Source organism: Prinia subflava, chromosome Z (assembly GCF_021018805.1).
Source record: "Prinia subflava isolate CZ2003 ecotype Zambia chromosome Z, Cam_Psub_1.2, whole genome shotgun sequence".
Classification (NCBI taxonomy): domain Eukaryota; kingdom Metazoa; phylum Chordata; class Aves; order Passeriformes; family Cisticolidae; genus Prinia; species Prinia subflava.
Window position 1 is genome coordinate 35,721,607 of NC_086283.1, and position 288,358 is coordinate 36,009,964.

Below are 288,358 nucleotides of genomic sequence, written 5' to 3' on the forward strand. Positions count from 1 at the left end.
GGTTGTTTACACTCCTCACAGAGTACAAGCTTCCATGTACTTCCAAGATTAGTTGCTGAGAGAATATGTCTGTAAAAACAATAAATTTCTGGTCTTTTTTTTTAAGTAGGAAAATGCTGACCAGATCACTGGTCAAAATAACTGTCATTTAAAGGTATGAGAGTAGTTCAGTATATTTAGTAAAGTAAGTTCTAAATACTGAGTGTTGTAGTCTTTCTACATCTATTGCTTTTGTGAAAAGTCATTACTTTAACGGGTAACTTATCTGAAAAGCTGGTTATTTTACATTTTAAGTGTAAGGTGGAAATAAAAAGAGTCAAACACAAGGCAGATAAATATATTGAAATATTTTTTAGTCTTTTTTACTCTCCCCAGTATAGTTGGTGAACAAAATAATTTTTTATTCTTTGATTCCTGCTCATTGAGTAAATTCATTATTTACATGAAAACAAATATTTTTAAATGGTTTTCATTTTAGTAAATTTCTTCTTTGATTTAAAATGTCAACTCAGACATTCAGACACACAAGCTTCCTCCAGGCCTCGATCCATTTGAGCATTGCTACCTAATGCTTTTGCTTTCAGATAGTTGGAAGCTGGTTATTTGGATTCACTTAGAGGGATCAAAATCAGTTGACTTATTTATAATTTTCTGTCCTAATTTTTTTTTCCTGTGACTATTTTTGGCTTTTTTTCTGGTCCTAAAATGTCACTTAAATTGGCAGGACTCCTCAAAAATACCCTCCAGTGGTTCAGGGGTTATTTGGGCTATTTTCTCAAATACTTTGTTTCCCAAAGCCCTGATGTTTTGGAAGCATCTATTTTATCTCAGTACTTTTTATTTTCCTCATACTCTGTTCAGCAAATTTTTTAACTGTCAAATGCCTGGTTGCAAATTGTACTGGGGAAGTTGAATGTAGAGGGCCAAATACTCCATTGTGAGAAGTGTCCTTTTAAATGAGACCCGAAAGTATAATGCACAAAGTTGGTTTTGTTTTGTTTTTTGTGGGTTTTTTTTTTTTGGTTGTTGTTGTTGTTTTGTTTTGTTTTTTGTTTTGTTTTTTTTTTTTTTTTTAAATTTTTCCCTAGTTTAAAAAAGACGAGAACGGCAGACTAGCTGAGGCGTTTTTTCCCCCGTACCTGGCGGGTCCTGCCGGGCCGGTCTCTGCATTCTGGACCCACCGCTGCCGAAGGACAGAGCCGGTGACGAGGCCCGTATTTCCCGCAGCGCTTTCTGTACGTGCATGAGCCAATCCCACTGAACCTTCCCATCGCAAAGTTACCGCGGGTCGGGGATCATGCGTGCTGGCCAGGGAGCCGCCTCACGCTCCCACCTTCACCCGGGGGTCTGGGTGTTTCCCGGCCCCAGGGAGCCTGCAGCATCTCGGCTCTCCCACTCCGCCACCCGCGGCCTCCGGGCCGTGCGCCCTCCCAGCATCCCGTACGGAGAGGCTGTCTCCACTGCAGGAAACAGGTGGGGAGGTGGGCAGGGCAAGCCCCCTCTGGCCAAGTCCTCATGTGCATCGCCGCACCTATCTATAGGCGAGACGCCGCTCCCCCTGCACACCTCGCCTGTAACTTTTTTTGCCAGGCTCCGCGCAGCCCGCCGCCACCGAGGGACCACCCAGGGTGGTGGGCTTGGGGTGGCAAACTTTCTGCCCAGATGGGCCAAGGTGGCAGCTTGGTCCTTCCTTTATCTTCAGCATCGCGGCTGCGGCACCATCCTCCCTCGGGCGCGCCACACTGAGCGGGGGGCGGTGCGGCGGAGCCCTGCGCTCGCTCCGGCAGCGGCGCCGCTCCGCTTCGGCCCGCCCCGCACCGGAGAGAGGGCGACAGCCTCCGGCGGGCTCTGCTGCTGCCGCCGCCGCCGCCGCCGCAGGAGGAGAAGGATGGAACCGGGCAAGGAGCCCCGAGTGAGCGCGGGGGAGAAGCCCAGCGAAGCAGAGCCGGCTGTTTCCTTCCAGGCCCGGCTGTGGAAGAACCTGCAGCTGGGGGGCAAGGGCCGGAGCGGCGGCGGGCGGGCAGCAGCCGAGCGCCGCACTGCGGAGCCCCTTGCCCCGCCGCCGCCGGCCGGCGCCAAGGGGGACCTCCAGCCCGGCGGCAAGTGGAGCGGCTTCAAGCGGCGGCGGCAAGTGCTAGACCGCGTCTTCTCGTCCTCCCAGCCCAATCTATGCTGCTCAGCCGCCGAGCCGCTGGAGCCGGCCGGCGAGTCCGGCTCCGCCCTGCGCCGCCTGCGGGAGCACCTGCTCCCCCAAGGCAAGGGGCCGCCGCCCGGCCGCCGCCCGGAGCCCGCCGCCGGCGGTGAGGGGCCGGAGGGCGGCAGGGAGGGGCGTCGGCCCGGGGCGCACCTGTCCCACCAGAAGAGCTCCTCGCTGCCCGGGACCGCCTGCCTGGAGCAGCTGCTACAGGGCTCGCCCGCCGCCGGCAGGATCCAGGAGCAGCGGACGGAGGACGGCGACAGCAGCGCGGTGCGTGCCGGCCCGAGTAGCCCCTCTGCGTACAGAGCGGGTGGGGAGGTCGGCGAGAGGGGTGGTAATCCCTGAGGAGGGGAGAGGAGGTGGGAAGGGAGCTGAGGTAAGGAGAGGTAGGTGGGAGGGCGACCGCTGGAGAAGGGAGCTCAGGTGAGGCGAAGGACGGTCTCGGCTGAGCCTCAGCCCTCCTCCCGCTTGGCTCGCTGTTCTGGAGTGCCCTTCGTCTAAAGGGGGAGCGGCTCGGGTCCAGCCCGCATCCCGCGTCGGAGTCCGGCAGTCCCCCAGTACGCCGTGACAGGCGTTGTGGCGGGCCCGAGCCGTGGGAGCATCCTGCCAGCCGTGCTCCTGCTCCGCTGCAGGAGCGACCTCCCTCAGACCTTCGTTGCATAAACCATGCAGAGGAAAGGTGTTTCGGAGGCTGGAGTTAGGCTTCCCTCGCTCGCACGCCTTTCCCCAGTGCCGCCTCGCACTGTCAGGGCCATCTCTGCTGGTGTTTGCTCTCAACGCACGCAGCACTGCTTTTCCTCGGGTAACCTGGGCTTATTTTCCTTGTTTGGTTATCCAGATTTGAATTACTATGTGTTTTGATTTCTGCAAGACACAAACGACGACCACTAGTACACATTTACTACATGGTAGGTAATTATTTGTTAGTTAAACACTGGGTGCTGCCTCATGCAGCTGTCAGTTCAGTATACGAGACCATCGTTCCTGTTTGTTGGGGGAAAGCAGCAAACAAAGCCATAACTCTTCCAACTGCCAATTTTTAAATTATGTGGTGAAGCTACTGTTGATAGGGGCTGTTGAATCTTGGAATAAATTTACTGCTAGAAAAGTGCAAAACGTGAGTATTTTTGGATCTTGTGTAATTCTAAGCAGCCATCCACCTTCTTCAGGAGTAACTGAGTAATGCATATTATTATAAATTGTGTTATGTCATAAACAGGGAGAAATGAGTAGCTGAAGTAAAAGGAATGTTCTATGTGTTGTCAAAAATAGGCTGTATAAATGCATTTGGCTGCTGCCAGAGAAGTACCTATGCTGATGAAGAATGATCGTAATTCTGCAGCAATTTGCAGGTGTACCTGGAGGTCAGTTGTACTTTAATGTCCCTCTGCAGAATTCAAAGGAGTTCGTCTTCACAAACATGGGACCTAAACTTAACTTTTTGCCATGGAGCTGCTTTGGTTATAATCAGTGGCCTGACTGGAAACTACTGCGGTTGGCTCTTCTATAATGCTTGTAAAGGGTTTAGGTCATTGCTTATCGAGGTGGGAAGTGGAATTATTGTGACAGGTGTCTATTAGGCAGGCATTTCCCTGCCTAGTGAATCCCTTCCTCCCCCTCCCTCCCTGGCTCACAACAATGTATTGCACATTTTAAGTATTTAAGTACTATTGTTTGGGATGACAGGACATTATTCTGCTTTAAAGGCTGCAGCACCTACCAATATGAAAATCTGTGACTTTCTTCAGTGTTGTTCTGCTCTTGTGTTTGGTAAAGAATTGTAAATGTTTATTTACAAAACATGTCAAGTGCTTTTTAGTTGGGAGGGCATTACTCTAGTTTAGAACAAAATACAGTCATAGCATTTGGAAAGAATACTCCTAAATCAAAACAAATTATGCTTTCTAACACATATTTTTAATTAGCAGGATTATGACCAATTCTTTCAAGTGTTTTGTAGTGATAATTTGGGCTGTGCCTGGATACCAGATATGCTGGTTTTGATAATAAAAAAAGCTTGTTTGTGTATTGGTGAAATTTGCAGAGCTGCTGATTGTGTTGGTTGCAGAGGAATGTTCTGAAACAGAATAGCTTTCCTGCTATTTCATAATAAGCACATTCACTGCTTTTCACAACTCTAAAGTATAATCTCACTTGGGTTATTAAATCTAGTTTAATTTACCAGGTTCATTGAGCTATAGGATATTTGTGGAAATAAGATTCTGACTATAAAGCATTGTAGATTGTCTTCAAGCATGCCTGGTAGTGTTCAGTGATCTGTTAACAGAGTAAGTACCTTCCTCTGTGAGCAGCTGGAGTTTCCAATTTAGTGTACCTCAGGAGTCAAGTCTTGCATGCATACAGGCTGCACCCCAGGGCAGTAAAGTCCCTGCCAAACCTCATGTGTTAGTCATGGCCTTTACACCTCTCTGAGGATTTGGGATTACACATCTGGTAGTGTGAGTTTGGAATAACTTGCATTTTTCAAATCCAAGTGTTACTTACAGCACGTGCTGGTTTTAACAACTGCAGGGAACCAAACTCCAAACAAGCTATTCCCTTTCCCCCTGTGATTTCTGACAGTGGAGAGTCAATAAGAAGAGATTATGAGTTAAAATAACAATTTACTAAAATCACAATAACAACATCAATATCAGTATATTAAAACAAAAGTATATAAAAAGAGGGTCTCCCACCCACAAAAGGGCACTGGGAACAAAAGAAAAAATGCTTCCCAAAGACAGTGCCTGGTATGGACTCCAGACAAAGGCAGTAAGGCCATGGTAGCTCAGGTGGCTTATGTTCTCATCCCCTCAGTCTAAGTAGGGCAAGCAAACCCCTCAGAATCTTGTGCCATGCCTCTGCCTCGGACCCCTCCAACAGTTTGGTTCTGCACAGCCTCCTCTCGCCCTGCCACCAGTCACTCGGCTCTGCTGGGGCCTGGGCTCCGAATGGCTCAGCCGGGCTTGGCTCTGTGCCGCCCCTTCTCTCTCTCTCCTTTTTTTCTAATTTTCCCTGGAGCAGTTGTCCTGGACTCGGCGTTGCTGTCCTTCAGCACCACATCTTAAAGCCACAGCTCAGAGAAATAGGAAAGGGACTGACTGTGGAGAAGAGGGGCTGGGTCCACCTGGCTGATCCCCATACCTTCCCCCTGGAGAGAGCCAGGGAAGATGGTGCACTTCCCCTCCTTGGTGTTTCCTGCTGGGACCACACTGATCACAGTGATGATGTGGGTGGCATGGAATAAACAGCGTTAAAAGCTCCATTCCATTTTTTCTGTAACCAGGACACAGCAGCACAAATTTTCAGTGGTGTCTGGATTTTCATTGTCTTTCATTGCAGCCTTACATGCCCAAAGATTAAAAAAAAAAAAAAATTAGAATCATTAAAATTAGATTAAATTACCTAAAAATAAATCAACATAAAATTGCAAATTCTTTTAAAATATAAGTAAATTTTTTTGAAATAGAGAGCAAGCAGATGCTACTGCCACTTTTGGATCAAGACTGTTGAACTTTTTAGCAAATCTGCACACAAAAAGATCTACATATTTTAAGGGAGACAAGGGAGAGAAATAAAATCCCACAATAAGCCAAATTTTTTGTGCTTTTAAGCTGAAACAGTACAGTTGTCATCAGTGAAAAGGAGTATAAGTTAGTGAGTAGGAAGACTTACAATGTAAGATTTTATATTGAAATTTAATTTTTTGGCATAATCAAGCCATTTGAATTTAATTTGAACTCATTAAAATGTGATATAGCACTACTGCATTGGGCATGGACAGTCTAGCAGAGATCTAGTTTTTTCAGTATTGAATAAAGCTTCTGTTGCATTGAATAGGATTAGTATCTTGGTTTGAGTAGCGCTGCACAAATTGAAGCGCAGTCTTATGCAAACAATACCTTTTGTATTTGAGCACTAAATACTAACATAGTTCTTTGCTGAAGATAATGTTAATATATATTTCTTGGAGCTGTCTGTAAATATTTTTGGAAAGGGCATCTGAAATATTTATTGGAAGGAAATTCAGGTTTCTCTTTAACACTAGATGAAGTGCAAATGTGTGTTTTTAGGACAAAGAAATGAACACATATGCAATTATACATAATTCTTCTTCCAGTTTCCAAAGACTATGAGACAAGTTTCCTTGGCCAAACTTTTCATTACTTTCCATATGGCAGCCAATCACTGTCATGTCGCTGAGAACCATGTGTGTGCTGCATCCTTGAAGCACTGAGATGAGGGTGATGGATGCCTTCTGGGGTGTCCCCTGGACGGGAGATGACAACAACACTCTAGGAGCAATCTTCACAATGCTTCCGGTGTCTGAGTGTGCTGCCATGGCCCAAGGCAGTGAGGCAAGGGTTATTCTACTTGTCCCTTTTACTTTTTCTTTCTGTGCCAGCTAGAGCATGAATTTATCTGACAGTGCCTGTGCCAGCATGGTCTTTCTCTTTATGTGAGACATAGCTTTGCATAAAAAGTCTTACATCACTTGTATTTTGTAACAGTAATTTAGTAAAAACCAGGGGGGTTGAAAATATTCCTGTTTCTTAAGATTTGCAGTAATAAAGACCTTACAAGAGTTTCACTGTCTTAATCAAAGAATAGGATTTGGGCATATGTCATATTGAATCAACAATGAATGTGAAGAGGGTTCTTGATTAAGGGATGTCCAGGATGCAGTCTGACTACTACTGTGAGGAGTCTTGTGGGCACTTCTCTCCAATGTGTTTTCTTGCAAGATAACAACAAATCTGATAACAACAGATTTTGTAATTTTGGGACTTCTGAAAATGTGTCCAGACTGATCCATTCAAAAGAGTGGGCAGGTTCTTAACCCCTTCCCTCAGTGTTTCCAGTTCTGTGAGTGGCTGTGTGAATAATTTGGAGGTATGGGAGAGCATTGGGATTATTGCAGAGGGCAGATGGGGGCTGCTGTTCAACCTTTAATTTAGCCATAAGAAAGCAGGTTTCATTAATTTTGTGACACATGGAGCTATTTGTTTCATTAATAAGCAGTGATAGGGAAGCAGTGGTCTAGAATATATAATACAGACTGATGAGAGATGAGATTAAGTGAAAAACTGGAGATGCATCCAGATACAGGGTCATTCTCATTCTTACTCATAAAGGATAACTATTAGTAAAGTTGATCTAAAAGGGTGAGCTGTGTGTCACAAGAAGAGGATCTGCAGAAAGAAGGGGAGTTTAGTGAGCTAGTATGAGGAGATGTTGCACTTTCAGGGCAAAGAGCATTGGAAGGAGAAAGGAAATCGTAATGACTAGAAGGGTGTACAGGCTGAGCTGGGAGGAAGCCTGAAGAGGAGAGAGGGGAGTTTGAATTTAGTGACGAGTGGGATGCAGAGCCAATGAAGACCAGACTGGCATACCATGCATGTTTCTCTGCCTATATCAGAATGAATCTATAATTGGTTTAGAGTCAGTGAAGTTACACAAGGGAAAAATTTGATTTGTTTGTTATAATTGGCATATGTCACAGGCAATTGATCCAGCCAAAGAAGCAGAAGGAACAAGAAAAGTCTGAAATGTCAATGAAAAGCTGCACAGATAATGTCACCCAAGAGGATCTTAATTGATGCTTTAATTTCACTGAGAAAGATGGAGGTGGTGAGAAAATTTTAAAACTGCTGACTGTCAGGGATTAATTACCTTTTCCTGACACAATGCCAGTGGAAAACAGAAAGAGCTGGAGAGAGATAATTTGCACAGGTATTTGTAGTATGATTTGAGAGCAACATAATTCTGAAAATTAAGAGGGCAGTATTTTAGAAAATGGGAGAACGCTTGCTTTTAGGGATGTGGCCACTGACACAGGAATGAGTAGATGAGAAAATCTTTAGGCTGGGTGAGAAGTCCATGGTTAAATTACACAGAAATAGCAACCAGGAGTAAAAAGCTGCTGCTAAAGTTTGTTTCGTATAAGACAGCTGTTGCAGTTGATCAAAGCTATTTGTTTCTCCAAGATTTTAATTAGATACCTAATTTTGTTAGGGTATATTCTGCATTGCCCAATTTTTCATGTATTAATCTCTAATAAAAGGCTAATCTTTTAGCAGTTTGAGATGTATAATCTGTGTCTTGTGCTCTGTCAGCATCTGATCAGACTGTCAGTTTATGGTATTTTAATAGTGTATATATATATTACTAGAAAAAAAATCAAGATATGGCACAATAGAGTTGTATTTAATTATATCTTGAATAACCTCTGCTTAATTAACTAAAGCGCTGCAGAGTTTTCAAAGTGAACTACGTGATTTTTCAGGATTAGCTAGTTTGCATTTATCCTCATGTGAAATATTTAGATATTTTAAAGTGAACTAATAGCAGCTGTTGACTTACTGTTTATCTGTGATTTAATTCAAACTTTACCTCCTCTTATCATCAATCTTTGCATTCACTGCTCTTATATAATGATGTTTATGGTAAAATAATTATATTGAGAATAATAGATTTTTGGAAGATAGAAATTGCCACAGATCTTGCACTGAAAGATCAAATAAATGTTTATTTTGTAACAAGTGACTCTGCTGTGAAGTGGTCAAGTTTCAAGGGTTTTGTTTGGATTTCAAGTGACTGTGTCAAAACTCTTACTTCAGTGTACTTCATAACCTTCAGTGTGTTTCATAACCTACTAACCTGTGCTGAACTTTCTAAATTTAGAAATAGAAATACATAAAATTTGTTATAGCATTAGACTTTCTTTTTTCCCAAGAAATGCTGAAAAATGTTCCTTCCATCTTTCTGAGGTGATGAATGCAGAAAATTAGTCATACCAGTAAGACTTATCATCAGTTACTATATTGCTGCAGAGAGAATGGCTTTCTAGTGTTAAAAAAAAAAAAGACTAAAACAGTTTCAAAACTGCCACTATGTCATTTAACACCCAGCTTTGTAGGAAGTTCTAGCTTAACTAGTTTATCTTGTGTTATGTGCTAATAAATTTAATAGACCCATGTGTCTTTCTTTTCTTTTTTTTTTTTTTCTTTTTTTTTTTTTTTTCTTTTTTTTTTTTCTTTTTTTTTAAACTTCTTGGATAAATTTCTGGCCATTGGCAAGATGATTGAGAACTCACCATTGATCTGAAGACAGTGTTTGTCTTTTACTCTCTAATCTTACTATCTATCCTAGATCTTTGATATTACAAGTGTTATCTTCTAGGGAATTTTAAGAGGGTAGCTATAATGGAAATCCTGAAGCTTTTACATTTAAAAAAGAAATATTTTCTCTTCCTTGTAAAAGAAGGCAGATTTTCTATCTGTGGTAGACTTAAATTCTCAAAATGACAAATTAGATCACCTTTGGTCCACTATGGAGATTTTTTTAATGTGAAGTTTGTGTTCTGCTCAGTGTGCATTCCATTCAGTGTATTTCTGTAAGGATGAACTGATTACAAACCATAGCAAGTGCAGCAGAATGGTCTGTCTGTATTTGTATGTATTGAAGTCTTATGGAGTAGGTGATTGTGCTTGCTTGAAGGAAAAGTAGCATGAGAAACTAACTCCATGCAAATACCTTGTGAGAGATTTCAAATTGGAGTTTCAGTTTAATAGGAAAAATACAATAAATGCAGAAAGTACAGAGACACTGGCTTAAACTGACAAGAGTACAGCCTGGCCCTTATTGGTCAGGGGTAGTGATTGCAGTCCAATTAAGCAGGCTGCAGGGCTGCTGCAATTATGGTTGTGGTCTTGTTGACAGCTGTCGTCCTGTGGAAATTTGGGTTCCCCTTCTGGATGAGCATTGCTGATGGTTGTTCTCCCAGTCTCAAAACCCCAAATTGTATATGGTCAGATTCATGCGGGAATGTTCAGTACCTTCCACAGGGCAAGGAATTCCACAATAAAATATAACCCAATGAGTCGTGGGACATTTTGGGGAATCCTTGATGACCTAGGTTGGTCACTGGGGCTGTTGAGCCATTATGGCCTGTTGGCAGAGATGACCCCCCTTAGGCTGGGTGACAAAGACAAAGAAATGCTGTCCTGCCACTCATAGCTTAACACCCAGTTTGCAGCCTGGCAGTCGAGTGTGCACTGAGCAGTTATTGCAAATGATGCACCATTAACAGTTCATCAGTAATAATGTAGGTGGGTGTAGACCTAGTTTGGCTATACCCATATGGGCACTCTTTCTCCTGTAACCACGACAGTGATTCATACCTTGTCAGCAAGCCAGAGGTTTCATATTTCAAAGGCTTAGGAGTAATGATATACCATCACTGTCAAAACATTCAGTTTTGAAAGGTTCAGACTCAGTGTGAGATGTGAGATCTGGGGACAAAAGTATTGTAGTACTGGGATTTTTGTCAGTTAAGGCGCCTCGTGCTTCATGTGAGTGACTCCTTTGGTGAGGAGGAAGACGATGCCTTAAGTCAGATAATTAATAAGGATGGTGAGCAGACTTGTTCCTTTGTGCTCTGCTTGGATGTTGCTGATTTGCTTTTGTGTGTAGTCATTTGAGCAAGCAAAATCATATAATCACAGAGTAGATTGTGTTGGAAGGACCTGAAGGATCATTTTAGTGGCTTATAAACTGATGGATATAAGTACTGTTATGTGGATAATTTGACACAAAGGGATTTTTTTATAATTAGGATAATATATCTTGTAATGTATTGACTTAGTGGGATTAGAATGTATCAAGTTGTCCTAGTTTTGGCCAAAGAGAGAGTTGATTTTCTGACAGTTCCCATGAGGGGTTGCAGCTTGGAGCCTTGCAGGCACCCCGGGGGTTATTGTGTTGTACCATTCATATTGTTGGGGGCGGGGAGAGTGGGCAGGAGCAAGGGATTTACATTTCTTCGAAGAAGGGGGATGTGACTTTGTGTGGAAGAATGCATCACATGGAGCATAGCTGCCATTTTGTTCCTTTTTTTCTGGGAAGCAAGCACTGAATGAAGAGGTGGGGCAGCTCCAGCTCTAACTATGGTGTGGTCACATGGGGTTGAGCTCAGTGAGTATTTTGCATGTAAATCACCCTTTCCATATAGTGTTGCTATTAGTATTGTTGCTGTTAATGTTTGTTTTCTTAGCACATTGCTGCTGGCCAGTAAATGGTTATCTCAATCTACTTCTGCCTTTTGTCCCTCTGTTACTGGCTGCATAAGGCTTAATTTCCAGCTGAGTTTAAACCAATGTTTAAACGATGGATTGAGGTAACAACAGAGCCGGCTGGAAACAATTTTAATCTAAGCAATTTTTTTGTGTTAGGTACAGAGCCCCCTGGTTACAATGTTGCTTGGTCTGTGCATGTGGATGTATATAACTCATATATTCCTGTGTGTACTCCTCACGGTGTTTTTTTTTTCAGAATGGGTAGAAGGATAAGAATGACTTTGTTGCTGTACTGTGTGATATACTGTATGACATGACAACATCAAGGGCAATGAGGGTCATTTGGGATGTATGTTCAGTGCTGATCTTCTGCCTGGGCCTGGGGTGGTACCTCTGGGAATGTATTAATCATTTTACCCAGTTTGGGGTGGAACAGGGGAGGATAATGCCCAGTGGCCAGTTAAGATAGAACTAGATATAAAATCATGCTCTACAGTGCAGCTAGGGAGAGTGGTCCTTCCTGGATCTCTGACAAAAATTACCCACAGAGGCTCAAGGGTGACCTTTGAGTTTCTGGAGTCGGGGTTACAAAGGATCTGACCTTCTATCCCTAACTAAAAATGAGATCCTGGCAGTTTATTGAAGGGGTTTGAGCTGCTTTGGAAGTGGTGGGCACCAAAGCACAGCTCCTCCTGTCACCCTGACTGCTGGTGCTGGGCTGGATGTTCAAAGGGGAATTCCCTTACACACATCATGCCACTGATACTACATGGAGTAAGTGGATTGCTCTGGCCATCCAGTGAGCTCGAATAGGAAATGGCCATTGCTCTGGGATCTTGGAAATTATTATGAAATGGCCCAAAGGTGAAAATTTTGGATTATTATTGAGAGAGAAGGACATGTGCTGAGGATGCCCCATCACATGATCAACTACCAGAAAGTGAAAAGAATATATGCTCTATTTCATGATGGTTCCTGCTCTGTTTTAGGAGTATATTGGAAATTGAAAGCTATATTATGGAGCCCTACATGGCAAATCACAGAAGCTACGGAGGGACAAGCTATGCATCAAGTCAGGTGCAGATCTGAAAGCCATCCGTCTGGCTTTAGATATCACTGAATGAGAGAAATTATCAGTGTTCTACCTCTACACTGACTTGTGGATGACAGTAAATGCATTGAAGGTGGCTAGGCCAATGGAAAAAGACCAACAAGTAGGACAGAGGTAAACCCATCCGCACTGGTGAATTATGGTGAGGCATCATTGGCAGGTAGAGAAGCGGGCTGTAAAAGACTGAGTAGATGCACACTCACCAAGGAGTTGGGCTGCTGAAGAGCACTTTAAGAATGGACAGGTGGATTGGGCTGCCAAGATTAAACTGTCTCAGGTGGACTTGGGCTGGCAGCATAAGGGTGAATTATTGCTTGCATGAAGGGCCTCAGGGTAGCAGGGAGGAGTGGCAAAATAGAGGTGGATTTGTGATAAAGGGGTGGAATTAACAATGACAGTGTATCCCAAGTTATCCATATCCATTCCCTGCAATCAAGCAAGCCAAGCAGGTAAATCTGCTGTAGTATGGGGGGACAGTGGTTGAAATATAAATACGAGGAGGCCTGGCAGATTAATTACACTGTACACCATACATACCTGCCAAGGCAATTGTTACATGCTTGCAGTGGTTTGAAGTACCACTGGATGGCTGTGGTACCCTGTGCCTTCCACTGCCTGGAACATCATCTTGGGGGTTGAAGACCAAGTCCTGTGGTGACATAGCACCCCAGAAAAAACTGAGTTGGACAATGAAACTAATCTTAAAAATGTTTCACAGGGACACCTTGGCCAGAGAGTGTGGTATGGAGTGGGTATCATATTCCCTCTCATGCAGCACCCTATCAGAAAGTTGAATGACACAATGCACTGTCAAAAACCACACTGAAAGCAGTGGGTGGTTGGACCTACACTTAGCAAAGACAGTCTGATTAGTTAACACCCAAGGCTTTATCACTTGAGCTGTCCCTCCCCAGTCAAAACCTCCACATATTGTAGAAGGGGATAAAGTCCCTGTGGTACATATAAAAAAAATGTGGTTTTATGTGGAAACAGTTTTTTGTAGGGCAAACAGTTTTGATTAGTTCTGCTTCCCATCTGTGGGATTTTTTTCTGCTCAAGGACCTGGGTGCACTTGATGGATAATCCAGAGTGTCATGGGAAGACAGTGTGTACCCCAAGGAGATTTGATTCTTGATTGAGAACAGTCTGTAATGTTGAATTGTGTGTGCAATATTGGTTGCTAAGGGACCCTTCCACTATATGTCATAACTACTATGGACAGTATGTGTGGAGGAGATGCTGGGGTAGCTCTTGGAAGATGTTTTTACAGTTGATATCTTGCTGCCTACTTCTGACCTTAATTTAGACAATAAAAATGTGATTGCTTTCTACTGTACAAACTGAAATCTCTATAATATTTTCATGTTATCATTTAGCAAGACAAAGCCAGTAAGAATAAAGAACTTTGATTTTTTAAATGAATACTTACACTTGATTCTGGTAAAATCTACCAATCTCTACTAAGTTTTGACACAGAAATTTCTGGACTAGGGTCAAGTTGTGTTCAAATTGAGTCACCTTTTTATGATGTACTAATACAACACAAAGAGTTCTTTTTGTCTTTGGAAGTTTTAAGTAGACAAGATTTTGTGAGGAAAAGCAATAAACTACAGAGGAAATCCTGACAATAAGTGAGACCAAGATTTCTGACTAAAGAAAGAGCAAAGAAGGAAGACAAAAGCAGTATTGGAAGAAACTCTGTAATGTTGAGAGAGGGTCTATGTGTACAGCTTTAGCAGAGCTCCTGCTGTTTGTCTGGAAGGATTTGAAGGAGATAGTTGAAAAAAACCAAAAAATTCCAAAAGCAAAACCAGGTGAAATAAGTTTATGACCTACACTATGCCTGAGCAAGAAGCAGAAATCCACCGGATTTATTTATTTTACCAATGAATAAGACAGCCAATCTGTCACTGCAGGATTTTTTTGCAGTGTAGGATACATACATGAAAACAGGAGATTGACTTCCCATCTACCACAGTCTATTCAAAATCTAGGTTCAAGAAATAAATGAAGGAATTAACAGAAAAATGTGAGAATGTTTGCTTTTAAATGATGACAAAAGAGAAAAAGTCTATTTTAATACCAAATAGAATAATTTATAATTTAATTCTGGAATACTGATAAAATTGAAATCAAAAATTCTGCAATACCTTTTGGTAGTATCCATCATTAAATCCTGGAAGAAATTTATGTAAGAAATAGAAGAAGTTAGAAGAGATGAGAGATACGTTGCACATTTTTGTACAGATAAATGCAGTCAGAGGATTCCAAACATGACAATGCTTTTGTTGTTAAAAAGTTTAGAACTGTGATATGCACATCATGTTTTCATATTAGTAAGTAATTAATACTTACCCTTTATTGGAAATGTGAACTTGAAAGACTTTTCATGTATTTTCTTTTTTGGTTTTTTTTTAAGATCAACATATAGAAAAACAAAAGAAAGAAAAACCCTCAAGCTTTAAAAGGGATTTTTTATTATTACATTAATATTTTAAATAGAAACCTTCAGAAGAACCAAACAGCAAAACCAAGGATTCAAATGATCCCTTAGTAGTCAAACTTTCATGAGACATTTAGGACCCTGAAGACTGGGACATTTTTATGAGTAATATAAACAGATATTTGTCATACTGGAAGTTCCTCTTACATTTCTGACTGCTTTTATCTGCCAGAATTCCTGTTTCTATATGCTTAGATCTTTTGAGTTTATTTGAAGGTCACAGTTGATGCTAATCAGCCAGACCAAACTAGGAAGTCAGATTGCTGTGCAGAATCTGAATGACAGAGGTTGTGCCTGCTTTGCTTTCAAGACAGACATCACTCAGACAGTGCTGGGAGTATATTTGTAAATTTCAATTCCAGAGGCTTAAACTAATCTTAGGGTTTTTTACCTACAAGATAAGTGAAAGTATTTACCTTGGCTTTAGACTCGAATGAGAAAAGAAGTGGGTGTGAAGGAAGAAGCTCTGTTATGAACATGTACAAATACATGTGAGCTTTCAGGGGTATTCTTGGTGCTTTAAGGAAATGTAGGAAGAAAAAGCCTTGCAAAAAAGTGTAAGTTATTTTAGTGGGTTAGTTGAAGTAAATGCATGATCTGCTTCTGATGAGAGCCTGTGTGAACTTTTCTGTCAGAATACTCATCATCATCATCACAAGCAACTTAATAATTTAATAACTGGTTTTCTCTTTGGTGTTTAGGGGTTTTTTATTTATTTAAAAAATATTTTTCCCCTTTCACTTTCCTGTGATAAACCTATTTGGTTTGTAGATTGCAGTAGCATTAAGGCTCCTCTATTAACAGGTAATGGGTTTCTGTGGGAGGGATGCTAATCCAACATGCTGGGAAATCTGCTGGGAAACTCTCTGAAATCTTTCCACCAAGTCTTGTCTTTCTGCTTCAGTTTCTATGGTAATACTATACTTTTCTCATCAGTGTCGTGGTGGTAAAGGCAATTTAATTGTTGAATATCAATTTCTCCATCAAGTATTGTAGCTTCAGTAAGAGTTTTGGCATGGGTTTACCAGCACAAGCACAGCTGCAGGTTCTCTTGACAGTTTATCCAGCTGGGCCTAAATGTAGCTTCATAGCTGAGCTTCATGGGTTGAAGTAAATCTCAGCCATCTGCAGCTACAAAGGTGCATGATACCTAAAACAGATGCCATTTTGGCCAAAATTAGGAGGCATGATTCTGCTCTTGGAAAACTATATAGCTTATGGTTTAAATGGTAATAAATGTGCTTTGCAGTGTCGCATCATCCAAAATAAAGTGCAGTACAAATTTGCTTTATTAGGTGGAACAGAGTCTCAAAAATAACAATCTTTCCTTAAAGGAGCCAAGTCTTCCACTGCAGGAGTTTCAATGTATGGCTTTGACCTTAGCCTAATATTATGTACATATTTAAACAGATGCATATTTTTAATAATAATAACTAATAATTTTCCTCATGCGGTATGAGTGAGTACTCTTATACTATTTGAACTTGAAAGCTAAGTAACCTAATTACCTATTTACTAACTAAACTGACAACTGACCAAGTTCAGATTTATTTCAGTGAGAGATTTTTGGATCTTCCATGTGAAGTGTTTTTTTGTTTTTGTTTTTGTTTTTGTTTTTTTTTTTTGGAAATAATTAAACAAATGTGCATGTACATTCTTACCACAGAGTCATCTAGATTGGAAAAGGTCTTTGAAGTCATCAAGTCCAACCTATGATCCAACACCACCTTGTCAACTAGATTTCCACACTAAGAGCCATGTCCATTTTATCCTTAAACACCTCCAGGGATGGTGACTCCACCACCTCCCTGGGCAGCCCATATCAATGCCCTATCGCTCCTTCTGTGAAGAACTTCCTAATGATAAACCTAAACATTCCAACTCTGTCCTCTTGTCCTATGGGACATGTTTACATGCAGGAGTATGCATAAGGTATTTGTCATTTATGTACGTCACTGCTACAACAAAAGAAACTTGAGGTGTCACTGCTCTTCAGTAACATGGCATTAGGAAGTCTGTGTCTCTTCTCAGTGGCAGTTCCATGGTTTTATCAGTTGTTTTCTGTGCTGCTTTCAAACTGAATCTGAATATCTTTTGTGTGATCACAGGGAAATATTTTATCACAGCCCTGAGGACTGAGAATGCATGCTTCCTGTAATGAACATGTACAAATACATGCAAGATTCCAGAGGTATTCTTTGTGCTTTAAGGAAATGTAGGAAGAAAAAGCCTTGCAAAAAAGTGTAAGTTATTTTAGTGGGTTAGTTGAAGTAAATGCATGAAATATGTAAATGCTCCAGGGGAGCAGTGACACATACCACCAGGTGTCTCTGTGCCACTAAGGTGTTGCTAATATTGATGCCGTTGTGTAGTTTAGGTTTCATGTGTGTACTGTGTTAGTTTAGCCCTGGTCCTATAAGGGAATTAGCTTAAAGAACCAGGACATTCTGGCAAATCCTTATTCTGTTTGGGATGAAATGTTCTGTTCAGCAGTAACATTTGGACGTATATCTGGTGCAGTGCAGGAGATGCAAGCAGCATACTGTCCTGAAATGTGAATTAATATATTAAAAATATACACCTGGGTTGATTTAGTGGTAAAATAGTGCCTCATCATGCAAATGGAGAAACTGATTAACTTCTTGCCTTTCTGGATGAGCGACAAGTGACACAACTTTAAGATTGCCTAGATTCAGAGGCTCTGTGGACAGTGGCACTCCAAATGCTGTGGGTAATTGGACATGAAAGTAAAATATTGCTTTTTCTATGTGTCCATGAGCAGATGGTCCTGTGGATGAAGGCAGAGGACTATTGCATCTGCCTTCTTAAATTAAACAAGGAGCAGGGTAAAGAGCTTGGCTTTCTACCTCTCAGAAATTGGATCAAATTAAGAGAAACTATGTTAAGTAGGCAGATTTTAAACACGGTCTTCATATATAGCTAGAAAAAAATGAAAAATCTTTCAGCAGTTATAAAATAGTAGGATACTCAGCAGTAGAGGCTTTTATTTGACCAGTTAGCAAGTATCTCACTTCTGTAGGCAAAATCCAATGATTATAATGATAGCAAGTTTTTCAGCCATAATATGTTTGAGGGAGATGGAGATCTGTTGGAGCAGTGATACATGTGAATAAACTCTTTATTTTTTCAGTTGTATTTAATTGTATCATTATGCAATTGTTCTGAAAGAAACACCAATGTGTTATGTAAGTTATGCTCATTTATACTAATTATCTCATTCACTAAAATTATTGGAAGTCTATAAATAATTATTTAAGTGTGGCTGTAAGTAGCTCTTTTACACTGCCTGTCACTTGAGATTAATATCAATAAAATTAAGTACTAGTTACTTGTCAAAGAAGGAAAAGTTGTGGATTTCTAGAAAACATTTCCAGCATGCTTTTCAGGTAACCCTACAGCACAACCCAGCAGACTGTTGCCTGGTGATGGAAGAGGAACACAATACTAATAGTAGTCACTAAACCACCCTGTTAATCCTGCCAAAGTGTATGCTGGTGGCAGTAGAATTGTATTGTTATTTCCATCCTTTCTAGCAAATAAATTATTCTATTATTTTGGTTTTGATTTTTCAATTATTTTTGTGGTGATTTCAGTGGTTATTTATAAGTGAATGACAGTGCTTTTACTGGCAATGTGTACAGTTTCAGTAATGTCACCCTGTACCTTAATGAGCATCAGTAGCAAATATTGTAAATATCTGTGTCTTCCGGTGCCAACAGTGATGTTTCAGATAACTGAAGTTGTTCCTTAAGTGCCCACTAAAATCCTAAATGACTGCAAAGCTGTGTGTTCCTTCCAGCGAGTGCTGGCTGGACAGATGCCGTACTTGGTTACTCCTATGATGAGAAACTGTTTGATGCCCTGTGAAAATTGAAAGCAGAATTACAGTCACAGGGTCTCAAGGACTGCTGCTGTAATTGCTGACTTCTTCTGCTGTGTTCCTTATTTATGTTTAAAAATCAAAATGGCTATAACAATATCTGAAAGACATGTAAGAATAAAATTAGAATATCTGAAATAGAAAACAGTCAGCAAAGAGATTCTTCAAGTCTTAGGTCTGGTTAGAGTATGAAATAAATGAATGAAATGTTCATGAAAATTAGGAAAAATATCTCATGAGACATTGAAAAGTACCTGAAGGAAGACTATATTAAAATAACTTAATCTTGAAAATATGGTTGCAGATTTTTAAATTTATTTTATGCTTATTCAATTTTTTTTAATGGATTCTAACAAAACAAGCAGATTGCTTTGTTCCATTGAATGTTTTGCCGGTAGGCATTATTAAGCAACTGTTTGAAACACCAGCTGGCACTTTAGATGTGTAAAGATCTGTGCTTCACCTTACATTTGTATAGGAAATTTGTCGTAACTTGAATTACTACATAGTGAATGTGAGCTAATCTAAACACTTGCTGCCTGTTTCATTTCTGCAGATTTCCTCTGAAGGTTTTGGTCATTTTTTTAGTCTTTGTATTCTTTTCTGGGTTGGAATATATTCAGTGTTTAATTGCAGTATTAGTGGTCTCATGTGAATGGTCCCGTACCTAGATACCTGTTTTCTGAGCATGATTTGTACTGGTAGCATCCAGTCCCGGATTCGTGTTGTTAGATGAAAGGACTTTCAGTCTCACAATTTCTTTCATTTTCTTTCAAGCCTGGTTATTTTCTTTTGGCCATGGAGTGCCGTGCTGCCCTATTCCCTAATAACAAATTTCCAACATGCCATCTTCCAATTAAACTGCAATTATCAGGTCTTTTATCCTTGTTTTTTTAAGATGGTACAGCTGGAGCCAAAGCAAAGTGGGGTTAATCCCAGAAAGTTTTGAATTTTGATGACTGCAGATTTTTGCAGGATGTTCTGGAGGTGTGTTTATTTTGGTTTGACCTCATATTTTCCCATGGAATACTGACTTTGGTCAGTATTTCAGTCTTAATATAGTGTTTCTAGCTTCATTTTTTCCACCTTTTTCTTCAGGTTGTTTTTATGAGAGGAGACATTTTACTATTCTTAGTATTTTTAAAATAATTTTGGTAGGTTAATATAGGAAATCCAAATCTGTGCATGTGATAACAACTCATTCTCATTTCCTAAAAAACAGACACTACTTCCTGTTTGGCCAGTTGTAGGTTACTGATCCGGTTTTGCTCACCTTTTTCTCAGTAGACGGAGATTTAACCTGTTACTGTCATGGTGAGGCCTTGATAAGTCTTTGTTACAGTCCCTGATGAATTATGAAAACCACCAAACCTGTGACATGGAAATAGTCTGTGAAGAATTGCATTAGATTTGACTGAATGTACTCCACATTTTATGTTGGAGTTCCTAATTGGATAGTGATGGACTGTGAAATTTTCTGCTGTAACTGTAAAATATTTTTACATTACTCTCACATTAGAGAATGCAACTAATACAAGGTTTGTAAGATAATGTGGTTTATTCCAATGGTATTTTTGTCCAGGAGCAAGTGACTGCCAAAACAGTTAAACACATCAGTTGCTAAAGAAAAATTTATGAGAAATAGTGCTGACAAAGGCAAAATATTGACTCGCAGTTTTCCTGATGTATATTATTCAAATAAGAATGAAAGAAACTTAGTGGCTTCATAAAATAAATCTGATACATTTAAGTACAGCATGTGGCTGCAGACTGAACAGAAGTCCATAGCTGATGCTCTTGTTGGCATATATCTGGTAATATTATTGAAGCATATCAGAAAAGGAATCGTACATGCTAGGGACATCTATTGAAAATTCCTCTGAAATGTGTAATTTTAAAATGGAAGGTGTAGTCCTCTCCCTGCACATGAAGGTGTCATATCTTGCAATGCTCTCTGCTGTGCTTGAGTGTGCAGCTGGCACACTGAGGCTGTCCTGAGCCAGCCTGGTGAACCTATGTGAGCAGGAGGCCCGCAGGGTCAGGAGCGAGGAGATGGGAGACAGAGCAGAGAAGATGCACAAGAGAGCTCTGTTACCCTGCTCTGGATGTTAGTGTGTTTGTGTTGAGGGCAGGAATGGGAGATTAGGGGCATAAGCCTAGCCTTTTCCTTTTGTGCTAGTGGCAGCATTACAAGGAGCTGATATAATACTGCACAATCACAGCTACTTTTTTTTCCTTGCTAATTATCATTCAAGCTCATGTTAAGATAGTCATGCACAAAAATTAGTAATTTTTAGCATCACTGAACAGAATACTTCTACTACAGTTCTTCAGGGCATTCCATCCAATGCTTTCCAATACTTCATGATCTAGAGATACATAGATTTGCTGTTCATAAAATGGGGAGTTGACACATTGAAGAAAGGCACAGATAGCAACTTGAAAAATTTTATAAACTAAACTCATTTAAATGAAGGGCAGTTTTAAAGTACTGTCAAAAGTGATTGTGTACCAAGTAATGAGAAATGCAAGTCTCATCTCTGTAAAAGTAGAATAGTACTTTGGAAAGGAGAAACTATAAAAGGGATCTAGAAGTCATAGTTAACAAGCAATTTTGCAAGAGAATCTGATACAACATTGCAGCAAAATAATCTATGGTGACCTCCAAATCTATAAAACTGAATATCCTGACTGTGAGGAGAGTTGATTTCACCAGTGAGTAAGAAGTGTCTGAGAAGGACATGAGAAAATTGCATACACTGTTTGCATTTTTAGGAAGATGTTAAAAAATAAAGTTGTGGCTTGTCATACAGTTTGCAGGTAAAGAAAATGCTGATAAGAGAAAATCTGAGATCAGTATGTTCAATTTATCAAAACAGGTGGAGGATGATTATTATCCAGGAGAGCACATATGGCATCTCAGTAGGTTTATCCCCTCAAGTTTGCTAGTGGTGAGAGCTGGGCGAAGAGAGACAGTATGTTGCTTGTTCTGCAACATTATATAAATATTTAGGCGCTTCTATCAAGTACCTTTGGTTCTTGGTATGGAGAAAGGCAGACTTACTTTTATTAGGTTGATTAGCTTTGATAGCAAAGTATCAAGGGGTACAGCAAACTTGCTGTCTCTTTGCACTCAAGAGGATCTGTTTTGGCCAATGTCATGGACAGTGGCAGGTCAATATATTTTAGTATGCTGGAGAGAAGCCAAAGTGTGTGATCTCTTAGTCTTATGGAGTCTCTAGATCTGAAATTGCTGGATCAGTGGAAACTTGCACAGGCTCAGTTTTACTAGGGGCTGGTGCGTGATACAGGCAGTATGATATACCTGCTCTATACTGCACTCTCTGGCCCAGGTTTATCAGGTTATTTTTGAAATGAGTCCTGTAGTCCAAGTCAGCTCTTTCAGGGGTGCCATGTCCCTACAGGACTTGCTTTTCAAGGTCCAAGATGGTGTTCCAGGCAGTGGTGTGAGGCACAGGGTACATCTCCAGCCACCCCGTGGTTCTTTACGCAAATGTCAGCACATAGCTATTACCTTGGTGTCTTTGTGGGAGTGTGATGTAATTAATCTGCCAGGCCTCCTCCCCTTTGTATTTTGACCATCATCCACCATACCACGGAGGCTTTACCCATTAGCTTAGTTGCAGTGAATGTTTCACAGTTATGGATCATCTGGGAAATAATGTCCATGTTTAAATCCTCTCGGTTGTGAGCCCATCTCTATGTTGCATCTCTTACTGGATTATCTGAGGTGTCAAGGGCCCATTGAGCCAGGAAGAACTCATCCTTGTCCTGCCAGTATGGCAGGAACCATTACTAAAGACAGCATATTGTTTTTCATTTTCTGGTAGCTGGTTAAGTGGTGGGCAGGCCCTCCTCAGCATGTGTCATCTTTTCCTTCTCCTTGTCTGGTAGTCAGATAGTCTGAAATTTTCTCCTTTGGGCTAGTTCATGATGAATTCCAGAATCCTTGGGCAATTGGGTTTTCCTGTCTGAGCTTGCTGTCTGATCAGTGCAGTCTACTTACTGTGTGCAGCCTCAGTGGCATGATGTGTATGAGGGACTGTCCCTTTGAACACCCAGCCCGGCACTGGCAGTCGAGGTGCCAGCAGGAGTTGTCCTTTGAGATCCATCTCTTCAGAGGTGGCTTGAACCCCTTCAATAAGCTGCAAGGTTCTAACATTTTTTGTTGGAGTGCAGCAGGCCTTAGATCCTTTCTGTCCATGACTCCAGATGGTAATCTATTGTCCTCTTCCCAGTCCCCTTATCAGTGCCCACACCCCAGGACAGCAATCCCAGCTTTCTGGCTTCACTAGCATTTAGTTTCTTACTGTGGGCCATGCTATGCCAGCACTGGAGCAGCTGGATCAGCAGGGGCTCACCTGACTGAAGTCTCACATATCTCACAGCTGACTTGGGGCTAGGAATTAGGTGATTATCTTTGGCCCTGCCTCCTGTTGTAAGGGCTCTACTTCTTCAACCCTCACTAAGTGAACTGATTTTGTCTGGGATTTCTTCTTCTGTATAGGGGCAACTGCTGCTGGCATGGGTTGCTCCTGTGGTTCACCTGCAGTTTGGGTGGCCAGTGCATCTTTCTCTGCGTCTCTCCTCTTCCCAGTAAGGGGGGCTGTCTAGTATCAAGCAGTGTCCAATAAACAGTAGCCCAGGTCCAGGCACATTGTAGAACTTTCCTCCTCTCTAGAACTGCCACACCATTTTTCTTCCAAATATTCTGCCACTTTAACAGGGTCCTGTAGTTATTCAGGGGTGAGCTTCCAAACCATTGGAGAGGAGTGGTGCGCTTTAAAGCATGGCCAATTTTTTCTCCCACATTCCATGCCACTCGTAACTCTTGGGCCAGATCTCTGGATAATCTTCTTAGAAACGTCTTTTTTGACACTGAAAATGATGTGAACAGCTCTAAGGAGACCTGGTAGACTTAGGAACAAGAACATATTTTCTTTCACATACAAAGGAACTTCAGAATTCTCAAAAGCTCTTGTAACAGCCTGAAAGAGGAAGTTGGAGTGAAAGGCTGGGGAAAATAATCCTACTCTGTCTCCCCTTACTGACTTGTAAGATTGTTAATGGACTCCCAAAGACAGCAGCTGAAGTAAGGACAGGAGAGCAGCATTGAGCACACATCCCAAATGACCCTCATTGCCCTCGATGTTATCATGTCATAAACTGATATCCTGCAGTACATCAACAAAACTGTCCTGATCTCTCTCCCATTCTGAAAAATACCATACTGCACATATGAGAATATATACAGGCTGGTGTACCACAACCAAGCAACAATGTCACCAGGGGCTCCATACCTAATACAACAAATGCCTAAATCAAATTAATTTCCACTCTGCTCTGGGCAGATCTGCTGTTATGGCAGCCCTTTGTGCCCCACACGGCACACCACATAAGTCTGCCGTGATTTAGGAATGCCACTCCTGATTTTAGTGTTCCCACTGAGACTCTCCAAACCATGTCCTACTCACTCAGTCCTCCTCCCCCTACCCACATTAAGTCTGCCTCCAGATAGGCTTTAGGAATGAACTAGAGCGAGAGAAATCAATGAGCCTTTTTAGAGCAGAGCCCTGCTGCTGTGTGAGCTGCAGGATGGAAATGACTCTCCAGCTGTTCCTGTGCATGGTAGGCTCCATCACTGTCCCTGGCCCTGGCGTGTCTCAATCTGGCAGCAACCACCTGAGCTGCAGAGTGTTTCTGCATACTTTTTGGTTTACTGCGTCCTTACCTTAAAATAATCTGTGTGTTTGAGCAGGGCTGATGCATGTGTCAGTGGAATCATTGCTGTTTGCATCCAGCACTGGAGACAGTTTGGGTAGCACTGCTGGTCTCTAGGCAGTACTTCGTAGTTGAAAGGAGGGAAACGTATTTTAGTTTAAATATCAGTTTTAGTGAATTGACTGTTTCATAATGAACTTCCAGAACAGCTAAGTGGTAGAGGCTGTGTTTTAATCAAGGTAATGTTGCTTTTAGCATAATGTGAAGCACATGTAAGATTTTTAGTTTTACATCACGGCTTTTCCCAGAATATTAGCACTTGTATTGTTAAGAGACCTTAGTGATCACCTAGGAATTAAGATACCTTACAGTTTAGGTAGAGTCTATAAATATATTAAAAGTTTTTATTTTCAAACCTTGTTTTCTTTCATGAAGTGTAAGTGTCCATTGTGCAAAGGGAAATCAAGATCGATTCAATGTTACTCTTCCTGTATTTTTGTATATTAACTTAGGGGAAATATTTGGAGACTATTTGAAGGTGATTGAACTAGAAATTCTCTGAAGGCATACAAAATCTTATCTTAATTTTGTGTCAACTGGCATTTAGCAGCAGCACTTGAAAGACGTATTTTACTTTTATTAAACTGTAGCTAACCTCTTAAAGGGGTTGTATCCAGTATAATGCATCACTGATATCCAGTTGTTCCCAAACTACCAATGTCCCTTCGTTCTTGCTGGCAGAAGTAGTGATTGCAGGCTGTGTACACTTAGCCACAGATGTACTGTGTAAATGAGGAGCAAACATTTTCTGGTGGATGAGGCAATTTTGCCTGAGGCTGGTTAAAGAGCTCTTACAAGAAAGCTAACAGGTTGAGACTGGAAATACAGAATCACTTCCAAGGGTGAGTTCATGTTAAGGGAGGTCAAGCACTGGGTTAACAGACGAATTTTAGGTTCAGCCAAGAGTCTCCTCTGTGTATTGAAAATTGCAGTACACTTTCCTGCACTGAATGGTTCTTACCCTGTAATTTGCCTAAGGATTTAATAATTACTGAATAAAAGTCTTATTTTAGATCTAGTTCATACTGAGCACTAATAAGGAGATGGAGTTGGCAAAGATTAATGAAAATTTGTTCTGAACATGAAAGTGTATCAGCCTGTGTTTCTCAAGAGGGTAGGGGTTTTTGATGTCTTTGGTAATTTAAAGTATCTTTTAACAAGTAATTTAACTTTCTACTCTCTGAAATTGCGTAAACTCTGTGCTACCAAATTTTATTATTCATCTCACCTTCAACTGAAATGAAATTGTTATTCATAAAGTTCAGCTGGCATAAAAAAAGAAAGAAAAAAGGCAAGTGACCAGACTCCTAAATGAATAAATAATATCACCCTACTCAATAGTTTTGTGGATGTACCTGGGTTTTTTCTTAATTATCAGTTACTATAGATGTTCTTGGTAGCAGTCTGTGTATGGTATCAAGAGATTGTTGCAAAACTGAGGAATTTTCTAAGCAGAAATCGGACCTACCTTAAACACAAACACATGAACAGAGGTGAAAAACCCATCCTTTCCTACCTAACATGAAACTTGATTCCTAAGTACAGAGAAGAGCCCTGGGCCATTCAAGAAAGGAAATTTTACTTTGTGAAAAAGCCTGGCAGAAGTTTATTTGCTTTGATTTTTCAATTGCTGTTTTGAACTATTTTGGTTTAGAAGCATTGAGATTTTTGTGCTTGAATCCTTTTTCTCCAAAACAAAATTTGCTTCCTCAGGTCATCAGCAACTGCCTTGGTATGTACAGCAGCTGAGGAAACTGGGCACTGAGCACCAAATCTCTGCTTCAGCAGCTTGTCTGTCTATCTGATTTATGCTGCCTGAAAGTTGGAGCAGAGTCCTTTTCAGACAGGTTTATGTTCTACTCATTCAATTCTTTCCATGAAAAATTATGTTCTACAATTTTATTTTTGTCCCCCAGACTTTGGCAATCCTCAGTACTGTGACTAAGAGCTACAAGCAAGTTTTAAATTACTTTATGTTGTTTTGTATCCATCTGTGTTGTTGGTTAATTTCTTTATCTCTGCTTTGTTTTGCTGGGATTTTTTTAAGGTTTTAATTTTGGTTGCACAGCTGCATGATGAGTTGCTTGGTTTTTTTTCATACTCTTCTGCCAGACTTGGCTCAAGCTTATGAGAGGAATATGTAGGGAGCATTATGTATTGTTTTTTACTAGGAAGATGTTAGGACAACAAAGCTTTTTAGTGTTCCTACCCACTTTCGCAAGAAGCTCAGGAAGAGAAAATCTTTTGGAAGTGTTCCTCTAGAAAGTGATTATAGTCCTTGGTTAATCATCATTTTTGTGAAAGAAAGGTAGAAGAAAAATATCGACTTTGTAGTGGTTTGCTTTGAGGTCATAGTGTGCTAGCAGTAAATCATTACCTCTTGGGAAAGGAAGAGCCATCCTAAACCTCCCTGTAAAACAAAAAAAAAATGTCAAGCTTCTTCTGTCCCTGTTCATATTTAAGCAGATTTTGTAACATCTGTGTGGTGAGAAAAGACTGAATATGAGTTTGGATTTTTTTTCTAGTTGCCCAGTGATACCTGTTTTGTGACTTTTAATCCATTTGGTGAACCCTCTTCCTCTCCAGCCCATACACAGAGACATTAGTGCACAGAAAAACATTCACCCCCAGAGAGGCATTCACAGCCTTTTCATCTTGATCAGTCTTTGTCACATAGTCAAACCTTTAAAAAAATGCTTCAAGATTCAGACCTATTTAGTCAGGAAGGAAAAGTTTGACTAACATTTAGAAAATGGGAAATGAGAGCTCTGTATAGCAATAACTATTGAGCAACAGGTTTTGAAGGCAGCCCAACTTTATCAGTTTCTGTGCTGTAAAACCTTCTGTTTCTTTTCTCCCTGTAGGAGTGGGGTGATTCTTTTAAAAGTCATTAGGCTGCTTGCATAACTATAGTTTGCTTATCACAGTTTTTACATATGCTCAAAACTCCAAGATATGGAAGGTGTTCAGTGTAACGACATTATCTGAGCACCCTGTACAGATTTTCTTCAGGAAATAACATTGTCTGTTATATACTATTTAATCTTGTCTGTTTATTTATTAATTACTTTCTGGAAAAGTATTCTCTTCAGACATTCATCTGTTGGTTGACAGTCACTTTTCTATATTGTAAGCCTTTGGGAGTCTTGCTGTGAGGAGAGGGACATGACTCCTGATTCTTTCTGGAGAAATAGATCAAATAAGCATGATTTATACAAGGAATATCCTCATTTGTACAAAGGAAAATAAATAGTACTGTGCTTGTAAGATGATTTTTGATAGCACAGGTTTTATAGTGTTTTCTAAGAGCTGTCAAATGTTGGTGTTTAATAATGAGACTCTGCAGTATCACTAGTGTTTTTGTTTCAGCATTGTTGTCTGAGTTATTTTATGCTGTAATTGGAATTTAATTCACTTAGCATCAAGTAATATTTGTAAAGATAAAAATGGTAAAAATGAAACATCTATGGGCACATATTAGAAGTATCAATTTTAATAAATCAGTCAGTTTTTATTTTCTGGCAACATTTTTCTATGCTTCTAATGAAATGCTTAGGTATATTTATCAGAAGTATTTTGATGGTTGGTAACTATGCATGAAGATGCCAGTATGGTAAAATAGAACATGTTATGCAACTGTGCAGCTAATTTTTATAGAGTTTAAAAGACTAAAACATAGTAATAATTTCAGTCAAGCATTTAAAAATGAGTTGTAGTGTCTTTAGGTACAAGGTCTTGTGTCTGTATTTTTGCTTGTGGTATCATGCCATACTTCCTAAAGACACATTAAATAGTTTGAAATGAGCTGATGGTACTACGATTGATGTTTTCTTATAAATCCTTTTCTTTATCTGATATAAAAATGGCATTATGGAAGCAATTGGGAAAAGGAACTCAGGAAGAGAGTGATGGACAAGGTTGAAGTAGTTAAATGCTGACGTGGAGAATACATCACTTTCTTATCTTGTTGCAGAGTTCCTAGAAGGTGATTGGAGTGCTTGAACTATGATTTTCATTGGTGACACAGGGTTCATTGTTCCAGAAAAATTCTGTCCATAAAACATGAATATTTTGAGTCTTCCCAGGATTTCTCTGACAATAAAATAACATGGTGAAAAAAAGTTACCATTTGCATATGGAATAATACTCATCAGGAAGTAAATTTGAACAGGCATTTTATTTTGGCCATTACTTGCTGTGAGAGATTTATATAATATCGAAGTCTTCATAGGTATCTGATAATTTTGACAGGAATATCTGGAAGGAAAAGCAGTACACTTTTTACTTGCTTATTTTTGAGCTTAATGTCTTCAGCTAACTATTCCTGATGGACTTTTTTTAAAGTTAGTTACAAAGAGTAATGTAATTTTTTTCTACTCTTGTCTGTAGGAAATCATCAAGTTTTATTTCAGCTATGCTGCCTTTTATCTGGTAAAGCACAGTTAGTAGAAAATGCTTTGCAATACGAGTGTTGCAAGTACATTAAGAGGTGTAGAAAACTCCTAAAGGCATCTGTAGAAATCTGTTTGATTTAGGTAATTTTTTTCCAGTATCATTATCTTGATATATAACAGTTGGCTACAGTATGATCCCAAAAGATTTGGGCTATGCTGTCTACTTTATTAAATGGATGCATATTCTCCAAAGTTGGCTGGCTACTGAATGCTGTCCAGCTCAACCCTTGATTTCTGCTTTCTCTGGGAAAATATCTGGATTATTGTAACTGATGATGTCTTTCTTACATTATCCTTCCGTTCTGTAACATTAAACTTCTAGGTTCTTTAGAAGAATATGTTGGGGTTTTTTTCCAGTATTTCTGAGTTCTGCATTCCCCTGCATAATTTAGATTATGAATACTAAATTATAGTTGAAATTAATAATTTAACCATTATGTGAATTATAGATATCACAGTCATAAGTGATAATCTCACAGCTTCTTGTAGCATAAATATATTTGGTTGTCACACCCATCTTCTAGTCAAACCCATAGCATTTCTGACAGTGCATTATATGCTTTTCTTCCTTAATAAATGGGACTGTTTTTATTTTCAAAAATGTTTCAGTTGTCTCCAAAACTGTTACAAAAGATGACTATACTGCTGTTTCCCAGGTTGTTAATTTTTTTCCCTTGTGTGTTAAAGTTCAGTGCTGCATCTTCTAGTGCTAGAAAGAGTACTTCTTTAGGTAAAAATAGTTTTTCTAAGAGAGGTGGAGGCGTGGCACTACCTGTAATACAAGTGTTAGAATGTATGGAGCTCACAGTTTGCAGTGGAACAGTTGAGAAAGTCTGGAACCAAGGGGCAAACAAATAATGATGATGTCATCATGAGAGTCTACTATAGACCTCCTGGCCAGAATGATCATACTGATGAACTATTCTTTAAGAAACTAAGGGACACTTCCAAGTCAACTACCCTTGTCCTTATAGGAGATTTCTACTTGCAGAAGTTAACTGACTATCATATAGCTGGTACAACCCAGGCCAGAGGATTCCTAAAAAACTTCTAATACAACTTTATGGAACAGATCCTTAGGGAACTGACTTAGCAAGTTTCCCTCTTTGATCTCCTGCTTGACAACAGACTGAATGTCATGACTGAAATGGAGATTGGCAGCTGTCTTGGTCACAGGGACCACAAAGTGGTCGAGCTTAAAATCTCTGATAGGAGGAAAAGTGCCAGCAAAACCTCAGCTCTGGATGTGAGGAGAGTAGACTTCAGGCTGCTCAGGGAATTAATAAAATCCCCTGGAAAAATGTGTTTGCGGGTCCTGGGATCCATCAGTGCTGGTCACTTTTTAAATAGCAGCTCCAAAGGGCACAGGAGCAATGATTCCCAGATATTGACAGTCAAGCAGGAAGTGCAGAAAGCCAGCTTGGCTGAACAGGATTCTTGTCTTGGAAATAAGGCAAGAAAGGGAGGTATATGCCCAGTGGAAGCAAGGTCAGGTGCCATGGGAAGAATACAGAGATGTTGCTTGCCACTCGAGGGAGAAAATCTCTGTGGTCAAAGTTCATCTGGAGCTGAAGATGTCCAGAACTGTGGGGGACAATAAAAAGAGTATATTGCCAATAAGCAGTGTATAAAATAGCATTGACCTGTTACAGGATGAGGGTGGTCACCTCACAGACATGGACATTGGCAAGGTAGAGGTGTTTAATGCAGTCTCTGTCTCCACCTTCAACACAAATGATGGAACAACAGGGTCTTTGCCATGACCTGGAGGATCATGTCTATGATAATGATCAATTCTTGGTTGACCCTAGAAATGTGTGGGATCTACAAATCTATGGGGCCTGCTGGGATTAATCCAGGAGTCCTTAAAGAATTAGCTGATGGCACTGCAAAACCTCTCTTAATGATTTTTGACTAATCTTGGAAATCTGGAGAGGTCCCAGCTGACTGGAAGCTGGTGAGTGTTGTCCTGATTTCCAAGAAAGACAAGGACCCCAGAAACTATAGGCCTGTCAGTCTCACGTCAGTGAGACGGGTAAAATTATGCAGAAGATTATTCTGGGAGATGCTGAAATATACCAGAAAGACAATGCAGTCATCAGTCAGAGCCAGCACTCCTTAGTGAGTGGAAATTCATGATTATCAAACCTGATTTCTTTTTATGACGAAGTAACCCACCTTATAAGTTCCCTTGATCAAGGGAAGCCAGTGGATGCACTCTTTTTGGATTCCAGAAAATCTTTCAATAGTGTCTCTCCCAGTATCCTTATGGATAAAATGCACAGCACACAGCCGGATAAATACAGGAGGCGGGTGAGCAACTGGCTCAGGTACAAAGGGTGATGGTGAATGGGGTGACATCAGACTGGTGACCTGTCATCAGTGGGGTTCCACAGGGCTCCATTCCTGGCCCTGTGCTCTTCAACATCTTCATAAACAACCTGAATGCAGGATTGGAAAGGATACTAAGCAAGTTCACAAATGATATAAACCTGGGAGGACCTGTTGACTCTGTCAAAGGCACGGAGGCCCTGCAGAGAGACCTCAACAAATTACAGTGCTGAGCAGTCATCAACCATGTGAAGTTCAAAGAGGGAAAGTGCCAGATTCTGCTCTGGAGTGGAACAACCCTGGATGTATGGACACACTGGGGAATGAGATGCTGGCGAGCAGTGCCATGGAAAGGGACCTGGGGGTCCTGGTCAGTGGCAAGTTGAACACGAGGCAGCAGTGCCCTGACAGCCAGGAGGGCCAAGCCTGTCCTGGGGGGCATCAGGGACAGCATCACCAGCTGGGCAAGGGAGGGGATTGTCCTGCTCTGCCCTGAGCTGGGGCAGCCTCACCTCCAGTGCTGGGGGCAGGTTTGGGTGCCACAATATAGAAAAGATATAAAGCTATTAGAGGATGTCAAAAGGAAGGCAACAAAGACGGCGAATGGCCTTGAGGGGAAGCTGTATGAGGAGCAGCTGAGGTCATTTGGTCTGCTCAGCCTGGAGAGAGACAATTTCCTTCTGTGGGGAAGAGGACATGCAGGCACTGATCTTTTCTCTCTGGTGACCAGTGACAGGATTTGAGGGAATGGCCTGAATTTATGCCAGGAAAGGTTTAAGTTGGATATAAGGAAAAGGTTCTTCACCCAGAGGGTGTTTGGGCACTGGAACAGGCTCCCCAGGGAAGTGGCCAGGGCACCAAGATTGACGGAAGGAAGCAGTCAGGAAGCATTTGGACAATGCTTTAGAGTGTATGGTGTGACTTGAGTATGGTTCTGCACAACCAGTTCTTGGACTCGATAATCCTTATAGGTCTCTTTCAACTAAGCTTATTCTGTGATTCTCTGATTATGTAATGATTGCAGTATCAAGCCAGGGTGTCCTTCTATGTTAAACAGGAAAGTGACAAGATGTATAAAAAATGCTCACTACAAAAAAAGGAGGGAGATTGAATCCATTGCTGTTTTCCATATCTAAGATAAAGGAATATTCAAGTAAGTTAATGTGGAAAAGACCTAAATTGGTCTGGTTGCTAACTGAATCTATTAGACTAGGAACAGGAAAGCTGTATATGACAGCAACTTGTCTTATGTTTAGTGACTGATATATTCAGCTTAAACAGCTACAGATGAGTTGCTTGTACATGGAAGTGTATGGAGTCTTTGAAACTTGAATATAAAACTATCATGTTTGAGATCTAGCATATTTTAAAAAAAATCATGAAGTAATTCAGTATCAAAACAAGCAACTTATTACTGAGTATCCAAACAAAAGGCTTTGTATTTTGCTAGAAGTTTTAAAGGGTGCAGGAGGAATAGAGATTCATATATGTTGGTAAAAATACTCATCACATATGAAAACCATAAAGTGAGATGTCATATGAGATGCCCGTATCTATTATTATGTTCCAGTTTCTCCTAATAATCATTCACATAATTGTCATCATTCACAATGGAATGATCTAGTAATGTCATTGTTCAGTTATGAAATAAACTTAGCAGAATAGTAGAATATTCTTGTTAGAGAAGAATAAAGAAGAAATAAGTAGAACAAGTGAGATGCATGAGTCAGATGTACTCATCATGAGATGTGAAAGTGGAGAGAACGTTGTCATGTGGGCTATATTGATGGCTACTCGGCAAGTCGTGTGTGACATTAATCCCTTGTCTAGAAGAGAACATCCGTGGAATGGAAGATACTCTGCTTTTAAAAAAAATTAATGTTGAATGGTGAGAACACAGTGATTTGAGAATGTATTGATCCAGAGTTTGCCCATGAGCAGGTCATCTCTTTTGCTAAAACACTTTGCTGCTTGAAGGTAGGGATGCTTCTGCTTCTTGCTGGTTGCAGGTCTTCTATCATTTTCCAGATAATGCTAAGAGACAGAAAAATATTCATAAACATAATTAGGCAAAAGTTGTTTTTCTACTGTGATTTTATTAGGATTAGGTATTGTATAATTTAGGGAATATTATCTTTCTTTGCCAAATTCTGGCAGAAATCCTGCAGAGCAGCACTGCAAAGACGAGGTGCTTCACTGCTTCACAGATTTACCTAATATGCCTATGGAGACTAGGCTCTTGTCTCACCTCTTTTATGCCCTCAAAAGGCTTAAAAAATTGCACACCCCTTTGCTTGTTTTTTCCCAAGAAACTATTCCGTAGAAGCTGTCTAAAATGTTATATTCAAACATTTTTTTAAATACCTTTGTTCACCAAGGCTGGTTTTTAGAAAATATTCTAGAATAGATTTCCTGTCAGGGTACTCTTCTGCTATTTTAAAAATAAATCTTATTAAAAAATAAATCTTATTCATATTTAAATTCCTTAAATTCCTATTTATTTTTTTCTCCAAATTTTTCTCCAAACTTAATTTTACTACAAATTGCTAAAAATAATCATCATGGTTTGTCCATGATTTTTTTTGAAATAGAATGGATTGCAAGTACACTCCCAAGATGGGTAGTTTTGATTATGAGGGTTGAAGGCTGGTCCTGAGGCATGTATCCTGCTGCATGTATCCTGGTGCTTCAACACTTCAGGTGCTGCACCACTGTGTCTGTCATTTTCCTCACTACTGCCAGTTTGGAAACAAGTAAGAGCAAACTGAATGAATATTTTTTTACTGGAGGATATTGCATGGTTGCAATGAGTGCATGGTTGAGCTGAGGACTCCTGATGCAGTACATTATACTGCTCCTCATATCATCTTCCACAATGTTCTAAAACACTCAGTCACTCTTTCAGAGAATATATTTCACTGCATCACACAGAGCATCTGACTGATAGGTGCTCTCTGAATCACAGTGTTACACTATTTACTAGATCACTTTCCTTCACATGTTGTGAGAAATAAATGAGAAAAGCTTAAGACCACAATACGATACACTGCATAGGTAAAGGTAATGCAGGATCTCCCAGTATGATCTCTCTAAACAGATAGTTGAACATGATGGCCCAAAAATCAGTTCAAGCCAAAATGAAATTTTTAAATTTTGCTAAGAAGTGCAGCAGATGAAGCCTGTCTCCTTTGCCTCATCTCCATTGCCATTTGGGAAGGGTTGGAATTTCCTGTCTAGCTGAAGCTGCAAGTTATTTTGTTCTTTGTACGTATGTGGAGGTTTTAAGCGAAGAAGAAGTTGAGTTCTGGGCTGCCAGTTACATTTTCAAATGCATCCATCTGACTTTGCTCTGTTGCTTCCATTTTCTCTGTTCCTCTTTGCTATAATGTAACAACTTTGGTTTTGGCCAATTAGCAAAGCATAATTCTTGTCCTTTGTTGTCCCTTGGTGAGTCCTCCTGAAGCAAGCATTTTATTTCCAAGAACTTTGTGTAGGTGTGTGGAAATTTCTGTTTGATTCCAGGCATTTCAGAATTGTGACCATCACCATTTAAATGTTTCTCTTTAAATAGAAGATACGTAATTCTTCAGACAGAAGAAATATTTTAGTTCTCATTTTGGTGTTTAATGCACAAGATACCAGTGTTGAAACAAAAAGATGGGTTGGCTGAGTTCCAAGCCAGATAGTGAAAGAATTGAGTGTTCTTTTATTGCTGTCCTGTCATTATTTTTTTTTATCCTCACTGACTTGAACTTGTCTGTCTGTATGATTCCATTTTTGTTCTAACTTGTTCTGTTATGCTGAGTACAGACTGTGCCAAATTGTCAGTTTTATAAGTGAATTCCTAATGGATACGAAACTGTACCTATTTTGCCATGGGAACTTGATGGATTAGCAATATAATTTGCAAGGTAAGCTGATTTCTGTAGAAATGATACAGGTTTCCATACAGAATAAATGAGCTATGAAGACTTCATGTTTTCAGTACTAGTGTAATTCAATTTATATTTCTATAATAGTCACCAGTGAATATAAGAGATTTTTCAGGCAGTCTTCCTTAAATAATGTTCTCTGCCTTTTATAGTCTAGTAAAGCCAGATTTTTTCATCATATAAATCCCACATTTAAAAAACCTTTTTAAAAAAAATATAGCATGCCATTATAAACTTTTTATGTTATAGTGATGATTAAAGTAGTTGTTGAAGTTGTCTGGAAGAGTATGGGCAATGAAGTCAGAGAAGAAATAAATATTAGAGAAAACTACTTACTGTTGTTTTTCATTAGGACTTCAAATAAAGGCTAAAATCTAATGGCCTATTTTTTCAGTTTCTTTTTCAGCTACCTGTGTCTTTCCAAAGTCAAAAAGCTCTGTGTTCTGTAGTGTTCTTTTAATCAAAAGTCATGGAGTCACACTAGGGTGAAACAATTAATTTAAGAACACTGTACTCAAAAAGTTTCTTTTTTCCATTAAATGGAGCTGTAATCTCTGCACAGTTTAACTGAGCTGCAAAGTTAGTCCATGTAAAAATGCAATGGTAACATCACATTCTGAATTTAGTGGTGGTGTTATTTTAATTTTTGAATCATGAATATTCTAGTTGCTTGATCATGCTTTTGACAGATTCAATCTCCCACAATGGTTTTTAATCTCACTGATTGATTTATGTTAATTTATTGTGCCTGATACAAATTTTAGGATCACTGTTACTGGTAATACCATGATTAAATGCTAGAGAACATATGGTGCCAGTATCAACAGCAATTCATTAAGTTCAGTGATCTGATTTTTTATTATTTAATTTTTTAAATTTGATCTTCTGCAATACCTTGACTCAAGGGATATTGAATGTAATTCTCACATGAGGAATTTATATTTATAGGGGCAGCTAATCAAGTAAGGAATGTGAAAAGCTGAGTCTTGATGCTTCAGTGAGTAATTACCTCCTCTTCATACTTACATTATTTTAAATTTAGCTTGTAAAATGTGTAATTTGTGGATTTAAGCAGAAGTCTAATCCAACCAGGATAAAGAGATGGATGAATTATTGTATAAGCAGCTGGAGGATGTTTTAAGATTGCCAGCCCTTGTTCTTGTAGGAGATTTAACCTGCCAGATATCTGCTGGGAACTCAACACAGTGGAAAAGAGGCAGTCTAGCAGATTCTTGGAGTCTATGGAGAGCTTCTTGTCACAGCTGATGAGTGAGCCTGCCAGGGTGAGGCTCTGCTAGACCTGCTGTTTGCAAACAGAGAGGAGCTGGTGGGAGACGTGGTGGTCAGAGGCCGTCTGGGGCACAGTGACCATGAAATAACAGAGTTCTTAATATTTGGTGAAACAAAGAGGGGCATCAACAAAAGTTCCACTCTGGACTCCTGAAGTGCAGACTTTGGTCTTTTCAAAAGAATGATTCAGAGACTACCTTGGAAAATAGCCCTGATAGACAAAGGGGTCCAGGAAGAATGGACATACTCCAAGAAAGAAATCTTGAAGGCATAGGAACAGATTATCCTTATGTGCTGAAAGATGAGCGGACAGAGAAGATGACTGGTCTAATAATATTTTGAAAGAATTAAGGGAGAAAAGAAGGGTGTATCACCTTTGGAAAGAGGGGCAGGCAAGTCGGAGAATATTTAAGGATGTCACTAGGTCAAGCAGGAAGAAAAATAGAGAGATAAAAGCCTTGTTAGAACCTAATTTTGCCACTTCTGTGAAGGATAATAAAAATATTTTTATAAACATATGAATGTCAAAAGGAGGGGCAAGGACAACCACCATTCTTTATTGGGCATGCTGTGGAATATAGGGATAGTGACTCCACCACCTTCCTAGGCAGCTCATGCCAAGAGGGTACCCCAGACTGTCAAGACTATGCCCTGCTATTACTTTTTAATGTGGGTACAAATGATACTGCAAGCCAAAAAATAGGTAGGATCAAGGAAGACTATAAAGCCCTGGTGAGGCAGGTGAAAAATATTGGTCCCCAAGTCATGTTCTCATCTATCCTACAGGTTAGAGAAATAGGGACAGCCAGAAATAGATAAATAATGCAGATCATCATTTCGTTCTGTGGCTGGTGCCTTCTAGAAGGTTTTGGCATATATGACAGTGGCTTGTGCTTTAATGATTGGGGCCTGTTAGGAAGGTGTAGGATCCATCTGTCTAAAAAGGGCAAGGGAATCTCTGGCATAAGGTTGGCCAGTTTGGTGAGATGGGCTTTAAACTGAAGGTCTTGGGAGGTGGGATCTAAAGTGGTGCTGCTCATGCCCTTGCTTCCTCCTGGGGAGTAGATCATACAAACCAGGGCAGCGACAAATGTTCCTTGACTGCCTCTCAAGATGAGGATCATAGGGCCAAACATATCAAGGGTGTTTACGGTTGTGGTGAATCCTCTTATATACCTTTTGGAGAACCTGGCTGCATGGTTACCTCTCTGAAGTGCCTATATGCAAATGCACACAGCTTGGGCAATGAACAAGAACCAGAAATCTGTGTGTGGAAAGCCAGGATCTCACTGCAGTTAATGAGGCATGGTTGGATAGCTCACGTGACTGAAGTGTTGTCATAGATAGCTATGTACTTTTAGGAAGGACTGGTCACACAGATGAAGTGGTGGATTTGCTCTTTAAGTGAGAGAGCAACTAGAACACATTGATCTCTACCCAGGGACAAATGAATGGTTTGAGAGATCATAGTAAGAGTTAAGGGACAGGATAATACGGGTGATACCGTAGATCATTGAAGTAACTTTTACATGCAAGTGATGGGGGAGCCAAAGAGGAGAGGTGTGTTGCTGGACCTTGTACTAACAAACCAGAAGGAACTGGCTGACAATGTAAAGATTAGCCTTGTCTATAAGTGATCATGAGATAGTGGAACTCAGGATTCTGCACAGAGGAGGCAAAGGGACTGGGACCCTTCAGATAGGCCAAATTTGGCCTCTTCAAAGACCTACTCAGAGGAATCCCATGGGATAGAGCTCTAGGAGAGAAGGGAGTCCAAAAGAGCTGATTAATATTTATACACCACTTCCTCCATGTTCAAGACCAGTGTATCCTCTTTATCAAATAATTAGTCAAAGGTGGCAGGATACCTTCCTGGATTAGGAAGCTCCTAGTAAATTGCAAGTGCAAGAAATAAATTTATGGGATGTAGAAAAGAGAACAGACCATATGAGAGGACTATAGGAACATTGTCAGACTATGCAGGAATGTGAGGAAGGCCAAGACCCAGCTGGAAATGAGTTGGCATTGGTAGAGGGGTTGTACTACAGGGTCTCCAGATGTCTCTTCCAACCCTAACAATTTGTCATCCTGTGAAAACGTCTCATAAACCACATTCATCTGGAAGCAGACATTTTCACAGCATAGAGATGATCTTAAAGATAATTTCCACTCTAAGTAATGATTTTGTGAATGTAACTGGGAAAGACAGGAACTTGGAACACTTTGCACATGATTGCTCCAAAACACTTGAATAAAATATTCAGGTATTTTTTAATTGGAGAGTATTTCTCAGAGTTTGTGTAGGTATCTGTAGCTTACAAGATTAGTACAGTTTTAGAACATTTAAAAACAAGTTCAACAGGTTTGGAGGCATCCCCTGTCAGCATTATTCATGGCACTTCCAGTACCTGGCAGCAAATCAAAATGCTATAAATTCTGTTTTTCTTCCAAGGCAGAAACATGGCAGATTGAAACCAGCATGTCAGCTACTTACCGAGTTACTGTTACTACCATTTTGTAATTTACAACCTACTTTTTCTTTAGACAGAGACCACCAGCTCCAAAGTAGTGACTGAGGTTTTTGGTTCAACAAGGGAAAATACTCTCCTTTCCTCTCTTCCAAATTAAACAGGAGGTGCACAAGGAATGGGGAGGGGAAAAGGTGGGAATACTGACTCCAACTGACACAAAGAATATTGCAGACCATATGATTTCATGCTCAGTATATAAAGCTGGATGAAGAAGAAGAAAGTGGAGGACATTCAAAATGATGGTGTTTGTTTTCCAAAGTCACTGTTAGGCATGATGGAGTCCTGCTTTCCTGGACATGGAGAACAACAACCAGTCCTTGGGAAGTGGTGAATGGATTCCTTGTTTTGCTTTGCCTGTGCATTGTTACTGCTTTACCTGTTAAAAGGCAGAACTAACATTCTTGCAGGACTTCTAGTATGGCCTCTTACTGGCGTGGTCTTCTATGGGCCTTTTTGGACTTGACATGTAGTCAGTTTTCCATGAAGAAAACCCAACTAATAGGAATTATGGGATATACTGGGTCATATAAGTATATGTTTTGACACTATTTCTTAAAGTGTGAATATACTTAAGCTGTAATATTAGACCACTGTAGATGTCTTGCCCAATAGCTTGAAGCCTGGCCTTTGCTGGAGCATCTCGGATCAGGACATTGACTCTGAAGTTGGTCCTGAGATGAGTGGAGGAAGTATAGTGTGGATACAGTGAGTGGGTAAAGCAAAGCAGCAATTGTGAGATATGGTGATCTTTCCTTATGATTTTTCATAGAGACTTTAAATAACTTCATTAAATGCAGTGTGGGTAGAAAGAGAATCATAGTAATGATTTAATAGCTACCTCATGAGAAGATTTTCTCCCGTTAACAAGTTTGGAGTATTCTCAGCATTGGGTCCATATGAGTTAGTATTTGCTATCCAGTATGAGAAACCCACATAGTTTTTTTTCTCAGAGATTTTAATTATCACATCTTACATAGGTGTACAGGAAAATTATGGAGAAAAATAATGGAGTTTATTGAAAACCATTGTGGAAACAATTTATGGAAAATGGAGACCTTTTTGTTTGCTTGTTTCCTGGAACATCTTTAATGTAGTACACTGCTTGGTTATTTACTACCCTGTATACTTCTCTGAAAAAATGGACTGATTTAAAAACAAGTCCTGTTTAAGTTATCTTTTTTCTGTATTTGAAATGGCTTGCAGACTTTGATACAGAAGGAAAAAAAATATTTAAAGCAATTACTAAAATAAGTACCATCCCCTTATAATTGCTTTCTTCTTTTTATCTGCTAGCTGGATTCAAGAATAACCTTCAAAATAATGCACTTTTTTCACTTTCATTCAGTAAACTTTTCTAAAACTCAAGAAAGTGTTTCTGTCAATAGGAGCAATGCAGAAGAATATGAAAGAATGAAGCAGGTACAGAAAAAATGTTGACTGTTACTCATCTTCAATCTTAGTTGCAGCTAGAAATTTAGCTAGAAGACATTTGACCAAGATCTGAGATAATTAATGATGTTCTGATCTATACGCAGTGAAGATGAGAATCCAGAAGGTTATAGAGGCTTAGGAGGTGATATTATAGACCTGAGAGTTTATAGATGTGAATGATTTAACATGAGCAACTACTGAGATACCACTGATTTAATGTTGACAGGGAAAAATACAAAGTACAGAAATACATTCTGTATGGGAAGTTCTATAAGGATGATTCTTTTTCTGTTAGGCAAGATATAACGGGAGAAATTACCCAATCTAGTGCAATGATAGTTTTGTTGATCTGTTGGGCACCAGGGTCAATAACTGTATGGTACTACTTAATGAGTATAATATCAGGTAAGTATGTGTATATGTATATGTATATATGCACTGAAAAAATTCTATGCATAAGTTAGATTTACACTTCAGTTTTTCTCAGATTTTTAAGACCACCGTAATAAATTTTTGGTGTACACGTTTATTTACATGTTTATTTACATGTTTTATTTATACATAATATATGTATATATTATGTATATATATATATTTATATTATATATATACATATATATATGTATATATATAATATAAATATTATATATATACACACACATATATATACATATATATACACATATATATACATATATATACATATACATATAATATTTATACATAAATAATGTGTACACATTTATTTACACGTTTATTTACATGTTCTGGTTCTAGTAAAGTGATCTCCAAAATCTAGATGTGAGCTTACCTACTTTTGACATTAACCTTTTCATTCTTAACTTTAATATGAAGAAAAGACCCCCGAATAGCAGCTTAAAAAGTTTAGCAGCCATTGTGCATACTTTTTTTTAAAAATCATTGTATTTGAGTATTGTTCGACTGACAAACAATGTTGCAGATTTAAGTTACATGTCAATAACATTTCAGTGAGTCACTTCACTTTTTACAGATACAATTTTAATTTAGACATGAGGGTTTTGATGCCTATGAGAACGCAGTCCTCCTCTGATGGATCTTATTTCTTTATTTTTCATTTCAGATTATTGTTTTCAGAGAATTTATTCTCCATTTCCTAATACATAGGGGGGAAAATGACTTTTAAAAGAGGAAATAGAAATGAGCATTAAGAATGTGCAAGGAAAAAATGCTTACAATATTTTCCAAACTCGGTAACACATTTTATCATTAGTATGAAAAGTATCATAAAAGTTTAGATAGTTGTAATATATGACATATATTTTTGCTAGACACCTGAGATTCTTTTTGGATAGTACTCTAAAACATAAGCCATCTCAGTGACAGCTTTGGTAATGACTTTAATTTCATAAGAGGAGGTCACTGCCATGTAATAAATTAAGATTTTACTAATGCATAATAGCAGTGAGAGATGTTCTAGTTGCTGAGATGACTGCTGTTTCTTAGCACTACACAGAAAGAAATCCTCATGGAGTATATCTAGGCTATGGTCTCTCATTTCATAAAAGATTTAGTCAAGTAGACTCTTTTAAGGATCTGGTTATGTAACTTTCTGCAGAGCTGGGCATTTGTTTAAAGGAGATGCAAAATATCTGTAGTGGACTAGGAATCCCCATAACCTCAATATTCTAGGAAGTCAGTTGACATTTATTCATCTGTTAGCTGCTTTCATCCATACAAAATAAAATCATGGAATAATGCAATGTGCTTTATTTGTCTACTGTGTGTACTTTCCATCTGTAAGTGTTAAGCTTCTGTTACTGTAAATCTAAAGGGACAGTGATTGTCCAAATGGTCGTTTCCCTTCTTAGAAATGTTGGACCTCCTTTTAAATCCAAATGAAATTACTACACAGGGCATATTGTGACACATACTAGTATCAAGGCCCAAAGCTAGCATGGTTTAGCATGTACATAAAAATAGGAAGCAGGAAAAATATACCAGCTTTTCTGAAAATGTGTTATGCTACATGTAACTGTGTGAATGCACAGTGGTATGCATTTGTTTGAAATAAGAAATCTTAACAAAGTATTACTGATAAAATGAAAGTGCCAGAATATAGCAGTTAAGTAATCCTTACAAAGATTTAGTTTTTATGGTTTTTTTAGGCTTTAGTTTTTCCCTGCATGATACTATTTCAATATTTATATTTGAAGATGAAGTTGAAATTCAGTCTTTGGCTGATAGATCTCATAGACTCCAGCCTACTTTTTTAAAGTGATCTTCATGTTGTGAGCTACAAGATCAAACTGAAATGTTTCCCTTTAACAGCTCCTGTTGATCATTAGTATTCCAGATGAAAGAAAACAAAAGCAGTTCATTGAGTATCATTTGGGAACCCAATAGGTTACTGCAAAAAAAGCACTAATTTCTTTATGTCCAGAAAATGTTCAGAGTAAGAAACCAAAACCAAACCTAAAAACTAGTACAACTTTCATAACCATTTTACATTTATACCATAATTTTGAACATTCTGTCAAGTATGCATAGGCATTTTGCAAATACTAAAAAACACAGGAACATTTTTGCCAGGCTGAGTGATAACGGATACTCTGAATTACCTTTTTTTCTTCTTTGCTTCAGTTTTATGCTATAAAATGTAAGCCTTGTGAGTGACAGCTTGAAAGGCTTGGAGCAGAGCAACAGTTAGTGAAAGGATGTTGAAAACATAATGGAAACAAATGTAGACCAAATGCCAAACTGTCCATTTTACCCTAATCAAGGGCTGGAATTAGTCGTTAAGGTTGCTTATTGTTGTTGTCATCTGAACATCAAAACGTTTTCTTCTCTTTCTCCCTTCACCACAACTTTGGTATAAACTCGGTTTTCCCATATGAGAAAATACCAACGTTATCTGGAATATAGCCAAAATGTCTCCTCCTTGATTTTTCTTTTTAGTCTCACTTATGCCTGTATCAAGATGTCTAGGATTGTGTATTCTTTGAGTATTCTAAGTTGCGTATTCTCTAACACTTAGAGAACTGTTGCTTCTGTTTTACAAGTTGCTGCTTATATTGACTGCAAGGTGGGTGTATTGGTTTTGACTGCCAGGACTGTTAGTGTGTGCTTTCCCTTGTGTATTTCAACAGTTATTGGTCATACTAAGACAGGTGATTTTTGCATGACTGGCCAGTATAAGCTTTAGGTAAAGCAAGAATTTAAGTTTGACTTGAACTTACCTCATGTGTTTTCTTCAGATACTGGGAATGACTCTTCAAAGAAATTACTTTTTGTGTGACTAGAAAGAGGAAGGGGAAAATAATTTCAATTTTTAAGTAATGGAAAAAAATTCTAGGAAATCAAGTGCCTCTTTTATGCCTTTAGGAATGGAGAAATGGTAGTAACCCTATGGGTTTGGTCAAATTAATATTAGTGGAGTATTAGTAACTGACTGTTACTGTGAGTTAGTATAGCTTATATGAAATATTGGTAGTTCCAGGGTATGTTTAGTATAAGATCTATTTACCAAAAAAATCCAAATAAAATCATAATTTAATGCCGAGGTCATTGTACGGGTATAAAGTCTCTATAAGGTCTTACAGCATTTTAGTATCAAAGCAGAGTGGTTTATTTACAAAGCATGCATCTGAATTTGAGAGTTCTAAGAGCGGTCTTACAATACAATCAGTTATAAACATAAACAAGCAGAGTCCAAATAAAACAATAACCAAAGCATAGAAATCTTAACACACAGAGTTCTAATGAAACAGCAAACAAAGCATAGAATTCCTAACAAGCAAAACTCTAGTAAGACTATAAGCAAAGCATAAATCTGACATCACAGCCTCTAGGTAAATCAGCCTCCCATCTCCTGACCCCAAGCAGGATTTTCCAACCGTGGGGTCACAATAACAGAAAGGGAACACAAGATCACAGATCCCAGACAGGGGTCCTGGCCGCAGGGATCACAGTGGCAATGGGGGGTCCCGAACTTGGCAGAGTTCCCAAACACGGGGCCGCAGGGACAAGGAGGGGTCCCGGGGTCCCAAACCCACACTGTTCCCAGGCAGAGACTGGAAGGAGGTCCCGGGGTCTCGAACCCTCGCAGAGTCCCCGGCAGCCCTGAACAGAGTCCCGGGGCAAACGCCGCAGGGGGAAAGGGAAGGGACGGGATCGCAGGGGCCAGGGAGGATCCCTGGGGTCCCGCACCCTCGCAGGGGAAGGGACGGGACCCCAGGGCCCAGATCCCAGGCAACAATAGATGGTACCTTTAGAATCCCATTTGGCTCCCTAGCAGGGCTCCTTCCTCAGGCTGCAGGAGGTGGAGGTTGGATTGATTGATCGGATTGATCAATCAATCCCTCCAATCCACTGACCGACTGACACAGAGGCTTTTTATGCCAAATTGCAAAATGCATATTCATATTTTTTATCTACACACTAACCAATCTAGGTACAATTCTAAAGTTCGTAAAACTACGAAAATCAGCGTCAAAACCTACGCACATAGAATATCCATTAACACAAAATTCTATCTTACTAGCATAAGGTTCTACCTTGTTGTACATAAAACTCATACTAAAAATTATAAACAGTATTCTACTCTATTTTTGTTATGTCTATACTTTATCACTAGGCCTAAAGTTCTGTCCTTGTACACTGACAACTAGGACTTAGGGCATGTAAAACTTAAAGCTAAGGGTTAGATTTCTACTTTATGTATCTAAAGCTTTTATATATTCTAATTTTTCTAAAGGTTTTAATTCTATCTCTGTACTTCTCACTCTCTGCGGAGGATCCATGGAAACATGGACTCCAACAATTTAAGAAACACATTCCAATTTTTATTGAATTCTTTTTACAATAAAACATGTACACAGCATGCATTAGTGGATTTGGCCAAAGAAGTCACAATTCTTTAAAGTGTTTCTGGCACCTGATGGTTTCTGGGTCTGTGTTCTTTAAGGAAAAGCCCTGCTATTCTTTCACATTTCTTAGCAGTGTCAGGTTTCATGTGGGGGCAAGTGATTTCTATGAAAAAGCTAAATGCAATTAGGACATGACTGATTCAGTCACATTCTTGAATTCACATTCTTGATCCTACTGCATCATTCTACGAAGATCTATTGCATGAAGACAGGCACATTTACGTATTGAAAAATACTGTAAGAGAGCTTTTAGGAAGGGCATGAAGTGATAGAACAAGGGGTTTAAATTGAAAAAAGGTACATTTATATTAGATGCTAGGAACAAATTTTTGACTCTGAAGGTGATAAGGCACAGGAACAGGCTGCTCAGAAAAGATGTGGTTGCTCCATCCCTCTGAGTAACTGGGTCTAGTGAGAGTATCTCTGTCTTTCTATATAGAACTACTGTATCTATTGATCTGTCTGTCTATCTATCTATATCTTCCCTATGATATCATCCTTCCTCTTACCTTCTTGTGCCAGTGTAAATCAAATCAATCTCATTTTGTACAGAGCAGGCTTAAGGTTGAGGGGAAAAATAGTGCAAGTGAGAAATCACGATGCTGTTACTGATGGACTGGTATGCCTTTCAGAAGGTAGTCCTGACTTCCAATCTACTCTCCCAGAAAAGAAATTCAAAGTAAGCTGGAGGAGATGGCTAGAAACAGAGAGAAGGGGCCAGGCCATGGGCAACTGCTTTCCTTCCCCCACACAGCTTCTGCAAAAGGAGCTGTTGCTGGTGGTCCTCTTGACTGGTCCTTGAGGCAGGATCTGTGGGGTAGAGCTCTGGAACTGGAGTCCATTGTGCAGACCCTGTGGCTGAGCCAAGGTGTCTCTCTTTGTGGATGGTGGTGTTATGAAAGGCAGTTCCTGTGATCGCAGCCACATGCTGAATTTTTCAAATGATTCTGTGGAAGCCAAAGGCTCAGTGAGCACTGACACCGTCAGGTGTGTTGGGTAGGGGCACAGCTGTGTTTGGGTTGCAGAGGCAGGACATAGTCTTCATGGCAAGTGAGAAGGTCTGTGCTTTTATCTTGATAAGAGCAGTAGTAGTAGGAACTGAGAGCAGGTACCCTCCAGGGCAGATGGCAGATCTGGAGGATTTGGAGGGCCCCTCATGAGGCTGCAATGCACTTCAGTGTGCAATGTCTAAATTTGGCCTTTGTGCCAAAGGAAATTCCTATGTGTTGTAGGTAACTTAAGTCTTATTTTGTCTTGTAATTACTGCAAATTGTAGCAAGAATTCTGTTGTGTTTCATTTATCTCTTAAGCAAAATCTTCTATTTGCAAGTGCAAATTTAAGCTTGGTGTGACCACAAAACAAACTACCTGTGCTGGCCATTTGATATTTTCTAATCTTTTTTTTTCTAAATTTATTGACAAATTAGAGCATGAGGAGAAATGAAGGCTGGGGAGGAAAGTTTTCTTTCTAAATAAAACCTATGATCTCATAAAGAAAAATGCAAATACATGCAGTTACATGTTTAAAAGACTTTTTAAAAATTATTACTAGTGAGATAAGCTTTGGACCCATTTAAGCAAAAAGCTCTCTTCTTCCTGAAACTTAAGTGTTTGTACAAATTATATGCCTTCATACATAAAAGAACAAGTTAAAATGTGCTCCTAAAATGCAGCATTAAAATTACCCTTTTCCAAGGTGCTTTGTATCACTAGAGGAGATGAAAAGAATTTGCAATCTCTCTTCTCTTCCTGGAAAGTCTGTGGTGTTCCAGTGAATGAAAGCATGCTGTACTTTGCAATTACTGTGCTTTGAAAAACCCTGAAGGAACTACTTAAAATAGTTGATAGTTGCTGTCTCCACCAGTCTGCCTTCAATATTTGTATTTATAAAGATGTTCTAAATCCAGCACAGATTTGTGAGCCTGTGGAAAGCTTCTTCATAAATGTATTTTTATGTGAATAGAAAAAGGAGCTCCTCTGCAGGTTTCCAAACTGGGAAATTGCTATTTCAGAAAATCAAAGCTTTGCTTAGTCTGTTGAATTATTGAAACCTCTTGGGTCTTTCTCCAGAGCTCAGAATAAATTCTGCAGTCTGACCATTTTAAAGAAATTATTGTGGAAATGAATACCTCCCCCTAGAACCAACCCCCCTCACCCCCAAAATAAGCTCAACAAAAACCCCTTCAAACAATAAACACACAAAACCCCCTACACCCAAACAAAAACCAAACAAATAAACAGAAAACCAAACAAAAAACCACAACAGACAATCATAGAGAAATTCTTGAATATAAATAATATGCAGGCTACTAAAATGAGAAAATATCCATTCCCTTCTTCAGTATATAAGACTTCAGTATATCTTCCTCAAGAGAAGCTATCATCTTGCACCTCTGCAGGCAGAAGAGCTGAATGTCAGACAGGTGTCCTTAGATTTAAAAACCCACGCTGCATCTGAAGTGGGCACCTCTTGTACTTCCTTGGAAAGAGACGAATTATCACATCCAAAGGGTCTCACCTGTCTCTTCCTTGCCTCTGTGCAACACCATGCTATCTGTAATGGCCTTCCGTGGTCAAAATTGCACTCAAAAGTACACATAATGTTGCACTTTCATACACAGATTAGGATCTGGTATCAGATTGATTTAGAGAAATTACCTTTATGAATTTTTTATTACTTATAATGATTTTTCGTCCATTTTTGTTTAGTGGCTGTGTCCCTGATTTCATCCTCTTTATTTGGTTATTATGAAAGGTGAGTCATGAAGGTTAACTGAAATGTTGTCATGGTGGTCCTGTCTTTAATGTATTGAAGAAGACAGCTTTAGAATAAGGGTAAAAGTATAACCCTTTTTATTAAGTCATGGGATGTGAAGCTGCACCTTAGGCAAGTGAGATATTTCTGCTGTCTCAGATATTTTTTTAAAAAACCCTGTGTTTCCAGAACTGGTTAAAGTTTATAAAAAAATTGCTGAAAATTTGAAAATCTGAAAAATTGCTTCTGGTGAACATGAAGTAATCTACAAGATGGTGTACACAATTCTATAAACCTATTCAAACTCCTCTACTTTTACTTGTTTTAATATTAATTCCAGCTATTTTAATTTAGTACAAACTTCTCTTTTCTCAGTATGGCATCTTTTGTAGAAGTGTGACCTGTTTTGCCACTTTCTGGGCCTTCTTCCTCTTTTAATTTAGGGTTCTGTTATAGCCAAATATCTTTTAATAACATTTTTAGTTGGCATATGAAATGTAGCCTCAGCCATAATATCTGTTAACAGTATTTTTAAATAGTGGAAAAGAGACTTGCACAAACATAGAAACTGCATATTATGCCTAGGTGGTTAAAATAAGAGGTGTGAACCAGTTTCAGTTCTCAGGAGTCTGCTTACATCAAATCCGTGTCTCCAGTATGTACGTTGCATCAGCACTGCAAATGCAAACAAAGATAGTTCTGCTATTCACAGAGCTTTTTGTTAAAGTCCACTTGCACTTAGTAAGACGATAGGCATTGAGAAAACTTCCCGCTCTGACCACTCACAAGACTCTGGCAGTCACACTCCCAGTGCTGGAGATTTCAACTGCTGGGACCAAGGCCCCTTTCACAGCACGCTGCTCTGGTGCTCTGACTGGAGGGGACCCTGCTTGGCTGCCCCCATACACTGCACTCACAGGCAGTCACACCAGGTTTCCCTCTTGGTTTGACCCCAGGTTTCCCATAAGGGGTGTTCATATCTCCAGTTCTGTAAAGTCATTTATTGACAGTAACACAGAATCGGCTCGATTTTTGCCTCTTGGAGGACTGTGAACAAAGGAATCTCTGGGCTTTTACACACTCACAGTCCACATGCCTGTGAGTTTTCAGCTCCTGCACTGTCTCTGTGTCCATTCACCTGGCCACCAGTGTTTGAGCCCTTTGTTATGCAGAGGGTTGGCAGTTCATGGCTTCTTGCCTCTCTGGACTCCCATCGAGAGCTCAACCTGCATCTCAGTCTGTAGCTTGAAACTGCAGCTTGCAAAAAGCTACAATTTCAAAAACTACACCAGATGTATTCCTTAACAGTAGCTCCATTAGTACCTAAGTATGTAACTATGAGTGGATAGTTTCTCATTTACCTACTTATTTCAAAATCCTTAACTGTTTTTCAAATCAGGTAAAATGTAAAGCCTTGTACAACATTCTCTTCTGTGATATCTTTAATGGGTCCTTATTTAACAAAGGCTTTGACTATTAGAAAGAAGTCATCAAGGGTACAAGTGTGTATGTATGTTTTACACAGGTTTGCATTCTCTGATTTTCTGCACCGACCTGAGCCCCATCTTCTTGCATCAGATACTGGGAGTTGCAGTAGGGTTACAAGATATTTATTGATGCATTTCAATGTTGTGAGTTTTGAAAAGGAGAATCAATGATGTTCAAGATTGTGTTTATAGAACTAGAATTTTGAGTAAGATAGTTTCTCATTTGGGGGAATATAATAAAATCAAAAAATTCTATATAGTGCTTCAATTAGGGTTTATTCTTTACCAGGAGTACCATTTCCATAAACATTTCAACAGGTCTTTATTATGTTACCTCTAGGTATTTCACTTAGCTGAGCTAAAAGGTATACGTTGTAGGTGACAGTAACAGAGATTTCAAATAAAGTATGTGCTTCTTTTTGTGGTAAGAGTAAGTACTTAATCTGAGTTGTGTTGTTGTATGTTAGCTGTGGTTTCCACTTTTGCTACTAAACGGCAGACTGACTTTTTCAGGTCTTGGGGAAAAATCCTGTGACTTGTGCTGCCAGAGGAAAACCTATTGGTCTGACTGCAAAAAATTACCACCTGCAAAAAATTAGCTCTTCAATTACAGGAAAAAAGCTGTAATTTCCATACAATGGCCAAAGTAAATCTAAAGAACTGTGGTAGCATGTCTGTCATGCTGCTACCAAAATAGACTTCTTCTGTCAAGAATTTTTATGACATCAGAAATATTAGAGTAGGGAGAAGAAATACACAGAGGAGATCTGCCCAAAGGAAATGACAAGAAAAATAGTAAGTATGTTGTAAGTATTCCAAGCTAGAGGGCAAGAAGAAAAAAAAAAACCAAGGAAAAGGGATGTGAATTCTGCCAGAAATATTGCCAGATCTTTCAGATAACGACATTGGCATTATCTGAAAGATAATGTGTAAAGATATGAAAAAAACTCTATTAACCAAGTTTGCATAATGACTGTGTCCCAGGAGTGTCTTCATGGGGAATGCAAAAAAAAAATGAAAGTATTGTCCTGAATTAGCTCCTCCTATTTATGTGTCACATTAGAGTTTTAGACATCATCAAAGAGCAATGTAAAAAAAAAGAAAATAATTTTTAGGCCTGAGGAGGTTTTATATGTGTGTTAGCACGAGTTGTTAATCTGTGCCAAGTTCTGAGTTCCTGGTTTTCGAACCATGGCTGGCTAGAGGTTTTTGCATGGTATTGCATTGGCTGTAAGCATAATGAGCAGATTGCCTGGTTTATACAGCAAGGTAGTAGTGCAACCAAAATCACTGAAAGACCTCTTTGGTTGTCTCACAGACATGAATGGAACTGATTTTGTAATGAAGATCTAGAAGGAGTTTAAATATATGTAATCCAGGAGGGCTGGAGGATAATTCCTTGTGTTGAAAATAAATACTGTGTCATCTTTTACTATGCATAAGCAATGAAACTAAATTCCTAATTGAGGGTAAGTAAATGTAATCTTTAAAAGATAATAAATAAGTAGCACTCCATTAACTCTTGTCACTGCCCTCTTTAGACTGAAGTTTTAAATGTATCAAGTTGCATTTTGTATTTGCATAATTCAGCAGTGTGTTAAAGGAACAGGTACTCTTTTTCTGATGAAAAAAAAGTTTCAACATTCTTTCATTTTGAGATACCTGGGACATGATAACTCTTTTTAGAGTGCATCTGCTTGCAATGTGAATTTTGGTGTAGGATACATATTTTTGAGTTTGAGCAAAAATTAATTTTGTCTTCAGTAAGAATGTGCCATTGTGTTACCCCCTGGTCTCATTTGAAAACTGCTTAATACATTAAGTTACTGTGAAGCTGTGAAAAGATTATGTCTGGTGGAAACAACCAGAACGACATTTCTGTCTGAGTGAAAGCAGAAATTTGCTGTGGAGACAACTTTTTCTATAAATTCTTTTTATCTGCTACCTTTCTACAAGAAGTGGAGGCCTGCAATTGCTGTTAGCTTGACTTTCTCATAGTGTGGCAAATGTCAGATGTGATTCCAGGATGACTCTTCAGAGTTTAGTACATCTATACTGATCACAGGAGAATAGTATAGAATTAAAAGTAGGACAGGGTGATTTCAGTTTATTAAGTTTTGAAATTGTTTCACCGGTATTGAATTGTTATAAATGCTATCTTTTGCTAAATTAAAGAACAAGAAAAAAATAATTTAGATGTAAGTTGATGTTTCAAGCTGACAAAACTTACTAATTTATGAAATATTACATACCAATTCTCCTCAAAAGTTTAAAGCACTGTGTCTTAAAATTATTAATGGAATCTTAAACGCAATACAGTCTAAACCGAATAACAAACAGGCCAGTATCAAAACCAGTCACCTTTATTGAACAGCCAAGGTCAGTTTTTGCATTGAAACTGTTTGTATTAGAATGAAGTATGCTGTCATTCGGTAAGAACCAGAGACATTCATCAAGGTAGAGGGAAATTTGCTTTACTAAGTTAATTCACCTCAGTTATTCACAAGGTATGTCATAGTTTTGGTGCCCTTATTTCTAGTTAACTGTTGTTACTAATGGTTTTTCTTGCCAGTCTGTCTCTTGGCAATGAAATGAAGGAAGGAAGGACAACTTGTCTGGTGACATTTTCTACCTGCAGCTGTGCAGCCTGAAAAATTGCTCTGCTCACACAGAACAGCCCTGATGCTGCTAAATTTGCCTGTGATGAGAAGAAGAGTTCACCAGCAGTGACAGTCTCTGCATTCTATCAAATTAAAGAAAAAAGTTATCCCCTTAAATAGAGTTCTTGAGTTGAAAGAAATACCGTACATATCTTTTTAATATTTAATGTAGTATACTTGTATCTTACTCAAATGTTGCAGTGTTAAAATGGCTTTCTTTCCATCAGCTAAAAATTATTTTCCCCTTATCATACCAATGCTAACAAGACCTTTCTCATTAATTCTATATTAATTTAGAATGTTATATCAGGAAGTGGCATTATGAAACTCTTGTAGGTGGTGTTTTTAATTTTAATGTTGCAGCAGATTCTGGGACACTGGATGCTACAAGAAAAATAGCAACACTGGTGTATAAGTGGAACAACTGAAATAAATTGTTCCAATCTTTCAGGTGAATATGCAATACTTTGCTCAAATGAATAGGTTGAAGGGTATTTAACCAGAGTTTGTTATTTCTTGATATAAGTAATGAATTTTTCAGATGCTTGTTTCCAAAGTGAAGTAATCTACTGAAAATGTGCACATGGATTCTGCAGGGAGTGTTTTTATTTTGTGAACTTCAGCAGAAAGTGCACATTTTAAGCACACTTCCTCAGTGTCACACATTCATTATGTGCTGTTTAATTTTTCATAGCGAAGTGCTGCGAGACATGGTTTACCTTCCAAATAACTGATCCCTTATCCATAGTAGGAGGGTTTCAAAATAACCAAATTTACAAAACTTTTTTAGTGTAACAATACATCATCATTTTTATTTAGAAACGAAGGAGACAGGCACATTATGAAAATCAAAGGAAACCAAAAGGCTCACTATTGTGGGTATTGTCAACATTGTGTGTATGCTGTAGTGTGGAGTTCCTGGTATAATACATCTTTATTCAATCATCCATCAGAGCACTCTGGATGGTGTTTTTCAGTCCATACTCATTTCCTTTGTCTCTTTCTAGCATGGAGGAGAAGTAATGAGTGGCTTTGGGACAAGTTCTCAGCATGAGGGCCCAGGAGAGTGATGGCTGGAACTGACTGGATGACGGAGAGTTAAGGAGGCATCAGTCAAAAGGGAGATACATTTGTTCTCCAAACAAACACCTTTGCTTTTACTCTATGGAAAATACATGAGGGTCTTTGAAAATGCCTTTCAATGAGAACAGCAATGTATGTGATACTTAAAATATTAGTTAATTGTTTTCCAGAGCTGCAGTCAGGGAGATAGAAAATGTTACTATTCCTTTTGTGGACCCTCTCACAACAATTTGAGTGCTCTATCTTTCATCTGCAAAGCAAGGGAGAATGACCCCTCTGCTTCCAATGGTCAAAAATGAGGCATAGAGGAATTAAATGAGATGGGTATGGGCAATATCTGGTATGTGAAGCCACAAAGCCACATGCAGATCCTTCCAAAACTATAGTTTCTTCCTGAGGAGAGTGATTCTGATATATATTCTTTTTTCTTTAGGAGTGATTTAAAAAAATTATTATGACTGTTTTATCACCTTTTTTTAGCCTTGAAGTGAACCCCGGCTGGATATTTAATTCCACCATTTTGAAATTATAAACACAGATAAAATTACAAAAAATCTGTAAGACTGACCAAGACTAGTGTGCACGTTCGCTGCTATGTGCTGAGATAATTCGTTCTGCCAAATCCTCCTTATTTCCAGAAAGATGCTGTTGAGAGAAGACTTGGTGTTTCATTACAGTCATTAGTGATGCTTATTAAATCAGTTATGTAAATGTTTAAAATATGAATTACTGAAAAAAGTGTCTTACCCATTTGGCTCCAGTCTACTGTGTGTTTTCTGTCCATAAAGCTGAAATTACTGCAAAATGTAAGAGATACATAGAGATATTAAGGAAAAACATTTCACTTTCCATATTCAAGCTTCAAGTTAAATTGAAGCAAGATTTATGTTACTTTCATTCTGAATAGCTGCAGTTTGCAGCAGTAGTCAAATGAAATTTGTGCAGAGCTGTTGCTATCAGCTGGAGGTGAGCAGTATTGCTGAGCAGTTGCCAGCTCAGAAGGCTAACTCAGATTTGCAGATATCTTTGTGAGACACAAAGTGTTAGGGAAGTTCATCTTAGAGGCAGTTTAATGTTATTTTACTGGCAGTGATATTATTGCTGCATTTACTTTAAAATTAATTCAAAATAGTTCAAATGCCATGTTCTGATATACTTTCTGAAATGTAAAATATAACTTTATCATACAATTTAAATAAAACTAATTCTGGATAGCCTAGGTTATGTAAAATGTGTTTATATGTATGTATATAAATAATTATGATTAAAAATATGGAAAATTAAAGTAGGAATATTTTATATTGTTTTCTGTTGTAAAAACATGTATGATTTAAGTTTAAATACAATGACTGGAGATTTTTCTTTCAAGTGAATGATGTATATGGCATTTATGTTGACTTCAAGGTATTTATCTCATTTTCAAATGGAGACAGCTAATTGTTCACAGATCACCTCTGATTCAGATGTGACATCTCCCTCTGGTTCCTAATTGAATTGTCTTTCATTTGCCATGTTTCATATCACTAGCTATGTAATTCTGCACTCTTCAGGCAAGTGAGAGAAATTTTTTGTATGATAATGAAAGGTTTTCTGGGGGTGACAGTAATGCTAGCTGCCAAAAATCAGAATAGTGCTGCATCTGTCTGGGACTCAGCGTTTGGGAAAAACAGGAAAACGGAAATGCAAGTGTGATTTTAATGCCTAACAATTCAATAGTTTTAGGAATTTAGGGTCTGATTTTGATGGGAAAAAATTATGTAATTTTTGTATTTTCAGTGTTATTTTCATCCCCTTAGAGACTGTTTCTATTTCCTCTTTTACTTTGTGCATGCATCATGTGCTTGTGAGTGCAAGTGCGTGTGTGTTTGCAAAAATGTGCTTAGACAAGCCATGTAAGTTCCAGTAATCTTCCTAAAACCAAAATTGCATAGAACCGCTTGGTCTTTTTCCTTGTTTTGGAAATGGAATAAATCTGCAATAATTCTTCTGAAAGTCAGATCTAATTTGTTTCATGATGACTTGAATTTATTATGCCTTTTGTATTTTTGAAAAAGATCATATTTGGGATTTTTGAGAGTCTGGGTAACTTGATTTCTACAAGTAAATGTAGAAAGCAGCTTTATGTTTGTCGAGTCATAAACAGTATGGCTTGATATGCCCTGGAAAGTAATGGGTTTCCGCACAGAGAAGGGCTGAAATGTGCAGGGAATGAGCACTGCATCATAAATGCATCATAAATGCAAAGCATATATATAAGCTCATTTTGAAAAATTCAGGGTTTATGTGTATCTTGGTATCTTGGACCAGGTAAGGGCTAGAAAGGATGTTAGTGCTGAATGCCAAGTGCAGCACTGCCATGTCAGGGCAGCCAGAAGTGGAAGGCAGAACAATGTATCAAGGAAAGGAAGCTAAGGTCAGCATATAGTTTCTTTTACTATGACATTTCAAAGCAATGGAAAATCGCAGGATGGATGAGATTTGCAGAGACCTCTGGAGGCAGGTTTCAGGTGTCTTCAGGGACACTCCCCAGGCAAAGTTTGGCCAGGGCAAAGTGGTCCATTCTTGGTACCAAAATTGGCCAGATAGAAACACAGTTTTGAGAATTAGAAATCCGGCATTCATCCTCTTAGTGACCAGCAGCTTATTGCTCACTAAGAGGATCCTTCCTGTAATCAAGTGCCCCAAACATCAGGTAAATAGAGCTTTTATCATACACACTGATTTCATATTCATCAGCTATCCCTGGTTATTTGATGTATATTTATTTATTTTACGTATTACAACCCTTGTCAAAGTCCTTATATGGTCCTTCCCAGGTTTTCTTTGGTGGTCTTCAATATCCAGTGTCCTTTTAAAGTGGCTTTTCTTCAACCCCAGCTTTTGAGTTAGCATAGTATTATTGTTTTGCATAACTTCTGCTTTGTCAGCCTTGCAGAGCTGAGGTGGCATCCTTGCATTTTGCACAACTCCTGTTTGCCTAAGTTACATCCTCTATCTATTGCTCCAAGACTGTACTGTTCTGTTTGACTGTCCTTATGAGGGTAAAATGCTGTTCTGTTCTACTCTTCTTGTCAAGTCTCCCTTTTTCTTGAGACTAGGGAACTGGTCTGTATTTCATTTTATAGTGTAAGACATTACAACAGCTGAATTCTGATGGAAGCTAAAACACAAAGCAATTATTTTGGTGACAATTACAAACATGTTTTAACCAAGTCCAGCTGGGTAACCACGCACTAAGTTTGACCCAGATTTCTTCAGATCCCCAGGAGGTGTAATTTTGAGCTGTGCATTGTCAAATTTGTGTTTCCAGATTTCCTGTACATCTTTAGACACTCTACCACTTTAATCAATGTACACAGAGCAGCTGGTGTTAATGCAGTGCATACTTCTCCTTGTGATGCTAAGAGAAGGCCTAGTGCTATTTGTTTTTGTAAAGCAACTTGTGACAGGCTCTTAACTTCTTTCTGCAGTGCAGTAATGACATCTATTGTATGATTTTCTATATATATTTTATGATAGCATAAAAGTCCACTATTGTCTTTTCTAATTCACTTCTAGCCAGGGTAAAAACCACTGTACAAAGCTATAAAATGTAGTTGGTCGCCAGTGACAGCATTTAAGGTTAATTTTGTTCACTCCAAATAGCTTCTAATCCATAGTCCTGACAGCACCTGGTCTTTATCAATTATTGTTATGTTAAGGACTAAGGCTTCAAAAGCACAAATGCCTTTCCAGCCTAGGGGCAACATTTTACGGACTTTATTCCCACATATTCCATACCACCCTGTTCCATTCTGTACCAGCCAAGGACGGTTTACTTAGCCCAGTGTTAAGTGTTTGAATGCATTGTGTATGATTTCCAACAGAAGTTCCGAATTCATCAGTACAATCTAATGTCCTGTTCCTTTGGGGGAGTTTATATCTTTGCATATGTGTACAATCATAAGAGATGTTGGTGGGTACTTGCACATTGACTGGTTTGTCTATGTCTTGGTAAAAGGAAGTCTTCACCCAGTAAGTAGTATTAATTTCTTCTGGAACTGGAATTGCCATAAATGGTTGATGGTTTCATCAAAAAAGCCTACACAACCCCATAGAAACAGGTTGAGGCAATATACTCCTAAGAATGAGAAGAAGGGTAAAAGTTCAAAAATTACTTCCTTCGATCCTTGAAAAACTTATGGTCTGAATCTCTGTGCTGGCAATTCGTTGTTTGTAGGTAACTCATTGTGTTTGTAAGAAACAACTGATAGCCCCAGAAGGATCTGGCATAGTTGCAGTAGTTGTTTTTCACAATAGAGAACATAAAGCAGTTTTTAATTTGTGATAAAACAAGGGAGGATTATGACATGGGAGAAAAGTGGGGACAGCAATGTGTAGCAGAACTGGTAAGGAAGCTGCAGTTTCTCTCTTGAAGAATGGGTTTGTAATCTTTGAGAAACTGAGAACTTGGTTTTATTTTCTTTTTTGCTGTACTATCTTTAGGCTTTGCAAGTGGTGCTGCAGAAGTAAAATTTTATATTAGGTTTAAATGAATAAATGTCAGCAAATTCTTTTGCTCTTAAATCAGGATATGGAAGGAGATGGAAAGAGGACAAACTTGATGGGAACTCTTCTGTTTGCCTTTTTTTTTTGCTGCCAGACATTCTTTGCCTCACTTTCACTGCTGTGGAACCAGTGAGCATGCCAGTGTGCATTCTGGCCAGCTTTTATGTGTGGCAGCAAAGGTTAATATGCTAGGGCTTGAAGATATGACTCTGAAATAAGAAGAATAAACCAGATATTGAAATGCCTTTATTTTATGTCTTCCTTCATGCTTTAGCTTTAGTGTTACTTTTAAAAGAAGAAAGGGCTTAGTAGGAAAAAAGAGAGAAAGCTTGTTTCCGGTTGAAATGGTATAGCACTTGGTACATGTTCTGAGATATTTCTATCATGCAAACTTTTTTTCTTGCGGAGAACTCATAATCACATAATAAAATAATAATAACATTACTCTTAAAATATTTAGCACCTAGCATGCACATATGTAAATATGGTCTTCAGAGTGTGTAACAGATGAAGTTCTCATAGGTACTGTGAATGTATAATTGATTTAATTTTTCCTGTCTTAAAATTAAATATGGTATTTCAAGCATGTGCTGTAATTGGATTCTACTTACAGAGAGGCATGTAAAAAACTATTTTGCAAAAGCTTCTATATACTAAGAAATATAATTACTCTACTTTGTCTTTTGGACAGAAATGTATTTATTGTTCATGCACTCCAGAGGTTCTGGAGAGTTCCTTGTATTCTGACTTCCTTTATTGTATTTTTTTAGGACACATTTTATACAAATAACTAATCTAAGAATATTTGCCCTGCCATACAGAACTACAGATGCTTTTAAAGTTTTTATGATTATTTCCCCACCACAGCTTCCCCCAAAACTTTGTGGAAAAACCCACTTAGCTTGCAAAGTATGGCAGCAGAGCACAAAATCATATTTCATCTATGTTTATTCAATGCATACATTATAACTATTGATTCAACACAGAATTTGAGGACGCTGGTAATTACTAGTCCAAATAACACTGTAAGATCTAGCTTCATGGTTTTCTTATTTATTTTGCTTTAGTGGGCCAGGACTAGATATGAATGTAATTAAAACTGTAGTTCTTAAAATCATCAAGTAGTTTGGATTGGAAGGGACCTTAAAGACTATCAATTTCCAACCCTTTTATATCCAAGAATTATTTTTTCAACCAGTTTGCTTTTCTGGTTGATCTGGGGGGTTTTGGTCTCTCTCTTTTTTTTTTTTTTTTTTTTTTTTTTTTTTTTTTTTTTTTAAGGATCCAAGATTGTCATACTGATAGAATTGTAATTGTCATACTGATAGAATGGGGCAGATTTCCTGATTTTGGGTAGTAGCTCTGAGGTGGGGGAGTGGGTGTGGCCTTTTCTTAGTTTAGTAGGATGATATTATATACATATACTTTACATGAAACTTGTAGTAACATTGGCTGTTGCATTTTTTTTTCCTCCCCAGAGAACAAATTCATTTGGAAGTAGTAATGCAGATTTTCCCCCTGGGGACCCCGGAATATACCAGTTGGACGTTACTCTGAGAAGAGGGCAGAATCTAGCTGCACGGGACCGTGGAGGTAAGCGAGCTGGTAAACACTGCCCTAATGATTGGGAAGTTGTATGTTGTTTGGGTAAATTTATTTGTGGATATTAAAATGCCCTGGGGAATATAACTAGTGACTGGCCACTAGCTGGATGTGACACCATGCAGGCACATGCTCTGGGCCCAGCCATCCAGCAAGTTCTTAACCCAGTGAAGAGTGCCTAAGCCTAAGCCATGGGGTGCCAGCTTCTCCAGGAGAATGCTGTGGGAGACAGTGTCAGAGGTCTGCTGAGGTCCAGGTACACAGCATCCACAGCCTTCCCTGCATCCACCAGGCAGGTCACTTGGTCATGAAGCGAGATCAAATTGGTCAAACTGGACCTGCCTTTCTTCAGCCACTGTTGGCTGGGCCTGATCGCTTGATTGTCCTTGAGTGCTGTGTGATCACACTCAAGAGAATCTGATTCATAGCCTTCCAAGGCACCAAGGTTAGGCTGACAGGCCTGCAGTTCCCTGGATCCACTTTCCAGCCCTTCCTATTAGCATCTTGGCTAATCCCCAGTCATGTGGGTCCTGATGATAAGTAAATGATGGAGAGCATCTTGGTGAGCTCTTCCCCCAACTCCCTCAGTACTCTTGGGTAAATCCCATCTGGCCCCGTAGACTTATGACTGCCCAAATGGCTTCACAAGTCACTAATTCCTCTTGCATTACAAAACGTTTATTCTTCTCCCCACCTTAGTCTACAAGCTCAAGGGCTGTTTTTCCTGAGACTAACTGGTCTTACTGTTACAGATGATGGAAAAAAAGACATTAAGTACCTCAGCCTTCTTCTCATTCTTGGTGTCAGTGTTGCCCTCTGCATTCAAAAAAAGATGGAGGTTTTACTTGGCCTTCCTTTTGTTGTTACTCTTTTTATAAAAATACTTTTCATTTTCTTTCACAAGAATGGTCAGATTGAGTTGTAGCTGAGCTTTTTCTTTCTAATTTTCTCTTTACGTGACCTAATCACATACTTTTACTCTTTTGTAGTTGCCTGCTCTTTCTTCCAAAACCCCAATTTTTTTTCCCTGAGTTCCAGCAAAATTTTCCTGTTGACAAAGCTTCCCTGACTGCTCATCTCTCAGCACATAGGGATATTTTACTTTTGCATCTATGAGATTGTTCTTCTTAAATTATATCCAGCCTTCCTGGACCCCTTTATTTCCCAGCAGACTCTCTCAACCAGTCCAGAACAGGCCAAAGTCCATCCTCCAGAAGATCAAGGCAGAGGTTTTGTTGACCCCATTCCTTACTTCACCAAGAATTAAAAATGATATCACAATGCCCAAGATGGGCATTCTGACCACCACATCTCTCACCAATCTCTTCTCTATTCACAAATAGCAGGTCTAGTGGAATCTTGACCTTAGACTCCCTTGCCAGCTGTGACAGGAAATTCCACACACTCCCAAGAATCATCTAGACTGCCTCCTCTCTGCTGTGTTGACTTTCCAGCAAACATCTAGCCAGTTAAAATCTGCCACAAGAGCAAGAACTGCAATTGTGAAATGTCAGCCAACCGCCTATAGAATGCTTCATCCACCTCTTCATTGTGGTTGAGTGGTCTATAACGGACTCTCATCAGGATATCTGCCTTATCATTTCCTCTGAGTCTTACTCAGGAGCATTCAAACTTATCATCACTATTCCTTGAGCTGTATACAGCTGAAACCCTCCTTAATGTACAGAGCCACCCTATCAGCTCCTCTTCCTTGCCTGACCCTTCTGAGGCGCTTCTTAACATCTGCTGCAGCACTCTAGTCAAGCAAGTCATTCTGTTATGTTTCTGTAATGGTGACTTGTGTCACAGCTTTTCTGCTGCAGAATGACCTCCAGTTCCTCCTGTTTGTTACCCCTACTGGGGTCATCTTCTTTAGTTGTGTTATCAATTTCAACCCTGATGCTCACCTGCTGCCCCTAGGCTCATCTTGAGTAAGTCTGGCCTTATCCCCTTCTCCCTTCAAACCTAGTTTACAGCCCTCACAATTCACAAGCTAGAATAATTTTTCCTCTTTTAGGTGTTCCAAAGCTGTCAGCAAAAGACTGGTTTTTCCCTCTCTTGTCTTTCAACTCAATGCCACTCCCACCTTAACCATGCAGAAGTTCCTGGTACAATCAAGGGATACTTCATTGCCAAACTGCCTACATGAAGGTCAAGGCCTAACAGAATTCCTGAGGTTGTAGAGTGGTCCCAAGGAGCAGAGGGGTAGGCACATCATAACATAGTGTCCACATTAAAAATATTCTTCACATTACACAGAATTAATTTAAATACTTGATCTTTGACTTCAAAATCATCACCACTACTTGAATAACCAAGGAGCAAGTTAGCTGTGCTAGACAAAACATTTATATGCCACTGAAATTCTGTCCCAGGAATTACAGGTGCTGTAACACAAGAGACCACAGTATTCCACTGCTATAGTTTTTTGCAACAGGGGGACATTAATTTCAGGTAAAGAGTACTGACATCTTGTGGCTGGATGAAATAATGCAAGGAATGCTGCTCACAACCCTTCTACTTCATTGTTTAATGCATGTTCAAATTTTAAGAAAAGCCATTTCTTTTGGATGTATTTCCCAGAGGACACAAATGAAACTTCTAGAATCTACTGGTCTCTTGGAAAGCCCTAAACGTTAAAGGGAAAAAAAAAAAAAAAGTCTTGTCTTATAATTTTGGTGCTGTTAATGAAGATGCAGTTATTACTCAAGATAGGGTTACTGTTTATTTTAAGATAGTCTTTGATCATTTAGTCTCATATGCACTCCTCCAAGTCTCTGTGCCCATCCAAGACTCCTCCTCTCACAAGATTTTCAGTCCTTGTGATACTTCCACATACATGCCCCAGGCATATGACATTCATATGTCGTGTTTGACATTTTTCATATACCCATCAGGTTTGTCTTTCTGATCACACTTAATTGTTGCTCAGTTGTTTAAGAGGCTTTGTCCAATGCTCTCTGGTAAGTAGGTGATTGTTGCAAGAAGCAAGTTGAAGACTTTGTAGACAGACTTTAGAGTTAATTTTCTCATCGTGAATGCTGTAGGAAGTGAGTCTATACGGAAAGAAGAGCCTGGGCACAGTAAAGTCATTGAAGACTTTCGCAAGCAGTGCCGGTGGAGTACATGCCTTTTCAAAGGCACGAGATAATTAGGTTAATATTTTACAGGAGTAATTTTAACTTTATAATCTAATTTTTGTTGTTGCATTAAGATAAAGTACTAGCCCTGATAAGGATATAATTCTGTTAACTAAAACCAAAACTGCCGGTATTTCATGTGTGACTTTGAGAATGGATTGCAAACAACAGAAAGAGATGCAAGCACAGATTCGATATTAACAGAATCAATTAACTGAGTATTGACACCCTGGAAAGTAATAGATTGTGATAATAAAGAATTCTTTTAATCTGATGCTGTTTTGAATTTGACTAGCTATTGAAATTACATTTAGTTCTATTTAAAGTAATTTAGTCTCCACTTCCTTAGTGTATTACAAAGATAGAATTAACAGTATATATGTGTGTCTTTACCAGGAACAAGTGATCCGTATGTCAAGTTCAAACTTGGAGGAAAAGAAGTATTTAGAAGTAAAACAGTACACAAGAACCTCAATCCTGTGTGGGAAGAAAAAGCTTGCATTCTTATAGATAACCTAAGAGAACCATTGTATATAAAGGTAAGACAGCTTACATATGTCTGATAAGTTACAACAGAAGATTTATTGGAAGAATCCCAGCTTTGTGATTTCCTGTATACTGAAAAATATACTGTGCAATAGAAGACTAAAGACTATTTAGAGTCAAAATTATTTAAGTTTTGTCTGTAGAATGATGATGTCAACATTTTTAGAAGTTACAAATACAGGCATTTTTGTTTACTTCAGGGGTAATTGGTTTATAGTTCTTTAATGTGATCTTAGCAGAAGAACAGAGAAAGTAAACTGTATTTCATGATCCATTTTATTTATGAAAATATTGCATAATGATGGTATGAAGCATAATCTGTCCCACTAAAAGCAATTCATTTCTGAGGTCAGTTTTTGAGACTTTATTGGGATGTGTGCCTGATTCTCTTAAGTTTTCTAATTTTTCTGTTTCTATGGAACGCAGTGAGTTTGCTTGTATATTTCATACCATTTTCTGCTCTTACAATTTTTACATTGTATCTCTCCCTAGTAAATCACAGGTGAGGATGATTTTTTCATATTAGAGGCACCAATTATTCTGAAATTACAGGTTGCTTGAGTTTAGATCAAAAAGTAGCCAGCAATGACTAATACACAACAGTACCACTAGTATTTCTTAGATGTTGATATTAGAATGGAAACTAGAAAAACTGTGATGATTGTTTTATACCCACAGAAGAGAAAGGTGCTTTCCTGACTCTGGTAGTTCATGGTGATCCACATGCAAAAGTGATTCTTAGTTCTGTAAAACAAAGTAGACAAAAATTATGCTACCAAAAATGTATTTAGAAAAACTGTAGTCCTAGGATTCAAAACAAAACATGTATCCATTGAAAATACTTGAGGAAGTGTGAAAAGTTGACTTACCGTTATAATTCTCTGAAGCTGATCTGAAATTACATGTTTTAGATCAGTATCTGTATTGATCTAAAATTCATGACAGAATTTCTAACTGAAATGTCAAATTGTAGATTTTTTTTTAGTAGAGCAGTGCCACTTAAACATCCTTTAAGTATTAATCAGTATTATGTTTCATGCTGCTTGGATAAAGTACATCGTTACTAGAAGAGCTTAAAAGCTACTTAGAATCCTCATGGCATTCTCTTGCCTGTATTATGTTTAGTGACGCATAAGGAATGAACAGGTGAAAGAGAGAGGAAGAAGCAAAGACTTGCAATGTAGCCAACCTGTTTTAGCTGACTTATGTCAAGTACTGTCGGGGTGCTCACTCAGAGCTTACTGGCTCTGTCACCGGCCAGCCCAGATACCGCGACAGACGTCGGCAAGGGTCAGACCACGAGCAGCGCAGGCAGGGCTGACTCCTGTGGGTTCTTGTCCTATCAGGGGCTCGTGTGAGCGATGGTAATTCCACAGGCAGTGGAACGAAAGGAGGAAACAATTCCAGACGAACAGAGGGTTTATTAGAAACACCTCCTCAGCCCGGGACTGTTCGGGGGGAGGAGAGTACAGTGGGTTTTTGTCAGGGGTGAGTCGGGGGGGCAAAGGGAGTGGTCAGTCACTGCTGGCCAGCCAGGGCAAGTTGCTAGGGGACCCGGGGGTGGGAGAGCATAACTTGAGCTAACCAGGAGAGGGTAGGAGGGATTTCACCAAGGCGGGAAAGAATAACAGACAGCTAACCGTGTGCCGCATAACAGGTGCAGATGCAGACAGGAGTCATGTGAGTTAAACAAAGGAAGCATCAGGGGGAAGGGTACAGAGAACCAAATGAGTACAAAAATATACAAAGCATAACCGATTAAATTAATACACTGCCACAAAGTACCAGCCCTGAAGTAGGATGTGTATTTTTTTCCCCCTAGGAAAAGTATGTCAAGTGGTATGTCTATCATGGTAGTATTTTAATTACACTGTATGAAGTGTTTTAGGTTTTACAGCTCCTTCGGATATTTCAGGATGTGATTGAATTTTGCTAATTCAGCTAAAAATACTCACTTGGTATTTTAACCATGATCATTTGTAGTGGGAGAGAGAGGGAGAAAACAATTCTTACTTTGCACTGTGAACTCAGATTTCATAATTTGTTTTCTTTTCTCACTGGAATGACTAACAGATATAGAAAATGCAAGGGTGAACACTCAGGTATGCATATGAGAGACTTGCTCACATACTTGTATCTAACCCATTGAGTTGTGCAGCTGTGCTGTAGCCTTTGGGCCACAGGGTTTCCATTACTACTGTCTTAAGCCTGTCCATATTAAGGTATCTGAAAAAGATGAACTGTTATGCCTCCTGGAAGAGTTTCTGTAGTACAATAGTAGAAGTACTTATATTAGAGTTGGAGACTTCAAACCTAGTCCTGTCATATTCTCAGTTTTTTCCTTTATCCTTACAAAGTATTCACAAGTCTCATTCTTACTCTGAAGACATGTCCTAGTCCTCAGAAAACTTCACATTTATCCAAAAGAAGTTAATTTACCGTAGAAGTTGATTTTGATAATTGATCTTTTCCCCTTTTTTATTTTTTTTTTATCTGTGTTGCAACTTTTCTTTGTTGCTGTCCAACTTTTTGTTTATTTCCCTGCAATAGCTGCCCCCAGATTATTTGCTATTCTTTCTTCAGACCTAGGAAGTCATAACCCATCTCAAATAATACTATCTGATGTATTGGCCAGATTCCTGTCTGACTGTCAGTAAATTTATCAAGGTATTTTCTCTTTTAGGTAGCAAATTAGGAGGCAGACTCCTCATAGTAGAGTATTCATTGTCATTGTTTCCTTACACATAACCATTCAGTTTTAGTCTTAGATTTTAATGTTTCTAACCCTTGAAAGTTGCATAGCCTTCAAAAGGTACAATTATATTATTTCAAATACTGATGCAAGTGTTATAATAAAAGTAAAAGCACTTTTCATAATCATATCCTGCCCTCCTGCTTCCACTTTGCAGGATTCATTAAGGAATTAAGGAAATAAGTATAGAAAATCAGTGATTCTGCTTAACTTTATGTATTGTTTTGGTCTTCCTTCTTTCGATGCCAATGTTTATAAAAATATTTCTTTCATTTTTAGAAAATTGCTGTTGTTCATATGCATAGTCTAGTAGTAGAATACAGCTGTATGATGCAGTCTGACCTATAAACAAGCAGTTTCAAACTTGATTTTCTGGCCAGCAGGTTGCAGGTTACTTTCAGGTAGTCCTGATTCAACAAGTGAGAGAAATGAAGCTACAACTCTGGAAAAAGAGTTTCAAGAATGATTCATAGTCAGAAAAACTCTAAAGAAAGAAAAATTTCTAGTACTAAAGATGCTCTTGTGCATCACAGGTATTTGATTATGACTTTGGACTTCAAGATGACTTCATTGGTTCAGCATTTTTGGATCTCACATCATTGGAATTAAACAGGTAAGGCACAAACAAGCCTATGGAATATTTGTATATATTTATCTGCTAATGCCATGTTTGTGCAGTTGTAAGTAAAACATTATCCTAGAAAATAGTTATATAAACCTACACAACATAAAACTAACCAAAGAAAACCACTGATGTTTAAGAAATTATAGTATGATGAATGATAATTTATTAGCTGATTATGCCCATCTTCACAGTGTTTATGGAGAGGTTCATTGTATAACCACTTTAATCTTGTTTTCATATTAGTTTCATTCACAGCATTACCCCCTAATGTTTGAATTTTTTCAATTAATTTTTTCATTAATGTTACATTTTTGATATAATTACTTCAGTACATGTAATACAGTACTTAATACAGAATAAAAGTGTTTAGTATTTTTATGAGCACTTAGCAAAAATACTTAAAAGTAGAAATAGGGCAAATTTATGCCACTGTTTTCTAAGAAGGTTCACATTAATTCAGATGCCTTCAATTCTTATGATTGAGAAATTTGATTATCTGAGAGTCTGCAGTCCAAGTAAGTGCACAGATTTTGTCTCCTAGGCAAACAGATGTTACCTTGAGTCTGAAGGATCCTCATTACCCTGACCATGATCTGGGAAGTATACTCCTGTCGGTTCTGTTGGCTCCAGGAGACCAGCGAGAAGCGGTAATTTCAAGTATTTTACTAAATGTCGTCACTCCTGTGATTGGTGTCTGGTTGGACGATATTGGGCACAAGAGTAAATCTCAAATTATGAGATTAATTTGACTTTTCTGATTCTTCAGATAACTCTGAACGATGTTTCTGGTATAGTGCACCATATTTCACCAGAGTTGAATCCTCCCTTTCGTAGTTAGTAACAGCTGGATGAGGAAAAGTCAGTTGTAGGTGAATGGTGTTGATTAATATGAAGGAACATCAGTAAATCATTTGTCAAAGAATTTTGGACCTAGTCTGCTATTTCTAGATATGAATATTTGAATCCTATTTCATGTGGAAAATAAAGTTGAAAAATGTAGTGTTCCTGGGTTTTGGCAGCTAATGTTACAGGATTATTTGATGCTTTTCAAATTTTTGAATTTACATTTAAATTACAAAATTGTATGATTTTCTAAGTTTATTGTAATTCCTTCATCAGTCTTACTTTTCTGAGCTGCACATTTGTAAGTGAAAATGGTTTCCAGATTTCTAGATACTCTTAGTTGTGACAAACTCTTTCTATTACATTTTACAAGCTTTTGTGACTTTTGACTTGAGCAGTAGAACTATGGCAGAAATAGAAGAGATGATTCTGACTGTGAGAGGTTGTAAAATAATGTGGATTCCTTTGGCCCCAGATGGGTTGTAGGGAAGCGTTTGGACCTTGCAGCTAAATTTTGCCTTTAACAAACTATTTTCAAATTAAAGGAAGAAGTGCCACTAAGCAATGGAACCTGTGAAAGTGAGGCAGTGTTTTGTTGGATTTTTTATCCTAGAAATCTGTCAAGCAATCTTTCTTTCTTTGGAGCTTTCTTTTCAACACCACGAGCCAACACTATGCAGGCCACAAATCTCAGTTTACTCACAAACTTTGCCCAGGCATTTGAACACAGAGACACACATGCTCAACCCTCCCCTGCTGCTTCAACACAGCCAGATTTCCAGAATCTTCCAGGAACTCATCCAGGAGGTATTGTGGCATTTACCAGAAGATCCAGGGTTATAAGCCCCCAATTTTTGCCAGCCTCCACCTCTGATGGACCAGGACTTTACATAACAACCATGGGCCACAATCACCCACGCATCACAGAAACCATGGGTGGGGGTATCTTTCTCTCCTGCTATCTCTTTTTGTTTCTTTTTCTCTTTTGAATTTTCCCCTCTTAAGCTGATCATACACTCCAAGGCTACACATCCCTTTTCCATCTGTTACCCTTTCTTTTTTCCAGTTATGTTTTTAAAGCACTTATTCTAATATTTTTTTCTTTTTTTTTTGGTTATATTGCTTATTTAGCAATATTTTGGTTTAATCCACCCCTAAGGATCCATTAACAATGAACCTGTTTGACCTGTCTCAGGGACAGGTTGCAGCAGAGTCTAAGAAAAAGCATTATTCTCAGGAAAATGTCCATGGATATGGTCAGCTAAATGTTTTTTGTAAGATCATATATGTTTCTGTGTGCTGCAGTGTGAGATATCCTGTTGCATATGCACCTGCAGGGTACTGACAGATTCTACTAGTGTTCTTTTTACAATTTTCTCTACTATTAAATAGCCTAGTAAGTTGGTTACTGGAACTAGGTGTCTGGTATTTAGTAATGCAAAGATGTAGAATTCTGAAAATTATTTTATCCTCTGTTAATTTTCCTCATGATGTTCTGTTTGCACTTCATAAAAATAATGGAATGTGGTGGTAATGTCCATCTAGCTTATATAAGCAGTGTATTTTTCTCTTTTTTCCTAGCAATATGTTTGTCTATACAACTCAGAATTCTGTCTTGCAAATTTACACCACAAGTGTCATTGTTACCTAAATTAAGAAATTAATTCAGTTTTGGATTTTTTAAATTTTTTTTTGCATTTGTGTAAGACCAGCATTTCTCAGTCAAGTGGTACTTGCCCTGTTTTTCCAAGTTGCTTTGGCACTATCCAGCCATAATCCTAGATCATGCAGCCCAGAAACACTATATTTTTATGTGGTATATCATTATGTGGACAGCACATTTGTTTCCTTCCTTCATTATACAGAGAAGGTAGCTACTATTATTGTCTACTATTATACTGACTGCTCTAGAAAATTAAAGGTGAGAAAGTAAAATGAAGACACTACAGTGTACCATGCTTTTCATATCAGTGTTCATAAATTAACAAGTGAATGTTGGAAGTATTAGGAGACAGTAGAGCTGCTTGTTAGCAATTTTTTTAATATTCAACTGACTGGTTGTAATAGGGTGAAGAGTTGTGTTTGTGTTATTAGACATTTCATTATTAACTTTTTAAAATTTAGCCCAAGTCACCAAATTTTCTTCCCATTTAAACTGTTATCTGGAACTTCAGTCTGAAAATGCTCAAGATTCCGGTTAAGAATCAGATGCCTAATCTGAAACTTAATATTTATTATTGGAAACAGTCTTCGTAAGATATGGATCACAGAGCAGTTCCACTGGAGCTGCAATAAAGTCAGAGAATTTGTGTCACAATGCAGGGAAGATAACCTACAAAATTAATGTGTAATTGCTATATGTTTAATGTGTTAGGAGTTTAATAGTTCAAGACACAATTAGGGTTTTTTCAGTTACTACATGTACTTATTTATTTATTAACTTTTATTTACTCTCTAAAGAGCAGATATATTATAAAATTTATCACTCCAGTCGAACTGTCATGTTTGGCTATTTTTTAAAAGTTTTGTAAACATAAGGATCTTTTTATTGAAATGAAAATAATTGAGGTCAGGTAATTTTCAAATGTCATGTTAGCAGATCAAGACTAATTCTTGTCCACTCTTCAAAATGTGTGGCATATGAAGCAGCAATAAAAGCAACTCCTACATTCCCAGTCTGTGTAGCGCACTGTTTGGATGACTGATGCTCCCCGTCTACTTGGATACCTCTATAACAGATAATAACCCAAGTGTAGTTGAAATACATAGATAAAAACCTGAGCACTTTTAAGTATGTGCTAAAGATTGATGCATGGAAGACACAGATCCACTGTCTCTTCACATCTTGTGTAGTTTTTTCCTGTCACTGCAAATTTTCTTGAGTCTTGTTGGTTTGGTATATTGTGTATCCCTATATTGTGTACATTTCAAAAATAACTTTTTCTCCTGAACAGGTTTTATTTTGCTCAGGTGATAACTCTTACATTGCTTGCAATTAAGAGTTGCAAGTAATTATATCATTAGGTAATATTTTACCTCTTTACGTGACTTGCATGTTGTTACACATAAATGGTGTTAAATGGTTAAATTGTAAAACTGAAGATTACGGAAATTACTTGGAAGTACTTAAATTGCAGGTACTATAATTCTGTATGTTTAAAATGAGAGTGCTGATTAAGACCATGGGGGAAATAAAAACATAGAACAGCATCAAAAGAAGAAGTGTTTGTTTTCCTATATATCCACAGAAACCACATCGTATATTGATCCTATGTTTTGGCCAGGTCTGTAGCCATATTTCAAAGTGAGGCCTTTTAAACAAGTCTTGCTGTTTGTAAAGTGTTGTTTGGCAACTTTTTGATGTAGATTATACTTTCCAAAGAGATCCTTGCACTGCCTGAACTGCAGCAAAGGCTGTTTTGGAGGTCGTGCATTGATGTGCAAGTAAAGGAAAAGTCTTCTGAGGATCTGTTGTTGGAGGACAGGTCTCACAAAACATTTTATTGGTGTTTCAAAATAATGTAACTGTATGTTGCAGGTAATTGCATCCTGTCACACTGCCTAAGAAATATTGACACTGCTGGAGAATAAGATACTCCAAGTGCAAGTTTGAAGTGAAATGGGACAAATTCAGGGGCCTAGTTGTATATTGTCACCTGTCTGTGACAGAGGCATTATTGCAGATGATTTTAAAAATAAGCAGCCAGTTTGACACAGAAATAGATTTTGTTTTGGAAGAAGACTTGAGGTGTGAAAATAAATGATAGAGATACTTGGTCCACACAGGAGCATTGTTTTCCTTATCTTTTTGAAAAAAATTCTGATGAAATTTAGATTTTATGTGTACTGACTGATGAGATGATCTTGAGCATTCTCAATGGGAATTGGAAAGCCCCATTTCCTCAGATCAAAACATTATATTTTGGGATTCAGATATCAATTAAGAATATTAACATAAATATACATTCATATAACTGTATGTAAAACTATATTACACTGACTAGTAAAGAGGAGTATTCATTTTTGAGTCCTGGTGGACTGTTAAAAACAGTGCTTAAGTAATTTACAATTCTGTTTCTTCAGTAGAGGATATTTGGCCTAATTTCAATCATAAATGGATTCAGTAAACCAGTTTAATAAATAAGGGCACATTATTTGATTTTTGTGGTACATTTTATTTGAATAAAATGCAGAAATAGCCTGCAGTTATTGAACACTATTGAATACTTTTCAAGAGTATGGGCAGATAAACAAATCAAAATTTCTAGAAAATCTTGTTTGTATCTTTGCCATTTGCTCCCTCATGCTTGTCCTAAAGGCATGAAAATGTGAAAAGTTAAAGTAATAATTTTGTAATGTCTCATTCAAGCTATATACATAAATAGAAGTATAGTATATCTAAAGTTATTAGAAGTCCTATTCTTTTCATTTTTGACATGCAAAGGCAATTGATTTGTTGTGATTTATGAACAATAATAAATTGTGAATCAAAATTGATTAATGAATTATTTTTATATTACTATAAAAATTAGGTTTTAGTATTCAAGAAAAGTTTAATCTATTTCCAGCCTAATGCAGTAAGCTGCAGTAGCACTAGTTCCAACAATTAATTTGATTTTGCTTTGTTCTATTTAGAAGTACTTGTCCTTTACATTATTGCAGCATTTCAATTTTACTGCTTTGAGAGGATGGATAGCTTAGGTAACTAGTGTAAACTAAAAAGATGTAAAATAAATAAATATGAAAGAAGTATGTGTATATAAAAATGCGAAAACCTATGAGCCCTAAAGATTTGTGAATTTTAACTCTATTCATAAAAAATAATGTGGTTATGATGTACTTTCTGTATTTTTTGTTAATTTCTCGTTTTGATGACCAGTTTAAAAGAAGTCAAAAGTAGCAATTACTAGTTTTTTCTCTTAGACCTGCTCCAACAAAGCTTGTCTTGTTACTTGAATTTGGACAGTGTTTATTATTTCCTTTTCGGACACATGTGGTGCTGTGTGTGCTAGTGTGCTGTTTGTGATTTCATGCATGCATACCAGCTCCCTGCAGATTCTGTTTGATGCTGTAATCATGGGTGCAGCAATGCATGTGAGTTTTTCTGGTCCTTTACCTATCAGCATTCAGTACACAGATTCCACCACTGGAAAACCTGCAGTAGGCAAGTTCTTCAGGGCTGCATGTCACCCATGTGTTCACTACCACAGCTGATCCCTACCTGGGTCCTAACAGGCAGTTTTCAGCTACACGAAATGACAAAGTTGGTAGCTTGATAGGAGGCATTGCCTTGGGAGCAACAGAGATTGATGACAACTTTTCATCACTGCCAGAAACCTAACAAACAAAAAAATGGGAAAAAAAGGAAACATACGAGTTGTACTTGGATACTATTATTTATTGAGATTAAAGTTCAAGGCATTGGGTTTTTTTCGTAAAATAATTTATCTCAGTTGATTCTGAGGGGTTTTTTGCTTCATATGAAACTATTAACATTAATGTCCTGTCAGTTTGCTTGCTGTGTTAAATCATATCATGCATTATTATTATTTATTTGTTTATTTATTTATTTTCCAGAGGGACATTAATAACACAGAGAAAAACTCCAGCGATAGACTCAGGGCATGGAATATTTTCAGATGAAAAAATTCCATGTAGATCATCCATCCTGATCTGCCTTATGCTATATATTAATTTTATTGGCTTTTAAGGATGGTTGTTATGGCTTCGGCTTATCCTGCTTTAGCTGATAATGATGCCAGTGCACTCAACAAGGGTGGTTGAGAGTAGTTGTAGCTACTACTCAAACTGAGCTCTTCAGAGCTGAAAGAGTAATGGAGTGATTTGGTTTGGAAGGAACATTAAAGATCATCTAGTTCCCCTCAACCTCTTCCACTAGATAAGTCTGCTCAGGGCCCCATCCGACCTGGCCTGGAACACTTGTAGGGATGGGGCAGCCACAGCTTCCCTAGGTGACAAATTCCAATGTCCCACCACCCTCATGGTGAAGAATTTCTTCCTAGTATCTAATCTAAACCTGTATAGTTAATTGAGCTGTCAGGACTTATTCTGTTGCTTGCTCACAGCCTGGTCTGAAGAGCAGTGAGGCTGAGTTTGTGCTCTGATGTATAGCTGTGTAGGATTCAGAAATGACAAGGAAGGGAGGAGCTGTACTTTATTGGATGAGACTCAGGAACTCAGGTTTTCTTCAGCTGCTGTGGGCCTCAAGCTGTTTAATTCTTTCATGCTTCTCCTAGAAAAATGGGTTAAATGATATTCTCCAGTATAGTAAAATATTTAATATCTTTTCCAAAGCCACAGTGCTACAATTATTATTAATTTACTGCAGAGCTCTTAGGATTTAAGTGTCCATAGCAATTCAAAAAGTTTCCTCAGTGGCTAGTTATTTTTCTTCTTACAAAAAACTATGTGTATTTGAAAAAAATCTGGATATTTCAGAAATAAAACCCCCACATATTTTCTCTCATTTTATTTTTTTTCACCAATATATAATTTAATTTCTTAGCAAGGAAAATATTTTAATTTCAGAATTTATTTCCATTATCTAAAAAGGCAAGTGTTTGTGAAATAGTTAATAAAGAAAATAAAATTATGTTTGTTTTCCACAGCAAAAGTTTCAATAGAAATGTATGGCCTTTGATTTATTCCTGCTTAGTGTCAATAACAGACTGCTGAATCTGATTAAGTTATATAAACTAATTTATTTGCATTTCCACAGAAATGCTTTAAGCAACAGTTGTGTTCACAGATAAAACCTACTTGCCCAGATATCTCCTTTATTTAATAATTGTGAATCTGTCTTGGATACTTTGACTCCTGGCAGTGCCAAGACTGTTTATGTAATGAGACAGGAAAATTTGGCTTTTTGAAAAAGTGAAGATAAAACATTTTTTTTCTATTTCATGTATGTAATTATCAAACCAAAGAACTATTTTTACTACTGTGAAATGAACAAGCAGTGATATCCTTAACGATTTTGTAGTATATTCATGTCATCAAAGGAGTCTCATTCAGGTTGTCTCTTTTGTGGCTACACCTGTGAGCAAAACAGTAGTATTCCAAAAAATTGGAGTACTTTATTATTAAGAAAGAATAAATAAATAAATATTTAAATATCAGTCAGAATTGAAATTACTATCCATAATGGCACATTTATTTATTTTCATTTTTTAATCTAGTTCTTTCTGTCTTTTTTCTTTCCTACAACTTTATGTCCTGCATTGTCTCTGGAAACGAGACACTCATACTGCCCAGAAAATATGCCTGGGTGTGCACAGGGCTGCTACTTGTCCAGATTTACCTCAGTCTTGTGTGTATCTGTTGCTGAAGTGTACATGTTGCTTCCATTGTAGTGGTGGTTAAATGTGAATTGCCCTGTTTGAGACTGTTGGCCTCCTTTTCTGTATTGTAGAGAAAAGGTAATAAAAATGCTCTATTTTATTTTCAGACAATGCTAATGAGGAAGAGTTGGAAAAGATCAAGTAAGGTAACTTTGTAACTTTTAGCATGTGGTCTTCTAGCTTTTGACGTTGTTATTTTGTTCGTTTGTTGTTTTTTACAACAACTATGATTTGTTGCCAAGCATGCCATATAGCACTGGAAACTTCTGGCACAGGATTTATTGCCCTTCCAAATGTATTTTAATGACAGTGGGGTTTGTTTCATTAAATAAACATCATGGTACAGTTCAGCTTTTAATGTAATCACACCACCTTCTTTCAGCTTTGTCACAGCACTTCAACCTATCTTGAAGTCATCTAGTAACTTCTTGTAAGCGACCAGCATTTCCTGATTTCTTTTCAAAAACCTTTCATTTCTCAGCTGTAAACCATTTCCTTTGTTCATGTAAACAAAGAATTAATGCCAAAGAGTATCTTTTGTTTTCCTGTTACTTACTTCTCTTACTGATTCAAGTTTTTGTGTGCAAAGTTTTCACAGTGAAGCTTCTTGAAGACAAATTTCCCTTGTCACTGATTGTGCACAGGTGATAGTCATAGCCAGGCTTTACCAGAGCACAGTAGAATCCACTTTATAGAGCTCTTTAGAGCTCTTCAAGCTTTTTGCCTCTTAGAAGTTATGGAAGTGATGAAAAAGGAGTAGTGTATGCTGTTTTTCACAAAAGACTGTAGTGACTGTAGTGGAATACAACCAATATGCAACCTTTTTTCTTCTCTCTGTATTGTTAAAAAGAGTTTATTTACTGCCTAAAGCAATTTAATTGAAATTTTTCAAACTTGAGCTAGAGAGGTCAACCAAAGTTACCATGTAAAGGTGTTAACATGAGAAAAAAATAGTTGTTTGGGGTGATTCACTTCTTTTGTTATTTACTCTCCTAGCATATTGATGCACAACTTAAAATAGGAATTTATTAATAAACAGTGTTGTATATGGTGCTCATTTGAGAAATATTTGCACTTTTTTGGACCTATTTGTATTTTTAACCTTAGAACACACAAAAAAAGTGTTCCTAATTCTTGGGTTATGGATGGGTTTTTCACACAGGTTTTTCTGCTTCTAGGGATCAGGACAATACTCAGTCTGTTTCTTTTGTGAAATTCATGAAGCTAATATACTTTGTGACGTGATGATGTGTAGGTTTTTTGATTCTTATATGGTTCATGTAACTTCCTGAAATACCTAAGGTCTTCAAACTGAAGAGATAAGGAAGAGTTGTGAAAATGTTGAGGAGTAGAACTGGTTTGCATCATGAAAGTGATGTGTTAACTCCTAATGTACTGACTATATTGGGTAACAGTTCGTTCCCGTTGCAAACTGATAAAACTGTGAGCTTCAATAATACTGAATGAACAGCGCAGTGTGAGAGCTGGGAATTCTTTAAAGATCTTCAAGTGAGTTATTTATCCCTGTTCTGCTTTGCTACATTCATTGGATGACATTTCATTCAGTAGCTGACATTTCTGCAACCTGGCATATCAGAGTATTTGGCAAAAAGTGAATGTATGGTTTAAACATTGCACTTTTTCTATGGTTATCTTAGCTGAAGTAATGTTTTGACCTAGAGGTGTAATGCATGTAGAATGTCGTACATGCATTGCTGTGTTTATGATTTATGTACAGAAGTATGTCAGGTAAAACACAGGAGATAATTTGCCTTGTGGGTCTATTCCAACATGCCAAATCTTTGATATGCTCTCAGCAAAACAAATTTTAAAATCTTCTGTTTACAAAGAATTTGTTCAAAAGACTTGCTGTTCTCTGGGGTGCAGGGTAATCAATGTTAAATAAGACTCTTACTTCATTTGCAGATAAAAAAAGTTGTCTAAAAGTAGGTGCATAACCCTATTAAGTAATAGAGAAAGCACCATTTTTGAGATAATTTTTCTTCAGGAAGTGTTTGTCTTATATTTCTGAAAGCTGATAAAAAAACCCAGAATATTAGAATTTTTTTAAGATACCATTATAAAATTTCCTAAGTCTAATTTTGTATCCCTCTAGAGACTTTAAGTACCCCTGTAATAAATTAATTCGTTTTGACACGTTATGGCACTGTTCTTCACTTTTAAAAGTTTGTCCTTGAAACCTACCTTTCTGTAACACAGATAGCTTGAAATTAAGGTGTAGCAATGCAGATCACTACGGCATTGCTTGTGTTCATGAACTGCATGTCTACCTCGTGTTTTCCCATGTGACTATAACTATTTAAACAAAGCTATTTCAGTGAAGGCAATACCTTTTATGTCAGAAGCATCATTTTCACTGAAATTTGTTTTATTCTGAATAAGTGTCTACTTTTTCCATTTTCACGTCTGTGGAAGAATTGCTATTAAATTGAGTTTGAACATGATCAGACCCCATGTTAAATTTATTTTATTAATGACTCATTAAGGAAACACCAGAAAAACTTTTAAAATGCTTTAATTTAGGGACAAATTGATTAAACAAGTGGTTTAGCAGTTTTAGCCAACATCTTAACAGAAAAATACATGTAAGATTTATCTGCTATGCCCTCTCAAGTAACATTGCAACAAAATCTGGAGGAAAAGATAATATGTCACCTTTTCTTCTCTTACATCCTCTCTTCTGTTTCATATCATCAATGGTAGTTTATAACTGAGGCCACTAGAAAGTACTAAAATAAAATTATATTCTTTAATTTATACTATTTTATATGTGATGATTGTTTCAAAGCCACATTGATCAACTGGAACGAAATGTCCATTTTTCCCAGAAACTGAGATAAATCAGTACGTTTTGCAACAGGTTATGTATAAACTAAGATTAAAAATACATTGTTGTCCCAAAGTCATAGAATCACAGTGTGATTTGGGTTGGAAGGGGCCTCAAAGACCATCTAGTTCAACCCCCTTGGAGGGACACATCCCATTAAACCAGGTTGCTCAGAGCCCCATCCTTGAACACTTCCAGAGATGGGGCATCCACACCTTTTCTGCACAACCTTTTCCAGTGCCTCACCACCCTCACAGTCAAAAATTTCATCTTAATACTCAGTCTCAAGCTGCCTTCTGTCAGTTTGAAGCCATTCCTCCTTGTCCTGTCCCTCCATCCATTTGTCAAATGTGTCTCTTCAGCTCCCTTGCAGCCCCTTTGGGTACTGAAAAGGGCTCCAAGGTCTCTCCAGGTGCTTCTCCATGCTGAACAACCTCAGCTCTCACAGTCTGTCTTCAGAGGGCACCCACTCCAACCCTCTGAGCACCTTTATGCCTCCTCTGGACCCAGTCCAATAGGTCCATGTCCTTATATTGAGAATCTCAGAGCCTGGATGCAGTACTTCAGTTGGGCCACAACAGAGGAGAACAGTACAGGGTGGGAATCACCTCCTTGGACCTGCTGACCACACTTCCTTTGGTGCAGCCCAGGGGGTCAGCCCTGTCCTTTGCTGCAGCAACATATGAGAATATCATGTTGAGCTGCTTATCCACAACACCTCCCAAGACACTCTCCTGAGGGCTGCTCTCAGTCCATTCTCAGCCCAGCCTCTGAATTTGTGCTTGCCTTACCCCTGACCAGAGTGTAGAACATTACATTTTGTCTTGTGGACCTCCATGAGATTTGCACGGGCCTCCTCAGTCACAACTGAGAAGCTACTTCTGATTAGTTGCAACTGGGGATAAAAGAGTGTATTTACTCCCTAAAGCAAGTGAATTAAAGTGTTTTTTCTTTTCATTTAGGTAACTATATTTCCTTTAATGCAGCTTTAGAAACTTTTGCACATACTTTAAAACTGAAAAATAGAACTTATGAACATTTTAAATGAGACTGAATTGTTAAATGAGTGGCTTTCATCTCCAAACTGCTGACTGGTTTTAAAATTTCTTTTAGAAGGTTTTCCAAAAGTATGTGTGTTCCAGTTGCACAAACTAAAGTGCCAAAACCTATGGCCTTAAAAACTGATGGTTTTATGCCCAACTCAAAATACTTAGTTTATGTGGCTCCTGATTTGCATTTTCTTGATATCAAAAGCATTTTTTCTGTTTTAAAATTGAAACAAAATACTTTTCCACTGGATTGAGATGCCTATTGAGAAGATAATAAAATTGGAAATAGTAAATCATGGTATAAGTATTGCAAGGACAAGCATAAGGATAGAGTTCCTTCTTAATTGAAGGAATTTACGGTTCATTCAATCTTTCAACTAGAATCTCTGAGCCAAAACTCTCAGGAATTTCAGAATACATGGTAGAATTACTGCATTTTGAGTTCTTTGAAGAATCTTTTAAGACTGAGAAAAACACTTGTGTTTTGTATGCCATGACGTTCTTGATGTCAGTTTAGCAGCTGTAAATAGTGCTTGAAAGAAAGCTACTAAATAATGGAATAGAAGTAAAAAACCGGTCAGAATAGATAGGCCTGTTAGGAAGACATCTAATTATAAAAATTATGCAAATATTTGGTGAGGCTTATATTTGCATTTATCGCATGTGAGTGATAATAAGGGATCCAGCCAAGAACAAAAACAGCAGAGTAGCATTTTGTCCTGGAGGTTTCATGCCTACATTTCCAAAAGCATGGGGATTTTCCATCAAGTATTGGTTGCCACTGTCTTGTTGTGTATCAGGTCCATGTCAGTTTTAGGACTGTGGTGACGCTGGTTATCCCAGACAATAACAGGATCATTAGAAGCCCTGTTGACTTTTGCATATTTCAGCCACAAATTCTAAGGGGAATTACCAGGACAAAGAGCGGAAGCGGTTAGGACTATGCTGGCATAGCCTCTCTGCAAAGTGCTCCTGCACACTGCTGTCCAGCATAAATGTTTTCACCCTTGGCACAGAAAATTCAAGTCACAGTGAGTGCCACAGTCTGCATCATACTACACCTGAGCTGCATCCGGCAAGTACACTTAAGTAGAATGCCAAATTATTCAATTTAGAAAATCACAAAAATATGTGAGACGTTGGGAAAGTATGAGCTCTTACAAATAATAACAATGCTCTGCAGTAGCACTGTCAGATTGTTAGCGCAAACTCCATAAACCAGGTTTAAAGTGGCAGTTCAAACACTCAGGCTGTAGGGCAGTGTAAATTTCTCAACTGTAGGAATTTTTATTAGCTTCACCTAGAATTAAAATAGCCTAAAATCTAAAATTTAGTTGATAAAATTTAAGGAAAACATTCTTTCATATTGCAATAATTAACAGTAGCAGTCCATTTAGAAAACTTTCTTAGTTACAATGAACAAAAAATAAGAAGGAATCATCATGATCCCATTGAAGGCATTTCTGTAGCTCAGTGTCTGAAATGCTGATGAATTCTACAAAATCATATTTTGTGTCATTTCTAATATAGGAAAAGCATTGCAAATGTATGTGACTGCCCCTTGATTTATTAATTGTTTTGTACATAGAACTAGCAGTTCTAGCTACTGAAATTCTCAATCTTTATTTTACATTGTTTATCCAAGCTCTGCGAGCATCCTAGAAACTGGGGAAGAGGAATTCTGTTTATATGAATTTACAGCAGTAATTTGCAACATTGACTTTGATTCATTTTACTGTATTTTTACATTGTGTTCTGATAAATGATGGAGGGAAGTATTTTTCTTTTCTTTATTTTTTTAACCTAACTTTTTGATTGATTTTTTCCAAGCTGACCTGGTTTAGGGCAAATTTGGGAGGAAACTCCCAAAGGAGTCCTTCTAGAAAGAAAATTCCTGCAGAACCTCCCCCAACTGGTTCGGAAAAAGATTTCCCTGGAGAAAAAAAGGAAAAAAACCCTGTTTATTTAACAAGCAAAGTATTCACAAGCCTTAAAAAAAGAATAATAATAAACAACAGAGCCTCTTGCTGCTGTGAAGAGGTGTCAAATTCAGGAAGTCCTTGTCATGGGGTGTGGCTCAGCTCGCTCAGTCTCTCATCAGTCCCTCTGGCACTCAATGACATCCCAGGGCCCGGGGGGACACAGCTGTGAGCTCCCAGGGTTTTCTGGGTCTTCAGTTCAGAGCAGGCTGATCAGTCCCAAGAAAAAGAAAAGCCACATTTCAGGGAACTTCTCTGCCTCAGCTAGCTAAAACTAACTAAAAGCAAAGGAGAGCTCTCTCCCGCTGTCCATGCAGTCAGGACAGTCCATGAGAGGGAATGCAGAGGAGTGAGTGCAGGTCCTGAAAACAAACTGCATGCCTTTTTTTCTCCCCTCTTTGCTCTCAGAACCAGTCTTAAAGGTGCAGAACTTAATATCCAGCATAAATAGAACAGATGATTGGGGATACAAGCATCATAAAGTCATCCCAGGACATAAGCTTTGAAACCAAAGTTATTTTTTGGATAGAATGCCTCTGCAAGACATATAAATGCATTATTGATTTGCTTTTTAAAACAATTAATACGTTTGTGGTAGACTGTTCTGTCTATTGTGTTCCAGGCCTCAGAGGAGCAATGTGGCCTATGGATATGTGTAATAAGGAGGAGATGTAATAAAAGCAGAGTCTGTTTGCACAAGCACATGCCAGTGAGAGAGGCAGTACTTTGCAGGGCATGAGGGCTCATCAGTGAAGAAATGAGATTAGGCTGGGAGAGGACAATGTGTGGGGTTTCTCCAAATGAATATGGACTAAAGTTTCAGAGGATGCTTAGTTACCCAATGATAAACAAAATACGAGGGCATTTTCAAAAATACCAACAAAATGTATCTCTTCTTTACACAAAAATGACAATAGCTCATCAACAATGTGGTATTGATTAACCTGGGATTAGTATCCAGATTCTGACTAAGCCTAGTTGGTTTCCCATCCTTTAAAGTTATACAGAAATACGTGAATGCATGCAGAATTTTAAGTCATGTTTATTAGATCATCTTTCAGCTCTGACATTTGGCTAGCTGTATTAATCACATCTAGCAGAGGGTGCAGTTCTGCCAGGTGATTCCTGCCTGTTGATGCCCCCAGCCCACCCACTACATCACATTTACACAGAATAGGTGAAACGCAAATAAAAGCTGTATTTTTCACGTAAGAAAATGCTGGGTTTGCATGCTGTTTATTATGCATTAAAAGCGTGTGGATATGAAAATTATCTGTAATTTCTGAGTATAAGTGTGGTTTTGACTGGAAGAAAGGTGTTGGATTCCCTTCAGTCTTGCTTAGAAACAAGAAAAGTAGCAGCTGGAAATTACTCATACTGGAGAAGGCCACATAGCCTATGCCTTTCATGTCCAGGACATCTCAATAGCTTTAGCTCCAGTGAGCTCTACTCTGACTCTTTCAGTACCTCTCCCTTTTGCTGTTCTGTGTATCTGTGTGTTACCAATAAAGACAGAAACAAGCACTGCTGTGGTCCACATTCCCTACTTAAGGAAGAAACAGCCACAACCAATCAATACCTCTTTTTAGCACCTGGCTGCTTTTTTTCCAGCATGGCGAGACATAGTCTCTGGAGCTTCACCGTCAGTCAAAATGCCGCTGGGCTCTGCATAAACCTTTGATTGTTATTGACTGAGAGATGTGGCTCTGGCCTGGGAGGGCTTCCTCCAGCAGCACATGAATCCTTGTCCTCCAATCTTCTGCTTGACTCATGTTAACTCCTGTCTGACCTGTCTGTCGTTTTAGACCCAGCTCTTGGTCATCTAGATCTTGCCTTGCTACCTTGTATGGAAATGACCCCCACTGACAAAACTCCTGACTGGTCAGAAAAAGTCACCCTGCTTGGTGATGGGACAGATGCTCTAGTGCAGCAAATTACTGTAAGAGCTGCTGAAAATATGGAATTTAAATCAACTGTCCTCTCTAAATTTCTCACTGTCACACTTATAAGAGATATAAAAAGCTATGTAGCGTGCTTAAGATTTATTTCAAAAGAATTGTAAATGCAAACTCACAGTAGAATCCTAGAAATTGTATGGATTCCCATTCAGCTCTTTAAATACCCACAAGAACTGTATATTCTTTGCCGAATAAGTCTCAACCACTCTTTATTTCCAGCTATAAAATAGCTTCCTAAACATGTATCTATCATCATCTGATGTTCAGGACAGAGTCAGTGTTGATTATTTATTATCCAGTCTTTTTTTTTTTTTTAATCTAAGCCATCTAAGAAACTGGAACAAGAAAAAAAATTACCACTTCTTCACAAATCAAGTCTTTGGCAATGTTGACAGTATGCCCTTAATGGGAGGTGTATTTGTGTTGAGAAAAAGCTCGAAGTTTATATAATGCTGCCAAGTTGGAAATGAAATCTCTTCTGGCAACTGATTTCCCCAATTCTGCCCCAGTTTTTGTAGAGTGTCTGCTTTCCGTCTGCTTTTCTCCCACTGCTGCTTCCTGTCGCAGGTTAAGTTCAAGATTATTCCACACACAGCTCCTTGTTTGCCTTTGTAGAAACAGCAAGTTTGGGAGAAGTTTCTCAGCAGTCAAATCCTTCAGTTCTGGAAGAGAAACTTTTAATAAATATAGTGAAATATTTTGGGAATAACCATACTACTTGAAATGAATAACCATTAGAAAACACAAATGCGTGCCAAAGAAACACCTGAAATACAGCAAAAAGTATGTTAATCAGATTGGTCCAGGCCCAGCTCTCATGTCTCTTCTCCCTGGAGGCTGGGTGAGTGTGATTATAATCCAGTCTAATCTCTATCACTGTCTCTGGGTAATAAAGTAAAACTCTGTCCTGGGCAACTGCATAGCTGTAGCCATTCAGCTGAGTTTACCATCTAAACGACTCAAACCAAACCTGCACTGAAACCCTCTTACAGGGATAGTGGAGGTCTGTGAGGGTTGAAGTCAGGCCTGCAAGTCCTGCATGTGTGGAGGGTTGCTGAGCCCACAAAGCTTTTGTTGCTCAAACTGCATTGCATGATAAAGTTATAGTTACAGCAGAGTATACTGAGTATGTAGAGTTGCTTTTTTGATTCCTAGAGAAAATAATTTGCAAGTTTAAATTTTGTTTAGCTATCTGGTTCTGATTATAGATAAATTAGCCTTGAATGAATAAAGTTTCAGAATAGAAGGGAGGGCCTTCTCAGATTGCACCAACATTGCTTCTCAGATGCACCCAAGACACATTTGCCTTCCTCAGTAGTGTAAAAGTGATTCCCCAGTTCTGGTACCTTGTACCCATTGTAGCTCAGCGCAAACTGGAAGTGAACTCAGGTTATTCAAATTTATAACCTCCTGCTCTCAAACTCCCAGTGGATTTCATTGACAAAAGCTGTAGTTGCCTGTTTTGTGTGTGTGAATCTTATTTTAACCCCCAAAATCAGTGAGTGAGGGTTCACAAGTCCACAGTCTGTACACAGTTCTGAACAGAGGTTCTGTTGTTTTCAAACTCTTGGACTTATGTGCTGGTACTTAATTCATGTTTCTGAGAATACCACATCACTTCAGAGGCAGAGATAGAGGAGTTTAATGGATTATTTTTCCTTGATCCATGTGGGTTTATGTTATTCTGGGGAAAGTTTATATTCTCACTGGGGTTTTATGTTTATAAACATAGAGTTTGTTCAAGTTCATTCAATCATATGCTACTAATAGAAGAAATTTCTAACATTTATTCTATCAGCAGAGGAAGAAGTGAAACGGAAAAAACACCCTTAAAAAAATGAACATTTCCTTGTGCAGCATTTGTTCTGCTTGCTTCTAAAAAGCAGCATATGACATTACCTGTGTAATTGTCACTATTCTATTACTCTCCAAGTAATTCTTTGCAATATAGCTTACATGTGTACTGTAAAATAGCTTGAAAATGGCTTAAGGTGGTTGTTTTAGATTCATAGTTACATGAAACAGAACATTAAAAAACGGGGGATTTTGGAATTGTGTTAACTAAATCTATGCTTTTGTTTCCCTAAAGTTTCAGACCCAAAGCTTACGTCTGTCAGACCTGCACAGAAAATCTCAGTTATGGAGAGGGATAGTTAGTGTTACCTTAATAGAAGGTCGTGAACTTAAGGCAATGGATGCAAATGGGCTCAGTGATCCTTACGTGAAGTTTCGTTTGGGGCATCAGAAGTACAAGAGCAAGGTAATTTTAGCTGTGACCGAATTTTTTTTTTTAATGCTTTTTTCCTGTTTGCTGGTTTTTTTTAGCTTGTATGACTTTAGATAGTAATGGAGATTTATTGTTGCAGGGACACACACCTAATGTTCCATACAGACTGTGTTGGCTTTTATTTACTGTTAGGGGTCATTCATGGCAGGGAAGAGATACAGAGTGATTCTGACAAGGTGTTCCTGGCTTGATGCTGGTGCCTATTGGACCTTTTGCTTTGTCTTATCCTCAAACCATGCCATGCTCACTTTCCTCTTCATGCCCTTACTTACAAGTTTCACTAAGATTTTCTTCATATATGAGCTTCACAGGTAGAGAGGATTGATCTGGGAGATGATTATTGGGAAGACTTGCTTTGCTTTCTTGCTATTTTTTTCCCTCTTGGTACCCTACCATTTTGAAAATAGCAGTTTAGGGAAGATTCTGGGACTTTTCTGTCTCGATGGCCATGACAGTCACTGTGGTTTTCATGGCCAGATGGAGGGTAAATTGAGGAAAAGGGCAGGAACATTTACTTGTCATATTTGTAGACCTCTGAACTTGCATTAGGGCCTCTTAATCTGAAATGAGAAGAAATCAAATTTCATGCTTTTGTGAATGAAAAATTTTTATAACCCTTTCTGAATTTTCTTTTTATTTTTCAACCCAGTAGAACTGGTGATTGTAGGGAGTAGTGTTTGCTAAGTTGGGAAGATATTAGGTGTCTTCTGTTCTTGCCTGGGACAATGAATACCTCTTTTGCATTACAGTAGAAAATTCTGCAAGCTTTCTGTTCCTCAGAGTGTGATAAGAAATATATGCACTGAAATCTATTGAAGTAAGACGTAACTGGACTGAAAATGATTAAAAAAGCTGCTTTCGTCATAATTTCAAAGGAAAGGAAGTAAAACACAGTTTTGGAAGTGAACTAATTTTATTCCATAGGAAGTAAACCATAGCATCATGTTTCTCCCACTACTATTGCAGCTAGGAAAAAAAGGACATGATACAATTGTTTGTTTAAGTACTTACAGTCACCATCTATGTGTTATTGCAGGTGCTTTGTTTACCTTTGGGCTCAGAAACATAACTTTACAGCTAACTGTACTTCACAGAGGACATAATTTTTCTACAGAGAAATGGCTTCATTCTCAGGATGAATCATTTCTTCAGGAGGCTTTTGAAGGAGACAGGTTGTAGGATTTTGGAGGTTGCTGTTAGAGAGGCTTGAGAGAACTGGCTAGTAGTCTTTCCTAATTACCGTTTTTTAATTCTCACTGCTTGAGGTATTGATACTGCAGACAGAAAAAGCTTCCTGAACAGACTCAAATTTACAAATCTCAATCAAATCAAATTTACAAATTTACAAACAGATCAAATTTACAATTTAGGAAAGTGTATGCCTACGCAACATAATACAGCTTTCTTTTTTTTCCTTCTTTTAGATTGTTCCAAAAACTTTGAATCCTCAGTGGAGGGAGCAGTTTGACTTTCATATCTATGAAGAACGAGGTGGAATCATTGATATCACCGTGTGGGACAAAGATGTTGGCAAAAAGGATGATTTCATTGGCAGGTTTGTGCAATTCTAGCCTTCTTGGTCCATGGGGAGGAGAGAAGTCCGTGAGAGAAGATGATTAAAATGAGCCTTGCCTTTGAAACTGTTTCTTATGACCATTTGTTCTCAGTTTCTTGTTTGGGTTTTTTTTTTAAGTTCGGGGAGGATTTTCTGCAATGTTCCAGTACAGTTTGCTGTTTGGTGCAATTCTTTGTTGATGATGTAATATAATTTTTATTGACCAGTAGATGGCAGCTTTTACCAATTCATTGACTGAGGTTTTCAAAACAAAAATCCCCTATTTAGAGAAATCACCAAGGTGCAGGAGGTTCTATACAGCAATATCCAGCTTGGAGGAGAAACAGCTCTTGATGTGTATGATCAAATTTATGTGCCAATCTTTTTGGTAAATGAAAATAGAGTTGATGGACTACACTTATATTTTGAGACAAAGAAGCGTTCACCTAATTCGTGTTCAGGAAAAGTGAATCTCTCTGGGAGTTCAAGAAATAGCTTATGTTTGTACGTCTATGCTCCATTTTACAGAATAGGAGATGACATTAACTGTTAGCTAATAGGAGAAAAAAATCTTGTGCTTATAGCTACTACATAGTAGGTGCTGTTTGGAAAGATCAGATATTTCTTTACTTCATATTTTTGTTGATATCCGTGTACCCATAATAATATTGTTAATAATGAATAATTATTAATCCTATATATTTTGATTGTTTTTATTGGAGGTTCTTTCACTATCACTTTGACATGTTATTGTATGATAACTATCAATATTTTTCTGAAGTAATGTACTAATTTAGTCCTATGTCAACATGGTATATACCTAGGGAAAATATTCCAGTTTTCTTTTTCATTTTAACCTTCTGGTGAGAAAATCTGGTGAGATTCAAAGTTTTCATGAGTGATTTTTCATTTTACTGTCTTCCAAGCACCACTTGCTGGAATTGTATTGCTCTTGATTTTTTTGACCCCTCTGTCTGTGTACATATAATCCCTCTTCCATTTGTCCTTGCAGACACTCTCTCCTTTCACCTTCTGTTGGTCCCTTATCTCTGGTAATGCAACCTGCAAAAAAATTCTTCTCCAAGGAGATTTCCATGAAAAACTGTCATTTGTCGACCTCAATCTGAATACAAAAATAGGTCTTAATATTCCCCCTCCCTGATATTCTTTTCCAGTCACTGCAGATAAAAATCATGAACATCTGACAGCTCCACTTAATGCTGACCTCTCTTCCCCAGTTTCTCCTTTCAAGGCTGTCCCTAAAAGCTGGAAATATTTTGGTGCACACACTACAGACTTGGTCTGTGCATGTGTTGTGATAAGTGTGTATTAGTTTTTAAAAGCACAACTGAATCGTGCTCCATGACTAAGGCTCTAGGGCTTTCAAGATACACATAATAAGTTGAATATTTTGATTCAGGTTCCAGAAGAAGTGATAATAAGGCTGTGGGTGGGAAACAAAATGCTTCCTGGTAGCATTCTGTCATTGCTCGAGAATGGAGGGTAATCCATTTCATCTTGCTGTGATCTTCCTGCTTGCTTCAATAATGTGCAAGCAGCAGCTGTAATGTTATATAAGAATATTTCTATTCAATGCAAATGAAAACAACTGATTCTCGAAGATGGCCTGCCTGGCCAAAATCTACACAAATCTTCTAGGGAGAAGGCACACTAGATTGAAGAACTGACCAAATTGCGAAAAGATTTACGTGGAAGGTAGAAGGGAAAAATTCCAGGATCTTCCTGGAAAATAGCACAGAAAACCTGTGTTTTTTCTGTGCTAAGCTCAGTTACTTGCAAATTCTATTTCAAACCAGAATGCTGTAAATTCTCCCTGAATGATACCATGTCTCAGCTCCAGTTTTGTGAAATAAAAGTGGGAAGTCAAGAACATGGGCTTCTGTGGGCCTTGTGCATATTATTGTCCTTATTAGGATGGAGCATGGTAAGGGCAGGTGAAAGCTAGGAATGTGACATGGTAGCAATGATGTATGCTTGGATTGCAGGGCATCAGGCTTATTCGAGAAGGTTGAGGACATGGAAGTGAGATTCTGGTTTTGGGGTGGCAAAGATGGAAGTGGGAGGGGTGACTTATAAGCTCCCCTGTAAGAGGGAGGAAGATCTTCCTTGTGAGTGGGAGGAAGGTGTTAAGAGGGTGAGGGACAGCATGGCACCCTAGTTCAGAAAAGTGAAAGGAGATATCTGTCACAGAAGTAGCATACAGCTCTGTCTTCATCTTGATGCCCAGGCATGTTCAGTATGGCAGTCTCTGAAATGAAATGCTGACTGGTTGATTTCCATTCTTAACTTGAAGCATTTTGTGTTTATAAAATACATTTGATTTTCAATTATGTGCATTTTCCATGTTCCAGTTTAAAGGTTGTAGCACCTTGTGAACTTCCATCCCAGAATATTCTAAAATACTCCAAACCCTAGAACCAAATCAGTGTTTATTTCAGTAATTCAAAAGATGGGGAAAAGACCTCATGCAAAAGGTTTGAGGAAAATGCATTTCCAATCATGCACTGATTTGTATGAGAAAACACGATTCTTGACTAGAACCGAGCAGCATTTTACAGGAGATAAATTCTGCCATCCTTCTGAATACAGTTTTTTTTTGAAAAACAATCAACATTCCAGGGCCAAAAAATGAGGTCTGGGAGTTATTTCTATGGAAAGCACCAGGAGCTAAAGCCACAATGGGCCTCCTTCTTGCATTTAAAGAAATGTGTAGACCTGCATAAGTGGCGTTAGTTATTGCTTCATCTGATAAGTAAAAATATGTCTGTGTGTATATTTTTTCAGCGTGAATATATTTAATATTCACATGTTTTTGCTATGAGCAAATAATTTATGTTCTATATTGAGTCAATATGCTCCTGTGATTGAAAACGTATTGCAGTAAGTTTACGTAGGTAATACTGAGATCAAAATGAAGGTGATTTTAATCGTCATGTAATTATTTAGCTTTCTTATCATTTATGTTTTTGAAGGCAATTCTGACTGCCACCTTTACCATAATCAGTTAATAAATCCTCATGACTGTTACACCTTTATGCATAGCACTAATCCGAACAAATGGTCTGCTGACAGCTGCAATAAATTGCCAAGAATGAGTGCTGTCAGAGAACAAGTTGTTTCTGTGAACATAGAGAATAAGTAAATCCCATGTCATGCAATTTTATTCAGCTGAAGTTATTTGCAATCCAGTGCAGTGGGATTTATAACATTATTAATTGGTATGAAAAATGCACATTTATCTTTAAAAGGACATTAACTTTTGCTTTTGTTTTGTGCCAGGAAAATACTGGTGACTTCATCTGTATCTATTTCCATAAGTATTTATAGGTGCTATTGTGTTTTTTCCCATTTGATACAAATTAAGACAAAAAACCTTGTATGTACCAAATTCATTAAGGCTGTGTATTAATTTTATCTATAGGAAAGTGAAATTTCCCATAATATCTCTGAATATTGACACAAATATTCAGATTGATTTTGTGAGTATACATATAATGGATATTATGAAATACAAAAGTTAAAATACTGAAAGTTACTTATTTAAGTTTATAATACCTTGTGGAATTGCATTTTATGGAAATGGTTTGCTCATGTTCACCCCTGGAAAATGTATGATTTATCCCAAGTCTGTACCCTCCCTGCAGTATCCTGTATCTGTAACTCTATTGGCTGGAGAATGTTACCGCGCCCCTTTGAACCTCAGTGTTAAGGGTGCAAACGGACAAGGCTCGCCCTCTTTTGCCCTGGCGGTCTCTGGAGACTGTTCTCTCTCCTTCCCCCACTCCCCTTCCCTCTCTCTCCTTCCCTTCCCCCTCTCCCTCAGTGACCATGTTGCCTTCCCGGGGTAAGACTCTGAATAAACCCTCATCTCATCAGCACCGCACCGGCGTCTGGAGTCTCTTTGCCTGCCAGCACGGGAACTCCACGACCCCAGGACCTGGGAGGCTCCCGGGGAACCTTCCTCAGGGACCCCCCTTAAATTTAAATCACAACAATACCTAATCTGCTATGCCCCTTCTATTAAGGTGGTGTTGGTTTTATTTTGTTTGTTTGTCTGGTTTTGTTTTGTTTTTGTTTTTTGTTTTGTTTTGGTTTTTTTGGTAACACAATCATAGAGTGGTTTTCCGGTGTACATAATGATGAATAGTAAGCAACTATGATTTCTCATTAATCTGAAAACATGGGAATATGCTATTAAATTTCTAAATTAAAGCAAGATTTTATTTTAAAAATACAAAATTATAAAGAATTTATCATTTGGGTTTTTTCCCCCTCCATTGATATTTTTGTAATTTTGCTATGGGGGACTGAGCATTATCATGGTAAACTCAGTTGTATATGAGTATTCCAGCATGCATGAAAAGTTGGGTGAAGGGCATTAAATATGCTACTGCAAGTGTTTCTTCCCAGATCTTTTTCTAAAGGAGTTGTGGAGACTGTGATTTATATTAAAATATTGGCAATTTTCTGTTGCCCTAGAAAAAGGTTTTGAATAGTATTTGTGAAATCCATGTTAATGTTAAAATTAGTTTAATGTTAATTAAAATTAATGTTTAAAATGTTAAAATGCAAAGTCTTGAGGTTTTCTCAATTTTGCAAAACACTGTAAAACAAGATGGCTTCCTCTGGAAATGTAACCAGTACTTTATTATGCTTTAACCAGTACTTTATTTTTTGCAGTGCAGTTTGAAAACTTCTGCATGTGGAACTTTGAAAGGTGTATTATAATAAAAAACGTAAACATAATGGTCAATATGCTGTTGTAGTTGTGACTTGAACTGTGTGCACATATGAGTTACAGCAGTTCTGTGCAAACACAGAAGAGCACACAACCAGTAGTCTGTGTGTAAAATCATTTGTTGATTATACGTGACAACTAAAGTTAAATGAATTGCAGATACATTTCTTGATGTAAAATAAAGATTATGCCTGAAGCAATAAAATGTAAAAATGCTACTGTCAGGTCTGCCTTTGAAAAATCTTGTGATGTGCTGAGCCATCTCTGTTTCTGATTGTTGTCAGAAGGAGACAGATGTAATACTGCATCTCAAAATTTGGCCTTTAGGTATTCCATACCTTATTTATCCCTATCTCAGCACATCTTTACTCTACTAATGCAGAGGCACTTCAGTTCTGCTAGCAAGCCAAAAGAGTTTCAGTTTTTGCTCACAAATCTTCAGTAACTTTCTCTTACCAGATTCTTTATTATTTACAACTCTTGCTGGCAGTTGTTATTGTCGTGTTCTGACATGAAATTGATAGCATTTTCCAGTGTATGCTGAGAGATACAGAATGCTGCATGCAAGTTGGGCTGTTTACGAATCCTTCTACTGAACCCTATGTCTTCTCACATATGGGAGTCTCATTCTTGAAGAGTGGCAAAATAAAAGGATGGGAGGAGGAAATGTGGAATGGCCAGTTTAGACACGAGGTGCATGACAGTGTGTAGAAAATGGTGAAGAGTGCAAATAGGGTTTTGTGACAGTTTACGAAAGGCACAGATTGGAGCTATGTGAAAGCTCTTGCAAAATTTCTTGGGCCAGCTAGTGAGGAGAGAACTATATAGGGAGACATTATGTTTATCAAAGCAATAGACTGATTTAGCAGATGAAAGTGTTAATTTTGCTGCAGAGAAGTTGCACCAGTGACAGCATTAACAGTCTGTAGTATGTGGTTGTGTCATGGGGACAACCTAGGAAATATCACATCAGAAACCAATTGTAAGTAATTTCTGCCTGTGCAATATCAAAAGTAAATCTGTAATTTTATAGTGAAGAGCTATGCTTAGGAAAAAGTTAATCTGTCATTTCAAAATACATCAGCAGGTTATTGTAGCATGGACTGTATTTTCTTTAGCAAGCAATAAACTGTTGTTCTGTATTCAGGCATTGCTCGGTGACTGATGAAATTGTTTTTAATAAAGCTCTCATATGTTACCGTGGCTGACTTACCCCAAACTGCAGGGTTCTTTCCTGCCTTCCATGTGTTGCTACATGGCAACTGACAGCACTCTTTGCTCTTCAGGTCCTGCTGAGTTCTCCTCTGCCAGCTGCCCAGGGATCCTCTCCAGCTTCCCCAGCTAAGCACCACTCTTGTCCTAAGTCAATGTCCTACTTAGCTGAGATACTGTCTCCTATCCCTTTGGGAGCTTCCGTGGTTTTCAGTCTAACACCTCCAACAACCACTTACCACAAGCGTCATGTGGAGTCCATAATTTAATTTCTTTCTCATTATCTTTACAGTTAAAAGTGTCACGCTCCGATTCTTCCAAGAAATTCACGTTATTACAGTCAACACCCAGTGTTTCTGAGATGTGTCATTTTCTGCTAGTGCTTTGCAAAATTTCCCCTCTCCTTTTGTTTCTTGGTTTTACTGGAACATTTTACTCTGCTCATAAAGGATGTGGAGTCTCACAAATTGTAGCAGTTCATGCCTTGCTTCTGATGTGTGTCCAGCTCAGTTCTAATTGTGGAATCACACAGTTTCCTCTCCTTGGCATCCTTTGGAGCAGCATACACCTAGATCACAGTGGAGTTAAAAATCGGTGTTCCTGAACAAGTCATGATGGTAATTAAGTTGTCTGGTTTGTAGCCAAGTGGTGCTTTTCTGTCCCTATCACTTAGGATTGTGCCAGTTCCTCTTTTATGCTTTATTTTGTCATGTGAGAAAACGATCTCACTATCTGCTGTCTCTCACTTGCCTGGCCACCTGGCTTTTAAGAGGCCTTCTATGTCATGTCGCTACCTTTGTAATTCATTCATTAGCAAGAATATTTCACCAGGGTGCCAACACAGTCTTACATTCCAGGTTCTGTTAGAACTAAAGAGGGGAGGTGATTTTTACCTGTTAGACATGCTGATAATAAAATACTACATATAGTTCTGCCTTCCACACTTTAAAAAGGATGCAGGAGAATTTCACTGGATCAGAAAAGTTACAAAAAGTCATTTGAGGGCTGTAGGAGATATGTTCCTAGGAAATGTATAGGGAGCTGAAGGTGTTTAACATATCAAAAGGAAGATCAAGAAGAGATATGATTATCGTGTGTGAGTTCCTTCACTAGAAGAAAACATGAAACACTAAAGGGTTTTTCAACTGGTAAGGAAAGGCATAAAAAGAACCAAGGGCCAGATATATTCAAATTAAAAATAAATCTGAAATATATTTCTAAAATTTTGTGTGATTAACACACTGAACACAGTTTCAGACAAGTGGTAGATACCCCTCGAACCTTCAAATCTTCCTCCATGGGAGCTGTTCCCTGTTTTTGAGCAATTCATCTGTGATAACTTTGGCACATGAGCTTGATGCACTTTTGTGGTTTTTCTCCCTTCTGATCTCTCAAGTACTGAAAATTCAGCTACACATGGTGCCTGGTAGTGTTCACATGCAGAACTGGTAGGTGGGATACGTGCCCCTACATCTCTTTCTGAAAGGCCAGCCAGACAGGGAAATTGTTCCAGTGCTCCTGCCCATCACTTGAAGTGCTGAAAAAAGTGTGCACCGAAGGGGCCATACAGAATGGAAGATACAGAAAAACTCAAACTGCCCTAAAAACTAGTTACCTGCAATGTGATTTATAGTCATGTTTGGAAATTTGTCCGTGGAGTTAATGGCAACTCTTTGTAAATAATTCTTCAGGCTGATCTCATTACAGGTGGAAAAAGTCTTTGCCTTTACCAGCAGCATGTAAATAATAATTCCTTAAGAAACAGGATTGTACAAAGTTAGTATTTTCTCATGTTTTCAGTGTGAGAGCTGCTGGTCATATCCAGCTTATGGCCTTCTCAAAATGGCTGTAATTTTTCATGCTCCTCTATTTGAGAAAATAGAGTAAAATTTCTCATTCATTCTGCACCACTTTCTCATAATGTACAAGTTCACCTTCATCCTCAAAGCATCTTTTTCCTCCATGGAGACAGAGTAGGAAACAAATGTCTTTTTAGAGACTGTCTTAACTAATATAAAAGTCAGCATTGCTAAAACTTTAAAGCTTGGAATACTTTAATATTATTTCAGTAAACTATAAAGGGACATTGTCAGCTTGAGCGTTCCAAAGATATTTATATTTGGAAAATAGATATTTTCCAAACAGATGCCTTTTTTTGGAAGTATTTTGTTAGCTTCAGTCCTTCCAAGGGAATGTAGTACAAAAAGGGGTTGTGTGGTTTTCCTATTGGAATCTGTCAAGATTATTCTAGGATAGAGTTAGCGATTAGGTAACACCTTAATAAAACCAGACTTCCTTGACTTTTTTGATCCAATACAAAGATCTGGTGAGGATGAAGGAGAATGAACAAAAAATTGTTTGGGTTTTTTTAACTTTTTTTTTCAGGATAATTTCACGTGAGATCAAACCAAGTTGATTTTTTATCATGAAAAAATCAACTACTAATAGGAAAAACCTGCAATTTTTCTTACAGGGTCCATAGATGGGAAAGTCTTACCATTTTGCTGAAGTGCATGTGCTGTAAATGCACTCCCCTTGTGCTCCTTGAGCCTTGACACTTTCAAGTTAGGCACATGTAAGCTGCATTTCCTACCAGACCAGGCCAGAGCACCTGGCATGGGGTGAGATATATGCTTTCTCAAATTGGTGTGCATAAAGATGCTCTTAACCTGGACTTCTGTAAAGTGCAAAGGTGACAGTCCTTAATGTAATAACCCTATATTTTTATCAAATTTTCTGAGGGTCCTTGAGAGAATAATTTTACTTTAAAATGATTAAGGCTTTTACTGGAAAAAAATTTTCCAGATCACTTCCTATCTTTGTATGATTTTGGGATATAACAAGCTGATGATGGCCTGTTCATGAAGATTTATCAAGCAGGTGATAGATACATATTTCTATCAGGTAATCTGTTCTAGATGTGGTGCTATTAGGAATATTTACTGCTGTAGGAAAGGTGCACAGGTAAAATCAAATTGTCAGTTTCTTTTCCTAGCCTAAATTAAAAAAAAATGGACTACTCATATTGTTAAAGTGTTGTAGCTTCAAGAACTGAAGAAATTGGATCTAGTAGCCCTGATGTAGACCTTGTAATTATACATTTATTGATTTTTCTGATGTATCTATGTGTGGTAGCTTTTGTTTTCTGTTTTTGAGTGAGGAGTGGATTGTTTCTGCGTTACTAGTGTCATAATGGCTTTCAGTGATGATTTTTTCACTGATTTTAGGAGAGTTTAGTCTTTCTTTAAATGTTTATTGGTTGAAGACTCAATATTGTTGCTGAGTCCTATTTTTGAGGGGTATCTGTTTTGAAATAAATTATTGAAAAGTATTTAATACCAGGGGTATTTTAACTTACTACAGCCTTGAATGCTTGATTACAATATTTGTTTTCTTAAGGAGGGCTTTAAATTCCTCACTGCATCCTAAATAAAAATTTGACTGTTTATGTACATGTACAAAGCTTGTATTGACTATCGACCTGCACTGATAGCAACAGCTTTATTTTTCCTTTCTATTGCCAATTTAATTTCTCACTCTCTATCATCCAAAGAGTTCAAAGTAGAAAAAAACATTGAGCTTAGAGTTCTACATGAATTAGAAATTTTTTCATTGTAAGATAATTGAACCTTGTTACTGTATGAGCTTTGCACTGGTTGAGTGAACTGCACAACAGGCAGTAAATGTCTTTACAGAAATAAAAGACAGTTTTCCTGTAGTAAATCTGATCTGCCTGTGATAGCACAATGCTTATTTTACAAGGATGCATTTATTCTCATAATTGGCTATTTCCTATCCTTAAATGGGTGTATTTTCATGTCTGCCACCTTCTTCTCAGTTTATTGGCCCTGCAGTGATGACATTGCCTACAAAATCAATTGACATTTTATGAAAAGAGTTTGCTAGATGTTTAGTTTAGTGAATTAGTGGCATATAGTACATGTGCTTGTCACATTAAATAATTGCTGTTGAAAGTAGGGTATACAGTGGCTAACCCATACACAGACTATATAAATTTATTTTATTTCAGTATTATTGGTGTTTCCATTTAGAGCTTTTTATTTATTTAAAAAGTTGGCAAAACTCAGTTTGGGATGCTATAAGTATTCCACATAGTGCTATTTCACAGAAATTCCTGTCCAATGCAAGCTGGCATTACATTTGACACAGACATTGAATTTCTATACATGCTCAGAGTTGCAATCTAGGAAAGCTGAAACTTGTGCATTGGAGAAATTAAAGTATTAAAACATCTAAGCTGTGGACAGACTAATCAACACTTAGACATTATTGTTTTATTTGAAATGTTACAGTCAGCTCTTGAGTAGCAGAGATTCTCTTTTACCTTCTTTGCTTTGACTTGTATTTCTAAAGATATTGCAAAGCGGTTTCTGCTGCCTGGCACATATGGAATCAATTCATTAGTTCAGTGTGTGTGGTACAGGCAGAGTTATTTGGAAGAGGATCAAGCAGGTCAGATTTGCTTCAGCCACTCTGCACACACTGCACAGTTATATGTAGTCCCTGCTCATTACAGCCTGAGACATTATATAGGGGGTTGTGGCATCAGATTTTACCGAGCGCCAGCATGAGGATTCTACCCACACATAGCTTACTGCATGAGAGCTGAGCCTTTCAGGAGGTGCATAAGTTGAGTTTCTCTATGCTCAGTCATCTTTAGGCCATCACAATTAAGCCCATGTAGAATTTTATAAAAAAGGATTTTTACTGTTGTTAAGGTGAAAACTGTTCACATGAAAACTTACATTTTGTATCTATACAAGAGGTGTAATTGAAAGTAAAATTTGCATCTCAGCTGAATTTTTAAAATTTTCTTTGACTGCATTTGAGTAAGTAATATTAGCTAATCTTGTTTCTAGTGTCTTTGAGTTCACTTCCAAACTGTTTGTGTAGCTCTAAAAAAAGGAACAAGTGACACGGGTTAAAGCTGAAGAGAAATTAAGACTCTTTTTCAGAAGCTGGGTGGAAGTTTCTGCTTACTTGGGTTTTTTGTCCATTTGAATGCAAGCGAGGCAACATGCTCTTGTTTGGTGTGAGAAAAACCACATGCTGACGGAGAATGTGTGTTTCTAGGTGCCAGGTTGACCTGTCGACCCTGAGTAAAGAACAAACCCACAAGCTGGAGATGCCTCTAGAGGAGGGAGAGGGATACCTGGTGTTGCTGGTCACTCTCACAGCCTCAGCTGCAGTCACTATCTCTGACCTCTCCATCAACTCCCTGGAGTACCAGAAGGAGCGAGAGCAGATACTGAAGAGATATGTATGAAGTTCTCTTTCATCCTTTGTTAGCAAAATATTGGCCTATATAAAAAATAACTATAACGAGGGAGAAATCTAAATATATCTCTTCTATTCTAATCACACCTAGCCAATGAAAATCATTTAAACTAGTTATTAATATACAAATAGTTACAGCTGGAACAGGTAATATCAAGAAGGCTACAAATGCTCTTCATACAATAAGGTTATTTTTTACATGGTAATTGAACTGTTTGATAAAGTGTCACATAATAAAGGTAATTTTACTGCTTTGCAGATAATTTTTACCAAGCAGAAAGTGACTAAGGGATCATTCAGCAACTTGACAGTTTCTAGTGATTGTTTATGCCAAGCAGTTTGAGTTCCTAATGGTTTTCTTCTCTATTTGTATCATTTGTTAAAGGACAAGAAAATTTATTTTTTGTCTTCATATTAGAGGCTGAAGACACATCAAAATAATTGTTTCAAACGTTTCCATTTCAAAATATACTGAAGCAGATTATTTTAATTTCCCAGCATCCTCACATTACACAGAATCTTTGTAGTTTTATCAAAGCAACAGAGAGGGGAGCTCTTACTCCAGCATTTGCTAATACCTAAATCACTAAAAGTAACTGTCTCACTACACATGAATAAAGAAAGAAAAAAATGCTATTTCCACTTGCAATTACAAAGCTTTTATTGTACAATGCTGCCAGGTGTTTAGAAGGGCTTCTCTAGACACTCAGCCATTAAACCAAGCTCTGACTATCAAAGAGGCTGCTTAATTTATTTTTAAGATTTAAAAATATTCCTATTCCATGACAGACATCCTTTCAATAACTGAATTTAATAAAGATGTACCTTATCAGGCTGTGCAGATAACATGAAATCCTAGTACTAATGCTGTACAATATTCTTCAAACAGATTAGCAGGATGTGTGCTTCAGCAAATTTATTCTGTCTATCTCCACTGTATCAGCTGTCTGCTAATGCTTGTACAACTCATACACCAATATTGTTATCATAAACACAATTTAATAGAGGTGACTTAGCGAGGCTAAATATAATATTCCAAAATGAACTGAAGGCTAAGGTATTGTCCACCATCTCTGAAAAATAATTACAATTAAGAGAGTTACTGTACATTTTGGAATCAACCAAGACAGTCCGTGGTTGTCAAAATAGATGCCTATAAGTAGAAAAAATTTTTTGATGGATATGTTTTTGAGGTGCCATAGTTCCTGCTACCAACAGCAACAATAACATATTTCTGTGGCTTATTCTGTGTGATGATATGGCAGACAAGTGATACTGATGGTTTTGATTATTTCAGTAGCAGTATAGAAACATTTTTAGACTGTACGGTTAATAATTTTGCCCAAATCCTCAATTTTTTGTCCCCAGTGTAAAGCATAATTACATGGCAGAAGATTGATCTGGTTTATCCCTGTTTCTTGCAAATACAAGGATATGTGTCTGTTCATGTATTTACACTGGTGTATGCATTTCAAAAAAAATTAAATTTTAGGAAGATGTTCATATTGCAGAAGCATGCATTTCTCATTATATGTTTCTGAAAACTATGGCATTTGTGGATGAATTTTACTGGTTTTATTAAAATTACCAGCAGAAGAAAGAAATTACCAGGATTAACTTAATTCAAGTGGTTTATTTTCACCAATGTTCAGTTTGACTTTGGTATTCATATCTGCACTTCAGAACTAATACAAAGACAACATGTTCAATTAGCAAGATGTAAAAGTTCCCTGTTGAGTATTTGTTGTATTTTTGGGTTTATTTCCTCTTAAAAACATCTAGCCTCCATTTGAGAAATGTATTTTGCACTCTTTCTACAGCCAAAAACAGTTAATGAGCTGACCTTGCCATCAGATCAAATAGCCTTAGAAAATGACTCTATTACTGTCACTTAACCATTTGTAGCTGGACATCAGAGCCTTACAAATTAAACAGGCATTACTGTTTGAACCATTATTTTACCACAATTGTCTGAAAAGATTAATTCCTTTTGGGGTGAGGAGGGGGACACATTAATGGGTACAGACCAAGAGAGATTGTATGACCTTTTCAGAACTGGTGTGCTGAACTCATGGTCCCCCTTGTCACAGTTTAAAAACCAGAGGAGCTAGTTTAGAGAAGTTGTTAGCATTCCATTTTTATTATGACATTTCACAGTCATCCGATTTAATGTCCCTTGACCAGATTGTCCACTGTGAGACGATGGGCTTGAAATGTTATTTAGAGCATTGATAAAAGGTGAGCAGTTCTAAGATGACAGCGAGTCATAAGGCTGGTGGTGTGACATTAATTTTCTCCATAACAGAGATGGAATAAGACGTCATGGTGACAAGCTGTCAATCAGTACTAGCCCCTCAGTGTATCTCAATGCCATGGGATGGGGTATTGCTTCTCCCATAATAGAGCTGAACTGAGATGCTCTTCCTGACAGCTGCTGCAGCCATACAGAAAATATATTATACAGCCTTTCATTAAAAAAATACAGAAAACTCATCTCCAGAGCATTTCAATCTTTTCCCATCTATTGAGGGCTGAAAAGATTCCTAGCAAATCACAGATTCCTCTGCCATGGAGATTCTAGGCTTCAGAAACTGTGGATTTTTGATACCTTCAACAATAATCATAAATAAGAAGCCAGAATATCATCTGATAAATCATTACTTAAAGTTATATATTTAAAGTAATATGTTAAAGTAATTTGCTTCTCCAAGAGCCTCTGTTGTGGCATTGTATTCATGTTCATTAGTCATCCCAGTCGGTATGGGCAGTAATTGAATTTAAGCCAGCTACTTTCTGGAAATAGAAGTTCAAAAATTCTGTGGGATTCTAACAAAGGTGGCAAAGTGAAATATAGCACTGGCACCCTTTTGAAGAGTGAGCTAACTACGATGAAATTTAGAAAAAGGGGACTGTATGGCATCATAGGAATCGGGTGCCGTCACTTGTCTTGCTTTGTATTTGGTTTTTGCTTTATTTCTACAGCTTGGTGTTTGTTTTGGTTGCTGGGAAACTTGGGTAGAATGTGTAAACGTTTTTGTAAGCCTTGTCATTTTCATCATGCGTATTACAGCAGAATTATCTCTGTTTTGGTACCAGTTCTGATAAGAAGCTTCCAAACCCTGATTGATCATCATTGTAATAAATGAGGAGTGCCAAGACACTTTTGAATCATACCAGTGCTATCTGTAATACCATCTCTGCTACCCTCAGCTTGTAAGCACATAAACAAGGGGCTGAGTGTGTGCTGAATAAAGTTGACCATCAGTATTTTGAAGTCCTATTTATGATGATTATCTTGTAATTCTTAAAAATTTGTTCACTGTTACCCTGTTATAACATGATGCATGTATGTAACATGGGCTACTACACTTAATTGGATTTTTAAGTTCAGTGTAGCAAGGTCAGGTCTTCTCTGTAAACAGTAAATGGTCAGCTGGAGTTTGTGAAATTATCAGTATCAGTGTGATTTAACTGTTAGAATTGTCTTATTAATAGAAAGACAAGACTGTGTATTATATGTCTAACCTCTTAATGGATAAACTTTCTGTGCAAAAGTATACTGTTTTTGCAAGCTGACATTTAATATTTCATTTAAACAACATCTGTGATTTTTAGATTCAGTGATGCAATTTATTCTCATTTTCCATAACAGTAAATTTTGCTTTTGTAATAAATTAAGGAATTTTTTTTTTCCTGATGCTTGCTTTTTGTAGAAATCTGCACATTTTCATAGGCAGTAGAAAAAGTTTCACCACATTAAAATTTTAGCGAATACCCCAGGCATTAAATACATTAGCCCAGATTTTAAAATATTTCAAAATAAAGGTATGGGCTAGTATTTATGAACAAAATTTGCAAAACCAACCAAAAATGCAACTACATATATAGATTTGCAAATCTAATTTTAATTTACTCTCCTAAAGTTCCTCCCCATGATTATCTAAGAACTGAACAATAAAGCTAGGCTAGTTATTGATTCCAGAGTCAAAGTAGCATTCAATGTTTTATCATTTAAAACTCTGCAATTTTTAAATAATACTAAAAGCTATAGTTTGAGAATTATAGCATGTCACACCTAATTAGTGAGATACTCCAGTTTGTTAGTTTTAGTTAGGTTTAGTTGCTTGAAAAAGGAGCAGCAGTGGAACATGATTTTTAATAAGCTTTCTAAATCTGTGTTGGATCAATAAATGCAAGTGTTAGTGTAGTGAACTCTTTTTTCTTCCTCTTCTTTATACATGTAGATATTGAAGAAATTTATGCTAAAAATTATAATGATTTATGGTATGAATTTGAAACATATTTAATTCTTTTTTTATCATTTCTGCATATGATTATTATGGAAGTTATTAAGTAGTTGTTATTTTCTTTTGATTGCTTTTGCTGATATTTTTCACAAGCTTATATAGGTGTATATGGTATATGCAAGCTTGCATGTCAACTACAAAAATCTATATTGGCCCCAGGTCACTGCTCAAGATAATATTGGAACCATCAGAGGGAAAATGTGAACACAGATCTTGCAAAATAAACCAGGGAGAGGAATTGTTTTATTTTCTGTGTTAATTCATTAATATACTGCTATAATTTCAAATTTTGAAGTACAGTTATTTCCATAGGATTAGGGGATTAATTCACTAGAATTTGTGTTACATTTAATCAATCATATTCTAGCTTTTCCTTTTTAATTTTCATTGATAAGTTAAAGTTGCAAAATATAGGAAGAAACAACTTTTTTGCAAACAACTGCACATTCTTCAGCAAATAATATTTAAAAGTCTGAGTATGTAGACAGAATTACAGTAACCTACATCTTGGCTAGGGAGGAGAGTATTAATATTGGTTTTGATTTGTCTCTTTTGCAGTCTAGAATGTTTTTTCTTTTTATTATTTTTTAGAGTCCAATGATGATGTTCCACAATATCAGCGACGTGGGATTTCTTCAGGTGAAGGTCATCAGAGCAGAAGCATTGATGGCAGCTGATGTCACAGGCAAGGATTCATTTAGTTTCTGTGACACTGAATACCGTAGTAAGATTTGGTGCTTTTAGAACTGGGAAAAAAATGCTTAAAACAACTGTTCATCTACAGGTTATGTTCTGTTTGTGCACTTTCAACTTCTGCTCATCAACTAAAAAATCTAAACACAAATGAAAATTTTGTAAGGAAGGCAGAAAGTCATTCTAATGCTAGCAGAGCCCGGTGTAGGTTATTTCTGATAAAGGTGAAATACACATTTTTCTCCATCAGACATCCTATAAAAATTACATAGAAGAAACTTCTTTTATTTTAGTAGGCAAAACAATACAAAATTATCAACATTAAATTCCAAGGGACAAGACAAATAAAAGGTTCCTGACTTAGATACTACTTTGAAGTTGTTGCCAAAAGTACCACTTGATATCTGTCAGATATTTAGCAAGGCTGCTGTTGGTTTCAGACATTTCAACTGAATGCAGCTTGCTGTAGCTATTGCTTATCTTTTTAAGATAAGGGAAATAAGATTTTTTTTTTAAATTTTCTATATCATGTTTTCAGTTGAATGGTTAATTTGACATGTTGCTTTGCAAAACAAACAAAAAGTATTTCAGCCATACTGACTATATTTCTCCAGAAAGGTCCAAGTTATCTCCTCTAAGTACAATCACCTTAATACCACATGAGTTGAATGGAGCAAAATAAGCTGCATCTGTGTCAGAAAACAGCCGTCTCTGCTTTAAAATAATAATGAATTTTTTTTAAATTGGGAAAAGAGTAAAAGGAAAGTAGAATAAATGTTCTGTTAAAGGAGCAGATATAGAGCAACTTATTCGATTTTTAGTAGTTTTGTGATAATTAACATGACTATTAGTATTTCAGACAAAGTACTACTGCAATCATTTTATTGCTGAAATTGATCATCCAGTTTGTGGCACACAAAATAACAGATTCTATTTTTGGTGAGCTTGTAGAAATGCTTCTAAAGATCCCTCCATCTGGTTTGACCTTATAATCCAATGTTGTCAGAACAGAGAGAGAGATTAAGTTATTCAGGGGCAAATGGGATAATTCAGTCCCTGACCTCGTTCAGTCTTTGACTTTTTCAAATCAACATGTTATTTGTGCTGGTTGAACAATTGTTTTTGGAAAAATATTTGATTCAATTAAAGATGTATAGAGCTACCAAAATTTTTCAGACAGGGTGACAGACAGGAAGATGGAGAATACTTAGTATCTTCCCTTGTTTGTAAGACAAAGCATTTATATGGCAGATGGATATTTGTAAGATGGCTGCACATTCCAGACATGACAGAAATTTTCTTTATTCTGGACAAAACTAACCGGGTATTTTGAAAAGAGACTGAAGTGGTTTTATTATCTGCTGTTGTAGTTTATAGCTATTTTTAGTAACTTGCAGTTATTTACAGGTCATTCATTTAAAATAAAACTTTGAATAGTAATAGTAAGAAATAAAGTAGGTGTTTGGTGATTGTCAGTAAATTATGCTTGCAAAAATTCTGTGAATACTTCACCCACCTTTATTCAACTAAGTAATTAGTGTGGAGAGTGCTGTCATCAGTGTTCCTTACACCACTAAGGATTGCTTCTGAAAGTAAAAGTTAAGGACCAGTTTGCTCATCTTACTGTATTGTCTTTTCAGAGTTATTCTTTTGCCCCTGAATCTGAAAAGTAGCTGAACAACTGTATAATATCTGTGAGTTTTGCTGTGTTTCATGTCTGTTAAACATATCCTATTTCACTTCCAGGAATCTTTTCATGTGATGTAATAAATCAAAATTTATTAGTTTGAGCTGAGTAGATTTTTTAAATCCTTAATATTCCATCATTAAACATAAGCACAGAGGGGAAAAGATTTCTGTAATCTTTTAAGTAGTCATCAATCCTACTACCATTGCAAAGGATTTTTTCCCCCTTTCAAAACGTGAAATTTTTCCTTTGTACCATACATTGAGCAGCATTGTAATACTGTACTAACTCTGTGTGAATAAAGGGCGGTTGAGACTCCTGTTGAATCAGTGCGTAAAAAGCACAAATTACTTTTCAATGAAACCCTCAATTCTACTCCTTTCCTCAGAAAGCTTATATCCTCCCTCAGCAGAATGCTACTACTGCAGGTCACTTTAGTTAAGCCCCTAATAAACTGTTGATAGCCAAGGGCAGTTATTTTTCTCCACTTTCAAAAGCCTAATGTTGGACAGTGTGCTTCGAATCCTTGAGGTTAGTACAGACTTTTTTTAAAAAGAGAGTGATTAAGGGTGGTGGTTTGGGTCTCAGCTTACAACTCACCTCATGTATACATGCAATGAATAATGTGCCAGGATGGGCTAAAATTTCAGTTAAGTTGTAGGCAGGGGAGCAAGCAGACATTACCAGTTTTGAAATGCTGTACTGCTGGAAAAGGCCATAACTTTATTAAAAATACCCCAGAAAAGTACAGTCAGACCTTTCATGCAACCCACTTGCCAGGAGATCTAGGAGAAGTACCACTGAGGGGTTGAGAGTCTCCCCAACGGTGCTTGAAAGCTTAACTTGGTTTTTGGGAGAGCTGAAAAATAGGGTATATTTCAGGACCAGGGCCTTTGGGGAAATTATTACCCTTCTTATGTTGTTTACCCCAGAAAAATAGTGTAGTTCCATGATCAATACACAATTTTAGGGATTCCACCAATGCAAAATTATGTTCTGTTGGAAATTGTGGTCAGGGCAAATACACCTTTCTGGAAATTATGTATTATATAGTATAAATTCTTTGAAAATCTAATCTAATGAATGGGAAGATGTTCAGAATGAAGTTTTTTTTTTTCCTTCTCTCTCTGAGAAGAAACTTTGAATTGAATCTTCCATTATGTTTTAGCTATTCAGTGTGTGGCTTTTTTCTCCCTAAATCCTGAGTTAGAAAGAGTTATATTCCTGTTTCCCTAAATCTTTGCTAGCTCATGGTATCTCTGGCAGACTTTCTAAAAGATTTGGCTGCTTGTAGAGCCCTGGCAGGATAGGTGCTGTGCCTACAGTGATGTCCTTTGATATCAAAAGATTTTCTGGTGGTTCAGTAAAACCTAAGGTATAATGGACTCATCACGACAGTTGGCTTCTGACGTAATGCATACAGGTTTCACCTAACCCATATAAATTACAGGTAGTAAAATAATAAGCCCTTCACTGTGACATAGTTTAGGTTTAGGCAATAGGCAGATATATCTGTTCCTTCTGCAGCATAGTCAGCTTATAGGTGGATGGTTGTGCAAGGCTGTTGGCTTTGCAAGACAGTGTCTACACCTCTTTTACTGGGGCGGATGCATTGCTCCTTTTCCTTATGTCATGAAATAAAATTCAAAATCTCTGCCTTATCACTGATAAAAAGTGAGCAGAGCGGGAAAAGATGTGGTTTGATCGATTTCAGCAAAAGTGCTATGCTTTTAAGGAATAATAGTTAGCAACTCAAATTCATTAGCAGAGCAAAACTCAAGCTCCATAAGGTGGCCTGACTAGAAAATAGATTGTTTTGTAGTCTTTGGGCTTTAATTAAGATGTGTTCAATTCTAGCCCCCTGGCTCCCTTCTCCCCCTCCCCCCACCTTTCTTGCTGTGTCACAGACCAGTGATCAGACGCTTTCAGATGGTCCAGCCCATGACTTTGACCTTCTGCGAGGTCTTGTGTTCCCTGGGGAACCGTTCAGCTCATGAGGTCTGATTTCACACTTCCAGGATGCCTTGGCTCTCATAACAATGACAGGGAGACAAAGCCCTTTAGAGTGGGCCGCATGGGGACTTGTTTAAATTGGAAACTAGAGAGGAGTCAAGGAACAAGGTTACAGGCTACAGAATAGTGCTTTTAATAAAGAGCTCACAGCTCTGGTTCAGCTCAAAGAGGGCTATCTCTGTACAATTAATTGAGACATTTATCTGGAGCATCTTAGGCCTCCACTTTCTCACAGAATTATGTGATAAATATCAGCTAAGAGGCAAATGAAATGTGCATGAAATGAATTTTTAACACTTTGATTACTGTGTCTTCAGTCTTCATTAGGAGTAAATTTATTTGTATTTCTGTCCTCATTATTAATCAATTGTCTGTGTTTTTTCTGAGTACTGTGATTTCAGAACCTTATATATCAGAGAGATTTTACTAAAGAGCTCAGTGGTATTTAGGTTTGTTTTCAAAAGCTTTTCAGGCTTTTCATCCTCTAATGAAGAGAAACTAAGCATAGAAAATGAGTCAGATTTTCGTTTTCTTCCTTTTTTTTTTTTTCTTTTCCTGAGTTTTATATCTGGAATTCAGCCTCTCTTCTTAGAAAATTCCATGTTAAAATTTTGATTACAGTACTTGAAAGTAGGATGAAGACACCAAGATGGCTAATTGGGTTGAATGTAAATGTCTTTTCTAAAATCTGTCCTGCTAAACTGTTCTAACATCACATGTGCAAAAATGTTCTTTGAAATGGTTCTTCAAATGCTAGGAAATGTCAGAGTGATGAACACAAGAATTAAATTCACAAAGGTATGGAAGCCCATGCGTGTAAAATTGAAGGAATAAATTCAGAGGCCCTTTGGAAATACAGTTCCAAAAGTAATTTGCGCAGTCAATTAGTGCAAACAGATTTCAATATGCACTTGAACTATCTCCACAAAGTACAAAAATCTAGCAGATGGGCAGAATTCAGTGGTAGATAAAGTATTTAATCAGGTCCTATCAGATCACCTGAAGATTTTGGTGTACATGTCATGTACAGCAGAGGTACTGGGTTTTAAGTACCAGTTCCAGCACAGTAATGGAAAAAAACAGGATTTAAAAGATATTTTTGTTAACCATAACATTTATAATTAAACATACAATGAAAGGATAACTTGTGCTTATTTTTTTAAGTATTTTGTGGAGATAAGTTTAACTTGATTATGGCATTATTCTGACTTGCCTTGTAAGATACCTCAAGCATTCATCGTGTCAGTCTGTTGCAACATATTTGCATCAGCACAGATAGAGTAGAATTGTAATTCCCATTTTAAAGATGGAAAACTAAGAAAGGTTAACTGACTCAGCTAAGGCCAACAGAGCAAGTCCTTGTCAAAGGTGGCATTTTGCTTGGGTTCTGTACTTAATCCATTAGATAAGGCAGCTTCTCATGCTATTGAGCCATTCCTCCTCCTGGCCAAAGGTCAGACTGACTGTTCTGCTGCAAGCAGCTGGCTGGCAGGGAGCTTGGAACAACATTAGTGACATTAGTGTCTGCATGAGTGGCACTGCCCCCCAGAGTCATGAACCGGCTGTCTTGTCTTCTAAAAAAATAAAGGCCTTTTTTTGCTGTGGGACTTAGGTCCGTAATGGATAGGCATAGCCAGAGGTAGGAGAGAATCATAATAGCCTATGAAATATTCAAACAATATTTTGGCTTTGTTTGATATAACCATGTTAAAGTTGGTTGAACTTTGTGAAGTTATGGTTTGAGAACTTGACTTTTAAATCTAAAAATGGAATTGAAATTCCTTATTAAGTTTTTAAACTGTCCAAAGCATTTTGAGTTTAGTTTGGTAATGTAATGTCAATAATGCAAAAAGTCATAATATTCATAATAATATTTAGTTTAGAATAAAGCTTGTGATTTTATGAAAATTTAGTCATGATCCAGCTAATCCTGAAATTGAATTTTTATCAGTTTTTGTCACTTTATGGACATGGCATAATTATGAAATTATTTCTTTCCCTGGAGTTATACTGAAGCAATGCACGTTTTCCATAGCCATGGTAGAAGTATCTCTGAAGGACTAGTGGGTATCTAACCCAATGCTATCTGCTGTCACTCGTGAGTTAATACTTCAGAAGTGCAATAAGTTTTTCAGAAGACAGGTAGATCTGCCATGTGCTCTCTTGCTTGCATATACTCTGAAGAGCAATTATATCAATAGTAATTCCTAGGAAGAGCCCATGGCAGCCTTAATTGGGAGAGTAAGAGCATTTTTACAGTGACTGATGGTCTTCATGATTTTTTCATTTTCATTCCTACAGGCTGAAATTTTAGTGACTGACAATAGAGAAGCATGGTGTTTATTACTGTAGACAATTATTTTCTTCCTTTCTAAAACAGAAAATTTTCCTACTGCATAAAATATAGACGTTTCATATTTTTTGTTTACTAAAGTCTCCTGTTGTACAATATTAACTGGATAATAACCAGATGGCATGCAGTTTCCTGGAGACAAATCCATGTATTTAATAGGGTTTTATGATAAAAAAAAATCACTGTTGAATTTGTACAAAACATGGCAAGCAAGTTGTTCAAATTTAAGATTTGACAGCTTTTCATCAAAGAAAAGTCTGCTTTGTATACAAGTGTAACTAGGAAGAGAGTGTGAAAGTGCAGTTATATTCAATTGAAGTCTCTGTTTGAAAGAACTGCTATGTTCCAAAATTAGTTTTGGCTGGAAAACAGTTTGATAAGAATCAAAAATTTCTATTGGATGATTTTTACCTTGGGGACCATTGAAGTCAGTCCTATATAGATTGCTGAGAAATGTAAATCACATTATATTGCAGCTTGGCAGCTCTAACACTCAGGTAAAGTTCTTAATTGGGCAAATAAAAGATCCTTGCATCTGGACTGGTACATGTCTTTACCATCTCTTGTGAAAAGGTAGTACTTTTGTAGTTGAATTAGAGATGACAGCCAATGTTTTGTTGTTCTAGCTGCCCCCTAGGTTGGACAGTTCAGCTGGCCTGCAGCCTGGAGGATGGGCTGCAGTGGTGTGTGAGACCAGCCTGCCAGCCCGTGACCATGGTGATACAAGGGTTCACAAGTCACCAACATGTTTGGTTCTTGCTTGTGAGTACCAACACAGAGAGCCAGATGAAAGTCCTGTGGTGTTTGAACTGATGGAATGGGGCTTTCCCAAATTTTCCACTAAAAAACACACAGGCTGTGTGGTGCTGTGGCTACTGGAGAAGAAAATCCAGAAGCTGAAATTGTGTAGAGATTGACACTTTGTTGTTTTTATTTTCTAAATATTTTGAGAAGCAGTTAAAGGTTGCTTCTATCAATCACTATTTAGGTCTCTTTTCCATCATGAAAAAGTTAATTTTGTATTTTCGTACAGGAGACAAATGTAGCTCTTTAGGATTTTTTTCAGTGGTGGCATAAATTACTAAGTAGAACTCCTAGAGTTCATTCTCAGACAGTGTAACAAGTAAAGCGGGAAAACGGATGAGGGAGATCTGTCAAAAGAGAAGTGGCTTTTCCTTCCAATTATGCATGTTATGTAAATTAGCAGTTTAGTTCTATAATTTCAGGAACCCTTAGAACTGTACAAGTAGAGACCAAAAAGCATGAGACATTACCGCAAAAGAATGGATAAATTATTAACTTTGTATCAAGGTTTTCTGCAGGTTTGATTTCAGTAAGTTGGAAGGTGTAATTTGTTTGTTCACTGCCTGCTTTTATCATGAATTCTGCAATCAGTGGTAAGGTGTGATAGCAGTTAGCCCCAATGTGGTCATAGGGTACTCAAAATTTTCAGTGTTCATGTTGGTGCTGCTGGGAGCATGCTTTTAATATGTGCCTTAGGCAGGTGGCAGTCATCCTTGTGCAGCACTGACTACATGCTTAGGAATGTATTGAGAAGTTTGTTGTGGATGTTTGCATGATCAATGTGTCTCTCAAGTCACTGGAACAATAGCTGGAGGCCTACAAAAAGCACAGAGCAGGGATTCCTAGTTGGAAGATCCTCAGTAGACACAGAGGGTTTGGTAGAATTTATTGATGTATGAAAAGTTACTTACGGTTTTATACAACAGTTGTGGTTTAGTTTATAGTGAAAAATGTCGTTGTGACTATAAAATATGGAATAACTGAGCATAGGCAGATTAATCAGAGGTTTTTAAGTATACTTCTAGAAAGGCTAGAGGGAGACCACATTCTTCTGAACATGTGTGGTTCTTTTCTTAAAAAATGAAGAAAACCATTTCTGTATCTCTTGTTTGAAATAGCTGATCACATTAACTGGCAGAAGTTTTCTGAGGCTGCCGCTGCCTTTATTAGAGTGTGCTTAAGGTACTGGTTTTGAATAATATAGTGTTGTTGGATCTTTTGGGTCCTCCTAGAGACCAAGGAGACCTAAGGACATTTTTTACTATTTTAGTGATCTCTTAAGGCTTTCATTGGGAACAATCACATTATTTTGAACACTCTTGAAATGCAGCAGGTTGCCAAGGCTGTCAGTGAGAATTAAGATTGCAGTTACTCTTTCTAATAATGAAAACTTGAAAGATGACAGATAGATACAAGTTTCACCAAGTCTTCATGCATTGCTCTGTCTTTGTCGTTCTGGATCACCTTCACTTATTTGGGTTAGTATCTTAATAATGTTTGCACATACCTTATGCTGAGCATGTCAGCAATGAGTGGTGACTTTCAGAGGCCCAGCTTGGTTATGAGTGTTTCAGCATATGGAAGAAGTGCCCATAGGCAACGGTGAAGGTGCATATGGGAACTTTTTAACCAAATAAACTGGATAAAGTTTAGCAGAGGTGTTCAAAGGTGGGAAACTTCTCTTTGTCAGCCATGGCATTTGAACCTTCCCTTGAACCATGTCATGATACTGCCTCTATTCAAATTTGTTCTTGTAGTATTTTCAAACGATAGGAGGGAGGAGGTGTGAAATGTTGACTGTAAGTGAGGGATTATTTAATTTCTGAAAACCACTTGTCTTTGGTTTGATTGAGGATCCCTGTAATTAATATTACATACTCTTGATTGACATCCATGTAAATCTGTAAGAATAGTCATTGAAAAAGTGCATGCCAAGAGGTATAGAAAATAAATAAACATAGTAAATACCCTCTCTTTGTTTATAGAAGATGCCCTGTATATGCTGCAATGCAATTTACTGTGTCTGTATATGTTCAATTATCTCAACCCACATTGTACCACTATATGCAAATCTGATTGATAATACTTTAAAAAATGAGATATAGTAGTCCACCTGCTGTACCAGTGCTGCCTTGTTATTTTAACTATCTTCTGGGTGTTTCTTTTTCAAACACTGAATGCTAAAGAACTCAAATAATATAAATGGTTTAGATTTCCTATCACCTTTTAGCCTTGTGAAGTAGAACCTTGAGATGTGTAGTAGATCCATTTCTGCTGACTAATGAATTGTATCATTTTTCAAGATAATGGGAAATATTCTGGAGTATTTGATTTTCTAGAGAAGGTAAACATCAATTAACTGTATTTCACAATGTCTTTAAAATAATTATTCTTTATTATTAAAGTTAATAATATGCACATCAACCCTTGGTGTAGTCAAAATCAATACTGTAGTTTGGGAGATGTGGTCTCTGGACAACTTTGTCTTAAGTATTGATTTCATTGCAATTTCTATAAGGTATGAAAAAAATTATGTGCTTCCCTAATATCATTAATGTAGGCCCACTAACATAGCTACTTTAGCTGCTCAGTTTATAGTTTATAATAATGCATGAAAATAATAATACAGAGTTATTAAAGAAATTGAGAAACACAGTTGCTTAGTATGCTAGATTTAATTGTGGAAGGCCAACAACAACATTCAATGTATTTTGAACAGTTTACTGCCCAAACAAAGTCTGGAGAGAAGAGCAAGCCATGAGGTACTACACAACTCAATTGTTCATTTACATCAGACAAAGTTCCCCTGGGTCCAGGAAGCTGCAATTTGTTGTTCAGCTTTCTACTTACATGAAAATAATGTATACACTTGTAGTCTGCCAAAGGCAAAGGTTATTCCCTTCAGCTGCTGTAGAAGATAAAAATATAAAAGCAGGATAACATGCCTCTGTTTTGAACAGCATTTGTAGCAGTTGTCACTACTGACATAATTTGAAATATGCGTTAAATAGTTTAGTCCACAATGTGATTTCTTCACTTTATTGCCTCTATTATGGAAAGAGGTCTTACCACCATGCCACTCATGTTTTCATTGGTGTTCTTTCCATCATAGCCATTCCTTAGGCCTACCTCACAACCCCTCCTCAACCTTCTAGAAAATTTCAGGATTGCCCTGAAATGCTGAAGATACCAATCCTGCCACCTTTTTCTTTCTCTCACTTTGGAGCACTCCTTTTTCAGCCAGCCAAGCTGTTCTTAAGCATCAGATCCAGGTGTCTACTTTTCTTATCCTTTTGTCCTAGTTTGGCCAAAGATGTGCAAGGGCAGAGCCTGGAGCCATGTGGGTCTGTCTAGGCTGTTGTTCTATACACTCAAATCATCACTGGTGTGTGGAAGTCAGGGAGCCTCAAGTCCAAGATGAATAGGTCATGGCTTCTGGTGGAGGAAAACAGGGGCAGTGCAGAGGTTCAGCAGCCATTTTCTCCCTTTCTGGGAGAGTGTGTGGCAAGTGGAGTGCTGGTCCTGACTGGAGAATTTGTCTAACATTGTGGGTTTTTTCACTGTCTTGGTCTTGGGGAGAAAAAGTGCAGGTGTGGAAAGTTTGTGTGCCATTATCTTTCATCGTCTCAGGCTTGTGGGAAAAAACATGGTGGAGGGAGTGGTGGGTTGGCACCATCTGTGGAGGCAGAGTGTAGGACTCAGTGACCATTTTGCATGTTATCACCCTCTCTTGTACTCTGCTACTGTTGGCTTTCTTATCTCATTGCTGTTTCCAGTAAATTGTCACTTCAGCCCATAATTTCTGCCTTTAGTTTCTCTCATCTGAAAGAGGGGTTGAGGAAGAGGGGAGCAGGATAACATTGTGGTGGGCTTAAACCACAACATCTTTCCAAAATCAAACCTTAAAAGGTTTAGTGTCAGTTTCATGTTCTACCCCTAAACTTGCAGTTGTGATAGTTTTTTCTTGCACTTTGCTTAGTATCTAAGCACTGCTTGCCTGCAGTCTTTTGCTGTAAGCTGCCTGTTTTATATATACACATGCACACACACACTTGCTTTGCCCATTACTTTTCTTTAAAGGAAAAAAAAATAAGACCTCCATATCCATTTCCATTATCCTGCTTGCACACAATTATCTACATTATGCATTTTCAAAGCAGCAGCTTCATACTTTTTCCTTTGGTGGCTTTCATGCTAAGGGACCTCTTTGTAAATATATCCAAAACTACTTTTTTGAGCTTTAATGTATAATAAAATATCAAGCAAGTTTGCCTTTCTGTTGTGCTGAGACTACAGTCTGTCATTCCAGCCCATACCATCTCATTCTTTAATTGTACTTCCCCACTTCGTCTTGTATTAGGTTTTTATATGAGGCTGTCTTTAAGATTCTTTGATTTTGGGGAAAGGATTTGTGCAGTGTGAAATATAATACAGCATAATAGTCTTTGGATAATTTTCATAGGTACAATGTTGTAACAAATAATACAGAATAATACATTTCCTTCATATCAAAATACTCCCATTATGTTGTCTTTAAAGTGAATGGAGAATTGGTACCATTGAAGTAAAATTCTCTTGGCTTTCTCGCAAGGGTGCTTGGCAACTTTTAGGAACATGCTGTGTTTCATCAGAAGTCTGTATGGCGAATTTTTGCCCCCTCTTTCACCTTTTTTTTAAGGCAAAAAAATTGTTCTTTTAGCAAAGAATGTTAATAGATTATGGAGATGAGTAGTGTGCTATGAATATCTTGAATATAGTTCAGACCATTACAGTGAAACACAGAAAATGAGAAACAACACCCCCAAACTTGTTTTTATTTAAAGCTTGCTCACCATGTGTTTTCTTAGTTCATAAAATTTGTTCAAAATTTTATCTTACAGGTAAAAGTGACCCATTTTGTGTAGTTGAATTGAACAATGACAGATTGCTGACACATACTGTCTACAAGAACCTCAATCCAGAATGGAACAAAATCTTCACATTGTAGGTGTTTGGATTTAGGTGGGGGGAATGGATGGGCAGTGGGTTTTGGATAGCTTTTTGGAGGTGAGGGTGTTGGAAAGGGAACAAAAATACTCACTGGTAGTTATAAAAAAGAATAGTGATGACATCCTGATATTGCTTAACTAATCCAAATACATTTTGAGGATTGAAAACATGAAAAAAATTAGAGAAATTGTATCATTTTAAATTTTTAAAATGCCAGGTCTCTTTCTTGGAAACCAGGTATGATTACCAGACTCGTCCTAGGTTCAGCAAGAGTTTCAAGGGTCAAATCTAGTGTGATGGATTTGCCCCTGAAGTTTTGAGTGGGGAAAAAAAATATATTGTGAATATGACCTTCATTAAAATGTGGTTGTTAAGTGTAAAAAATATGAAATAACTACACAAAGTTACAAATTCTACATGCATTTATATTTCTCTGAATTATGATGAAATACTTCCCACTTCTTGTTTCCATTTACCAGCTGCACTTCTCACAATACCATCTGGTATCATACTAGTACAATCCAGCTGTTGGGTAAAATGCAGTCTCAAACAATTTATTGGGAAGTGATGTGATTGGTTTTTTTATCCCTGTGTTATTTTGAAGACAGTTAAAGGCTTTGACAAAAAAGAAAAAAAGGTTTCCACAGACAAAATGTCCTTCTTGTTTGCCTTGCTCAATTGCCTTTTTTTCCTCCCTTCTCTCTATCTGACTGTAATGTGACACCAATGAGTAGAAAAAATTGATCATTGCAGGTCTCTGCTGCTGAAATCAGTAACAATCCTCTACAAAAACAGTAGAAACTTTAGTTTTGTGTACACTTACTTCACTTTTTTGTACATGAAAATGCTATATTTTGCCCTTAATCTCACAACTTGGTATGATTTTAATTTTTGTTTTCCCCTCTGGATTTGTCATTCATATATTTAGCACCCACAGGTTTTCTTGACCTGCATTGAGCTCTCAGAAATTAATTCAGAATAGAAGAAAAAAAAATCTCACATTAGTTGTACTTCTCAACAGCTTCTTGGAGTAGTTCTCATTTCTGTATCTGTAAAACCATGCTAAATTGTTCATTGATATTTTTTAATTATTTACCAATAGAGCCAATAACTAATCATCCTCTATGTCTTGACAGTATTCTCTGTACAAGAAATTGCCTGGATTTGTAGAGGACAAAAGACTAATCAGAATCGAATAGAAAACCTTTAAATGCTTTCAAGGCCTTCCTTCTATGTATCTTTGCATTTATCCTCAGATTTCTTGATTAATTAATCCCTCATCTGGAGAGGTATATTTTACTGAACTGCTTTGCTTGTATTTTCTGGAACAGCCATTCAATCAAACATGAGTTCTCTCAAATAATTTTTTTATTTGAGTAAGTAAGGAATATGAATTTTTCACCCAAAAGCTTACAACGTACAGTGACATTTCCTGTGTATGGCAATGGAGTGTTTAATAGCTTGCAGTCTTTTTTCCTCAGTTGTACCTGAGAGATGCATCGTTCCATATTTTTGTTATTCGCTGTAATTTGTTGTATGTTTGTAATTAAACAAGGATTTCAGAAACAAAGAACTTGTTCTTAGTGCAAGGATAGCTCTTGTAGCTTGTAATTATTTCCATTTACAAACCTACAGGTTTCACTGTACTTGCAGTAAGAATTGCCACAAGGGTAGCGGTGTTTAAGACTAGCTTTTAAAAGCTCTCTATCCTTGTGCTGGTGGCTGTAAATCCCCCAGTGCTGCTCCGTACAGGTCATGCAGTGCAAACCCCAGGTAGGAGATTTAAGGCACCATCCTTTGGAAAACTTCTTCTGGAAAAACCTTGCAGAGAGAGAGAAAGAGTGATAATTGCAGCCCTTAGAAAGTATTTGGGTTATAAAAAGCCTTGCAGAGAGAGAGAGTAATCACTGTAGCCCTTAGGAAGCATTTTGGTTATATGCAGAAATGTCTCATTTCCTTGAGCTCAGTTCTCCTCCATGGGTTGGAAAAATAGACGGATATCTGTGCTAACCTTTTACAGTTTTGTCCTTGGTACTCAGTGGAGGAGTGACTTCTTTCTTCTGTGTGTACTTCTCCCTTTGTAGCAATATAAAGGACATCCACTCGGTGCTTGAAGTGACAGTTTACGACGAAGACCGCGATCGAAGTGCTGACTTTCTAGGCAAAGTTGCTATACCATTGCTGTCTGTAAGCTCCATTCACCTGACATACTGCTCTGAATTTTTCCCGCTAAAGGGGGGAAAGAGAGGAAAAAGAAAAAGGGAAAAAATTTGCAGCTCTGAGTCTGTCATTTCTCAACCAAGGTCTGTAATAACACTAAAATTTTAACATACTCTATTCACGGCCACGTTGAATCCCATGATAGTTAATTTTTCCTGACAGACTCGGTCCTGGTAATGAACAGGTACTTGTCAGACTTGCCACAGTTGTTTTGGGTTCTCTGTCAGTTTCAGCAGCTGGGGGTCAGGGGTCACCGGAGGGGTGTATTCAGCGGAGACCGCAAGACAGACGGCTGTCATGTCCTTTTCCTACAGATTCAAAATGGTGAACAGAAAGCCTACGTCTTGAAAAACAAGCAGCTGACAGGGCCAACAAAGGGGGTCATCTATCTTGAAATAGATGTGATTTTTAATGCTGTAAGTCTTAACTTTGGGTTTTTTTGTACTGCTAAAGAGTTCAGTTTCATGAAAGCTTTTGTTCCTGATTTGTAGAGAATTTCTGTCATTCCTCATTTTCTCTAAGCCTTGATTTATACTACAGAATACTCTTCTGCCACTGCTTGGCACACCCACTCTTTTTGTTGCTGCTGCTGCTGCTGCTATTGACGCTAATGTACAGAGCAGCAACTCTTGTCTCTCTGTGTGCTTATGAGTGCTGAGCTTGGCAGCCGTGGCTTTGAAACTTGGTAAATTTTGTGAATTGAAGCCTGTGTTACTAGTGAGATAATTATTAGAGAAAGTAAACTTGAAATACTGACACGCATTTTAATGCATAGGTGAAAGCCAGCATACGAACCTTAATGCCCAAAGAACCGAAGTACATTGAAGAGGAAGACAAACTGTCTAAACAGGTAAAGAGTAAGGAAACACTAATCCCTTCTAAAATCCTTACTATCAAGTGTGCACATTCAAATATCTGGTATCATACTGCTGAGAGTAAAGAATAACATTTTCATTACATGTTTACAAAAGAATATGATAGGTTGAGAAGTCAGAAACAAAATACATGGGTTTAATGTGTCTCCTCTATAAATTGCTGCCTAATTTCCATGAAATACATGAATAAGAACACAGTTGAAACCATCAGGTTTCACACATATCAGATTATTGCACAGGTGCATGTAAAATAAGTCTTGCATAAATTTTTGCTGTTAACTTTGACCCAAAAGTTCTCCATTTGTTGCAGGGTAAAGAGCCAGCATTCTTTTGGCCAAATTTCAAAGAAGTTACTTGAGTAAGGTTTGAATCAAAGGTGAAAGCAGACTAAAACTCTTTGGAATCCCAGGAATAAGAAATGTCTCAACTTTCTTTTTTCTCTGGATATTTTTTGCTACACATAATTTTAATGCTTTAGTAAAAAATTATTTAAACACACATATTTTTCTGCACTCAAACTACTTTGGACTCAGCTTTTCATGTTCCACAAATGTATCTTACATGGAGAGAATTGGTTGGACTATGGGAACAAGACTTTTGTTGTTTTCAGTGAAAAGTCAAAGGTCTCAGAACTGTTTTCTTTGTTCTTGAAAGCTTGTAGACTTGAGCATGGTTTAAATTACCTGCTGGATGAATATCAGTTTATTATATAGTTAATATAAAAAACATTTCTAGAGGCAAAATATTTCTTTATTTGTAATTTTGAGTAATGCAGTTACTAAAGCTGCATTTTGTACTATTATTCCAGCGAAGAAGCAACAAAGCCTTTTACTCAAGATTCATTCTTCTTCCCACTTTCATAAATGAAAATGGCATTGTGGCTTTTGCAGATGGCAGGAGGAGTGACCATTTTCTATGTGACTCAGTACACAACTCATTCACTGATTTGTTCACTTTTTGTAGTGAAGTCTGTTGCCATTTTAGAGTATTTAAGTACATTTTCTCAATCAAAACCTAGAGGTGTTGTGTCTTACATATATGTAATTTGAAAGTACGCGGATTACTTTGGTAAATACTTTAAACAATGCTTTCAAAATACATCACAGCAGAAAAATTTGTTAAAAACGTTAAATGGTGCAAATATCTTAATGATATTAGAGGAGTAGTGTTGCATGGTTTCAGGTTAGTGTCCTGCAGCATCTTTTTTTTTTTAAAGGCCAGCATTTTTTAGAAGGGCTTAATGAAACTGAAATCTAATTAACAAAATGATGTGAAATTTTGCAATTATCTTTTCAATGCTGAACAATTTTTGTACCATCTAGCATTAAATTCAATAAATACCAATTGACACAATTAGCAAATTCTCTCTCTTCCAATTCTTAGATTTTAAACTAACTTGCTCAGTTTGTGAGCTAGAGAGCTTAAAATTTTCTCAAACTTCACCCAAATTGAGGATGACAGTTTTGTTAGCATGAGCCTCTTCTGGAACTTTTTAGGGTTTTGAAATATTTTCAATCTTTCATCTTTTTAACAGCTACTGTTGAGGAACTTCATCCGGATGAAGCATTGTATTATGGCTCTTGTTACTGCTGCCTGCTATATTAGCAGTTGTTTTGACTGGGATTCTCCACCAAGAAGTCTTGCTGCTTTTTTGGTATGCTCTTTTTTATACTATTTTTAATCATTCCAGTGTGTGTGTGTTCTCGACTGAGAGACAATACTGTGTAGATTGGTGCTTTCTTTTTAATTTATTTAAAAGTTTGCATTGTGATGATACCATAAGTTACGTTTATTCAGTTTTAAGAAAAGTAATTAAGTTTAAAATGTCACACAAACAAGATAGAGTGGTTTTTTAAAATTTATAATTGTATATTTATAGTAAGAAAGTAATTGATTACATAAGTTTCAAGTGGGTAATCCAAAGGAAAACAGAGTCAGTGAACTGTGGATAATACATTTTAAGCTTCTCACAAATTACTTCCATTAAATTTTGTTTGGACCCCTTGCATATTGAATAATGACTCTTAAAGTATTTGTAATTACTATTTATTCAAAGGTAGTGTTCCTAGATGAAAAAAAAAATCCACCAAAATAAAACAAACCCAACTTTAAAACCGTAAATGCAAACAAACTAGTACCTTTTAGGCAGCAAGCTCTGGTCATAGTTTTTAGTGAATGGTTTTGAGTGAATTTGTTTTTAGCTATTTAAACAAAATTGCCTTTTCTTCATGAACATGATCTTCATTAGTATTAACCTTTATTTTTCTGTTAAATTTTAAAAGTTCCAAGAACAGTTGTAGATTGCATTGTGTTACCCAGATAAATACCTCTTTATTTGTAAATCATGAGACCTACAAACAGGACCATTATTTTTTTATTAGAGAGTGGAAAAGTATTCATGGACATGCTTTCTGGAATTTCTAAGTTTTCTAAATTGGCTGAAATACTGAAATTAGTAGCCTCTCCTCCATGATTATGAACAGGGAAGAGTTTTGGTGTAACCTTGAATAATTATAGACATCATCTGGTGACACAACATTTTACCTGGGTTCTTGAAGGTCAGGTGCCTCAACTTTGGAGAAATCAAACCAGGCATTGGAGCTGGCGTTACAGTAAAATGGGGTAGTTGGGTGTGTCACTAAGTTATGCTGTTGTGCAGAAAGTTTCTTCTAGCAGGGCTCCATTTGTGCTGTGTAGCTTGTTAAACCCCCTTGTGCCTGTCAAGGATGGCAGCATGCTGTCAGTCCTTGGTTGCTACATTCGTTGGGACTGCAGGAAATACGTGTGCTATTCAAAGAGCCAGGGGTTGTACTTGTACTTGTCTGTGGGAATGGCACTATGTGAAAGATTAAATATGCTTGCTACTGTTTGCTGTAGAAAGGTGATCTATAATTTCAGTTGAAAGTTACCAGCACTTCATAGGAAAATGCAGGTTTCAACATAAAACTCCAATGTCCATATTGCTGCCACTGCTTCAGTTAGAAAATATTCATCACTCTAAGTCAGATTTTAATACGGATATGGAACACTCAGATGTTGCCAGTGTAAGAAAGGAAAATGCAAAGACATGCTATTCTTTGGGGCGCTTTTTTTTTTTCCCCGTGGCACACTGCTGTTTCCATGGAAGTGGTAATCTTTTCTGGTCATAGAAAAAAAAATCAGTGTCATAATAAATAGTAGAGTAATACGTAAAACAGTAGAAACAATCTCATGATTACATTTTTATAAATATATTCATATTTTTCATACTTATCTATATAGAGAGACATACATATAAAAAATCTGATTTTCTTGGTTTTCTTACAGCATTTGTTTTGCTACGTAGGTGTTGCAGTAGATTTTTATCAGTGTTGTGATTGTACAGATGCATTCCTGTTCTGCATCCAAAATGCAGACAGGACAAAAAGCAGAGGATGACCTGATGTTATTTTCTCCAAGGATCAAATCATCCCTCTTTCAGGCAAAAGAAGTTTTTGCTGGCCAAGTCAAATATATGTGAATTTTTATCATGATTATAAGCTTTGGGTTTAGATGTTTTCTGGACTTTCATAGGCTGTTGAAATCTCAAGAGTGATCCACTTGCTTGTGTTATGGTGATTTATACTTGCACTAAGGTTGCAACTGAATTTAATTTAATAACTATATAAAATAAATGTATGTATATGTTTCATTTTGTCTTCACTATTTTACAAATTATATCTCCTCTTGAAGTTGCTTCTAGATGCTAGAAAATGTCACAGTGAAATGTCAGTTCCAGAAAGGAGAGGAAAAGCAGGCTGTTCTGGAGATTTTTCAGCTCTTTAGGCAGTCTAAAACATATGAGAATTAAAGTTTTAAACTAACAATTTCTTCTATCCTGTTTGATTTGAAAATATACGGAGATAGGTACATCCTAATACAGAGTCATTACAGTCATTTCACCTAAGTTGCATATGTAAGGGTTGATTTTTTTTTATCTCTTAATGCCCCACATCCTTGGCATTACAATTATGGATACTTTTTTACCATGTGGCTTTTCTTTCTGGTGGGGACCACAAGTGAAGAAATTCTGGCAGAATAGCTGAGTTTTCAAAAATGTAATTTACTAATATAGATCAGGAAAGGAGAACTACTCTTGGAAATCTACAGAAAATCTTGATTAATATGTTATATAATAAGTTACAATTACCTGCTTTATATGCCTTTTGCACTCTTCACTGCAGTTCTTTTTAAAGTCATTCTCCTTGGAGAGTCACACTGTTAGTCACCAAGGCTAAAGGTGTTCACTGAAAGGGCGTGCTGATTATTTTTAGTCCTGAGCCTAGCTGTCTCAAACTTTTAAATTATTTGGGGCATTTTAGGCATGATAATGTTGTATTGAAGTTTAGGGTGATTCTTTCTAAAATCTGTCTGAATACATCAGCTCATAACCTGTGTTGCCTGTGCTCTTCATAGAGATACAGAAACATCAAATGAAGTTTTGAATGTTCTAGATTATGCATTTCCTCAACTAAACAATATTTTGCCTGTTTCTATTAAACTTCATAAGCTCATCACCTTCACTGGGGATTTTGTCTGAATAACTGAAAGTTTTCACTCCTTATTTCTTTTTTCTATGCTTTGGTAATTCACAGCAGAAGAAAAATTCCTACCTGTACATACATATGTATATATAATTTTCATGCTCATATAACTGTGATGTATTAATAGCTGTTATTTTTCAGATACTTAAAGATATTAATAAATAGCTCATGAACCACAGGTTGATCTGGCTAGCATATGACTTTGTCTTAGAGCAATTAGAACATTCTATATTCTCTCCTGCTTTTTTGTATGAATTTCCTGTTAAATAAAGGAAGTGCATAGCAACAATATTTGAGTTCCAGAACAGCTTTATTATACCACATGTCTAGAGGTTGATCAAGAATGTGTTATGCTTATTAAGACCTAAATACAGTGGGAAAGCCCAGAATATGTAGAGAGCATTTCCCATTAAATCACATCTTTTTCTCTGTTTAAAACGGACCTTTGCAGTATTTAGCAGTTATTTATTATAATTATTATTAGGTAATTAATATGGTACATTTCAGGAGGAAGAACTTCAGTAGAGTGTGCAAAAGTGGATGTTTTTGCTTCAGATTAATCCACTGTGGGCACTGAAATGTGTGCTAAGTTTGGCCTAATTTCCATCAGCTTCTTGATCAGACATTTGTGTTCTTATAGATGTCAGTGAGTGCAACATGAAGGGAAAAAGGTGTGTATTCTTTTTTTCCAATACTAGCATTTCTTACTGTAATGAGCAGAAAAATAATTGGACAATGGGGCTATCAGTAAAAGGACACACTTCAGTGTGAGTCAGTGAATTATTTTATGGGACAAACTTTAATCTTGAAATGTGATTGTAGATAATTTGTGCTACCATCTGTCCATTTGGAATTATTTTTACCATTTCAGTCATTATACAGTAAATACTGCTGTGTTTAACATTAACATTTGATACACATTTAATTTCTGTACTGCTCTGTGGTCCTTAGGGAGCTTTGCTCTAGTGCTACATGAGAGAGACAAAGTATTGATCAGTTAACATTTCAGCTATGTATGTTGCAAAATTAATGAAAATGCCAGACAAAAATGTCAGAGTGCACAAAAAGGTAAAATTTAAATTTGGTAGTTTAATGAACAGTTTAAGATGCGCATTATCAAAAATATTTCTTTGCCTTTAAGGTACTTTTCATAACTGAGTAACCAAAGAAAACCATATATTTTACTTAGAGGAACACTAAACATGAAATAGGAGGGACTATATACCAAAGTGTTTGGTATCCCAAAATGGGCTCGGAAAGGTATTTAATTGCCTACTTGAACATTTAACTGTTACTCATAAAACAAACTTATTTCGTTTCTCACTTGGAAGCAGAGTGCCCTCACCTGATGAACACACACATTAGTCTCAAATTAAAGCTTCTCATGAACACATTCTCCTATCCCTGTTATTTCTCCTTTCATTCATTCTACATGTGTACACGCATACACAGAGGAAACACTTTTCTTTCTTTCTCAGCCTCTCATGTATTGATAAAATGACTCTCTCTGCATCCAAGTCATTTGTCAGGCCTAACTCACCTTCACTTTGTCTTCTAACATTACAGAATTCATGTGTGAAAATGACATAATAGTGTCCCTAGCTTTTGATTAAGTGTTAGTTCTCTTGCACATATGTCATTTAGTTCTGTAGGTGTCACCTTAATTAATTGAAAAGGAAACAGGATTTAAAAGAACTGGTTCCTAGAAGGAAATAAAACAGCAAAGCAATTTTGTCAATTTACTGAGCTTTTCTCTAATAAAAAGTGGAAGAAATCACTACTGTGTATTTTGGAAACAATGTTCACTCAAAGATGAAAGACAAAGATTATATTTCCAGAGCGATTTGATATGATACCACCAGGGGTTGGAATGCATTTGTTGTAATTATTACATATTTTCTGTATTTTTCCAACACTGTAATTGTAAGAGAATCAGAATTTTCACATATATTAAAAAACTTGATGTTCCCATTGTGGATACCATTATTAAGGATTCAACATTCAAACAAAATTAACCTTTTCTTAAACGTGGGTGAAATGTATCATCAAATTATCTTTGCCAACTTTTGTCTAGAATTTGAAATTTGAATAAGTGCTGGTAATGTAGTTGCAAAAGCTTTTTTTATCTCCCAAAAAAAGCCTTTCCAAAAATTGTTGTGGTTGTCAAAATTGCCTGTTCTCAAAAAAGAGATTTGCAGAGGTAAAATGATATGGCAATGGCAAGGCCAGGAACAAGAATAATTTCTGATGCATGTTATAGACATGTGTAAGAGTCTTTCAGTTTTTTGTCATCTGTATCCTCAGGTTAGAAAAAGACATGGACCAGACTGTTTGGTGGGGATTTTTTTTCCAAAGTAAATCAGACAAAAAGGAAAAGTGGTCTAAGTTCTGTTTCTTCTCTCTTTCCTAATTTTCTATACATAAGCACAACTAATTCAAAATTCAAAATTACAAGGTAGAATTTGAGCTTTTTACAACACTCAGGTATACTTTGTGCCAGGTTTTAGAAGGTGGAATAGGAAAGAAAAAAATAGCAGAACCTGGTGTACAGGACTAAAGAGATCCATTATGTATTAATACTGAACATACCAGTACCAGCTATCATTAAAAAGACACTGATGTGGAAAAGCTGGTGTCATCAGTCCACATCTTTTGTTTTGTAAATTGAGTGTTTGCAAATATGATACAAAGACAGAGTGGGGAATATTTATATATGCAAAAGACTCTTTCACTATTTTGTTTATAAAAAGTCACTTCATTTGACTTTCTTCACAGAATGAATGCATACTTGCTAAAACTTGCTAAACAATAATTTAACAGTAAGATTTATTGCCCAAGCACAGACCTGTGCCATTCTCAGTAATGTAGAGCATCCTGTGTATTGTTCAGCTGCTGTCCGAGAAGGATATGTGTCTTTCTTAGGTTCTCTGTCATTTCTGCCATCACTGTCCAGGTGACTCGGGTGCCCACCCGAGGGTTCCTAAAATGGCACTAGCTCTACCTTTAAGCACTTTAATTGCTCCCTTAGGTGTTTATTTTACCTGCATATATATTTTAGTACCTAACTAGGTGCTGTTCTGAGTTTCTTCATAATCTTAAGGCATTAAATCTCAAAAATACCTATGGTGTGCAGGGAGTACTTTCCTTATTTTGTGATTTATCAAACAGGAATAGACAGCAGCACAAAGCACTGGTATCCCTAGACTTAGAATTTTCCTTCAGTACTATACCACTTTTCCCATGTATTTTCCTTAGAAAACTGTCACTATTCTGGAAGTATTTAACTAGCAAATCTTTTGAAATGCTATTATAGCTTGATGCACCAAAAAGTCTGATGGATGAAAATGTGGTTGATGAAAAATTTAATAAATTGACAAAAACTATTATTTACTCTCCTCTGTTTAGGATTACCTAAAAAGTTATAAAAGGAAGCTTAGATTTCCTGCTAAAGCAGTGATTTGACTAGGAATCTGGGCAGCCAATTTGCATGAGTTGCAGTCTTACTCTGCAGTAAGTTTCTGATCAGCCGAGGTATGTACAAGGCAGTCCCCCACTGCCTGGTGTTACTGTAAGAGTTGCATCATTGGGCCCCCAGAGAGGGCTTGCATCACATCACCAATTCTTACTTGCTCTCTCCTCTTCAGTGTATAAAACTGTACTGAATGAAAAACTTTGCACTTGATGGAATTCTGACATCACTGGCACTGAATTTGGATAATTACAAAGTAGCTTGGGTGTTCTGAGGTGGTTGTGTACCCTATCATCTTCAGGTTCCCTGAGGTGCTATTTCAGTAATCACAGGAGATCTTCACCACTTAAACTTCCATGACTTAGATACTGCACATGACTGAGTTATAAGATGTCCTTCCTTTTCCTCATCTTTTAATGATGAGTATTATGGGAACATTGCAGAGTCACATTACAAAGAGTGCTTTACTTCCTTTTTATTTTAGTAGGAATAGGTGTTATAAGGTTTGTTTTGAAGTGAAAGAATTGTAGGACACACTGATTTCACTGGGCCATTCAGTTGTTAAAATAATGTAATGTAATGGTTTTGCCAAAAGTTGCAGTGTAGTAACAAAAGAAGCAAATATGTTGTGTTTTGGTAAGAGAAGCCAAGTAACATAAATCAAACAGAGAGGTGGTCATTTCAAATCTTTTGAAAATTCAGTGTGCAAAAGGCTTAGAAAGGACAGAAATTAAATTCAGAACTTAAACTTCTTACTGCTCTTTAAGGAATCTTAAGTGTATTTATCCCTGTAGAGTAGTTGTTTCTTTAGTAAGTATGTAGCTGGTAGGTGATGACGTAAGTTTCTAGGTGGAAGAGTTAAAAAAAAACCAGTTCTTTTCAATGTGCTGGATTTTACTGGAGTGAAAACTCTTCAGACAATTTTGTAACATTTCAAATATGCATAAGAAATGTATTTCTATTGCTTATATGGTTTAACTCGCAATTTTATAATTTCAGTTTTGGTAGCTGAATGGGAAATCCAGGCTGTTAACATAAAAAAGCCTTAGAGCATATTTTGTGTCTACCAGCTGAGTGCCACATATGCTATATGACTAACAGTAATTGCTTTTATTGATGATGTAAGTAAAGCCTCTAAAGAAAAACAACATTAAGTAATCATTGCAAAACTTATATGTGACGTTTTGTCTATTTTTCCTAAAAAGAGACAAAAAAAGCGCTATGTGTCTGCCACACATAGCTTTATCCTACATTTTTGGTAAAAGAGAGATGGTGCATACTTCCCACCATAAATGTATGGTTTGGACCTGGAAAGGGTTTGAATGTTTGTTTCATTCTTGGAAATCCCTGGTGGATGGTGATGCTATTTGTGATGATGATGATACCCCACAAATGAGGTGGACTTCCAGTGCAAAAAGCTTTGTTTCCAGTGGAAATTCACTGAGATTTATGTAGGAAAGTCCTGTGAAAGCACTGGCCCTTTACAATTGGTTTTTTGTCAGAAGTAGGGAAATTTCCTTGTGACAGAGTGTGAAAAAGCTACAGCACTAGAAGTTGTCCCTTGCTAGGGACAACAAGTCTGTGTACTGAGCAGATGGTCCTAATGTCAAGGGGACAAATCTCTGAAGTGTGCTCTCACAGAAAAACACTTCAGAAGCTTACAAAGGGTGGATATTTTTACTTTTCTTCTAAATTATGTATGAGTTATACAACAGTTTATTAGCATAAATTTTATTCTATAGTTTCAGTCAAGGTTAATAAAGTTTCCACTCAGGTTGTTTTCCATCCCTGAAAAATTAGAGTTAAATTTTTTCCAAAAAATTATGCTTTCCTGAACTACTTATGTGCCTTCCCCCCATCCCTGCCAAGGCAGCACCTAAAGATCTTGGTGACAAGGATGAATCATGCAGATTGCTATCCAGACAGAATATTTTCTTAAATTTCTCAATTAAAGGCCAAATTTGTGGTAGCAGTTTTGTGAAGAAAATGCTCTCTTAGCTTTAGCCACATCACTGGTAAAGCCTGCATGTTCGCAATGGCCTACCTCGCACAGTAACTTCTTGTACTGGTCATGGCAATATAAAGGGGAGAAAAACTGCCTCAAAGATCATTTTGGTTAAACGTCAAAGCAAGAAAAACTGTAGTCTAGATAGTTTTTTAATACACAGAACACTTAACAGTGTAGACAGAATGTTAAATTTTTACCAAGTGTCACACTTAAGTGATTTAACTTCTGCAGGAAAGAAGAATTTCAGTTGACCTTGAAGTAAAAAGCCTGTAAATGTCGTAACCACTTGCTTGATGAAAGCAGCATTTTTATTTTTAGCTTATTTACTTTATGAAAGAAGAAAAACAACAAAAAAGGGGTGTGTACATGGAATCTGTTTAATACTTTGCATTAGGCAACACGACATAATTTAAACAGTATTGTTTATTTTGGGTTCAGTGGTAGATTGTATTTATTCCAGAGTAAGTATTAAGACTTACCAGTAGAAATAACTAACACTGTGACTCCAATTGTTACTGAAGAGAAAAAAAAATTAATAGCTGTAAGCCAAATGGCTGCAGCTGATACTGAATAGAATTAAAACTGTATGGCAGATCTGTGAGTCTGTACATTTCCATGAATAATGTCTGAACTATTAGTGCAACTGTGAAGTTACAAGAAACCAATTGCTTTCCAGGGATACAAGTACTCTATGGACAACCCACTGATTTTCAAAAATAAAAAAATTGACATAATTTAGTCTTATTTACTTGGGATTGACCACTACTCTCACAGCTGTTATTAGCACTGCAGAGTTATCTGTTAAAACTGGTATTATGTAATTGGAGCTTTTGGTATTTCCTTATATTTCTCCTCAGTTATTAAGCACATGGTATCTGTTTAGCTGTTCTCCCCCTGTTTCTTTCTGGTGCTCATTTACAAGGCAGAGAAAAAAAAATCTGTTCCTTATCTTAGACCAGAAGGCACAGGCATGCATTTGAATCTTTATTTTTCAGTGACAAATTCTTCATTTTCCAGGAAAAGTGTGTTTTTAAAATTAAAACCAGCTAATTCCTTTGCAAATGAGTAATCAATACTGTAAGGGATGCCAATAATGTTTATTAAAGCATGCTTTCCTTAAAAAAGAAAGACTGAGTAATTTTTGCTTGGTATACAGTATTCTTTTTGCTCTTTTCTCTTGAAGAAATAATACTGGCAGATAATGTATTCCTTTAACTTGAGCTAAATTTAAAAGTAGTTTTTTTGTATTTGCCACCATATTAATTATTACTTGTTTAAAGCACCGTTAGCAGAGGGATTCTGAGTTAATAAACACATCACAGCATTAGTATATAAAACACAATATACTTTTCCCAAGACAATGATTACCAGCATAAGACCACATTAACAGCACTTAATGCTTATTCCTTAAATATGCTTGATTTTCATCTCTTGGAAATAGTATAATAATATTGCAGCAAGTAAACACGAAAATGTATTGGAGTGATTTATTTTACAGTGGAGGTAACTAACACCTTGTTTGAGCTTTGTTTCTGTATTATATCACTCTCTTCATAGCACTGCAGCTTCACATCAGCCAGAATAGGGACTTTAATACTCAATATGAAGCTTCTTCAACACAACTCCAGTGAAACACATTAAAAAAAAGTTATTTCTTCATCACAGTCTATTAGCTGGAACATTTGGAAAATAACTTTAGTGTGCTGGTAGGTCTTTATAATGTAGTATTTTCACATTCAAGAATCTCTTTGGATGAGATTTATGGAGTTTTAACCTTTTGAGACATTTCTGCTTTGCTCCAAGGGTGCTTCAGGTTTTTATGAGCTACTTTGATTTCATCAGTATGAGCAAGATACGTCTCTATAAATTACTGATTCATTTCTTTGCATCAGGGTTCAGAGCTCCGTCAGCACCATCCAATGGATAGTGGGCCAGTCTGGAGTTACCTACCACAGTCTGGGCTTCCCACCCAGGTCAGGCACCCTTCTGCCTCTCCGCTGGAGCACCTGCACACCTGCAAACTGAGCCATGCCCCATTCAGCCCTGCAAGAAAAAGCTCTATTGTTGCATTTTCTGAGGGAAAATTATTCCAGTTCTACCTCTGAATTAAAAGCAAGGCTGTTATTACTCAAGGGATGTTAGGCCTCACTGCTTTTTTGAGAAAACAAATTTGCTGTAACTTATCTGTAATTTAGTACCACTTGGGTGCAAATAGAGGCTACATTGTATAGAATACAAGGCAGAATGTAAGGGTTTGTTAATGCCATAAAATGATTGGGTAACGATTGTGTATCCAAAACCACCAACCACCGACCCCCCCCACTCCACACAATAGACAACAACAACAAAAAAACCAAAACAAAGAAAAAAGCCCAAACTGAACCACAAAACAACAACAAAAAAAACCCCACAAAACAAACAAACAAAACGCAGACACAAAACCCCCCTACCAAACCATAAAACAGCACAAAAAACCCTCCCCAAAAAACAAACAAAACACATACACAAAAAACCCCCCAGAAACCAACAACCAAACCTCAAGAAAATACATTCATTCTAGCTTCACTATTAACATCATTTGAACCTGCTTCAAACATAGTGTTAAAGAAGTAAAGCTTCCTGTCTACGTGGAGAATACAGCAAAATGGCACATTTCCCAGAAGTTAAGGTTCATTTTCCTTTCCCAACACCGTACGCAGAGAATAGTCATGGTAAAAGCTGCTCAGCTCTTTTTCTGCAAGATTTTGGGTTGGTTTAGTTTTGCTTTCTTACAGCAAATGTAGCGGAGATATGCTGTTCTCAAGGGCCACTTTCCTGAAGAATACAATATCAAAATACTTAAATACACTTTCGCTTTTGTTGGTTGATTCTTGAATGTCAGGATTTCATAGGAAGAATTAATACTGCAAAAAATCTCAGTCCTATATGCATAGCCATTGCAAATGATGCTATTGGGGCCAATCCAAATCAGTCAAGTATTCTATTTTGTCAAAGTTCATTTTTACAACCGTGACTTTGTTCACTGCCTTACATCCCGGTTAGGCAGCAAATGTGCTAACTCTCTCTTTTTCTTTTTTTTCTTTTTCTTTTTCTTTTTTTTTTAATTAATACGAAAAAACCTCAGTTCGGTTGTAGTAGTTTGATCTTGCTGATTAGCAAAGTTAAACTTAAGAACTTAATGTGGTTTCTAATCATCTGGCAGCTGTCATTAGTGAGTGACAATGCAGCTAATCCCCCCCTTCCTCCCCACCCCAACACACAAGCCTGCTCTTCCTTTCTCCCCAAAGCAGCAGCAGCCACCTCCAGGCACACTCTCGGCTGAAGCTGGGAGCAGGGAGTATGTGTCTGACCTGGGATCTGAACCTGGGAAACTCTGGTTAGTATGCTTCATTGTCTCCGGATCACTGCGCTCACCCTTCTGTGCTCCCTTACTTCCAATGTCTAATATGTCTGATTTGAATTAAATTATTTTAATTAAATCATTCCACTGTTTCTCACAGTGCAAGACAGTTAAGAGCTGTAACTGGCAGTGTTATAAATCAGGATTCTCCCCTTGGCTGGGCCAAAGTTAGTAAGCTAAAGATGAGTGTGGATTCTGGCATAGGCAGAGCAAAAAGTGTATGTGAAAAGAGAGTCAGCACTTAAACTGGAATGGAGAGATACAGCAGTTACTTTTATAAGCATCAGAAGCATTTCTGCTGGTATTTTTCTCTCAACATTGTGCCACATGCAATGGGTTCACTGTTGGCAGGGAAGACAAAAGGCTAAGAAGGGGGTTTGTGGTTTCTGGATGAAAATTAAGTTCACCTTGGTTTATCTCTGATTTGAGCAGTCCTGTCATTTTGCCAGTCAGAGAGTGTAACGAATGCTCGGCTGCATCACCAGATAGAGTTTTTCACAGATAACTCCTCAACAGCTGATGACACTGCACTGTGGTACTCTGAAGCTTGTATTTATTTTATTTTCTGCAGACATCCATTCTTTCTCACATTCTTTCAATTAAAAATCAAAAAATTCTTCTCCCCCAGGATGCAGTGAAGAAAGTAAACTCAAAACCCTGAAGAATTTCTAACACAGGAGGAATGTTTTAAAACAGGGGATGCCTCTGTTCTAAAATGTGATTACTGACTAATTAAATTCTGTTGCCTACCTGGCAATTACAAATGCAGCATTTCTCTGAAACCACTTTAAGATCTGGCTGGTAGAGCCAGCCAGCAATACCTCTGAAGTACAGGACTATCTGCTTGCTCTGTGATGTATCTCATTTCTGCTGACTTTTCATTTATAGAACTGGTAGTCAAATATAAAATAAATATTGGTTTTAAAATGATAGATTATTTCTGGGTCACTTTCAGTGTCGACCTGTATGATAGGCTGCATTTTTTTAAGTTAATGCAGTTTAGAAATCATTTTAAGTTTCCCAACACGAAAGAAAGAAGTGATACTGGATTTGCAAACAAAAGCTTTGTTGGTTTATGACAAGTAATCCATCTTTTTGCATTAGTGTAGCATTCTACCCCAGATAATTTTTCGTAATTGGTAATTTGTGAGTCATATATGTTATCTATTCTTTTATGGGTTTCTAAATAGTGAATGATGTCGAAGGTCATCGAGCATTCATAAAGGGAATTTTTTTATTTTACTTTTCCAGTTTTGATCAGTGTTCTGAAGAACTCTGTGAACATTTCAGGGAAAAGTACAAAGGAAAAAATAATAGCCCTTTTCCTAGAAGGAACTTCTTGCAAATTCTGTTGCAGCAATTCAAAGAATAAATTCATTTTAGGACATGCAGGAAATACTACAGCAGAGTAAAATGCTTAGTTAAGTCGGTTGTGATTTATCTAATCATGGTTAGGTTTTAAAAGTTGGAAATGCTTGTATTGCATATACATGCAGCAAAATTAAGAATATTTGCATGTGACTAGATCATTTTGATTCTTCCCTATCAGAAATATTTTTGCAGTAATACACAAACTATTGTTTTCCTTTCATCATGAAATTAGGAGTGTTTATAGAAATCTCCTATCCCCACTTTTTGGAAGAATTTAATATTGGCTATGGGTTATGAAAATCTAACAAGCGATTATCTTTTAAATATCTTTGCATCTAAAATAATAAATGGCACCAAAACGGCATTACATTTTGATGCATTAGTTTGTCACAGGCAAGTTATTAATAGAAGGATTTGGGCATATCATTTAAAATTTAGTTATCATAATGAGAAATCTAGTAGGAATATTTCTTTATACTGCTATTTCTCCAGCTACCGTTGAACATTACCACTTAGTACTCACGGAATTTCTGATTAAAAATTGGGAGAACAGAATAATATATAAATAAATTCAATTAGCAGCAAAGACAACTTGAACTAATTTACGGACAACTATATAAGAGGCATTAACTATTTTAAAATGAGTTAAATATTAATTTCACAGCAAAGTTGTTATGAACATGCTGCCACGGCTTGCGTGGTTCTCTCGTCAAACGTCATTTAAAAGTACTCTGAAGGGTTTAATTATAATGAGATATTTCTATTAAAAATTATTCAGGATTATCTTAATAAATAAAACAGAACTAAGCTTATTTAATTATGATGCAATTATATGTAAAATAATGTCTAAGTAGAATTACAGTAGTGTAAACTTTTTTAAACTCAGTTTCTAAAAATAAGAATGGGAATAGCAGATAGATTTTGATCAGACCATTCTCAACATTTCATCTGAAAATCATGAATAATTGGATATTTTGCATAATAATTTGAATCTAAAATCAGTAACAGTATGAATAGGATCTTGTCCTTAAGAGAGATTTTAGTAGCTTAAGACTAAAGCAAAAGATACATGTTTGCTGAACACTCTTTATGTTGTTCTGTGGAGTACATGAGTACCATTGGTTCTTCTTCAAGGTTATTTTTTATTTATTTTTAAGCTTATGTTGTGGTTTATTTCTTTAGAATAGTGTTGTGTTTTTAGACAAGCTGGAATTAGCTACTAATGTATCCTAATTATTTCAGAAAAGTGCTTTAATCTATATTATCTGTTAATCTGAGAGAGTAAACTAATGCACTTTTTCAGCTCATCAGATAATTGACTCTGAATGTCACAATTATTTGATACAAATAAAAATTTATGTAGACACTTACTCCCTAAAAGGAATTCAGAATTTGGACAAATGGACAGAAAAGAAAATCTAATTTTAAAATTCATGGTTTCATAACATGCTAAGGATTCTAAAATTTATGTAACTGTACTTGTGACAGGGTGCTGTCTTTTAGTCACTATAGATATGAAACATACAGCCTTTAAATACAGAACTGCTGAATTATATATTTGAAAGGAAAAATATTCTCAATAGAGTAATCTCTATTAAATAATACAAAATGCATTCAGTAATATTTATCTTGTTATTTTCTATTTTTATACTAGTTTTGAAAGCTTTCCCCCCTCAAAAATGGAAAAGAAAAAAGGATGTCAGATTTTTTTTGAAAGGTAGAATGTATTAGTTTTCAATTCCCCTGCTTGCCTTAGTCTTAGCTGAAGGTAAATGCAGGAGAGCACTGCTGCTACTGCTGTTATCATTATGTATTGGATGTATACTGCAGTGGTGTGTACAGGGTGGCAGGCACACCTTTGTTCCTAAAAGTTAACAAACAGAGCCTGTTCTTTGAAATTCATTTAATTAAGTTCATTCAAATCAGTAGAAATATCCCCAATAGTAAAGCTACACATATTCATAAATATTTGCCGTATCTGATCTGATTGGGTACAAATGTGTGAAAGATGCAGAGGAACAGAAAGCGTGGCCTCAGATTAAAGCACTTTCCCAAACATTTTTCATTATCTAAAAAATACTGGACGTGTTGTTGTTAGGCAAGTGATTCGCAGTACAGTTGCACTGTATTGAATGAAACGTTATTTATACAAGAGGTATGGGATAGATACATATTTAATAGCTTACAAATACTTTCTGTCTGGCACTTAACCCTATTTGTAAGACAAACATTAATTTTGATCTTCAGATGTGATCTTTTGATAGTCTTGGCCAAGTTTATTTTCAATAAAAATATGCCTGAAATAAGTGTATCAGAAGAGCATGCAACTTATTTAATGTTTGTTCATTAAAAATGAAAGTTAGCTTCTTTTTTTATGATACTCTAACTGATTTAAATAATGAAACCCAGAAAAATACAGACGCCATTATAATATTTCAAATTAAGCTGGGTTAACTGAAAATCTTTGATATTATGGATTTTTAAAAGATGGGTAAAACGTGTTCTTTAGCCTGAAATTAAGAGATATTTAGTTTAGTGGTAATGCTAATTCTGTTCTATTTTCTCATAAAATGTGATCCTTGTTACTGAGCTTCCCTGCATGTCATTCTCTGCTCAAGCCTGTAGGTAGCACCTTTGCATCACACAAAAATCATTGCCTTTCCTGAGAGACAATTCCTGTTTAGGTGGGAAAATCTTTACTTGCTAGTAAATACTAGCACTAGCTAGTGCTATTTGCATAATTTCCAGACTTTGATGACAATATGTGATCTTAAAACAGCAGATCACTCTCAGGAGGTACCTCAGAGGTACAATGTTCTCTCTTAATTATTTGTTTTAATTTACTGTCCATCAGATATTAATAAATGAGCATAATTCTGCATTTCTATTTCACATTTTCTTCTCTGTTCTGCAAATTGCATGACACTAGTGATCTCTTTTATCTGCTGAGTAAAGTAAACTCTATGAATTTAACCAAACTCTGTTCATCCCTCTCCCTTTGGGCTTGATCCATCCCTTATAACATTCAGCAACTAACCTTAGAGGTGCTGGCTACTGACTTGATGGTCAGGGAGTTTCACCAAAACCACTGCAATGCAGGATCAGGCTACTCCACAGTAATGCCAGCCTTGCTCGTTACCGATGCTGCTGTTACTTGCTTCTTCAATATGCAGTGTCCAAAAAACGTAACATAGCCATTATTTTTATACAAAAAAGTCTTTGGAGTTTAACACATTTCTCTTTTTTTTCCCTCAAGTATATGCTTCATAACATCACTGCTTTCATTTCTAGAATGCAGTGATAGTGTATGATCTCTTAAAATAACAGCTTGTTTTCCTTCGGAGTTGCTCTTATGTCAAATAACGCAGAATGTCTCTAGGTTTATTATTTTTCTCCTAAGAGGTCATAACAAAGAAGGTCTGATTATCTATCATGCTTACCCATGATCACAAGTGTACTGAATAAAAATGCTGGCATTTATTTGATTCTACTAAGATTGTGCTTAATTTTAGTGAGAGTCGATAACTAGAGTTTAAAAAGAAAAAAATCATACAAAGCTTACATTAAAGTACAGGTTAATGATTTTATCTGTGTGTTGGACTGGGATATTTGATAAGGGAACATTGAATGTCTGAGAGAGCATCCCATGAGCAAGATGATTTTTAATTGTATTGTCTGAATGCTTGGTTGTGTATTAGAAGAAGCAAAGTGTGATGCAGGTGGGAGGGAACTAACCTTTGACACACTGTAGCAGCAGAAAAACATCAGGACTATCAGCATGGGAGTTCCCAGCCTTTCCCTTTCTCACTAGAATAGAAGGCATTTTTGTCGTGGATGAGAGAAGCAAGGATTGAATTCCTACATTCACTGAGCCACTCTTTGTCTGGATTCGGTTTGGTTTTGTAAAATGCAGACCTTTTCATTTTTCAAATTGTTACAGGAATCCAAGGAAGCATTAAAAAAAAAAAAAACCCAAAAAAACCCAAAACAAACAAACAAACAAACAAAACACCCAAAAAACAAAAACTGAGAGGAAAGTATGTTTTATCGGTTGTTTTGCTTGAGCAAATGCTGCATGGTTAACAAGGAAAGCTGACTTGTTTCTGAAGGTCCTGCTTCAATTTGTCGTGTCAGTGGCCAAGCTAGAAAGGCACTTGCTGTTCATAGCAAATGCTCATATTTAAACTCATAATGCAAGGGAGTAATTTCCCAGCTTGGGGCATCCAAGGAAGGCAGGACCACATCAAACCTGACTGTTGTCAAAACAGAGCATATACTGTATAAACAGGAGAAGGAAAACATTAATATTAGGAAAGAAGGCTACACATTTGAAAAAATCTTGGTTTAGTAATAGGGATTTTTTTTTCACTTTCCTATTGCATCCTCACAGCAAGACACATCTCTACGTCAGGTGTTTTATATGGAGATCATACACAGCCATATATCTGTGTAGCAAGGAAAAATTTAAGGTGTACACAGGCATGGCTGATAGAAGTTTTTTTCCTGTATCTTATTTTCTCTTTTTCTGTTCTCACTGTGTGGAAGAATAAGGCCACACTTATTTTCTACCTAAGCATGACAGAAAACTGTTTAACTGCTTGTTTGGAGGATGAGCTGCAAGTTTTCTTTTTTAACTTTTTCATAGTTAGATAACAGTAGTTAAAATGTGTTGGATTCTGTGACAGAAAGATTACAAAGAAATACACACATATTCCTCTGCAGTATATTCCCCAAAACTTTGAAGAAAATCTCCAGGGTATAAACAATTACCTTATGATAAACTTATGCTAAAACTGCAATAGTGCAATTTTGATGTTTTCTATTCTATCTTCATGCTTTTTTTAAGTGAACTGATTAGTGTTTAAGAATTATTCAAAAGATAAATACTATGTAGAAGTCATTGAGTATGTGGCATGGCAGTGCAAAACTTGCATTTCACAGATATCAATATCTTAGGAATGGTATCTTAAGAAAAACAGGCATTTAAAATGTTTGAAGTAATTTAAACTTTACCTGGTAATCTATTTTAAAATGTTCTGTTCCATGATGACATTCTACCAATTAGAGCCAACTCTTTTTCAGTAAAGGGCAGACCCAGTACATGTGAATGTATTTACCTGAAATATTCCTTCTTTTGGGGAAGAATATCTTCTATTATCAGGAAAGTCCACTGAGCAAAGAACATGCAATTTGTCACTGTCAAGACACAACATCAAATTTTCAAAGGAAAAAATGGGAATACAATCATGAGTTTTCATTGTATTTCTTCTTTTAATGTATTTCTTTAATTTCTTTTAATACTTCTTTTAATGTATTTTTCTTTTGAGTTCTGACTTGGATAAACATTATTGACGTACTCTTTTAGGGGATTACTAGTATTACTTTGCACTATAGTGTGAAAAACCCACAGCTGAATTCTGTTATAATACGGATATTTTTACATCAGGATTTTGCCTGTGTTTGATTCTCCACTTCTTGCACCCTTTTTTATCAATTTTAGATATTTTGTTGCTGAGGCTATTTTGCTGGGGCAGACTGACAGTAGAGGAGAAATAATTACATGCTTTAGCAATGACACTTCCATTCATTTAGGTAGGTTCTAACATGATCTTTAAGTCACTGCTTTCTGGATTCCTGTTATTTGTAAGGCATGGCTGGGTTTCCACCATCACATGAATTTCTGTCATTTATGTTTATTGTCCCCACGATGAAAGGGGTTTCCATTTCCTGCTGTTGGGATGCTATTGGCTGAAGTAGTGTCATGAGATAAAGATTCAAGAGAAGACAACTGAAGAGGTTTACAGCTAGTCCTTTGTCACCTGAAATCATTAATTTTGGTGTGACGGCTTTAGAGTGGGATGTAAACACCGCTCTGCTTTTTGCTTTCTGTTGTGTTTATATATATATATGGGAAGAGAGAGAGAAGGAGAGAGACACACAGACAGATAGATAGACAGACAGATAAATAAATAGCTATTCATATATACATATAAATAGCTAGATCCTATCTGGTTAATTTTGCCTTCATAAACAAAAGGTTTCTTTAACCCATCTGTATTGAGAAGTCTATTAACCAAGAGCCCCTACTGTAAAATATGCACCTATTTGAAAAACAGCACACCGATTGGCTTGGAAACGACACAGATCTTACAGGTTACTACAAGTTCTAATGTGAAAGGCTTTTCTTATACCATTGTGTATTGACTTAAAAGATAAATGTCTACCCAGGAAGGTGGGAGCCTTCCTGGAAAGGAGAACCTTTCCTCCAAATTACTATAACTTTGAAAATCACAGGGCTTCCAAGCAAAAATGTAAGAAAATAAATAACAGTTCCTTATTAGAAAAAAAAACCATTGAACAGAACAACAGAACAAACAAGAACACAGTAACAGATGCTTCCCGTTTGCTGAGCACTCTTTTTCCGTGCTGGTGTAGTTATGACCACGGCTGGCAGGACGTGTCAGTGGCTCAGGCAGGGCAGAGATGCTGCAGAGATGCTGCAGTCACTCACTTGTGCCTGGCACAGGGTGCTCCAGGGCAAGCATGGAACCTCCTCAGGCGCGATGGTGGCCTCTGACAAGAGGGAGGAGAAGCAGTGATGCCTCTGAAACTCACATAGGCAGCGACTGGTCTTGGCACTACCAAGTAGCAGCAGGGAGAAGCAGAGAAGGTAGGCAAATTTGATCAGAGTGCTGAATTGCAGGGTGGTGAAGTCCTGGAGCTGAATACACAAAACTCCTGTAGTGACCAATGCACCAAGCACCAGGAAGGAAGGGAGCCCTAACCCCCAGCCAAGTCTTGGGTCATGAGACCCAACACCTCTCACGTCGTTAGGCTACAGTTCCCCCCAAAAAACACCCAGAGGGAGAGCATACCCACCAGCCAAAATTGCCAGACCCCAAATTGACTCTACTGGAATGTCAGAGGGTTACCTTTGGTGCGTTTGTGACAGCATAATGTAAGCAACCTGCCAGACCTTTCCACTACACTGAATCCACCACTCACTGTGCCACAGAGGCTTTACCCTCTTGGCCTGCTTAATGGGGTGATGGCTGCTGGCTGTGGCTGCCCTTCTGGTTTGTCTGGAGCCGGAATGGCCATGACATCTGCTAGTTGCACTGCTGCTTTACCAACCCACCTTTCCCTCTGATTGCAGGTGGTGCTGTTGGGGAGTGTCCCCAGACCCTGCAGCAGATTTCTGGGCAGCATCCCTTCTCTCTGGGGCAGATTTTGGGATAGCTGCCCAAGGCAACTTCACTCTCTAAATGCTAAATGGACCATGTTGAATAAACTTAGCAAAAACATCGGCAAGAATATGGTATCTTTAGCACCTAGGGGAATCTAAAGCCTTCAAAAGTTGCTGTGGTAGGCTTGAAAAAGTGTGTGAAAGACTGAGAGAAAACACCCCTCTGCACTGCTTGTCCAAAATAAGTACCATTATTAGTGAACACCCAAGGACAGGATCTTAGGCTGTGGTAGACAACCACATGAACACAGTGCAAAAGAGGTTTACAAACATTGAATTACTTACCCAACTCACTCATTCTACAAACTTAGTAACAGTCACAATGGCATTCCTTTTAGGGCACATGTTCAGATAGTGATCTGCAAATGGAAAAAAACATGAACGTGATCATCTGCCAACTGAACTGGGGTAAGCTGGACCATGGTAATGCCAAATGAGGTTTCTGCAACCAATACACAAATGATTACCCAAGAACTATCTTGGGTATCCTCTTTTCACCCTTTCCTGTCAAGCCACACATTAGGTGCCAATTAACGTCTTGGTTTAAAAGACAAATGTCTACCAAGGAGCCTTCCTGGAATGGAAAGAAGACCCTTTCCTCTGAAATATTGTAAGATGGGAAATTATGGGGCTTTCAAGCAAAAATGTGAAAAACAAGAATAACAGTTTTTTACTAGAACATATGTGCGTGTAACCGAACGGAACAGACAGCAGAACAAAAGCAGAGGTTTCCAACCTGTTAACAATGTTTTTACCCTTTGGTGTGGCGATGCCCATGGCCGCCGGCAGGGGGCGGTGGCGAGGCGTGGCTGGCAGGCGGTGCTCCACTGCCAGCCCCGAGCCTCCGCGGGGTGATGGCGGCCCAGAGCATCCCAGAGGGAGGAGGGAAAATGGCCCCTTCTGCAAACTCGCAACCTCAGCACCACCGCCAGCAGGACGATGGAGCTGGGGAAGGCAGCAGACGCAATCGTAGTGCCGAGTTACACTGCAGCAATATCCCTGGTCAAGTACACGCGCTCTGCAGCACACCCAACCGATCTCACCGGTCCCCCAGCAGAAGGGAGGGAGGGAGGCAGGAAGGAAGGAAGGGCGGAAGGGCAGAAGGAAGGAAAGAAGGAAGGCAGGAAGGCAGGAAGGAAGGAAGGGCGGAAGGGCGGAAGGGCGGAAGGAAGGAAGGGCGGAAGGAAGGAAGGGCGGAAGGAAGGGCGGAAGGAAGGGCGGAAGGAAGGGCGGAAGGAAGGAAGGAAGGAAGGAAGGAAGGAAGGGCGGAAGGAAGGAAGGAAGGAAGGGCGGAAGGGCGGAAGGGCGGAAGGAAGGAAGGAAGGAAGGAAGGAAGGGCGGAAGGGCGGAAGGAAGGAAGGAAGGAAGGAAGGGCGGAAGGAAGGGCGGAAGGGCGGAAGGAAGGAAGGAAGGAAGGAAGGAAGGAAGGAAGGAAGGAAGGGCGGAAGGAAGGAAGGAAGGAAGGAAGGGCGGAAGGGCGGAAGGGCGGAAGGAAGGAAGGAAGGGCGGAAGGGCGGAAGGAAGGAAGGAAGGAAGGAAGGAAGGAAGGAAGGAAGGAAGGAAGGAAGGAAGGAAGGAAGGAAGGAAGGAAGGAAGGAAGGAAGGAAGGAAGGAAGGAAGGAAGGAAGGAAGGAAGGAAGGAAGGAAGGAAGGAAGGAAGGAAGGAAGGAAGGAAGGAAGGAAGGAAGGAAGGAAGGAAGGAAGGAAGGAAGGAAGGGAGGAAGGAAGGGAGGAAGGAAGGAAGGAAGGGCGGAAGGGTGGAAGGAAGGAAGGAAGGGCGGAAGGAAGGAAGGAAGGGCGGAAGGAAGGAAGGGCGGAAGGAAGGAAGGAAGGGCGGAAGGAAGGAAGGGCGGAAGGAAGGAAGGGCGGAAGGAAGGAAGGGCGGAAGGAAGGAAGGAAGGGCGGAAGGAAGGAAGGAAGGGCGGAAGGAAGGAAGGAAGGGCGGAAGGAAGGGCGGAAGGGCGGAAGGGCGGAAGGGCGGAAGGGCGGAAGGGCGGAAGGGCGGAAGGGCGGAAGGAAGGAAGGAAGGAAGGAAGGAAGGAAGGAAGGAAGGAAGGAAGGAAGGAAGGAAGGAAGGAAGGAAGGAAGGAAGGAAGGAAGGAAGGAAGGAAGGAAGGAAGGAAGGAAGGAAGGAAGGAAGGAAGGAAGGAAGGAAGGAAGGAAGGAAGGAAGGAAGGAAGGAAGGAAGGAAGGAAGGGCCACCCCCAGTGAAGTCTTGGACAGAGCAGGTAACTTCTCAGGTGGTGTGCACAACCTCCTGAACTCTGAGGAGAAAGAGGGATGCCCCCTCCTCCCATTGCCTCCACATACAAGGTTGCTCGTTGCGAGTCTCAAACATTCAGTAACAATCTTGGGGCCTGGGTGATCTGGGATACCTTATTATCCCCAAGACACGTGTATGTTGAATGACACACTTTTTACTTAAGAGGGGTTGTCAGTAAATAGATTTTTTTTCAGTAGATTTAACATTTTTTTAAAAATTCTTATTCAGTAAGAAGTCTTGTGTCCCTCTGGCTTTACCAAAAGTTCATAGGTACACTCACATTTGCTGGGGTCACAAGCCTGAAGTCAATGTCAGGTTCATTGTCTGTGCTGTTGGTAAGACTCAGTGTCAGATCCTGAGTGTAATGTTGCTGAACCAAACTCAGGTGCCTGGAGACTGGCTGTCACTGGCTCAAACTGTAGCCTGCCTCTTTAGCCATTCTTTTTTGAGCAGGACAAAGTGCGGAAGTCAACACCAGCTGAGCACATTCTGAAAGTTCTACAGATACGACCTCAGTTTTCTTTGGAATCTTCTGTGACCCCCTTTCAATATTCTTGGTTTGCAGTCTCGCTTAGATATGTTGTGGGTGTGTGAGCAATCTTCAGCTGTTTGGGGTTTTTTTCCCAGTCATATCTATTTTATTACTCTTCAGTAGCATCTGTGAACGGTCCATGAAATAACTAAACTCACATTAGCAGGCCAGAAATGTGTGAAATCTCTGGAGTAATTTCAGTTACTATTTAAGAGTAGTAAAAGACAGGTAGCTGTAAACATTTGGAGATATACTTTTGATATGATGAGTTATTGTCCAGTGATTGAGTGTCTCTGTATGTTAGGAAAGTATAAGTTATGAAATGGCATCATGCTTTCTCTCATAACAAAAAAGATAGAAAAAGAGGACTGATTTTTGGGAAAAAGAGAACAGCGGGAAAGGAAAAAAGACTTTGTTGCCTTATGCTAGATGGTTTCAGGTCAAGTTGTTTTCACACTTAGATAACATAATTTTTTAAATAAGAATCACATGTAGTAATGCCTATCTGCTTCCTAGCAGAATTTTAAATCACAGTAATTTCTGCCTCAGCAGGCAGCATTGTTGGTAAAAGACACACTCTATTTACACAAGTTTACCTATTAGGTAAAAAAAGCAAACTTGAATGTAACTTGAAGCAGAGGCTATTAGTATAGACTTTGTCAAAAGCTTCAAAATCAAGAAAAGAACTGTACCTTTTGTTCATTTATCATAAAAGAAGCATTAACATCTTTATGCTGCCTTGTTATTCACTAGAAAGCTAAGCCATCAAGTGAATCTGAGCCTGTTTATATCACAACTACTTTAATTTTATCTTTTTTTTCTTCTTCTCAGTCTGAACATTTAAAAAGCCCTCACCTTTCCAAATCTAAGCAATGCAAGATCTAAATCAATCCTAAGTGGCTACAATTTCTCACAGTGTAGTGTATGGCTGTGTGTTAATTAGCTGAACTAGATTATCCCCTGATGTGTGACATAGTGTTTGTGGCAACTTTCAGTATGCATAGTTGTGTTTATTTTCACATACTGAGGCAAATTCTCAGTATGGCTTCAAATTACCTCCTTGTGGGTGTTTTTTCCTGAGCTAATCCTGACAGACTTCCCTGCCAGATATGCCCATCTTCAAGAGCAGGAGAATACCACATGTGCAGGAACCTCTGTGCTCGGGGCTGTATGCAAATTTAATGCCCAGCTCCTGTCTGTTTCTCTTACATGGATGACAGACATTTTAACAATAACTTTTGCATTTCCCCATGGAAATCCCATTGTTTTACTGTATGTATATGAGCACATACCCGCATTTAATCTCTATATGTGTTTGAATATGATACTGGCAACACCTATACTAGTAAATAAATATATGTTAGCCCTTTCTGTGTATTTGCATATAGTTAAAATGAATGAGAACTCTTATATCAAGTATGCAGTTGTCAAACCGTTCTTTATCAGATGTAGCAAGAGATGTGGTGAGATCCCAGAGAGACTTATCAGATACTAAAAAACATATAGGATGGAAAATGCGATAAACAAGAAATTGCCACTGAAAATAATTCTACAGCATTTGGGGTTTCATGTGAAAAGCAAGTGCATAGGAAATAAGATTTTGGTTTCTGATGTTTGAAGCAAATACAGTCAATGATATTCCAGCAATTGCATATAGAGCTTTCTCCAGATATGTCACAATTTTCATGACTGAAATGAATTCTCTCTGTTGCCACAAGTTTTGAAAGAGCTGGGAGTAGCTGAAGAGCTATTAGCTGTTTTCTGCTTTTTGAAGGCAGTAACCATAGTGTGGGTACTTGGACACCAACACCTGTATGTAAGCACTGAAATAAACATTGCCTTGGCAGGCGGGGGTGCAGCAGAGCATAACAGCATTCCATCCCTTCTTCCTCCATGTGTGTTTTTGTGTGTGTGGACATACCTCTTTGTGAAAGGAATTACCCAAGAAGGATATTGCATCCTTGTCCCAAATGGGACATGGGAGATGTACCTTTTTCCCAGCCTGCAAAAGCAGCTTCCAGTTATGCTGGTTTATATGTTTTAAGTCAGGTTGTACAAAAGTCACTCTTCAGAAGAACTTTGAAACAGTAATTCCAGAAATGTGGATAGAGGTTTTAAAGATATTTTAACACAGGAAATTCATACAGTGAATATTTATTTTACTATTTTTTTTACAAGGCTTCTTTTACCTTGGATATCATGGTCTATCAGTATGCTAAAGTTGTATTTTAATAAATTTTTTCTTCTCTACTAGTCATCATTCACAGTGCATTTTGGGGGCTTAAAAAGGCATCATTACAGGCAAACTATTTTTTATTTTAATGGACTACTTGAAAACTCATTTTGCTCCTTTTTTTTCTGCTTGATATGGAGATCACAATTTCATTATTAGTGGTTAGTTGTGTGCAGAAGAAAAACAACAGAAAACTCCCACCAACTTAAGTATTCAAAGACTGACATCACAGTTCAAATTCCATAATACTAAAAGTAATATAGTCAAGTATAGTAGTACACTGCAGAAGTAATTCAAACAATTGTCTTTTTCTTATTCTTAGAACCAAAATTGCTGTTTTTATGGAGAACTATAACTAAACCTACGTGTAGATGCTATAAATATGTGTCTGTGTGTGTCTGTGTAGATGCTATTTTTTTTAATATATGTATGTATATATTTTTTAGTTTACCCTGTGACACAAATTGCTCTGGAATTAAAGCTAATTAAAGAGAGTATCCTGTAATTGAAGTGTATTTAATATAAGATGTTATACCTCTGCAAGTTTAATGTTGTTTCACAAATAATGAACACTATGGGACAGTATTGAACATTATGTGGTAAAGTGACAGGAATGAAGGAAGTGATATAATTATCTTGCGAAGTTTTGACACTGCCATTATTTTTATAACTTCATTGGTTGATCAGTTCTAGAACATAAGGAGTGCATACAGCTTTCCAAAACATCTGTTGCTTCAGCACGTTTCTATATTTACTGGTGTTACTTCTCTTTTTTGTTTCATGAGATGCCTTTCTTTGTTTCAGATTGTATTTCTTCTGTTACTTACATGTGACGGACTCATTAATGTTAATGTGAAAATGTCTCAACATTGGATTTTATTCTGACCTGTTGTTCAAAAATCTGGTTTTTAAATGGAAAAGTACTAGAAAATCTGCACATGCCTTGGCAGCAGCAGCCCATGCACGTGTGCACAGCAAGCATCCGTGACTGGTGTGGCAAGGGAGGAGGGGCGGAGAGGAGCTCTGTCCCTAGGCGGACTTCTCCAGGCAGCCTCCTGGGGTGGAGAAAGCCTCTAAAACCTGTGCCACTGGGAGGACTTTTCTGGGCCACTCCCCCTGAGGGTGAAGAGAGCTCCTTCCTGCTTCTGGGGAGAGCTTCTCCAGATGACCCAATAATTTCCTTGGACAGTTGGACCGTGGGAGGGGCTGTGCAGTATACAAGAAATCATGGAGGGCATCACACTGCCCTGGGCCTTGCCTTCTCTCGCTCGCTCTTTGTTGGGCCTCCTTGCCCAGCTTTTGCTGTCACAATGCTGCCCTTGCCTCTTGTCTGTGGCCCTTGCCTCTCGCCACTGCTCGTCCATCTCTAGCCCTTGTAATTGTCCGTGCCTGCTGCTCTGTTGCGCCGCTGTTTGGTCTGCCACCATGGTGCCTCTGCCCGTGGTGCTCCCCACCGCTGCCCTGATGCCTTTCCTGCTGCTGCCCCCTCATCGCCCACTCTCCTGCCCAAACAGCATGTCACTTACTGAGCATCTTGCCTTTTGTGGAGCTGGCTCCTTCATTTCCTTCTGCCTTTTCCATCTCTGCTAATAAGGCCAATTTCCTTCTACAAATCAACAAACTGGCAGGTATAATATCAATTGTATAAGACTCTCTTATATCTAATTGTATGAGACTCCCTTATGTCTAATTTCACCCTAGGAATCTTAGGAATTCCCCTTGGTGCTTACTCTGGAACAGGACATTATCTTCTATAGTGCTCTATGATAACTTGCTACAGCACTAGTTTTCATACTGTAATTTGTCGTCACTTTCCATATTGAGTGTTTCCCAGATATAAATCTACATTAGACAGCATGTGTTTGCCGATAAAGATGTGTGGTAGTGTGGAGAAAATGCAGTAACTTAAAATGGCCTAGTATTAAAAGCAGTGCTTTCAGATGCTCCGAGGCTGTCCATTTCTTTTGTGATTTGATGTTGAGGAGACGCTCGTGACACACTGTCTCATGAAGTTTTCATACGAGTTTCCAAATTTAACCACCAGTTAGTTAACGGTAGAGGCATCATCAAAACAAAACTGCCATGACTTCTTTATGTGATTTTATGCATTCTAAAATTATGTAGGAAAAAAAGGATACCCTAATAAAGCCCTGTCTGTAAAATGTTGTTTAACTTTCAGTGAGAAAATGTTATGTATTATTTTTACCTAGGCAAAACAAGTGCAAAGTAGTAGACAGATTTGATACTTTGTCTCATTTCTGACCGTGCAAAGATGTAAATAATCAATTGAGGCACTGAGGAATGAAACCTCATCCCATTGCTGAATAATATTTATGGTGCAAATGACCCATGTAAAACATGCATAAATGGAATTTTCAAATGCGTGGAGCACAGATTGCTGTACTATGTTATCGAACAGTTGTGTTTGAGTGTGTATATAAATTATTTGTGCAAATAATGTATATTTGTCTCTTTATTTGGAGCTCTTTCATTTGTCTTTCAGTTAGTATGTGTTATTCTATGATGTGTTTGTTTCAGGTATGGTGATTTCCACATCACCAGTATTTAGGGAAAAAAAAAGGAACTATGGACTAAGACACCAATATATCTTTACTGGTAAAATTACCCTAAGTGTACCCTAAAACACTAAAGAAGAAGATTCATTCTTTTCAGATGTGAAAAGAGACTGTAACAAGTGAATCCTGATAGTTTTTTGCTTTTGGTTAAACCATATAGCCCTTTAATGAGGACAACAGCTTTTGTGATTATCTCAAATCTCCATAGAGACTTCTTCCAGTAACTAAATTCCTGTTCCAGTAACCCAAATTTCTGTTTTCTGCCTGATATTTGTAATTGGTTATTTCAGAAATGCTGTCTGCAGTAAAGATCTGTCTACAATTTTGTCAGTTGCTTTTGACTTTTGTCAGTCATAGGATTCTGAGGTTGAAACTTCATTCATGTGCATTCAGTGTAGTCATGCAGTTAATTTGTTTCTAAAATGCAAAAATTATGTCCTTATCCTAAAATAATTGCAACGTATTTCTGTATGTTTAAATTCACCACGACTTCCCAAAAAAAGGGTCAATCAAATGCAGGTGTTTTGCCTATTGTTTTCTGCTTGTCTACATATGGAAATGCCTCTAGCTTGCACCAGAAGAGGTTTACATTATATATTAGAAAAATCTCTTCAAGAAAAGGGTTCTCAAATACTGGAACAGGTTTCCCAGGGCAGTGATGGAGTCACCATCCCTGAAAATATTTAAAAGACATGTAGATATGGCACCTAGGTATATGGTTTAGTGGTGGACTTGGCCGTGCTGGTTTAACAGTGGGATGTGATGATCTTAAAGGCGACCTAAATGACTTGTAGATTTTATATTGCCCAGCTCTTGAAAGCTGCCCTGCCTGTGTGTTGTGAAAGACATGTTGAATATATTTGGTGGTTCTACCCTGGATGGATACAAGGTGCCCACCACAGCCTCTCCATCACTGCCCACCATAGCTGGACAGAAGAGCGAAAATACAACAAAAGGCTCAAGGGTCCGGATCATTGAGCAATTACCATCACATGCAAAAGAGATTCAACTAGGGTCTAAAATTATTGAATTTATTGACAATCAAATCAGAGTAAGTTAATGAGAAGTAAAAGCAAATCTTAAAACACCTTCCCCCTGCCCCTTCACTTTTCCATGGGCTCAACTCCACTCCCAGATTGCTCCTCCAGTGCTTCACTGGGATGAGAATGGGGATTGCGGTCATTTCATAATATGTTGTTTCTGCCACTCCTTCCTCCTTAGGCAGAAGATTCCTCACACTCTTCTCCTGCTCCAGCATGGGGCCACTTCTGCAGCAGACAGTCCTCCACAAATTTCTCCAGTGGGAGTGTACTGGATATAGCCTGATTTTGGTAGTGGGCCAGCTACAGAGGTGGCTTCCATAAAAAGCTGCTGGAAGTGACAGACTCATGGAGAGAGGAACTCAGGTTGGAGCAGGTTTCCTGGTAGGACTTGTGACCTTGTGGAGGATCCATGGTAGCTGTGCCTGAAGGATTGCACCCTGTGGAAGAGTGACCCACATTGCAGCAGCTTGTGAAGACCTGGTGCCTGTGGGAAGGACACACATTGGAGTTTGTGGAGGACTGTCTCCTGTGGGAAGGACCCCCATGCTGGAGCAGGGGGAAGACTCTTCTTCTGGAGCAGTGGCAGAACCAGCGATGAACTACGTGCAACCTCCATTGCCCATCTTCCTGCACTGCTAAAGGGGAGGAGGTGGAGCCTGGAGAGGAGAGAAGGATCAGGAAAGGTGTTTTTAAGATTTATTCCACTTCTCATTATCCTACTCTGATTTTGTTAGCAATAAATTATATTAATATCCCCATGGTGAGTCTGTTTTGCCTGTGATGATATTTGGTGAGTAATCTCTCCCAGACCTTGTTCCAACCCATGAACCCTTTTGTTGTATTTTCTCTCCCCTGTCCAGTTGCAGAGGGAGTGGTAGAGCAGCTGCAGTGGGTGCCTGGCATCCAGCCAGGGTCAACATACTATAGCGTATTCGACTGCAGTTCTTTATAATTTGCTGCAGTGCGGATCTCTTCCAGGAGATACAGTCCTTCAGAAACAGACTGCACCACCATGGGTCCCTTCCCTGGTATCCAAGTGCCCTGTTGTGGGGTCCTCCATGGTGGGTATTTGCTCCACTGTGGTCTTCTATGGACTTCCAAGGACTTCCCCTGCAGCCTCACAGTTGGCTGCAGGGGAATTTCTGTTCATACATACATACATACATATATATATATATATATATATATATATATATAAAATACATGTGTGTGTGTGTGTATATATGTATATACATACTGAAGTACCTGCTCCCCATGCTTTTTCATGTACCTGGGTATTTGCAGACTATATTTACATATACGTACATATATACATATGTATACACTCTTCTCTCTGACTGTAGTTGTACAGTTTTCTTTTTTGCATTCTTAAGTATGTCAACCCAGAGCTGCTGCCACCATACTGATGGCCACAGCCTTGGCCAGCGGTGAGTCCTTCCTGGAGCCAGCTGGAATGGACTCAGACACAAGTGAAACTTCTGGCAGCATCTCACAGAATCTGCAGCTTATCTGCATCTGCAGCCTCCCCACTACCAAAATCTTGTCACACAAAAGCAGTACAATGTGTCCACCTGCTGCTGCCATCTTCTATAGATTTTTTTTCCCCCAGCAGCCTTGATGCTCTGTCCTGAAGCACCAAGAACTGCAAATGGTCCCAGGTAGGGGCAGACCCACATGCAAGAGCTGCTGACTAGAAAATTCCATGTATTTTTATTCTCCTCCTCTCCAGGCAAAGAAAAGGAATAAGGATCCTGATTTGAAGCTAGAACCTGTTATGTTGCTAAAGTTAAGTGAGAATTAGTGAGAAGACTACCAATGTAGATACATATCCCTGCCGGAGCCTTATAGACCAGCCAACGAGAATGAAGAGGCAGGAGAACTATCCACAAAGCAGCTGTCTGGTAATTCACAACTGCCAGCCATTTTCTTGTGGAAGACTTTAGCTTGCCAAGTATTTGCTGGAAACATGACACAGCAGAGAGGAGGTAGTCTGGGAGGCTCTTGGAGTAGAACTTTCTGTCACAGCTGATAAGGGCAGCTACCTACCAAGTGTGGTGCCTGCTAAACCTGCTGTTTATGAACAGAGAGGAGGTGGTGGGAGATGTGGTGGTCCAAATGCCCATCCTGGGCACAGCAACCATAAAATGATAGAGTTTTTGATTCTTGATCAAGTTAACCAAACCCTTACCTTTGATTTCTGAAGGGCAGTATTTGGCCTGTTCCACAGAGAGTCCCTTAGGAAACAGTCCTTGATAATAAAGGGATCAGGAATGGTAGAATCTTAAAAGCACAGGAGCATGCTCTATGTATTGAAACATGAGCCAATAGGGAAGAAGACTGGTCTGGCTTTTGCTGGAACTTGGGATAAAAAAGTATATGACCTTTGGAAGAAGCAAAAAACTCAAGACAAACACAAGGATATAGTTAGGATGTGTAGGGAGAAAATCTGAGCCAGCCAGAAATCAACCTGGCCACTGCTGTGAAAAATAATAAAAGTGGTTTTATAATACATGATTAACAAAGGGAGGTCCAAAGAAAATCTTCATCCTGTATTGAACACAGAGGAAAACTTTGTCAACCAAGGGCAATGGAAAGGCTGAGGTACTTAATCCCTTCTTTGCGTCAGTCTTTAACGTGAATACCTGTTGTCCTCAGTCTCCTGGACTGATAGACAGGGACAGGAAGCAGAGCAGGAGGAAGCAGTGACATTCTGTGGTGCTTAGACACTCACAAGTCTGTGGGGATGGATGGGATGCACCAAAGAGTACTGAGAGATCTGGCAGGAGAGCTTGCCAAGCCACTCTTCATCATTTATCATGAGTTCTGGTTAACTGCGGAGGGCCCAGACAATAGGAGGTTGGCCAACATGACTGTAGAGTTAGAAGGAGGATTCAGGGTACTAGAGGGCAACCTGACCTCAATGCCAGGGAAGGTTATGGAACAGATTATAGTGGGTGCAGTCACATCCCACATACAGGACTACCAGGGGATCAGGTCCAGCCAGCATGGGTTTAGGAAGGGCAGATCCTGCTTCATTAAGCAGATCTGCTTTTACAGTGAGGTTACCTGCCTAGAGGATGATGAAAAACTGTGGATGTTGTCTGCCTTGGACTTCAGTAACCCACAACATTCTGCTAGGGAAGCTGTATCCTAGATGACCCAAAAAATGTGTATTTCATATTTTGTCTACATTAATCCACATAGTCTGTTTTTACTGTTACTTTAAGACTCAGCAACCCAGGAAACTAAGCTTCTGTGTTTTACACCAGGTTCATGGAAGGGGGAATGGGGGATCCCTTTAAAAAACAGAAACAGATGTGTGTAGAGCTCTTCTTCTATTGTCTTCTCGCTATCCAGGTGTCAGCATGGGGCAGATCTCTGGCAATCAAGAAGCTACATTTTGCAATCCAAAACTTCTCCACAGTGAATTTTGCAACAACTTTTCACTGCTGTTGCTCGGGACAGCCGTGTTGTACTGTGATGTTTGGTGAGGTAGTTTTCTTTTGTTCTCCCCAGGCTTTGGAGATTTTCACAATACCTTTCTCTCTAGTTGCTGTGCCAGGCCAGGAGAGATCAGAAAGGCTGCACAAGTTCCAGCCGCTGACCGCAGCTGCTGTGCTGTGCTGGGAAGCTTGACCATCTCTCCATGAGTTCCAGGCCCTGCCGAACTTCCCAGCTTTTCGCGCTGCCGAAGCTGGGAAGTTTCTTCCAGTGTCCCAGCAGCACTGATTTGTTTTGGACAAAGAATAGTATCTTGGTGGTTGTTGCTGGTTTTCTTTTTAGTAAGCTTTTATTTTTTCACTTATATCTTCCCACATTCATTTTTCCATATTGATGAAAAGGGAGTGGTTAAAGGGGAGATAACTTACTTTTGAGTTTCTCTTCTATATAATTGTATTAAACTAAGATGAGCTGGCAGTTCATGGCTTGACCAGGTCACTCTTCACAGTGTTAAGAATTGGCTGGAAGGCTGGGCCCAGAGCGTGGGGGTGAACGGTGCTGCAGTTGGTGGTCAGTGACTACTGGGATTCCCCAAGGCTCAGAACTGGGTGCAGTCCTGCTTAATGTCTTTGTTGATGGTGTGGGTGAGGGGATGGGTGTATCCTCAGTAAGTTTACTGACAACTCTAAGCTGGGCAGGAGTGTTGATCTGCTGGAGCAGGCAGGCTCTGCAGAGGGATCTGGACAGGCCGGGTCAAGGGGCTGAGGCCGGCAGTGTGAGGTTCAATAAGGCCAGTGCTGGTTCCTGCACTTGGATCATGTCAACCCCAGGCAGTACTGCAGGCTGGGGGAAGAGTGGCTGGAGAGTGGCCCAGGAGAGAAGGACCTGAGGGTGCTGATTGACAGCTGGCTGAACATGAGCCAGAGTGTGCCCAGGTGGCCAAGAAGGCCAGTGGCATCCTGGTCTTGATCAGAAATAGTGTGGCCAGCAGGACCAGGGCAGTGATTGTCCCCTCTGTGCAGTGGTGATACCCCAGCTCAAGTCCTGTGTTCAGTTCTGGGCCCTGTACTTCAAAAAGGACATTGAGGTGTGGGAATGTGTGTCCAAGAAGGGCAACAGAGCTGGTGAAGGGTGCAGAGAGTAGGGTCATATGAGGAGCAGCTGAGGGAGGTGAGGTTGTTCAGCCTGGAGAAAAAGAAGGCTTGTGGGAGGTCTTATCACTCTCTTCAACTCTACAACTTTCTATGCCTGAAAGAAGGGTGTAGTGAGATGGGGTTGGTCTGTTCTTGCAGTCAATTAGTGATGGGACAAGAGCAAATGGCCTCAAGCTGTGTCAGGGGAGGTTGATTTTGGATGTCAGAAAGAATTTCTTTACTGAAAGGGTTATTAATTACTGGAATGAGAGCAAGTAGCCTCAAGATGTGTCAGGGGAGGTTCAGCTGGACATTAAGAAGAATTTCTTCACTGAAAGGATGGTCAGGCACTGGAACAGGCTGCCTAGTGAAGGGATGCGGTCAGCATCCCTGAGTGTATTCAAACTAGGATGGACCTGACAATGCTATGGTTTAGCTAACGTGGTGGTGTTAGATCAAAGGTTAGACTCTGTCATCTTTGAGGGAATAAGGGAAGGACATCCATCAGAGCTGATCAGAGGTCTGGTGAGAGTGAGCAGAAGAGTAGAGGAGTCTATACTGCCAGAATACACTTTCCTAGAGAACAGGTAGTTGAATTCCTGAGTCTCGCAAAAGCTTTCTTGAGCATCAGCAAAACATTTATCCCCCTCTCCAGATGCTGTTGTGAAGACATTGGCCAAGCAGTGCCATTTTGAGAGAGTTACCTCGAGTGGTAGACATGAGCTGCAGCTCTGAAGAGTCCAGGTCTGCTCACAAATCATCAATCTGCTTCAGTGTGACAGGTCAGTTCCACAGGACTTTACAGATTTATTAAAACCCAGGTGAAATTACTCCTGCCTTCCTTTCCTTGGTGTCAGCCAAAGCTCAGGTGGAAGGGAGATAATGGAGAACTGGGGAAGGAGGAGTGACATTGAGAAGACAGTCTGCTGAAACCTCAAGTCTGCTCTATCTTTAATAAAAAATACAATGTTAGTAATTACACTGTACATACCTCATCCACTGTGACTATGAGAATCATAAGATCAAGCTCCATCTTGAATTTTAAATGTAATTTTTATTTGGGCTTGCTAGAAAGACAACAGTGAGTAGAGAGGTTTTTCACATGTAAAAAACTTGCATAAAATTAAAAAAATATCTTTTTAAATTGTAGACAATTTAATAAATGAGACTTTTTGCAATAAAATATTTGGCTGTTTTGGCTTGACTGAAAGATTTTGAGACTTGAATAGAGTATTAAAGTACAGAAGCCATATATGTATAATTCCAGGTCTTGGGCCCTGCTCTTTTAAATTTATGAAATATCTGTTTCCAGAGTTTGGTCCTTCAAAGGAGAACCCTCTGCTTCCTGCCATATGTAGCAAATTTAAACACACATACAAAATCTGTACTTGTTTTAACATTGGTGATCTCATTGCTATGTTATTTTGTACAAAAATCCCACAAACCACAACCCAAAAAACCACCCAAACAAACAAAAAATGTCCAGCAACGAGGACAACAAAAACCCCAAAAAACAAAGAAGTTGAGAATACAGTAGTGACTGTAAATAATGATACACTATTCTGCAGGTAGCAGCAAAATAGTCTGCATTTCCCTATTCACATTTTAAAGATGTGCATTGAAGTTAGCATCTATGAAATGTACTGCTCCTCCCTGGTTAGTAAATGTTATTGATGATGGTCCTGGCTCAATAAATGCTTTTTAGAGCTGTGGAACATTTCTATGGTAAGGTATGGCTAAATATGTGGAGTGACAATCATCTAAATAAATGAATTCTGTTCATCTAAATAAATTAATTCTGTTGAAAAAGCAAACTACTGAAAAGTGAGGTAGATTCTATGAAACAGCATATATTTGGAGTCTACAACACTACTTCCTGCAAATATGGAGAGGAATACAGCTTGGGTTCTAGCTGTATTTGCTGACTGAAAAGATAAACTATAAAAACAATAGGAAAGTTGCCAGGACACAGATCTCTGTGCTAAATACGATGTAATGTAGTTTGTGAAAATACAGATATAATTAAATTTATTACAGAAAAACAACAGGTGTTTTCAGTGGCATGAAAATATGCGTCTGCCTGGAGAAACATTACCTCAATGGAGGCAGCAGAACATAGTTTTCCATCTAGGATCATAAGAAAGAAAATATTTTTTGTTGTTGAATTTATTTGTTTTGAAAAATTGCATTGTATGTTACAAATTAAAAATTTTATTTCTCAATATATCTTACAAGAGTGAACATTGAAATCAGATTTAAAAATACAAAAAAATTTGCAGGCTATTGAATTACATGGTATATTCTTTCTGTGTTTTGGATAGGAGATGCCCTATGCAGCTTACTGCTGCCCACAGAACTTGCTGTTGCTTAAAAGTATGTGATTCAAACTTGTGAACTTCTTAATCTTGTTCACATTTACTTCTCTTTCAGCCTTCAACACTCTTGCCTTTTTCCAGCACCTTATATGAATGGTTACTTAATTTTAACCAAAATGTAAGGGGGCTTTCAGTAGTTTTTAAGAAAAAGTATTCAGTTTTGTTTGGTAAGTCTACTTCTGATACTCCTTTTTTTTTTTTTTTTTTTTTTCTTTCCATGAAGCACCTCTGGTTTTTCCAAGATGTCGGTTTTATGCTTGCCTTCGTTAAACAGATCAGTTACATAGGTATTGAGAGAAACTTTTTAGAAGACTGAAAGGGCACCAGACATTATAAGGTGTGAAAAGTGTCTTTGTTAACCAGGTGTCTGAATCCATTGCTTGTACAACCCCCAACAGTTCAGGACATTGCTTTGCAAGAAAGGCTGTATGAGTCTGATGTGATTTCTCAAATGCATCTGAGTGGAGTTTTGCAGACCAGAGAAGTTTAGCAAAGTCACAAAGAAGTTCAACTCAACCAAAGGCTGAGTGGTGATACGTTAATGAATATGCTAGTTATGTTATAAATTACATTTGTTTAATAATTCATAACTGATTCTACCAAACTGTGAAGTGATTGTTAATAGACATCCTCCCACTCCATTGTGCTGTGTTTTACAATAAAAAGAGACAAAAATATACAGGATATGTGCATATTCATGAACTGCATTCTAACTTCTGCATTCTCTTTATCTCACTGAAATATTTGGAGTTTAGCACTGTTTATGCTGATAGCCAAAGTCATTGTGTTCTTTATTGTGCAATTTGGTAACTTTTACATAGAAGTATGTGAATATACTTTAGCTTTCTTGGGACCTGCTCTAGTCTACTGGAAAAAACTGCCAGCTAAAAATGAGCTTGGAGAGTTTTGTTTTGCATTTTGTTAAAAGAAAGTGTTGCAGAATATAATTACATCTATCCTACTAGAGAAGAAAAAAGACTCACTTGTCTCAGTGACATCAGCCTGGGGACAGACTTATAAGTACAGGATTTGGGTTGTTCAAACACCTGGAGCTGCTTCACTCTGTGATCTAAACTGTTATTTTCTGCTTACTCCTCATTTCTGCAACCTGCAATCATACTCTGCAGAGGGAAATTTAAAGTCTTGGTAAATACTGAAGAAAAACACATAGCCTGCATGCTAACGTGTCAATATCTCTGGCATCAAAGTTATTTCAAACAGACTGCTGAGAGTGGAAGACTACAGGATAGAGTAGGGATAGAGTAAAAGACTGTAAACAGACTAGAAGGAGTTGGTAATGTCAGCCCTGGATTAATATTAGAGTTGTGAATAGGAACAGGTACTCGTTGCTATAGTTGCTACACATACATCTGCAAAATCTGAAAACTGAAGTTTTGGAGGGAGTCTTGAGATAAGTAAAGGAGAATTTTTTTTAAATTACAAGATAGACTGGGAGATGAAGTTACAAAGAAAGGCAAACTAGCTGAAATTAATTACTGAAATGAATTCATTAATTAAAATTTATTTACAAATAAGTACATTAAAAGTTGGAAAAACATTTTCCTACACTGTGTGAACAAATTGCAGGTCACGTACTTATGAGATGGTCAATGCTAGAGGAACAAAACCTAGGCTTTTTATTTACTTGCTGTTATACAGTTATACTCAACCAATACTCCAGACATTACAGAACAACATAATGAAGCAGGTCATAAGTCATGAGTATAAAAATCAGCCTGGAGGGCTCACTCAGGTTGACTGATGGCCTTGAAAAGTTGAAATAATTTAATAATTAGACCTACTTGGAGAGAGTTTCTTCAATATAATAAAGGCATTACAGTTCCAGTCTGTGAAATGAGACTTCAGAACAGCTTATGGAAGTTTCTCTCCATAGGGAAGCCAGTGTTTCTCTTTGTTCCATACATACTGGTAGTTACCGAACCAAAGCCCAGTATTTTGCATTTTATTGCTGGAAATCATAGTCTGCTTTTAGATTTTTAGCCATGTGGTTTTAGTCTTCGTTCATACAGTATAAATTTTATTGCTGTCACTTTCACTCTGACAGTTGGTAAAGCATCAGTTTTCCTACAACCAAAGAACTTACTTTATCAAAGGCTGCACTTCCTAGTATCCTAATGGTCCTTTTATTTTGGTGATGGTTATTTATGAATAAATAGTGAGAAGGGCTTATCTTGGTTTTCTTACATACCAATGAATATGGGCACAGTTTAAGCATTTGTGAGGTTTATGCCATTTATATTCACAATTTTCAAAGTAATTTACTAACTTTTCATTAAAAATATATATTTTCTACTTTGCTTTGGAAAAAGTAAGCCTGAAAGTTTTGTATTTTCCAGTATTTGGGTAATGGTGACTATGTCTACCCTATTAAATGTTTTATAGTGTTTTCTTAAAATGTTAAATTATTTTCCTTTGTCTGCAAAAGTGGATATAAGGGAGAGAGCAGATTAAGAAAAAGTTAAATCTGATACAGTATGTGATGTACAGAAAACAGTATTTCTAACAACTTCCATACAGGTGTCTGGGGAGTATGTATGTTGTCTGAACTCCAATAGAGATACAGTGAGGAGTAATTAAGCTGAAGAAGGAACCAAATATTTTTTTTCTATATACCCAGTTTAATAACTTTTGATGGACATTTAATTTTAATTTAATCTTCAGGCATTTGGGAGGAACAGGAGGCAGGTTCAAGGCCTATCAGCTCCTCATCAGGCAGTAAGAAAGGAAAGGGGCAATGATAACATTTTGTTCCTGGATTGTCTGAAGAAATTACATTTTTCAAATTGAACTGCAAGACATAGATGACAGAAAATTGATGCCCAAGTAAAGTGATAAAATGAGGGAAGATAGATGTGAATATGTAGATCCCTGGTTGCAATTTCAAACTGTACGTCTGAAGTACTAAGTCTGTACTTCTTAAGATCACAAATTTTGCATACACAGCTGTAGTTATCTAGCATGATCCATGTTGAGATTTTACACTTCTCACAAAGTCAACACCTTAGATTTTCCTTCTGAAGTGATTTTATCTCTCTCACTGGAGATATTTAGTATCTGTTTGGACACAGTTCTGTGCCATGTATTCTGGTATGATCCTGCCTGAGCAGAGAGGTTGGACCAGATGATGCAGTATGGTCCCTAGCAGACTTAACCATTCTGTGATTCTCTGAAAATGAATCTGGGGACATTAAAAGCACTTTTTTACTTGGAAAATAATATGTAGAGCGGTTTTTAGGTAATGTCACTTAGACAAAGACATGGGCCGTTCAGTGAACAGTTGGGTATTGTTCAGAAAATATGGTATTAAGATGGGATGGAGGTTCAGTGACCCTAGTAGTCCCATTCTCAGACATGCTTTTGATCTAATGTACCCTAGTTGGTCACTTTTAACTTGATACCAGGTGTCAGTGCTCATAGGAAAAGTACTGTCAATTTCTCATAGTTTGTCAGCATTTTAGCAGTCTGACAGAACAAATCCATCTTGAAATGACCTGAGAGAGGCAGGAGGCTGTGTGTATGGGAATTACCTCAGTGAACTATATTTTGCCTTTTAATTTTATCCTAGATACTAACTACACAGATGTAATAATGCAGCTCAGAAACTCTTAGGTGAAGGGGAAAAAATGACCCAAGAAATATCACATTTTAAAAATATTTTTGGTGTCATTTTTATTTCCGTCTAACTTTTGTTACTAGTTACAATGGCAGCTGGTTACACCAGTACAGATTTTCTATCTGCAATCCATGTGCTGTTTAAAGTGCCACTGCATTTATGGTCTGAGGTTTGCATTGTTGAAGTTGTTGATATTCTCAATGTAAAGATCATGGTGCTTCTGGAAAATGACTTTGAAACATCTATTAGAAGTTGTAAGGAAAAAAAGCAAATAATTAAATAAAAATTTTCAGGATTTTAAATAGAACATTTTATTGATGCTGACAATCTTGTAGAGATGCAATGTACATTATGGCGTGATTGGATAGCAGTATCAGCATAAAGGTTGTTCTGGCTGTAAATGTGTTCCACAAACAAACTGGATGGTTTGATGCAGATCAAGTGAGTCACATCTAGTTGGCAAGTTATCAGAATTGTTGCTTTAGTAATGAGTGGGTACACTGTACATAGTGTGAATGAGAGAGGAAATAGAACCTTGGATTTGTTGTACAGACTAACAGCATGGAAAACTTGTGACCAGAAATGTCCTGCCTAGTAAGTCCTTATGTTGCATTTTTTTATTTCACATATTGAAGTTAAAGATTAAAATTATTCCAGTTTGTTAATAGTTCAGAATGTATCACATTTTACTGTCTTTCACAATCCACCACGAATATTCATTTAGCTTAACATTAGCCTTTTTTTATTTTCTTTTTTCCTCATCTAATGCCATCATTTAATTAGATTTTCTTTTGGTGTGTTCTTCTAGATACAGGACCCACGTGCTTTAACGAGTGCTTAATATATGTCTTTCAATACATCAAAATACATCAAAAGCCCCATTGGTACTGGCATTAATTAATACTTCATTAATTCTGCTAAGTTCCTGTTTTGTCATGGATACTTTTTCTCTATCTACATGAAATAAATAGAAAGAATGCCAATGAAAATCTAAACTGCAGTGTACTCAATTCTTCTAATTCCAGCAAAGAGAGAGACAATTCAAACAGTTCCATATTTGTTTCTGAGATAAAGGAAAAGTTTTTGTAGAATTGAAGATACTAATTATTCTGCATTTTGCAGACTCCCAAGACCTCAGGCGTTTTAAAAAGAGAACAGACACTAATCCAAGGTTGAACTGAAAATCTGTCAAAATAAAGCAAGTAGGAATCGTGTTGAGTTTTGCATACATATTGCATGTTTTTACTATTTTTAAGTTAATTTTTTTATGTATACAGAAAACAGAGTAATAGATAACGTGTTTCAGATGCAAATCTTTCATACTGCACTTCCTCTTAGCACTCAGGTGATTGGAACCAAAATTGAAAGACTGATAAGGAAAACTGCTGGAGTATGCTTTAGAGTAGGTTTAAAAGGCATGTTTCTTCAAGACTTATCTGATTGAAGGCATTGCCTTGGAGTGGATGCCTATAAGTGTTTGTATTAATGCTAGTGTGTTTGTGATCTGTTGCAGCTAAAAGAAATGTTTCCTTTCTGATTTTTTAAAAAAGTACTGTACAAGATCAGAGGAGCTGTGATTGCTAGAACTAACTGACTAGTTTCATAATGGAAGAAGCTATTATCTCTCCAAAGTACAATACATACTAGTTGCCAGTGTTTCATAGTATAAAACACCGTGCAGGAGCCTTAAAACCTGCAGAACTTGGTACACAATCTGTATCAAGCACATATATGGGTTCTCTGTCATTCTTTCCTAATGCATCAAGGGATAAAGCCTCAGGTAATAACATTGTCCTTTTAAGATTAAATGGTAAATGGAAGATCCTGCGATTGGAGTGCAGTATTTAGAGCTATAGACATTGTCTGTTTGTGATTGTGCCAAAATGCTGTGCAGCCAACTTTTGTGTTTTCAGGGTAATCAAGAGATTGGTTCTAAATATAAAGCAAGGATATAGATAATATGTAAATGAGGCTGTAAAGATGTTCTGTGAAAATGATCGGGGAAAGCCACAATTTGAGAAGGAGACTGCAGCATGAGTGTTGTGCCATGTGTGAGACAACAGCAGTGGGGATATCTGTGTTTTGCCTTACTCCCAACATATTTCAGGTCATGGCTCTGGGTGCTACCAGTGCCAATATCTGCTCCACTGAACTCAGGCATTTCTGTAAAATGAACCATTTCTTGTTTTGTCATAAAGCTTTCAAAAGCAGTTCTTGCAGCCCTCCTTCATCATGTCTTCCAGTCTCTTGTCCCTGAGGATGAGGTCAGTGTCCCCTGTGTGGGATGATCCTTTTTTTCAACATGCTCTTCTCTGCTAGCAGTCAAAACAGTAGCAAACGGAAAAAAAGGTGAAGAGTTAAGAAAAACAGGGTTTAGTGCTGTGAAGTCTATGAGTGCAAACAGGATTTTGTTAAAAATGAAAAGGGTTTGAGTGGAGGTAGATAAAAAGAAATCTGAAATAATTGTTCTGTAGAATATGGCCTTTCCACATAAGCAGAAATCTTTCTCTTCACTTCTGTCAGAAGATAGTCAAACAGAGAATCTCATCTCTTAATTAGAAAGAAAAATACTCATCAAACACATCTCATCACTGGAAAGCTAATGATCCACAGCTGCTAGTCTGAAAGGGCAAACTTTTTTTCTGAACAGTAGGAAGTGTTAATCATTTTGGACGAGATTTCTTTTTAAAATATACTGTAGTTTGCAAAAGCATAGGATATTCAATATCCTACCTTAAATTATTTTTTGAAGTGTTGTACACTGGGGATAGTGTCATATGTCTCTCTGAATGATCATTTAGTGCATGTGTCTCTCACTAAGAGTATATAAACTGATGTGATGTTGTAGATGGCCAGGTCATGCCTGTGACTCTGAAAACTTTGATCTCATGGGAGAGATTAAAAAAGCCCTTCCTTACATTCTTCTGTATAGGAAATGTATTATAGGAAATGCAGTTGTATTAAACTGTAACCTTTGAGACTCACACTCATCTCTTAAAATAGTTAGCTTGTTTTCAGTAGTCATAAGCATTCTTTTTTTTACACAGACGGCCATTATTTTCTTGGCAGTCATCATGCCAGATACAGTCCACTAGATGCTTTACAGACATGGGCAATTTCCAGAAGCGTTCTTTTATACTTATTCATTAGCTTTTCTAGTTTGGTTTGAGTTTTGGACTTTTTGTCTTATACTTGCTTAATGGAATGTTGGTTTACTTCTCCACCTTTCATGATGGTTTGTACATATCATTTCCTTTGTCTCTTTCACTTCAACTATCAGGCCTTTTATCCATAAGAACTGAGTCCTGGAGTTTTCTTGCTGTTCTGCACCAGACTTTGGGTTTGCTCATGTTTACTTAGAAGTTTTGTCTGATACTGGAAATCTGCTTTTTTTCTCTCATATGCATTTCATGCGTTTCTTGTCTGGAAGAATAATGAGGACATTTAGGTCAGAGGGCCATAACTGTGCTGATCTCATGCAGCACACATCTCATTTGTGTTGCCATGTTTGTGTAGTGCCTGGCTGAGACTGTTGCCTGAAAGGAGGAGCTGGTTCCTCATTCAGCCAGACTAGATGGAAATTAAGGTGGCAGATCAGCAAAATCATCTTCATGAGATGACAGGAGTAATATCCACACTTTTGAATGGCATGTCCATACAATTTGTAAAAAGGTAATAATATGTTTTACTGGCCCTTTGAGTCCAGTACTGTAAGGAATTAATGCCCTTGAAGGTGATTTGGCTGTTAGAAACTTCAAGTGATAAGTGTGTGGATGAGAATTCATCGATATTCTGGACTACAGAGTGTGTGATGATCATGTTCCTCAGACACCTGTCAGGTCCATATCTCCTGAGATTGTTGGCTTTTTTTTCTCTGGGGCCAGGGAGTGTTTGAGTAGTACTTGGTTTTCTGAACCACTTTTTAACCAAAGTTCAGCTAGGGCCCTAAGAAAGACTGGTTTGTGCTACCTTTTCTCAACAGGTAATCTCTAATATTTACTTTTCTGATACTTAGTGCTGTTTGCTGGCTTTCAGAGCACCCTTCAATGTGCATCCATTGACTCAGGCTATTTCTGGAGTTAAAGCATGCAAGGATATTTTGCTTTTCTTTTGAGACACAAAATTTGTTGTAAGTTGGTTACATCTGATTTACCACTCTCTTATAGACAGCAAGGTCAAAGAACAGTTCTTGAATGTGATGAGATGTTGTTTGCTTCTCTTGAGCCTAGCTGGAGAGGAAACACCACATAGCTACTTGCTCAAACCCATCCTCTATTCCTCCACATCCTAGTGGAATGAGGAGGAGAATTGAAGTAAAGTTTCTATGTTGACATAAAAACAGTTTAATAATTGAAAGTTAAGTAAAATGATAAAATAAAAGTAAATAAATAATAATGGTAATAAAAAGGGAAAAAAAATAACAAAACAATGCAGTGCAGCTTCTCACCACCTACTGACCCTTGCCAGACCCCTCGTCCTGAACCCAGATGACCCACCCTTCTGGGTAAGTCCGCCCAGTTTATATCCTGGGCATGAATGCTCTGTGGTGTAGAAATAACTCTTTGGTCCATTCGAGTCATCCGTCCCAGCTGCCCTCCCAGTTTATTTTGAATACCTTCCACTGGCAAAGCATGAGGCAATTTGAAAAAAGGTCCTTGACTTTGGATAAACTCAACTTGGCAAAAAACCCAAAACATCAGTATGTTATCAGCACCATTCTCATTCTGAATCAAAACAACTACTAGGCAGAAATTGACTCTACTCTAGCTGAAACAAGCACAGCTTCTTATGCATTACCATGTCTAACAGATTTCCTTTTAAACGAAACAACCTTAAAAAAGCTTTTTTCTTTCAAATGGAAAACTATTAGAAGGGCAAATATCCTTGTTTTTGTCTCACACAGTGCTTTTTCTGTTCTTCTGGTAATTATCATGTTTGTCTTGCAGTTTCACAGGCTTGCATATACACAGTTATTTTGTTACGGTTGTAGGTTGGAGACAGACATGACAGGATGCACTGAGGATCATGTGACAAACAGCCCGGTTTATTGTTTGGTGTTCTCTTTAAAGGGGGTTCAAAATTCCCATGCTTGGACAACTGGTCAGGGTCTCAGCATTGGCCAGCTCCCTGGCCAATGACATGTCTGCATTCTGGATTTCATGAGATAAGGCGAGGTCCTCTGAGATAAAATCCATCCTATCGTTGCTCACCCAGGGACACGTTTACTTCTTTTCTATATCAAACAAGGCTAGCCAAATTGAGTTTCGTATTGGTGGCCAAATTTATCTGCCCAGCTACAGACCAGCTGTGCTGTGACACATAGGACTGCTAGAAAGCATGAGGGTGAGGTAAGTTAGCTGACCTTGAGAGAGTTTATCTAAGATGTAGACTTTTGTTTTCTCTGTGGGTGCTTGTATTTGATAAAAGCATTTGTTTTAACTCCAAACAAAAAGTTAGGAGGAGACTCCAAATAAAGATCCAGCAGAAAACTATGTTTATCCAGCTGTGGTACATAGTGTGATTTGCTTTCACGTTTGTTGTCATGGTTGTTGTGTGTCAAGGGTTGGCACTGGCGCGATGCCAGTGCACCCATGAAAATATGTTTTTCTCAACAACTGCTGTGAGATGTGGTCAGGAACACAGCAGAGCAGGCCCAAAACTTGGAAATAGAAAGAAAACTTTATTATACTACATAAGAACAGAACAGAAAAAAAAACCCAAAACCCTAAACACACAAGAAAACAGAAATGAAAACCTCCCAGAACATTTCTTCTCTTCCCCCAATTTCCACCCTTCCACGTTCAGACAAAACCCTTGGTTCCCAATCAAGTCATCATCACTCGAACTAATCTTCAATTCATCCAGGGAGAGAGGAGTCTCTCTTGCTCCACAGACCCCTCACAGGAAACACAGGTCCACCCTTCTGTGTTTCCATGTCACCCATGGCACCGCCCAGAGCAGTCTGCCAGGGTAACACCCTCCTTTCCATGTCCAGTGCTCTCACCACCGTCCATGGGCCAAAGCTGCATATAGGGCTCTTTTAAGGACGCTTGGCCAAGTACCAAAACCCAACCATTTTCTCATTTTTGGGACAGCAGTCCCCCCCATCTTCTCCCCTGGGGCCAAGGGTATCAAGAACAGAGATTTTCATCTCTGAAGGCAGAGGGCACCACCACACCCTCCCCCTCTCTTCTCTGTTCGCTCCACTCTTGCAGTCACTGCAGCAAAGGTCCTTGGCTCCAGCCAACTGCATCCACCCAAATACAGCCCTTGTGTTCAGGAGGATTCAGGTTCAGTCTATGGCTAATATTATACAAGAAAAATCCAGTCCAAAAAGCCACTCTTCTTTATCTCTGCCCACCTGGGATTCCTTTCATCCTCCTCTGACATCTCAGTCCCAGGCTGTCTGTCTCTTGTCTCTCAAACCACCAGCCAAGAGAATCAATGTCTGGAAAAAGTTTTCTTCTGCCTAAGAAAGGGTTAAAAGTCTTTGACTCTCGGCAGGGACGCAGGCGGGGTCTCCCCCCGCCCTGCCCTGCCCCGCTCCTTCTCTGCTGCCAGCTGCTCCCCGACCCAGCCCTGTGAGCTGGGCAGGGAAGGATATGAGTCCCTCTGCAACCAGAACCAAAGAGAGAATCCTTCTCGGAGTCCTTGCTTTTAGCCCCTTGTGTTCTCAGAGGCGTGTCCAACCTCTCAGTGGTCACTCCAGCTGCCAGTATTCAAACCTGACCACTGATTGGTTTGACCACAACTTCCTGGAAAACTCACTTCCCCCTCAAACTAGGACATTGTGTTTCACTGTTTTGTTGTTTGTTGATTGAAGAAAACAAACCAGGCTTGTGGCTGCAGCTTTCTTAAATAAAAGGGGGATTCGTCGATAGGGAAAATTGGAGGTAAAAATGGTTTTCGTTTGACCCCATCTGAGTCCAATTATTTTTAGTTCTTTTCTGTAAACCATTAATTTTGTAGCAGCATTGGTAGGGAACAATGTCCAGACAGTGGTATATGGAGCTAGCATTGGGGATGGGTTTCTCCAGCAGTGTGATCACCAAGTTGATCCCATGCTGAAGAGCAGCCCCAGTTATTTAGGCACACATCTCTTGGAGATCTAACCCAACCAGGCTTCTGGCAGCCCCTGGTCAGAGAGCACTTGAACTGTTTTGAGCTAACACTGCAATAAATCAAAATTTTCAAAGTAGTGGACTTAGGTGGCTTCTCAGCCTTCTTTTTAAACACATTTTTGATGAGTCTGTGGTCAGTTCTATCTTACTATACTTTCATTGAAATGATCCTATGATTTTAGCTTTTACTGTGGTTTTTTTGCTAGTTTTCCATGCAAAAGGTTTCTAAATGTTACTTCTGCTTGTTTGTATGACATTACTACAAAATGGCCATATTCTTTTTTCTAAATAGTAAATTAATCTTTAATCAACTCTTGTGCCACCTCTACACTGCTACAGGGTTGTTTCAAAGATAAAACCAGATTCAATAACATGTTGAGGCCTTCTTTAAATTAATCATATCCCTGTGACCTACAAGAAAAATGGAGAGGTACTTTTTGCAAGGGTATGTAGTGATACAACAAGACATAATGGCTTTAAACTAAAAGAGAGATGTTTAAATTAGATATTAGGGAGAAATTTGTTATTGTTAGGGTGGTGGCACTGGAACAGGTTGCCCAGGGAAGTTGTGAATGCCTCATCTCTGGAAGTGTTCAAGGCCATGTTGGATGAGGCTCTGAGCAGTCTGGTCTGGTGAAAGATGTCCCTGCTTGTGTTGAGGGGGTCGAACCTAGGTGGCCTCTAAGGTCCGCTCCAACTCAAGCCATTCTATGATTCATGAAAGCAGCTAACCTTTCTTAAAATGTAATCTTATTTTTATACTTTTTTGCATTATTCACAAAAGCATTCTTTTATGAGAGAACAATTAATGTTCCTCTTAGATTATAGTACATCAATTTTTCTTTTCCAAGAATTAAAGCAGGAAGGACTGGGAAGTGTAGCAGTTGTATCATGCAGGTAAGTGTGAGTCAGCAAAGTGGTTAGACAATGCTCCTGTCTAAGGAGAGGTGGATTTCTTTAGAATTGTTTTAACTTATTGGTCTTTACTCTGCACAAGAGCTTAATGTAATGCTGATTTCAATCACTTTTTTTCCTGCTCTGTCTTCTAGCTTTTTCTTTTTGTGGTCTGGAACTTTGAGCTCTACATGATACCACTGGCTTTGTTGTTGCTGCTGGCATGGAACTACTTCTTGATCGTATCAGGAAAAGATAACAGGCAACATGATACAGTAAGTCTTCTCTACTTCAAGGGAATACATGTCCTTTACTTTTTTTAACTAGGTAAAATTTTTAAACTGGGTTTAAATAAGATATCTTTTTCAAAATATCTCCTTTCACAATGTTCGATGGACAATTTTCCCACCTGCAATTTAATTTTATTCTGGCTGTCCAATAAGTGTGTCTGGTTTTGTTGGAATGTCATGTAAAATACAATAGAACATGCACTATCTATAGAATCTGTTTTGTGTGGGAGCAGAGAGGCTTATTGTTGAGGAAAAGGCAAACTCTTTGAAAATGATTTTATATGGCCAAGTCCTTATGTTGTATTTTTTATTTCACACGTTGAAGATAAAGATTAAAATTAGTCCAGTTTGTTAACAGTTTCAGAATGTATCATCTTTTACTGTATTTCACAATTCATCGATAATATTCATTGAGCTTAATATTAGCCTTTTCTTATTTTCTTCTCATTTAATGCCATCATTTAATTACATACATGTATTTGGGATATAATGTAGCAAACATTTATTAATAACATTAAAATGGTTTAGATTTTCAGAAGTACATATTAAAATTTGAATTTTTATTCTATGCTGAACAAATTTTCTAGCATCCAGGCAGATAAAGGATTTTGCATGCGGTATTGCTGAGCCTTACTAATTTGATATTTTACTAGTTTTTGTATCCCAAAAGCAGCATGTTGTCTATTACTTTATGATCTGAATGGATAACTGAATGGGCAGGGGGAAAAGCCAAAACAGATTAGATACTTGGTCTCTGAGGACAGTGGTTAACGGAGATCAGTAACAAGTAGGCTGCCATGGTGCAAAGCCAAGGTGTTTAACATCTCTTCCTGTGATGTACAGGAGATGATAGTGCACCCCCATCATGTTTTTGGGTTACATCAGGTGTGTGGAACCATTTGACACTCTGCATCTGCCATTCAAAGGGATCTAACAGGGTTGGATAAATGAACTGATAGGAATCCCATGCAATTCAGAAGGAAGAATCCTGGTTTTGGGGAGAAATGACCTGTTGGAATCATACAGAGTGGAAATTGGTTGTCTGAAAGCAGCTGTCTGAACTGGGCCTGGGGGTCTAAGAAGTCAGCAAGGTAATCAGAAGCACAAGTAGCGGATTGAGGGAAGTGCTTATCCCCACTCCTCAGCACTTATCAGAATGCATCTAGAATAATGTCCAGTTTGGGGCATGCTAGTTCAAGAAAGTCATTGACTGACTTCACAGATGGAGTTCAGTGCAGGGCTACCAACATGATCAGGAGCTTAAGCCTTCATCAACCAGCCCTTGAAGAGAGTCTGAGGGAAGTGTACTGGAAAGATCCTGGAGAATAGAAGGCTTCTAGTGACTGGAACACCCTATAAGGAGATTAAGAAGCAGATGGAGCTAGACTGCACGAGTGATCTGTGTTGGAAGAGGCAACAAGCCTCATTTGAAAGAAAAGAGGTTCAGACTGAAAAACCTTTCTTGCCACGAGAATAGTTAAGCAGTAGAAGATGTGGCTCAGGAAACTGCAGTTGCTATAGGAAGTTTCCAGGTCCTGACCGAGTAAAGCTCTGAGGAATCTGATCTGACCTCATGGCTGATCTCACTTTGAGCAGGAGTTTGGAAATCCTTTCCAGCCTCAGTGATCCCCTAATGTCTAGCAACTGCAATTATTAGAACCCATAGAGCCCTGATCCCAACACTGTTGTTACCTGTCAACTTCACTAGGACTGTTATGCTTCCGAGGGTCATCTAAAAATAAGGGCAGGAGTGATAAAGGCATTCCCTAATGTAAATGTGATTACATTTATGGAAAAAGCCAAAGATCAAGATTTAAAATATGCAATACTTAAAATACAGCCCATTGTCTCCTGATGGCTGAAATGCTTAAAGCTTCTCAACCTGAAGACTTTGTGAGTACCTGAAATCCCTGGTGAAAGGAGAAATTTCACTTGTGATTTGCAATACATTTAATTTCTCTCTGAAATATCACCTGCCTGGGAAGATTGTCTGTTCATGTAACATTTCTAACAAACTAATGAAGCTAGTGATGGACTCTCAATTAAGAATACCAAATGCTGCTCCTAAAACTTTCCTCTTGCTGAGAGTGCTTCAAACCAAGCTAATACAGCCTATTCAAGCAACCATGTTGATCCCAAATATTTGGTATCTGTGCCATTAATGACCTTGTTTTTAATGATTTAAGTTTGTTTATCATCATGTTGAGCATCTGCCTTGAGGGAAGTCGTTTGCAGATTTGTTGTAAGCCTTTCTAATTAACTCATGAGTCTTCAGTAATATCACAACTCCTTAGCTCAGGTCTGTCGGAGTCCATGTTTCCATGGATCCTCCACAGAGAGTGAAAAGTACAGAGATAGAATTAAAACCTTTAGAAAAATTAGACTATATAAAAGCTTTAGATACATAAAGTAGAAATCTAACCCTGAGCCTTAAGTTTCACATGCCCTAAGTCCTAGTTCAGTATAGAAGGACACAGCTTCAGGCTTAGTGATAGAGTACAGACATAACAAAAATAGAGTAGGGTACTGTTTATAATTTTTAGTATGAGTTTTATGTACAACAAGGTAGAACCTTATGCTAGTAAGATAGAGTTTTACATTAATAGATATGCTATGTGCGTAGGTTTTGATACTGATTTTCGTAGTTTTACGAACTTTAGAATTGTGCCTAGATTGGTTAGTGTGTAGATAAAAAATATGAATGTGCATTTTGCAATTTGGGATGAAAAAGCCTCTGTGTCAGTCAGTCAGCAGTCGAGTGATCAATCCGATCAACCAATCCAACCTCCACCTCCTGCAGCCTGAGGAAGGAGCCTTGCCAGGGAGCCGGATGGGATTCTAAAGGTACCATCTATTGTTGCCTGGCATCTGGGCCCTGGGGTCCCGTCCCTTCCCCCTGCGAGGGTTCGGGACCCCGGGACCCCTCCTTGCCCCTGCGATCCCGTCCCTTCCCTTTCCCCCTGCGGCGTTTGCCCCGGAACTCTGTTCAGGGCTGCCGGGGACTCTGCGAGGGTTCAGGACCCCAGGACCCCTTCCTGTCCCTGCAGTCCCTGTGACCGGGAACTCTGTGTGGGTTTGGGACCCCGGGACCCCTCCTTGTCCTTGCGACCCCGCGTTAGGGAACTCTGCCAAGTTGGGGACCCCCCCCTTGCCACTGTGATCCCTGCGGCCAGGACCCCTGTCTGGGATCTGTGATCTTGTGTTCCCTTTCTGTTATTGTGACCTCACGGTTGGAAACCCTGCTTGGGGTCAGATGGGAGGCTGATTTACCTAGAGGCTGTTAATGTCAGATTTATGTTTGCTTATAGTCTTACTAGTTTTGCTTGTTAGGAATTCTATGCTTTGTTTGCTGTTTCATTAGAGTTGTGTGTGTTAAGATTTCTATGCTTTGGTTATTGTCTTGTTTTGACTTTGTTTGCCTAGGTTTATAATTGATTGTAGAATAAGGCCGCTCTCAGAACTCTTATGCCTTCAGATATGTGCTTTTTTATAAATAAATTACTCTATTTAGATACTAAAATGCTGTAAGACCTTTAGAGATTTTATACCCGTACAATGACCTAGGCAAAGGTCATTAGCACAGTGTCATTAGAATGGTAGTCATTTAAATACTTATTTTTCCTATGCAGAGTGTAGGTTTTATCTAAATTAATTAAGCAGTGTTTCCTAGTGGCTAGAGAATGCTTCAGCATTCACGTGATCTGGCTTCTCTTCCCAGGTGTTCAGAGACTCCTTGTGTGTCTCAGTGAAATCATTGACCACTTACCTTAGAAATATCATCTAACTTTAGAAGTTGCTTTGAAATCCTAAGGCTAATGATAAGACACAAAGATAAATGTATTTGTGAACTTTTCTCACCTGATTAACATTAAACAAACGTAAAAATTCATCAAAATATGAAACATACTTAAGTTTGGAACCATGCAAAGCAGCTCAGAAGAGTTGGTTTCCATTGTAATACCTCTTTGAGAAAATAGCTGTCAGTTGTCTCATCAGTCTAGATGGTCGGGACCACACCTCTTCTGCAGGTCAATGATTAGTGACCACTGACTTTCTGTCTGGATATGGCAGATAGACCAGCCCTAACTCACCCTTGTTTCACTGTCTCTAAAGATAAGATACCATTTGCTTTTCCTCTTGGACATCAGGGTTTCTTTTAAGTAGTTTGAAACTTATTTCCTCATGGAAATAAGTTCACCTGCCAAACAAGGATCTGAGAACCTCTATTATAACATGAACCTTTGCTTCTTGATAGAATGGAAGTATGGTTATTTTGCCATTTATTCCAACTCCTGATGAGTTATATATGTGAGTCCTTTCTTGAATTCAAGGTGCAATATGGTTGGGGCAAGGGGGAGGCTCAAGTATATTTCCTAGTAGGAGATACGTCTATTGGAATGCCCAAGAGAGGGGTGAAGCAGCATACTGTGTCTCCGTGGATTCAGTTGGATTCCTTGTAGGATTGATTATCATTGTGGTTTTAGTCCAACACTGATGCAAAATAATTTCCAAAATAAGCATTAGGTTCCAAATCTTTTGTAAATTTTAATCAAGATTAGTAGTATTTCTGGAAGATACTCTCACAAAATAGGCACTCTTGCATTAAACATTGGTGTGACTGTAGATAGATGTAGACTTAGTGGATAGTTCTGAACTGAACTAAAATTAATTTCTGTCCTTGAGTCGTGTGGCAGGTGTAAAAAGCACATTATAAATATTTCCTGCCAGTATTAAGTGAGGAGAAAATAACTAAGATGGCATTCTTAATGCCTTCTTCTGAACTTTGCAGTAAAAATTTTGCCTGAAGTACACCCTGCTGCTTTCACCAAAGATACTTATACTTCTTTATAATTCTACTCCCAAGTATCTGACCTCACAAAATAATTTATTTTTAGCACAGCTGCTGTTGTTATATCAAACCATGGTCACCTAAACACACAGGATTAAAACTGAGTGAATCTTACACTGCTGAGATTTTTTTTTCTTCTCCTGCCTTTTTTCCATCATCTTTTCCACATCCTGTACAGGAGAGGTATCAATCACTGCTGTGTTTCTGTCACCACACCCTGCTGCTCCTTGTGACCTGTGCTGGATCTGTGTGGTGGGAAGCAGCTGCCCCTACACATAATGGAGCATGGCATGGTGACGGACGGCAAACTAACAGAAAGTATGTTGGGTTAAAAGCTTATTTTCAGTATTTTTAAGGAGCTACTTAATACTTTGATGATTTCAAATACACCAAAAAAAGCCCCTCACCTTTGTAGCTTGGAGAAAACAGCAGTGCTCCTGTCTGGTGTCTGAGGTCTTCTATTTCTAAGCAAAAGTCACAGTCATTATAACGGCATGGAGTTAATGAGGGGAAAAATTGTTGGTTTTGGTTTTTTTGTTACTTGTGCATTTCTACTTCAGGCGTATGTTCTGCATCTTCTGACTGCCTGCTGGAGCTGCCTAACTTAAGGAATGGTCCGATAATCTCTCAAAGTGATTTTAAATGTTCCCACTGTCCAGCTGCTCTTATCCCTTTCCGTGCGATGAAACAGTTGATTGTATGGTTGGAGTGTGTCATAATGAGAATTAAACACAGTTTGCATAGCTATGAACCATTATTTTTACCCTGTGTACATAAGTCTGGCTACCACTATTAGGACAAACTACGACAGTCTCTCAGCTGTTGGTCTACAATGCTTAACTACTGTAACAGGCACACTGGATCTCCTCTGGTGACACTGCAAGTTTTTGTTCTTTCATGAAAAGCAGGTAATTTTCTCTTCCACAGCCTGTGGAGGACTGGACAGATCTGTAAGGACAACAACCATTTGCAGAGCTCTTATTGACAAGTGAGGAATCACAGAATAGTTTGATTTGGAGGGGACCTTCAGAGCTGTACCTTCCACCAGACGTGGTTATTTAAAGCCCTGTCCAATGTGGCTCTGGAATTCTGTCAGGGATGGGGCACCCATAGCTTCTTTGGGCAATCCATTCCAATTCCTCCCTACCCTCACAATTAAGAATTCGTTCCCAATATCTAATCTAAACCTGCCTTCTATCAGTTTGAAGCTACTGCCCCTTGTCCTGTCATGAAATTGGTGGTCTGAGTTTGCAAGAAAAGGGTGCAAGATAAATGACCAGGAGAGCCCTCAGAACCAATCCAACAAGACAGATGTGCCCTCTAGGCCAGGTGTAGACACATAAATGAGGAAATGCCTCTGGAAAAGTCTCTCACATCTCTGAGAACCCAGCAGGTCAGAGGTAAGTACATTAGTGTGCACATATCAGTAGGAGTTCAGAGATCTACATGCAGCTACATTCATTCACAATCACAGAGATGTGGTGAAATTGCTGCCATTATGCAGTGTATGTATACTGGCTTTTTAGTCAGGACAGGCTGGGAGGGTGAGGCATAGGAGTTGGTTTTCATTCCAGCAAAGTGAAGATGATGAAGGGATCAAAGCATCTGGCGTAGAAAGAGAGGCTGAGCAAGCTGCTGTTCTGCATGGAGGAGGGTTCTTGATTATGCATATAGCTGAAGGGAGCGGGAGAGAGACACAGCCTCTTCTCAATGGTGCTCGATCACAGAACAGTATCAATGGCCACAAACCAAAATACATGAAAATTCATCTGACCACAAGAAAGCACTTTTGTTGTTACTGTGGTCACAGCCAGGACCAGATTGCCATGAGAGTTGTGAAGTGTTCATCCGTGGAGATATTCAAGACCTTTCAGGACATGGGCTCGGGCAATGTGCTCAGAGGTAACCTTGTGTGAGTAGGGAGGTTAGGCTTGATGTTGTCTGCTTGAATGAGGATGGCCCTGCCAACCTCTCCCACTCTCATATTCTCAACTGAATATACTAATCTTTCTCTCATTTTGGTCTATTATTTGTTAGGGATTTTTCTTCCAAATAATTTAACATTTAGTAGAAGAATAATGCACATCCCTGAAGGTACCCGTGAATGTTCTTCTGCCGTATATGCTTCCATGGAGAAGAGGTTTGATTACTTCACATCTTGCATTGAGAGTTAATACTTAGAGTCTTTAAGGAAATATTAAGTACCCAATTTCCTCTTGAAGTTAAGAGGTGCACATGTCATTGCATAGCAAATTACGCTAAACAGCTGGGAGTTAATGTGCCATACAAAATTTTTTATGACTTTGCATAATAGAGTATATATATGTACAGTCTTTTAAGAATTACATAAAGACACAACAAGCCATCTTCTGATTTTATTGTAGATTTTTTCTACACAGACTTTGATGACTTATATGTGTATGTTTCTATTAGAAGTTAGAACTAGCCATATTTAGAATGAAATTTTGAGAATAGAAGAAAAATAATTTTGTTAAAGATAGCCTTTTTTTTTAAGTTTTTAAGCAGTTTTCTCTGGGTACTTTTCTGAAGTTCTCCAATAGGAGGACTCAAATCTTTATGTGTGTTCTGGAGACTGGCAAATTAAAAAAAAAACAAAAGCGAGAATGGGAAGAATGATGCTTATGCATATATCAGTCTCAGTGAATTCTTTCTTCACTAAAGAAAGGGTGGTCAGCACAATGAGCCTCAGTTGGTCCCAGCTCACTTGTGCCTAGGAGATCTTTTCTGACTAGAATCCTGTCACTTTGTTCTAGGAGCCAGGCAACAGTGTTTGTCAAAGCACTGTCAGGTGGATTTATTGCTGCTCCTGCTTGGGGCTGAGAGTGCCACTTTGCGGTACATTCAATGCATAAATTAACTAACAGGAAAGTGCCTGACTTTAACCAGCTGTTTTCCTAGAAGTTGAAAACTGAGTTACCAGGTAAGTTAACAAAGCAGGAACTTGATTTTTTCCTGGTTCTTCGCTTCATGGTCCTAAAGATTGAGTCCTTATGGTCCTTATATTCAAAGGCTTTTATGTGCAGAGGAATACAGAACAAACAGCAAGTGCTTCAGATCCCTTGCCAGTGTGGTACTTTGGGATTTTGAGCTTCAAGTCCAGAAGTTACATTCTGCCAGGGAGTCTGCAGAGATTTCTAACTGCAGACTAAATTCTTGCTGTGAATAGATGGAAAAAATAAAGCCCTGTATTCTAGCTAGACAGTGCCTGGAGTATATCATTTGCACAAGATACAATAGGACATTGTCAGGTGAGCAAGTACACCTTGCCTGCTTTCTGACCGTACTTTCCTGAGAAGTTTTGCCTCTGGTATGATGGCAATGGCAGTAGCCAGAAAGCCTGCCAGCATGAGGGCTGCTTGCAGCACACAGAGTTAGCCACAGAACAATATGTATGTGAAGCTGGCCAGATCTGTGACTCTAAAAGTAAGGAAAGAATGATTTTTTAAATAAAATTATTTTCAATATTATGCAGAACTGATTTTACCTTGTATTTTCTAGTTCCTAACTAATCATAAACTTTGTCTTCATTTGTTATCAATAAAATAAATTAGAAGGGCTTTTGCATTGCTTTATGAGTCATAATCTGTCTGTGTGGGCACAGTGGGTGCTGTTGAAAAAAAAGGACTACTGGCAACATGTGCCTGAATATTACGTAGCCCACTAAGAATCATTGTTGCCTCGACACAGATGTTTTTGGGTTTTTCTATGTGATTCATACAGCCAGGAAATAAATATATAATGTAGTTATATATTTATAGTTAGTAGTTATAGTTTGTAGTTATATAATGTAGTTACATATTGCACCACCATGGGACAGGGTGGGTGTTCTTTTAATATATCAGAAAAGAAACATGAAAATGTCAACTTAATCATGCATTTAAATTTTGTTGATCGAGTCTAATTTTTATGAGTGCACATAATCACTGAAGCTGGACAAATTTGCTCTAGATCGCATCATAATGTTTGGTGGCCTGCTGCATTTAAATGGAGAATTATCTTTATGAAACATCCTCTTCATAATTTGCCATTAAATGAGATTTGAATAAATCAACATAAATCTTACATAAAGGTTATGTAATTAAATGTTGGTACCATACATATTTTAAATGCATTGTGCACTAATTCAACAATTCTATATTGAGCAGTAGGAATTTCTCATCTGCAGTGTAACAGAAGAATATGGTGCTGCAGGTGGCTGTCTGGGCTACAGATTAAAGAGGCTGTCCATGCTGCAATCATAATCCCTGTGTCAGAGGTTTGCATACAGTAGTAGAGTATGTAGTAAACCCCTTGGTAAAATTTTACGTGGCTGTTCTTAACCCAGCAACAGCTGCAAAACCCAAACGCACTACAGAATTGGAACGCTTTGGCTTGTTTTGGTCACCTAAAGAGAAAACGCCAAAACCCTGCCCTAAATATCTCCAGCATTCTTTAAAAATTAGATTTTTTTTTGTCCTGTCAGGAACCAACTGCTTTTTAATTTAAGTTTTGCCACTTTTTATTTCCATAGTCTTTCAATATTGCTGGCATCTAAAAAAAATTTAAGTTCAAAGCACAGGGGAAGCATTTTTTGTATGAGACTGTTATAATTAATTTTTTTTGCATTTGGCTGAAGGTTTAAATGACAACAAGATTCACAGACAGATTGTAGTGGCTATTATAAATAATCAGTACTATATAACCTAATACCAGTTTAGTTTTAAGAAAAATTTCCCACAGTAATGTGAGACTTTTATTAGTTTTTGTTTGGCTTTTTATGGCTTTAGCACATTTTAATGAAGCCAAGACTTTAAGAGCTTTGGGGTTTTACTGTATTTACAGTAATATATAAATTACAGAAATAGATAAATACCAGGTTAAAAAATAACTAACTGGAATTACAACAATATGTGTATTACATGCATTTTCATCTAAAATACGTAACATAATTTTTTTGTACCAAAAAGCTGGTCAGCTTCAAATCTGAGTGTAATAGACTGGGGCACACCCATAAGCTTAAAATAACTTGGATAAGTGCAATTTTATAACAGAAGCATATCTGGTCCTACTAGAATCTGGAAACAATATATTTGAAAATAAATGATATTAACAATGAAAACCTAAAATGAGCTATTGTGTTCTTTATAAGATAGTTTATCATAAGGTTTTGCCTAAGAATTCTAGTAATGATATTTTGTGATGGTGTTATATTTAATAGCCCTGCATAGCAATCTTTCGTTGATACTTAGCCAAGCAAAAAATGCAGTTATTTTTATTCTGTTGAACTAAAAGTATTCTGAGACATCTGACTTTTCAAGTGTACAGTACATATTGAAGCCTTTAGATGGAGACATACTTCAAATAAACACCTATTATTCAGTTCACAGTGCATTGTGTAAATACAAGAGAAAGCTAAAATAAATGAGAACCAAATTTGAAAGAAAATGAGAGAAATGGTATAGTACTGTACCACTGTAATACTAAAAATTACTTTTAATCTCATTGGCAGTTGAATATTGAGGGCATATAAAGCTGACAACAGCAAAAAGATTACATGTTCTTATATAATCAACTGCATTTACCGCTGATACATGTTCCCAAGAAATATATTATACTGTAAACAAAAATTCTGTTGTTGGCATTACAGAACTCTGTGTAATCAGCAGCATTCATCAAAAAGCCTCTGATAGCCGTATTAGTCTTATTTCCTATTAAGAATCAGACTAAATTACATTATGAGCACTTCCCAGAATAAGCTTAAAAATGCATTCTATTAGGAGACATAATTTGAGTGCTTATGTAAAAACTAGAAAGTAATTTAGTAGAAAAGTACTAATACTTTTGATTTTATTCTCCTGTCTTCTGTACTGCAATATATTCAATGTTACTGAGAAGCTTATCACACTAATTATCACATCTAGTAGTTCAGTAATTCTGATGATTACTGCAGATGAATACCCCAAGATCAAAATGTATAAATCTGGTTAGACCCAGATATACTGCACTCCTAAATCAGAATATGTTGATTTGATTTTTATTTTCCTTAAAAATGTGATATAAAAGTTGGACATTTTAATGAAGATGTATCTCCTGTAAAGTTTCGCCTTGGGAATTCCATAAAAGAAGCAGGCGTCATGTTGTGAAAATGAGCATCTAACTGCTGCTGTAGTGGGCTTGTGGACAATGAATATCTTTCCTTCAACTTTTTACCAGGAAATTATCTGAGAAAGCCCAAGTGGTTTTAGGCATCCTTTTTAATCCATACAAATGGCACAATTTTATATTCCATTTACAGGTATACACTGAGTTGCATGGCTCACAAGCTTACAGTACATTTCCTGTCACGACAACGTGAATATAAATCCAAACAGTCCTGAAGAGTATAATTCTGACTACATTAATTGCACATCTAAAATGCATTTAATTTGGAACTAAATCTCACCCTCACTTTTGATTTCTTTTATTATTTTTATACTTGTATATGAATATAGATATTTTGAGACCATAACATATGTGGCATAGAAAGTGTTTTGTTTTTATTGGAAACCACCTAGCTTTGAAGGACTACATCAAGTAATATCTAAGCAGATGTAGAGAAGTTCTAAGAGGGGCATTGTTAACATATTAAGGTAACAATCATCATGGCTATCTGCAGAGTTACTGCTCATTTTTTTCCCCCTTTTCTTTATTTTGCAACTCAGTGCAGAGCAAATACCTGGTAGTAACATTTAAAGACACCAGAATCTCTTCTGTGCAGATGTTTCTTTTGGATCAGCTGAAAAACGTAGAACAGAGAGGATGATGGTCTGCATGCTCTGTGTGAGAAACGGCAGGCTGATGCTAAGAGAAAAGCACCTCTCATTAGAAGTGGTGTTAAGTTTCAGTACATCCCTTTTCTGCTGATTCTTTAGATTCAGATATTTCTAAGGTATTTTTAAGTCCACTACAGCTGTAGGGCTTTGATTTAACATCCTGGTAAATAACAAGAATCCAACTCTGCTTTGCAGGTGTGGAGATTAGAAGTCAAAATGAATTCTTTTCTCAGAAATTCTATCTTTGTTAGTCAGTAGATCTTCAGCATATTCAATGTCAGTTTCCTCAGAAGACTGCACTGTAGCCCACGAGATGCTAAGGTTTTCTTTGGTGTGCAAATGTGATGGTTGTGCTTCCTTCTGGTGACCTGGTATATGGTATCTGCTGTGACAGAGCAACAGTCCTCCAATCTCTTTTAGATTATGAGTGGTACAGTATTTTTGGCCTGTGTTTCTGGAAGATGGTGGGAATGGATCAGAAATAATGACAGTACATATGAATTAGATTACATGCTGCTTCTGATATATAAGCTTTTAATAGGGATGTATTGCAGAGGAAGGGTCTTTGCAACATTTAAACATCATCTCCTTACCTGTTGGCTCCGAAGTAGCTTACAGTTGTATTTGAGGCCACCTATGTGTATTTTTTTAAAATGTCATCTGTATTTGCACTACATTCAAGGAACAGTACCAAGAAACAATTTCTTTCAAGACCTTCTACCAGTATGCAGTCTGGGACAAGTGATGTTACAGAAGGTCATGTCACTTTTAACTGCTTGCATTATATCTTTCTGATTTCCCTAGAGCCCTTCTGTTGTTTGATTAATACTACTTGGTTTCAAACAAGGTATCAAAAGGCATGATTTAGAGTGAATATGCTAAGGACAACATAAGATTTTTGCCATAGAACTTTTATTAAAATAAATGTAGCATTGCATTTTATCTTTATTTACCTTTTTTGCCCACGTTCTCTCTCCTCTCTCTTTTCCCCATTACCTCCCTCCCTCCCTTGTAGCTCCTCCAGGTATAATGCTTAACATAAGGATTCAAATAACTACTGTATTCCTTCCAAACAGAGTGGTACATGTGCACTCTATTTGAATAGAAACAAGGCAGAATCAAAGGATAAAAAAAACCATTCTGGAGGTTTTTTTCTACTGTATTCTTAATACAATGTTAAGAATCCAAAATCTGTGTTCAGACCTACTGTATCTCTCTTGAACAGCCTTGCTTTGTTCTGGAGTAGACTATACTTCAGTATACAGCTTTTGTTAGGCTTCAGTGTGCCAATAATTGATATATCATACTACTATGAAGAATCTACTTTCCTTGTTTTAATTTGTGGCCAAGTTCTGAAAACACTTGTTTTGGTGCTTTAATGAATTATGTTGTCGTATCCATATTGTCTTAGTGGTTGTGTGTGTTGGGTTTTTTCCTTTTAAGCCTTTCTTTTGAATTTCAAGACAAGTGAAAGCATGGTCTATGTTTCATACTTCAAAGAATTATTTATGCATCTTTGGTCACTGGCACATTTTCATTTCATTTTGCTACAAAAATTCTGTTTTTCTTCCCAAACAATTTAATACTTTGAACCTAAATGTAATTGATAGCATGGCTAAACTAGAAAAAGAGCATAGACTGATAGTGGCTTTTGAATTGAAAAAATGGAATGGAGGACATGGAAATCTGGAAATCTGATACAACAAGTAATTTCAAAGGACTTTTTATGCCCTTTGAACAAGTTAATATTTTGCCTCTCTATAGGAAAAAAAAATGCCTCCATACTTGAGTCTGTAGTGTTATTATCTAGATAATTTAGAATGGATATTGTCATGCAAGTGATTTCTGTGAGGTGCCCCCATTTACAAAAATTTTAGAGATTTCCAGTTCAACAAATTGTCTCCATGGTAGCTTGAATGCTAATGTGAGATAGACATCCTGCTATTCAAACTTCTCTAGACAATGAATTTCTGGATGTACTTAAAAGAGATCTTTAAGCATCTAGGGAATGTTAATGTTGAAAAGTAAGAGACCTACTGACTTAGTGGGCTCTAGGCATTAGGCAGTGTGTGTCAACAGATCTGATTTATATCTAAACACTCACCCATATATCTAGGGCTTTAGTCAACTAATGGTGTAGGTAAGTGGGTGTTTTGCATGTGGAAAAATTGATCTAAGAGAGTTTCCATCTTGCTGCAGCCCTTAACAGCTTGTCTTCCTCCTCTTGTCTCAGTTTACCATTGTCTTTGTAGAGCTGGTGAAGCTTCTCAGTAAACTGGGTCACTGGAACCAACTGCATTAAAGGTTTGAAGATGTATATTTTCGAAGAACTCAGTTTCTCCAGTGATGCAGTTTACAGCTCAGCTCCCCAAAGAGTTTTAGCCCAGGGAATAGAGTAATGAGCAACTAGGAGATGAACAAGAAGGTGATGCAGGTATGTGCGAAACAGAAAATGCCTTTGTTTCAGAGTGGTCAGTGAAGACTGGACCACTCAGACACCTCTAAATGGGATGAAAGAGATTTATTGAACTAAACAGGAGCTACATGCGTTTCAGCAACATGCTCAATATTTTCCTGTCATCAAAATTGTCTTTGATCCCCTTTCTTTGAAAGATGGAGCACAGTTGGCCTAAAAGGCCAACAGGCTGGTGAGGGAGACATCTTCGTGGACAGTGGCTAGAGCACAGCCTGGATTCCTTCTTCTGGCTGAGGGGACTCAGAAGTACATGTGCCTGGCTGGTGCCAGGTCTGAGCTGCAGAAGATTTAGTCAGTCAGACTTCTCCTGCTAAAATTGTTATTCTGGGCAGGGAGGAATTCAAGAGTAATTCCTTCATTTCTCAAGTCATGCTTCCTTTTCATGCCTTTGAAAATACTTGCCCTTTATGGTTTCTTTGCATTTCTAGTTTTATCTCATTCAAACCTCCAGGACAAAGCAGCCAGTAGGTAGACCTGCAGGTTCCCCTCCAAAGTACTGTTGTTAGAGGGGCTCTAGGACAGGGTTCAAACAAGGAGGAATAGCTGAGACTGCAAATGTCTTGATTTGTGTGGGTGACTTGCATGAATGCTCTACAAGATGTGTGTGTTACATCAAACCATGCGTTTATGCTCTGCATGGGCCATGTAACATGCCTAATTGGGACTTTCTTGATGGTAGACCTAACTCTGGGAAAGGAAACTGACTCACACACTTTTATTTTTCAGTTCTTTCCTTACCTGCATTTGGCTCTTGGATAAAGTCCTTTAAGTTCTTGTACATCGATGTGGGAACACCCTTGCAGCATTGTCTGGGAGGGTGGCTGTGAAGTTGTAATTTTAGTATGTTGTCTTAAATCACAAAAATTGTTTCACATCAGTGAGTTTTACCTCCACTTTTCGTTGTTATGCATATTTTATAATACATAGCATAAAACTTTTGCTCCCACAATAGTACACTGGGCTAGTTGGATCTTTGCTGACCTTCATTATGAATTTTCTTATTTCCTAATAGGTACATATATATTTATATATATACATATATACACATGCAAAAGATATAAAGAAACACAATATTTTCTGGTTATAAGGAGGTACAACTTTCTTTTCATCAACAGAGAATTTTCCTCTTAGGGTCATTGATCACAGTGTAACAAGAGAGAGATTTTTAAGTCTGAATCTGCCATGGCCCATCTTTGGAAAATCATTTAATCTCTGTGTAAACTAAACTTAGTGGTTTATTTCATGCTGATGGTATGATTAATAACTATTAATATTTGGTGAAGGAATTTAATGTATGTTTATATTTCATGGTGTTAGACTGAAAAATACCTAGATGCAGATGTGTCAGGTGCAGCTAGCAATTAATGTGCATAAAGTTAGATGTACAGATTGTATAAAATTATTATTAAAGAAACACGGGACTAATGTTGATAGAGCATGTGGTATATATCACTGTTGAATATGATAGGGAGATAAACTACTATGAATTTATTTCTGGCGTTGTATTCTTCAAGAATCTCTTGGTGAATACTGAAAATTCTATTAAAAGTGTTGACCTTTTATGTAGGTAACTGTAAATTTGAAGTGAGCATGTGTGTGCTGCATAGGCACAAGTGGAGCTGACAAAGGATTCCTTTAGTTAAAGCAGGCATATACTGAATTCAGAAATACCTTTTAAATACTTAAATTGTCAAGCAAGCATTGTGCAAAGAAGGGTTTTCAGTATATAATTCCCCAATGTAGGTCAATTAAAGCTGTAACACTTTCCTAAATTTGAATCACTAGATCAAGTGTTTTTTCCTAGTTGTACATTTTCCGTCTGTGCGTTTATTTCAAGTGTTAATAAAGTTTTCATCTACAAAAGGCTTAGAATTGACAGAACAAAACTCTTTCTTTTTAAATGATGACAACTACTACTGTTTCTGTCTGCAGGTAGTGGAGGACATGCTAGAGGACGAGGAAGAAGAGGATGACAGAGATGACAAGGTAATTATCTTTCTTAGCAGTTGGGTATCTGGGGATGGGAGAATTTAGACATGACACTGTTTTTACCGACAGTTAAAAAAGGAGTTGATGTGTTTTAGTCCAGAAAATTGGACAGAGCTGTTTATCATCCTAATAATGCTACAGTGTGTTGAGAGAAAGGTTAGAGGTCTATAAATCCTGCACTTTTTTTCTTTTTTTTCTTTTTCTTTTTCTTTTTCTTTTTCTTTTTCTTTTTCTTTTTCTTTTTCTTTTTCTTTTTCTTTTTCTTTTTCTTTTTCTTTTTCTTTTTCTTTTTCTTTTTCTTTTTCTTTTTCTTTTTCTTTTTCTTTTTCTTTTTCTTTTTCTTTTTCTTTTTCTTTTTCTTTTTCTTTTTCTTTTTCTTTTTCTTTTTCTTTTTCTTTTTCTCTTTTTCTTTTTCTCTTTTTCTTTTTCTCTTTTTCTTTTTCATTTCTTTTTCTTCTCCTTTCTTCTCTTCCTCCTTTCTTCTTTTTTACTTTCTTCTTCTTTCTCTTTCTTCTTTTTGTTTTTCTTTTCCTTATTTTTTCTTTTCCTCTTCCTTTTCCTTCTTTTTTTTTTTTTTTTCTTTTTTTGGTCCAGAGCTGAATCAAATATTTTTTTCTGCTAGGATCAAGATTATCTCAGCCTGTCTGGAAATTGATAGCTCTTGTGAAGATAACTGAAGCAGCAACTAGTTTTGAAGGACAAAAATTCCTCCTGTCTTGAATACTACAAATGAGGCTGCAGTTCAGGGGAAAAGTGGTGTGGAAATAGCTACTCAATACTGGTTAAGGATGGGATAGTGACATCTAAAATTTTCAAAGAATTGCTGGATAGAAGAATGTCTTGAATGTTTTGCACTCCATATGACATTTAAATAATCACAATTCTCATGGACATCCATTTGATTTGAAGTTTGCATTGTGGCCCTGCAAGACGGGGAACCACAGCAGTTCATTCACCTATTTGAGTGGATGCGATTCAGTTTAGATACTGTGAGTTAGGTTGAGAATTGCAACCACAGTAAATAGCAACTCATTTCCATATATTATTGAGCCAAGCCATGGGATTTCTTGGATTGGTTGTCCCCCAGAGAGAGGGAAAAAACAAAGAAAATTAAACAGAATGACTTTGCATCACTAAAGCAATGGCTAGCACCGGCAGGATGGCTTTCTGGTTAGATGAGTGCAGTGAAGACACCCCAAGTCTTGCTGGTATTTTCCTATCAGAAGGGTGATATTTGTGGAAGAAAATAAAAAGGAAAAAAACCAGATAGTTTTACAGCAACTCTGTATTAAAATTCAGATTATTTTGACCTTCACAGATGTTCCCCCAGTTCTGTTGTAATACAGCAATTTTTTTTTCCTGAGAGGAGAAAAACAGTGCATCTTAATTTATGCTCTTGACCTTTTTTTCTGGCTGAGATGTACATTTATACACCACTGTAAAAATTCATATGCTGGCAGTAGCATTTGAAATGCCAGAAAATTCATTGTGATTAGTTAATCCCCTCAATGATTATTTTTCTGTTAGCTAACACCTAAGATGTAAGAGATGATAAAAAAATAAGAGTATTTTCCTTGTTCTGTTGCCAGGCCAAACATTTTACAATTATTATGTGAAATTCTTCTATACATCACCTAAATTGTTAGCTACCTAATTTCATCATATATATTAACAAAGTCTTCTTTTACAAAACACATATGTGATGGTCTATGATGCTAAATGATATGAGCATCCATTTCTTGTAATAAAATAAATGATTTGTTGTAAAAGTCCATCACGTAGCTGTGGAGAGCTTGAATTTTATCTCAATATGCTAGCTTTGAATCATCATTTGTTGTCTGATAAACACTGATTTACCATCCATTTGATGCCATTTTCTCCTGTTTCTTTCTGTTTCACTATTAGATATGGTGGAAATGTGTCATACCAGTAGTGTGTGTATTCCTGGATATTTTAACCATTGTGATAAATTCACAAAGAATAGTATTTGACTGCTTGTAGTTTAAACCAGCCTGTGCAGTTACTGCTTAGTAGGTTTTGGAAATTGCTAAACAAACTCCTTCAAAGGAGAAGATGAGAGCAGAGGTCAGCCCGTCCCTCCCCCCAATTCTCTGGTGATTCTCTGAGCAAACACCCCTAATTAGAAATATCACTCTAGATTTCAGTGTTGTGATCTAATATTCAGCTTTCTCAATCTGACACCAGAGTTCAAACATTTTCTAGATCTAGTTACCAAGGTTGAATTAAAGTGAGTACTGACATTACCATGTGCATTCAGTGAACCCTTCTATTGAATATTCAAGAGCTGTTTTTCTATACAGAAGGTGTTAAGGTTGATTTTTGTAAATTCAAAGCTGTCTTCATTATTGCAAGTGTTTTGAGCTCTCAAGATTAAATATGCTGTTTGAATTGGAAAAAAAAAACCCTACACATTTTAAAGCAAACAGGTATGGACTATTCTATTTATTCAGTATGTTTGCAGTGGGCATTATTTTGCACTAGTTAAATTGTAAATAATAAGCATGTGGTTAGGACTACTTTGTTTGTTGTTAGAAGCTAGGGCGTTGTTTTTCCATTCTGGTGCACTAGACATACTCTCTTAACTACTGCTGTTCGTCTAACATCTTTTGTCTGAATGGAGGGGTGCAGGTTTTTGTTATTCTGGTTCATGTGTGTTTTCTCAAAGCTATGTTCAAAATTAATTTTTTTGAGAAAAGAAATGCACATTTTGTAACACCAGCTGGTACTGGCCTCTGGCTTTTATTATTTCTCTTGTTTTTTCATGTGGTATAACAGAAAACTCAGGAAAATGGGTCTCCTTATGCGAAGAAAGTTACAAGATTAATAAATGTGCCAGACTGAAGAAACTTTGATTAAAACTGAAGCATATGTTGCAAATATGTAAAATATGCCCTAGGTGTTTAACCATGGCCAGTGTCTTTGCTCCCTGATTACCACAAGGAAGCGATTAGTCTTGTAACCTTTGGACTTAATGATCAACATGGCATGGAACTGGAGCACCTGCTTTCTATTCAGTAAAGGCTCCTTGCAGGCTTTACCTAAACCTGTCCATATGTTTTCACTTATCAGATTGTTGGGCAGTTATGGAAAGTGTCTTTCTTCAGAGCTGACTTGGATATCAGTGACTTGATATGTGACGACATCAGTGCAGCCAGGCACTGAGGAAGGTTATGTGTCATGGAGGAACATTGCTGGACATCCCTAAATTGCAGAGTTACAGAACTAGTAAACCGAGGATGATGAATGCCAAAATATATGAAATTATTAATAATGGTGTGTAATACTGAGAGGAGTCTGACAAGATAGATTTGCACTTACCATGTATCATTCTCATGTTCTGGATTTTAGTAACTTGTTTCACCCTCTGCTGCAGTCAAGACAGGACTATTAATTTAAGGCCACAGTATGTGGGTTTTTTCTGGAGAATCTTAACTTGCATCTTCACTTGCAATATGAATAATAATTAAAACAGCAGGGATGCCACTTGTATTATATATGTATAAAAAGTGCTTAGCAATGCCACCCATTTTCCTGATTTTTCTTCATTGTCTTGTTTTTAGGAATTGAAAAATATGTAGTTTGATTGGCTCAGGTATTTGTCCTTCATTTAATACCCATTTTCCAAGAAATAGCACTGGATTCTGCATTCCATATGTTCTGTAACATTTGCTAAACGTATGCCAACCACAGATTTACAGTTTAAACTGATTTCTCATTCTTTTTTTCTTTTGGCTCCTTTCCAAGCACTGGCTTGTACAACATCTTAGCAAATAGGGGTCAGTTAAATTACATTAAGTCAAGTTTATCAATAAGCTATCAAAAGTATTTTTACAGAGTTATAATAATGTAGCAGTCAATATGCATAATCTATGTATCTGTCTGTGTATCTAAGATTTAGCTTTTAAGAAGTTCACATATGCTCTTCACATAGCTTTATTCTTTTAACAAGCTCCAGGTAAGTTTTCAGATAATCTCAAAGATTTTCAGGTCAGCGTTTTGCTGGAAGCCCTCAGCACACGGCCAGTGAGAACTGCTACCATTGCAGGCATAAAGGGAGGAAGATGCACGTTATGAACACTGTTTCGGTTTACCTTCGTATTAACATTTTATTAAGAAAAGATATTCAAAACTAGCACATTTGGTTACTCTCTCTTTAGCCTTTCATTCTTGGAAAAATTCTTTGCAGTTCTCAGTCAATGGTATTGTACTTCAAGATAACTAGAAGCTTTTTAAGTGAGTTATAGTTGAGTCAAATTAAAATATGTTTTAAAGCTTTTAATCATTGCTGCTGAGAGGTACTAACTTTGTTCTCAAGCCAAGACACATTTGTAACCTGTCTCAGAAGCATGCCCTGCATTTTTACTGAGAGGAGATCGTGAGGAGGAGGAAAGATAGCTCCGATGTGGACTACATTTTTATATTCCATAAAAGAGAAGATTGTGATCTATTACAGTGGCAGTTATTTTCTATAAAATAAATGGGGAAATGATGCAGAGAAAGAGAGTGGGTAGAGTTAAAATTCCAGGATGAGTAAATCTATTGGTCCACCTATAGCTTGATTCCACCATTAAATTCTACATGAATATAGCATCTAAATACTAACTGTAAATAAAAAAAAAAAACCAACAGCAGCTTCCAGTGAAAACTGTAGCTGTGTGAACCTGTTATCCTCTCAAAGCTTAGCTTACAAAACAGCGCGTACTTAAAAAAAAATCTCTACAATAGGGCAATCTACAGTACATGGCTGCAGAAATCATACTTCTGGGTACAGTTTGGTTTCAGATCAATTTAGTTATTCGTGTAGAGATGTTGATAAAAGGTGTGTAGTTTTTATAAAAATTGTATGCAGTATATGGTTTGATGGTGTAGACTGCTTCAGTCTGCACTCTGGAAAATCGGCTAGTTTTGATCATTGGATCACCCCCAAGTCACAGCCATGAAGTTACTTTTGCTTGGATATACCTTGGATCATGTGGAGCGTTTGCACAGCAACTTTCACGAAAAAAGCAGTTTCCATCCTGCCCTGTAGTGGGGCATCATATAGTCTTCATCATTAATGTACACATCTTAGAAAACAGGTACTTGGACGGCCTTCTGAGAGGTTTAGGTTTAATGAGATCAGGTTTCTTTGTCCTGGTGCAGTCTTGAAATACTATCAAAATCAGTAAAGTAAAACAAGAATTAATGAGAGCAGAATGTGAGACATATCTGAAGTTCAGCATTTGAGAAGGCTCTGTGTGTGTGTGTGTGTGTGTGTGTGAGAGAGAGAGAGAGAGAGAGAGAGAGAGAGATAGTCCCTGAGGGACCATAGGTCTATGTCTTGTTTTGAAGAATATCTGGAATGAGTCTTCTCCTTTATAGGTTTAACCAGTCCCTTTCCATCAATAAGGAACGAATGCAAGTAGAGATAAGTGAAAAAACAGCAGTTCACTGACAAGCTTAACAGCAACAGGCAGAAAATAACAGCAAAACGGCTGTATCTTGAGACCAAAGAGAGGCCCAGAAACGCTGGGGACATCCCTCCCCTCCAAGCTGGTGTTCCGTAGCCGCATGTGAGGTTCGAAGGACAGAGGGAAAGGTGGTGTCGGCTTTCCTCCTGCCCCCTCCCCGCTCTGGCCATCTCCCCGACGGCTGGAGCCCCGACTGCTATTCTCTGGATCAAGGGGCTGGAACTCGGGGAGGGCCTCCGCCTTCCTTGCGGCAGGAGACGGGAGGACAGGCAAAGCAAAGCGGCTGGCGTGGGCTGGCCCGGGCCGTGGGGATTCGTGTTCGCTGTCCTGCGCTGGGTGCCGTCGGTGCTTGGCACCAACAGGGAAATCACCTGCGGAAATCGCACCAAGGCAGCCTCTCTGGTATCAGAAAAAAAGGGAAGAAAACAACAACAACAACAAAAAAACAAACAAACAAATGAACAAACAAAAAAAAAAAAAGAAAAAAAAGAGAGAACCCCAAAAGGGAACAAAACCTCTGCCTACACAAAGACAGAACAGCCAGCCAAGCAAACAGTACACGGCCTAAGGCAGGAAGCTACTCAGGAGGGCGGGATTTCAGAACGCCCCAAAAGCATCCCCTACACACAAGGCTCTCGTTTGCAGGGTCTTAAAAGATACAGGAGCAAGCTTTTGGCAAAGAAAGATGTTGAATGTAATAATATTAAGGATTACCCCAGGACAGTTTAACTGTTGAACAAATTACACTTACCCTTGTACTTGCCCTGTGTTGTTCACCTGTGACCAATATAATGTAGGTGATATTCCTTTTGAAGCAATCCAAGTATAATGAAACAAATTATTAAATTAAAGACTACGTCTAAATTATGTTAGCTATTTAAGAATGTGACATACTTTTTTCTCTTCACTTAATATTTCTTCTTAATGTAACTAATCAGATTTAAATTTTTTGAGGCCAGGCAAAGGGCTGTTTTCACCTAGGTTGTCAAAAAGTAAATTTAGTGTGTAGTTAAAAACATCTGTATGGTCTTCTCCATGACTTGGGAGAGAAATTAATGAGTGTGAAAATAAACAACAAAAGGCCTTTACTGATGGGTTTGCTTTGAAACCTTCCTATGTATGCAACCTGGTTTATACTTTAGTGCCATGTGCTTTCAAATGTGGCGAGAGTGGACTATCACCATTCTTCATTCTCGAACAGAATTTCCTTGAAGTAGTTTCACACAGAATCATGAGATCTGAGCTCTGTTTAAACTACTGCTGTGAACCACTTGTAACTCTAAGCAAGCCATGTTGTCACTGATTTGCCAGCTACCTGGATGTTTCTTCAGGTTTATCCACAACACCATTTTTTTAACCTTCCAAAGAACAGCCCCAAACACTTTTGGAGAGATGCCTTTTGAGCATTTTCTACAGCAAAGCGTAGGGCCCATAATACACAAAAAATGTTCCTCCAAGTCGTAGAGGAAGCAGAGATGGTAATGTGTAAGTGTGGTGGATTGACCATGGCTGGATGCCAGACACCCACCAAAGCTGTTCTATCACTCACTTCTGCAGCTGGACAGGGGAGAGAAAATATAACAAAAGGGTTCATCTCAGCCTTAACAAAAGGTTAAGATAAGGACAGGGAGAGATCACTCACCAATTACCATCACAGGAAAAAAGAGACTCAGCCTGGGGATATTAATGTAATTTATTACCAACAAAATCAGAGTAGGATAATGAGAAGTAGAATAAATCTTAAAACTACCTCAACTTCTCTCTCCTTCCCAAGCTCCAACTTCTCTGCTTTAACAGTGCAGAGAGGTGGAGAATGTGGATTACAGTCCGTTCATCACAGATTATTCCTGCCACTGCCCTCAGGAAGGAGAGTCCTTGACCTGCTCCAGCATGAGGTCCTTCCCACAGGAGACATCCTCAACAAATTTCTCTACCCTGAGTCCATCCCTTGGGCAGCAACTTTCCACAAACTGCTGCAATGTGGGTCACTGTTCCGCAGAGTAGTTCAGTCCTTCAGGCACAGGCTGCTTCAGTGTGGATCCTCTGCAGGGTTAACAAGTCCTACCAGGAAGTCTGCTCCAGCAAGGTCTCCTCTCTTCATGGGTTTGCAAGGTCCCTGCCAGAACCGTGCTTCAGCATGGGTTTCCACAGGGTCACAGCCTCCTCTCAGGCATCCACCCCCTCCAGCCTGGGTCTCCTTCCCAGGCTGCAGGTATGGCATCCCCATGGATCTCCGTGGGATGCAGGGGCATAGCTGCTTCACCATGGTCTTCATGTGGGGCTATAGAGAAATATTTGTTCTGGCACCTGAAGCACCTTCTCCACTGACTTTGGTGTTTGCAGAGCTGTTCCTCTCACATATTTTCACTTCATTTTCACCTGGCCACAATAACATATCTTTTATGTGCAATATCTGTGCAATATCTTTTTATATTTCCTTCTTAAATATGTTATCACAGAGGCATTTACTGTCACTGCCGGTGGGCTCAGCCATGGCCAGTGATGGGTCCATCCTGGCTGGCACTGGGTCTGCCAGACACAGGAGAAGCTTCCAGCAGCTTCTCATAGAGGCCAGCTCTGTAGTCCAAGCACTTCCAAAACCTGGCCGTGCAAACACATTACAGTAAGATGTAACTTCGGAAACGTTGTAGAGAAAAGTGATGGTTGAGATGTGTTAGCTTCATCTAAGTGCTGCATGGACCCAGTTCCCAGTGGAGCATGTGGTGATGCAGTGTATGTGAATGAGAATGAATGAGTGGCAGAGGTGATGCTGTGAGAGAAGAGGGTGCTCAGCAACATGGCTGTATGCAAAATGGATGCTGTATTGCAGTCTGGGTTTGCAACAGAGGTTTGATGCTGAGGCTCGCACTACAACACAGCCAAAAATCCACAGCATAAGCTAGGTATTTCTCTTTGACTTCATGGATAGGCTTCTGAGGAAAATTGCAATCTCAACTACAAAAACTTGCCAGGAAGTTGCTCAGGCTTTGCTGTGCTTTATGGAGGAAAATACAGGAAAATGGGAAAACAAACGGCAAGATTTTGCAAACAATATGCCAGAGGCATTTTGTTTACAGTTCGAAACATCTGTGTGTCAGTGGATAATTTTATGTTGTTTACTTAATGTTGATGTGCGGATCAGTGATGAAGTTGCAGGACAGAGCATCCAGGCAAAATAAAATCCTGACAAAATGAAAGAAGCACCCGTGCCCAAAGTATTTAAGAACAAAACTCATCCTAGAGCAATGTGGTGTGGAATTAAAAAGTTGGTGTTGTGCAGCAGCTCTACAACATATCACAGCATGGTACAGAGCAGAATCTGCCTCTACTCAAGTGTAATCTGCTGGCAGATTAGGAGGCAAATTTAGCATAAAGCTTTGGACAAATAGCGCATACAACTGCTTTGTTCTGTTTCCATTTTTTTCTGTGATAGGAATTCTATGTGTTTACTGATAACTACTAGAAAAGTTCCCAAAGGTAAGAAGTGTGTCCTGGCTGCTCCTGCCTGGACTCATGAGAGGTCAAGCACTGGGACCAAGTGCCAAGGAGGGCAGTGGTTTTTGTGTGGATTTACTGACTTTCCTATTGAGCCGCATGCAAAAGTATCGATGCCCACCCATGAACCCTTGAATCAGCTCTGAGCTGGGGAGTCTGTGGGAACTAGAGCTGGAACAGGGAGAAAGAGTAGCAGAAATAAGATATAAAAATAAACGTAGACAACCTGAGGAGCGGAAATGGCCACTCCTTGGGCAGGCAAGGATATGAGGATACTGAGACCTGCATCAGGGGAAGGCAAGGAAGCAAGGAGAGGCCACAAAGCCCCAGGTGCAGATATGCTGGGCTAATAGGTGTGAATTGAAGATCCAAGTAGGAATGTGCAGAGTTTACCTTAAATCTCCCATACATTAATTTAAGAGCAGTTGGCTTCGCCATCTCAGTAGTTCTTTGAATATAGTCTTCAGTGTACAATTTAAATAGACTTGAAAATTAGAATTTATGGCATATGGAAAAGCAATAAGTGGTTGTTTTAGCATTCTGACTTGGTATTAAATGTGGCTTAAGGACCAGTGAGGTATCTGTGTTATCTGCATGATCAGCAAATGCATGTTTGACTGGTTCAGGAGCAGTTGAGGTAATATGGTAGGTTAATGTACAGCTGTAGCAGTCTGATAGTGCAGTGTTTTTATTGATTGTCTCAGTAAATGCACTGGGGTATTAAGTTTGCATGTCACAATGCTTAGAGCCTGGGGTAGTTGAGCAAGTTACTTTTCCACTGTGTTGACCCCAAGTATCAGAGTTCTTTCAATCAAACTCTTTAGATTTCGTACGCTGGCAATTTCTTTCCTTTTCTAATGGGGTGTATTAAAGAAAATGTGTCACCTTTTGCACCATGTAATATTAAATCAGATCAGAATTCATGCACAATTATGTCAGTCGAAATACAATATTACAATCCTGCTTATCTCAAGATAGCACATGGAAAAATAAACTTCCACAGCTGACAGATTTACTTGATTCTGCAGATAAGTTATTTGTAAGTAATTGAGCTGAGAAATGTATATGGATTATTTTAATACATATCAAAAATATATATAAGAAAAAATACTAATAAATATTTAAGTATTGTTTCTTTCTCTTTCTTCTATTTGCTTTCTCTTTTGTATGTTTTCCTACCCTACTCATGTGCTAAGGTAACTAAGTCCAGGATGGGAAAAATAGATTTTATCGTAGGAAACTGTTTTTATTCTGAAGGCTAACAGCTTTAGAAAAACAAAATGGATACCACTCCTTTATGTGATCTCATAGATACTTTAATGCCAGAGTAACAGAGAGCTCCGAAAGAAAATAATTCTATTGAAAAAGTATTACTTTCAGTTAGCCTTTGGCAGAGTGAATAAGTCAGAACAGCATTACTAATCTGAAGCTTTCTTGCAATCAGAAATAATAATTTAAGATCAATTGCTAGGCAGGTGTGCTTTTCTAGTATTTTATACAAAAGAGTGGTACAATTCCTCCTGCTCTAAACATTTTAGCCAGTGCCTTGCTATGTCTTTAATGCATGGTATTAGCTATAATTCAGAATTAACTATGGAAAAGCCATTTGTTGACCTTTATTTACTGTTTGATTAAAAATTTAAATACCAACAGGAGAAGAAGAGTAGATGGAAATTCTTTGTAATGCCTTCTCTGCTGCTAATTTGTAGTTGGATTTTTTTTTTAATTTGTAGGGAATCTGAAGTTTGTGCATATGTTCATGTACACCAAAGCATCTTTTGTATTTTCTGTACTCACAGGACTGCTTCCTTTCCTACTCTCAAAGAACAAATGCTGCCTGAATATTTTAGATCAATACACAGCATGTAATGAAGATCAAGAAACAGTTTACTCAGCTATTTTTCTGAAGTATAATACACACCCCTGCATTTTGATAGAAGATTGTTTTGCATAGTAATAGTTGTGGTTTCTGTATAGTCTATTAAAGATTAAGAATTTATAGTCTGTTCAGGGAATGCTTGAAGTTGCATTATCAGAATTTACATTATATGATGTTATAGACCAAGAGTCAGTTTGTTACTAAATAATTGTTTCAAGCAGTTCTTACATTGTGCAATCCTTTTCACTCATCTACCTCAGGATATATTTATTCAGAAGAAAATGTATTTTAAGACCATGATGTTTTTAGAAAGAAAAACTTCATGCTGAACTTTGAAGTCTTAATGCATAACTACCGAAATGTCATTCCCTGAAAGTGCTAAAAATTGTTTTTTTCCCCAGTGAAATGTTGTCTGTTTATTGAACATAGGAGTTTCTTTGTTTTTGAGACTGGCTGCCTTTGAAAGGAAATCACAGCAGTTTGGTCTGTGGCTGTGTTTTCCTCTGATGTCAGTTAACATTTTTGGAACTACCATAATGCCAAAAAGGCCAAATCAAAAAGTAGCAGATTGAAAACCAGCACTTCACACTGTTGAAACTCCCCAAAAGAATTTGGTGAGAAACACCTTAGTAACACAGTTTGACAAGGCATCTCTGAATCTGGTCAAAGGCAGCACTACCCCTCCTTGGGAGCCTGCTGGGACAGGAATATAGGGAAAGCAAATTCTGTCATTCAAAATAATATTTTGATTAGGACCTAAGGTGTCATTGTAGATAAACACTATCTGTTGAGTTTATAAAAATACCATTGGCTTTTAAAAACAGGTCAGCATTACAGTGCAAGAAAAGTAGAACAATATATAAGTGATGAATACAATATACTTCGTATATTGCATATACAAAGTATATTCTATATATTTTGATGAAGTATGTAGAACAAAACTGGATTTTTTTTCAGGATTACCAGATCAGAATAGTTATAACATGTAGAGAACAATTGTGTAGGCTTGGAGTAATTAATTTTTCATAATCTGAACATGAAAAGATCCAGAAAAAATAGAATTACCTTTTAAAAAACACTAAAACAAAAGAATCTGCAGTCAGTGACATCCAACACCATATTCTTATTTCTATGTTCCTTAACATTTTGAATAAGGTAATTTGTAAGGATGATGTCTCTAACAGCTTCCATGGAGTCAGAAAGGATGTATTTCATCAGGGATGAAACTTCAGTTTCAGCAGAACACTGTTACAATCATGCTCTTTTAATGTTCTGCTTTGTTTTTCCCATCATAGGTAGAGAGGGGTTAGTCAAGGACGGGGAGCACTCCAACACTGCTGTACTACCTTGGCCTTCCTGAAGTCTTGCTCTTTCCCTTTGGAGATGTTGATAACACCCAGGCACTATACTTTTCTTCAGGTCACTCTCAATATCGCTGTTCAGAGTTGTATCCCAGAAAAGCATGTAAGGACACAAGCCAGGAGCATAGCCAGAGCTCTGACACAAGGTTATAAAGCATGATATACTAGACATGTTACCTGTTTTAGGATACCGAAAAGTATTTGTGCTTTTGAAAGCTTTATTTTCTTCTTTTTCTGTCCTTTTTTCCACAAATAATTCATCCTACTCTTATGCTCTAGGAGAAAATTGAAACTCTGATTATATATACTAAAATATCTCCACCACAAACTACATCTACTTTGCAGCATTTAGTTCGTTTTTAGGTTGAGGTGTTTATTTAAACCTCTTCAGTGGTGGCTGAGGTTTTTAAAATGTTGGTTGAAAGTAGTAACTGTAAGGAAAATTGAATGTGGTGTGGATGAGATTAAAACACAGTGCTGCAAAAAATAAACCTTCTGTTTTGCTCCATAAGATTAGTCATGGCTGGGGGAGGAAAGCTCAGTGCAACTCTGCCACTGGAATCAGCCAGGGGATTTATACAATGTAAAAGGCATATAAAAAGGGTTGGAAACACATGGCCATGCAGAAGGGTGTAATAGTTAACAGCCTCTTGCCACTGAGTAGATCTCAACCCTTCTGATGGTGGAATCACCTTCTCTTCGGCAGATAATTGTTTTTCTGCCCCCTATTTCAAGGTAGACTCATCCTCTGAGGATTCTGGGACCCAGAAGGCTCTGCTCCGACAGGTGCCCCCTCCCCTTCCTAGGGCAAACAATTAAAAAAAGTCATAATGATGGTAATTATTTATTAATATTAATAATATTACATATTAATGTAAATAGAGCTACTAATAAAGCGCTTTAGCCATCTCTCTGTGCTGGGGAGCAATCTCAAAGACAGCCCTGGAAGGATGCCCAGTCAGGTTGTGTTATCTCCAGGAGTCACAGGATTTTCCCTGCATTCTCTTTGTATTATCATAACACAACAGGGGTATCTTCCAGATACTGGAGGGAAATGCTTTGAGTGCTAAACACATCCGTGCTCCTCTGGTTTTGAGTAAGGCTTGTTAGTGAATTCTCTTGCTTTCTCTCCCTTGTAGCGCTATGTTAATATTTTCCACCACATTAGTATTTTCAGCTGCACAAGAATCAAGAGCATTAAAATAAAAACAGAGGTGGTGAGATTTTGGGGCCAAGGCAATGCACTAGGGTGCTCCGTGGGAGCTGTGTGCTCAGGAGTGCCAGCTTCTACAGAGCTTGGAGTCCGAGTGAGGGTGAAGCCTAGTATCTCATGAGGAGGAAGAAATTACTGCACAGAACAGAGGTACTGAGTGGTAGTTAGCTGATTTCTACTAAAAAGTAAGCAAGCTCAAACACCCCTGCACCACCCCTGCCTTCCTCACTGCTGTATTTTGATATGTAAAACAAAGGTTCTCATGTGATTTTCATTTTGAGATAGGATTGAAGATATTTAGGTATTCAGATTTCCTCTCTCCCCCAAGAACGCCAGAGCACTTCTTATATGTTTGGTTTGCACGTGCTATTGTACAACCCTGTAGTAAAAACTAATCTATTTCAAAGTGTGGATTGTCAGAGTTCACCTGAAGGAAACCTAAAATAGGTCTTATGGCATTAGGATTGGTGCAAGTGATTGTTGCAACCACGGGCATGCCAGTCATTCTCTTAATCCCAGTTTTCATAACCAGAAGAAAAAGACACAACAAAATTACACGTTTGTTCACCTAGGATGGGAATGGTTAGCCAAAAGTGTATTTGCAAGGCTTATTCCTGCTAAAAGAAATCAGTGCTGTCACTGGAAAACACTTTTGTGACCCTGTTTGTTCTGAAAGTGCATAGGAAGTTTATTTTTATATACGGTTGAGGTATTTTCATATCTGTACAATCCTTTATAGAAAGTAGTGAACAGTACTTCTCAGTATTTTTGTCTAGGCTAAAATGTCAGAAGTTCCATGGTTCTGTCTTATGATTTCTTGTTCTCTTAATACTCCTCTGAAATGTTTTAACAAATATTCAAGTGCCTCAAGTAGTAAGTAGGAAAGGTTTCAGCTTTAAAATATTTAGGTTTAAAGGGACCTTTAAGATCATCCATGTGTATATTGTCTATACGTAATTTTCATAATAAATTTTGCTCTGTATTCTGACTCAAACTTGGGTTCAAGTTCCAAAACATATTTTTAAGGTGTCATATTTTTGTGTGAAATGGTGGATAGTTGTCCTACCTACTAGGAAAATGATGTTATATTTAATATGGTGTATTTAAGGTATAGTATGATTGTATATTTAATTCTGCTGTTAGTTTTATCAAGTTTTTCATATTAAGGCTGCTTTGTCAACAAGGTCCACTGATGAGTTTTACATTGAATGGAAAAAAAGAATTTACTTTTATCAGCTTTATTTCTGCCTTTCAAGTTCTTGGAACATTTCTCTCTACAGTTTTATAAGAGTAATTAGTAGTCTCAAATTACTCTCTTGAAACCATTCATTACTTTGAGTATCTTGATTATATTCATTCATCTTCTTTGTAAATTAAAATGCCCTAGTGCTTTTTGTTACTCATTGTCCTTATTTTTGTCACATAATTTTCATTATTTCAAATATTATGTCTGCTTTTATGAATCTGCTTTTTTATCTTTGTTTTTTAATTTGGATTCAGTACTTGAGCTGAATGTGGTGGTGGGTTTTGTTAAGCTGTTTTGGAGTTGTTTATCCCAATGGTTCATCCCTGCTTCCCTCCCGCTGACAAATCGGGTACCATCCAAAGGTATCTCCTCCCCAGTCTCTCTGTCCACCTCTCCTGCCCCTGCCCTGTCTCTGGAAGCTTCGGTCAGCTGTCCATCTTTCTCCTGACCCTGCTTTATGTTACAGAAAAACACCTGTCAGTCTGTCCTGAGGAAAATCACCTGTTTGTTTCACGCCCCTCACTCCCTGGTTTAAAAGTTCACGTGGGCTTTGTCTCATCCTCTTTTTTTTGTCCCCCCCCTCTTGAGGAATAAAGGTCCCTGAGAAATTATATGGAAAAGAGCCTTCTCTGATCCTTGCTCCGAAACCTGGACACTGCAATACCTTGTTGCTGTAGAACAGCCTTGTTCTGCACTGTTACCCGGGACTGCTGGCAGATTCGGGAACAGCCCCTGGCACAGCCGGGAATCAGAGCTACCTGGGGATCTTCTAGCCATGTCAGATGAAGTTATTATGCTTATACAATGGTGAAAAGAACAGGGCATATGCCTTTATTAATATTCAGCTCTTTATTAAAGTGATCAGCTCATTATTAAAATCATCAGCAGGATTGCAAAGTCCGATCGGAGTTTTCCACACTACTGCAGCCATCTGAAGGAGCAGGTGCTGTCCCAGTGGATGCTGAGTCCTTGTTCCCATAGAAACAGCTGGCAGTTCTCTCTGGTCAACCATCAGAAGTCAGAGCAGTGGCAGTCAGCTCTTTGCCCTCAGGGAAAAGTTTCAAGAGTTTCCCATTCTCTGCATCAGTCAGCTCAGCTGGCCAGTTCCCATTCCATTCAGGCTCCTCACAGGTCATGGCCAATCTTCAAACCAGGCCAGGAGGTGCATCCACTCCCCGCTCAGCCAGGGCACTATCTCATTCTCTTCTGACGAATCCAGCTTCCTGTCCCGGGGTGCAGTATCCCCCAAAAAAACCTCCCAGGATCCACGGGGGCGGCCCTGCCCTATCTGCATATCCAAATGCATATGCATTTGTCCTGGTCATAGCCGAAGTTACTCTTGCTAAATGAGGTAGTTACAAAGGACAATAGGGCTATCTAGGTGTGGGCAGCTTCTTTTCACATTTCAATTAGGTAGGGAAAAGTTGCCAGGCAACTTTCCTTCAGGGCAGCTCTCCCTGCTCAGATTGTCTGGGGTGTGGGGGGTGTTACTCTAGCCAGGAGAGGGTCAGTTGTGGGGTGGTTGTTTTTTTTGGTTTTTTTTTTGTTGTTTTTTTTTTTTTTTCGTTCATAACAAATCCCTCCTCTATTTCTTTGATCGGGCTGTAGCCCGCATCAACTTGCAGCTTCCTACTGTGTATCTTCTCAGTAGACACTGCTCAAAGAATTTAGGAGTTCTCTAGGGGAATTGCCCAGCGGGAGACTGAGCAGATGTGGGAGGGGTGCCTTCAAACTTGGGTTTTTTATCAGGAATTAAGACACACTCGATAACAATTTAACTAGGGATAGGTCTCTTGGTCTCTCAATTGTTATCTATGTAGAAGAGGTGGCAGGTGGTCCTGTTGGGTCTGGTTCGGCATCAGGGGCGGTACTGGTCCTGTGATTCCAGTAACATGGGTCTGACTTCTCTCTGGAGTTCGCACTGTGGTATGTGTGGTGAGCAGCACCTGGAAGAGACTTTCATAATTTTCCTCTTCTTAGTTACAGAATTACAGAATCACTAGGCTGGAAGAGACTTCTAGGATTAAGTCTAACTCTAATTACACGATGTCACTAAGTGCTACATCTACTCTCTTCTTACACACATCTAGGAATGGTGACTTTACTACTTCTCAAGGCAGAATTTTTTTTTTTTTTTTTTTTTTTTTTTTTTTTTTTTTTTTGGCACCGCTGAAGACTGTGTCTTCTTGTTCTATCAGTTGCTGCTTGAAGAACAAGACTCACTCTCACTTTACTATAACTACCTTTCAGGGAGTTGTAGTGATAATGTTACTTCTGAATCTCTTTTTCTCTAGGCTAAACAACTTCAGCTCTTCCAGCTAGTATTTATAGGGCTAGTGTTCTAAGCTTCTCACTAGCTTTGTTGCTTTCTTTTGACACGCTCAAGCATCTTAATGTCTTTTTTAAACTGAGGGGCTCAGAACTGGGCACAGTACTCAAGGAGTGGCCTCACCAATGCTAAGTGGCCTCACCAATGCTATGTGTAAGGAAAGGATGACCTTTCTGCTTCTGCTGGCCACATTATTCTCAATACAGCCTACGATATTGTTAGCTTTGGCCATCAGGGCATACTGCTGGCTCATATTTAGTTGGTTATCACCTAGCACTTTCAGGTCTTTTTCTGCTTGGGTACTGTCTAGCTACACTACGTTCAACTTGTAAGGTTGCAGGGGGTTATTGTGGCTAAAATGCAACACCTGGGATTTGGACTTATTAAACGTTATCTTCTTGGATTTTGCTTATCTATCTAATCATTTTAGGTTTCTCTACAGAGTCTTCTTACTCTTTAACAGATGGACACGTGCTCTCAGCTTAGTGTCATCTGTAAATTTACTAATGAAGGACTCAATACTTTCACCTGTGTTATTAATAAATATAATAAATAGAACTGGCTTCAGCACAGACTTTTGAGGGACACCACTGGTGGCTGGTTGCCTGCTGGATGCAGCACTATTCGTTACTACTCTCTGGGCTTGGGTATCTAGCCAGTTCTTAACTTAGCAAAGAGGGTTCTTGTATAAGCTGTGGGAAACAGTGTCAAAGACTTTGCTGAAGTCTAAATAGACAACATAAACAACTTTTCATGTATCTACCAGGCAGGTCACCTGGTCAGAGAAGGAGGCTAGTGGGGTCGAACACTACTTACTTCTCTTAAGCTCATGCTGGCTGGGTCTGATACTCTGTTTATCTCATCAGTGCTGCACAATAGCTCTCAGTATCAACTGCTTTATCATCTTACTCGGTACTTTGGTAAGGCTAACTGGCATATAATTACTAGGCTCTTCTCTACTCTTTATGAATGGGAATTACATTGGCTAGCTCTCAGTCATCTAGAACTTCACTAGTGAGTTGAGACTGTTGGTAGATGATAGAGTGGCTTTGCAAACTTATCTGTTAGCTCTCTTATCTCTTTGGGATGGATTTCATGTGAGTGGGCATTCAAGCAAATTACTACTTCTCTGACTACTTTGTTTTTGATAACAGGAGGACTATTCTGTTCTTTAAAAATATCTACTGACTCAGTATGACCACTGTCTTGAAGACAACCTGTCTTCTCACTAAAGACAGCAGCAAAACAAAGCATAAAGCACTTCTGCTTTCTCTTTGTCTGCAATTACTAAATTTCTTCTTACTTTGAATCATGTTCTAGATTGGCTAGGGGTTCTCTAGCGGGAAACTGCATAGGGTGATTAATTCTAAGTCACTTGTGTTCATTATTTTAGAGTCAGTCAACTAGTGTTAAGTCTTCTGGCTTAGCAATTTTTCTTTTGCAGGATCAACCTTTTAGACTTCTTTTATTAGGGTAGCTGTTACTGCAACTGTTTGCAGGCAAGTTGGTTATCTCTTAACTACTGGGTCTAGTAGTTTTGAGAGGTAGACCGTAGACTTTGATTCTCACTATCAGGGATCTATAGTCTCTCATGCTTTGCTTTTTTTTTTTTTTTTTTTTTTTTTTTTCTTGGTCTGAATTTTAGCTGGTGTCTATTAAGGGCATCTTATGGTCTCTTGGGTGTCACAGTCTATTTTTTTTTTTTTTTTTTTGCTATCTAGACTATCCGGGCTTCTTCTGGAGTGAACAGAACTATTAGAATAGAGTTTAACTCTCTCTAGAAATAACTATTTGGCCTCAGAAGCTGGTCTAGCTGGTTAGACATTCCAGTGGGGTCTTCTACTAAACCCTCTCTCTTTCTTAGAGTCTTGGGCTTCAGGGGCTGTCAAAGGTGCATTTATAAATTTTAATCTTTTTAATTAATCTATAGGAACTTTTCTAAGGGGAAAGACCTCCTCTGTTCTTGGTGCTTTGGACTGGGTGTTGTAATCTGTCTCTTCCTCTAAAACACCAGGTAGAGGGAGCAGTAGTGGAGACAGGCCAAGAGAAACACTGGGCAGGGGTGGTTCCCACTTGCAAGTGGGGAAGTGAGGGTATCACAATTGGTGAAGGGGAACTGTTGGAGAGGTTAAGGAAGAGACTGGAGGTACAGCTGGGGTAGGAGGGAGAGTTTGCATATTTTCACATTTTCATTACTTATAGTTTTCTAGCCAGCAGGCTGCATAAGATAGTGGTTTTACATCAGGGTCTTCTTGGGCTTAGAGATGTTGGTTTAAGTGGTTACACATTTACTGAATTCAGGTCTTACACTATGACTACTCTCTTTGTAATTTTAATCTCAGCTATATTCTTTTACTATAACATGTCATCTTAACTTTATCTGGACTCTTTGTGGTCTTTTAAGGATATTATTGGTCTGACAATTGTTCTAGGGGGATGTTAGGGAGAATCTTCTTTACTGTCCTTTTGGAAGGGTCTGCTTGTTTACTATAACATCATCTCAGTTTTTAGGCCTTAAATTAAAAGGAAAAACGAAGTACTTTAACAATGCTTTAATCTAAACTGGAATATTCTGATTGGCAATCTAAACTTTAAGATAACTAAAGGTTGTCTGATCTCTCACAACTAAACATTCTGAATCTCTTTGCTGAACTTTAAAGGGTCAGAATCTAATTTCTTGGCAACCCACTTTTGACACTTTTTCGTCTGTCTCTTTTTAAAACTCTCTCTTGGCTATGACACTTACTACTATGAATCACACCCATTGTTTTCTGCTAAGGGTATCTCTCTTAACTTTTCGACTTAAGTCTGAACTTCTTTCTAGGCTTTCTAGGCTTGGACCTCTGCTGAGTCTTGTTTGAACTCTCTAACTTCACAAGGCTTAGGAGGCTTGAACTCCCTGCCAGGCTGAGGTCGAACGTCCTGCCGAGCCTCACACCTGAACTCCGGCCAAGCCCCCCTTGCCCCCTAGGCTTAGGAGACTCGAACTCCCTGCCGGGGTGAGGTCGAACGTCCTGCCGAGCCTCACACCCGAACTCCGGCCGAGTCCCCTTCGCCTCCCTTTCCTACAAGGCTTAGGAGGCTTGAACTCCCTGCCAGGCTGAGGTCGAACGTCCTGCCGAGCCTCACACCTGAACTCCGGCCAAGCCCCCTTTGCCCCCTAGGCTTAGGAGACTCGAACTCCCTGCCGGGGTGAGGTCGAACGTCCTGCCGAGCCTCACACCCGAACTCCGGCCGAGTCCCCTTCGCCTCCCTTTCCTACAAGGCTTAGGAGGCTTGAACTCCCTGCCAGGCTGAGGTCGAACGTCCTGCCGAGCCTCACACCTGAACTCCGGCCAAGCCCCCCTTGCCCCCTAGGCTTAGGAGACTCGAACTCCCTGCCGGGGTGAGGTCGAACGTCCTGCCGAGCCTCACACCCGAACTCCGGCCGAGTCCCCTTCGCCTCCCTTTCCTACAAGGCTTAGGAGGCTTGAACTCCCTGCCAGGCTGAGGTCGAACGTCCTGCCGAGCCTCACACCTGAACTCCGGCCAAGCCCCCCTTGCCCCCTAGGCTTAGGAGACTCGAACTCCCTGCCGGGGTGAGGTCGAACGTCCTGCCGAGCCTCACACCCGAACTCCGGCCGAGTCCCCTTCGCCTCCCTTTCCTACAAGGCTTAGGAGGCTTGAACTCCCTGCCAGGCTGAGGTCGAACGTCCTGCCGAGCCTCACACCTGAACTCCGGCCAAGCCCCCCTTGCCCCCTAGGCTTAGGAGACTCGAACTCCCTGCCGGGGTGAGGTCGAACGTCCTGCCGAGCCTCACACCCGAACTCCGGCCGAGTCCCCTTTGCCTCCCTTTCCTACAAGGCTTAGGAGGCTTGAACTCCCTGCCAGGCTGAGGTCGAACGTCCTGCCGAGCCTCACACCTGAACTCCGGCCAAGCCCCCCTTGCCCCCTAGGCTTAGGAGACTCGAACTCCCTGCCGGGGTGAGGTCGAACGTCCTGCCGAGCCTCACACCCGAACTCCGGCCGAGTCCCCTTCGCCTCCCTTTCCTACAAGGCTTAGGAGGCTTGAACTCCCTGCCAGGCTGAGGTCGAACGTCCTGCCGAGCCTCACACCCGAACTCCGGCCGAGTCCCCTTCGCCTCCCTTTCCTACAAGGCTTAGGAGGCTTGAACTCCCTGCCAGGCTGAGGTCGAACGTCCTGCCGAGCCTCACACCTGAACTCCGGCCAAGCCCCCCTTGCCCCCTAGGCTTAAGAGACTCGAACTCCCTGCCGGGGTGAGGTCGAACGTCCTGCCGAGCCTCACACCCGAACTCCGGCCGAGTCCCCTTCGCCTCCCTTTCCTGCAAGGCTTAGGAGGCTTGAACTCCCTGCCAGGCTGAGGTCGAACGTCCTGCCGAGCCTCACACCTGAACTCCGGCCAAGCCCCCTTTGCCCCCTAGGCTTAGGAGACTCGAACTCCCTGCCGGGGTGAGGTCGAACGTCCTGCCGAGCCTCACACCCGAACTCCGGCCGAGTCCCCTTCGCCTCCCTTTCCTGCAAGGTTTAGGAGGCTTGAACTCCCTGCCAGGCTGAGGTCGAACGTCCTGCCGAGCCTCACACCTGAACTCCGGCCAAGCCCCCTTTGCCCCCTAGGCTTAGGAGACTCGAACTCCCTGCCGGGGTGAGGTCGAACGTCCTGCCGAGCCTCACACCCGAACTCCGGCCGAGTCCCCTTCGCCTCCCTTTCCTACAAGGCTTAGGAGGCTTGAACTCCCTGCCAGGCTGAGGTCGAACGTCCTGCCGAGCCTCACACCTGAACTCCGGCCAAGCCCCCTTTGCCCCCTAGGCTTAGGAGACTCGAACTCCCTGCCGGGGTGAGGTCGAACGTCCTGCCGAGCCTCACACCCGAACTCCGGCCGAGTCCCCTTCGCCTCCCTTTCCTGCAAGGCTTAGGAGGCTTGAACTCCCTGCCAGGCTGAGGTCGAACGTCTTGCCGAGCCTCACACCTGAACTCCGGCCAAGCCCCCCTTGCCCCCTAGGCTTAGGAGACTCGAACTCCCTGCCGGGGTGAGGTCGAACGTCCTGCCGAGCCTCACACCTGAACTCCGGCCAAGCCCCCCTTGCCCCCTAGGCTTAAGAGACTCGAACTCCCTGCCGGGGTGAGGTCGAACGTCCTGCCGAGCCTCACACCCGAACTCCGGCCGAGTCCCCTTCGCCTCCCTTTCCTGCAAGGCTTAGGAGGCTTGAACTCCCTGCCAGGCTGAGGTCGAACGTCCTGCCGAGCCTCACACCTGAACTCCGGCCAAGCCCCCTTTGCCCCCTAGGCTTAGGAGACTCGAACTCCCTGCCGGGGTGAGGTCGAACGTCCTGCCGAGCCTCACACCCGAACTCCGGCCGAGTCCCCTTCGCCTCCCTTTCCTACAAGGCTTAGGAGGCTTGAACTCCCTGCCAGGCTGAGGTCGAACGTCCTGCCGAGCCTCACACCTGAACTCCGGCCAAGCCCCCCTTGCCCCCTAGGCTTAGGAGACTCGAACTCCCTGCCGGGGTGAGGTCGAACGTCCTGCCGAGCCTCACACCCGAACTCCGGCCGAGTCCCCTTCGCCTCCCTTTCCTACAAGGCTTAGGAGGCTTGAACTCCCTGCCAGGCTGAGGTCGAACGTCCTGCCGAGCCTCACACCTGAACTCCGGCCAAGCCCCCTTTGCCCCCTAGGCTTAGGAGACTCGAACTCCCTGCCGGGGTGAGGTCGAACGTCCTGCCGAGCCTCACACCCGAACTCCGGCCGAGTCCCCTTCGCCTCCCTTTCCTGCAAGGCTTAGGAGGCTTGAACTCCCTGCCAGGCTGAGGTCGAACGTCCTGCCGAGCCTCACACCTGAACTCCGGCCAAGCCCCCTTTGCCCCCTAGGCTTAGGAGACTCGAACTCCCTGCCGGGGTGGGGTCGAACGTCTTGCCGAGCCTCACACCCGAACTCCGGCCGAGTCCCCTTCGCCTCCCTTTTGTTTATCTGGCTGCTCTTTTTGTTTGCCTTTTTTTTTTTTTTGCTCATAAATCTTGCTTTCCTTCTTGCTTGCCTGTCTGCTTTCTTGTCTGTTTCCTCACCTTTATGCCTGCTTTCCTGCTTGCTAATGATATCTTACTTGCTTGCCCGGATATGCTTAAACTCTCTTGGGGACAGCCCACCTGCCTCCTGGGACATCATGTCCTATCCTGCCAGGGACTTCCCACTTGCCATATTAGGGATCTTCCTTGCCTGCCTGTCAGGGCATCCTGCCCTGCCCGAGACTTTCTACCTGCCCTGCCAGGGACTTTTTCTCACCTGCCTACTGGGGCATCTTGTTTTGCCATGCCGGGGACATTACCTTGCACCTGCTCTGCCGGGGATCTTTCCTCGTCTGCCTGATGGGGCATATTGCCGTGCCCGGGATCCTCTTTCAATTCCCTTCTGGAGTAACCCTGCCAGGGGCCTCTCACTTGCCCTGCTGGGGATCTTCTCTCGCCTGCCTACTGGAGCATCTTGTCTTGTTATGCCAGGGACATTACCTTGCACCTGCTCTGCCGGGGATCATCCCTCGCCTGCCTGATGGGGCATCCTGCTGTGCCAGGGATCTTCTTTTACTTGCCTTCTGGAGCAGCCCTGCCAGAGACCTCTCACCTGCCCTGCTGGGGTCTCCTCTCACCTGCCTTCTGGGGCAGCCCTGCCAGGGACATTACCTTCCCTGTTGGGGATCTCTCATCTGCCTTCTGGGGCAGCCCTGCCAGGGACATTACCTTCCCTGTTGGGGATCTCCTCTCATCTGCCTTCTGGGGCAGCCCTGCCAGGGACCTCTCACCTGCCCTGCTGAGGTCTCCTCTCACCTGCCTTCTGGGGCAGCCCTGCCAGAGACCTCTCACCTGCCCTGTTGGGGATCTCCTCTCATCTGCCTTCTGGGGCAGCCCTGCCAGGGACCTCTCACCTGCCCTGCTGAGGATCTTACCTCACACCTCAAGAGCCTTTGTGCCTTTGCACGCTCGATGGGGCCCTCCCCCAAGGAGGCGCCTCAGTCACTCTTCTATGCCATTCGCTTCCCGCCCGTTCTCGGCCGGCACCCTCTCGGGAGACCGGAAACGCGATACTAGGGGGTCCACTTTCGCTCTGGGGGTCCGAGCTGCCGGCCCCCATCTCACTCAAGCACTCATTCACTCGCCTCCCATTTCCGCCACGGATTTATCTCACCCATCTGGCGTTCTCCTTTGCTTGGTCTCACGATGATCCCAGGGCCGATCCAGCGCTGATCCCAGGGCCGATCCTGCGTTCTTCTGTGCTGCTTGGTCCCACGCTGATGCCAAGGTCCGGGGGTAGCCAGCGATTCCCAAGGATCCCTCGAAGCAGATGATCGTCTTCTTTGGGGGTGGTCCTTTGTGGGCGTGGCTATCCCGGACGAGTCCCCAATTGAAAAGAACAGGGCATATGCCTTTATTAATATTCAGCTCTTTATTAAAGTGATCAGCTCATTATTAAAATCATCAGCAGGATTGCAAAGTCCGATCGGAGTTTTCCACGCTGCTGCAGCCATCTGAAGGAGCAGGTGCTGTCCCAGTGGATGCTGAGTCCTTGTTCCCATAGAAACAGCTGGCAGTTCTCTCTGGTCAACCATCAGAAGGCAGAGCACTGGCAGTCAGCTCTTTGCCCTCAGGGAAAAGTTTCAAGAGTTTCCCATTCTCTGCATCAGTCAGCTCAGCTGGCCAGTTCCCATTCCATTCAGGCTCCTCACAGGTCATGGCCAATCTTCAAACCAGGCCAGGAGGTGCATCCACTCCCCGCTCAGCCAGGGCACTATCTCATTCTCTTCTGACGAATCCAGCTTCCTGTCCCGGGGTGCAGTATCCCCCAAAAAAACCTCCCAGGATCCACGGGGGCGGCCCTGCCCTATCTGCATATCCAAATGCATATGCATTTGTCCTGGTCATAGCCGAAGTTACTCTTGCTAAATGAGGTAGTTACAAAGGACAATAGGGCTATCTAGGTGTGGGCAGCTTCTTTTCACATTTCAATTAGGTAGGGAAAAGTTGCCAGGCAACTTTCCTTCAGGGCAGCTCTCCCTGCTCAGATTGTCTGGGGTGTGGGGGGTGTTACTCTAGCCAGGAGAGGGTCAGTTGTGGGGTGGTTGGTGTTTTTTTGGGTTTTTTTTTGTTTTGTTTTGTTGTTTTTTTTTTCGTTCATAACAATGGCACTAAGTAAACTACTAGTGTTAGTAATTCAATTAACTTCACTGTATTCCTTAGAAGTTTCATATCACATCTTTAAGTAATTCTGTCACCTCCGAACTGGGTATCTCAACCTTCCTTCTTTTGATCTAGATTTATAAATATGTTAAACATCATCTCAATTAATCTTCACAATTTATCTTTCATTGTGTATATATAAAAGGCTCTTTTACTTCTTTCCTCTTTCATAGTTATTTTGATATCCTTTTTCTTTTAGCAACAGCTTAACACTTTAAGTACAATGTAGATTATCAGTTGCCTTCTCATTGTTGATTTGAGTTCTTTAAAATTCTCAATAGTTTCAAGTACTAACTAATTTGCAAATTTCAGTGTATTGTACTAGGAACTCAACCTACCCATGGGCCTTGGATTCAAGATATAATTGTAATTACTTGTGTATTCTTTATGGAAGACCTTGGTGAAGTTTCCATAGGGTTTGTCTGCTTCAATTCAAGTTTTGGTAAAAGAAGTTACAGGAAAAAAATCAACAAAATTAGTAATAACAAATTATCAGGACTGGATGGTGTTTGCCTAAAAACTCTGAAGGAATCTGGGGGAAAATAGTTGAAACACTAACAGTGTTGTATAGGTTCTTGAGGCTTATGTAGGTTCAAAATAAATGGGCAAACTCAGGAAAGGAAAAGCCATTGAGAGTAACTTGGAACAGCTGTGGAAACTCCTGCCACTTCGTTCTCTGAAAGCCTGAGAAATACTTGGAGAAGTTGGTATAACTGTTTGACCTTAATGTGCTCATTTCTCTTGACCCTTCTGTTTCTGCACAAGCACATGTTCACCCCATGCTGTGTGTGAGCTGTCCTTCCACCTTTTTGATAACAAAGAACTGTGCTAAAATAGCAAATGCTATTTTTAAGTATCACACAAAACTGCCGCTTTTCAAAAAGCTGTTTTAATCCAGTGGAGTTTCTTATTACAGCTTCTTAGATAACTGTTGTGCCACAAAGTCTAAACACCTCAAGTGTCTGTGTGCTTAATCCCAAACTATCAGACTAGAATAGCACAGCTTTCTAGAAGAATGGCACCTGCTCGTTTCTATGTTTTCCCTGGGAAAAGCTTGAATATAGTATCACCTCCTAGCCAGTTGTTTCTGTGATAAAAATTTCACATCACTTCTCTCTGTTTACTTAGTATTGCTGTGCCCCAGATATGACAAAGTGCAGATCTAGGATAAATAATGAAATCTAAGGAAAGCAGTCACAAAGGAGAAAAAAAAAATTTACATTGGCAGCTTTATTCCCTGCTGTTGTCGGACTGCAACTGGGTACTGAGTTTGCAACCAAGGCTGAAATGCATTTCAACTTTATTTACTAGACAATAAATAATACAAAGACTACTGAAAACTGAAGAAGAGAGCTGTCATTGAATTCTTTGAGTGTGGCTGGTGATTGTTGCTTTTCTGAGTGTCACAAAAACAAGCAATGAGCTTAAAATTTTGGAAGACGCCAGCTTTTTAAGGATGGAGGGCTAATTTGTCCTCTCTGCTGAAAAGGCCTGTGTGAATAAAATAGGCTATCCTAAACAGTCTGCACCTTGTTAGGGATGATGCGCTATACAACACTCGCCGTCAGAGCAGCAGTAGTGGAGCTGGAGGAGCAGGAGATGGCACAGTGCTTCTGCATCTGTGGACAGCTGGTGCCAGCAAACCTTTAAAGCTGATGCCACCCTACATGGATCCCTGGCAGTTGTGAAAATGATGCAAAAGGATCAGGAATTTAGGAAGAGGGAATTGTAATTCTCTTTACAATTTCCTGTTTTCTCTGCTGAAAATAATTCTGTGTTCAAAAGCATCCCCTTTGAGCAGGAATGCATCATGGGTTGAATGCCAGCTCTTTTGCAGCTTTTCAGGCTAAGTGCTGTTGGGTGCCCCTTTTTGCCTAAAGTCTTTCTCATTCATTCACTTGCTTAATGTCCAATATCCACTCTGAATTGTTAAACAGCAACAATTTGTTAGTTTGCTGTCAGCTGCAGGTTTCCCAGCCCTCCTCATCTGGCATTTGTATATGTTGATCTTGGTACTTGGAAGTTTTTAAATAGGCACTATGCAGGCGAGGAGATGATGGGAAAAAAGGTAAATGGGGGAAATACATATCACATGGTGACTGGTTAAATACTTTACATATTTGTTTCTTCAGGAAAGCAGATAAATTCTGTTGAATGCTTATTTTTTATCTTACATTAGGTGTATCTCAGCTGTTTTTTTTCTTTAGTTGCAAGATTTAGTATAAACAGTATCGTCTGTGACCCAGTATGCTTCCTTTGTCATGAGTGCTTAGTGGCCGAGTTAGTCAGTCCTGAAGAATGACAAATGTTTGTATTTCCTGCTGTTTATTTTTTCAGCTGTCATTCCAACATTGCAGTAATCATACGGATTTTGTACTTAATTTTAACAACATTTTGCTTTCCTTTTTCCTTCTAAAGCAGCTCCATTCATTATCAGTTCAAGTTAGGAAGTCTTAATATTGAATTCTAGAAGGAAATTTACTTTAAGTGACTGAAGACAAGCTAGCAGCTTTTTCTAAATATTTTATTGTGAAGTAACAGATACATACATGCAGTGTGCAGCCAAAGCCTTTCCCTAAGCTACAAATACTTGTTTTTCTGGGAAAAAAATAGACATTTGATTAAATAAATGCCTTTGAGCTACTCTTTTTCCTTCTGATATTGTAGTCTGCAGTACATCACCAGAATGTGAGCACCTTTCACAGTCTTCAGTCAGAGTGTGGTTTACTGTGGTCCAATATAAATATGTGTATTTTTACTTCTGAGAAATTAGCATGCTGAAGCATATTTAAAATGAATGTAGAACAGACTATTGTAGTAGGAAGACATTAAAATAACATCATTACAAATTACCTTTTGTTGTGATTTTGCATTTTAATGATACCGCCACATCTTCACTGCATGGCTCAGATTTAGATCTTTTCCAAAATTTCAGTAATTCCTAACAAATTAAAAAGGGTGTGGTTTGGTTTGTGGTTGGTGATTTTTCTTTGTCTGTTTTTCTGTGTGTCTGTTGGGGATTTCTGGAGAGTTTTTTAGGGGGACTTCGGGGTTTTTTGCTGGGTTCGATTGGGTTGGGGTTTTTTTGTTGTTGTTTTGGTTTTGTGGGGTTTTTTTTGGTTTTGTGGGGTTTTTTTCTTTTGTTTTGTTTTGGTTTGGTTTAGTTTGGTTTGGCTTGGGGTTTTTTAATTTTGTTTGGCTTTGGGGCTTTTTTCTGATTTCAGTGAAGTAAGCATAGAAGGCAAATGGGCAATGGAGCACTTTCAAGTTGTTCCCAAGATTTTCTTAAAAGACACACTAGAATTCTTGGTTCACTCATCATTCCTTGCCCACTGTACCACCAGGACATTTGCAGGGTTATTTTCTAGATGCCACTGTTTTCTTCCCTTTTATATTGCTTTGCCTGAAATGCCAAACTATTTTTCTGCACTGTGTAACTTTCCAAAAGCGGAGTTTAGCATTTATCCAGGGGAGTTATGTAAAAAGGGAGTGGGTTTGAATGGCTTGGTTTTTTTCTTTCTTCAATTTATCAATTTGATAGATTCCTTGGATAAATGTATCTGCTGTTTTTAAATGTATATTTATATATCCACTGCCTTTAGAACATCATGTAATCTTTCCTGCTCTAGACATCGTAGGATTTCTTCTGAGCTAAAGTAACAGAGCCAGTGATCATGGTCATGGTATTGTCCTTTTTGATTTTGAGTATTTGTGATTCTTTCCAAAAGAGCTTTCAAGTTGACTTCCTTTAAACATTCAACTCATACCAAGAATTCCAACAGATCTCACATACTACTATTTTCATCTTCATTGCTATAGGTTCATGTTTAGAATTAAGTATTTCAAATAATCTACATTTTCTGGTTTACCTGAGCTAAGGTCTAATGTTTTACTTTTCCAGATCATATTCCTAATGATTGATCACTTGACAGCAATCAAGTGTTTAAGATTCTAGGGTTTGTTCTTCAAATGGTGTAGGACATCTGGGCTCTTTTGACCTCAGGGTATGGAAGCAACATGTAGCCACTAAGAATTTTATCTCTCTGTGCAGTTGCTCTTTACAAATAGTGTCCCTGGGAAATTGGGTTTTGTTTTTTTCCCATAGCAACTTGCCATTGAGTTAAACCACTGAAATCTAAAACTGACTTGAATAAGATTGGATTAGTTAATCCAAATGAACACTGTTTGGGCAGCAAATACCAACACTAAAGACTTTTCTGTAGTCCTCTGCTCAGCAGAGGCCCAGGCAATTTCATACCAAAGCTATCTCTGCTAGTTTGAGTAAGAAATTTCAGGGAAAGGAATCTTTTGTGATTTCTGTGAAATGAAAACATTAGCAGTTCAAGGTATGATCACATGAATTTTGAAATACAAAATTACTCTTTTCTGTGCTTGATCTAAAGATGTTGTTAATAGTGGGAAGTCTGAGAAAGAAATACCAGAACTGTTTGTTTAGGTGCATGGCATATTAGGAGTACTAAGATCATAATATCTTGTCAACACAGGACTGGAAAACTTCTGAGAAAGTAAATCTAAATGCAGAGTTTGATGCAGGGTGTCCTAGCCCAGTGTGGAGGTAATATTGAATAGTCTTGTCCTTTGTGCAAAAGCTTGTTTTACACTGTAGTATTTGCAAGGAGAAAATTAAAATTACATTCTACATACACTAAAGTATCAAATTAACTTTTACTTCTGCTACATCCAAGAAAATGTATTTCAGAACTATAACTAAAATTTCAGATTACTAACTCTAGCAGTATGGCTGCATATCAATTCCCATATGTGTATAGGCACTTATTGAAAGACAAATTTTCAGGCTAGTTTTAACTTTCAAAACAGACTACTCTATTGTTTTGATGATTATTTTTGATTATCTTACTGATAATGAGTGGACAACAAAAATGTGTGTGTATGATTTAGATAAACAACAATTATAGATAACCTCAACTGTTCAGTTGTTTTGCTAAGCTGAGTCTTTCAGCATTCCCTTTCTGGTTTCTCTGTCTGTTTCTTTCATCCCTATCCACATGCAGACTTTTTATACCAGCTGGTAGGTCTTGTTTTCATTCCACTGTTCTTCCAGGCTCTTGAATGTCAAGGTTCTTCTTATTTAAAATAACTTTCCAATAAAACTAGCAGGCTCTTTCATTACATTTTGAGGATTGACCCTTGAGATTTAACTTTTGTGTCTATCATCCCTCACATTTGTGTAACAACACTTGAAGAGCTGCATTAATGAGCACCTTATTAATTGCAGTTTTTCCTTCAGCATAGGGCAAACACATTAGAACCACTGGAATTTACAAATTCAACTGTAAAATCATGGCCAAAGTTTGTTCTTTAGTGGAATACCAGGACTGTATTCTGACTAAATTTACTATTGCAAACAGCTGATGCACAATATACCAAGATTTCTGTGTTAGCCTCTTTTGCATTACATTGAGGTGCCTGGGTACGAAAGGAGTATTAATGAGATCACTGTCAAGATCCAGTGTTGTTCTGACTCAGGTAAAGTAAGATAGTCTCTTCCCTTCTTTCAGCATAGTCAAAGGGGTGAAGAAAAAGACATTCTAAAGAAGAATTTTAGGTATTTAAAACATTGACCTAAAGCACATTCATTGTGTGTATTCTAGTCACCCCAGGGCTTAACTGTACAGCACCTGGGTTCTATGAATTTCCTTCCAGAGTTAGGCCGAGAAAGGCATAGCAAAATTTGGCATTGTTGACTTTTTTCTCCAAATCTATCACTATGAACAAATAAGCTTTTTCACCTTTTCCAACTAATATATTTGCTTAGAGTACATATGAAATGAACACCTACTAAAGATTTAGCATTAGTCAAAAAGGTATCATGCAAGGAAAATGTAAGTTTTTGTTTCTCCTCACTAGATGGACCTTTGGTGGAATGACACGTTGCTCTATAAACTGGCTCTAGTGCCTCCATGTTTCTGCCTTTTGTCTGGAGTGCTGTCCTTATAGTGTTCAAATGTGCCATGAAGGAGAGATCAGGAAGGAACATATTTTTAAAACAGCACTCAGCAACACTGTGGAATGTGATTGGGAGAAACAGAAAATAAAGAGAACTAGTAAAAAAAATCTCAATTTTAACATAATTTACATAATTGCCATTACAGTGTTATTTCTTTACTCTGGAAAGCTTGCAATATCTTCTTTTCTTTAGAATTATTACTGTAGCTCTTGACAATTTTTCCCCCAGTTTTATATTTATCTTCTAGCAATGCAGCAGTCCATGAGAAAATGTAATTCATTACATAAGTGGTACTGCCAAAAAGTCGCAGAAGGTTCAAAATTATTTTTATCAATTCTCAGTGTACTGTTTGAGGAAGAACAGATTGTTGTAATATTCACACAGGATCACAGAATTCTTAGGGTGGGAAGGGACCTCTGGAGATATCTAGTTCAACCCCGCTGCTAAGAGCAGGTTATTCGTGCTCACAGGTGTGGTGTCTTCATAAACAGTGAGTGTTTATGAATCTGGAATCTGAAAATGTGTCCTAAGCTGCAAACACAGGGATGGGCAGGATTCCAGTTTACCAGAGTGAGATTAAGACAAAAAGGAGGTCAAATGTTGATAATCAAAATGATAATACACATTTATTCATTATCAAAGAAAGAGCAAAAAAGAAAACAGAAACGTAGGAAAAAGCAAAGAATTACAGAAAGCAAGAGAGGCAATCACCACCAAGAATCTGTGGCATCCTGGGAAGATCCTTCTTTCTTCATCTGTTGGTGAGGAAGGCTCTGACAAACTCACTGTTCATTTGCTTACATGGAGGCTCAGTGGTGCTCTATGGCAGTGACTGGGTGGTTCCACTACAGCTTGTGACCATGGACACGGTATTCACAGGATATTCCCATGACAGGTGATATACTCGGTTAGCTGGCCCTAGAGTTCACTCACCTTTAATAGCTGGGCACATTCACTGCCACTATCATGGGCATTCACAGCCCATTATCAACGGATGCTCATGGCTCCTTATCACACCAGGTCTTCAGCTGTAGATCTTATCTACACTGCTGGGCAGTGGTGAAACAAGTCTCTTTAACAGTTCTTTACTGACTCTTCAGTATTTTACTCTACATGTTTATATAATTTCTGTTGTCCCTACTGTCTGCAGTTTTAAACATGGAATCTTACTAGGCAATACCGGTTTATTGCTTCTTTCTTTAATAATCATGACCACAAATATAATTTCTCTCTGTAAAACCCTACTCTTCATTATTATGTGTTTTTCTCCATATTTTAAAATCCTCAGCCTGATTTCCAATTAGGCATGAGCAATTACTTTCAGACGTCATCACCATGCACACATAGAGACACATGCTAGCACATAGATTTTAAAGACAACATATTGAGCATTTGTAAACAGCTGATAGGATCTGAAAAATGTGGTTACTGAAGGTGTGGTGCCCAGTAATATGGGTGAAGTTGAAGCCCAAAGTTTAAAAGCTCAGTTCTGGTTATCTACATAACCCAGAAGTTTGATGTCTGAGGTGAAATGGTGCCAGTGCTTTAAGAAAGCCTGCTCCTGCTGTTCAGAGTGGAAGGAGTACCAAACACGCCTTGTTTTCTATTTTGCTGATGCTGAAGAGGGAACATACGCAGGCAACTGTCTGCTGGACATGCTACCTGTCACTATTTGAAGTAAGTGAAAGTTTCAAGAGTTACAATCTGTCTTACTGAAAGGGAACTTCTGAATCATTAAGATCCCACTGAAAAGTTTTAATATCTTCAAGAGTCTTCCCATACTTTTTCAATTTAAGAATTGGGAAAAATAATGAGGTTTTTCTGTTCCATGAATGATAGCCTGCAAGGTGGAAGAACAGTTGCAATAACCTGACTCTCTCAGTTCGCTATAGGATGTAATGAAGAGGCCAGCCTTGGGTCACATTGTGCACTCTCCAGATCCCATAGACCATTCAGCTTTACCTCAAGACTTGCTTCTACTGTCAGCTTTAGGACAGCAATATCATCATGGTTGTCTGTCCTCCTTCCATTTACCTGAGAATTTGATTGTAGCAATGGGGAACAAAGACACACAGCCCTCCTTCTTGCTTGCTCCGAAGAACATCATTTATTGCAGCAAACCAAGCCTTTCTATGCTCTAAACTTAGACAAAACCAGCGTGCCTTGGCTGCCTGCCCCTGCAGTGTCTCTGCTCATGCATCCCTTTACCCAACCAGCTCTCCGATCACACGGTGTCCATGCATCTCCCCAAACAATCACTGCCTCAAGTATGAGACCACACACCAGCCCTGCAACCCCTTCTCTGGTTACAGGACCTGTTTTTCATCTCGCTGTTGGTCAAACCTTTTCCAGAGTGCTTTCTGTTGCTCACCAGAAGGGGATAGGCTTTCTTATCTCCCACATTTGATAAAATAAAAACTTAACTGGGTGTCTGTCACCGGATCTGATGCCTTTTGATAGAGATTCAGAAGACTTTAAGGAGATCAAATAGCTCCAGAACTGAAACATTGTTGGCTTACTATGTTTTTCTTTGTGGGCTTCACAGAAAGCAGTGGTTAGGGTTTGGAAGGTACTTCCTGAGTTGGGGTTTTCAGCATGGCCAGGCCATAAACCAGTATTTCACAGTCTGTGTCTTTATGTTTTTCTGGACAGTACTTACGACTCCTGCCACAAAAGGACTAATGCATTTACTATGAACTACTTCTGGGTCCATTTCATGAGTCAACAAAGGGAAGTCTGCCACAGTGTTAGAACCCTGTGTATAGCTGAGTCTCCTGATGAGGGATGATGTGGGTGCCTGTTTATGGACTTGGCTTTGGACATCAATGATTAGTTGAAATAATCTGAAGAGTTTTCTCATAGAAGCTGTGTTTAAGCAATAGAGATTTTTTTGGTCTTGCTATTAAAAGTCAAAGATGATCAGAGGGGTTCTTTATTGATAGCAGGGTTATACTTTTGCTGCCACAGGTGACAGAGCCTAGAAGGGTTGATGTTTGAGGTGTTTTTGGATGCCTGTGTGTAGGGAACGGGGTCAGGCCTTGCCCTGGTGGGGCGGTGAACTGCCCCACACCCTCCATCCTTAGAGCCAGTATCCCAGCCTGGCAGAGGTGCCAACCATGGCACACTGGAGGCAGGGCTCCACTCTGGCTTAAGCCAGCTCTGAGTGGCCAGATGACCAGCCAAATGAGCCACCTGGGAGGAGGGCCCACAAAAGCCAAGGGGTACTTAAAGCCAGGCAGGAGGCCTGTGTCTTCACCCTCCCTGCTCTTGGAGTTTCTATCTTGATATTTCTATTTGAGCATCACTGGAACCCAGGAGCTGAGAGCTCTGTGTATGCTGTTCTATATCTTTTCTCTGTCTTTCTTACTTTCTTCTTCCAATTGTCTCTTTTTGGAACATTTTAAGTAACTTAACATTGAACAAGTTTAAATTTGCTAAGTGGGATGGGCCAAGTTAGTGCCCAAGTGTTTTATATTGGTTGGATGTTGTATTAAATCTTTTGCCAAAATTCTCTGATGTTTCTAAAGTTTGCTAGTGAACGTTTGTGTTGTTTTGACCTCTTGAGAATATCTGGTTTCCATTTCTCCCATGCATCTAACCCAGAGTACGGGAACCACTGTAAAGTCCTCTTACTGGGGCCTTACAGTAGGTAATCCATGACACGAGCAAAAAGTTCATGTGTCTTCTGGAGGCCAAGTGACAGGACCACACCACTGATGGCGTACCAGTGCTGATGTTGTATCCACTGTCTGAGTGTATCACAAGTTAGTCTGGCTTTGCCTTGGTTGCTATGGTGTGTGCAGACGTGCTCTATCATACCAGCTTGGGCAATGAGGGTTGTTTTGGGAAGATCCATCTGGAGTCTCTTGCCCAGGCACCATCTTGAAATATTTAAGAATTTGCTTCTGTTCTCAAAACTCTCCTCCTAGAATCTATGCCTTTCTCTCCAAACTGGAAGTTACTAGTAGGACAGTTATCCACCATAAAATATTCAGAGTTTTGTTCTCTGTACTCTCTGTACTTGAAACTCCTTTTTTTTTTTTTTTTTTTCCTCTCTTTTCTGGCTGTCCTGCTTACCTGGTCATTTAAAATGTTTGGTTTTTAAATGCACTTTCACTTGGAGAGAAGAGAGGTTTGGGGTTACAGATATAATCCTTTCTGAAATCACCCTATTTTGTCATAGGTTTGGAAGCACAGTATGTTGAATAAAAAGACTCAGACAACATGGATTTTATTTAGGGATTAGTGTAAATTAGCGCGACATAGTCTAGAACTAGTCATTTACTTTGTTTTGCTTTGGTTTCACCAAAAGGAAAATATAGTTCCGGCTGAAAGTCAGTATGTAATGTTAAGTATTACTATTTGCCAAACAGCATATCAAACTTTAATCTACAATTTCCTGTGAAAGAGGAAGAGGACGTCATCTCAGTCTTTACTTTGGATTCATACCCTTTTTAAAATTCACGTCAGACCATCAACATCAATTTGACTCTGCTTTCACAGTTCGTGCTCACAACCATTCCCTATCAAATCTCTTGCTTTTCAGATACCTTAAGCTTACTGTAAACAAATGAAATATTAATAAAGCTTTGTATTAAGCTTTGTTAGATTTGTATTATAAATTTTATCTACTATTTAAATGGCAATTATGTCCAGAAAATTGGCAATTGTAGTTACATAAATGATGAAATTGATTCCAGTCACGGCCCATCTTAAAGGCCCCAGAACTCACTTGCCAAGTCCCTTAAAGGGGCTTATTGTTCGGTTTTTTCTTTTACCCAGAGTTAGACACAAAAGAAAAATATTGACAAGATATTCCTGAAGCGTCAAAAGAACAAAAACTTTACTGGTAGCTTCAGAAAATCAAGGAACTTTGGCAAAAGTTTAAAGCAACATTGAATCAACATAAAGCATTAATTTAGCAAGCTCCAAGTCCATTCAACCTGACAAACTCCAACCCATCTGATTTTAAGTTACTTAGACTTCAAGAAGAAGGAATTGGAAGAAAAAGAACAAAGGGGAAAAAAAAGAGATACAGAAAAGAGCAAACATTACCACTGCTGAATCCAGTGGTCAGGACATGCTTGCCTCATGCTCTGGCGTGAGCACACTTTGGTTTTCCTGGGCCCTTCCCCCAGGTAGGACATCTAATAGCCACTCTGGGGCTGGGTTAGGGGCTCCAGGGGCAGGTTTGGAACATTGCCTCCACTCTGCCACTGCAGGACTGGGATACAGGCTCCAGGGGATGGGGTGGATGAACCAACAAGAACCTGCCTGCTCAGCAGGGCAAGGCTTGTCTTACCCCTTACCCCACACATGCAACTGAAATGTTTCAAGCCAGCAGTCTCCTCCAGTCTCTCACACCCTCTTTCTCTGGAAAGGAAATGCCAATAGTGTTCGAAAAACTAATAATTAAGACCTTTGGTTTACTTTAGGTAGCTCATGTGTTGTATTTGATAACACGGCATCTTGCTGGAAGAAAATAAGTGCAGTTTTTCCCAGCCTGGTTTATTTTTTACACGAATATTTAGAGCAGGAAATAAAAACCAGTTAGTATTTGTGGGGCATGTGGGAATAATTGGAATAGTTTAGGCAAAGATGAACCAAGATCCTTCTGACCACCTCCTCTTTCCTGTGCTGTTTGGTCTAATCCTGCCTCAGAGTACGTCAACAGATTTCCTTTAAACTCAGAAGGTGCAGTGGGTTGAAAATAGTGGGGTTGGGGAGAGAGAGGGAGTGAGCATGCAGCAGCAGGATTTGGAAATTCTCAGTGGGAGCACTAAATTGGAGAGTGCCATTCCAAAATCAGGACATGAATAAAGGTACAAGTATATTGTGTAAAATAGTTGTAAATTAAAACAGCCTTTTGAATGTAACGATTTTTCAATGTAATCCCATTTGAGTTCTGGATATGACAACAAAGGTTATTTGTTTTGTTAGAGTGACATCATTCTTTTCTTGCTCAAGTTAATTATAAATCAAAATAAATCTACATAGAGTCAGAATGTCTTAAACAAAATTGAAGAGGCAAGGGGTATACATATTCAGAAAGCAGAAAAATACCAGTATGGCTTATTGTGCACTTCTTCTATACAAGAAAACATTATACTGGAAGTATGTGTTTTATATTAGGGAATTGAGCAGGTGCCTATTTTCTGATGACAAATGAAGCATGCTGGATATATAATGTGCAACTTCAGAAATTGTATACTTGAGGACAATAATGGTGTCATTGCAAAGGCTTCAAGAATGCAGTAAATATTAAGCAAATAACTTACATGAATGACTCTGTGTTGCTGTGCAGCACTGGATGTAGTTGATATCACTGGTTCTGATCCATTGTGGTCCTTCTGCAAAAATAAAAATATTTCTTTATGATATAATAATTATTAATCTTATGTGAGAATATAAGGTCTTTCCCATTACCTGAGAAACTGGTGGTTTTGCTTTGTCTGAAGTGCTTGGTTTATAAATTACACCTTAATCACTGAAAGTAGTTTTCTCATCTCTGTCTGTCTGCTTCTCTCCTGGATGTTTTTTAGATAATCTGTGTTCTCTAACTAAATACTTTCAAACATATTCATAGGTAATATTGACAACATCATTGCAGAACCAAAGACATTGAAATGATTAAATGATAAATCATGTTTTCTTCCAATCTATTTTATTAAGATAGCAAAAATGTCAACAAAATGAGTGAACAAATATACTGTCTGATAGTTACACGTCAGGGGAAGGAAAGAAAAATTGAACGCAACATATATTTCTCTAGATGCTGAACTTTACAGTCAATGACAGAGACTGTTGTATCGCTGTGATGACATTGTGATGATAAAAAGTTGAGCTACCTTAATGAAATATTTTCCTAAGAGTACAACATTTTTTTCAATTTCTTACTTGCAGAAAACAATAATGACATTCAAAGTGTATAGGGTAATATGGCAACAACCCATTGGAAATGTTGAACATAACCTTCTGGCTTATCTGTAGTCTGCAAAAAATGAAGAGAAACTTCTTTTTTTCCCCATGGTTATACTTCATTTTATTCCCATCTAACACAGTATTGTTAGTGGATTTGATGCTGCAAACATGTCTGGATTTAGAGATGGATATTTGGGAGAAAAAGAACAGCTCTCCATAGGAGCTGAGTTTTTCTGGTTTCTTGCTCAGAGCCTTCCACCAGAAATTTTTATTTTCCTGTAAGCTCAAGAACCGGCATATCAACAAACTGCCTTTATTCCACTTTATGACTCTTGTCACTTGAAAGAGCACACAACATACAAGGTTGGTACCTTCAGCATGTGTAAAACCTAGAGACCTGGCTTATTCAAATATGTGTTTAGAAACTAATGCAGTACCAGACAAAATTTTGTGCAGCTCAGCATATATAACAAACCATAAGTATTGGAACAAGCACCATTTACAGGACAAGAAATCATTTTCCTATTGCTGGGTTTTACCTATTTCTTTTACATGAATCTATAACACAGGACTCTTTGAAACTTAACTGATGGCTACTCAATCCTTTTCCTACAGTCAGAAATTCTTTTATTCAACTACTCCTATTCTTTTATTTAGGACAGTGAAAAGAAAGGATTTATGAATAGACTTTATGCCATTCAGGAGGTGTGTGTCACTGTCCAGAATATCCTAGATGAAATCGCTTCCTTTGGTGAAAGGATCAAGAAGTAAGTGCTGACACAGGTGCTGGATTTCTCTCCAATACTCTTTAACATCTTTCCATACAGAGATATAAAATGTTAGACTTTTATTTATTCCAGAGGAGTCCATCGTTCAAACTCATCTATATTTACTTTGCTTTATGGAGGCACTCAGTCAGTGGAAATTCTGTCATATTAATTCTGGAGTTTAGAATTGTATTAATTGGGACAAAAATCAGAAGTAAGAGTTTTAAGTAAAATAGAAAGAACTAATTGTTGTGGGGTTGTTATTTAAAATTGATAATAAAAAATTCAATTTTGATAAAGGAAATAAACAGAACTGAATAGGGGTTTCATATTTTAAGGATGTACATATGTTCACTTACTGGAAGTTTTATTTATAGGTCAGCAAAACCTTTCTTTTAGAGTATTTGTAATTTGTAAGACCTAATACATAATATACAAAAATTGCCAACAAATCTAGACATTAAGAAAGAGAGGTTCTGAGATTTACTGCAGGAAATGTAATTGTGTATTTCTGGCATACTCAGTGGAGAGCAGCACAAGGTTTATTACTTGAGGTCAGACAGGTTCCAGAAAGACACCTTCCAGCTGTCAGCTGCAATGCATGGAGAGAATTAACTTGGTGTTCTGCACCTTGAAAGCCAAGAGCATCTCACCACTATCCAATTCACTTTCAGAAGTGAATTTTAGGAAACCTATTCCTTGAGTGGAGGTCAGTCTGCAGGAATCCTGAGGATCATCTCTAATGCTGTCCTGTTCTGTCTTGATGATGAGATTGCTATTTATGCATTTAAGAGCAAAATCCCTAATAGGAAAGCCTGGGAAAGTGTTCCCATAGGGACAATTCCAGGCAGGCTGTGTTCACAGCAGGAGAGGCAGGTGCAAGCATATTGTATCACAGAAGTTTTCCAGCTAGAAAAATGAGCCAGTTTCTGAAAAAAGCCCTTTATCAAAAGGCTATTCGTGGAAGTTGTCGTGATGATTAAGTAGTTCTAATTGTGCATTTTGGAGGTAGGGTTTGTTCTATTATATACCAAATGAGAGCTACAGAATTTTGTAAACTGAGTGAGACTATAAATCTTTGTAATTTGCTCCTAAAACTATAATGGGAAACCTGTACTGAATGCTGTGTTAACGCAGCCCATAAGGAGCTTTGCTAAGTGAGGAGCCATGCTCCCACACATCATGGTGTGTCTGTGATCCATTGCACAAAGCTGAGTCACAGGAACATGAGCAGACCCTCAACCTTCTGTTCATCCCAAATGTGTACAGAAAAGGGGAAAAGAGCAAGTGTCTCCTGAGGATAAAAGGAGGGGTCCTACACTAAGTGGCACTAGCATAGTGTTAGTGAAGACATGTCGAAATTGCCACAGCAAAAAGAAGACAATAAACACAGGGAGCCAGAGCTCATTATGGAAAATATGGCTTGCAATTAAGATAATTGCAATTATTCATCTAGAGAAGCCAAAATAATGTAATCACACTGACAGAGAATATAGCTAGTAGTAATACTTTAAAGTGTATCATGAGACAATTTATATTTAAAGCCACATTTTCCTTCTGGATAAATGTCATGCAACACTTATGAGATGGTGGTGCCTTCATGGAACAAATCCACTGAGCCAAGCTCCCCTTAACCAACATTCCTATGGGAGATATGTATAAAATTATCATCTGGTCTTTCTCTCTTCACTGAACACAGGGGTTGGAGAGCCACATCACCTTTTTTCAAGTTCCATTAACTCTCCCTTCCTCACACCTCAATTTTGCAGAATGTGGTGACCAGCTGAGTTTTATCAGGATAGAGTCTGGAACCATTAGTGAGGATGTTTTTATCTGTGACTTTTTTTGGAAAGGTAATGTCCTGAAACTTTGATGGGATCCCAGAAATTCTCATCCTTTATTCATAGATAACCTTTACTTATGTCAGAGTTTGTTGTTGTGTTTTTTCTGACATTCAGAGGGTTTTCATTTCTTCCCTTGACCACTGCTGTTGCATTATCCTTGTCTTCATGACTAAATGTTCTATCCTCTCTTTTTTTTTTTTTTTTTTTTTCCTTAGCCCTCTCCTTCTTAAGCACATGGATGAGTTTCCATCTCTCCACAGTCATGCACTTGCCTTTTCCTTTTCCCCCAAAGCTGGAAGACACTTGGCTAAGGAGTGCACCTCTACCTCAGACAGAGGGGAATGTCCCTGTTCAGCCTTTAGCTGCTTGTGCTGTCCTTACAGTGGAATAGGGAGGAGATAAAACAAGAAACTCTTAGCGGTACTCTTCCAACTATTGTATCCTAGTCTACCATGATGTTGGGAAGGGAATGTAGATTGCTTGTGTGAACTCATCTGGGGAGTAGGGAGCTCTGTGGGTTTTGCCTGATGTTGAAACTGGGGTTAGGCACTCAGATTTCTGAAAGGCAGAGCAGTGATTCACCTGGCAGATGTGCACTGCTGGGGTGGGAGAAGTGAAATTCACCAGGAAAGTGGGCAAAGCCAGGACCTCCTTTCATTTCTACTGACAGTGGGTCCAAGCCCAGGCTCTCCCTGATGAATGACAAATGCATCCCTGCCTTCATTAGTAGACTCAGTTTGTTCTCCCTGATGGAAACTGACACTTCTCCCACAATTGGCTTTGTTTGCTGACCTCAGTTCTGACTTTTGTTAATTTTTTTTTTTAGTACATTCAACTGGACTGTCCCATTTCTGAGCTGGCTGGCAATTGTTGCTCTCTCTGTGTTCACTGTCATTCTGTATTTCATTCCACTGAGATACCTTGTCCTTGTCTGGGGTAAGTAAAGCCATTTTAAACTGTCTGTACCACTTAAAAACCTGGTTTTTAATGAATGATTTACTTTGACAGTAGTTTTTGTTATTTATGGTCATGAAGCTGCCCTATGATGGAATTAGGCGTGTTACTTTAAAATTGCAATAGTGTAAATATTTAGGCCCACCTGCAAAATGCATTTTTCTTGGCTGGCATTCTAGACTTAATCATATTATAAACATGTAGCCACGAGGATTCTTCATATATCAAAGTGTAGCTTTGTCTAGATATTACTCTGATTTATTTTCACCACTTATACACAAACAGAGGTATTTCAATCTATATGGTGCATTTAGGACAATATGCCTTTTTTACTGCAGTACTTTATCTTGTGAAAGTGTATGCAAACATAGCAGCAAGAAACCTGTTTAAGGAGTCACCTTTAGTTAGGCAGAAAGGAATAGGCGGCATTTGGCTGGTTGATAATGAACAGAAACTCTGGTCAGGTAGGGGAATGGAATTATGATTGATCCAAACTTTCACTACGTGTGCTTATATCTATTCTTTATACTGATTTTAAAAAGTTATTGTTACCACATCTGTTGTAAATAGTGCTCCAGGCTTTAATTTGTACATCTTTTCATACATCTTACACCACCAACAGCTGTACCCTTACCCAGTAGCACAGACTTATGAAGAGCACAGTCTCAGTTACATCAGTAGCTAGATTTTCTTTCTGAAGAGAGAATAGCAATCACACTTCTGTGAAAAACCTTTGAATACAGGAGACAGCATAAAATCATCCAACTGACTGCAAAGAATTTATTTTTTATATATTAGTCAGTATTAGTAATTTTCTTAGATGTTTTCTCAAATGATGATAGCCAAAGCAATAAAGAGGATATGAATGAAAGTATTTCTACAGAGCTAACAAAAGCAAGTATATGAGCTTCTTTTCTTTTCTTGTCTTTGACTTCTACTTATTTCCCCACACCATGCATCACTTAAATGTAACCCAGACTCTTAGTTTGTTCCCAAAATTTCATTTCCTCTAGCACACATACAGGAAGTTTGAAGTATTTGTCTGTCCTTTTTCTGTCATTTTTCAGACAGGTCTGACATCTTGCTTTTTTACATCAGGTTTGATACAATAACCTGAAATTATAATACCCCTTCAAGATCCACAGAACTATAGAGCCAGAACTGTTCTTTAAAAAGCTCATGACTCATACCCCTGGAAGTTTCACACTCCCACAGAAATATCTGTTTTAGGTAAGGCAGAGTCTCAACTCCCAAGCCTCCCAAACTATGGATGGATAGCATAAGCATAAATTATTATAAATGCACCTTGCACTCTCTTTATCCCTTCATTCCCTTGCCTTCAAGTTACACAAGTTATGTAGATAGAACTTGAAGCCCTTTTGTCCACTAGAGGTTTCAAATCCAGGTTTTTCTCCTGCATTTCAGTTCAGGTGACTTCTTACTCAGCAAGTGTATGTATGATCCCTTCTTTACGAACCTTTTTCTGTTGCATTATAACAGGAGACCAGACAGGTACTGCATAGATGCAGGTTCCACAATCCAGACCTCCTCAGGCTGAAATGAATTCTCACATAGCCATGTCAAGCTGATCATAGCTTTGAGCAGCTGTCCTTTCAAAAATTGCAGTATTCCAAACACCTACCTGTTTTCTCCATCACTGCATGTTTCTAGCCTCTCCTGTGTATATTTCTTCATCCTATTCATTTATCCTGCCTATGGAAACCATTGATTTCTCTTTTTTAACTTACTTACATAAGAAGGTTTGAGCTGATCTGTAGCAGCATCTGCCCATTTTGTTCTTTGGAAGGCAGAGTTTTTAAATTAAAATTTCTTCATATTATGTGTCATCTTTTGTATAGCTGTCTTTCTTCTGTGCATACATAGGGTCTGCCTCTCTCGGCCTGCCCTAGCAAGAAATCTTCCATCCTTTCCTGGCTGTCTCTCTCCCAGTGGAGACTACCAGTCCTTGAAAGTGTGGTATGTTAGGTGGGGTGGAGCAGGAACCACCTCTCCATCCTAATCCTACTTGATGAAGTGTTGAGTCCTGGTTACAGATACAGCTGTTTATGTGGAAAAAATATTATTATTTTAATCTTAAAATTTTCAAACTGTTGGAAAAAACTAATCCCCTTCTTGTATTCTGCTTCTCCTGTAGTGTCTCCTCCCATCTGTGCAGCATTTTTCCTTTTTCAAGGTTTCATGAGCTGACTGGTATCTTTCCTTATCAGATGTGATAATTCATACCACCTGAATTCATCCATGGGTGGTCCAGTGGCCATGTGCAATAAACAGTGGTGTTCACCTTAAATTTTGCAGTCACTCACAGATGCAAAATATCTTCTTAAACAAAGATGTTTGGGTGTCAGATATTCCTTCTGAACACTTACTATTCAACGCCATATAAAGGGAGGGCAGCATCTCCTATCTACGCTGCAGAACTGAAGATTTATGCACTCGGAGGCCATGGGTGTTGTTGACACTGAATCTTGCATGCCCCATCCAAAGGCTTTATGTCCTTGTTAAAGCTTTCTGAAAAGTCTGGGCACCAAAGACCTTGTGGAAGGTAAACTATGTTATCTTATATCTGATTTAGCCTGGATAGATTACACAGAAAGGCATATTTTTAATCGTGTCCTGACTTTCTCCTGCTCACATGAGAGTCAATGCAGTTTGCACTGTTCCTGTCTATGTCTTAGATATGTGTTCCCAGTGCCCACAAACCAAGTTCTCAAAGTGTATAAATCTGACAAGGTGAATGTAATAATAAGAAAATAAGTCTAATTGAAAAGACTGCTTTCTGATTATTTTGTGGATGATTTTTCTTGGTGCTTCTGAAGACTAATTATCAATAGGCATTATAACACCACTATGTCTAAGGGCAGCATATCCTCTCTTCTCTGCACTGCCAACAGCTCGTCTCTGTCATTCCCACACAGAGGTTTGTGCAAACTTCTCTAAAGCCTTCATATGATGCAGACTTCACTGCTTCCCATATGTTTCATTGTCCTCAGCATAAAAAATACTTTCCTTGAATCTTCTGAATTTTTTATGAGCATTGTGTCCTCCAATTAAGCCCATTTCTCCTCATTCTTTCTGTTACAGAAATGAAATATTTTTTTATGCCTCTGCTTTTTCCAACTGCATCATAATAATCACAGGTTTTGTTACTTTCAAAAAAACATATTGAAGGAATTTGAAAATGTCCCTAGAACTGTTGCATTTTGAAACAGGGAATCACAGAAGCAGAGTCCAACCATTGGAGCCCAAGTTTACGATTCATGCATTCATTCGGTGCTACTGTCAGGATTCAGAATGGATGCTAAAATCTGTTTTAAAACTTTGCCAAAAGTGTGTATCTTTTGATATCTTATATCTTATGATAATAACATTTGAACTTTCACTTTTGCAGGCATCAATAAATTTACAAAGAAGATTCGAAATCCATATGCAATTGATAACAATGAACTACTCGACTTTCTGTCCAGAGTTCCTTCTGATGTGCAAGTGGTGTGTATATATATATATTTTTTTTTTAATATTTTTAAAGAATTTTTAAAGCAGTTATTTTGATTTACTGTTATATTCTTTGGCAGAAAGGAATTGCAAACTCAAGCTGAGGATAATCCGTGAACCATAAGGAGGCTGCTAGATTTTTTTCCAATGAGAAAGAAGTTCCTGCATTGGTTGTGCCTCTGACAATCCATAGGAGCAATCAGTAGAAGGACAAGAATTTGTGAGATGGTAGCAGATGCTAGAGCTTGTATTAAACAGCATCCAGCACAATTTAAATCTGACTGGGATAGGGCAGAATGTAGGGAGGAGTGTGTCTCAGGACAGGCAGAAAAGGAACAGAAAGGTCAAATAATGGAAGAGGCAAGCCCAGTGTCTTGTGACAGCACTCTGAGAGCACTTTGGCCTTTACTTTCTGCAGGTCAAAGCTTTTGCTGTGGCCACAGTTCAACTGTGCTCATAAACTCCTTAAAAAAGAAAAAAAAAAAAAAAAAAGGCAGGTTGTGAATTACAAGCTTTTATGATGCAGTACACAATCCCTAGAGAGCATGCAAGATTTAAGATAGTATCTAGCACATAAATCACATTCGGTGTCACAAAGATTATAGACTTCCCATATTTCTAGTTTCAGTTCAGAGCGGAATTATGTAGGAGATATGCGTGTAAACACCCTCTCTGTATCTGATACCCTCTGTGGTAGGCATTTAGAAATAAACAAGTTTTTAAGAAACATTATGAGGAACGGTATCCAACATGGTGAAGATGATAATGCTTATTGTCTGCTAGCACTGATGGAGAAAACAAAAAAAAAAAAAGTAGTCTTTTCTAAGTTTACATCAGCATGCAGTGTTATTCCTGGTAGGATTTTCCTGGTGTTGGTTTTCCTTCCTGTTCTAGATCTGCCATTCTGTTGTTGGTGAATCACATCTGCAAATCCTGTGCCATTTTTAGAGGGAAAGTCATCTTTTTTCTTAATTTTTTATCCCCTGGCAGAAAAAAACCTCTTTCTTTTTTTCTGCCACCTGACAACTTTCTTTCTGAACTTTGTGTTTAAACAGATGCAATACCATGAACTGAAAGAAGATCCTACTCACAGCCCAAGCAAGAGAAAGAAAAACAATCCTGCCTAGCCAGCTTCATGTGTTGAGGAGACCAGCATCTGCCAGGGGAAGATAAAAGAGCAAGCCTAAGAAGCGTTTCCTTTCTCTAAGCTTTTTATTTATCTTGCCTTTTTATCTAGTGGGGAGATTTTGTAACAGTATTAAAAGGTGTTTCTCATGGAAAATCTATTTCTCATTGTAAAGACATTTGTTTCAAGTAAGGTTTTTGCCATTTTAAAGCCATGTTAGAAATAAGGTAGCACACTAAATGAGTCAATCTAAAATGGAGAATATATACTGCTACTTGGTGGTCAAAAATACATGAGATAGTCAAATCATGCCAACTAAACCTATAAAATGTTCAACTTTAAGTCTGACTGAGAAGTTTTTCAGATTTTGTTTGTGAGCATTAAGATTTTTATCCAGTAAGTCATCATTACAATTTTCTATGTTTTATATATTGCGAGAGAAATACAATGGAGTGGACCCTACTGCACTTAAGTTTTAGCAGATTTTTTTAAATTTCAGACCCTGATGTTAACTCCAGGTTCAACATTTTTCTATGTGGTAGGACTGCTTATAAGACAGTGAGAAACACCAAGTGCAAATCACCTTCTGGAGTTCCCAAAAGCAATCTGTCCCAAAAGCAGTCCTGCTGTCTTTATCATTCCATTGTAAGACCTAAAAATCTCTGTTTCAAAATACTGCCAGGTTTGTAACTGACTGCCTATCATATTTTTCTACATGTACCAGTAGCCTTCATTTGTACTACATAGCTTAGCTCTAATGGGTCAAACTAACTCCATACTGCTTTGGGTGTCATACTGTGAACACGTTTTGTGCACATAACTATTTTAATGTGGATACTTGCAGAAAAGGTTTTTCATCCAAATCACAAGATCATATTAATATGCTTTATGGTATAACATTACCAATGTGAAATACTGTGTAGAGGAGAAATTTGCAGTTGTGGTAAAACTGATATACCAGGGTTTTTTCCTTAGTTAATAAAGTCAGTTCTTCTGATATGATCTTTCCCTACTGCATGGAAACCTTTGCATTATCTTATAAATTACATGGAACATAGATGAGAAACATTTACATTTCAAATGTCGTAGTGGCCACTGCATAACGAGTACTTGGGGATATACTCTGGTAGCTGCATGCAGACTTCCACACTCAGCTCCCCACATAGTGAGCAGAGACTCATTCCTGAGGGACTACCTGTGCACAGTTCCTCATTATAGTTCCCAGTGACATTAAAGGGGATTTTTGCCCAGGGGAGAGCGACAGGACTGCATCCTCATGGGGGACTGTGGTCCTCTCTGGATTACCTCTCACTGGTTTCAATTGCAGATAAAGTTAAATTGCACTACTCTAAAAATACTTTTTGAAAAGTCTATTTAGAAATATTTTGCAAACACATGTGAATATGTATTTGTCCAAAGAAATATGTGTTAGCTGCATTGCTCACGAAGGATCATCCCGGATTTCTTTATTTTGCAGATAAGATAATAACCAAGTTCTTATATGACAGTTACTTTGATCCTTCTGTTTGTATATTTGAAAGAATGCCAATCAAATGAATGGTCTGCAGAAAGCCTGGGACCTAAACAAGCTCTTGTTACATAATGACTTTGAAAGAGTGTAATTTTGCAACTTGTATAACCTTTTGGCTGTATCCTACCTGAAGAGCAACATATTGTTGGTGAAACCAGAAGCACTGGTCAGCCTATTTTGTTTCAAAAAACCAAATTTGTGACTCAACAAGATGTGAATGTTTGTTGCCTGTTGTCAGTTTTGCAGATTTCCTTAATACATTGCAAGCCTTGTACCTTCTTAACATTGCCCACCAGCCTGTGATTTCTTCTTGTCTTTTTTTTTGTACACAATTTCAAATGTCCACTTTGGTGGTAATATCTGAGCTAGTTATGCATGTTTCCTGCATTAAACACACTTCTAAGCATAACTCTATTAGATATTCTGAAGCCTCTGTCTTTGAAATCCTATATGGTCATTTTTCCTTGAGTGCTGTGATGGGCAAGTGAATGAAAACATCGTATTTCTTTGGGCAGGACCATAACATGCCAGGGGGAGGGGGCAGGGGGACAAAAACCTCTGTTTGTTGAAAAATGGTGAACTCCTTTTAAATGCCTTAGTCACTCAAAATTGATCTCACTGAAAACATAACACAAAGAAGCAAGGCTAAGAATGCTTACTGATTAAATAAAATTCTCCTGCCACAACAAGACAATTTAAAATCACAATTTAAAATCGTTTGTGAGTGAACTAATTTTCACTATTTGGAATTTGTCTATGCTGCTTTGTGTAGGTGGCCTCTGTAAAGAGCCAATCCTGCCTTATGCCGTAAAAATTCCAACACATCTTCCTTTTCCAGACTGATTCTGAAGTCCATTTCTAACCTTTTAGATTTGGCAGTCTTTATTCCAAAAGCAACTTGTCTGTTCATAAGCAATCCAAAAAGAATAAGGCATCTCATAATCATGAAATTGTTACTGTTCTCAGAAAATAAATTATAACTTTATGTAGGTTCACAGAAAATCATTAGTTTAGTTGGGGTCCATATTCAGATTGGATGTGAGAGCACTCAGAATCCACTAAGGCTGATTGATCTGAGAGGCTGTCATTACATTCTGGTTACCTGCTGATAACTCATACTACAGAGCTTGCTTACCCTGTTTTTACAGTTATTCCTCTTTGTAGGAACACCTAAGTATTTTTCATAATAGCAATGAGCTTTTAACTGGAAGAGCTGCTGTATTATAACTTAGTATTTCAAATCCAAGTGCAATAACCCCCAAGTTGTTTTTTTTCTATTGCAGTTAAACCAACAGTGGAATAATGAGAAAGTAATTAAGAAGTCTATATACAGTCTATCAGCTAATTTGGTCCCTGAGAGCATAGGCTTTACCAACAAGAGGAAGAGCTGCCAGCAAATGAACTGCATGATGCTAAGATATTTCATGTGAAGATAATCCAGTAACATGAAGTGAAGCAGATAAAGGAAAACTTACTCCTTTCATCATTGTTAGATTACACATACATGTATACTGCACAAAACATAATGAAAAGCCTTGCAGCACCCTGCTCAGCAGCCAGGAATCCCAAACTGTGTTTTAACTGACTTGTGGTTTAACACAGATCGACTGCTTTGTGGCAGAAACTCGTCAGTTGACACCGCCCACTTGCACCTGCACCTCCCAGAGTCTGCTCCAAGCCTCTACCACCTTCTCACTGAATGGTAACAGTTAAAGGTATTGGATTTTGTTGAGCTGGGTACTCAACAAAAAAAAAATATCTCTTTTCCATTGGTGCTTTTGCCACATTATAGGACTGACCTCGCTGATTTGCAGTGTGGTGCACTGACCATTTATTTCACTTGCAAAAATTTAGATGTCAGAACCAGACTGCTGGGCATGTCTATCCTTTAGTTACATTAATAAAAGGAGTATTTCTTGCTGCCTCTTGAACAAGCATGGTGAAAAAAATGAAAAATATTTTCCTTCCCCATAAGATTTCTATGCCTGGGACATATAGCAAGTTCAACAAGCAAGTGTATTTGTGTCAGGAGGAGTCTGTCTACAGTCATGAGATAATGGCTTGATCAGAAGCAATGGGCCTGGAGACTAAAGCAAGTCCTTTCTTATACTGTGTTTGTGTTCTTCAGGCTGAGCATTCCTGAACACATCTGTTGGGGAAAGGGAAGAAGGTATGGGGAAGGGCTTGTGTTGCTTAAATAAAAGGTTTACTGAGAAATTAGGTAACTACCAAATATATCTTCAATTCTTGCAGGATTTTTTTTTAAGGACTGGGATTTGTGTAAAAGACAAGTCTTTCTGCACTATGTTTCTAGAAGTAAGTATCTTTCTTAGAAGAAAGTTCAGTCACTGCAATTTGCTGAGGCAGAGTAGTTTTGGAAAGACAGGATTGGAAAAGAGTCGGGGAAGAATTATAGTGGATTATAATGCTGGAAGCAGCCTATTCAGTATTTTCTCTTCACAATGCAGATAACATACTTTCCCCACATACTAGAGACCACAGCTCAAAACCACAGTAACATTCCCACAGTTCCAACAGCCACCCCATTCCCCATCTCCTCCCAACTTCAGACGTTGCTGATGGCATGCCACAGAGTTGGCCCTACACCTCTCAATGTGAAGGGTCCCTCTCTCCTTTTTTCCACTTCGGCCTGCAGTGTCTATGTGACCAGACTCCTCACTTCCTGGTCACCACTGATACTGGCAATTAAGCATTAATTAGAAACTGTTTGCCATGTCATCCTCTCCTGCTTCTTCTCTCTATTTGTTCTTTTGATGGGCTGCTTTTCCTCATCCGCATTCTTTCAGTAATTCGCCTTTTTATAGATATAACTCCTTGACAATATGGACACAGAGCTTCAGCTGCTGGTTTCATGTCAGCACTTCAGGTTTCCCTTGCATACCTCCTGTGCATGAAGCTCAATGTTTGGCTTCTCACTGCTGCATTAAGCAGTCATACATACCTGTCTTTCATCAGCTTTCATCATCTCTCGTTCTCTTGGACTTGCAGTGACTCCACCTAGACCAATCTCCCCACATATTTAGATTTAGTTGACTCCCCACTCCCCGGTGGTGACATATTTTGAAGCTGTTCTACATGACAGTGCAGAAAAGAATAGCTGAGGAAATTAAAATCTAAGTTGGAAATCTAAGGAAAAGGAAGATTTCTGGAAGTTGTATAACTCTTCCAGCAATATGCATGCATCTTGCTGTTGGTTACTGGCTTCTGGAATGTCTGAGCTTGCAGTTTTGCTCTGCTCCAGTTAAAGGATTTGGACCTCTGTGTGACTTGTATCAAGTGATAGTAGGCATTTGATCTGGGGGGAAAACAATTATCATAAATGCATGCAAAAGCAGAAAACCTGTAGTTCATGAAGTTTCTGTCTAAAATTAGCAATTGTACCAAGCATGGATTGCTTGGGGTTGAAAAGGATTATTTTAATGTATGCTCCATCATGGAAAATGGGCTTTCACTATGCAATTTACTGTTCTTTGTAAAGTCCTCTGATTCATAATTAAATACAGCACTATGATTTTTGCAGTTTGGGTTCTTCTCTACAGGGTAATATGTAGGCTGCATTTTGAGCAGACATTTTCATAACAAAGAGTGGCATTTGAAAACGAAATTAATTTTTTAATTAGCTGACACTTTCCATCACTTGGTGTCAAAGCTGTCAAATGCCAGGAAGTTTAAAGCCAGGGTTTATGTTTACATTTTTCAAGTTGTGATAAAGCAAAGTTCTGATAAAGTGAAGGGAGAGGGAAAAGAGAATCACAGGTGCTCACTGCCTGCATGATGCAGGGAGTTTGCACCTGCCAGTCAATAGTAGGAAATTGGCCTCATGTATTATTGAGAATACAGAGAGTGGAGCACTGGAAGTGTGCTGTCCCAGAGCTGCCAACACTGTGCATGGCTGACAGTAATTGGGACTATCGTGGCTGTAACAGAGGAGGCTTGAGATGCAGTTTTTGTGAAGAGCTTTATAGAGCATCTGCCCAGCTGCCTTGTCTCTAACAAGTGCATTAGTGAGGGCTAATTTAAATGATCAGTGTATGATATGAAAATGCATAATGGTACAAGGGAAGGAGGGAGTTTCTTGGGCCTTCTCCATCTCAACCTGCATGTTAAACCCTCTTTCTAGTCTGAATACACAGTTGAGGACATGTGACATACATCACTGCAGCTAACTGGGAAGTCCTGAGCTTTTAGAAACCCCAGTTCCCATTCTGAAACTTCAGTTCCTTTGCACAGAGTGTGTTTCCAGGGCTGATACCGGAGAGTAGCCATTACAGTTCCCCTTACATCACACATTCATGCAACAAGGCAAGGCCACGCATCTCAAATTCTCCCATCTTAATGATAAGAAATGAGTAAACTCTCATGTTATTTACAAATAATGTGCTTTAAAACTAATTTCTTAGTCCAGACATTCAGTGATGAGATGCAGTTGATGGGTTTTATCCTAATTTCAGCCCTATTCAGCCTGTTACCAAAGGCAGATGTTGGGCCATGAAAGAACTACAGACATCCAATATTATACTCCATATAATAGACTCTGCTATTACATGAGGAAATAAATTTTCAATCTTTACCCCTAACCAAGCTACTTAAGCTAGAGGACACGTATCAGGTGGACAAGTATTTTTGTAAGGCCTGCGACATCAAAATGGAGGAAGTTGGATGGGTGAGCAATTTGATGGATAAAAAACTGGCTAGATGGCTACACCCAAAGTCTTCCACTGTCACCATGAGATCTCCTAGTTTGCTGAGCGTTCATACTAAAGTAGAAGTGTGAGCCTTCTCACGCTCGTTCATGTAAACAGGAGATCGTGTTTTGTAAATATTGCCATTGTTTTGAAGTCCTTCTCCAAGAGAAAGGGAGGTTAAATGACAGCCTCCTTGACCAATGTGGGCGAGAGGTGGGAGTGCCACTCTCCAATGCATGGTCATCTTGCTAGAAGTATATAATAGGAAGTAATAAACAAAGCAGGAGGTTCTCCCTGCTGCTCTCTGATCTCCCCAAACTCTTGCTCCGTGTGTCTTTTTCTGGTGAGGCTCACCAGCAACATTCCACCAACAGCTTAATGTCCAAACAGAGAACAGTAGTAAGTGGTGTGGTTGAGGGATCTGTCCCAGGACCAATACTATTTAATATCATCATCAATGACATAGTGGGATTGAGCATCGTCTCGACATACTTGCAGATGACACCAAGCTGAGTGATGCAGTTGATTTGCTGGAGGGTAGGGATGTGTATCAAGTTTTCAAAAATCAAGTGTATTTTGACTGATGGAGGAAGGATACAGCTTTAAAAACTTGCATGGATTATGCTCAGAGTAGAACTGAAAGCATCCTACCGCCCAAACCCACAGCTAAAACAATATGAGGGGTCAGGAGGATGAGCAGGTGACATCAAAGCTTCCCATTCATCAAAGGAAACAGATTGGAAAGCCAAACTTATGTTGTAGCTTTCTTTTCTAAAATGAAGACTGTGTTTCCATAAGGACTGATAAAACATCTTCACTTTCTCATAAACTGCAGAAGTGTTTGGGGGTCATATTCCCACCTCAGAAAGAAGTCTTACTCTGGTAATAGAGGCAATAGCTAAGAGGGGTGTCGGTAAAGCCCTGAACCCTTGGCAGGAGTTGACCTCTACCAGCAGGGGACGGAGGTCAGCTTCAGCAAGGCTGCTGGAGGGCAGGTACAGACGTGCAGAGCTGTGATTGTGACAACCACAGCTAGGATGATGTGAGGCTTCCCCTCACATCAGGAGGGGAAGGAGCTGTGTTAGCATAGGAAAACATATAACCACACGAAGGCGATCATATGCGGTTCTTTATTCAAGCGCGTGGGACACAGGGGCATACAGTGCCCAGATCTTGTGCCCGAAAAATACAGAGTCGATTTGTGATTTTTATAGTTTAAATTATACACATGTTAACTAACCTCCACCCCTAGATACTGATCATCCTATTCCTTAGTTACTATCTTAAATCATACCTACGCTTCTACCCTGATCCACACTTGATTTGGTTAAAACAATGCTTCTCAATTATCCCCTGAGTTGCAGTCACACTTGATTCGGTCATTACAATGGCATGGAGCTGGTTGCAGAAGCTGACGCTTGTTCCAAAGCTGAGCTGCTTCAAGTTCCAGTTGTACGTTCTCTACCTTTCCTCCCCCCCCATACATACCTCAACTTAACCCCGTGGTTAACTTATACAGAAATTATATTTTTTAACCCTCCATCAACAGCTGCAGCTCCTTATTTTAAGTGTAGTGGCGTGGCACTTGCTCTAGACAGGAAACCACAGTTTTACTTCCTGTTTAGTATGGGTAGATTCAAGCCCTTGATGCATATTTCCTAAGATGATGCTCTGGTAGACGTAAGGCTGTTCAGATGAAGGAAGAAGGATAGTGGATTTAATCAATTAGAGTATTGATCCTCTTGCAGCTGAAACTCAGTGCAGAAGAAGATCCAGGACTGACTGTTTGGAGACAGCAGGCACAGAGGGGCTGCAGTCTTGAAGGCTTCTAGTAACAGAAAAATTTGGAAATATAACAACGAAAAAATTATGCAATTTTCATGAAGATATTGCAGAAAAAAGAGTGTGCATATGTTCTCCTGCAAGAGAAAATAAAACAAATGTCTTCTCCCCCTTTGAAAATACTCTGACCTATAGAAATTTCTGGGGAAGGATACACTTTTGAAAGGTAGCTATATTTCCCATTCTGCTTTGTAGGGACCTCTGTCCCCAGTGTCACTAGACAGAAGCCTAGAAGGGACCTGAAAGCTTTTCTTTGGATTGGACACTTGCTAGCAAATAATCTGTCTTTTATTTACAGGCCTTTACTTCACAATGCTGCACAAAATTTGTGCCTAAATTTATAAAAGCAAAATATTTGAAACAACAGCCTGATTGCCTCCATGTAGTCTATTATGCAAAGCAAGTGTTCTTGCTCTTTCCACTTGGGCAGCCCACAGTGTAGCCCTCTAGCAGATGCCGAGTATTGTTCACTGATGGCTTGCAGTAACTGTAGGCAAACAAGACAATACCAAAGCAACCCTTCATGACTTAAACCTGGTACGTCTGTGGCACAACATGCAGTTGAAAGGTTGGGGTTTTTGGGGGGTTTTTGGTGGTTTTTGTTTGGTTGGTTGGTTTTGGTTTTTGTTTTGTTTTGTTTTGTTTTGTGAACAAACCAAACCAAACTCTGGTTCTGGATAGAAAAGGGTTAATTTTGGCAGTAGCTAGGAGTGGGTTATAGAATAACACTGAGGTTATTCTTTATCACTTCCTGCCATTGCACCCTCTGAGAAATGACTCACTTCAGGGGACAAGGGATTTCTTCTGGTCAATAAATTGTGGCAGAGGGAGTTGTCTCGTATTGTCTCTTGTTGGAGGGGTTTCTGTTCACCCATGAACAACTACAAGACCCTGTTAAAGTGGCAGAATATTTGAAAGAAAAACAGTGTGGCAGTCCCAGAGAGAAGGAAAGTTCTACAATGTGCCTGGACCCTGTTTATTGGACACTGCATGATACTAGACTGCACCCTCAGGGGGAAGAGAAGAAAAGCAGAAAAACAGGCAGTGGGGCTACTCAAACTGCAGGTGAACAACAGGAACAACACAGTGTCAATAGAAGTTGCCCCAATAAAGAAGAAGAAATCCAAAGCCGAATCAGTTCCTTTAGTAAGGGATGAAGAGGAAGCAGAACCCTCATAACAGCAGGAAGAGGCAGAGCCAGAGATAATCACCGATCTGTATCCCTGGGTGAGCTGTGACATCTGCAAAGAGATTTCACCACCAGCTGGGTAAGCCCCTGCTGACCTGGCTGCTCTGAAGCTGCAATATCACAGCTCACAATATGAAGCTAGATGGTAATGAGGCCAAGCAGCTGGGACCCCTATCCCAGGATATGGGTATTGACAAGGGAATTGGGAAGAGGACAGAAGCTCTCAGCCTTTGGAGGTGACTCCTGCCAAGTGTGAAAGAAGGGTAGTGTCTCAAGGATGGTCTAGTAGTGCACCCAGGCAGGTGTGACACCATGGAGGAAGGTACCCAGTACCTGAGAGAACTGGCTGTGCTGGAGCCAATCTCTAGGGATTCAAATAATGTGCAGTCCCCTGTAGATCCAGAGGAGGTCCAGTGTGCATGATTCACATGGCAGAAGTTTGTATGGATCACGTGTTCATCGTGCACCAACTCATTGGCATTGATGTCCATGAAAGGAGGAGAACGATCAAAGTGTTCTAGGTGATTACCTAGCTACAGCAATATGATGATCACGTTTTCTTCCTCCCTGCTGACCTGCACCTTGTCTGTGGAAAGACTGTCCAAGACTGTGGATAGACTCAGGAGACTTGGGCAGATTAGAGAGGAATTGTCCTGGGCTCTTCCAGTATGGACCAGAGTCTCTGCTATTGGGAGCAAGTACCCCTCTGTTCAAAGTACAAACCACAAGATAACCTGTGGTATAACCCACAAGGTAACTTGTGGTTTTTGCTGTGTGACCACAGAGAGGATGGGAGGAAGTGGGATGGAAAACTTGCCTCTGTGCTGGCAACCCAGGTACATGAGTTGAGAGGAAGTACCACCACAGGAAATTCAAGGATAAATGCAGCTCCAGTTTCCAGTGGGCAAGTGCTCAGAAAATGCAGAAAGTTGATATTATTTCCAATCCTCTTGAAGCTCTCCACTTTATATTTACAAGAAGTGAGCAATGAATAATATGACCATAATTAAAGGGGCCCTTCCTCCAGCCAGGTGGAGGAAAAGAACAATAACATCTGCTGGAGGGTGTGGATCCAATGGCCTGGCATGTCAGTCCCACAGGACTATCAAGATTTAGTTGACACCAGCACACAATGTACCTTGATGTCATCAAGATATGTAGGGGCAGAATCCGTCTCTATTTCTGGAATGACGGGGGATCCCAGCACATGACTGTACCAGAAGCTGAAGTGACTCTGACCAGGAATGAATGGCAAACACAACCCATTGTGACTGGCCCAGAGGCCCGATGAATCCTTGGCTTAGATTACAGCAGGAGAAGGTATTTCAAGGATCCAAAAATCAGGCTTTTGCGAGAGCTGTAGAGTCATAGGATGTTAGGCAGATGAACAGCTTGCCTGGTCTCTCAGAGGACTCTTCAGCTGTGGAACTGCTGAAGGTAGAATAAAAACATCACTACCACAGCAGTGCACCATCGGTAACACCATTCCAGCCAGGACTCTGTGACCCCCATCCATGAGATGATTCCTGAACTGCAGACCCAGTGAGTGACCATTAAGACTCACTCACCCTTCAATGGCCATGTGTAATGGCCAGTGTGTAAGTCCAGTGGAGAGTGGACACTGACAGTGGACTATCATGGCCTGAAGGAAGTCACACCACCACTGAGCACTGTTGTGCCAGACATGCTGGAGTTTCAGTTTGGAGCCCAGGACATCAAAGTGGTGCACCATCAATATTGCAAATGTGCTTTTCTTTACGTCTTCAGCAGCAGCAGAGTACAGTACAGGCCACAGGGTTGTTTTTTTTTTTGTTTGTTTGTTTTTTGTTTTTTTTTTTTTTATTGCATACGATACACCTGGAACCAACTGACCCAGTGTTGGAAACCCAGGCCCACTATTTGCTTTGAACTGATCCAGACTGGTCTGGAAAAGGCTGAGGCTCCAGAACACTTGAAATACATTGAGGATGTCATTGTGTTGGACAACACAGCAGAGAAAGTTTCTGGGGAAGGAGAAAAGATAATAGAAATCCTTCTGAATAATTTTGCCATAAACCATAGCAAGGTCAAGGGACATGTCCAGGAAGTTTAGTTTGTGGGAGTAAAATGGCAAGATGGAGACATCAGATTCCAATGTGGTTAATAAACTAACAGTTGTGTCCTCACCAACCACCAAGAAGGAAACACAGACTTTCCTAGGTGCTGTGGGTTTCTGGAACACAGAATTCCAGAACACAGTCAGATTATAAGCCCTCTTTGTCATGTGACCCAGAAAAAGAATGATTTTAAGTAATAAGCTTTTAAACAAATTAAACAGGAGATTGTTGATGCAGTAGCCCTAGTCAGGACAGCAAAAATGTGAAAAAGGGCTCTACACTGCAGATGGGAGGAATTGTTTTTCCTGGAGTCTCTGGAAGAATAACCGAGGAGACTAGAGAATGAACCCTGGGGTTCTGGAGTCTATACCCTGGAGTTCTACAACCCAACTTAAAAAAGAGATCCTGACAGCTTCTGAAGGACTTCAGACACCAAAGCACAGCTCCTCCTGGCACCCTGACTGCCAGTGCTGGGCAGGATGTGCAAAGGAAAAGACTCTTCCACACATTCTGCCACTGATGCCATGCAGTGTAAGTGGATTGCACCACTTACTCAAACAGGAAACTCGAATCACCCAGGGATCTCTGAAGTCATCATGAACTGGTCTGGAAAATTCAGACTGTCATCATCATAGCAGGAGAAGGTGGCATGTACTGAGGTAGTCCCTCCACATAATCGGATATGAGGAAAAGTGATGCACTCTTTTTACTGATAATTCCTGCCAAGTTGTAGGGCTACATGGAAAATAGGAAGCTGCGGTATGGAGTTCTGAGTGGGAAGTCACAGATGTTATGGAGCAACAAGGTGCATCAAGTCAGGTTGCGGAGCCGAAAGCCATCCTGTTGGCTTTAGACATCACTGAATAAGAGAAATGGCCAGTGCTCTACCTCTATACTGTCTGATGAGTGATAGCAAATATTCTGTGGGGATGGCTAGACCAGGCTGCTGAATTGCGGCAAAACATCACTACCAAGGTAGAGAAGATGTAAATGTATGTTGTGCTTATGCAAGTGTACAAAGGAGTTGGGTTGCTGAAGAGCATTTTAAGAATGGACAGGTGGATTGGGCTGTCAAGATTAAACTGTCTCAGGTGGACCTGGACTGGCAGCATAAGGCTGAGTTATTGCTGGTCTGTGGGCGCACGACGACTCAGGCCATCAAGGAAGAGACATAACAATACAGATGGGCTTGTGGCTCAATTATGGGGTGGATTTAATGACGGACACTATCTCCCAGGTGAGCCGTAACTGAAACATGCACTGTGATCAAGCAGGCCAAGCAGGTACAGCCCCTGCTGTGTGGAGGATGATGGTCAAAAGATAGATATGGGGAGGTTTGGCAGGTTAATTACCTGCCAAATTAATTAATCATATTCACTCAAAACCCACTAAGGCAGGCCCTATGTGCTGACAGTGATGTAAAGAACCACTGGATGGCTGGAGATGTACCCTGTGCCTCACACCACTGCCTGGAACACCATCTTGGGCCTTGAAAACCACAGGAGGTAAATGTCTCTGTGTCAGTACTCTTAACAGCTGGTATAAGCGGAATGATCACTATTCAACTGTTTTATTTTTGCTTCTGCAACATTCAAGATTATTGACAAATTTCCAGCATCAATAAGATGGTTCTTCCAAAAGACTAATGAAATTTGAACTGAAAGAGCTCTGAAACAGGATTTCAATTTCTTAGCTGGACTTGAACCCAAGTTCAAATCCTCCTCCTCCTTTTATTCCCTTTCCAGTCAGAAGTATCTTTGAATGTGAATGATAACAGTACTTCCTGATGTTGAAAATCATCAAAATAGTCTAATTTCCCTTTTCAAAAAATGCATATTATCATCAGCTATAGGGAGATATACATATTGTGGCTTAATACTTCTAATTATTTTTGAAGCAATTTAATTGCAGTCTCCAAACACTGCATCACAGATGTCTGTTTAGGTATTGTTACTGGAGCTCTGCAGCTTTACTGTTTCATCTCTTCTACAGGGAGTTCAGTGCCTGCCTGCTGGACAGTCTACTGAGGAAGCTTTTAAAAACGATGACAGGCATTTTTTATTTACTCAGATGCCTAAAGTAGGCTCTTATAATAGTATTTATTGATACCCTGACTTAGGATATCCAGCTTCTTAGACTAATCAGAATCTTTTTTAATCTTTTTTTTTTTCTTTTTTTTCCCTTCAAGATTACAAGGTTCATTGGTAAATCAAGTGCACTTCCCTATCTTTATCTAAATATGAGCACAGAGATGAATATTTTCCAGAGGTACTTGAGAGCTGTTCTCCCAAAAAAGCATCATCTTACAAAAGCTTTCTAATAAATATGACAAATTTAGGTCTAAGGATCTTTATATATAACAGTTGTAATTGTAATTGTTGTAATTACAGCAACATTTGTTGTAATTGTTGTAACAGTTGTAATTGTAATTACTTTATATGCATTTAACAGATTGAAAATGGACTTAGTTGACAGATTTTAAGCTGTATTCATTTGGGAAAAATAACTTGAAATGACCACACAGTGAGGTCTGTACTTACCTGAAAATAAGCTGGAGATGGATCCCTTCTAATTTACTGGGCGCTCTTGACAACATAGGAGCATGGCTCTGTGCTAATGCAAAAAGGCTCAGTGTGGGCCTGGGACAAAGGGGCTGACTGTCATAGAATCATAGAATACTTTATGTTGGAAAAGACCTCCAAGATCACCAAGTCCAACCCTTCACTCATCACTGCCAAGCCCACCACTAAACCATGTCATCAAGTCCATATCTACTCATCTATTAAATCCCTCCAGGAGTGGTGATCTTACCACTGCCCTGGGTAACCTGTATCAGGGCTTGACAACCCCTTCCATGAGGTGACTTTTCCTGATATCCAGCCTAAACCTGAAGCTGTTTCATCCTGTCCTGTCACTTGTTACTTGGAAGAAGAGACCGACCCCTGCTGCCGTTGAGAGGAATGTGACAATACGACACTCTGTGTTCATGCAGCAATAGCCAATTTTATTGAGTGCTGTTCTCCTTATATAGTTTTGAAAGTGTGTGCAGTTAGTCTTGATTGGCTGAATTAGTTGCCACCCTGCTAACTGGCCAATAGCTGCCCGTGTCCCCAGCAGCTTAGATCTGCTCCCCAACAGCCTAGACTGGTCCAGTTACATAATTGAGGTAGTTATTTTATTAGTTATATTTCAGTTATAAAATTATAATTAGGATTATTTATTACTGTGAGGCCTCCAGGCCAGCTGTTAGCCACCACAGACCCCTCACCTGGCTACAGCTTCTGCTCAGACAGTTGCACAGAGTGGTAAGTTTACCCTTGAGCCTCCTTTTCTCCAGGCTAAACAGTCCCAGCTCCCTCAGCCACTTCTCATTTGACTTATGCTCCAGACCTTTCCTTAGCTCCATTGCCCTTCTCTGGACATGCTTCCAACACCGCAACTGCGGGAGGGCACTTATTATGAGTTAGATACCTTTGAAGGATTCTTGTTTTAGATTTGTGTCTTAATTTTACAGAATAACCTAACCCATCTTCACCAAGTCCCCACCATGTGCCCAATGGCAGGGAACTGTTATTCATTCATAATGAAGCTCCTTGCCTTTCTGCCAGCTGTTTTGTGGATCATCCCTCAACCCAGACAAAATATTGGGTCACCTTAGCAAAGTCTTTATAACAGGATAATTTATGTGTGTCCATGACCAGCATAGATAACCCCTTATCAATGTGCCTGGTAGGGATAACTTTGACAGCAGATGAATACCCGTATGCAGGTAAGAAACCCAACTCAGTAGATACCTGGCATGAATGGACCAAGATTTTACCACATGCACTAGAGGAGCCCCAGGACCTGGACTTGTTGGGGTCCTCCCAGGTTACGTAGTGTGTTCAGTTCTATTACAGAAGGCCAAACCAACATTGGACACTTAGTGAATTTAGTAGATTTATAGCTGGAACTTCATACAGGAAAAATGTAACACCTAATGATGAAAATAGATACACTCCAACAAACTGGTGCAATTACACCAATCCTATCTTATCTTGGTCCTCATCTCATCCCATCCCAAGGTATTACCCTGGGGCAGGTTTCTTATCTGCAGAAACTGAGGGGCATCCCCTCATGACTCCAAGGGGTCCCTGTAGCCTTGGCCAGCTTACCACCCTCACCACTAACCTAATATTACTAAAGGATTGGAAGCAAAAGAATGAATTGGCATGCCAAAAAATATTATATGAGGAATTCGATGAAAATTGTGATAGTCAGTTAACAAATTGGAGTAAAGGAAAGAGGGTTGCAGTATCTGTTTTTTTACTTTGGGTAGGTGCACCTAAAGCCTTCGGTAAGCTTTCTGACCTGAGGTGCTGGCTTGGTAAGCAGGCCAAAACTACGTCTGCTGCCCTCAGTGACCTGCTTGTAGATGAGGAGACTACCAGGCACACAGCACTGCAGAACCAAGCAGCAATTGATTTTCTGCTACTAGCCCATGGACACAGCTGCCAAGACTTTGAGGGAATGTGTTGTTTTAATCTCATCACATAGTGAATCAATCCACGCAGATATACAGAAATCAAAGGAGCAAATAAAGGAGATTAAACCAGAAAAAACCCCAGATTGGATTAACAAACTCTTTGGACATTGAGGACTAATGGGATGGGTATTATCTTTTGTGAAGGGAATTTTGTGGATTTTGTTTATAATTGTTGTTGTTCTACTGAAGTTCTTGTTTAGATTCTTGCGGAAATCCATGGGAGAGGCCTTTTTAGTAAAACAAGAAAGGGGAGTTTTGGAACCCCATGGGCCTGCCAGAGAATCCTTGAGGGCAATGTTCTGGAGGAATGTCCCATAGGCCTCAAGAAAGCCACACAGGTTATGGTAAGGAAAAAGGCCTCTCCCATGGTGCTCTGCAGCATCATGCTAAGGTACCCCAGTTCTGCCCCTCACTGGCCTGTTGGCATTACCCACTTCTATTGACTATATATGTCCCAGTTCTAGCAAATTCTTTATTCTCTGTTTACCCATTGGACCTGTACTCTTGTCTTTCCACCCTGGTCTTTCCCTGTTGGTTGCTGCCATCCTTTGCCCCACCTATACCCTCAATTGGCTGGTCCCTGACTCTCTGCTCTGCCCCCCTGGTACCCATACTTAACCCTGGACCCTTTACCATCCCTCGTCTTTGCCTCTGGACTCCTTCAGTGTGTGGATGCAATAAACCCCACTGGAATTCCATGCAAAGATCCTTGCTGTTCTCTGTCATTAGCAAGTTACTTGTGGCATGCATGCAAGTGATTGCTGTGTGTCTGCCTGAACGCCTTCCTTGCGGAAATGCTTTTGAAAGGTTGCGGCAAGTCACCATCAGCCTGCACTGCAACACTCAACGTCTTTCTTGTCACAAGGGACCCAAAACAGAGCACAGTATTCAAAAGTTGGTGAGGGAGATGAAGCATGGTTTGGTACCTTTTGAAATGCAGCAATTTAACTGCAGTCAGACTTGTAGATGATGCAGGAAGATCTTCAGGACAATTTCGTTAAATTGTTTAAAGGAAGCTCAGACTTTTCAGGTCTGAACTTTTTCTCTGCTATAATAAAATTTAAATGGTTATTAAAGCTATAGCAATATTTAAATTTCATATGCTAACCTTTGCTTCCATATAAAAATAAATCAACAGCAAAACATTTGAAGCCAGACTGTGATATTCTGGCAGGACTTATTTATTTGCCAGTATGTGTTGTGGTGTGTTTGGTTTCCTATTTTATTATAGTTGTTTGCTGAGTTTATTGCAAAACTTTCCTGATCAAAAAGTGAGATCTATTAATAAATGATTGTTTGCTTTTTAAAAGTAATGGTTCATTCTTATGTACCCCTGTCGTCCTCATTCATGTTTCATCCCTGAGTTTCCCGCAACTCCCTATCCTGTCCTTCAGCAATGTATCCCTTTCCTCTCCTCCCCTGAGTCCTGCCTGTCACCCTGAGGCACTCTCAGGTTTCTGGAAGGTTCCAGGAGCCTTGGTGGGTGATTGGGCAGGGACAGAAGGGGTCCCTTCCAGCCATCCCCTAATTGGTCCCCATGGTTGTCACCCTCTCCCTGGTTGACTCCCCAGTTGCTTCCTATTGGATGTTTGGTTGTTACCTCCCATTGTATTAAAACGCTGTGTTCCCTCTGTTGGGGGCTCAGTGAGAGCAGTTACTTCAGGCTTTAGGAGGTCCTCAAGCCAGGGGGCTGAATAAAGTTCCTGGATCAACCCTCTGCCTGAGTCTACGCTCTTCACTCCACCTCTAGTCGCCTCTGTGTCTCACCCGCAACCAGGCATCCCCTTTCCCCTGTGGGGTGTCTGAGGTGCAGCACCTGGTTGGCCGCCGTCTGGGGCAGCACTGTACCCTGCTGTCTGCGAAGCCTTGGGCCAGCCAGGCCCAGCAGTCTTTGGGAAGGCACTGTGGCAAGTGTGAGTTTGACCATTTTGAAATCAAGAAACCCTCTCCAAAACTTCGTACAAACAATTTTTGACATTATGTTCTTCCTGTCTTGTAGGATCAATTTGATTTTTATTTAAGCCTTAACACGTGTTATAGGGGCTGTAGGTGTGCTTGGAGGCCTGCCCCATGGAAGGCTTTGCCTGGCAGCCAAGCAGAGCAGAGAAAGCCTGAAAGTGAAAAATAATTGAGAACTTTTTAAAGGCCTGGGAGAAATGATTGATTGAGGGTGAAGATAGACCTTTGTGATTTTGAAGTATGTTAGTGTGTGAAACGTGGGCATTTAGAGAAAAAGGCTTATTCTGTTCGTTCTTTTGGCTAAGACAGGGAAATGCTGTACATACCAGGAGAGATTTTAAACAGCAAACAATCATTTATTAATAGATCTCACTTTTTGATCAGGAAAGTTTTGCAATACTGATAGAGAACAGGTACACCGATAAATTGGATGAAGCATATCATTTTATGTTAAATATGACACTTATATTTAAAACTTTTTAAGGGTATGAAGTTTGCAAACTTGAATATATGTAAAACTGAACATACACAAAACGGAACTGCAACAACTGGGAAATATAAGAAAAACTTTATGACCCTTAAACTAAGAGAACTTTAGAACAGAATTATATTACAATATAAAGACTGATGATGTGTACAGACAGTGTTTAAGTTGGGGCTATTTCTGAAACATTAATTCACATATTTGCTAAATTTTGACTGTTTTGTTTTCCAGTGTTAATAATGTTCATTTAGCGTGTTACCTACATCAGTCTCCTTTGCTGCACAAATGAACGAGACTACAGGCAACACAGTGCTGATGAGGAACAACATTTTCCACGTCTTAGTGTGACCATTTCTACCAAACAAAGACATGGAAAGTATTATATATTGATTCTGTAAATACATAGTGCATTCTCTTTTGAATTTTGCAACATGCAATTACTTTACATAATTTAATTTTTATAACACAAGGATAAATAAGATTAAAATGGATAGAAGGAATTTGCTTTTCTTTATGTTTTTATTTCATGACATATTTATAACATCAGCTTTATTCAAGGATATCAAAATATACAGACACAATCCTTTCTCAAGAAATGGAACAATCATCTGCTTGGTTTAAGTTCAGGGTCACTACCTCAGAAAACCAAAGAGAAATATGGCATGAGGCACACACAAAAAAAAACAACTTCAAGACAGAAAATACAAACTTTAACTGAGAGTAAATGATATAGCAACTTCCCAAGATCACAACTTCCAGATCTGTCAGGCAAGTAGAAGGTAGTAACAGTCAAGATTCAGCCAATGTGGCTTGTTTGGAATTTAAGTGCTAGAAAGATTTAGGTGCTGACATGCCTCTACCATAGTTTCCAGAACTGCTAATAAGGCTTTCGCCTGTTCGCCAGGGAAGAATAACATGCTTTCAGATATATCTTGATGAAACTGTGATAGTTTTTCAAAAGTTTCTAGCTCCTTAAAATACATATCTACCAACCAATCTCCAGAAAATGTATTTTTCATCTTAGAGCTATCACAAACCATTATTGGAAGTACACTTGAACAAGCTACTGCTCTCAGAGTTACAGTCAGGGGTGTAGACAAATTATAAACTGAACAAAAATTAATCAGCATCTTAGTAAATGAAAACAAACACAGTTCTTTCTTCTGATTGCAAAACTCTTGTTCTCTGCATTCGTAGAAGTTTTCAATGTTCTCTCCTGGATAAACAAGATTCAAAAGTTCTTCCTTTATTGTGACTGACTCAACATAATCCAGTGGCAGTTTCTCATGGGAGTTCCTTTGCTCTAGAAGGACTGGCCCTTAGGAAAAACATAAACATTTGTAACAATAGCACATTTTGTGATGAATTGGCAGCTGAACAAGATTTTGGGTTGGTTATTGCCAGAAGCCAGGTATCTGCTTAAGTTCTTTTTTTGTACCAAGTTATGTTAATGTAACTGATGACTTACATATTTGCATCACAAGATAGATAGAGAGATCTATCTTCTAGATAGACATTAGATCCTTTTTAACAATTTCTTTACAATATTGTCTTAACTTGCATACAGTATGCAAAAATTTAATGTTATTACATTTGTAATTAAGTATTAATTACAAATATCTATTAAGTACTTTGTAGACCAGGTTATTTGCTGATACTGACTTCAAATTAAAGGCATGTTATTATGATGGTCTTTATTTTACTTTTCTGGATGGTGTGGCCAATCTTGCCTTCTGCTGTGCAGCAAGGTAAACTATTGGGGTAGGAATCCAAGTCTTCCCAAACAACTGAGTTCCAAATTTTGATCTTAACAGACTTTAAAACGCAAAACATAATTACTCTAATAAATAGATATTAGAATAAATAATAGAACTAGTCTGAGCAAATAAATTCTTTTGGTATTCTTGTTTATTAGTACAAAGCACCTATTAACATTTAAATAGCTTACACATCTCTTGGGAAGTTTAAGGAAGGCTGCATAAATAAGAACAAATGAAGGATGTTAAGACAAGGTTTTTCAAATATGAACACATCAGGAATCTTCTTACATAAATTTGTATTGCAACGCTAAAATAATGATGCCATATTAACATTAACACTTTTTCAGAAATATATTTTAATGACAAAAGGTAAACTCCCACATAACATATCCATAATAGATATTTTAACTTTGCTCTGATTATGATTACTGATTATTTAGTGTAATTAACTTCTGCAAGCTAAAGGCTTTTAGAGACAGAAAGTAGATACATTTCTAGAGAGATGTGATCTAAATTACTGAGATAAGTAAATTCACACTGAATAGGTAACATGCTTTCCACCATGGGCTTGTCAGTTACTTGACAGGCCATAACTCAGAGTGTGACAAAGGCAAAGATAAAGATACACGCAACCTTACACTTGGCAGAAAACCTTGATGAATGCATGTGCAAGTAGAGCTCTTCCTCTATGATAAACAAGATCGTCCACTACCTATTCTTCACATCAGCCTAGGAAAAATGCACAATACAATGCCCTTTCCAGATGAGAAGCTGGGCTTATTCTAATATTGGTTATTGCATGTGATAGAACTGATAGAACTGAGGACAGGTATTGGCTTGGCATGTTAGATGCCAAGGTGACAGGATTCAGCAGAGATATAAAACACCTGGGAGCCACAGAACTGAGACTCAGTAAATAAACAGAGGTAGACCTGCAGAAGCAATGTATTGATTATGATTTGGTGCTTGCACAACAGACACAGACACAGCCTTTAGGGGGCAGGAGAAGACTGTAAATACAGCAGGTCGTATGCCAAGAATGTATTAAAATTTTGTTTCTCGACCTTCATTAATAGGCTGTCTAAATACACTCTTCTGCTTCATGACTAAACACAGAATGATTTTTACTGAAAAGATCTGGACTCAGCATATAAAGCACAGTTTTCACTGACACAGTAGGGCAATGATCGAGATATTGCAAATACTCATTTTAGTAAATTAATTAGAAGAAGGAAGAGTTGCTATCAAGACCATTCTTTGCAGATATTTGGGGGTTTTAAAAATATGCTTAATTAAAAACATTGACACAGTACATAATCCAAGATACAAATACCCTGTCTTTAACAAAAAGTATTGTTTAAAATATTTTGTGCTTGCCTAAGGGGCAAAGTACATTCTTCAGAAACTAAGGCATCCCTCCCACTATTATCCCTAAACAGCAGTTATCATGATTACAATACTGATTACTTTCTTAAACTAATTACCAACCTAACTGTGTTCTTCAGAGACCATCCCATTAATTTTCACAAATGCTGAAAAAATTTATACTGAAATATATAGACATTTAAGTGATCTGGTTTTATGTTGTGGTAAAAATAGAGCAAAACAATAGAAAATACTTAGCCTTGATTGGTGACTAGGTAATCTTTACTTTCATTAGTAGAGAATACAGTTGCAATGCATATGGTGTAAAATTCAGGATAAAAACATTACCATATTGGAAAAACATGTGGAAATCCTTGTTTAATTTCATATTCAGCTGATCAAGATAAGTGTGAAAACAGTATTATTTTACTGTAAACAAACCAGCTTGGCTTAAAAATGTTTTAAAATATTTCATAACTTTGTATTTTAGGAAACTATCAAGAAAAACACCGAGAACTTCACATGGATTCAGAACAGTGGATAATTTCCCTAAACCAGTTTAGCATAAATGCACTCACCCCCATGCTGAAGTAGCAGCTTGCCAATTTCTACATGTCCATTTGACAGTGCATCATGCAAAGGAGTCACCCCGTCCACTTGACTGAGCAGGTCTACCTCTGGACAACGCTCCAGAATTTCACGGACACACACTGTGCTACCATGGTTACAGGCTTCATGCAAAGGTGTCCAGCCAGCATAGTCTGAATTATAAATCAAGGGAAGTTTTAAAACAGCAGAAGTAGTACTGAAATGTTAATAATGTCATTCATTTGACAGGAAAACGCTTTACTTTTTTAGTATTCATTACAGCTAGAATGGCAGCTTATGATTTCAAAACAAAAAATTATATTGAAAAACATCAAAAAAAATAGCATTTTTAAAAATCAGTAGAAAATGTGATGTTAAAATACACTTCAGTTATAAATTCATCTTACCTTAATGTTTGCTATAAAGTCCTCGTTTTGTGTTATGTAAAAAAGAAGGGTATTAGACTGTATGAACACAAACTTGTCACCAGATACTAATACTGCTCTTTATGTATCTTAATTTCTTAGTTCTGTAGAGAAAATGGTTAACTTACCTTTAACATTAATGTCTATTCCCGGCAAAGCGAGAAGCTGAATCAATCTCTCCACTTTGTTATTTCTGCAAGCTTTATGCAGGGCTGTCTCTCCTACCATAAAAAAATTAATAGATTACACTAGACTAGGCAAGATAGCAACTAAAGAAAATAATCAAAGGGTCTGGAACTAGGAGACCTGGTTACGTACCAGAAAACTCAATAATGAGTAAGATTTTCCTTTATCCTGTTTAAACATCTTTTAAGAAAAAAAACCCCATGGAGCTTCTGTTCCACCAGAGATCCAGCAATGAAATTGTACCGCAAATGGTGTAACACAGGAATTATCTCCCCTCTAGTTCAAGGTTTAAAGCTTCAATCACACTATAAAAGCACCAAGTGATCACAAAACACCAAAAAATACTGGGTTTTGAAGCATTAAAACTTTCAGAGTGCAGCTGCCCTCCCTTAAATGTATTCATGAATCTACATTAAAATGTATGGTTCTTTTTACACAGTGTTTATAGCTTAATTCAAATGAATGTTTCTGGCTAAGCATGAGTGCCTCTACACACTCAAGTATAAATCAAAACTTCAAATCTGTTAGCAGACGGTTTGCTGTTTCTCAATAGACTGTCTGACTTGGCTACAGTAGAGAAGGAGGGGAGAAATAGGGAAGAATTATTATTAATAATAACAACAACAACAATAATAATAATAATAATGATGATAATAATAACAATGATGGTGATAATAATAATAATAATAAGTAATAGTAGTAGTCCCTGGGAAAAAAAAAAATCCCAAACCTTAGTATCATGTACAGCTGAAATAAGTGTGAAAATCTAAACAGCAAAAAACTGAGAGCTGCTGCTTATATATGTAAAGACACCACTAGCTTCTGTGTAATAAAAACTTTAGACACATTCTAAATGCTGTTTTCTTTTCAATAATTGATTAGGTTTGAACAAGAGCCAGAAGAAAATCCTGATACCAGGTGAAAGATGATGAACCAAACATATTAGAAATTCAATATATCTTAGGCTAGATCTCTTACCTTTTGTAGTAAGATTTATATGGAATATTTGGTTATATTAATACCTTTACTATGTAAATCTGTCAGCTTCATACCCTTTCTTTCAGCAGAATACACTACTTATAATTTTAGCAGGGGGGAAGAGAAAAAAAAGCAGCATTGGTTTGTTTGGTTTCCTCCCCTTCCAGTCCTTCAGCTCACTTTTCCTTGTAGAAATCAGATGTAATAATTCACATCAATTTTACTTGCAAAAGTAATAAAAACAAAGGGGAAAAATTAAAAAAATATATGGTCTGACTCTGTTGCTGAAGTTCTTTTAAACCTTTAAAGGGGATGAGGTCTACTTTTGCCCATCAGTGTTTGTGATACAATTCTGTTTTTAATTATTTGAACAATTCCAGCTAGCTTTTGCCAGTTTTTTCTGAGCTTCTCCTGGATGTCATATTAATAGAGTTGCTGGTAAATTTCTGATGATGAAGATGAAAAAATAGTTCCAGCAAGTAATTCTGCAGAAGAGCAAGCCTCATGCAAAGTACAATTTATTAAACTTGTATAATAAATAGGAACTGAATTAATTACTGCAATGTTGTTTTATTCCGTAGGTACGTGAGTTCCAGTATAGTTAAAACAAAAGCCAAGTGCCTTTCATAGTCTGGGCTGAATGCCTGGAAGAAAACAGTCCATATGCTTAAAACAGCTATGTAACATAGCATACTCCTCAGTCTTTGTTCACAAAATGTCTAGGACTCAGAGAGATGAAGGCTGAATTATACTTGCAAATCAGAAGACATTGATCCTACCAAGCACAGGTTGAGGTGGATTAGCAAAGTAAGGCGGGCAAGACTGGAGTGAGCTCACACAAACTGTACACTGTATTTAATGTATTGGAGGAGGAGGGTAATGAAGAAGGCAACTTTATTTTACCATATATACAAATTCGTCCCTTTAAATAGATATAGGAAAAGAGAAGTGTGGACCACAAGAAAATAATTCTCATGCATAAGCCATCTTTTTAGTTGAGCATTCATCAGGACAAGTTTTTTAATATGAAACTATCAATTCTAACCACTTTAAACTTTTTAATGTAAATTAGAATGTATATAGAATACCTTTAATATTTCTCTTGTATACCTCTTCAGCCAAAAGATAACTCTCTTTGGTGTGTGCAGTCTGAACTTCTGTTTTTGCTCTAAGCTTATTAAAGATTAAGTCACTGAAAAGAGAGCAAAGGGGACACATTTAAAATCCCTATTTCATATTTTAATTTAATGTATATGTACTTAATGGTTTTAAATGTGTATATACAGAACAGTTAGTTTTATCCATTTTAGCATCATTTCTGAAATGTCTTAATTACATAATTTCTATTCCATTTAATTGTAACTGTATTTAAAAGAGAAATCAAACAGGATTGCCCACTCCTAAACTTTCTTTAAAGGTAATTCTGTGAACAGTGAACTTCTGTATATACCCTATAAATTTAATATTAGCCAAATATAACTACATCAGTCTGCATATACAGTGAAATTCAAAGAGAAAGGGGGAAAAGAGAAAAAGGGAGACCCCACCCCAGAGGTGTTACAGGCTTACAATAGAGCTTTCTGTCAGTTGAAGTAATTTGTAGACAACAAAACAGGTCACATAAAGTTCAAGAAATGTGTCAGGTCAGAAGCTGTCCCCCAAAGCAGAATAAAACTGGTGATGTTATAGGTATTACTTACGGTAGATCAGGCAGCACTTTGACTTGGTTCTGCTTATCGCCGTTTAGCATCTGTAATGTCCTTTGAGACTCAGGGCATGGCTGTTGCCCTATTTTCTTTCTCTTTGCTTTGTGTACCTTTGTCTCACGCATCCCCATCTCTCGCAAAGCAGGTGAATAGGAACAGACCTGTTGCAAAAGTAACATTTTGTAAATGAAGGAATTTTCTTTTGTTGCACTTGCTGCAAAGCAGTCATCTATGACCCACAGCTTGTTGTATCTAAGTTTTTAAAAATCTGATCCCTGAATGATTGTACATCTAGATAGTTTCAATTTGTCTTTTGCATTTCATTTTCATGTTTCTGTAATTCACTCTTTACACTGTCCTCAGTGAGTGGCTTGTGTCTAAGAATTTCTAGATCTCTCTCATGTTTCTAGCAGCTGAGAAAATCTGGATGTCTTTTGCTGGACATAGGACTTGAGTACAATTGACTTTCACGTATTGAAACAAAGTATTTACAGGATTCCTGCTCCCAAACCAGGGAGCAATTTGGTTCAAGGCATACTCAGTCCATGCCTTTATCTCTTCTGAGATGAGGGGTTGGATTAAGTCTTTGAGCATCGCAAAGGCAGTAAGCCAGTTATCTCTTAGGTACTCTCTCTTTATTAGGACAGTCCTGGCTGTTGTAGATGTTAGCTTTCCAGTAACACATAGCTTCAAACCCACTTACACTGCTCATTTAAAAAAGTCATCTAAGTTTCTGCAGTTTGGCAAAAGCATAGGAAAAAAGACCAGTAGGGGAATTAATCAAATACACAACAATTATATTTGAAGAAAGGTATTAAGGAAGGCTTTGAGTATTTAGCAGTTCATTGTAGATCTTGCAAGCAATGTGCAGTAGATGAGGAACACCTTACTTGCACATTTACCACCAGGGAGTTGTAGAACTCAGAGAAAACCCTAGCTGATAAGATACTGAATGAGAAGAACTGCCAAAACTGGATGATAGCTAATTTTTACTGTATGGAATGAGAAAGGAGACTCAGTCATACTAAGGAAAACTACAAAAAGCACATAGACTTGTTTCAAGAGCTATAAAAATTTTTAAGTAGTTGCAGAGAATGATCAGTAGTCATGGCAATACTAAAAGTAGTGATTCTGGTCTATATGTGGCAATATACATCAAATACTAGCTATACAGTTGGTTTATGTTAAGAATTCTGACAGTCTTTTGTTCAACCTTTGTTTAAATGTGCTGTATTAAAAAACAATGACTTCTCTTCATAATAAATTCCTGTAAAATTGATGAAAACTTACATATGGGAAATGTACAAAGGTATAAATTTGGTTTTTTGTGACTCTGTCTGTAGTATAGTAAAACACAGACACACAGATCTGGATTCCACATCCTGTTTAGTCATTAGTATTAAGATTACTGAAATGACACTAAATTATGGCATAACATTATCATGTGATTGTCCTATTTTGCCTGGATTCTGCTAGCAGTCATGACTTTGATAATTTCTTTTGCAGCTAGTACCATGTTTTATCTTACCAAGTATCACAAATTGTGATTTGAAGGCAGGCAAAGGTTTGTAAGTAGGAGAAAGTTTCTAAGAGGAGAAATTCACAGGAATACACTGTGGTTCAAAATCATAAAATGTTCAGTGTAACAAATGCCTGGACCTATCTCTTCAAAAACCCTGAAGGAAAAGGCAGTCAAGAAAAATCACACTATATTTGGCATTCTCCTTAAGTACAAATGTAACACTGCAACCATTACATCAGGGATTATTTTCAAAAGCTTTCATTGTTGTTGCATTGTTTCACTTTCATGACAACTGCATGTAAACAGATACTAGGTGTGACAAATTCCCCAGCAAGAAAAATCTTACTATTGTTCCTGACCCAGATCTTAGGCAAAGAGAAATTTAAATGCAGTGGGACACATGGAAAGACAGTGCAGGCAATGAGCATGACCTTAGACCACAAAGAAAAGATGTATTTCAAGACTTCTTTGAAAATTGTAAACCATTGAAGTTCTATAAGTTATTAAGGAGTTACTTACTATTTTCTGAAGAGAAAGAGGTTCTGTAGAAACAGCAATATTCCTCTGTAAACACATTTGTTTGAAAACTGCTTCTGCAACAAACAGCTGAAGCCAGTCAGATGGTATGCCACAAATAAGCATTTTTAATTGACATACAGAAAAATCTGGATAAAAGCAGTTGGAGAAAATAAAGTAAGCCTAAAAATGAAAATACAGAAACCTGCATACCTAGTTATCCAGAAGATAGCACTTCTGGGATTTTTGCTCCTATGGCAGATTTCAAAGCTTATTCTCCATAAGAATTACTAAAATTCTTCACATTAAAATAGATTTTAGATCTGGTAAGATGACCAGATACCAAGAGAACATTAAACATATTTGAGGAGACAAAGCATCACATTTTGTGTAAAACTTTTTAAATTGCTCTTAATATAATGTTATAAAAGTTACAACTTTCTTTTGAGAATTATTTATTTGTGAAGTTCTGCAAGTGATCACCTTTTAAATCTCTAAGTGACACAAATTCACATTAACAAGAAATCTGCAAGGTATGCAGGGTGACCTACAAGTCCTATGCTAAAAGTCACCATAAGCAAATTGCAACCCCATTCAGCTGTACCAAACAGCTTATACTGTTCAAAAAAAAACCCCACACAGTGGCAGAGGAACTTACATATCCATACATATATCACAATATATTAGGCATATGTCTGACCTACCCCTTCCATCTATTTTGGAAAAGATGACAGAAAAACTGATTTTTCGTTACAGTGGTAAGAATTTGTGTTTTGGTTCTCGAAAAATAATTTTGTCAAAATAACAACTGAAATGGTTGGAAAGCAACATCTGCCATGAGGAATGAAATCTTTACTGTATTTAAGGAATCTTCTGTTCTGCTCAGAAGTGCTCATAAATTAACTGATCTGTAGACTCAATCAAAACAGAAACCCAAGTCTGAGAATACAGATGTTAGCTACTGTAAATATAACTGAATTTAGAAAAACTCACAACAGTTTTGCTTTGAGTGCTGCAGATTGTACCAAGTGGCACAGGTCAGATAATCTCTATAAACACACCGAATCCTGTTCTTGTTTTCCTTTTTTGAATACAGGAAAGTAAGAAAGTCTTATAGAAATATATACCCAAGATTGTCCCTATTACATGACAGCTAGAAAATCCATTGTAGAGGTACACACTAAAAGCTCAATTGATTTAAAAATAAATAAAGTTCAAGCTCATTTAGCCTTCTAAGATCTAAGTAAGCCTATAAAAGTTCTCACAGTTTGCCTTCTGTAAGACTGGAGTGGAACAAATTGTCCAGAGATTAAGATTTTAGTCTAATTTCTTTTCATGATGGTTCTTCTCGAGTGCACAGGTAGGAGGCAGATACACCTTGAATGAAGCTTATATATACCTGTTACAACAGAAAATGATGACTGGAAAAGGAGTCAGGGGAAGCTTTGGTGAGAATTAATTTTGAAATTTAAAATAATGCTTTTCTTCACTTCCAATTTTTTTTGTCTTTCAGGCTCCTGAACTCCTTGTAGCCACAAGTGCAGATACCTCAACTGACATTCCATGTTAAATGATAATGGTTATTTGAATTGTGACGTTTCTGGTTTACCTAGTATATTTAATGAGGAAGAACTACAGTAATTCATGGGAGTCAATGGATCTTTCTCCCACTCCCTCCATTAAATCCAAGGATTTGGAAGGAGACATTAAAATGTTTTATTTGAAGTTGTAGGAGTCACACATTTCCGTGTAGGTTTTAGACTTATGGTTGAAGCATCTTTAGTAATCTATTGATTTTCTAGAGTGATAAAATCCATTTGAGTTGAGTAACATGCTGCTTGCCTGAATTTAAGGTTTATTATGATATACTTCAAGCTTCTCCTAAACTGAGAAGACAGCTCCAAAGATGTTTTTTTTCTTTCTCAGACTTTGTGGTCTTGCTTTCACATCAACATTTAGACATTTATTTAGAGGGATTTTAATGAGAAAAGCTGTTCTATTTGATATTTGCTTGACACTGACAGACACATACAAAATAAAACACATATGTACACACCATGCAGTGCACAGCTGCAACTGGGTGTAAAGAACAATCTGAAACCAAACAAAGGATTTTAATTAGGAATTAATGTATCTGATTGGAAGACTTTTGAGAGGCCTTGCAAACACTCACCACCACACGAAATGGCAAGGTAATGCGCCAAATCAGGTACTTGATGAAACACATTTCTGTCCATAAGCAAACCTGATACGATCCAACAGTCCACTACAGTTCCAAGAATTGCATGTAATAGACCAGCAACTTCACTTCTGAAATCCTAAATGGAAAAAAAAATGAGTGTATCTATTGATCTGTATTATATAGAAAATTCACACTGATAATGTGTACATTACTGGTATTACTATGTTATTCCTGGTACATACCAGGAATAACACAGTGAACTTCTTTAGACAAAAGCACACTCTGCTGCCATGTCACTCCTTCATGAGCCTTTCTTCTGCTCAAAAGATAACTGCTGCAGCCAGACCAACAAAATTAGTGTCACTGATGTCATATCAATTAAGATTTGGCACAAGAGAAAAACAGGTTCTATGAAAAAATCATCAAAATGTATATGCAAAATAGTGTCAAAGCTTACAATTGTAATGTGATTTCTTTTTAAATAAGTTTTGTTTAACCATAAGATTGCAAGTACTGCACTTGCTCCAGTTAACCTTGTATTTAATTTGACAATTACAGAGATCTTTTTCTTCCTGCTCTATTAGCATTGCCTTTTTCTGAAGATCTCATCACGAAATTAAAGCTCTTTTTGTAATGTATGTCTGTGTCAAAAGGGAAAAGGATGCAAAGTGTTAGTTTCCTGTACAGAAGAAACTTGGGCAGTCACTTTGCAAAATGAAACTTTCTTCAGCTATCAAAAATTCTAAACACATGAACAGCTGCAAATCTAGGGAAAAAACATACTTTTGAATATTAGTCTCACCATTTCCTACCATGAACAGGCACACACACACACATACACCCACAGCCCCACACACACATCCACACCCCCCACACCCACACCAAAAAACCACAAACAAATGAGCAAACATACTCCTTATGAGATAGAAGAATGCATTTATTTACTCATGTGAGCACTTAATCAACACTGGTCAGGTAAAACCGTGTTTCCAGTGTCTGAATTATTCTGTGCATGGTCACATCTATCTACATACCTTTCTGAGCCATGTAGAAATACTTTACAGAATTACTCTGAAATAAGTTATTCCTCTGACCACATGTACCACCAGATGTTTTGAAAGCACAGCTTGGAAGAACACAGGCACCATAGTAGGAACACATGAAATTCATCTAACCAAGGGCTCTACCAGAGAATTACTACTTACACTAGAGCACCAATTGACATATGGCATCTTGTGAAAGATGACTACTTCAAATGAGACAATTTTGGGTAAGAGACAAACTAGACTGAATGCGTACACACTGCAATCAACGGTGTGTCTGATACTCCTTTGAGAACAAAATATATGTTCATGATTGATTTAAAATAATTTACTAGTATTCCTTAGGAGCTGAAAAGCACGTAAACCAGTTTGAGCATCAGTAAATCAAACTGATGAACAACATATGAACATATGAACAACAGAGACTGTGACAGAGATTATATTAAAAACACTATAAAGTAATTCGTTTAAAACTATACAAATACTGTCACTGCAGTTAACAGTTACTTGTCACTCAAAAGAAAAGGAACGAATACAACTACAGATAAACATGGTGTGGGGTGGAAGCATAACCTCCATTACCGAAGATTTTTAAGAACTGGCCAGACAAAATCTGTTAAAAATGTCATCTCCAAGATTGCTTCCAGGCCTACTTCCTCTTACTCTCTTAAACTCTACTTGATTTAGTTTGCCCCTTCCTTTATTATGTCCTAATACTTAATTATAGATGAACTGTGAAATCTCGTAATTAAAAAAACAGAAATAGCATGTCAAAACCCTGAAAGTGTAATTTTTCAACTAAAGTTTAAATATTTAAAAAGGTACATTACACTCCCTATCTTCTGAGGATTCAGGACAGAAATGGAAGAACAATATAAAATATCTGAAATGCATTTAAATTTCCCCTAAATATGCATTGCTCTCATCATGGGATTGCAAAGCAAAATACCGGGTGAATAGTATAATTGCACCAATTGTTCTTTGCTGGAAATAAATTTCACAAACACAGCAAATAATAAGCACAATTTTAACAACAGTTAAGTGACAGGATCAAGGACATATTGATGTAATCTGAGGTAGACAGAGATGTAAAACACAAATATCTACGTTCTGTTTTTTGTTTCTAAATTACTACCTTAATTTCTTTATGAAATACTTTTAAGAAAAAGGGTTGGGGTGAAAGCAGACATTGAGGCAGCAGACTGAAATAATGACTGTTAATACTGCAAGTATTAATAACTTTTCACAGTCAGATATACAGTGTATATTAAATGTAGCTGGTAATCTAGTTGCATCTACGTTTGCCCAACCAAGTACCTCTGCATGCTGACGAGACAAACCAGATATGGCCAACTAGTGTAGGGTTGGTTGACATTTTGGTAAAAGAACGGTAGGACAAACCAAGAGCTTCTCCTGAACATTTTAAATAAATGGTTCAATGCTACAAATGAAGGAGAGGGAAACTGGTCTAATTTCCTGAAAGGATCATATGTTCTAAAAATGTTTAAATGTTAGCATGTTAAAAATCTTTTCAATTTCAACCACAAAACAATACAAACACAGTAATGAAAACACACAAAGTCTTAGAATGGAAAAATCCCCCAAGCATTTCCATTATACTTGGAATTTGCTAATATGTATGACAGAACCAAGACCTCTTTTTTTGCACTCTGCTCCTGCAAAAAGAAGCTGGGAGGGGCCTCAGCTGAGACAGATGATCCAAAATAACCAAAGGCCTTCCAAACATTGTGCTCAGCAGTAAAAGCTGTGTAAAGGAGGAAGGATGTTTGAAGTGATGGTGTTTGCCTTGCCTAGAAACTTCCATTTTTTATGAAGCCTGGCTTTCCAGGAAGTGACTGAACATCTGCCTGCTGATGGGAAGCAATGAATGGAATCCTTATTTTGCTTTGCTTGTGGGTATGTAAAGCATACATTGTTTCACTTATCAAATTGTCTTTTTACAATGTCATACATTTTTTTAATTTCTGTCCTTCTGATTCTCTCCTTCAACCCACTGCAGGGTGGGGACTTATCTGCCAGCTGGGATCAATCCACTACACCATGTACAGCTAATTAAGTAAAATGCAGTGGAAACCTCTTTTCAAAATTTTCTTCCTTGTTCTTATTGTTGAAAATCAAAGCTGTCTCAATAAGAAAAGCACAGAAGTGGGAAGAAGCTATTGACTGTGTTAGCATACAAAGGTCACATCACTTCAACTGGTATCTGTTAGCTTAACAAATGCAATTCCTACATTACTGTTCCACTTAATGCTTTGTCAAGTCAAATACAGTGCCACGGCAGCAGAAGTTTCACAGTGTCCTTTTACACATAAAAGTTCTTATAAGAAAATTAATTTTAACTTTTTTATTTTGAATTACTGAGGTTTTTTAGAACTCTAAAGAAGAGTTCTTTGTTCATGTGCTGTATATGTAGTACTCCACAAATGTCTAAAATATACTTCCAAAAAAGCTACTGCAAGTAACAGACCAGAAAGACATTTGGTTCTACACCACACAAATTTATGCAACTAAACTAAACAACTATGCAACTAAAAACCTGAATGAATGCTTTTGTCACCTCTTTGTCAGGCTTCGTGAGACAGCTTTTTAAAAAATATCCTCACGAGTATTTTCAGGGATGAAACACTTCTGATACCATTTGTGACATTGTGAAAAACCATCCAATAGCTCAATGCAACTTTTATAAGCAACATACACATTCCCTGGTAAATTCTAAAACTGCATTATGAAATTTAACTCAAGGAACTTTGACCAGGACTTCCCACATCATATCTGTTTAAATAATATAACACACAATAAATGCTTATTTATTTTAGAATTATATTCAAAAGAGCTCCAATAATAGGAAATTTTTATGTTCTTTGGCAGTGCATTTTTAACTACAAGAATAGTGTATCAATATTAACTACAAGAATAATGTATCAATATTATCTCACCAAGTAGTCCCAATACATTAACCCAGTGATCAGTGAGGACATCCAGTTCACTACTGTCACTATTCCTATTCTGCTACTTCTAAAATACAGTAAATTTTATCTAACTCCAAAAACAAATGCAGTCAACTTTATGCTTTGTTTTTCTCTTTTTTTTGGACTGCTCTTTTTATGTGGTGTGTTTACACACATACATAAAACATTTTGCATAAAAAATTTTCAACAACTCAGCACTAGAAGAGAGAAAACACACAGATATTTTCGCTGCACTCTAGTGCTCATTTGTTGCAATCTCTTTGAATCACAAAAAGAGAGAATCTCACACTGAAAAGCTAAAAAAAAAGTAGCTGACCATTTTTAACATAAAATATTGTATTAGATACATCCAAAGAAAATATTTAATTTAATTATTCATCTGTTTCTACTTACAGATATTTTTCCTGAAGAACTGTATAGAAGTTTGGTGTACCACAACTGGCATGTTTCTTCCCACAAGCTAACACACTTAGGTGTGCTGAGAAATATGGTCACACCTTTACAACGTGCTACAAACCACATACAGACAGTAACAATATCCAAAATCATTCCTCTCATTTAGGTTTCTGAATGGCCCTACATGCTTCTTGTCAAGGTTTTACCTCCTAAGCAAACAGCTTTTAAAAAAACTGGTTAAAAAACAAAACTGGTAAGAATGACTCACACCCTCAAAATGAAGATATGAAGGACAATTTTGCACCCTGTATGCTCCCTCTAATGACATGGAAATACTGTGTATTTATTTATGTATCTCTGAAATGATAGAAAAAGGAATGAGAAAACAGTTCTGTCAGCACAGCTAGGGAGGTTTCGCTTTTGATTTTCTGAATGACATTTCAAACTGTGTAAAGGAATTTTAAAATTAGTCTCTGAAAATACAGAAAAACATCAAGTTTTAGTATAACAAGATTGAGAATGAATGAAGGGATGAATGAGTTGGATTGTAAAAATATGGTATTTTGGTTTAGAGTTTATTTTTGCCAAAAATGCAATGGGAAAGAAAGTGCAATAGGAACAAAGCTGTTAGAAAAAACATAATATACTACAGATATTAAGAGGCAACAAGCTGCTTTTTAAGGCTAGAATTCATCTCTGTGGGATAGTTTACACCAGAGTGCCTAAGATCAAAGTGAGAAAGCAACAGGCATTCAGGGTTTGTGCTGAAATGACAATTCTGATATATATGTTTATAAAACAAATAGAATCTAAACAAGAGGCAGATGTCTGTGGTTTACATTGTGTGGGAGGATTAAGCTTATTTTTCATATATGTATTACAGTCTGACTAAAGTGAATATTCTGGCAATGCAAAGGAAGGTTTATGGGAAAGTTATGGCTTACAGTGCTGGAACTTATCAAAGGAAGGCATAGCAGAAAAAACTAAATGGTATCTACACTTAAACTGCAGATTCAACCAGGAAAAATATGAAAGCAGTGTCATTTTCCAAAGAAACAGAATGGCTGCTGCACCAAATGCACGTAAGCCTGCTTGCTGCTCAGTATCTTTGAAAAGATAGGTTGCTTAAATATAAATATGGGTATAGAAGCCTAATTTTAGGCACTTTTTAAATATCTTGACCGAGGATAAAAAGCAGCACTGTTTCACAATGTCTTGCTTTGATAGCCCTCAAAAAAGGTAGGAGGTCTGGCTAGGTAAGATGAGTGAAGCTCTCATTATGTTTAATCTTTTTGCTTTCATAGCATAATGAATAACTACCAGGTATTATATTGAAAGTGCTTTTTTCTCGCTGAAATACTTGATTTTCTATTGTTCTGTTACTGTATGGAAAAAGTGAATGGAGTACCTATTTATTCTGTGCTCTCACAATAATTTAAAAGAGAATGCAGAGACAGCAGTTAGGTTTTATTTTATGTGAGAATTAGAAGTCAAAGATATTTTACAAGGCCTCTTGCTTCTCAAAAGAAATAGGTGGTATAGAGGACACTTAGTATTTTTCAGGTCAATGTCCTGCTGGTCAGCAGGTCACAGAATAGCAATTAAGTTGCCTTCAATTCCATTTTTATGCTAAGTCCTAGGAAATACATCAAATGAAATGAAAAGATTTAGCAAGAAAAACTAGAGCATTTTATTACAATAAAACAATGCATATCTATAGCTAACAACAAAAAAAAGTACTAAAGTATTAGTTTTGTTAGGTTTCTCTTTCAAACATTTCCTGAATCCTGTCACTGTAAAATAAGATAATCACTTCTTTAGCTACACCATATTGTTTGAGAGAATGTGTTAAGCTGGTGTCTCTAATAACTACAGTAATACCTGCTGGTAAGGGCATGTGAACATCTGAATGTAGCCAACAAGCTACTCATGACTCGTTTCTTCTCTACATATCTATATAAAAATCTTATGGATCAATTCATTTCTGTTAGTGGAGCAAAAACCAGCATGCTTCACAACAAAAGGCAGCTATAACAAGCAGCTGTGATACTTACATATAGTTCCTCACAAAAGAATGAACAAAGGGACACCTTTAAAAAAATATGTCAGTCTTCATTATTTTAAAGTATAAAATTCACACTCACATCATTTTTTCCATTCAATTCTCTATGGGAAAGTATGACCCAATCTGCTAGAATATTTATGTGTTTGGTAAAAAGCACTGCGGTTCCACTTTCAAGCAAGAATGTCTTCAGAAGAACTGTCTGTGGCAAGACTTGTTGATGCCGTGAATTTGTTTCTTCAACCAAACTGTAAAAAAAGTGAAAAAACCTAAAGCTTTAAGCCACTTTGACTGTTATAGTTACCAGACAGAAACCTTGTCTTCACTCAAAATACACACAGATTTGGCAATTTTTAACTGTGGACTGATGGGACAAAATTTGTGATGAAGAATAAATACAGTGATGATGACTACTGCTGTTAGACCTGGGGAATTTGAATACTGCGCCACTATTTACATAAAGTAAAGGCTACCATTACTATACAAAGGCAAAGAAAAACCAAGACTACTTTTATACTTCATAAACCAAGGAAAGGTAGTTGTGTCCCTAAGATAACAGGGAGATAGCAGTTGCTTGAATTTTTAAAAAAATATAAATCAATATATTCTAAATGTTGCTTGCCTACCTTAGAGAATGAATAGTGAAGTACTGCAAATCTAAAAATATAACACTTTATGAGCAAGATTAAATGCTTACTGAAATAACAGGCTGAGAAAAGCAAAAGGTTTTAAAACACGATTAAGAAAAAAACCTGTGAATTTACAATAAACAATCTAAGAACCGAGAAATTTAAATGGAATTGCTAAACTGTTCTGTGAAGCAGTATCTTATCAGGGATCTACACAAATCAGGATAGAAGCTGCTGTAAATACAGAAATGCATGTATTATTCTGTAAACCCCACCTTTTTGTCAGAAACTCTACTTCGCCTTTTACTAAATCAAAGAAAAACTTCAATAATGTTTTATGAACTATCCTCAGTTCATCTTCTCTCCCTGAAACTGTGACTGTATGACAAACTGTTTCGCAATAAAGGCAAGACCTGAAAAATAAAAAATGAAAAATTCCATTTGTATGACAGAAACAACGGAAAATCTATCAGCAAAGAAGTCAGATTTGAATCTGGTCTGTTTTGACAAGGAAATAGCTTGCTCCCCAGCAAGAGTCAACATTTTAAAGCCTAATTTTCTCATTTTAAAACTTTTCTCAGAAGACAACAAAACAAAACTACATGTTTGTGACTGAGCTTTTGTGTTCCAAGTGAAGATTTTGTATTACAGTGTAATCTGTCTCTACTTGAGATATTGTACAATTACTACATTAAACAGAACTTCTTTATAATCCTTAAATACAAGATAATTTTGTAGTATTTTATAGACAGGGTAACATCCTACAAACTCCTGTTCAGATAGCAGTTGATACATACTACTTCACAGGACTACTGATCCTAGTCTGTAGGAATTACTAAAAGACAAAATACTTAATCTGAAGACAAATTCTCTGTCATGTTCATGCTTACAATTACACATGTTCACATATCTGTAATCACAGTTGTATCAAAGTATTTAAATGTTACTTAAGGTTTTATTACAGCAATAAGAAGAGGTGTAGTTTCTTTTCCGAATGAAGAATTAATTTCTATTGATGCAAATTACACAAAATTAGTTCTCAAGATAAAGCAGAGACTAACCAAACAGCTGCTAATCACTGTCTTGTCTTTGAGATGTAGATAAGATATAATCAGACTTCCTCATAAAGCTGGTAAAGGTTATGATTAAAATCAAAATACAACATGAAACTTCATTTTTGGTAAGATAAGCCCTGCATTTGCTTTGTAACTGCAGATAGATGCATGTGTGTATCTGTGTTTATCTATATGTATGCACATAACAACGGCAAGAGTACACAGATTACCAAACTCTGTAAAGACCATAAGAAATAACTTTTTAAAAATTATTAAGACTAAGAAAATAAAAATTTTTTGAAAGAAAACTAAATGTATCTGCCTGTGAGCTAACACTTTTTGAAACATGAAGTCAAATGTCCAAATCTGTTACAATTCTAGAATTTCACATACTGATAACTTCTGCTGAAAAAAGGACTTTGATGCAATAGAATGCCAACCCTCCCCTGCTGTCCCTGAACTTGGAGTAACATAACTATTGCATTCAGTACCTCATTAATCTTTCTTACCTTACAAGCATCTCTATCAAGGACCATGTGCCTTTCTTACAGATAGGACACTGAAGAAGATCCAAATAATACTTTAACATAGATGGGGACTTCCAGGGAGGTTCACAATGAAGAATAAGGTAAAAAACATGACAAAGTTTGGTAAAAAATATTGCATCGGTGTTTCCCTGTAATAAAATAAGAAAATAATATTGGCTCCAGACCAGCCAAAGAGCCTTAATATCTATAATCACTAAGAGTTTATTTATTTTCTTTAATCTTTACAATTCCAAGTGACCAGATTGAAGTAACCACTGAAGTACCACTAAAGTAACATGCAATCGAATGCACAACTTCAAGGTGAGAAATAGGTAGTTTAAAAAAAAATAAAAAGGAAGAGAAGAAGGAGAACTTGCTCTAGTGTGATATTCCAGTTGAATGCACCATTGTTTAGAGCAAACCTGCTTCTCAATTGGTCTCTCTATCCATGGCATATTAACATAGTGCTGTTTCTAAAAGTAACAAAAGATTGTTTTGTGGCCAAGCCTGCCACAATGTTTAGAGCATTACATTCATTTGGCTTGCAAATAAATACTAATTTGCAAAACCCCTCTTTTAAATACTTTCTTCTTTTTATAAGCACATTGATAAACACAAAAAGAAGGATGAATGCATGACTAAAAACTACTAAATACAATGTCAGAAGCAAAGATCATAATACTTTCATTTATTGCTTTAATTTTTAATAATACTTTAGTTTTCATCTCTCACCAATAGGACATATTCTAGAAGAGGATGAAGAAGTTGCACAGGAGGTGCACTGCACATTTGGCCTGCAGCAAGTTCTGTGACTACATCATGAAGTAAGTCCTCTTCCACTAATCCTTGAAGTATAGACCAGGTGCCCCTGGACCAGTCAGTACGTTTAACCTAGAAATGAGATATCACTGTAATAAAAATAACAGCTTAAATTAAGAACCCCTTTAGCTAACAAAGGAAAACTCTAAGTAAAATGTTGGTGTTATATATCCTGGTTTCTGCCAGGATAGAATTATTTTTTTCTGTAGCCAGAGGGGACGTGACTAAGACATGGAGGTTATTCTACACCACCTTACATCCCTGCCAGGGAGGGGGAAACGGACTCATTTCCAAGCAGAAGGGGTCCTTCCAGTCAAGAAGATCTTAATGGTACAGAACTTTCATCTTACTCTCTGCCACTCATGAAGTTAAGCTTTATGGCTTTCAGAGAACCCAGACAGATGCAACAGCTTCCATGAGATGCAGTATCTGCTCTGCAATTTCCCTGTTACTGTCTGTACTTTCAGGTTTCCAGAGATCACAAATAATTGACACTAATGAGCTACTGAAGGTCTCAGCTACATTGCTATTTACATCTTTCCTCTAGTTCAGGTTCAAGCCAAAGCTGATGCCAGTTGCAAGTGTATTGCTAATTGAAGCACGACATTCTTCTGCCAGGTAACTTCTCTTTTGAAATACAGCTTTTTTGTTTGATGACACAGCCTGAGATTCTGGTAAATTCAAATTTCTCCTTATTCTGGGATAACAAGGCACAGCTGAGAGAAGCAGGGTCAGACTGATTGGACTGCTGGGAATTAAACAGTTACATAAATTTATTGTTGCTGTAGTCTCTGATAACTTGTAGACTTTATGATCTATGCCAAAGACCCAGTCTCTTGATGTCCATTAGACAGAATTATTCAGGTTGGGAAAGAATTCTAATATCACTGAGTCTAACCATTAATAGCACTACCAAGCCCACCATAAAACATGTCCTTAAGTGCCACTTGTACACATCTTCTAAATCCCCCCTAATGATGACTCCATTACTGCTCTGGGAAGCCTTTTCCAGAGCTGGACAACTCTTTGGAGGGAGAAATATTCCTATTATCCAATCTAAATATCTTACCAATTGTTTTAAGATTAGTTTAAATTGTGAATTAACATAGACTTTGAGTCCAGCTGTGAATTTGAAATCTAAAGAATATACTGCTATTAGATAGCTTCCAAAAATGTTCCAGTAATAAGATAAACATTAGGAGCTCTGTTCAAACAAAAAAAAAATCAGAGAGACATTATAATCATGGTAAATTCACAGCTAAATCTCAGAGAATGAACTCTAATTTAGGATTAGATATTTAGTTTCTCTGCAAATGTCTCATATCTCAGATTCCTACTGTAAGCCATTGTTTCATTAACAATAAATAAAGCTGCTCATGTAGACAATTTTCTTTTAATTAAATCTTTGTGCATCTGGAGTTTGCAACTCAGGTTTATTTCAATCCTCGCATTCATATATGCACTATTAAAATTTCCACTAGAATTTCCTTTGGAAACAATGATTGCATTCATACTTTTGTAATGTTAATTACATGCAAACAGCACATCTAAAGAGCAATCATAAACTGTTTAATGACAGTCAAAGAAGAACTTCTCTGCTGCCTGGATTTAAGATGTAAGATCGTATTTTGGGCACGTACAAGCATGTTACCACTGACTTTAACCCGGTGATCACACCGGCATCCAGCTTTACGTATTGTGACCAAAACTTTTATTGTTTGAAAATTCTATACTAGAAGAAACAGTAACACTGATGCATTATTTTGAAAATAAACTAAAAACAAAGATGTTCAGGGAAGACTGTGTTACCTCTTGAATAGCATTCAAGTCAAAGAGAAGCTGAGAGCGGTTCAGCATATTTCTAAGAGAGAAAGAAGGATGATACAATACTGGGGCAATAAACTTTTGTCTGTATCAGGAGACGCCTGTTTTTGAAGACTTAATATTCAGTAAGCTGTCCAAGCTTCACTGGCTTGCACTCTGACTGATGAGGAATCTGCAGTTTCTTGTGAAGCACTCCTGGCACAATCATTACTACTTTGAGCAGAAACAAATGGAATAAGAAGGTCCACACAATACATCTTTTACATTGCATGATGTGAAAGAAAGGCTGACAAAAGAGAAATAAGTATTTTTGGGATGATGATGGAACAGAATATTTAGTTGAGCTAAGCCTTCCTAGCAGATGCAAACTGAGATGACAAATACAGTAGGCAGATCTAACATGTTAATTTAATATGTAGGTTTGATTTTACTTCATTAGTGTTACTGGAAACGTTTACTGGAGCTGCTTATAAAAGTCATAAATATACTGACTATAGAAGTCATGTATCACATAAAGGCTAGCAATGGATATTCCATAAAGCAATAAAAGTGACAGAACAGTAACAGAAGTTCCACAATTAGGCCTAAAATTTCTAAGCAAAAAGGTATCATTTGTAAGAGTACAGAAAAACAATTTCAGCTTACACGTGTTAAGAAAGGTAATTTTTTTATCCCATTAATTCAATAAACTAGACACTAACATTAAATTTCAAGGCAAAGCTCATCAGGAGCAGAAACAGTGATGGTGTTGGACCATGACAAAATTATTTTATTGCTCATGTTTTCAAAATATTTTTCTTCTTCCTCCCTTATTGTCCACAGAAAGAAATGAGGAGAAAACTGATTTCTATGTAGTGTGGCTCATGAAGATACCAGATCTTCAGTTACCAAGAAGTACAAGCTAACACATAGTTTAAGTATTGCCCTTTTTAACTTTTAAGTAACACAAGTTACCATATAAAATGCACAACTAGTAGCTCACGGTCTAAGTATAAAACGCTTTTTGAGTACTAGAGAGGCTATGTTTCAACATTGTTTATAGATTTATTCTTACCATAGGTAGACAAGGCAAAATTTTATAAGCATTAATTTACTTCAGGTATTTATACCAAAGACTTAATAAAACCTATTGCTGAGCTGTACCTGTTTTATGGCATTTATTTGGCTTAATGGAAATAAAAAAGAGAAATTAAACAGTACAAAAAAAAGGAATTAAGTCAAAGTGACTATGAAAACAGGACTGAAAACATAAAGCATTCTACTTGCAATCTGTGCTTCAGCTGACTCTGGAAAACCACATGATGATGTATCAGGCATGTGCTGGAAGAACAAGTACTGTTTCTTTTTACAGTGGGATAATCTCTAGCTAAAATCTGTCTTTACTAGAAAAAGCAGGTGAGCAGTGCTAAAAATTGTATACACTCTCCCTTTATTGCAACTACATAAATACAATGCTTGAATAATTTAAGATGCCTTTTGTTTTCCTAACATTAGTAGGTAAGGTTCTCTTAACTAGCCGGATTAAGCAGTTTCTTTGTAATAACAGGGACAGTACTAAAAGTATTGCAAGAAACAACATTCAACACCCAATGATGCTCTGTAATACAGCAATAACTTTATCAGGGTTTTGGACAGCCAAAATCTAAAAATGTTTCTTTGACAGCTAATTTTGCAATTAAAGTATGTTTGCCTAACTTCATAATGAAATTCCATATCTGTAATATGCCCCCTTTTTTAATAATTCTTACCTCTGGATTGCATTTGTTCTGTTGGTCTGTTTGCATACGTCTGTGCTTAATAGTCTGTAAAACAGTATAAAGTCAACCCGCACACCGGATACCAGTCAACATATTCAATAAATAGTGCATGAAACTTCCCAAAAGACAACTTCTGTTAAATGTATTTCAAGCACAACAATAGTATTTACATTAGTCTACTTAGATTTGTCTTTTGGATGTTTAAACTATGAAATAGGGGACTAATGACTTAAAATGAATAAAATATGGGCAAATTTTCCTTCCCATTTTCCCCTGCTATTGTCTATTTGTTGTTATGTGGTTGCTCTGTAAGGACAGTGTTCCTACATTAGACAGTAAAAAACGAAATGTTTTCAGTTTTTCGCTGGCAAAATGCCAACTTTGGATTCCTCTTGCATGCAAAAATATGTTAGTAGGTGCAAAAATGTTTTACTATTATAGCTATATTTAGTTATTGCATAGCATTACAACCTTACTAAAACATATTACTAAAATATTCTTAGGAGAGACCATCTTGGAAGGGTTAATCCATCTCCACGTTGCTACATAATAGTTTGAACCAGAGCAATTGCTGTATGTAAAACACATGAAAAGTTAACAACAAATTTATTTTTTAAATGTCTAAAGGGGTATAGCCTTGATAAAATGTTACTAATAAAATATGCAGCATTTGATGGTGCACAGATTTGAGCAGCATGAGTCTTCCACTTGTAATCTTGTGTTTGAACATTGTGTGTACCCTCCCTGAGGACTTAAAATTTTTAATTCTTCTACTATTAAGAACTTACAGTGCTCCATGTAGACAAGCTCCTACAAATATACTTAGACTCCATCATCTGCATTCACTGTAACTTACAGAGATAATATATCCTAACTCAAGGTACGCAGTTGTTTTTTCTTGACTTGAAATAATGGTGTTAACTATTAATGTAGGAATTATATCAGGACTTGGTCTGTGACAACATAAAACTGAAGAATTACCATTAGCTCTACTTTTGATTTCTAATAAAAAAATTCATGTAAGTCAACAAACTACTGACTCTACAATATGATTGTTTTGAAAAATCTCTTAGCGTAAGTGAGCTAGTTAACAGGAAAATCACAGAAAGACTGCAATTCAAAGACATTTTGTTGAACAATATTTGCTACTATTTATCTCATCTATTACACCAAGGTTTTAAGTAGTACACTGTGTCTTCTACACAGCGCCAATGAATTGCCATTACTAAGTTTTATTTTAGGTATCATTAGATGTAGTAAATAGGGGATTATTAAACATTGCAGGATAAAAGGCAGTATCTAAAGCATCTACTTTATTGGCTCAATACTATAATGAAAGAGGTTTTTTATATAATTAATACAATATAAAAATATATAATTATATGTATGTAAAATAAATAATGCTAAGAAAGCATCAACTGTTACTTACCGCAGTAAAATACATATGTTTTAAAATAACGTTTTTCATTTCAGCAAGTTGCATTTTAGACATGAGTTGGTCTGTTTCTTGTGCAGCCAGGAAATGGTTCATCTGTATATCTTTGGGATTTTGTATTTCATTCTGTGGAGCAAAAAAAAAAACAAAAAAACAAACAACTTTGTTTCAAAGCTAATGGTCTAAGCAACTTTTATGTGCTAGGTCTTTCTATATATTGTATTGCAAACTGTATCTGCCTATGTACGTTTATGTAATTGTGTAAGGGTCTACATTATGTATCAGATAAAGAGCTGCTGGTTTGGAAACAAACCACTGATGTAAGAAGTTACAGCATAGGAATTACCAAGGTAAGCTTCCCCATGCTTATTTTTCCTAACTGACTTCAGGTCAAATCACAATCTCTGTGGTTGAATCATAAACTAAAACCAGAGCTCACACATTTTCAACTGGTCAAAAACATAGTAAAGATTTCGTAATGCATTTCTTCTTCAACTTGTCTATTCATTTTACACAGACCACTAAAATGAAATCTTTTCAGTTCTTGCCTATAAACATGAAACAAATTAGTATTTACAAATCTAATAGGTTTTACTGTCTTATTTTTTTCTTTGACTTTTTTGTCTGTTTGTCTAGTAATTGATGCTCGGAATCTACCTATCATTTTCACCTGCTTCTTCAGACCAGGGAATAAGGAAGCATTTCTCAAATTGGTTTCCAACTCATTCTGTAAAGACTCTCAGTAACACTACAAAATAACTTCCGCTTGAAAAAAATCCCTATTAAAAATATTTTATATTTACTTCATGGATTAAGAACATACATTTCAGTAAGAGTTTCAATGCATGCTTTTCATCAAAGATACACAGGTTAAGAATAAAACACCACGTTTGTTTAAGGTAAATAGTAAGGTAACCAAAAAACCCAGACTCCTCCTGCAGTGTGATGAGTTAAGAACCATCAGATAGATACAGGTGAAGTATTCCCTTGGCCGTTTTTTATTGTGAGCAGGTATGGTAGGCTTGATGTAACTTGTCTAATAATTCAAACACTTCAATCTGATGGGTGAATCGAGTCTGGGACATAGCAGTAGAAAAAAACACAATAATGCATGCAGTGACAAGGTGCAAGACGTTTCTAATTCCATATTTTCAAAGATAAAGTTTCAAAAGTTGCATGTCTCATTCTCTTTTCACGTTTTCCTTTAAATATATTGTTCAAAACAAATGTATTTGGCATGTGTGTAACTATCTCTAAACAAATATTGAGAACAAAAATTTCTAGCACATTTCAAAAATGAGTGAAGTATTTTTGGTAACTAAAATAGAGTTCTAAATAGCTTTTGATGAGCCATGGATAATTGAACTCTGATGCATTAACTAGTCTTTACTTTTTATGGCCCTTCATGCATGCTAGTTTCAATATGCTCATTAAAACACTTATATTCAAACAATTTATAGTACAGTCTTGGCAAAAATTTAGGAACTTCAGCATGCATCCAACAAGGCTTTTAAAGTCACTGTTCAAGTACCAGACTAGCTTCCTAAAATCATGCATGTGTTTTAATATCCTGAACCAATACATCTGACACCTTATAGAATCATATCATCAATACCACACAGTATTTTAACAGTAGACTTACAAGGTTGAGATAATAAGAACAGATATTGAAATACAAACATTAAGCAAAGACTTAGTTTAAAAAAAAAATTCACACCAAGAATGCTCTGAATATCAGTGGACTTTCAGTTGCCCTGAAAAGAACATTATGCTATTTTGCTAAATCCATCATCTAGACACATATATGGATGTTTAGGGGAGGAATGAGATTTATATTTGCTAGAAGTACCAGTCAGATAGTATGACTACAAATTTACGAAGTTGGAACCATCTAATGAATTATACACCAAGTACTTCTGGGACAAAGAGAAAAGAGCATGTCCATAATATTGTTTGATAAAGCTCAATACATTTGGACAAGTGCTGTGATTTGATTGCCTATGTTTTATTCTTTTCCTTTTAAGAGACCAGGAGCGTTGGCAGTTTCCTGAGTTCTTCAGATTCATTTAAATAGAAAGCTAATATTCTCTTAGTCTCTGAGGTGAGTTACTTTAATGAACTCTAAGCAAAAAAAGGGTATGTGCAAGTTAATGTACTCGTTAAGATGAAAAGTTGCTATCTCACCTGGGAAAAATTCAGGGTGCATAGCAAGAAACATATGATTTTGATAGAGATCAATAAAAGGTGAGGTAACCATAAAAACTTTACCTTAATTCATCTACGAAAATGTCCATCTTAGCTGAAAGGTTTAAATGAGAGCACCTCCCGTGAACAAATTTCGTTAAGAGAGTAAGCACTACAGTAAGAGCCCACATTGATGTGTTTTACTCAGGATGTAAATATTAAGACCTTCCAACCTTCTTCTCAACCTTTTGTAATACCTTTACTACAGGGAGAGCTAAGTGCTTTGATTAGAGAGACCAAAGCCTTTACAAATGGTAACAAACACAGTTTCAGCTCCTAATTGCTTGCAAAGGTGGTAGTTTCAATTAGCAGTTGACTAAAGTCATCCCAGAGTCTGAGAAACTACCACACTAAATGAATATTCTGAAGTCTTTCAGTAGTTCCAGATCAAATTATTGAGAATTTCTAAGAATTTCAAATTAATAAGAATTACTAAGAATTTCTGAACAATGCATCTGGTAAGCAAACAAATATGAAACATGGGGCGTCTCTCTTAAGGAAAATAGTAACACAGAATTCTGGTTCTTGTGAATTCTGCACTAGTACATGTGCAGATGGCATCTGGGGTTTCTACAGCCTCTTCAGACAACCTGTTACAGTGTTACCTGTTACATCAACCTCACAGCAAAAAACGCCAAGTGGTTCCTGACTTTCCATTTGTATGCATTTTCCTGTAACTGGGCACCACAGGCAACTGCCTGGCTTTCTCTGCTTTGAATCCTCCCTTCAGGCATTTGTACACATTCATGAGCCTCCCTATCTCTGGGATACATGGTCCCAGAATCACAAAGTTGTCTTACCTTTAATCAAATCACAAAACATTCAGGCTGATTATATTCCCCTCCATTATTAACACTGCATTATTTACAGTAATCAATAAATTAGTTTACTCACTTGAAAAAGGTAATGTCCTATATATTGCAAAGGGTAGTGTTGAGCTTCAGGGAGGCACTTTTTATTTTGCAAAGGAGAAATTTTACCACCGATGAATACATGAGTTATATTGTGCTCTGCATTTTCAGATGAACATATGGTTGCCTTTCCAGCTTTAAGAACTCTACATAAACATATTTAGGAAGATGTATTTACTATATTATAGTAACACTGCCTAAAGCTACAATAACATTCACAAAATAGAAGCATGCAAGTGCAACTGAATAAGGCTTCTAGATGTATGGCACAGCACAAACTTCTTAGAAAGATAAAAGGGCACTTAATAGCCTTCAGAAAATGAAAGAACCCATTCCACAAGACATCCTTCTCTTCAAAATTTAACACTACTTATTCAAATCAATGTACATCTCCAATATATCGAATATAAAATTTCACTTGTGTACCCTTTTCAAGTATCATATTTGATGAGAGCAGCTATAATTTATTGCATTACCTAACCCAAAATTATGATCTTTCCTGTAAGTTTTCTTATAATTACGCAGTTAACAAAAAATGGCACAATGCTTTTCTGAAATGTAATATGATGTTTTCATAACAGAAATACACATTTGCAGCATTAGTACTGTCCAGTATCCTATACAGAAAAGAGATCTGCTTGTCTTTGGGTCACCATTACACATAACAATTTCCCCAGGGACAACTGACAGACCTGTACAGGTGCAAGTACTCCAATCTTTTAGAAAAAATGTCAGACAAAACAAAAGGTGGAAAAATAAGATCTAATGATATTCTGGATATAGGTTTTATTTTTCATAATCCAGATATATAGAAAGAGAATTTTGCTGATCTTACACACTTACCCATCCAACAGCTAGGCACTAAAGGCAGGAAGAGCATAGAAAGGGGATAAAAGGCACAGTGTTGTCAAATATTAGAAAAAACCCAGACTTTCCCCAAAGCTATAGTCTCCTTTATGACTGAAAACAGTATCTACTGAAGACAAAAAAATATCTACCTGTCTGTATTTTATGACTGACTAAAAGGATCCCCATATTGAGTCCATGGGACACAGTCTGGAGAAAACCATCTTCTCCAAAACCTGTTCACCTGTCTTACTGATGTTGTTCCTGCTAAAGGTTATTTCTATTGCAAGAAATAGAAACAGACAGCAATGCGCAAGACAGCGTTTCAACAGTGTTATCATGAAGGTCTACACAAGCAGTTTTCATGGAAAAAGAAGCAGCATTTTTCACAAGTGTAGCAGGACATAGTACATTCTCCCAATCAGCCAAAAAATAGCATACTTAAAATATTTTCAGTTGGCAAAATGAGAAGATAGCAACTTTAATTACCCCTCACTTTGTCTTTATGAAATACAGACAGACATTCTGTAATGTGGCATACAGCCCTGTACAATGATCCAACAGACAAACTGCATTTCCCTTCTTGACTGTACATCTATGGCACACTCAGACTGAGCAGTCGTAACTATCTGGGATCTCAATAGAAAGCCGGACAGTATCTGAAGGAATGAAAAGCTCTGAAACTGTCAGGAGATGCTCCTTTTACTGTATTAGATGCAAAAAGGACTTAAATATGCACTGATTTCAATTCAGATGTAGAATTTACAGTAATGAATCTCAGTGTGTAAGGAAGAGTATGGAAAAGAAACATATGTTCCCAGCAGCTTGCGCTTTGGTTCTCTTTATCTTTCTTTCTTTTCTTCCTTCCTTTTCCTTCCCTTTATACTTCTGTCTTCCCTTTCTAAACTAGCGGTATTTATAATATATCAGAATCATCTGTTTAGAACTAATTACATTTTCAGAACTAAAAGAACCTTTTACATAAGTGTAACACAGACTGATCAGGTCAGTAACAGTGTGGCCCAGATCCATAAGACAGTCAGGTCATCCAGCCAAGTGAAATAAAGTATCCAGTTCTAGATATTATTTAAATCTAACTCCCACACAAAATAAAAACTGCAAATTTGTGTCTCTCACCTCATCAAGGAAGTTTCTGTTAGGAGCTTACTTGATGAAAACATATACATGTTATTTTTAACTAAAAGAAGGCAAGAAAAGCAGTGATGTTACAGACTTAAAGTCATTATAAAAGTATGGAAATATATTAATGAAAATAAATCAGAGTTTGGATAGCTGGAGGTTGTTATGGACCAAATTAACTGGGATGGAACTCCTACCTTCTAATACATGCCATTCGTTTATCACCTCTCTTAACAAGGAGGACAACTTTCCATCTGTGGAAGGCCCCTGCAGCACTAGAGTTTGTCAGTTCTTCACGCCATCTTTTAGGTGCAGATTGCATTTGAGGTGAATAATGGGTATCTCTTTCAATTTCATATCCCCATTCGTACGTTGTTTCATCAAGCCATCTGCCACTTTCAGCACTATTAATTATGTACTCCTTAGTTAGTACCCACTTTCCTAAAAAGAAAATGAACTGTCAACCACAAAAGATTTTTCGTGCAGACAAATGGCAATCAACTGAAGAACTAATATAAAATTAACTTAAACCTTTCTTGTGCAAATAAAAGCTGGAATTATAAGTACCTTTTAAAAACGTCTTCCTATTACAAGAATTCTCCACTTCCCACTCCAGAATCAAAAATCTCACAATGCCACTGAAAATGATCACTTTGTTTTCTTTAATTATTAAGTATCTTTTTACACTTCATAGGTAATATACTTGCCTAACTCCTCAAAAATTTCAAACATATTTTTTCAGCTTCCCAGATTTTTTTCTTAGGACTTTCACAGAACCTTAGTAAGTCCTTTATTTTTAATACCATTTGACACTTACACAAATGTGAAGAAATGAAGAAATATTTTACCAACTATGATTTTAAAAAAGAACTAGACATTTAACATGTAAGCTCTTTTTCTTATAAATTCTTAATATTAGTTGCACTGCTAGTGTAGTGAATATCAATATTCGGGGGACACAGTTTTAGACCTTTTACTTTCCCCTTTCTTCTTTTCACGTCCTTTTCTCTCATCCCTTGGCTCCACCTCCTCCGCCTCTCCTCTTTCATCTTCCACATGTATGCTTTTGATATAGTATGTAATGATCTTCCCCTCTTCTCTGTCTCTCTCTCTCTTCTTACAGGTTCAGGTCAAGAGCAGTGGTTAGTACCCTGCTCCCGTATTGAAATGCTACCTACAGAAGACACTGTAAGAGAAATTGACTTGAATTGTGTGAACCTAATTGGTTTCACAGAACAGCAGGCCTGACTGACAAAATGTCTCAGTGCAGGAGCACAGATGGCACTTCTACAAAACCTAGCATAGGTACTGGTAGATTTATGACTGGAAAAGGTATGCTGTGCACAACCTGGATGTTAAAACCACTTTCATGTGAAGTTTCCATCTCAAAACTTCAGCTAGGAAGTACATGACAACTGGTATCCTTGAGAGTAGTTCTGCTGAACTCTATAGAGTTCTAAATATGTTTAAACGTGATCTTTCTTCACTACCTGGAAAACGACACAGTAAGAATGAATGTCTCTGCCATCATGAGTAAGAGCAATGATAATGCAAAGTTAGTACCTCTTCTGGATTAGAAAGTATTAAATGGTATCAGGGAAGATTTGCAGGTATAGAAAAATGAGAGTTTTGCATCACCATGAAGACACTACATGTACCGTTTCCACTCTGGTCAAGAAAATATTTCCAAATTTTAAATTCCAAAAAGTAAGAAAACATTAACTCAAAGGTTTAAAATTGCTAAAATGAAGTGTTATGCCAGAAATCTAGATACATTTTAATATTTTTTCCCCCATGGAAAATTTTGTTCTATTTCATTTTCGATAAAGAGTGCAATCAGAATTTTATTTTAGCACAAAGAATCATACACACATACATATATATATATAAAAATACATATAAATATACACACATATACCCCCCTACTTTCTAGCAGTAAGAGACAATTGAAAATGCTTACTAATACGGTGTGAAATCAAGGAATTGACATATATCTTTAAGCTCAAATGCATGTTAGGCATTTGTCTATTATCTCTTAATTTAAGATTATCCATCCTAACAATTATTTTAACACTTTAGAGTAATATGATACAGGGAAAATAAATATCATGCTTAAAAATGGTATTGCGATATCTCATAACTACAAGATATTCAAATCTCATCACAGAATCCTGACAGGTAATCAGTCTATAAATAGGTCTTAAAATACAGAATTTTCATTCTAAAAGCATCTTAGTTGTTTATTTATGGGATTTCAGCATCAGACCCTAGTTAAAGAGGAAAGCTTGTATCAGAATGGCAACAGCCTGGAATTTTGCTGCATAAACAGGAACTTACAGTTCCTGTAAGTTTACAGACTTTTACCAGTAAATGTTCCATGTGAATTCATTGTCAAAAATCTATGCTCCCTCTACCCTCTTTTAAGCATCCAAATAATTTGAGCATGACTTCATTATCTAAAGTATAACAATGTTTTCTGTTTGAGCTGGATGCAGATTGGATTCTGTTGGATGCAGATCCGACAAAGGGAGATTGCAAGAATAGCATTTAGGAAAAAAAATCAAAACAATAAAAGTGGACTTTGTCATAACTTCAACATAATACTATGTTAAAAAACAAGAACAAGAAGAATGAAGGTTTCTAACACAGTTCATTTACAAAACAAAACCAGATAACTAAAACCCTTTTAAGGGTCCTTTCCAGACTTATGCTGTGATGCTATGAAATTAAACAGCAAAACTTTTACTCACCAGCAGCACAGGCAGCTAAGACCTTTTCACTCTTGCACAGCTTTTTTGCTACAAGATGTGTACAATTTCTGTATTTCTACCAAAACAAAACAACACGCTTGTATCACTGGAAAGATTTAAATTCTTTGTCTGTTTATACACAAATAACTTATTGCACAGTCCTTTCTTCTAAGACTCGCATTTTTACTTCCCACTCTAATCCTTTTTGCTGTATTGTAATTGTAATACCTTACTCTCTATAAAAACACAGTTCAGCTTGAACAGGCATTTGAGCAGCGCCTTCTTCTCTTGTTTTTTAAATCCAGTTATTTGTACTATCCTTTTCTGGCTGCCACTTGCCATCTGTTGAAAGAAGAATGAAAAGGAGACATTAACTCACAAAATACGCACCACGAGAAGTTGCTTGCAAGGCCTGACTAGTATTTGCTACTTCATTTCCAATGAAATAGGAAAACACACCGAAAGGAATGAATGCTGGTACACCACATTTTAAGCTCTCACTGCCTGGCACAGCCAAGACACCTGAAACGGCGGTAACGGAGTAGCCTGAGACCCCTAAATTGCAGCCTGCAGTGGGCCGAGCCCCCTGGGTCTGGCATCTTGGCTCCGCACCCAAATTCCCGGGGCTTCAGCCCATCGAACCCCTGCTCCGCTCTCGGAAGTGCGGGGCGGCCTCTGCCCGCCCCGCGGGGGGATCCCCGCCACCCCCACCACGGGACGCGCCGCCGAGCCCGGCGGGCCCCGCTCAGGAGGTGCCGAGCGAGGCCGCCTGGCTGCGGTGGGGAGCCCTCCACTGCTCACGTACGGAGGCCAGGAGAGCGGGCGTTCTGCCGGCGCTTACGGTGCCTCGGTCCGGCCCGTCTCGGTGGCCCGGCCCTGCCCGGCCCGCCTGGGTGTCCGCCAGGCGCCGCAGCCCAGCGTGTTCCCGCCTTCCCACGCCCCGCCCCCGGATGTGGCGGAGCGGCCGTTCCGGGACGTTGTTACTGACGCTCCGCGGTCGCCGGGGCCGCCGGCGCGGAGCCGCGGGGGGATTCCGGCCGGGTAAGTGGCCCCGATGGGGCTGCCCTTCCCCTCCCCTTACCGTGCAGCCGGGCCTTGGCGCCGAGCGGGACAGGGCCGGGGTCTGCTGCGGCCTCCTTCTCTCCTGTGCGGCACGGCAGAGCGCTGCGTAGTCCCTGGGCTCCCAGGGGTCCGAGGCGCTGGTGGGCGCTGGCACCTGCGACAGGAAGGCGGTGCCGAAATCCGTCTGAGGCGGCCCCGGCGGCGCAGCGCTCCAGGCCCGGCTTCAGCGCGGAGCGGGAAGGGGTGGTCTTCCCTGAGAGCCAGAGGAGGGGGTCCCCTCAAGGCGCGGGGAGGCGGGGGCAGGCTGGGAAAGGCGTTGACGCTCTCTGGGAGTCTGGAAATCACCGTCGCTGTTGCCCGGCAGAACTAAAACTGTGGAAGAGGGTCTGGCGGGGGTGTGTGTCCGTCTGTATGCAAGCTGAAGTGTGTTACCTCTGGAACAGGCTGGCTCTAAGAGTCAGGAAAGGGAACCAGGAATTTCTGACCCTCAGAACCATTTTCCCAGTACCTCGGAGAAATTTTTCAAAGTTTCGAAGCCCCTTGATGCATGCCCTCGTAGTGCAGGTGAGCAGATAGTGCTACAGCCAGAAAATCAAGCCACATATTTTTGGGAACGGCTTTCTGCCCTGTTGATGAAGGGAAGGTGTTCCTGTCCCTCTGATCAAAGTGGTACGAAGTTTTTGTTATAAGAGTCAAAGCTTGACTTTTTTTTTTCCCATTACAAAGCAATATGAAGAGATCAAAATAATATTCATCTTGTACCTCAAACACTCAATGTAGAACTTAGAAATGCCACGATTTGCTGTTTGTGAAACTTTTTTTTCGGTGTCCCACTCTTTATTTTTGGTCCCTTCTGTATTTGAGAGACGACTTTGGACTATTTCTCTGTCACATACACATATTGCACAAGAAACGTGTTGATGCTTCCTAGTAAATAGAAGTAGCTTTGCAGAACACTTTTAATCAGTTTTCCTACAGTTTGAGAGTAGAATGCATACATTCAGAAAAAAAAAAAAAGAAGATGGTTGAAATGCCTAACATAGAGAACTGACTTGTGGACAAGTCACCCTGTACTCATTGAGGTATTTCAGATACTCTTTCATATTTAAGACCTGTCAATTGAGATATGTACAATGAAACTCACAAGTGCTGTGTTTTTGTCACTGCAGCTTAGATGAATAAAAGCAATGGTTTGAGCTCACCACTGCTATAAAACATAGGTATGCCTGAAAAACCAAAACCACATAGCTGCAGACATCTAAAATTTGACAGCAGATTGGACACTTGGTTTAAATCTGAGTTTCCCAGAATATCAAAACAGAAAAACAGTTCTTCCAGGCCACAGATGACTCTTCTCTTGCTGTTGAAAAAGTATTCTGGTACCCTTAATGCTTACTAAAGTTTTTCCTATCTCGTTTCCTTAACATTGCAGTTATATTTTTGTGTGTAAGCATGAAGAAATAACCATCAACAACCTTTCCCACTACTCTTTTTGCAAAAATGACACTGAAAAAACCCTTAAATATTTAGAGTTAATATTCAGACTACATTTATTGCTTGCACTTCTCTACTGACAATGAAGATTAGTTGCATTTTCTATTTTGTATCTGTTGCACCTTTATACTTTTACTATTGATTTGTCTGAACTGTAAAGGTATTGATTTTAATTCTTGTAAACTTTTACTTTATTTTGAGCAGTTTAATTTTTACGAACTAGGAGTAGCTACTATTCATTACTTAACTGATAACTAACAGCAGTTTTATGTCACAGGACTCTGAACAGGCTGGAGAAGTCTTCAGCATAAGATACTGTAAACTAACTCCTAGTGAAGAAGTTGTACAAAGCTGTGAAGCTGTGACAGGAGAGATTTAGGTTAGATTTAGGCTCTTCACCCAGGGGGTGGCTGAGCACTGGAGCAGGCTTCCCAGGGAAGTGATCACAGCCTCAGGCCTGCCAGAATTCAGGAAGTGTTTGGACAACACTCTTGGGTATACAGTGTGACTCTTGGGGTGTCATGTGCAGGCCCAGGAGTTTTACTTTGATGATCCTTGTGGTCCCTTCCAACTCTGGATATTCTTGATTCTATCATTCATACTTACATGATGACCATTTGTTACCTTTAAGAATTAACTTTTTTTCCCCATGTCTCTGGCACATAAAATAGTGTGGAATCAAAAAACTGAGATCTCAAACATTTCACATCTATTTTTTTCTTCAAAATATTATCTATATTTTGTCTATTGTATATATTTTCTTCAAAATATTCAATTTTCTTCAAAATTGTTACCAAAATGTAGCTTTAAGAAATAAGGGTTTTAACCATAATTTTAGTGATGTCTGCTAAGTTTGGAATTCTCTTACTCTCTGATTCTATTATTAGTTTCATTAAAAGTCTAAAATATTTTCTTCCTTTCCATCCTTGTTGTGATCTCATTATGGTAGCTAAGTATCTCCTATGTCTCATAAGTCTCATAGGGAGGAGGCTTTTTAACTGACGTATTTTTAAGTTCCTCTAGGTTTCCTTTAGTGTATTTGTCAAATGTACACTTCAGTTGCTCAATATTATAAATTATGTTTAAATAGTTTGGGTTTTGGATAGTATCTGCTTTTACACATTCTCTTCTACAGTACCTGTGACATGTTTTATAAAATTTAGGAAGTGATTTTTTAGTGCTACTCACATGGTATTTGACTTACAAAACTTCTAATTACATTTTAAGGATGGTCAAGAATAGCTGTACAGCGCTCATGTCCCATTCATTAAGAAGCCAAGATCAGGAAAATAAATATTCCTTTTCCTCTATCACAGAAATATTTTATTTACAGTGTATCTCTTTCAGACCTCCTTTATTAATTTTATTACCTAGAGAGAAAAAAAGAGTTTCCATTTTCATTACACTGTTCTGGCTTTCTACCTTATACTTTTAATTTCCTTTATATTCTATGCATATTTATATTACCACCATGTCTTCTGCCTTGAAATTTCACTTCTTACATTTCCCACAGATGGCTATTTTACTTCACATAGTTATCTTTCTTCAGGCTTTATTGATGCTTCTACTTTCTATGTTATCACTGTTGATCCTTACCTGTAAATCTCAGCTTGTTTCTCAAAGTGTTTTTAGCCACTTTTTCCTTAACTTTGCAAGTAAGGGTTTCTTTTTCTTTTTTTTCTTTTTTTTTTCTTTTTTTTTTTTTTTTTTTTTTTTTTTTTTTTGTTTTGTTTTTTTGTTTTTTGTTTTTTGTTTTGTTCGGGCTTTCTTAATGTGTATTATTTGTCCCTTTTAAGCCTTTTGACTTACTGTGTTGAAAATTTTATGTAATTACTTGCACATTTTGGTAAAGTCCATGCAAAAGCATCTTTTCCATTGTGACAGATTTTTTTTTATTAGTGGAATACATTTTGTACTATATGCTTAAAATACTTGCCATCATGCAAACAAGATTATCAGTTGACTGATTACTGACTTAGTAAAATTATTTATGGGAGCTTTTTTCTTCTGCCTAAACATAACATGTATACTTTTTAAAATGATACAATGTCATGGGCAAACATTTAGTAATCACAGCTTTGTAAAAAAACAGTCCTGAAAAATCAGTCATAAAATCTAAAGTAGTATTAAATGTCTCCACACTGCCTTCATGTGGATAAAAATCTAACTTTATGCCACTTAAAGTCTGTTTTTTTCTTCAGTATGAAACACTGTCCCTGGCTTCTTGAAACTGAAAGAATTTAAATTTTCTTCTTTAGTGATAAAGGATTACAAGGATTAGAAATAATACAGTATATATCCACAGAAGCTACAGGAGCTTCTTAGTAGTAATCATCTTTCTATAAACATACCCGTAGTTTCTTTCATGAGCTAATGAATATAGGAAAGGCAGAACAATCATTGTGAAAATTGCTGCTTTTCTTCAAGCCATACTGATTATATAAATTCTCTGTTATCATAAGTAATATTTATTTTTTAAAACATCTTCATGTTCTTCTTAGGACATGTCCTTTGTGTTTCTTTCATGTAATCATATGTGTTCCAAAGAACATTTATTTTTATGACTATTAAAAGCTCAGCCCATCTTCTCATCTCTGCATTCATTTACCTTTCTGCCAGGTCACTTTCTGTTAATGCATGTCCGCGAATCAATGTTGATGGAAAAATGTAGAGAACACAGAATAGTTTTCAGCAGCTTGTTCAGTAACTCTGTACATGAGTTTGTGTGTATTAGTTCACTCAGGAATGAATTAGAGAACTTTTTGGTGTACTTTTTTCGGTGTACTTTCAGCCTCCTGTGTCTTGGACTAAGGTTTTGGTTGTTTGTTTCTTTTAAAATGTATGTATGAAATGGATTTATTTTGCATTTAATACTTAATTTTCCTACCACCTAAAGTTCAAGTTTCTTTTCATTGTCTGACGTGAGTTAATCTATCGCTGCTTCTTAGACCTTCTTAATCATATTACTGCTCTTCTGCCCTGTCCTAAATGCGCTATGTACCTGCCTGGAATACTTAATTGACCTAGTTTCCCCAGTGACCTTCTAATAATATTTTTTCCTACACAGGAGATCTATTCTGATGTGATCAGCAATTTTTCATTCATCAAAGTTCTTTCACCTTCTTTTTTCTCTTTCTTCCCTTTTTTTTTTTTTTTTTTTTTTTTTAATGAGAATGCTCATAAGCTGTTTCACATTGTTTGCTGATTGCTTTGTTTTTAGGCTGTAAAATGCATTTTGTTTGTGTTTTGGTATTTTGTTCTTCTCTAAGTAACTGCATTTAAAGTGGTAAATGTAGGCAATGCTAGAAGATATTGTAAATTTTTGCTAATAATTGAATGTTGTAGAGTACAATCTGTATATACTATGAATAGGCCAGTATGGTTTCTTCTCTGCAATAACATGTCTCTCCTCCCAGTTTGATTTCTGACTAGGCAATTGCCAGCTGTGTGCCCAGAATGCAGATAGACATGAACCCTGGCTCACAGACATTAGAAAATCAAGTCAGACATGATACAGCCAGTGGAGTAATATGTTACATGTACACTTTCCACCTTCTCTGCAATTCACTGTACTTGAGGTCCTTATAGAGGGAAAAGGTAGAGATGATTGTGAGTGGAAGAAGAACAGAAATAATGAAATGAAGTTAGGAGAAAGTATGGCATGAATTATTACAGGGCAGATAATGAAAGGGCAACAAGAGCAAGAATGTATCAAAATACCCTACAGAATGTTACAATTCTGGCTTTTTATCAGTATGTAACTAGAATATAAGATTGTGACATATGGGTATCAGACATCGACTTGCTAGTTAAGGTGAGATTCATAGAATGGAAATGGGTTAGAAAAGACCTTACAGGTCATTTAGTTTCAACCCACTACAAGCTCCCTTTTAAGTACTGCAAGATTAAGATAAGGTTTGTCCAGGACATTCTCATCTCCGCTGTCAACAGCCCCAACTCTCTCAGCCTGTCTTCCGAGCAGAGGCACTTTGATGTCTCACCCTCCTCTG

General features: G+C 38.4%; 3 protein-coding genes across 8 annotated transcripts in view; 2 read left to right on the forward strand and 1 right to left on the reverse strand.

Annotated features, from left to right (window-relative positions):
- Positions 1-734: 734 nt before the first annotated feature.
- On the forward strand, positions 735-231,744 carry MCTP1 (multiple C2 and transmembrane domain containing 1). 2 transcript variants are annotated; one of them, XM_063422940.1, is made up of 21 exons: positions 735-2,467; positions 59,479-59,593; positions 63,139-63,281; positions 66,574-66,653; positions 67,207-67,312; positions 74,977-75,015; positions 84,793-84,963; positions 86,415-86,545; positions 97,611-97,797; positions 102,713-102,806; positions 114,552-114,654; positions 116,745-116,847; positions 117,195-117,296; positions 117,656-117,730; positions 119,290-119,409; positions 167,212-167,331; positions 183,416-183,469; positions 222,258-222,367; positions 225,038-225,147; positions 228,575-228,672; positions 229,734-231,744. In XM_063422940.1, exons 1-21 carry the CDS (start codon positions 1,298-1,300, stop codon positions 229,803-229,805), a joined length of 3,303 nt encoding a protein of 1,100 aa, XP_063279010.1. In that variant the 5' UTR covers positions 735-1,297; the 3' UTR covers positions 229,806-231,744. The 2 variants fall into 2 exon arrangements, with proteins under 2 accessions (XP_063279010.1, XP_063279011.1); XM_063422941.1 differs by lacking the exon at positions 74,977-75,015.
- A 16,892-nt stretch (positions 231,745-248,636) lies between these two features.
- SLF1 (SMC5-SMC6 complex localization factor 1) lies at positions 248,637-282,731 on the reverse strand. 4 transcript variants are annotated; one of them, XM_063421907.1, is made up of 19 exons: positions 282,598-282,627; positions 282,026-282,134; positions 281,793-281,868; positions 280,013-280,228; positions 279,240-279,483; positions 277,040-277,202; positions 273,896-274,027; positions 272,458-272,511; positions 268,799-268,957; positions 268,049-268,215; positions 266,760-266,897; positions 265,938-266,103; positions 259,356-259,500; positions 257,186-257,331; positions 255,139-255,305; positions 254,527-254,630; positions 252,403-252,495; positions 251,840-252,022; positions 248,637-249,454 (listed from the first exon to the last, which is right to left on the reverse strand). In XM_063421907.1, exons 4-19 carry the CDS (start codon positions 280,098-280,100, stop codon positions 248,958-248,960), a joined length of 2,646 nt encoding a protein of 881 aa, XP_063277977.1. In that variant the 5' UTR covers positions 280,101-280,228; positions 281,793-281,868; positions 282,026-282,134; positions 282,598-282,627; the 3' UTR covers positions 248,637-248,957. The 4 variants fall into 4 exon arrangements, with proteins under 4 accessions (XP_063277977.1, XP_063277976.1, XP_063277979.1 ...); XM_063421906.1 differs by lacking the exon at positions 280,013-280,228 and having other exon boundaries at positions 282,021-282,134; positions 282,598-282,731; XM_063421909.1 differs by lacking the exon at positions 280,013-280,228.
- The window catches only part of KIAA0825 (KIAA0825 ortholog), a 245,789-nt gene continuing 240,121 nt past the window's right edge, over positions 282,691-288,358 (forward strand). The window contains exon 1 of one of the 2 annotated variants that reach the window (XM_063421904.1): positions 282,691-282,833. The gene's annotated coding sequence lies outside the window, so the exon portion shown is untranslated. The remainder of the gene's footprint in view (positions 282,834-288,358) is intronic. The other variant, XM_063421905.1, reaches the window with a different exon arrangement.

Bases quoted from the DNA above. Each gene is read 5' to 3' on its own strand.
- MCTP1 (XM_063422940.1), top strand. From the start codon at position 1,298: ATGCGTGCTGGCCAGGGAGCCGCCTCACGCTCCCACCTTCACCCGGGG. The intron at 66,654-67,206 runs GTAAGGCACAAA...TTTGTCTCCTAG, and splicing joins ACATCATTGGAATTAAACAG to GCAAACAGATGTTACCTTGA. The intron at 114,655-116,744 runs GTAGGTGTTTGG...CTCCCTTTGTAG, and splicing joins TGGAACAAAATCTTCACATT to CAATATAAAGGACATCCACT.
- SLF1 (XM_063421906.1), bottom strand. From the start codon at position 282,134: ATGGCAAGTGGCAGCCAGAAAAGGATAGTACAAATAACTGGATTTAAA. The intron at 279,484-281,792 runs GTGAGTAAAAGT...TTTTCTTTTTAG, and splicing joins CTTAGCTGCCTGTGCTGCTG to GAAAGTGGGTACTAACTAAG. The intron at 272,512-273,895 runs GTAAGTAACAGT...ACTGTTTTACAG, and splicing joins AACATATGTATTTTACTGCG to ACTATTAAGCACAGACGTAT.